This window comes from Mangifera indica, chromosome 17, assembly GCF_011075055.1.
Source record: "Mangifera indica cultivar Alphonso chromosome 17, CATAS_Mindica_2.1, whole genome shotgun sequence".
Taxonomy (NCBI): Eukaryota; Viridiplantae; Streptophyta; class Magnoliopsida; order Sapindales; family Anacardiaceae; genus Mangifera; species Mangifera indica.
Genome location: NC_058153.1, coordinates 997,746 through 1,277,145, shown reverse-complemented (window position 1 = coordinate 1,277,145; position 279,400 = coordinate 997,746). Strand labels below are relative to the sequence as shown.

General features: G+C 34.1%; 33 protein-coding genes, 2 long non-coding RNA genes, 2 other non-coding genes and 8 pseudogenes across 62 annotated transcripts in view; 24 read left to right on the top strand and 21 right to left on the bottom strand.

Moving 5' to 3' along the window:
• Positions 1-10,017: 10,017 nt before the first annotated feature.
• LOC123200644 lies at positions 10,018-10,986 on the bottom strand. The gene is made up of 3 exons (XR_006498648.1): positions 10,431-10,986; positions 10,294-10,340; positions 10,018-10,208 (listed from the first exon to the last, which is right to left on the bottom strand). It is a non-coding gene; the product is annotated as an uncharacterized LOC123200644 (long non-coding RNA).
• A 5,124-nt stretch (positions 10,987-16,110) lies between these two features.
• On the bottom strand, positions 16,111-18,062 carry LOC123200643 (annotated as a pseudogene).
• Positions 18,063-24,666: 6,604 nt separating this feature from the next.
• On the bottom strand, positions 24,667-26,028 carry LOC123200360. The gene is made up of 3 exons (XR_006498531.1): positions 25,307-26,028; positions 25,022-25,068; positions 24,667-24,923 (listed from the first exon to the last, which is right to left on the bottom strand). It is a non-coding gene; the product is annotated as an uncharacterized LOC123200360 (long non-coding RNA).
• Positions 26,029-31,734: 5,706 nt separating this feature from the next.
• Positions 31,735-37,950, bottom strand: LOC123200943 (pleiotropic drug resistance protein 1-like). 5 transcript variants are annotated; one of them, XM_044616343.1, is made up of 23 exons: positions 37,628-37,950; positions 37,419-37,539; positions 37,245-37,333; positions 37,079-37,163; positions 36,837-36,996; positions 36,673-36,749; positions 36,537-36,590; positions 36,351-36,441; positions 35,965-36,266; positions 35,583-35,864; positions 35,180-35,496; positions 34,942-35,102; positions 34,748-34,851; positions 34,509-34,665; positions 34,321-34,432; positions 34,080-34,239; positions 33,663-33,995; positions 33,276-33,566; positions 32,972-33,189; positions 32,664-32,891; positions 32,396-32,567; positions 32,071-32,325; positions 31,735-31,992 (listed from the first exon to the last, which is right to left on the bottom strand). In XM_044616343.1, exons 1-23 carry the CDS (start codon positions 37,948-37,950, stop codon positions 31,735-31,737), a joined length of 4,350 nt encoding a protein of 1,449 aa, XP_044472278.1. The 5 variants fall into 5 exon arrangements, with proteins under 5 accessions (XP_044472278.1, XP_044472281.1, XP_044472282.1 ...); XM_044616346.1 differs by having other exon boundaries at positions 34,080-34,227; XM_044616347.1 differs by having other exon boundaries at positions 34,080-34,158.
• Positions 37,951-46,133: 8,183 nt separating this feature from the next.
• Positions 46,134-48,337, bottom strand: LOC123201064 (protein ECERIFERUM 26). Its single transcript, XM_044616517.1, has 2 exons — positions 47,889-48,337; positions 46,134-47,056 (listed from the first exon to the last, which is right to left on the bottom strand). The coding sequence occupies exons 1-2, from the start codon at positions 48,306-48,308 to the stop codon at positions 46,148-46,150; spliced, it is 1,329 nt and encodes a 442-aa protein (XP_044472452.1). The 5' UTR covers positions 48,309-48,337; the 3' UTR covers positions 46,134-46,147.
• Positions 48,338-52,569: 4,232 nt separating this feature from the next.
• On the bottom strand, positions 52,570-57,116 carry LOC123200849 (annotated as a pseudogene).
• An 8,203-nt stretch (positions 57,117-65,319) lies between these two features.
• On the top strand, positions 65,320-67,636 carry LOC123201011 (probable indole-3-pyruvate monooxygenase YUCCA4). The gene is made up of 4 exons (XM_044616455.1): positions 65,320-66,319; positions 66,417-66,665; positions 66,769-66,891; positions 67,250-67,636. The coding sequence occupies exons 1-4, from the start codon at positions 65,684-65,686 to the stop codon at positions 67,466-67,468; spliced, it is 1,227 nt and encodes a 408-aa protein (XP_044472390.1). The 5' UTR covers positions 65,320-65,683; the 3' UTR covers positions 67,469-67,636.
• A 7,758-nt stretch (positions 67,637-75,394) lies between these two features.
• On the top strand, positions 75,395-84,792 carry LOC123200772 (transcriptional corepressor LEUNIG-like). Of its 2 annotated transcripts, none has more exons than XM_044616144.1 (18): positions 75,395-75,877; positions 76,382-76,479; positions 76,629-76,738; positions 78,647-79,021; positions 79,115-79,203; positions 79,513-79,591; positions 79,678-79,753; positions 79,975-80,024; positions 80,182-80,496; positions 80,579-80,767; positions 81,333-81,578; positions 81,689-81,806; positions 82,415-82,524; positions 82,810-82,959; positions 83,324-83,479; positions 83,589-83,705; positions 83,959-84,165; positions 84,339-84,792. In XM_044616144.1, the coding sequence occupies exons 1-18, from the start codon at positions 75,846-75,848 to the stop codon at positions 84,480-84,482; spliced, it is 2,661 nt and encodes an 886-aa protein (XP_044472079.1). In that variant the 5' UTR covers positions 75,395-75,845; the 3' UTR covers positions 84,483-84,792. The 2 variants fall into 2 exon arrangements, with proteins under 2 accessions (XP_044472079.1, XP_044472078.1); XM_044616143.1 differs by having other exon boundaries at positions 81,662-81,806.
• A 6,715-nt stretch (positions 84,793-91,507) lies between these two features.
• Positions 91,508-93,623, bottom strand: LOC123201097 (gibberellin 3-beta-dioxygenase 1-like). The gene is made up of 2 exons (XM_044616553.1): positions 92,860-93,623; positions 91,508-92,209 (listed from the first exon to the last, which is right to left on the bottom strand). The coding sequence occupies exons 1-2, from the start codon at positions 93,342-93,344 to the stop codon at positions 91,660-91,662; spliced, it is 1,035 nt and encodes a 344-aa protein (XP_044472488.1). The 5' UTR covers positions 93,345-93,623; the 3' UTR covers positions 91,508-91,659.
• A 5,197-nt stretch (positions 93,624-98,820) lies between these two features.
• Positions 98,821-104,129, bottom strand: LOC123200970 (protein TIFY 8-like). 3 transcript variants are annotated; one of them, XM_044616396.1, is made up of 7 exons: positions 104,004-104,129; positions 103,457-103,775; positions 102,564-102,724; positions 102,012-102,466; positions 101,828-101,915; positions 99,180-99,408; positions 98,821-99,077 (listed from the first exon to the last, which is right to left on the bottom strand). In XM_044616396.1, exons 2-7 carry the CDS (start codon positions 103,698-103,700, stop codon positions 99,016-99,018), a joined length of 1,239 nt encoding a protein of 412 aa, XP_044472331.1. In that variant the 5' UTR covers positions 103,701-103,775; positions 104,004-104,129; the 3' UTR covers positions 98,821-99,015. The 3 variants fall into 3 exon arrangements, with proteins under 3 accessions (XP_044472331.1, XP_044472332.1, XP_044472334.1); XM_044616397.1 differs by lacking the exon at positions 104,004-104,129 and having other exon boundaries at positions 99,204-99,408; positions 103,457-103,984; XM_044616399.1 differs by lacking the exon at positions 104,004-104,129 and having other exon boundaries at positions 99,231-99,408; positions 103,457-103,983.
• A 3,840-nt stretch (positions 104,130-107,969) lies between these two features.
• LOC123200044 lies at positions 107,970-111,224 on the bottom strand (annotated as a pseudogene).
• Positions 111,225-117,586: 6,362 nt separating this feature from the next.
• Positions 117,587-123,381, top strand: LOC123200157 (cyclin-A2-1-like). 4 transcript variants are annotated; one of them, XM_044615301.1, is made up of 13 exons: positions 117,616-117,722; positions 118,147-118,239; positions 119,080-119,443; positions 119,577-119,850; positions 120,219-120,349; positions 120,782-120,874; positions 121,149-121,282; positions 121,475-121,550; positions 122,226-122,302; positions 122,394-122,427; positions 122,511-122,660; positions 122,748-122,882; positions 122,993-123,381. In XM_044615301.1, the coding sequence occupies exons 3-13, from the start codon at positions 119,141-119,143 to the stop codon at positions 123,050-123,052; spliced, it is 1,467 nt and encodes a 488-aa protein (XP_044471236.1). In that variant the 5' UTR covers positions 117,616-117,722; positions 118,147-118,239; positions 119,080-119,140; the 3' UTR covers positions 123,053-123,381. The 4 variants fall into 4 exon arrangements, with proteins under 4 accessions (XP_044471237.1, XP_044471238.1, XP_044471235.1 ...); XM_044615302.1 differs by lacking the exon at positions 118,147-118,239 and having other exon boundaries at positions 117,587-117,722; positions 119,088-119,443; XM_044615303.1 differs by lacking the exon at positions 118,147-118,239 and having other exon boundaries at positions 117,598-117,722; positions 120,824-120,874.
• Positions 123,382-125,246: 1,865 nt separating this feature from the next.
• On the top strand, positions 125,247-129,423 carry LOC123200796 (serine/threonine protein phosphatase 2A 57 kDa regulatory subunit B' kappa isoform-like). Its single transcript, XM_044616178.1, has 2 exons — positions 125,247-127,103; positions 128,701-129,423. The coding sequence occupies exons 1-2, from the start codon at positions 125,907-125,909 to the stop codon at positions 129,055-129,057; spliced, it is 1,554 nt and encodes a 517-aa protein (XP_044472113.1). The 5' UTR covers positions 125,247-125,906; the 3' UTR covers positions 129,058-129,423.
• Positions 129,424-131,903: 2,480 nt separating this feature from the next.
• LOC123200755 (E3 ubiquitin-protein ligase At1g63170-like) lies at positions 131,904-136,085 on the top strand. 2 transcript variants are annotated; one of them, XM_044616123.1, is made up of 5 exons: positions 131,904-132,205; positions 132,987-133,814; positions 134,413-134,538; positions 134,644-134,935; positions 135,372-136,085. In XM_044616123.1, exons 2-5 carry the CDS (start codon positions 133,165-133,167, stop codon positions 135,636-135,638), a joined length of 1,335 nt encoding a protein of 444 aa, XP_044472058.1. In that variant the 5' UTR covers positions 131,904-132,205; positions 132,987-133,164; the 3' UTR covers positions 135,639-136,085. The 2 variants fall into 2 exon arrangements, with proteins under 2 accessions (XP_044472058.1, XP_044472059.1); XM_044616124.1 differs by having other exon boundaries at positions 131,939-132,085.
• Positions 136,086-137,244: 1,159 nt separating this feature from the next.
• On the top strand, positions 137,245-143,045 carry LOC123200089. Of its 2 annotated transcripts, none has more exons than XM_044615199.1 (5): positions 137,245-137,404; positions 137,711-139,946; positions 140,826-140,946; positions 141,507-141,566; positions 141,986-143,045. In XM_044615199.1, the coding sequence occupies exons 2-5, from the start codon at positions 137,746-137,748 to the stop codon at positions 142,940-142,942; spliced, it is 3,339 nt and encodes a 1,112-aa protein (XP_044471134.1). In that variant the 5' UTR covers positions 137,245-137,404; positions 137,711-137,745; the 3' UTR covers positions 142,943-143,045. The 2 variants fall into 2 exon arrangements, with proteins under 2 accessions (XP_044471134.1, XP_044471133.1); XM_044615198.1 differs by having other exon boundaries at positions 137,267-137,427.
• A 561-nt stretch (positions 143,046-143,606) lies between these two features.
• On the bottom strand, positions 143,607-146,043 carry LOC123200090 (dnaJ homolog subfamily B member 1-like). The gene is made up of 3 exons (XM_044615200.1): positions 145,544-146,043; positions 144,609-145,015; positions 143,607-144,359 (listed from the first exon to the last, which is right to left on the bottom strand). The coding sequence occupies exons 1-3, from the start codon at positions 145,706-145,708 to the stop codon at positions 143,921-143,923; spliced, it is 1,011 nt and encodes a 336-aa protein (XP_044471135.1). The 5' UTR covers positions 145,709-146,043; the 3' UTR covers positions 143,607-143,920.
• A 1,355-nt stretch (positions 146,044-147,398) lies between these two features.
• On the bottom strand, positions 147,399-149,636 carry LOC123201168 (polyadenylate-binding protein-interacting protein 6-like). Of its 2 annotated transcripts, none has more exons than XM_044616637.1 (3): positions 149,500-149,636; positions 148,419-148,846; positions 147,399-147,854 (listed from the first exon to the last, which is right to left on the bottom strand). In XM_044616637.1, exons 2-3 carry the CDS (start codon positions 148,839-148,841, stop codon positions 147,687-147,689), a joined length of 591 nt encoding a protein of 196 aa, XP_044472572.1. In that variant the 5' UTR covers positions 148,842-148,846; positions 149,500-149,636; the 3' UTR covers positions 147,399-147,686. The 2 variants fall into 2 exon arrangements, with proteins under 2 accessions (XP_044472572.1, XP_044472573.1); XM_044616638.1 differs by having other exon boundaries at positions 148,419-148,843; positions 149,500-149,569.
• A 651-nt stretch (positions 149,637-150,287) lies between these two features.
• On the top strand, positions 150,288-153,665 carry LOC123200131 (psbP domain-containing protein 5, chloroplastic). The gene is made up of 11 exons (XM_044615267.1): positions 150,288-150,424; positions 150,505-150,671; positions 150,949-151,057; positions 151,619-151,668; positions 151,821-151,888; positions 151,977-152,075; positions 152,367-152,426; positions 152,530-152,589; positions 152,673-152,727; positions 153,035-153,084; positions 153,454-153,665. The coding sequence occupies exons 1-11, from the start codon at positions 150,327-150,329 to the stop codon at positions 153,550-153,552; spliced, it is 915 nt and encodes a 304-aa protein (XP_044471202.1). The 5' UTR covers positions 150,288-150,326; the 3' UTR covers positions 153,553-153,665.
• A 1,442-nt stretch (positions 153,666-155,107) lies between these two features.
• On the bottom strand, positions 155,108-157,401 carry LOC123199884 (annotated as a pseudogene).
• A 1,114-nt stretch (positions 157,402-158,515) lies between these two features.
• LOC123200132 (syntaxin-32-like) lies at positions 158,516-163,055 on the bottom strand. 2 transcript variants are annotated; one of them, XM_044615269.1, is made up of 6 exons: positions 162,802-163,055; positions 162,287-162,702; positions 161,404-161,651; positions 161,110-161,282; positions 160,077-160,283; positions 158,516-158,931 (listed from the first exon to the last, which is right to left on the bottom strand). In XM_044615269.1, exons 2-6 carry the CDS (start codon positions 162,522-162,524, stop codon positions 158,772-158,774), a joined length of 1,026 nt encoding a protein of 341 aa, XP_044471204.1. In that variant the 5' UTR covers positions 162,525-162,702; positions 162,802-163,055; the 3' UTR covers positions 158,516-158,771. The 2 variants fall into 2 exon arrangements, with proteins under 2 accessions (XP_044471204.1, XP_044471203.1); XM_044615268.1 differs by having other exon boundaries at positions 162,287-162,565; positions 162,802-163,054.
• Positions 163,056-165,457: 2,402 nt separating this feature from the next.
• On the top strand, positions 165,458-173,188 carry LOC123200336. The gene is made up of 5 exons (XM_044615488.1): positions 165,458-165,688; positions 165,848-168,637; positions 169,244-170,830; positions 171,683-171,938; positions 172,041-173,188. Exons 2-5 carry the CDS (start codon positions 165,920-165,922, stop codon positions 172,631-172,633), a joined length of 5,154 nt encoding a protein of 1,717 aa, XP_044471423.1. The 5' UTR covers positions 165,458-165,688; positions 165,848-165,919; the 3' UTR covers positions 172,634-173,188.
• Positions 173,189-174,205: 1,017 nt separating this feature from the next.
• LOC123199922 (probable E3 ubiquitin-protein ligase RZFP34) lies at positions 174,206-179,592 on the top strand. 3 transcript variants are annotated; one of them, XM_044614967.1, is made up of 12 exons: positions 174,206-174,429; positions 177,064-177,306; positions 177,391-177,478; positions 177,649-177,708; positions 177,848-177,880; positions 178,089-178,166; positions 178,316-178,359; positions 178,467-178,507; positions 178,617-178,699; positions 178,815-178,906; positions 179,007-179,118; positions 179,209-179,592. In XM_044614967.1, exons 2-12 carry the CDS (start codon positions 177,119-177,121, stop codon positions 179,317-179,319), a joined length of 930 nt encoding a protein of 309 aa, XP_044470902.1. In that variant the 5' UTR covers positions 174,206-174,429; positions 177,064-177,118; the 3' UTR covers positions 179,320-179,592. The 3 variants fall into 3 exon arrangements, with proteins under 3 accessions (XP_044470902.1, XP_044470901.1, XP_044470903.1); XM_044614968.1 differs by having other exon boundaries at positions 174,207-174,429; positions 177,158-177,306; XM_044614966.1 differs by having other exon boundaries at positions 174,206-177,306.
• Positions 179,593-181,113: 1,521 nt separating this feature from the next.
• LOC123199925 (DDT domain-containing protein DDR4-like) lies at positions 181,114-184,467 on the top strand. 3 transcript variants are annotated; one of them, XM_044614970.1, is made up of 9 exons: positions 181,114-181,392; positions 181,595-181,694; positions 182,037-182,123; positions 182,214-182,251; positions 182,876-183,034; positions 183,104-183,196; positions 183,331-183,458; positions 183,926-183,968; positions 184,285-184,467. In XM_044614970.1, exons 2-9 carry the CDS (start codon positions 181,638-181,640, stop codon positions 184,418-184,420), a joined length of 741 nt encoding a protein of 246 aa, XP_044470905.1. In that variant the 5' UTR covers positions 181,114-181,392; positions 181,595-181,637; the 3' UTR covers positions 184,421-184,467. The 3 variants fall into 3 exon arrangements, 2 of the variants coding, with proteins under 2 accessions (XP_044470905.1, XP_044470906.1); XM_044614971.1 differs by lacking the exon at positions 181,595-181,694; XR_006498466.1 differs by lacking the exons at positions 181,114-181,392; positions 181,595-181,694; positions 183,331-183,458; positions 183,926-183,968; positions 184,285-184,467 and adding exons at positions 182,350-182,431; positions 182,692-182,797 and having other exon boundaries at positions 181,701-182,123; positions 182,876-183,196.
• Positions 184,468-185,390: 923 nt separating this feature from the next.
• Positions 185,391-185,474, top strand: TRNAL-CAA. The gene has a single exon. It is a non-coding gene; the product is annotated as a tRNA-Leu (tRNA).
• A 54-nt stretch (positions 185,475-185,528) lies between these two features.
• LOC123199924 lies at positions 185,529-187,511 on the top strand. Its single transcript, XM_044614969.1, has 2 exons — positions 185,529-185,833; positions 186,605-187,511. Exons 1-2 carry the CDS (start codon positions 185,653-185,655, stop codon positions 187,279-187,281), a joined length of 858 nt encoding a protein of 285 aa, XP_044470904.1. The 5' UTR covers positions 185,529-185,652; the 3' UTR covers positions 187,282-187,511.
• Positions 187,512-189,034: 1,523 nt separating this feature from the next.
• On the bottom strand, positions 189,035-192,830 carry LOC123200072 (protein ALTERED PHOSPHATE STARVATION RESPONSE 1-like). Of its 2 annotated transcripts, XM_044615176.1 has the most exons (5): positions 192,046-192,829; positions 191,647-191,853; positions 190,941-191,116; positions 190,453-190,676; positions 189,035-190,045 (listed from the first exon to the last, which is right to left on the bottom strand). In XM_044615176.1, exons 1-5 carry the CDS (start codon positions 192,659-192,661, stop codon positions 189,241-189,243), a joined length of 2,028 nt encoding a protein of 675 aa, XP_044471111.1. In that variant the 5' UTR covers positions 192,662-192,829; the 3' UTR covers positions 189,035-189,240. The 2 variants fall into 2 exon arrangements, with proteins under 2 accessions (XP_044471111.1, XP_044471110.1); XM_044615175.1 differs by having other exon boundaries at positions 191,647-192,830.
• Positions 192,831-194,656: 1,826 nt separating this feature from the next.
• On the top strand, positions 194,657-194,729 carry TRNAF-GAA. Its single transcript has one exon. It is a non-coding gene; the product is annotated as a tRNA-Phe (tRNA).
• Positions 194,730-199,443: 4,714 nt separating this feature from the next.
• LOC123201069 (indole-3-pyruvate monooxygenase YUCCA6-like) lies at positions 199,444-201,826 on the bottom strand. Its single transcript, XM_044616520.1, is given in 6 exon segments — positions 199,444-199,842; positions 199,924-200,046; positions 200,150-200,398; positions 200,917-201,332; positions 201,335-201,557; positions 201,560-201,826. Coding segments are annotated over 6 exon segments (1,281 nt in total). The 5' UTR covers positions 201,605-201,826; the 3' UTR covers positions 199,444-199,617.
• A 2,246-nt stretch (positions 201,827-204,072) lies between these two features.
• On the top strand, positions 204,073-205,915 carry LOC123200144 (60S ribosomal protein L37). The gene is made up of 4 exons (XM_044615284.1): positions 204,073-204,194; positions 204,272-204,407; positions 205,461-205,562; positions 205,654-205,915. Exons 1-4 carry the CDS (start codon positions 204,192-204,194, stop codon positions 205,698-205,700), a joined length of 288 nt encoding a protein of 95 aa, XP_044471219.1. The 5' UTR covers positions 204,073-204,191; the 3' UTR covers positions 205,701-205,915.
• Positions 205,916-207,020: 1,105 nt separating this feature from the next.
• On the top strand, positions 207,021-208,944 carry LOC123200628 (pentatricopeptide repeat-containing protein At2g30780-like). Its single transcript, XM_044615917.1, has 2 exons — positions 207,021-207,366; positions 207,608-208,944. Exons 1-2 carry the CDS (start codon positions 207,109-207,111, stop codon positions 208,601-208,603), a joined length of 1,254 nt encoding a protein of 417 aa, XP_044471852.1. The 5' UTR covers positions 207,021-207,108; the 3' UTR covers positions 208,604-208,944.
• Positions 208,596-210,976, top strand: LOC123200626 (annotated as a pseudogene).
• A 222-nt stretch (positions 210,977-211,198) lies between these two features.
• On the bottom strand, positions 211,199-213,385 carry LOC123200629 (rhomboid-like protein 11, chloroplastic). Its single transcript, XM_044615918.1, has 7 exons — positions 213,103-213,385; positions 212,867-212,991; positions 212,373-212,458; positions 212,233-212,273; positions 211,963-212,129; positions 211,817-211,879; positions 211,199-211,556 (listed from the first exon to the last, which is right to left on the bottom strand). Exons 1-7 carry the CDS (start codon positions 213,353-213,355, stop codon positions 211,359-211,361), a joined length of 933 nt encoding a protein of 310 aa, XP_044471853.1. The 5' UTR covers positions 213,356-213,385; the 3' UTR covers positions 211,199-211,358.
• A 3,705-nt stretch (positions 213,386-217,090) lies between these two features.
• Positions 217,091-221,666, top strand: LOC123200627 (sulfite exporter TauE/SafE family protein 3-like). Its single transcript, XM_044615916.1, has 12 exons — positions 217,091-217,837; positions 218,070-218,229; positions 219,037-219,237; positions 219,319-219,383; positions 219,761-219,788; positions 219,896-219,978; positions 220,049-220,135; positions 220,230-220,280; positions 220,382-220,603; positions 220,992-221,085; positions 221,196-221,336; positions 221,438-221,666. Exons 1-12 carry the CDS (start codon positions 217,622-217,624, stop codon positions 221,521-221,523), a joined length of 1,434 nt encoding a protein of 477 aa, XP_044471851.1. The 5' UTR covers positions 217,091-217,621; the 3' UTR covers positions 221,524-221,666.
• Positions 221,667-224,086: 2,420 nt separating this feature from the next.
• LOC123200625 (coiled-coil domain-containing protein 25-like) lies at positions 224,087-226,813 on the top strand. Its single transcript, XM_044615915.1, has 6 exons — positions 224,087-224,377; positions 224,461-224,588; positions 225,173-225,276; positions 225,412-225,499; positions 225,609-225,670; positions 226,325-226,813. Exons 1-6 carry the CDS (start codon positions 224,265-224,267, stop codon positions 226,475-226,477), a joined length of 648 nt encoding a protein of 215 aa, XP_044471850.1. The 5' UTR covers positions 224,087-224,264; the 3' UTR covers positions 226,478-226,813.
• A 1,439-nt stretch (positions 226,814-228,252) lies between these two features.
• On the top strand, positions 228,253-231,944 carry LOC123200624 (la protein 1-like). Its single transcript, XM_044615914.1, has 10 exons — positions 228,253-228,411; positions 228,507-228,585; positions 228,738-228,887; positions 229,323-229,465; positions 229,704-229,852; positions 230,277-230,378; positions 230,480-230,786; positions 231,139-231,286; positions 231,437-231,521; positions 231,675-231,944. Exons 1-10 carry the CDS (start codon positions 228,367-228,369, stop codon positions 231,772-231,774), a joined length of 1,308 nt encoding a protein of 435 aa, XP_044471849.1. The 5' UTR covers positions 228,253-228,366; the 3' UTR covers positions 231,775-231,944.
• Positions 231,945-233,166: 1,222 nt separating this feature from the next.
• On the top strand, positions 233,167-240,141 carry LOC123200623 (transcription factor MYB3R-1-like). The gene is made up of 12 exons (XM_044615912.1): positions 233,167-233,503; positions 234,454-234,664; positions 235,123-235,177; positions 235,594-235,651; positions 235,896-235,990; positions 236,120-236,223; positions 236,318-236,446; positions 236,656-238,450; positions 238,714-239,036; positions 239,168-239,300; positions 239,379-239,612; positions 239,775-240,141. Exons 2-12 carry the CDS (start codon positions 234,588-234,590, stop codon positions 239,898-239,900), a joined length of 3,129 nt encoding a protein of 1,042 aa, XP_044471847.1. The 5' UTR covers positions 233,167-233,503; positions 234,454-234,587; the 3' UTR covers positions 239,901-240,141.
• Positions 240,142-242,313: 2,172 nt separating this feature from the next.
• On the bottom strand, positions 242,314-246,465 carry LOC123200567 (eukaryotic translation initiation factor 3 subunit L-like). Its single transcript, XM_044615797.1, has 8 exons — positions 245,941-246,465; positions 245,698-245,856; positions 245,212-245,543; positions 244,424-244,763; positions 243,250-243,398; positions 243,070-243,163; positions 242,618-242,689; positions 242,314-242,530 (listed from the first exon to the last, which is right to left on the bottom strand). The coding sequence occupies exons 1-8, from the start codon at positions 246,322-246,324 to the stop codon at positions 242,486-242,488; spliced, it is 1,575 nt and encodes a 524-aa protein (XP_044471732.1). The 5' UTR covers positions 246,325-246,465; the 3' UTR covers positions 242,314-242,485.
• Positions 246,466-246,722: 257 nt separating this feature from the next.
• On the bottom strand, positions 246,723-249,942 carry LOC123200568 (annotated as a pseudogene).
• Positions 249,943-250,736: 794 nt separating this feature from the next.
• On the top strand, positions 250,737-257,069 carry LOC123200711 (TOM1-like protein 9). The gene is given in 11 exon segments (XM_044616050.1): positions 250,737-251,104; positions 251,716-251,794; positions 252,610-252,708; positions 252,806-252,919; positions 253,278-253,438; positions 253,866-253,947; positions 254,208-254,293; positions 254,466-254,657; positions 255,223-255,695; positions 255,698-255,784; positions 256,171-257,069. Coding segments are annotated over 11 exon segments (2,088 nt in total). The 5' UTR covers positions 250,737-251,003; the 3' UTR covers positions 256,785-257,069.
• Positions 257,070-257,631: 562 nt separating this feature from the next.
• Positions 257,632-259,961, bottom strand: LOC123200620 (protein NONRESPONDING TO OXYLIPINS 2, mitochondrial-like). The gene is made up of 3 exons (XM_044615903.1): positions 259,707-259,961; positions 259,466-259,584; positions 257,632-257,952 (listed from the first exon to the last, which is right to left on the bottom strand). The coding sequence occupies exons 1-3, from the start codon at positions 259,865-259,867 to the stop codon at positions 257,933-257,935; spliced, it is 300 nt and encodes a 99-aa protein (XP_044471838.1). The 5' UTR covers positions 259,868-259,961; the 3' UTR covers positions 257,632-257,932.
• Positions 259,962-260,116: 155 nt separating this feature from the next.
• On the top strand, positions 260,117-263,884 carry LOC123200619 (protein PEROXIN-4). 4 transcript variants are annotated; one of them, XM_044615902.1, is made up of 7 exons: positions 260,117-260,261; positions 260,698-260,765; positions 261,182-261,301; positions 261,376-261,504; positions 261,818-261,947; positions 262,304-262,429; positions 263,622-263,884. In XM_044615902.1, exons 2-6 carry the CDS (start codon positions 260,760-260,762, stop codon positions 262,390-262,392), a joined length of 474 nt encoding a protein of 157 aa, XP_044471837.1. In that variant the 5' UTR covers positions 260,117-260,261; positions 260,698-260,759; the 3' UTR covers positions 262,393-262,429; positions 263,622-263,884. The 4 variants fall into 4 exon arrangements, with proteins under 4 accessions (XP_044471837.1, XP_044471834.1, XP_044471836.1 ...); XM_044615899.1 differs by lacking the exon at positions 263,622-263,884 and having other exon boundaries at positions 260,118-260,261; positions 262,304-262,616; XM_044615901.1 differs by lacking the exon at positions 263,622-263,884 and having other exon boundaries at positions 260,256-260,395; positions 262,304-262,616.
• LOC123200848 lies at positions 263,462-269,958 on the bottom strand (annotated as a pseudogene).
• A 998-nt stretch (positions 269,959-270,956) lies between these two features.
• LOC123201132 (transcription factor bHLH113-like) lies at positions 270,957-272,353 on the bottom strand. The gene is made up of 4 exons (XM_044616593.1): positions 271,905-272,353; positions 271,710-271,823; positions 271,561-271,626; positions 270,957-271,467 (listed from the first exon to the last, which is right to left on the bottom strand). Exons 1-4 carry the CDS (start codon positions 272,244-272,246, stop codon positions 271,204-271,206), a joined length of 786 nt encoding a protein of 261 aa, XP_044472528.1. The 5' UTR covers positions 272,247-272,353; the 3' UTR covers positions 270,957-271,203.
• Positions 272,354-272,676: 323 nt separating this feature from the next.
• On the top strand, positions 272,677-274,375 carry LOC123200847 (annotated as a pseudogene).
• A 3,861-nt stretch (positions 274,376-278,236) lies between these two features.
• Positions 278,237-279,400, top strand: part of LOC123199992 (protein EMBRYONIC FLOWER 1-like) — a 6,650-nt gene continuing 5,486 nt past the window's right edge. The window contains exons 1-2 of one of the 4 annotated variants that reach the window (XM_044615059.1): positions 278,237-278,505; positions 278,756-278,858. The gene's annotated coding sequence lies outside the window, so the exon portion shown is untranslated. The remainder of the gene's footprint in view (positions 278,506-278,755; positions 278,859-279,400) is intronic. The other 3 variants (XM_044615057.1, XM_044615058.1, XM_044615061.1) reach the window with 3 other exon arrangements.

Genomic DNA, 279,400 nt, shown 5'->3' with positions numbered 1-279,400 from the left:
CGAATTGAAACATGAACTATTTTGTAATTCAATTCTGGTCAAATACAATCAAGTCATTTTGATTAAATGGTCTAATCAAAATTTCAGTTCTGTGCGAGAACCTAAAAAAAAATTAGTCTAATTGTATATTTTTTATACATTAAATTTAAATCTATGTATAATTTGTAATTCAATCACTTCAAAGCATGTATTGAAAACTTGAAATACTATTATACATTAATTATATAATATAATTATTACAACACAACACAAATCAAAATAAAAATCAAAACCAATTACATTAAACAAAACACATTAATAGATAAAATAAAACACAAATTAATCACTATTTTACATGTCATTAAATAAAACACAAATCAAAAACTATCCCACAATTAATCAATGGATCCTGAAAGCATGAGTGCTACATAAACAAATATTCAACATTCAAGAAACCAAAATTTGAATTTTTTTAGGGTTTAAAAAAAATACCTGATGAGATTTTTGGACTGACACGTGGACCCTTAATTGCCGCACCGATCAAACTACTACCAGTTATATAGATCCCCCTAGAGAATATTCACAGACAAAGAAATTAAACTATGCAACATATAAATTGAGTGGGCAGGATGAAAGAGAGAAACAAGAAGGTACCAGGCGGCGCCAAGAAAGGAGACGCCGATGGAGATGGCGATTCCAATGGCGGAGAAGGTGTAAGGTGATATCTTGACGAGCGCGCTCGACCATGAGCTCGCATATCCCCCCATACCGGAGCCTGACATTTTTATTTTACTTTTTTATTCCGCGATGAATCAAATCTGATAATATGATGTGAGCGATGGAGAGAGAGCGGAGCCTGATTTTTGGTGGTTTCTATTATTAGAACATTGCTTAGACTGGTTGGTAGTTCCTTTCAATAAAGTTTTAGTTACTCTATTAGTTAAAGAGTATATTGGAATATCACATATAATGTTTATCAGTTTTACTAGTGACATTTATTTAGGAAGTAGTTGCTTATAATAAGGGGTGTTGTTAAATTTCTGCTCTATATAAGGGTTTTCTGCATCCATGTAAAATCATCAGAAATAATACAACTTGTTCAGTTTTTTTTATCATTGTCTGTAAGTTTGTCTTCACTTTACTTACATGGTATCAGAGCTGGGTTGCTAAAGAGAAAGGAGACAATAATTGTTTGTTAGGTGTTCTTATGGTGCAAAACTGTAGTTTCACAATGTCAACATCTAGTGCAATTGTTCCTAAAGTTCTTACAGAAAAGAACTATGCTAACTGGAAAGTGTGGATGAAGAGCTATTTGAGAGGACAAGGGTTATGGGACATTGTTGATGGATCTGAAGCTATGCCTACAGGAAATCAGGCAGGATTGAATGCATGGAAAAAGAACAACGACAAGGCGTTGCATGCAATTCAAATATCTTGTGGGTCTGACATGCTCTCCTACGTGAGAGAGCTAAAGTCTGCGAAAGAAGCCTGAGACAGTCTGGCCATTGTACAAGAGCAAGCAAACGGAGCTAGAAAGGCGTTCTTGGAGGCTGAATTGCGAGCCTGCAAACAAGGCAATGATTCTATTGCTGTATTTTCTCGCAAGGTTAAAGATCTGTGTGATTAGTTAGAGGGAATAGGTATTAAGATGGAAAATGACACTCGAGTTGCCATCATATTAGAAAACTTAAGAACTGAATTTGATGCAATAAGAGTGTTAGTTCAGAAAGAGAAACCATCAATGAATGAGGCAATTAGTCTTTTCCTACAAGAAGAAGCGTTACTTGAAAGACGCAAGTTGGAGAGCAAAACCGCAAGTTATGAAACTTCTAATGAAGCTTTATTTACCAATGCTAGTGGAAGATTTCGAGGAAAAAGATTTGTTCAAAAATCAACTAGGCTGCAGCAGAATAGTCAATAATTTCAAACAAAGTCTAGTGATGAGTCATCACCAACCAATAATGATCAAGGAAATTTAAGCTCAAGAATGTGTCAATCTCGATCGTCAAGCAACTGTTCAAGAAACTTCAACTGCTACAATTACGGCAACAAAGGTCACTTTGCAAGGGACTGTTGGTATAAGGAAGGGAACTATAGTGCAATAGAGAATAATGCAGATCAAGTAACAAAGAACTCTGATGACAACAAGAATGAAAAAGCTTTATGTGTTATAGAAAAATTAGATCTTTCAAAAGATCAATGGTACATTGATTCAGCATGCTGAAATCACATGACTCCAAGGGTTGATCTCTTTGTTACCAAAGAACCATGGACAAATACTCTTGGAGTCATAATAGGTGACAACACAACTCTTGTAATCGAAGCACGAGGCCATGTTGAACTGCCAAAGCCAAATGGAGATATGAGAAGGTTATTTAATGTCTTTCATGTTCCTAAACTCTGCAAGAATCTCATGTCAGTAGGGCAACTTATAGACCAAGGCTATAATGTACATTTCAGTAGCACAAGGTGTGAAATTTTAGAACAAGAAACTGGTAATTTGGTAGCTCGAAGAAAAAAGGTGGGAAGATTTTTTGCTCTAACAATGGAAGAGTCATCCATATCAAAGAAGAATTTTGCTCTTACTCATCTTTGGCATAAGAGGTTGGGACATTGCAATCTTCAACATGTCATCGATATGTCAAAGAAGCAGTCAATTACTGGAATTCCCTTAATTCAACACTGCAAGAAATACACTTGTGAAGCATGTGCATTCGCCAAGGCAGCAAGGTAGCCCTTTCCTGTCTCTAAGGTTTCAGCACACTATCCTCTTCAAGTTATCCACAGTGATGTCTAGGGACCAAGCCCAGTTGAGTCACATAGTCGAAAGAAGTACTTTGTTTCATTCATTGATGAATATTCACGTTATACATGGCTATACTTTCTTTATCATAAATCCGAGGTATTCGAACATTTCAAAAATTTTAAGGTTCTTGTTGAGAATCAACTTAATAGGAAGATAAAACACCTTCGAACAGATAATGGTGGAGAATTTGTATTGCATGAGTTCTGTGATTTTCTCAAAGAGCATGGCATAAAGAGACAACTAACATGTGTTAGAACTCCTCAGCAAAATGGCATAACTGAAAGGAAAAATCGTCATATAGTTGAATCTGCTAGAGCAATGTTTAATGAAAAACAATTATCAAAGATATATTGGGCTGAAGCTATGAATATTGTAGTGTATTTGATCAATCGAATGTCGCTACGAGTTGAAATGAAAGTTCCTTATCAGTTTCTATTTCAAAGGACACCAGACCTCACACATCTACGTATATTTGGTTGTATTTTTTATGTGAAAAACACTGATGAAGGAAGAGACAAACTTGACAAGAAAGCAGTAAAATGTGTTTTTGTTGGCTACTCATTGGAAAGAAAAACATATTGATGCTTTGATCCCATCAATAAACATATATACGAAAGTAGGGATGTCAAGTTTGATAAGGAGTCATAATGGTACCAGCTATCTCAAGAAAATCAAGGAGTTGTATTGTCTTTCATACTGCATCATAAGGAAGAAGAATCTGAAATAGACTCACAAAATCCTGCAGTTGATTCAAACCAACAAAATTCTCCACAAAATCCCAGCTTTTCCACTCCAATCAATGACTCTACTGAAGTACGTCACTACCCAACATGTGAAAGATATCCTTCAAAAAGGTTGGCTGATTATTATGTCACAAACCTTCACTATATGTATATGATGCAAGTAATAAACTCATAGGAGCCGAAAAGTTATGCAAAGGCATCAACCGATCCAAGATGGCAACATGCTATGGAAGAAGAAATGAAAGCATTAACTAAAAATGTTACGTGGGATCTTGTTCCATTGCCTGAGGGAAAAAAAACTATCAGTTGCAAATGGATTTACAAGATTAAACACAAATCCAATGGCGAAATTGAGCACTATAAAGCTCGGTTGGTGGCAAGAGGATTATCTCAAACCTATGGTGATGACTATGATGAGACATTTAGCCATATGGCTAAGATCACAAGCATTCGAGTTATCATATCAATTGCAGCTACAAAAGGATGGAAATTGTATCAAATGGATGTAAAAAAATGCATTATTGAATGGTGAAATTGACAAAGAATTTTATATGGACCAAGTGGAAGGATTTGAGGACCAGGAAAAACCAGATTATGTTTGCAAACTAAAAAAGGCGTTGTACGGGCTTAAACAAGCTCCGAGAGCTTGGTTCGCAAAGGTTAAAGAATTTTTCTATTCTCACAGGTTTATTGCTTCACATGTTGATCCTTGTCTGTTTATAAGAAATTGTCTACAGTCATTAACAATATGCCTAATATATGTTAATGACCTTATTATTTTGGGGAGTAATTATGAAAATGTTAGAAGGGTAAAGAATGATCTATTTCAACGGTTCAAAATGAAAGACTTGGGAGAACTTCAATTCTTTATTGGAATTGAAGTGGTATGAGATGATACTGGCATTTTGATCATGTAGAAGAAATTTGCACTGGATCTACTAATGAAGTTTGAAATGTTGGACTCCAATCCAATATCAACACCACTAGAAATTAATCACAAGCTGTCAAAGGATGAAGGTGCACTCATAGATGAACTGCATGTTTATCAAGAGATTGTTGGTAGTCTCATCTATCTAACAGAGGAGTCATGAGTCAATTCATGCACAGTCTAAGGAAAACACATATGGAGGCTGTTAATTGTATCTTAAGATATGTAAAGGCAACAATCAACGAGGGAGTTTTCTATAAATGCGGAGTTCCCATCAAACTTTTAGGTTATTATGATGCAGATTACGTCGAAGATCTGTCCACATGCCGCTCAACTTCAGGTTTCTATTTCAACTTAGGTACAGGGGTTGTATCTTGGGCAAGTAAGAAACAACCTACAATAGCGTTATTTTCCACCGAAACCGAATATAAAGCTACAATGCTAGTTGCTTGTGATAGTGTGTAGTTGACTCAACTACTTAAAGATATTGGTGAAAAGGTTGACTACTGTGTTCAAATCAAGAGTGACAATATCAGCTCCATAATGTTGGTAGCCAATCTAACATTCCATGCTCATACAAAGCATATAGAGGTTCAATATCATTCCATATAGGAAAAAGTCCTTAACAAAGACATAGAGATAGTTTATGTACCAACAGATGATGAAATTGTTGATATCTTCAATAAATCATTAAGTGTGGAGAAACTTATCAAGTTCAAAGCTAGGTTAGGAATGAAGGATGTTGGCACCAACTAAGCAATGAAGGGGGATGTTATTAAAACATTGCTTAGACTGGTTGGTAGTTCCGTTCAATAAGGTTTTAGTTACTCTATTAGTTGAAGAGTATATTGGAAGATCACATTTAATGTTTATCAGTTTTACTAGTGGCATTTATTTAGGAAGTAGTTGTTTAAAATAAGGGGTGTTGTTAAATTTCTGCTCTATATATGGTTTTCTGCATCCATGTAAAATCATCAGAAATAATATAACTTGTTCAGTTTTTTTTTATCATTGTCTGCAAGTTTGTCTTCACTTCACTTACTCTAAAAGGTGAGATACAACCAGAACGTTGTCGAATCGCCTATAATAGTTTTTGTTCTGTTATATTTTGGTTTTTTGTTTTACAATGATAGTCACAAATATAAGAGTATATTTCATTTTCCCACCTAAGGGTTGGATTGAAAACATTTCTCACATCCATAACACTTTCATATAGAATCATTCAGATCAACTGGTTCACCAATGACTTATACACCTTTAAAATTTTAAAATTTCACATCCATAACACTTTCATATAAAATCTATACAAACTGTATAGATTGTATACGGAATTTTGGGGTTTGGTTGGTGAGAAAAATGTTTAAAATAGTAATTACATCTTCATATGACGTACCTAAAGGCCTCTGAATTTTACCCCAAACCTTATCATATGATGGGTCATAAATGAACGGTCAATAATCCATCTTCATTACTGTCATCGATGAATCGCACGAAGTCATTGACCTCGCGTACCTTGCCATCACCAACTCCATCCACAAATACCACTACTGCCTTATGAGTGACGTGTCTCAATCATAGGCTTCATTTGTCCCATTTAATTATCCCAAATTTAATCTCTTTTCCCCAATAAACTTGGCAATAGCTGATGTTAAGATCTGCTTCAACTTCAACAACTGGAGTTTGAACATAGTTGGATCATGGATGTGTCTGGAATTAAAAAAATGAGGTCCAAAAAGAATTAAAAAATATAAGATCGTAAAAGTAATTTTTTTGCATTAAAAAACAGTATCATCACACATTCAAATATAATTTTACCACATTCAAACAAAATCCACACAATACTGGATATTCACCACTTATTTCAGTGACACACACACACACACACAACGGTCGACAAAACAGAGGAACTGGGCTGCAGGAGGTCCACGGGAGGCAGACAAGAGCGATAAGGCCAGATCTGCACAAGACCCAAAAAAAAAACAAAATCACAAATTAAGCCATATGGGCGAAATCGCTTATCCAACAAAATTTAGAAGCCCATATATATACACTCACACCCCACTTCCACTTATGCAAGGATCTCTGAACCCTCTCCTGCAAAGCACCTACACCCCCTGATACGACGGATACTTATTTCAGAAAATGATAAACGAAAAAGAAGAAAGTGAGGAACTATTTATATAAATTGGGTGCAGAAACCAAACCATTTTGGGACGCCCCGGATGACCAATCCTCCAGCTTCATTTCTGCCACAAACGACTCTCGAGAAGTTAATGACTTGGCGTGGAACCAATCCCACGCCGGTGCCAACACCATCGACAAATATCATTATCACCTCGTGCCTTTCAGGGTTGGTGTCGTTGTAACGTAACTCTGAGTGTGATATATTGACTCTCACACCCGCTCTGATCGTAACGGTCCTACGAAAGTGGTCTGGTCGGGCAGGGGGTCGAAAGAACCGCAGTTGAATCTCCGCACCAGTGTTGTTTTCAAAAGTTGTAAGGCTGGCACCCATGGGTATGGGTTTGTTATTACACTGGCCTTGAACATGGGTGGGTATATATAGACTTCTCAGACCGCAGAACTACGGAAGAAAAACGATGACAAATATAACGGACAAGGGTAGTGGTGTCTTTTTCGTTTCAGTTGCATGTGTTGTTAGTTAGCTCCATCAGAATTGCGGCAAAGGGAGATGATGAAAGCCTGAACAAGACAAATCTGGAAAACCTAGAATATCCCTTACATTTTCTAAAGGACTCAGCTATCTACGTTGATGGAGTTAGCTAATCCGAGGGTAACTCAGACAATTCCAGAGTATGAATGGCCTTCAAACCAAATAACTATAAGACATGCATAAAATTTATTATAATTTTAAGTGTAAGGTACAAGAGTTGATATTATATTAAAAATATGAACTTTTAGTTAGAAATTTATACGTATTTAAATCTTCTAATTTTCATAATTTACTTTTAAGGTGTAATGCTTTTAATACTTATATTAATACAGTTGGTAACACTGCTATTTCCTATACTCATGTCAGAATTTGAGATGAGCTTGCATAAGATTATGCAGGTGAGAAAAACCCATAGAATAATTTACTTCCATCAATGAATTATGATATTTTTTTTAAAAAACAAATTTCTAAGTCTTTAGAGAACTGTTTAGTTTGAAAGGGAAGTTTGTATTCAATTAAACGCGCCGAAAATCCAGTGATTTTAGTGCTGGCCCAGAGATTTGTCATTCTATCTATCGCTTGCGTTGCATTCCATCAATAATTTTCTGCCACGTCTTGATAGGATTTTATCTAATTTTTTTTTTTTTTGGGTTCAATCACGTTTACTTTGATCATTGTCGTATAGTGGATAACGTTATATCGTTGCTGACGCACAGAAAATCCATTTGGATGGTACTTGTGCTCTTCTGCCTTATTGTCTCTCCACACTTGGTCTATTCTTATAGGGTATTGTCATACCATCAACCGACTCGGGAAGCAAACACGGAAGAAGCTATAGGCAATGTAAGAATACTGACCAACGACTTTGCATGCTGGGCCAGAGAAATTGACTTCACAGACCATGTTCCATCCATGGCTTATGTTCTAATCCATCAATAATTTTCTACCACATGGCGATACGATTGTGTCTGATCTTCCACATAACAGAATAAAAAATTTAATAATATTACGTGTATATAATTTTTACATGTTTATAATTTTTATATATAAATAATTAAATAAAATACAATAAATTAAAAAAAAGTAATTGTAATATTAGAAACTATTAGAGTTATAAATATAATTTAATATAAAGGAAATATATAAAATTTTAAAAAATAATATTTATACTCTTATAATAATGTTCACAATTTAATCCCATAAGAATGTTATTATAAAATTTTAAATCTCAAAAATAAAATGATAGTTAATTACACACTTATTATAATATTTAAACAAAATTATATAAATACCATTTGATTGTTAAAATTAATAACTAAATTTCATAGATACGTTAAAAAAATGATTTTTTTTTCAAACTTAAAAAATAGAAAATTATTGTTTTGTCCAACCTTGAGTCTAGTCATGGGGCTGCTCTTTATGAAACTCTGTTAAAGTGACAAGCAAGGTTTTAAGAATCGAACTGAAACATGCACTATTTTATAATTTAATTCTGGTTAGGTCATTTTGATTAGATGATCTAATCAAAATTTCAGTTCTATGCGAGAACCTAAAAAAAATTAGTCTAATTATGTATTTTTTTATACATTAAATTTAAATCTATATATAATTTTCAATTCAAACCCTTCAAAGCATGTATTGAAAACTTGAAATACTGTTATAAATTAATTATATAATATAATTATTACAACACAACGCAAATCAAAATAAAAATCAAAACCAATTACATGTCATTAAATACCAATTTAATAATATATGCATTCTACAAAACTTAATACCAACCCACCAACATAACAACATAGAAAAAATTAAATTGGGGTATTCACATTTAATGGAATATTATATAATAAATTAAAAATACAAGTTATACAGGGAATGGAATGAGCGCATTCAAATATATCATTCAAACGTCCACTCGCCGAATTTGAGGAAGAAAGTTAATGGCTGAAACAACCGAACCTAATCACAGGTTTCATTAGTCAATGGATTTCATTTAATTATTAACTAATAGACCTATATTTAATCTCTTCCATTGAAAAAATGGGCAAAGAGCTGATGTTCATACATTTGTAACAATTCTATTCTACCATTAATAACTATCATAATGACAACGAAATTTGAAAACTTATCATAAACTACAGAAGAAAGGAAAAAAGTGAATATTAAAATAAAATGGCTCCTTTCCTTCCAAACAATTTTGGGTGAAAGATAATGAATCAACTACAAGGCACGGCGCTTGCCAGAAATTAGATCAACTTTCTCAGTCTTAGTAATCAGTTTTTCCTCCGATCACATGATATATTATGGGAGCACTAGTTCGTTACTCACAAATAGTTTTTATTGCGGCTTTATTTCTTTTTCTGGGTAAATTATTGCGGCTTTATTTCTATTCGTTTTGGCTGTTTTTGGAAAGCAGTGACAGAACGTTGACTCAACACATGACATCACAAGTGTCCGTCTGTGTGGGAAAAGGGAATCCAAACACAATAAAAGAAAACAATTTCCAAAACATGACGGCAGCCAGTAGAAAGATCACACCTAGATTTAATCTCTTCCATTGATAAAATGGGCAAAGAGCTGATGTTCATACATTTGTAACAATTCTATTGTACCATTAACAACTACTATAATGACAACGGAATTTGAAAAATTATCATAAATTACAGAAGAAAGGAAAAAAGTGAATAGTAAAATAAAGGAAAAAAGTTTTATTGCGGCTTTATTTCTTTTTCTGGGTAAATTATTGCGGCTTTATTTCTATTCTTTTTGGCTGTTTTTGGAAAGCAGAGACAGGACGTTGACTCAGCGAATCACATCACAAGTGTCTGTCTGTGTGGGAAAAGGGAATCCAAAAACAATAAAAGAAAACATTTTCCAAAACTTGACGGCAGCCAGTAGAAAGATCATCGTATATTGCAATGTAACTTTACCAAATTCAAGCAAAATCCATACATGAGTGGATAAACCACTTATTTTAGCGATACAGATAGAACTGACAAGACAAATACAGTCGATAAAACACAGCAACTGGTGGTGCAGGAGGCCTACGAGTAGCAGACTAGAGCGCCAATATCAGATCTGCACAAAACAAAAACTAATCAGAAATCACTTAACAAACAAAATTTAAAAGCCCATATGTATGTATGTATGTATGTATGTATACCTTATGCAAGGTCCTCTAAACCCCCTCCTGCAAAGCATCCGCACCCCCTGATACGACGGAGACTAATATCAAAAAATGATAAACGAGAAAGAAGAAAGTAAGGAATTATTTTAATAAATTGGGTGCAGAAACAAAACCCTTTTGGGACTCCCCGGATGACCAATCCTCCAGCTTCATTAATGCCACAAACGACTCTCGAGAAGTTAATGACTTGGCGTGGAACCAATCCGACGCCGGTGGCAACGCCATCGACAAATATTATTATGACCTCGTGCCTTTCTGGGTTTGTGTCGTTGTGACGCAACTCTGAGTGTGAGATATTCGCTCTCCCACCCGCTCTGATTGTAATGGTCCTACGAAAGTGATCTGGTCGCGCCGGGGGTCGAAAGAACCGCAGTTGAAGCTCAGCACCGGTGTTGTTTTCAAAAGTAGTAAGGCTCGCACCCATGGTTTATGATCGATCACACATAATAATAATGGGCCTTGAACATGGGTTATATATATGCTTGTCAACTGAGCATTCATTAACCCTCTGATTCGCAAAATTACAGAAGAAGAATGACGACAAATAGAAAGGACAAGGGTAGTGGTATATTTTCTTTTTCGGTTGCGTAGGTTGCCGGTTAGCTCCGTCAGATTTGGAGGGAAGGAAACAAGCATATCTGGAAAACCTAGAAATATCCTTAATGGACTCAGCTTCCTCCCTTGATGGGGTTATTTAATCCAAGGGTAACTGAGACAATTACGATATATGAAGGAAATTCCAAAATTTCGGCTGGAAGATTCCTGGGAGGTGCCCAAGCTTCAAATAATGGAAAGAAAAAGGGTGACCAACTTGTGGCTGGTCTTTTAGCAACGTAAGAGGTGGATATATAATAATTTTTTCTAAAATTAAATCTACTGTAGAAGGGTAGGCTTGTAGATAAGATGAGACTAACTCTTAACTCACAAGTTTATATCTGACACTAGCAAGGCAGCAAATCACATTGCACGCTTAATAATTTAACTATCCTAAACCCGTACGCCGCCCATCTTCAATTCTCTACCATCACCTTCCTGCTGCAAATGGCCACCTTCCATCCAATAAAAAACAAAATTAAAAAAAATAAATATAAAGGGAACCATCTGCAGTAGAAAAGATGATTGATATATGTGAAGATGGTGAGTTGCTGGCCAAAAACAGCATCAATTCATTTCCTTAATGTGCTCTTCTTCTTCCAAATTTATAACACAGTTCAAACTCCTAGTTTCAAGAACTAGCCGTTGGAGACATGTTTTTGAATTCCAACACGTGGGTCCCCTGTTACATTTGGACTTGGGATAAGACAAGTTGATAGTGGTGCCGTGGCTACGTAGTCGGCATTCAATTATTATAGCAAATTTCTGGGTCATTGTTAGAGGAGTGTTTGGTTGGGGTTGAGGTTGAAAGACGATAGCATTAAATTCTATAAATCTAGCTAATCATGCTAAAATCATTTACGTTATATCATTGCTGACGCACAGAAAATCCAGTGGATGGTAATTGTGTTCTGCTCCTATTGTCTCTCCACACTTGGTCTATTCGTATAGGGTATTGTCATGCCATCAACCGACTCGGGAAGCAAACATGGAAGAAGCTATAAGCAATGTAAGAATACTGACCAATGACTTTACATGCTGGGCCAGCGAAATTGACTTCACAGATTATGTCCCATCCATGGCTTATGTTCTATTCCATCGATAATTTTCTACCACATGGCGATACGATTGTGTCTGATCTCCCACATAATGGAATAAAAAATTTAATAATATTAATTTTTACATATAAATTTATAAATATATAAATATGTTATTATGTAATTAAATATTATTTTATTAATAATATAAAATCTTTCAATCGTATTAAAACATATTTATCACATTCTTACTTGCATACACTTACCAAACCCAAAACTAACATACTTGGAAGTATATTGGTGGTTTTGAGTAATTGGTATTGTATTATATGCCAAGATAATATTATTAATTCATTCATTATATTGAATATAAATTGTCAATGAATAAATAAATATAAATATTCACACAATGATTAATAAATAAAGGAAAAAATAAAGGGAGAAGAAATTGAAGAAAAGTTAAGGAATGTTATTGTCATGAACATGGAGAGTGAGTGGTCACGGGATTCTCTTGACTCATTCATCATCATCATCTCCAATTCATCCACACCAATTCATTTGGTTTGCCTTGCCTCTCTTCTAAGCCCCCACACCAAATCTTTTTTAACCAATTGCTTTTCTATAGCAAGGGTTAGATTCGAATCAATAAGTCAACTTGATTCAGTTCACTATTTAGTTTCATTCGAACTAAATTCAATTTAAAGTTATTTTAGTAACTATGCTTGAGTTCGGCTTGAATCTCCCTTTGACAACATGTTCATCCCATTGGTGACATTTTTCATGTAATACCTCTAAGTAAATTTCATATCGACAAAATACAAGATTAGTCGTATTATAACTTTTTCTCCAGTATCGTTATTCTTTATTTCTTGTTCAATCTTGACATCTTTATTGGGTGATTGTTATAAAGGTTTTGTAGCATGATGACCGATTATCTCGGAACTCTTTTTTTTTTTTTTTTGTTTATAAACAACAAGGGATATTCTCCAAACTTGAAATTACTTAGCCACTAATCATTGCTTGTTGATTGTTGGTACTTAGTCACTAACCTTTATCTATTGTATCTAGTTTTGTTTAAACAGCTCATTTTCAATCCCTCGATTGAATGTTGACTATAAATACAAATACATGTGGATAATTTCAAAATCTCTTCATTTTTTTGGCACTTAAATATTGCATCATCATTCTGGGGTCTTTGATTTGTCAAATAAAATATGGTTTCACTGTTCAATATCTACAAAGGATTTTTTCAAGATGGACAGTCTCATGGCTTTAGCTATGCAAGCAAAAACTTTTATTTCAAAAAGTTGGAAGAAAATTAGTGTAATCTAACCATTTATTCAGTCTCCAATCTCAATGCTGGTTTTCTTCGGTTATCAGTTAATAGTTCTAACAAGTTATAAAATTATGCATACAACTGAATTGTATAAACTTATTTATATAAATTGATGTGTCAATTTGTGATTGAATAATGTAAGTATTTACTTTTTTTTTTCATTTTAAAATAATCTAATTAAATACTATTATTTTAGTTTATATTTATACAATTTATTTGTACATATGATATTATTCTCCGATAAGTTTTTTGGAGCAATGCTAGACTAAGTAGTCTTCCCTTTCACTCTTTATCGTGAGGTAATGGGCCATATGGAAATGCAAGGACTAGGTTTATTGGGCTCTCAATGGGCCTACCGTGGGCTCTGCTATCTACTTACACTAAGCCTATGGCGGAAAGCCTTAAGCATGACTGATTCCCGCTGCAGACGCACGGGAATCATCTCATAGCCCTCTTTCCCTCCAGAAAATTGGGGAAATAGAATCACGAAACTGCCTAAGTTTTAAATGAAATCAGGCAACTGATATTATTATTTCCCCTAAATATACAAGGGAGTTTTTTTCTGGTAACCATAAACAAATATTGATGGCCTCTTCAATCTCTAAAACATAAAACACTTAAACAAAATTCATCAGTTCCTAGCAGTAATGTCTTCCGAAGTCACTTAAATTTGCAAACGAACAGTGGTAAGCACAAAAGCCTGTGCAGCTTGGAAAATACTGCCATTTCTCTGTTCTTGATCGCCTCATGGAGAAGAACCAGTTAAGGATAGTTTACTATTACCGTTCTAAGGCTGCCCGCAAAGCTGGCGAGTTAACGAAGAAGCTCAGAGAGTCCATGGCTGAAGTGCTTACGTGTTTTCCTGTTGTCACTGGACGCTTGCAGAAGAACCCTGAAGGGCAATGCATGATCAAGTGCAATGACGCTGGAGTTCGGACGGTGGAGGCTAGAGCTAGAGGAAGCGTGGATGATTGGCTAAGAAATGTGAATAGAGAGAAGCATAAGCTTGTTCATCGGGAGGACATGCATCATAAGCCTTTCTTTTGGTCGACTTTTTATGTTCAGGTAATCCTATGTTTTTCATTCATTTGATAAATATTTTAATAAATTTCGTTATTTTTTTATAAAATTATTTTAAAAAAAAAAACCCTCAAACTAAAAATATTTTACTCTTCAAATTTTATTAAGTAATTTTATATCCTAATTTATATTAATTTAATTAAAAATAATAAAAAATTATTAATATAAATATAGAAAAATGAGTCAATAATGTATAATCACATGTTTTGGGGTATATTATAATTTTTGAAAATATTGTAAGTTTTAATGAAATATCTCTTTCAATAGATTTAAAATTGATAATTACATTCTAAAATATATAATAAATAAGTGATGCAAATGTTTTATTACAAACTATTGAAATTATATTATATTTTCAATACATATGAGATAAATATGATAATTTTTTAAATAAGATAGAAAAAATATACATTTACTCTTTGTAAATTTTTAAAAGATAATATTTACACCTATAATTTACTTTTATTATAATATTTAAAAATGATATAAATATTTTTAATTGTTAAAACTTAAAATTAACAGCCGACTTTGATAAATAAATAAAATATTAACATTTTCAAACTTTACCTAGAATTTTATTTATATTTATAAATGTAAATAAAATTATGTTTATCTTGTATCATCATGTGATTAGTCTAATATCTAAACATTATAAAGAGTCGAGTTAGTCCTCTCTAAAAGGACACAATCTACAAAAACTTACGATGTCTGATGGGAGCTTTAGGTTTCAGCCCACGAGTTGTCCATAGGAAAAATAATCTCATGTTATATGCCAACATGATTTGCAAGACCCTTCTTTTGATATACTTTAACATAAATTTTAAATATACGATGATATATCATTTATATACTTAATTAAGTATTAAAAATTAATATGTATAACATTATTTTTTATAAATGGATGCAAAACTACACATTTTACCCTTATAATAACTATTTTACCCTTATTGATATAAGTTATAAACAAATATATAAATATTTTCAATTAAGATTATTAGCCACTCAAACCCACCACACGTACCAACACCTAAACAACCATTAACTTTCCATCATTTGTTATCTGCACATAATCATCTCTTTGTCATTAAAGTGAGATCGAGAGGAGAAAAAAGTTGAAAGATATATGGTAATCTTTCATTTTTTTTGTAACAGATGATTACTTGAACTAAACAAACCTTAAATTTATAAGGTAAAGGAGGAGAATGCAAGTAATATAGGTGCACTGAGAACTAGAAATAAAAATATATGATGTTCTTGGTAATATTGGAAGAGAATTTATTTGCACATGCACTTGACTGACTTTTTTTTTTTTTTTCTACAGAACCAAGCAGCAGACACTGGCAAGGGATTAGTTACTTTAATTTAAGGGATGCACATTGGGCTGACATCATAGACTTTCATTTAATGCATTACCACCCAATAAACTCTTTCTCGTTTATTCAGTATGTGTCTTTATTAGTTCACCAACTGTTTCTTTAATCTATGAAAATATTTAATATAAACAATTCTTTTATGAGCAATATTCACTGGGGAAAGTTTCAATTCATCCCAGGCGACAATGAGAGAGCTATCATGTGCAAAAGCAAATAAGTTACACAGGTTGGAAGTTTATGGTACCAGAGAAATCTGGGGCACCTCAAAATCTCCGTCAATTGGCTCAGTACATAGTTCAGTCTTTGAGTATTGAAATTCTTATTTGTAAACCTAATATTCATATAACCCAAACAGAGAAAGAAAGAACAAGCATTTCCACAAGGGTTTTTATATTCCTACTGTGGCGGCCACAAAGCAAAAACATATAATAGTTTTTTTTCAGTACACAAAATGGAGTGCACTCTCATATAGCTCAATTGTCACAAATCACAATACAATCAAAACAAGAAATTACACTTATTTTGAAGGCCATGTTGCTTGAGTTGACATAATTATTCCCACAATTACTCCAAACAACCCAAGGGCACTGCCAAAGATCTCAATCACAAGAATCTTCACAAAAAGTGAGGAGTTTTGGGCATCTGACAATGCACAGCTGCTTCCAATTATTCCTACACACAACCTGTTGGCAAAATAATAATCATCATCGCTCTTATGCATAAAAAAACAGAAAGAAAAATTACTAGGATAACTTCACTGAAAGATGCGAGACAAGAGATGAAGAGAACAAACCCACAAACAAATTTAGCACAGCCAACAATGATTCCAGATGCAAAGATGGCATATCCAGCTCTAAGTGACTCAGGTGCATATATTGCTCAAGCTGGGACACTCTCTAACTTTGTTTGTAAAATAATTGCAACAATAACACCATATATAGCAACAGCTTCACAAAAAATTACGCTGAAAAACTCAAGAAACAAAACCAAATCAGTACTCAGCACATCACAGGGTTATAGCTTACATGTATAATCAGCAAGCACAAGAGAAGACTAGAGAAGGTTGAACTGAATTGCAAGATCCTGCTACTGTGCCTCAGAGAAACTTCACCTAAAAAACAATTACAGATACTTTGCAGTCACATTGCATAGATAAAGAGGATGCCAAAAAAAAAAGGAACTTCGAAACAGACAGATTTCCTGAAAACTCAACATTTTGGGCAGGCTGCAGGAATAAACTAATTTAGACAATTCTTGGTAAACTCATACCCAGTTATACACAGATTTAGTTCTCATTAAATATTGTCAACAGAACAACATTTATTTAACATACTAATTAAGGAAGTTCAATGACAATAACACAATTTGCTATGGTCTAAATTAAAAGGAATGACAAGTATTTATTTCTTTCATGAGTACCCAACCAAATTCCTTCATTCATTAAAGTGACTGACAAGTATTATAAATTGTTCTGCAACATGAAACTTATTTTTTCACAAATGAAGCAGCAGCTACCAATCCCCCACATACCAACTTCACAATTTAAACTACGCACAGGATAACAACTTCAATTCAAACCCAATTTCCCTAAAAACTTTACTTCAGCAACCAATCAAACCAGAGGCAAAAAAAAGGATCCAACTAATATGCAAAATATAGACTTCATTAATCACACCAAACACTGATTCGTTTATCATAATGAAAACCAAGAAATTGACTGCAATTACACATGATCGCATTCAGAAACAATATCAAGTTCTGTAGTAAATAAAAAAATATCCCACAATTAATCAATGTATCCTAAAAGCATGAGTGCTACATAAACAAATATTCAACATTCAAGAAACCAAAATTTGAATTTTTTTAGGGTTCAAAAAAATACCTGATGAGATTTTTGGAGGTGATACGTGGAGCCTTAATTGCCGCACCGATCAAACTACTACCAGTTATATAGATCCCCCTAGAGAATATTTACAAACAAAGAAATTATATTGTCCATCCCTATAATTGATTAGGCTGGATGAAAGAGAGAAATAAGAAGGTACCAGGCGGCGCCGAGAACGGAGACGCCGATGGAGATGGCGATTCCGATGGCGGAGAAGGTGTACGGTGATACCTGACGAGCGCGCTCGACATGAGCTAGCATAGCCCCCCATACCGGAGCCTGACATTTTTATTTTACATTTTTATTCCGCGATGAATCAGATCTGATAACATGATGTGAGCGATGGAGAGAGAGGGGAGCCTGTTTTGGTGGTTTCTGAAAGGTGAGATACAACCAGAACGCTGTCGTATCGCGTATAATAGTTTTTGTTCTGTTTTATTTCATTTTCCCACCAAAGGGTTGGAGTGAAAACATTTCTCACATCCATAACACTTTCAAATAAAATCATTCAGATCAACTGGTTCACCAATGACTTACACACTTTTAAAATTTCATTAGAATTAGATTGATAATTTCATCATCTAGTCTAATGCGATGATCCAATTCTAATTTTAAAACCATAATTCACTGATGTCTAAACATGTTCAAGAATTAGGCTTGATTTTTTTCTTTTAAAATGTACAATTTTTAAGAATATGATCTACAATTTTACACATTATACTAAACCTACAAACTGTATAGATTGTATACAGAAATTTGGGGTTTGGTTGGTGAAAAATTTTTTAAAAATGATAAGTACATCTTCATATGACGTACCTAAAGGCCTCTGAATTTTACCCCAAACCTTATCATATGATGGGTCATAAATGAACGGTCAATAATCCATCTTCATTACTGTCGAAGTCATTGACCTCGCGTACCTTGCCACCACCAACTCCATCCACAAATATCATTACTGCCTTTTATTAATTATTAACCCAATCATAGGCTTCATTTGTCCCATTTAATTATTAATTTAATTAACCCAAATTTAATCTCTTTTCCCCAATAAACTTGGCAATAGCTGATGTTAAGATCTTCTTCGACTTCAACAACTTTTTTAATGATGTCGGAGTTTGAACATAGTTGGATTATGGATGTGTCTGGAATTAAAAAAATGAGGTCCAAAAAGAATTAAAAAATATAAGATCGTAAAAGTACTTTTTTTTGCATTAAAAAACAGTATCATCACACATTCAAATATAATTTTACCACATTCAAACAAAATCCACACAATACTGGATATTCACCACTTATTTTAGCAACAAAGACAACTGACAAAAGAAATACAGTCTGCAAAAACAGGAACTGGGGTGCGGGAGGTCTACGAGAAAGATCATCATACATTCTAATCTAATTTTACCATATTCAAACGAAAACCACACAATGCTGGATATTCACCACTTATTTCAGTGACACAAACACAACTGACAAGACAAATACCGCCGACAAAACAGAGGAACCGGGCTGCAGGACGTCCACGAGAGGCAGACAAGAGCGATAAGGCCAGATCTGCACAAGACCAAAAAAAAAAAAAAAATCACAAATTAAGCCATATGGGCGAATTCGCTTATCCAACAAAATTTAAAAGCCCATATATATACACTCACACCCCACTTATGCAAGGTCCTCTGAACCCTCTCCTGCAAAGCACCTACACCCCCTGATACGACGGAGACTTATTTCAGAAAATGATAAACGAAAAAGAAGAAAGTGAGGAACTATTTATATAAATTGGGTGCAGAAACCAAACCATTTTGGGACGCCCTGGATGACCAATCCTCCAGCTTCATTTCTGCCACAAACGACTCTCGAGAAGTTAATGACTTGTCGTGGAACCAATCCCACGCCGGTGCCAACACCATCGACAAATATCATTATCACCTCGTGCCTTTCCGGGTTGGTGTCGTTGTAACGTAACTCTGAGTGTGATATATTGACTCTCACACCCGCTCTGATCGTAACGGTCCTACGAAAGTGGTCTGGTCGGGCCGGGGGTCGAAAGAACCGCAGTTGAATCTCCGCACCAGTGTTGTTTTCAAAAGTTGTAAGGCTGGCACCCATGGGTATGGTTTTGTTACTACACAGGCCTTGAACATGGGTGGGTATATATAGACTTCTCAAACCGCAGAACTACCGAAGAAAAGCGATGACAAATAGAACAGACAAGGGTAGCAGTTTCATTTCGATTGCGTGTGTTGCCGTTAGGTCCATCGGATTTGCGGCAAAGGGAGATCAAAACCCGAACAAAACAAATCTGGAAGACTAGAACACCCCTTACATTTTCTAATGGACTCAGCTATCTACGTTGATGGAGTTAGCTAATCCAAGGGTAACTCAGACAATTCAATAGCATGAATGCTGTTCCAAAGTCGCGTTCTGAAGGTTCCTCGGAGTTTCCTAAATGGATAGGGTAGACAGCCCAACTTTTCAGGCTTTATAAATTAATGCGGGGCTTTATAAATTAATGCGGGGCTTTTTAACAACGTGGCGGTGGAAATAATTTGACCAAGACTATATGGTCAGAAAATTAGTGTAAGAAGGAGTGCAACATGCCGTTTATTTGTACAGTGATACAAAACAAATGTAAGGCCGATTTTGTTAAGTCTAGAGAACAAAATTAACATCATAGACCCAAATAACTCTAAGACATGCATAAAATTTATTGTAATTTTAAATATAAGGTACAAGAGTTAATATTATATTAAAAAATATGAGTTTTTAGTTATAAATTTATTCGTACTTAAATCCTCTAATTTTCATAATTTATTTTTAAGATGTAATTTTTTTAATACTTATATTAAGACAGGTGGTAACACTGATATTTCCTATACTCATATCAGAATTTCCTATACTCATATTAAGACAGGTCGTTGGAGAACTGTTTAGTGGCTGCTTGAGCTTGAAAGAGAAGATTGTATTAAATTAAACGCACCGAAAATCCAGTGATTTTAGTGCTGGCCCAGAGATTTGTCGCTTACGTTGCATTCCATCAATAAATTTCTGCCACGTCTTGATAGGATTGTATCTAATTAATTTTTTAATTTAAATTTAGATTTAAAATATAATTAATAAAATTGTAAAGTCATTCTTACACTGGCCCGATGATACTCTGGAGTATTCACATTGCAATAGGTCAGCTGGCTGAGAACCAATTATTCTTACAATATTTTTAAGTTTTCAATAACACAATTGGACATGACATAAACTCCTAAATATTGACTCAGACTATGTTTTTTTTTTTCAATCACATTCACTTTGAACGTCTCAAATAGTTACAATAAGTGTTTTTTCAATCTTTTCATACTCTGTTTTTTCTCTCTCTTTATATACAAATTTTTTTGGATGAAAAATACTTCCTTTGAATTTCTCGTTTCAATCCCCCAGTTGATTTCTTCCTTTCTCTTTTTTTTGGATCTTTGGTTGAGTGTTAACTATAAGTAGGGTTGAATTTGAGCTGAATTGAGCTCATGAAAATCAAATTTAAACTCGATTTGAATTCAATTAAACGATGTTGTTTTAAAACATATTGACCAAAACGACATCGTTTTATATCAAAATTTTTAATTAAAAAATTTTGTGAATAGCTCAAGCTTGATCGAGCTCGTATAGGACTGACTCATTCAAATCAAACTCAAATAGGTTTGATTCAAATTCAATCCTAACTATAAGTATTGTTAATCCGCGGTTGAGTGTTGACTATGAATACAAATACAAGTGGAAAATATCTAAATCTTTTCATTTTTTTGGCACTTAAATGGTATAATCATTATGATATTTCTGGGTCTTTTATTTGTCAAATGAAGTAAGCTTTCATGTTCGATATACTTAGAATTTAGATGCAAAGGATTTTTCAAGATGGACATTTTCATGGCCTAAGCCATGCAAGCAAAATCTTTGCTTCAAAAAGTTGGAAGAAAATAAGTGTAATGTAACTATTTATTCACTCTCAAATCTCAATACTGGTTTTCTTGGGTCATCATTTAATAGTTTCTATCAGAAATAAAATTAAATTTATTTGTATAAATTGATATGTTAGTTTATGATTGGGTAATATAATTATTTATTTTTTTATTTTAAAATCATCTAATTAGATACTACCAATTTAATTTATATAAATAAATTTATACAATTTATTTGTATATTTAGTATTACTCTCTAACAAATTTTTGAAACAATGCTAGTCGAAGACGGCTGGAGAGGTTAGAGAGAAAGACTGGAGGAAAGATAAGAGAGAAAGGGAGGATGGCCGACAAACGAGGAAGGAAAAATCGGTGTCGTAGGAAGAGGAACAAACCCTATGAGGGTTTTGTCACTTTTCAAACTTTGGGTTGAAGGTAAAATGTAAGTTTTTAAATATAAGAAATAAAATTATGATGAAATTTTAATTTTTTTATTAAATGATGAATTTATTCTTAAGGTTAATTAAAATTTTTAATAAAAAATTAATTATAAATAAATATTTAAATTTTTAAAAATTAATAGGTGAGAGTTTAGGTTTGAGTGTACCTTGTGTCTTGTGTGGGAACAAGTTTTTTGGCCTTATAGCAAATTTCGGCGTCATTGTTAGAGGAGTGTTTGGTTGGGGCGTTGAGGTTGAAAGAAGATAGCGTTAAATTCTATAAGTCTAACTAATCGTGCTAAAATCATTGACGTTACATCATTGCTGACGCACAGAAATCCATTGGATGGTAATTGTGCTCTTCTGCTCCTATTGTCTCTCCACACTTGGTCTATTCTTATACGGTATAATCATGCCATCAAACGACTTGGGAAGCAAACATGGAAGATGCTATAAGCCAGAGAAATTGACTTCACAGATCGTGTTCCATCCGTGATTTATGTTCTATTCCATCGATAATTTTCTATTACGTGGCGATATGATTGTGTCTGATCGCCCAGGTAACGAATAAAAAATTCAATAATATTATATACATATAATTTTTACATATAGATTTATAAATATATAAATATTTTATTTTATTTTTAATTTAAAATCATTCTATCATATTATAATATATTTATATGTGTATATATTTATATATCAAAAATATCATTACATAATATTATTTTAAAAGATTAGTCGTATTATAAATTTTCCTTCAATATCGTTATTCTTTATGTCTAATTAGGGTTGAATTCGAGCTAAGTCAAGCTTGGTTTGTAGCCAATTATAGCTCGATTCGGTTCATATATGAGCGGCTCGAATTCGGTTCAAGCTCAACTAAAGTAGGCTCGTTTCGGGCTTGAGTTCGGCTCGATTCGGTTCATTTTTCGTTATCAAAATGATATCGTTTTTAATATATATTGGTCAAAACGAAGTCATTTTATATAAAAATTTAAAAAAAAAAATTATCGAGCTAGCTCGAGCTTGAGCTTGAGCTTGAGCTGGCTCGGTTCGAGTCCAGCCTTATGCCTAATCACATCTTCATTTGTCATGTTATTGATTTTACATCTTTTATATGTTTATTATTATTCTTATTGTTATTTTATATCAAATGCGATTGTTCTCCAAAGGTTTTCATTGTTTTGGGTAAGGTTAGATTCGAGTCGAGCCGAGTTCGATTTACAGCCAGCTCAAGCTCGGCTCGGTTCATATATAAACGACTCGAGTTCAGCTAAGGCCGGCTCGTTTTGGGCTCGAGTTTGATTCGGTTCGATTCGGATCATTTTTCGTTATCAAAACTACATCGTTTTTAATATATATTGCTCAAAACGATATCGTTTTGTATAAAAAAATTTTAAAAAAAAATCTATCGAGACAACTCAAGCTCAACCAAGCCAACTCATTTCGAAATCGATCGAGCTGAGCTCGAGCTGACTCAGCTCGAGTCTAGCCCTAGTTTTGGGAAAAGAAGAAGTTGTTATTGGGAAGAAAAAAAAAGTAGAAGATTCAATCAGTTCAGAGTATCAAAATCAAATATTATCTTTTTCCTTGTTCACTAAATTAATTTCAAAAATAAAAGGTTTAAATATAATTGGAATAATTTAATTATTAAAAACTAATATTGACAGATAACTTGTGGATTCACTGATACCCACATGATTAGGTATGAATTTTAAAAATAATGACTTATATAAGTCAACTCATTTGTTTATTAGGTCTAGACATGATCGTTATCATCTTATGATATTATACTATATTATGTAAATATTGTATTATAAATTATTGAGATCATATTATATTTTCAATATGTATGAGATAAATATGATAGAAAAAATATACATTTACTCTTTGTAAATTTTTAAAAGATAATATTTACGCCTATGATTCACTTTTATTATAATATTTAAAAATGATATAACTACCTTTAATTGTTAAAACTTAAAATTAACAGTTGACTTTGATAAATAAATAAAAAATTAACATTTTCAGACTTTACATAGAAATCTATTTATATTTATAAATGTAAATAAAATTATGTGTATCTTGTATTATAATGTTATTAGTCTAGTATTTAAACATTATAAAGAGTCGAGTTGGTCCTCTCTAAAAAGACACTACCTACAAAAACTTATGATGTGTGATGGAAGCTTTAGGTTTCAGCCCACGAGTTGTCTATAAGAAAAATAATCTCAAGTTATATGCCAACATGATTTGCAAGACCTTTTATTTGATATGCTTTGACATAATCTTAAATATGTGATGAAATATCATTTATATACTTAATTAAGTATTAAAAATTAACATGTATAACATTATTATTTATCAATGGGTGCAAAACTACACATTTTGGGATGCCCGAATGGCCAATTCTCCATTGCGAAGTTAATGACTTCACGTGGAACTATTACCTTACCAACACCAACTCTTATTGACAAGCATCATTATCACCTTTTAGAACAAGTAGTGTCTTAATCATAGGTTTTCGTTAGTTAATAGATTTTCATTTAATTATTAATTTAATTTACCTAAATTTAATCTCTTCAGACATCACCCAATAGCTGTTGTACCATTAATTTAATTAAGATCCTCTTCAACTTTAATAACTTCTACAAATGATATTGGAATTTGAAGATTATTAGATTATGAATGAGACCTTTGTGGGTGTTTTTGGCAGGAAGAGGCAGAATGTTGACTCACCACATGACAAGTCTCTGTCTTTATGGGCAAAAGGAACCCAAAAAACCAGACAGCGGACCAGCCGCTTATTTCAGCTACACAGACTCAACTAAGAAGAAAAACACAGCGACAAAACACAAGAACTGGCGATGCAGTGCAGGAAGTCTACGAGTAGCAGACGAGAGTGCCAAGGCCAGATCTGCACAAGACAAAAGAACAATCACAAATCACTTAATAGATCTATACGTATATACACATATATGTATATATATAACTGACATACACATTTATACGCACCTTATGCTAGCTCCTCTAAACCACCGCCTGCAAAGCATCCACACCCCCTGGTACGACGGCGGCATCAGAAAATGATTAACGATAACGAAGAAAGTGAGGAATTATTTTTATAAATTGGGTCCAGAAACCACAAGACAAAGAAAGAATCACAAATCGCTTAACAGATCTACACATACACACACACATATATCCACACCCCCTGGTACGACGGCAGCGTCAGAAAATGATTAACCGAAATAAAGAAAGTGAGGAATTATTTTCATAAATTGGGTGCAGAAACCAAACCATTTTGGGACTCCCCGAATGGCCAATCTTCCAGCTTCATTTATGCCACAAATGACTCTCGACAAGTTCAAGACTTGACGTGGAACCAATCCGACGCCGGTGCCAACTCCATCGACAAATATCATTATCACCTCGTGCCTTTCTGGGTCAGTGTCGTTGTAACGTAAATCTGAGTGTGGTACATTTGCTCTCCCACCCGCTCTGATTGTAATGGTCCTACGAAAGTGGTCTGGTCGCGCCGGGGGTCTAAAGAACCTCAGTTGAAGCTCAGCAGCGGTGTGGTTTTCAAAAGTAGTAAGGGCGGCACCCATGGTTTCTTATCACACAACATAATTTTACCTTGAGCATGGGTTATATAGAAGACTTGATTCCCATAATTAGAGAAGAACAATGACGACAGATAGAAAAGGACCCGAACCAAAGTTTTCTGGAAAAAGCGTTGGTGGCCGTTGGTGGTCCTTTGGAGTCGGCTTACCCACTTGAGTCAGTGACCTCGTTTTAAATTAGCACGCAACGTTGGATAGTACTTTTTTTTTTTTTAATTTTTCAATTAAAAGTGACCGTTGATTAAGTCCCAAATTAAGAAGGGGAGCGTGCAGATAAGAAGATATGGGGATGGCAATGGGAGGGGCGGGGATATCAATCTCCATCCCCGCCCTTTCCCCGTTACGGGGATAAAAAATAATCCCCATCCCTGTCCCGTTCCCGCGGAGAAAAATCTCCTCCCCATCCCACCCTGTCTCCCGCAGAAAAAAATCGGAAAAAATCTCTTTTTCATTCCCGTAAATATAAATTTTAATTCTTTTATGTATTTCAATAAATAAAATAAATCATATTCTAACAATATGCAATAATCAATCTCTTCATTAGTAGCTCTTCATGTATGTGATTTAGGATAATTTTATAATAACATTAAATTTAACACTTTTCATTCACTTCAATTGATTTTATCAAGTTTATAATTATTTTTTTTTTAAAAAAACTTAATGGATTGACTAACTAAGTTTTGAAGTTGAAATAGAATTAATTTGGTGCATTTACATTTTATGATAATGAGATTCTGAAGTTTTTTTAATATATTAGATTAATAGTTCAGAAATTAGTAAAAACTGATAATTGATAATTCAAAAATTAGTAAAATTAAAGTTATAGTTTGAATAAATCATAATGTAAAAATTTCTAGAACTTAATAGTTTAGAAATTATTATATTAATATATTAGATTTAGGGGATGGGGCGGGGAGGGGATGGGACAGGGTGGGGCGGGGAGGGGATGGGACAGGGTGGGGCGGGGAGGAGAGGGGAGGGGAGGGGCGGGGAGAGGTGGGGCAGGGACATATGTATCCTCATCTCCGACCCGTCCCCAATTACGAGGATTTTTTTCATCCCCATCCCCGCCCATTTCTCCGTTTTTATCGGGGAATCCCCTCCCCGTTAGAGTCGGGGAGGGTTGAGACCCCTAAAGTCGGGTCCAAATTGCCATCTCTAAGAAGATACTAATACTTATTTTATATCCATCCCTACCAAGGCAAGCAGCCATAACAAGGCAAGGCAGCAAATCACATTCCATGCTTAATAATTTAATTATCCTAATTAGCTCCCTCTAGCTTGATAAATATTTTATCATTAAGGTCGCAATATGTGTCATTACCAAGACAGTGTGATTTCCAGAAGGAATGCAACTAGCAGTTTATTTGTACCAGGATCCAAAACAAATGTGAGGCCAAGTCTAGAGAACAAAATTAACAGAAGGAATGCTATTTGAGTAGGGCATTTATACAGGTCAGATGATCATGACTAAGATTTCCAGAAGGAATGCTATTTGAGTAGGGCATTTATACATATATGAGATGATCATGACTAAGATTTCCAGAAGGAATGCTACCTGCAGTTTATTTGCATAGAATCTGAGATGATCATTACTAAGATTATACATGTAAAAGAAAGCAATAGAACCGGAAATTACTGCTCAAAACGATCCAACCTTTAAGAGAAAGCAATATAACCCAAATGCCTTCCATCTTCGATTCTCTACCATCACCTTCCGGCTGCAAATGCCGACTTTGCATCTGCCTAAAAACCGCATCAACTTAGATTATTTCCAGTTCTCTGTTTCTCTCCATCACTTGTGTTTCCTTACATTCGAATCCGGTGTGGCTTTTGGTGCTCTCATTCCTTTAATCTGCTCTTCTTCTAATTTTGTAACAGAGTCCCAACGGCTAGTTTGAACTCATGTTTTGAATTCCAGACACGTGACCCCCCATGTTGCTTTTGGATTTGGACTTCAGTGTGAAGCACGTGCCCTCGGTCGGCTGTCAGTAGTTTACAGCCATCAAAGTTTACCATAATATTGAGCCATTCAAACTAAAGGTAACGGCAGCAACCGGCTACTGGCCACGCCAGTCTCTTTTTCTGCGCTTTTCCCTCTTTTGATATAAAACCCTCCCAATTAAAAAACATATTTCATTTCAAGCTTTCAATTTTTATGTCTTTAAACATTCTCCAACCTATCAATCTCAAATTTTCTCAATCAATTTTTTATTTTATCACACAACTTAATTTCCATTTTATTTTACAATTTATCAATTTTTTTTTTCATTCAATAAAAAATTATAAATAAATTCTAAATTCACATGAGTTCAATTTATTTGAATGCTTTAAATATGATAGAATTTAATATATTATCGATGATAAATCTCAAGCATAGACACATGGAAATATGGCACCGCTGGCTGGAAAACAAGGAAAACAAAAAATTGACAATACGAGAACACTTCAATAAAATCGAATAAACCATCAAAGGTAAATTAATTTGAAAGACAATGGGCAAACATAATATTCTTATTTAACATACAAATGCTAGTTTTGAAAACATCAGTCATCTTGTTCGTTATATTTTTTAATATTGTAAATAAATATCACATCACTTGAGAGGGCAACAACAAATTATTTTCACCATATCGCAATTAGTCAAAGGTGAATCCATTGTAGGTAATCCAAGCAATTTGAACATTGGAGAAATAATGAATTTCACATACAATCAACAAAACATGCAATTATACACTCATGTATGTTATTGCTTTTAATCAACTTTTTATATTTATTAAAGATGAAATTTTAAAATGAATGATACAAAATAACGTTCAATTAGCATTAAAAAGATTCCTAGGTCTACATTTAGGTTCGACATTCTTATAAATTATGAAGTGATAAAATTAAAAATTATGGCAAAACTATGTGATTTTAATAGTGTTATTTTTATTACTTCTTATTTATAAACTACTTGCAATCAAGATATAAAATACCTTTATTCAACTACCTATTATATTAATTTTAATTGATCGTTGTGTAAAAAAATTATTGTATTTAGGACACTAGAATATCTTCATTCTGGTGTTATAATTTATCACACATTAGTAAATATTCTTAATGATTATAAAATTAATAACTTTATTTTTACAATTACGTTTGAAAATGCCAAAAATAATGAGAGTAATTGAGTTAATAATTAATCATTTAAGTTTACTATTTGATAAAAAAATTATTTTATATTAGATGTGTCTGTTATATTATGAATTTTAGAACATAAGATAGCTTGAGTTTAGCAAAAGAACATATAAGACCAGTTAGATATGCCATCGCTTACAATTCCTCATCTCCATCACTGTAACATGCCCCTCCAAAAATATTATCCTTCAGAAAAAAATGTCACTTACTTATTTTATTTGAACATGCAATCACTTAAATAATTCCATTCATTCAACATACAAAATTTACAAAAATATCATTCTTAATAAAAATTGTAGAAACGAATAACGGATGTCATAATTAAATGAAAACCATCATCCACAAAAGAAAGATAGTATGCAAGTTATACCTCAATATAATATCCAAAACATAAATTGGAATATAAATACATAAATGATAAAAATACACTTATGTGCACACCGCGACTATTACGATTACCTATACTTATAAAATATAGAAAATAGAGAAGCGAGTGAAAAGTCATTTAGTAGTCGAAGACTCTACTAATTTTTATATAATCTCCAAACTATTCTTGGCTTGACCTTCTATAACTCAATCATTCAAAATCTATCTTTAAACTCTCATTGTGATAACATGTCTTACTACAAATATATGGAAACTTAGGAATTTCCAAGCTCTATAACATATCTCTTGAGACTATCTGAGTCTTGCTCGATACTAAAGAATCAAACTGAATCCCAATTGATGTGGCCACCTCATCTTTTGGTTTTTGTTTTGTTTTGCGTTATTGATTTATTTAACCACAAATATTTATATCACTTGAATGCACAATTATAAAAAAAACTTTAAAATATAAAATTTTCCAAAACGTATACAATTTATGTAGAGACAGTGAAACGATCATCGTATTCAAAGAATTCTAATTTTAGTTATAACTTATAATCATTCTAAGCAAGGATGGATTGTTTCGTTGCTCATTCAATGTTCTATCAAAAACTTTGGAATTTGTGTCATGACTATTCATAGTATAACAAGACCATTCTATTATAGCTTAATTCAACAATGTTAGACCCCTGAATGTTTTGATTATATCAAAATTAAGTTTAAAGTTATTAATTTATATTTATTGAGCTAATTAAGTCTATGACATAAAATTCTTATAATCGAAAAATGTGCGAAATATATGTTTTTCAACTTTTTAGAAATTGGACGTTCGTCCCCTATAGGACGCCCATTCCTTTGCTAGTCACATGTCTATCTTTACAAGTCTGAAACTCTTGAAAATTTTTGTCAAATAAGTAGGGATGCCCATCCCCAAAATAAGGACGCCCATTTTCAGATCAGGGACACCTCTTCCCATGATGGGGATGTCTATTCCCATACCTAGGATGTCCATTCCTTGGGCAGTTCTCTGTTAGTCCCTTCCTGTCTGAAGCTTTTGGAAGTGAATTATGAAGGTGCAAAAAAGGACACCTGTCCTGAAAAAAGGGACGCTCATCCCTAAAATGGCGTATTTTAAAAATTCAACCATTGGACGACTATTTCAAAGCCACCAAAATTAGAATGTATGAAAGGACGCCAGTCCCGCTGTCTTTTCAAAGCTAAAACATTATTTTTTAAGCTTAACGGATACATTATCCCAACCAATGGTTATTTGAGCTATTCCAACCATTCAAGACTATAAATTGAAGACTCTTTGATAAGGAATATGTAAGAGATCACACAAGTAAAATTCTATACTCATTTCTTCTCTAATTTCTCTTACAAGCTTGTAACTCAAATTTTTAAGAGAAATATTTGTACTCATTTTTCTTATATCAGCCTTGTAGAGACATTTACAAATAATATTTTTTATATTCAAATACTTGAATGAAATTTCGCATAACTCTTGTAGTAGGCAAAATCTCAGATAACTATTGAGTTGGACGTTATCTCGAATCAACTAGTGAACATAAATGAAATCTCAAAGAACTGTTGTAAAGAGAGGATTTTTCACTAGTGAAACTTCAAGTGGTTTGTTTGAAGGAGTGGATGTAAGAGACATGAAAGAGAAAGCTCCGAACCACTATAAATTTTGAGCATTTTCTTTTCCTACTCTATATACTTTATGTTTTATATTTGTATTGTGTTTGTGATAAATTGCTAAGTAAAGTTTATGCTTCTATATGTGTTGTATGCTTTGACAGATTATTGAATATAGTTTATACTTAATTGTTTGGATATTTTATTGAATTTATTTGTTTGGTTGTAATTGTCTATAAATTTGTTTAATGAATTTTTATTTGGATAAAAGTTTTAGATAATCCTATTCATCCCCCTAACATTATTGGTAATTTGGGGTTTTTCAAACAATGTTGTGATTTGCAAAAACACTTGTTACTGTATCAAGATAGTGAAAAGTTGCCCAAAAGTAGTGGTAGACTCAAGCGGCGTCAATACACAGCTGCCCCTTTAGATTTAAACAATTCATAGTTTAATATACATTTTGTATGAAAATCGAGTGGTTTAATATATCAAAACTATCAAACTACCCCCAAAATTTTTATGAACTTTTATTAGATATCATTATGTCTTAGTTGACCCTTTATATTTTTACTATTATTCAATTTCAACTCCCTTATATCATATCTTTGGATCTGCCGCCTCCCACGGGAACCTGCCTTCTGTTCTACAAGGTGATGGCAGCAGAATTCTTTGGTAAATTAATGTTTTGTAGTTTTTCATTTCTACCATGCAAATTGAAACCTCAACTGCCATATATTATAAGAAGTTAGGTTCATCATCACAAATTGAACAGAAAATGAAGAAAAAATATATAAATTCACTTGTTTGGATTTTGTATTATGTTTGAAGTTGAAAAGGGTCCTCATCAAGCTTGATCATAAGGAGGTGAAACTTACAAATTTTTTAACCAATTGTATTGGGAAATATATCATATTCTCATCTTTTCTGGAAGTTAAATGTCTTAATGGCAAAGGCAAAACAGAATCCAAAAAACACAGTAATTCCAGCCAATATGATTCCAACTATACCCACAAAGTCAGAGTCATAGCCAAAGTAATGGCTCACAAAATCCTTCACCTTCTCACCAGATTCTAATGTCTCTTCTATATCTCCAAATTGTGTAACTACCAGGCCATACAAGGTGTAACTCACTGGACATATCCAATAATACCATCTCCACCACAGTGGCATCCTCTGTCACATTGCAAGTTGTGTACTTTTTAGTTCTCTTGTAAATTCAATGAAAAAAGAAGAAACATTTGGGTAACTTACCGGTCGAGGAATGATGAACCCTGAAAAGAGGTTCCACATTATATAGAAGAAGGAAGATACTATGGCGGCGATGTTGTGATTAGGAGTAACAGCGACTGCCATCATTCCGTAGAATGTGAAGTATAAAAGTGTCAAGTACATGATGATGAGATACCAGAAGAACTTGCTCACTGTCCAGTCGAATCCTATTGTAGCGTATACTATAACACCGTATATAATTGTCTGTACTAAAATGTGTGGAAGCTCTATTGCAACCTGCAACACAACGACAGTCAGTGAGAGTTCTGCAATGGTTGAATTTGACAGACCAACAAAGATGATGTACCTGGCCAAATGCATATGGTAAAGTTGAATACATTCCAGCTGCTCTTTCTCTGTAAAACACTGTTCTTTCAATAGCCACAACTGGCTGCACTGATGTTGCATTTTGCGCACCAATGAATAGCACAGCAGCATACATGGAGCCCATTGCATTAAAAAGATCTTGTTGCCTTTTTCTACAATAACATGACATTTTACCAGAGTTAGCGGCTGGGTGAAGAAATGATTTTTCTTTCTTGGAAATGTGTCGTTTGCATTGCATTTCACCATACCTTTCGGAGCCAATATCCCAGAAAATTGTCCCAAACATCAAAGCTATAAAAGTTGTGAAGAAAAGTCTAACAGCAGTGTATGGTGGGTTTCTCCAGTATGACATATGCTGTTTCCACAAGCAAGCTTTGCATTGTGTGAAGAAAGATTGTGAATATTTGGTCCCAAAGTAAAGATCTTTTGAACCTGGTGGAGGGGTGCTTAATTCTTTGATCAAATTCTTGTTTCTCCTGCATTAAACATTGACCAAATGTTGTATGAATCTATACTGTGCAAAATCATTGAGCATCATTTGATGTTTATATTCTACCTGTATAACTCTGAGTTTTTGTATATGTCAGTGAAGTTGATTCCTAGGCCTGCTTCTTGTGCTGTTGTTGTAACCTCCAACATCCAGGTTGCAGGATTATGACCATCTCTAATCTTTGGCACTCCTTCAATTCCCTCAAAGTACTTGATCAACTGGGAAGAATGGCGGCCTAATGGACCGACATATATCTCTTCGCCTCCCCGTTTCAATAGAAGTAGCTGCAATGCAATACGTAAGTTATTTTTCTGAACATTGGTAAACAAATAGATTGTAAAGTCATGAAGATTGAAGAATATCATTTTACCTCATCAAAAGCGTCAAATATATCGATACTAGGCTGGTGAATGGTGCAAACCACTGTCCGACCGGTGTCCACCGTGTTCCTCACTGTTCTCATTACTATTGCAGCTGCCCGAGCATCAAGGCCAGAAGTTGGCTCATCCATGAATATAATTGATGGGTTAGCAACAAGTTCTACTGCGATGGTCAGCCTTTTTCTCTGCTCAGTTGAGAGCCCATTCACGCCAGGCAATCCAACAAGGGCTTCCCTTATTGGGTTCAGCTCCACAAGCTCCATCACTTCCTTAATAAACATCTACAAATTATCATTTCAAAGTCCAGTCAACAACTAATATTCTTAAAGAGAAAAGAGAAGAGAAGAAAATTAACGAATATGAAACAATAACAATACCTTTCTGGTATCAGAATTGACCTCAATAGGCAACCGAAGCCAAGCAGAATAGAGCAAGGACTCATAGACGGTAACATGAGGAGAATGAATATCAGTTTGCTCGCAATATCCTGAAATGCGAGCGAATGTTTCTTGCTTTTTCAGGTACCCAGATATTGTGATTGTACCAGAGATATATCCACCTGTTTTTCTTCCAGACAAAACATCCATTAGAGTGGTCTTTCCAGCCCCACTTACTCCCATGAGAGCGGTGAGCACACCTGGCCTAAAAGCACCACTCAAACCCTTCAAAAGTTCTAGTCTATCCGCAGCAATACCTTGAGCTTTCATTTCCTGTAGACAAGCAATTCAAAGATCTTATTATGACTGAAATCAATAGATGGACACCTTCCTTTCAAGTTGAGCACTTGACTGTACCTGTGGCATGTCTACTGCATATCTGATTTCATCGAAGGTAATAGAATGAGGTTCAAAAGGAAGAATCATTCCCCGCCTTCTGTGCTGCTCTGGTCCGGAGAAGCTTTCTATCCTTGCAGAAAGAGTCCTGGACGATATACTTCTTCGGCTTTCATTTCCTCTTTCTGCATAATTACCATGAGAATTAATGTGACAACTTTGACAAATACCACAAAGTTGATTAATCTTTCATCCAAATGACTTACTAGAAGATAACTTTCCCCTGTGTGTTAGCTCCATTAGCTCCCCTCCTTTGCTACCACATTTCTCATCAAAGGCCTCTTGGGTTAGAATTGCCTGAGGCTTTCCCAAGGCTGCAACAAATTACTCAATAAGTTACAAGAATTTTAACCCCCTACTTTCCGAAACTCATAAGAATAGAGTACTTACGATCAAGATACTTTAAAGCCATTGTAAAAAGAAAATTGAATAGAAATACATATCCAATCAAAGCTCCTACTCCAATCCAATACCAATATGCTTCTGGAAAGAGCCCACGACTCTTCATGACCTGAACTCCTAATGATTCTTTAGAATTAGGAGGTATCTACAACAGAAGATTATTTAAAGAATTAGCTCAAATTCTAAAACTTCTAAACTATAGTTTAAAATAAGAAATCTTTACTTACATGACTCCAACTATTCCCCAGAAATTCATTCACAGCCATAGCATTCTGCCCATACATCATTGGCGAGAACCAATAACCCCACAGCCACCAACTCTTTACATCAACTGATGCAATTTAACAAAGATTTCACTGTCAGAGTTCTATTCAAATCTCCTTGGAGAAAAAGAAAACCTTGAAATGTATTACTGATTCACCTCGTGATAAGACAAATCCACCCAGCACCAAGACTGACAGTAAAGCAAATGAACCAAACGTGTTTGCAACAATTATATTCCGTCCGATGGCTCCGATACATCGAAATAGTCCAGACGCCATCTGGTTTACACATAGGAGTATCAAGTACTGTCTGAAAAACCTGCAATTCAAAATTTTCTCCATGAATACCCAAAAAACGAGACTCGAATTTTGAGCTGGTGTTTTCTTTTTATTCACCTTTTAATATTTGGATCATAGCCTATAACATAGTAAGTTGTGAAAACCCAAACACCAACTTCAACGAAAGTGATTGGGATCTTAAGGACCCATGTAGGCAATGAGTAAGCCCATGAAGGGTAAAAAAGAAGGTCCCTTTGCTTGTAGAATACAGGAAGTTTCATTATAGTCATGGCGAGCTCTGAGAATCCGTTGAACATAATCATAACCAATGCGAAGAACAGGGTTCCCAGATAAATTCCACCATCTGCCACTGTTTCCCGGTGCATCTCAGTCCGTAGAAATAGTGTCATTGTCACTACTGCAGCCAAAATAAGCTGAAAATGGAGAAGTAGAAGTAAAATAGTGTTGCTTTGTTCAGGATTAAGACCAAAAGTAAAATGTTTGAATCAATGCTACTCACCTGAAACATTTTGAAAATGTAGACAAATGAGTTTCTCTTCATGAGTAAATATTCTCTTGAGATACAAGCTTTCAGTAGTTCTTTCTTGCTGCAGCCATATTTCTCCTTTGTTAAAGCAGCTGGGTGACTTTTGGACTTGTCAAATGGAGTAGCAAGTTCATCACCCAGTTTTCGACCAATATGAAATGATTGAAAAGCTTCAGCAAATTCCTGAGAGGCAACAAAGCTATAAGGCTCATCTTTGTTTGCCCAGTACTGCTCTTGATCTTTCCTTGAAGTCACCTAATGATGAAACACACAAACACATACATAACAACATAAATTAAAGATTCAGAAAGTATATGTTCAGAAGCAAAAGTTTTGATAGAATTTTTAGGCTTACTTCTTGTAAGAAATCAGCAACTCCTTTCCTCTCAGGACACTTGAAGCCCATGTATTCAAAGAATTCTAACACATTTTCGCGGGGACCTTGATACACAATATGGCCATCAGAGAGAAGAACTATGTCGTCAAATAATTCATATGTTTCTGGTGCTGGTTGGAGAAGAGAAATAACAGCAGTTCCATTAAATATATGAATGGACTGTCTAAGTGAGTTTACAATTTGGAATGTAGTTGAACTGTCCAACCCAGTTGATATTTCATCCATGAAAAGTGCTCTTGCTGGTCCAACTAGCATTTCCCCTATACCATATTGTACAAATATACAAATTAAGCAAAAAGAAAATCCAAGCTAGTTTGAATTACTGTGAATTTTTCATGTTTCACCTGTAGTGACTCGCTTCTTTTGTCCACCAGAGATGCCTCGAATCATTTCATCTCCCACCATGGTGTCAGCACATACTTCAAGACCCAAAATCTGAAAAATTGTTAAAACAAACAAATGCAAATATCATATATCCAATTGTCTCTGTAATTGTTTCTTAAATTTTCACTTGGATTATAAATTGAGACCTTAAGAACATAGTCTGTAACTACATTTGTCTCCTGCCCTTCCAGTGATGCTGCCTGCAAAATAAATTAATCATTAACAAAAATGAAAACAAAATACAACATGCTTTAGTAGTCATTTTTCTAAAGATTATCTTGCCTTCATGTAAAGATCAATATCAGGATCTGGTTTGATATTTGCAGCCTTTTCTCTTCTTGATAGTTCTGCCAACGTCTCTGCAAATCAACGGAATTTGAAAATTCAACGGTCAACTAGCTAGGACCGAGGAAAAAGACATACAAGTTAAAATTCAGTTTACTGACCATAACGGGGACCGACCCCTTGACATCTTGCTGAGAAAGCCAATGTTTCTCTTACTGTCATTTCTCCAATATGCAAATCATATTGACTTATGTAAGCTGATGTCCTCTGTGGTACAAACTCTTCCATCCCATGTCCATTATATGTAACTCTCCCCGAAAACTGAATTTTTAGAAGTGCCCATCTTAGAATTTTAAGTTAAAAAATCAGAAGAAACATACAAAGAACTGTGTAGTTTCCTTACTTTCAAGTCTTTTCCAAGTTTTCCTGCCAAAGTCAATAGTAATGTGGTCTTTCCTGAACTTGGAGGGCCTAGAAGCAATGTCATTCTGAAAAAGTTAAATCAATTAAGTTACAATGAAATCCTTTTGAAATCTGTTGATATTCTTAGATGATTAATGTCTTTTCACCTTCGAGGTTTGATGATTCCACTAACATCATGAAGAATTGGTAATGACTTTTTTCTACTTGGAAGAATGTGAAGATAATTCAAGAACCCCTGTAGATATAAAACATAAAGCAAATCTCCTGTTTAAACAAGAAAAAACAGAAAGATGACTGCAAGATCCTTGAATATGAGTTACCTCCAAGGTATTAACAATGGAGTTGAAGATTGTAGGCAAAGCTCTGCTTCCAATATAAGCTTCTGCTTCGACATTTATATGCTCAAACCGGACTTCAATTGTAGGAATATCAAGCCCAACTCTGGGTTTTTGAAAAACAAGAGAACATCATTCATTCCAAACAAATGTGAGAAGAAGATAAATTTATTCTATGGATTGATGAAATTTACCTATCAATGCGTTCCTTGAGCTTCAACAAGAACTTTTCATTATCTTCTTCAGCAATTTTGACAAGCCTCTCAATCAGATTCCGCCTCTCAATCAATCCAAGACTTTTGATATCAATCTCTCTTGCCTGGCCTTCAGCTTCAGTGAGTATGCCTCTCTGTATACGTAAATACGTTGGAAGTTTTTCAATAGCTGCCCATTTCAAAGCTTCTTCATCATCTTCTCCTTGGGAAGACTTTGTAAAGGCTTCCATGGTACTGTTCCTCCATATGTGAGGACTGCCTAAACGTCCACTGTTGGCTCTAAAAGATCCACCATTCTCCATTTCCCCGTCTCCAGGCAATGCCGATTCACAAGCTATAACATATATATGATTCTGCAGAACCAGCTTAGTTTCTGATATTCATGAAATGTCTCTCTTTCTCTTGGATGGACAGAGAGATACAACAATGTCTGTGTAGCAAGTCCAAAAACTTACCTTATGGTGCCTTTCTTTTCCTTTTGTAATAATAAATACCCCAAAACCGATATGAAACATTTAAGGATGTTTCAGAAATATAAAAAAATTTAAAACATATGTTTTTTAATAAATTAAAAATTGATTTTATATATCACTTATCTTTATAATTTTGAATCGTAACTTTAATATTCATCTTCTCTTTTTTTTGTTTAAACTATCGGAAAATATTAAAAGTATTAAATACATACTTTATTATTACTAAAAAGTTGGTATATTTTCTTTTAAATACAAGTTATTTTATTTCTTTATGAATTTCTTTATTTAGAAAAAAATAATATGATTTTTTATATTTATACGTTTTGCTGTGTTTTTTCATTTATGGTTTTCAAAAAATATTTTTTAATGTTTTTGTTTCTGTTTTTTCAAGTTATCCGTATTTTCATTTTCATGCTATATTAACGTCTGTATCTTTTTCTGTTCCTTCGGCAGGGAAAAGATGATGCTCTTCCAACTCTCTGAAACTTAAGCGAGTAAATCTTCCACCTAACTTTCTATCACCGATTAGATAATAATATTTGCAATGCCATTAATTCTGAACTGTACAAGATCCTCTTTGAAAGTGCAAGCAACGAGCTGCCGACTCAAATAGTTTATAATACGCTATCCATGAATAAACAATAGGAAAGATTCTGTAGAGACAGAAATGAAGGAAAAGAAAATACGATTCACTTAGCCAAATAATCCCGAGAAGTCTGCCATTGTTAACTGCTTACAGTCTTGCATATTTTATTTATTTAATTCTTCCATAATACCTAATATGCTCCAGGCATGTGCGTGCATGCATGCTCATGCTGCCATCCATTTTATGTATTTCTATAAATCAACTCAGATTTTAATCATCATAGCATCATTACCTTATAAGAGACTTGCACAGGGAACTGTAACTAGACAAAGTCCTTCCAAAACAAGACGAAGAAGAAGAAGTTGTTGTGAAAAAATAAATATAATTTATCAAAACTTGTGTTTCCATTGTCGTACTGGGGACCTTGATTAATCTTTTTTGTTGTTGAGATGTCATGCCACTGCAAAGAGTGACATGAACCCAGAAAGGCAGAAATAAAGAACACATTTATCAAATTTTACGAGACAAATTTAGCCTCAAACTCAACTTTTGCATCCATTAATTGATGACACAGTGAATCCTGACTGAGATTTTGCCTCTAAACATAATTCATTAATAATGCATGTATCCCATGTGGGTTTTCCACCTAACATTAAATAGTTGCAGTTTTATTTTTTAAATAAGTTCTTGATCAAATAAAACAATATTATCATGAAATTATATATTATTTTATTTTTAATTTAAAATTATTCAATCACGTAACAATATATCATTTGAATATTTCAAAGTTAAACGTATTTTTAATTGTTATATCTTTGAAACCCCAACCTGATTGATCATAATTTGCAGTACAGATGAAAATGTTTCTGATTTAAAATGGGATCATAATATGATGTCCCATGTGTAAGAAATCCCCATAGTCCCGGAGAAGATCTGTTGCTCCGATCAACAGTCAAAATTTTTATAAATCTATTATTTTATTGTTTTATTTTCATTCATTTGATTATTATTATTATCTGTTGCTGAACATGCATCTAAGTGGTTGCGTGAGGCCAAATAAGCCTGTCTCCACGATGTGATTCACCTCATTTTATGCTAACAATGTCCATTGATAACACAAGTAAATATAGATCGAATCGAATCGAGTTTGAATATATATTATTTGAGTTTAGTTTAAATAAAAATGATTTAGTTTGAGTTTGTATAACCAAAATTAATTTGGTTTAAACAATGTCCATTGATAACACAAGTAAATATAGTTAAAATCAAATCAAATTTGGTTTTTAAAAAAGTTTAATTTTATTTAATTCAAATCTGGTTTGGGTTCATAATTCGAATCTTATAAATTAGATTTATGGTATGAGTTTACAATTCATTAACAAAATAATATCGTTTTACCAATAATGAGCAAAATGATATTATTTTGACAATTATTTCATATAATCAATTTGAATCAAGTTATGAGTTAAGTTCAAACAATTCCTTGATTCGTAAGTTGGATTGAACCAAACTTCTCTTAACTTGAGTTTGATTTAATTTAAAAAATTAATTGATCATCCTGACTCTAACTCGATTTGAATTCAAGTTGGGTCAAACTAGGTTAAGCTAACTTTCAAAACTAAGCCAACTCAGTTCAAGTTCATCCCTAAATTAATGACCTAAACATTAGAAGTGTATTTTATCTGAACTGATCTGTGATCAACCCAAACTCAAATCACATTCAAGTTGTTGTATAGGATCATTAGTGTCACCAACAATGTCCCCCAACGAGTTGAATAATATCATCAAATAAATGATTAAATAAGTTAATTTCGAATCAAATTATCAAATTAAAACTTTAATTTAAAATTTATTCCATCAAACTGAGCTATGGATTTGATCCATATCCGGTCAAGTCCTATCCACCACTAAGTGAACATCTCCTTCTGCACAAACTTTATATTTTCAAAATTCATGTACTTTGAGGTGTTATTCTTCAAATGTATTATTTTATTTTAATAAATAAATGAAAACAATAAAATTAATAATGATGAACGAAGTTCGAAACCTTTTATTTATTTATTTATTTGTTTATTTATATATTTTTGTAATGTTTGTGGCTGACTATCATTATATAAATATATAAATTTGAATTTCTAGAATCGAAGTTATTTGTAGATGTCAATGAGGATAAAGACGAAATGGACAGACGTGCGTAATTAATGTTATCTAAATTCCAAATGTTCTTGATGGAATCTTGTGATGAAAACATGGTTGTCCCATTGTTACATATCACATCAATTAACCACTTTCAAATTCTAAGTTCTAAGTTATGTATTTGTATCTAATGCTGATTAGAGATAGGAAGAAAAAATTGATTAAATATTTTATAAATTTTTAAATTATTAAGGTGTGTTTGGATTATAAAATCAAAAAACATATTTTTTTTTAAATACCTAGATTGATTAGATGAATAAACTTTAAAACATAATAATCGAACCTATAACTATTATATTAAATAAGTTAAAATTCAATAAATATAATAAAAATTCGTATCCGAATGATTTTATTGAAAGTTTTTAAAAATAGGGAAATTTTAAAAAATGGCCAAAATGCCCTCCCATTAAGCAAAAATACCAAAATCACTATTTTCAAGCCAAAATGCCCAAAATCACTGTTCCAAAAAAAAAAAATGCCTATGACTTTTTTTAATACCAAAACTACCCTTCCCCTCATATTTATATAACTCTCCCACTTACTATGGGGTTTTAATGTAATTTTAGATAAATATGAGGGGTTTTTGGATATTTTACATTATAAAGGCATTTTGATATTTATTTATTTATTTCAAACTTTTTCTAAAATGTCAAAATTACCCTTCCCTTCATTTATATAACTCCCCTCACTCATTATGGGGGTTCAAATAATTTTAGATAAATATGAGGGGTTTTTAGATATTTTACATTGTAAAGGCATTTTCATTTTTCAACTTTTAGATTTCGAATTTCACCGTTTTATGATATATCGACTCGTATTTTTCAGATTTCTGAAGGATTTTCCGTTTGTTGCCATTCTAGGGTTTTTCAACTTTTACAATTCGAATTTCAGTTCCGTTTTTTCGGATTTTATCGTTTTACGAGATATCGACTCGTATTTTTTAGATTTCAGAAAGATTTTCCGTTTGTTGCCATTCTAGGGTTTTTCAACTTTTAGAATTCGAATTTTAGTTCAGTTTTTTCGAATTTCACTGTTTGACGAGATATCGACTCGTATTTTTCAGATTTTCGAAGGATTTTCCGTTTGTTGCCATTCTAGGGTTTTTCAACTTTTAGAATTTGAATTTCAGTTCCGTTTTTTCGGATTTCACTGTTTTACGAGATATCGACTCATATTTTTCAGATTTCTGAAGAATTTTTCGATTATTTTCATTCTAGGGTTTTTCAACTTTTAGAATTCGAATTTCAGTTAAGTTTTTTCGAATTTTACCGTTTAACGAGATATCGACTCGTATTTTTCAGATTTCTGAAGGATTTTCCGTTTGTTGCCATTCTAGGGTTTTTCAACTTTTTGAATTTGAATTTCAGTTCCGTTTTTTTGGATTTTACCGTTTTACGAGATATCGACTCGTATTTTTCATATTTCTGAAGAATTTTTCGATTGTTTCCATTCTAGGGTTTTTCAACTTTTAGAATTCGAATTTCAGTTTCGTTTTTTCAAATTTCACCGTTTTTTCAAATTTCACCGTTTGACGAGATATCGACTCGTATTTTTCAGATTTCCGAAAGATTTTTTGTTTGTTGCCATTATAGGGTTTTTCAACTTTTACAATTCGAATTTTAGTTCCGTTTTTTCGGATTTTATCGTTTTACGAGATATCGACTCGTATTTTTCAGATTTCCGAAGGATTTTCTGTTTGTTGCCATTCTAGGGTTTTTCAACTTTTAGAATTTGAATTTTAGTTTTGTTTTTTTAGATTTCACCGTTTTACCAGATATCGACTCGTATTTTTCAAATTTCTGAAGAATTTTTTGATTGTTTCCATTCTAGGGTTTTTCAACTTTTAGAATTTGAATTTCAGTTCCGTTTTTTCGAATTTCACCATTTTACGATATATCGACTCGTATTTTTCAGATTTCTGAAGAATTTTTCGATTGTTGCCATTCTAGGGTTTTTCAACTTTTACAATTGGAATTTCAATTTCATTTTTTCGAATTTCATCGTTTTACGAGATATGGACTTGAATTTTCCAGATTTTCGAAGGATTGTTGGATTTGGTATAAGGTTGTTGAATTTGGTGGATTCATGGGTATTTTGGACTTTGGTGACATGTCTTGCACGTGTAGAAAGTTTCAGTTTTCACGTATTTCGTGCAAGCATGTCATTGTTTCAAGTGTAATTGTATTGTCATTTGATGTAATAAATTTAGTGTTTCGTATGAGTTATTTCAGTATTACTTTATTTTCTCTAATTGTTTCAAGTGTGTAAATGTTTGAGTAATCATACGTTTTTATTGTTTTTTCATGATAAGATTATTTAAAAAATAAAATCAAATACGATACACATCCATATATAACCACAAATAAAGTATATCATACACATATGCACATACAATAAATATATACATCTAAACATAGGAATAACGATAAATATACATCCATGAGCTAATCGATACAGTGAAAATACAACTGCGCCGCTAATCGTCGACGCATAGAGGTAGACGACTCTCGGGGAAAAACGTAGCTCTGTGACAACGCCAAACACTCAAAAAATCGTAACATAAACACGCCACAGTCACCGGAGCCCAATCCCTGCTGAGGGACATTCAACGCTCGATGCAAAGTGAAGGGATCACGTCATGGAGTCCTCCCAGAAGATACCCGAAATATGTCCTCTCAAATAGTCGTAGACATGCGTAAAAACAAATATGTAAACAAATGTATACGTGGAAAAAACATAAAAAGATGAAAAATATCAAATAATCAAAAAGGAAATGAAAAACTTTAAAAAACAAGATTTAACTGCCTGATAATATCCTAAAATGGTGAAATTCAAAAAAACAGAATTGAAATTCGAATTCTAAAAGTTGAAAAACCCTAGAATGACAATAAGCAAAAAATCCTTCGACAATCTGAAAAATACGAGTTGATATATCGTAAAACGGTTAAATTCGAAAAAATGAAACTGAAATTTGAATTGTAAAAGTTGAAAAACCCTAGAATGGCAACAATCGAAAAATCCTTCAGAAATCTGCAAATACGAGTCGATATCTCGTAAAACGGTGAAATCCGAAAAAACGAAACTGAAATTCGAATTCTAAAAGTTGAAATACGTTAGAATAGCAACAATCGAAAAATCTTTCAGAAATCTGAAAAATACGAGTCGATATCTCGTAAAACGGTGAAATTCGAAAAAACGGAACTGAAATTCGAATTCTAAAAGTTGAAAAACCCTAGAATAGAAACAATCAAAAAATTCTTCAGAAATCTGAAAATACGAGTCGATATCTCGTAAAACGGTAAAATCTGAAAAAACGGAACTGAAATTCGAATTCTAAAAGTTGAAATACGTTAGAATAGCAACAATCAAAAAATCTTTCAGAAATCTGAAAAATACGAGTCGATATCTCGTAAAACGGTGAAATTCAAAAAAACGGAATTGAAATTCGAATTCTAAAAGTTGAAAAACCATATAACAGAAAAAACGGATATAAAATTTGAAAACTACCCTATCAGAAACCCTAGATAAGAAAATTCTCAATTTAACCCCTCATGAAAATTCCTATTCCAAAAAGGTCCACTGTTATATGAAAAATCTCAGAAAAACCCCTCTGTTCTAAGGAATCTCCCTGGTTTCCCAATATTTTAAAAAAGCTAAGTTACACCCCCAAAATTTGCTTAGAACTTGAGCGAACGCACTTGACGTGGGAAACACTGTTCCCACGTCGGACTGCCGATCACTTCGGCAGCCATTTTCGGCCAAAATTTGGTTGTTTCGGCCTCCGATTTCTACATAAATCAAATCTACACGTTGTATAACATCAAACCCCTCAATCAATTCAACCGAAACAACCAAAAATCATAACATTTTAAGCATTGTTCACATCGAAACCCTAAAATTTCAAATCGCAAATTCTCAATCAAATCTCAATAATATGAGCAATAACTTGATTCAAACAAGATTACGGGAGATATACTAATCTTATTTGCCATTTCCGGTTGCCGGAAACCAAGAAAATCGTCGGAATCTGGTCGAACATGGGATGAACGTGGTGACGTGAGTTTTGGCTGCGTTTAACGTGAGAAATAAGAAAATATTGGCTGTGTTTATATACAGGGGCTGTTTCGTAATTTCGCCAAACTCACGTTTATATGACCAATTTCAAAAAAACCCGACGTGGGCTAAGGACTTTCCCACGACACCCCAATACTTTAAAAAAGCTAATTTACCCCCCCTAAAATCTGTTGAACGTGGGATGAAGTGCTTGACGTGGGAAACACTGTTCCCACGTCGGACCGCCGATCACTTTGGCAGCCATTTTCGGCCAAAATTTTGTTGTTTCGGCCTCCGATTTTTGCATAAATCAAATCTACACGTTGTATAACATAAAACCCCTCAATCAATTCAACCAAAACAACCAAAAATCATAACATTTAAAGCATTGTTCAATTCGAAACCCTAAAATTTCAAATCTCAATAATATGAGCAATAACTTGATTCAAACAATATTACGGGAGATATACTAATTTTATTTGCCATTTACGGTTGCCGGAAACCAAGAAAATCGGTGGAACTCCGGATGAACGTGGGAGAGTTGGAAATTTTGAATTTTCTTTGAATTTAAACAGTAACATTAACGTGGGAAGGAACGAAATTTGCTGAGTTTATATATGGGGGCAATTTCGTTATTTCACAAAACCTGGGCATTTTTGCTTAAACCTAAATATTTTGGACAATTTCGCTTAGACCCCCTTAATTTTGACTAATTTTTAAAATTTCCCTTAAAAATATAACATATTGTTTGACTTTTTGTTTAAAGATAGTCTTGGCCCTAAAAACCAAAATGGACGAAGTTGATGCGACTTAAGAAGAATAATCATGTACTAATGGAGATAGCCTGACATAATCTGATCATGCTTTAAGGTAGAGTTCAAATAATTGGGTTTAATTTGGAAAGTGGCGCCCATTGGTATGCAAATTTTAATGGTATAGTTTGGATATAAATAGTAAAATAGGTAGCAAGTTGCTCTCAAGATTTGCCTAGTTTATATATACAGTTCCAAAATCAAGTTCATGCGATAGGTAAAGTTCGATGCAAAATGAACTAATTTAGGCTCAAAAAGTAGCTTAGTTTAAATTTAGTTAGCCCGAATTCAACTTGAGTTAAGTATAAGTTAAAAATGTTTCAATTTTTATGATTGAAGTATCTGTGAAATTATTTTCTTTCTTATATCAAGTATATTTTTAAGCTCCCATTAATATAGTCGGAGAGAAGCTTAGGATAACATCATCTTCACAGAGTCTAACGGCTTCATCTTCTGTGAGAGTCGCCATAATCATCCTGCTCAATGGACCTTCACTTGTTGACGATGGAAGCACCAAAATCTGTCCTTCTCCCAGCGCCGGTTCCACATAACAAGAAATCCGACTCGGTGTAAGCCCCTCTTCAAACGCCGCCGAACATGAATCCAAGCCCTCTAAGTTAGCACAAATCAGCTCACAGCCGTTCATCAACGGAGGTGATATTCGGCTATCATTTTGCCCCAGCCACTCTATCAGATCCATGATTCCTTCATTGTCCATCTTCCTCACCACTTCTCCTATAGCCTCAGCGGCTCCTGATAGTTTATTTTCATCAAATGAATCTGCTTGAACCTTATTGTAAACCAAGCAGTTTCCAAAGAACCCTTTATCTAACCCTAATTCTTTTCGCATATCTAAGCATATTGACATGTTTACGAGCCCCTCCGTGGTTCCTTTCACCCTGCTTACACAAACCCAGAAGAGGCCCGCCAGTGCAGCGAAGGGTGATGGGTCTGCTGCACCAGGGGGCCGAGCCATGGCTATGCAAGCTCTGACCATGGGGTCTGTAAATGATAGAGTAACAGTTACATGCTTTGTAGTGGTGAATGGAATCGATCTTTCGATTGAGGATTTGTAGTGGTTGATTAAGGCGGTGTGGTGCTTATGGTTGGGGTTCATGTTGCCGATTCTTCGCGGTGGAAGTGGGTGGACATACGGCGGAGTGAGCATAATTTGAGCCGAGGTTATGTCGGCCCAGGCCTTGATGAACATGGTGGCACAAATGGGATCTGCCAGGAGGTGAAAGCAGCTCAAGCCAATCGCTAGGCCGCCTTCCTCAAATTCAGTAATCTGTGTGGTGAATACATTAATATTTAAAAGAGTGAATTAAACTCCCACCCAAGGTTTAGTCATAAAACTTTTTCCGCCCCTAATTGGTATAAATACCACTTTTTATCCAAAATTAAATTCTAGTTATAATATTAAAAAGTAAAATTATTATTTTATTAATCAAAATTATTATAAAACCTTAAATTAAAAATTATATTTTAAATATTTAAATTATATAAAAAGTCTTTAATTTTTTTCACTTTCATCCTTTTTTCTTGTCTTTTTATAGGGATATCTTTATCGTATAAATGTATATTAGCAATAAAATATAAATTTTGAAAATATTTTTTAGAAAATTTTTGGGATCTATTGAAAATTCAAAGAAGTCTGGGGTATTTTTAATTTTTTTTAAATATTAGTCTACACCTAATTGTTTCAAAAATGATAATACACTCCCAAAAAATTGAGTAAAATGCATTAAACCATGGGTGTAAATGTTATCTAATAACTATTGAAGTTATACATAAATTCAAAGCAATGAAGGTGTGAAAAGATTAAAGAGATTACCTTGTAAGTTTTTTAATTTTTTTAAAAATTATATTGTAATGTTTAAAACAATTGAATATGATATAAATATATTTTTTAATTTTTTTAAATTAATAGATAAAATTATTATTTTATTTTTAGGTGTTTGATTTTTTTAAACAAAATTTGATTTTAGGTGAGAAGTTTATTTATGCCAACAAGGGGTGTGAAAGTGGTTTTAGGTCAAACCTTGGGTGGAAAAAATGGTTATTACACTATGAAAACTCAATTCCCACTTCAAATCAATGAAAATTTGATATATGATAACCTGAACATAAAAAGTCGACCAGAAGTAGGGTTTATGATGCATGTCCTCCCAATAAACAAGCTTACGTTCCTTCTCTCTATTCACATTTCTCAGCCAATCATCCACGCTTCCTCTAGCTCTAGCCTCCACCATCCGAACTCCGGCGTCATTACACTTGATCATCCATTGCCCTTCAGAGTTCTTCTGTAAGCGTCCAGTGACAACAGGAAAACACGTAAGCACTTCAGCCATGGACTCTCTTAGCTTCTTCGTTAACTCTCCAGCTTTGCGGGCGCCCTTAGAACTGTAATAGTAAACGATCCTTAAGTGGTTCTTCTCCATGAGACGATCAAGAACCGAGAAGTGGTAGAATTTTCCAGGCTGCACAGGCTTTGTGCTTGCCACTGTTCGTTTGCAAATGTAAGTGACTTCAGAAGACATTATTGCTAGGAAGTAGGAACTGATGAATTTTGTTTAATTTTTTTGCGTTTTAAAAGATTGAAAAGACCATTAATATTTGTTCATGGTTACCAGAAAAAACAACCCTTGTATATTTAGGGGAAATGACACTATCGTGATCCCTATATCAGTTGCCTTATTTCATATAAAACTCAGGCAGTTTCGTGATTCTATTTCCCCAATTTTTGGGGGAGAGAGGGGCTACGGGATGATGCTTCTGCTACGAGATTCAGTCATGCTCAAGGCTTTGCGCCATAAGCTAACTGTCAAGCAGATAGCAAAGCCCATGGTAGGCCACCTAATGTCCAATAAACTTTGTCCTTGCATCTTCTTGTGGCCCATTAACTCATAATAAAGAGCTGAAGGAAGACTGCTAACTCGTGGGAGAGTAATATTATATTTACAAACCAAGATAATAAAGAGTCTCTTGACCTATTTAAAAGTGAATGTTATATAATTTAGAATATCAGATAATGATCATGATCATGTCTCTCTTAGATCATGCATGTCTTCCCCCACACTGAAGCATGACCTTTTCTCTTGAATGATACTTCATACTTACAAGAATTACAATCCTATCTATTATAATTTAAATTAAAAAGTAATTTTTTATTCCGTTTTTAAGCCATGGATGGAATACAATCTGTGAAATCAATTTCTCTGGGCCAGCATGTAAAGTCATTGATCATTGTTCTTATACCGCAAATAGCTTCGGCCAACTGTTGCTTCCTAAGTTTGTTGAAGGCATAATAGTACCCTACAAGAATAGACCAGGTGTGGAGAGGCAATAGGGGCTGAAGAACAGAGTAACCATCCAATAGATTTTCTGTGCGTCAGCAATCACATAACGTATATGATGAGCTGATGATGATTACCGAGATTTGTAGAATTTAGTACTATCTTCTTTCAACCTCAACCGCCAACCAAACACTTTCCCAAGAATGACTCAGAAATTTGCCCTAATAAAATATCATAATCATTCATTGATGGCTGTAAATTGAGTGCCGACTGCGGAGCCAGGGCACCACTATCGTTTTGTCTTATCCCATGTCCAACTGGAACATGGACCCACGGCTAGCTCTGTTATAAATATAGAAGAAGACCACATAAGGAAATGAATTGATGAACTCTGTCTTAGTAATTATCTTTTCTGCTGCAGATGGCTCCCTTTATCTTTTATTTTTATATTTAATTTTTCGTTAAATGGAAGGGTGGCATTTGCAGCAGGAAGGTGATGGTAGAGAATTTGAAGATGGAAGGTAAATTTGGACTGTCTTGGGCAATTTATAGTTCTATTGCTTTCTCTCACATAGTTGGCATCACATACAAATAAACTGCAGGCTGCAGGGCCTTCTGAAACTAATTTTCTGATCATAAAGTGTTGGTAATGACACATAACTAATTATTAAGCATGTAATATGATTTTGCTGCCTTGCTGGTGATTAGGGGTGGATTCGAGTTGAGCTCGAGCTCACTTCAGCTCGAGCTCGGCTCGGTTCATATATGGGTAGCTCGAGTTCGAGTTCGAGTTCGGCTAAGGTCGGTTCGTTTCGGACTCGAATTCAGTTTGGTTAAACTCATTTTTTATTATCAAAACGATATCGTTTTTAATATATATTGATCAAAATGACATCGTTTTGTATCAAAAATTTTAATTAGAAAATTTGACGAGTAGTTCGAGTTCGAACTCGATTAAGCCAGACTCGTTTCTGGCTCGACCGAGCCGAGCTCGAGTTGGCTGTGCTCGAGTCCAGCCCTACTAGTGATAGATATGAGTTAAGAGTTGGTCTCTTATCTCCAAGCTGCCCTTCTTTCAACTTTAGTCATCTCTACCCTTTTTCTTTCCATTATTTTAAGCTTGGGCAACTCCGAGGAACCTTCCAGCCGAAATTTTGGAACTCTATTCATATATTGTAATTGTCTCAGTTACCCTCGGATTAAATAACTCCTTCAAGGGAGGTAGCTGAGTCCATTAGGGATATTTCTAGGTTTTCCAGATATGTTTGGTTCGGGTTTCTTTCTCCCATTTCTCCAAATCTTATTGAGATAATCGGCAACCTACGCAACCTAAAAAGGAAAAGATGCTACCACCTTTGTCGTTTCTATTTGTCGGCTATCTTAGTCTGTAGTTTGGTTAATGCAGGCCAAGTTGACAAGTCTATATATCCCCGCAATTGTGATGTGCTGAGATACAATCAGACACATAATCTAAATGTTCATTTAGTTACTTCACATGGGGTTCACGTTGTAAAATTCAATCATTGCAGAACTCTCACTGACCGTCATTGCATTGCAGGTTGTGATAGAGCTTCCACACATTTTAGTACAGAGAATCATATACGGCGTTATAGTTTATGCTACAATAGGATTCGACTGGACAGTAAACAAGTTCTTCTGGTATCTCATCATCATGTACGTGACACTTGGCAGTGGTTGTTACTCCTAATCACAACATCGCCGCCATAGTATCTTCTATCTTCTACATAATGTGGAACCTCTTTTCAGGATTCATTGTCCCTCGACCAGTAAGTTACCCAAATGTTTCTTCTTTTTTCAGTGATTTTACAAGAGAACTAAAAAGTACTCTACTTGCAATGTGACAGAGGATGCCGATGTGGTGGTGATGGTACTACTGGATATGTCACCTTGTATGGCCTGGTAGTTACACAGTTTGGAGATACAGAAGAGACATTAGATTCTGGTGAGAAGGTGAAGGATTTTGTGAGCCATTGTGGGTATAGTTGGAATTATATTGGCCGGAATTACAGTGTTTTTTGGATTCTGTTTTGCCTTTGCCATTAAGGCATTTAACTTCCAGAAAAGATGAGGACATTTTATATTATCCCAATACAATTGGTTAAAAAATTGATAATTTTCACCTCCTTATGATCAAGATTGATGAGGGCCCTTTTCAGTTTCAAAACAAACTACAAAATCCAAACGAGTAAATATTTTTTCTTTTTTTTTTTAAATTTTTTTCTTCATTTTCTTTTCAATTTGTGTGATAGAAATGAAAAACCACAAAAAATAAAATTACCAAAGAATTCTACTGTCATCACCTTGTAGAACAGGAAGCAGGTTCTTTTGGTAGCTCTTTACCATCCTGACACAAGAACGGTCATGGTGCAAATTCCAAAAACTTTGACAGAGCGTTGAACTACCAAAGGAACAAGTTTGCCCTTGCTTGGAATAGCTACAATTGAAGCTAGAATCGGCGTTTCTTCGATGGAATTACAGTCTCATCGTACCTGTAGAATTTCAAACATGTTGGAAAACTTTACAATTTTTGAGTTTTTGTTTTAATTGATTCTTTTCATTTATTTTTCGAAAGTAAGGTTTTATGAAGTATTTAAAGGTTATTTAGCGCTAAAAACATTAGACTATTGATTATAATTGATTGAGTGAATTAGTAAATAAATGTAAAGATTGCTTTTTTCTTATCCAGTATCCGAATCTTGATATGATTCACTAATGAATTATCGTATCACTTGTTTTTTGTTTTACTGTTCAGTAATCTTTTAATTGTTTCGGTCTATCTCCTTGAATATTACTCTTCTAGCCCAAGAAGTTTCAAGCCTCCATTCATATTTTTATTGCATGAGCTGAGAAAAAGATGAAACACAAAAAAGTACGCAATGGGTTTCAACTGAAACTGAAGCAAAAACCATCCCAAGTGAGGCCCTGGTGATTAAAAACAGTTAAAAGATGACATTCTTGTTGCTTCAAGATAACCTGAAAATCATCTTAATACAGGGGTGCTTTTTACTGCAAATGATGAATAATTGGCCTGCAGTGCAGTGCATAAGCATAACCCTTCATCAGGAAACCAATAATCACATTAGTTCAAGAGTTTGGTGACTCAACATAACAGTGAAAGCCCATTTAAATGGGATGGATCCAATCTGAGCTTTTTCAATTCAAATAACCTATTCTTAAGTTGAAATTTGAACTCAATAATTCAACTAAATATCAACTCGTTTACGTAGCATCTAATGATGTCGACTTCACCAACAACCTTTTAGTGATATCACACTAACTCAAACCAACTTCAAACTTGGTTTGATTTGGCTTATGTCGGGCCCTTGCCTAACCTCAGCCAAAGAACTCACATATAGCGCCAATTCTTTTCAAGGTTGAGGCCAGAGTTTTAAATTGAAAGCATCAGACACACACAGCAGTAAATAATTGCACCTACAGAAAGGCCGTAAAGGGGATGAATTACATTCCCACAAGAACAATCACATATTATGAGATCAATTTGCCGCTGCATATGTTACAGTTGAAATTCAAATCCCTCTAAAACTACAACTAAATTAGAAGGGAAAAAGACAATAAGTATCAGTCACCATATCGATTTCCTAAGCTGTCCAAGAAGCTCTGCAACTCCCTCAAACCCTCAGCAGAAAAGCTCCTTTGCACTCGTGAGCATGGAACAAACAAATTTGGGGGAGGCTGGGATTGGAACCAAACCACAACTACAGCTGTCTCCACTCTTTCTCTTCAAAGCCTCATCAACAAGATCCTTGCTACAAATGACTGCATCATTATGCTCCTAAAGCCTCCGCCGAGCAAAATCCACAGCATTTTGGCTCCAAAACACATCCCATATCCCATCGCATGCTATGATGAAGAATTCGTCCTCCTCCGTCAGTTTCGTAGTCATACACTCAGGCTGTGCAGTCAGCGGTCCACCGTCTGCACTTTTCATTCCTTCCATTTTCCAGTATCCTAAAGCACGAGCCACATTGAGTTGCCCATTGGGATAACCATCATAGATCTCATAGACATACCCGCCGGATGCCTCAATTCGCATTTTCTCTCTGAAACAGACTGGTTTGTGATCTCTCGACATTTCAATTGCCTTACTGCGGCGACATAATACTGCTCGACAATCTGCAGCATTTGCCACCAACAATGACCTGCAACCATCAAAATGAAGAAGAATAAATAGATTGAGGTTTATCAATAAAATTTCGTATTCACTGACCAGTGAAAGAGATTAAACCCAAAAGAACAAAGCAAGGCCGACAAACAGAAAAATCAACATTATTAGAAAAAACAGTGTTCTCATATTGACCTCATTGAAAATTTTCTTTTTTATCTATATTGACCCAAGATGTTCTATCACAGAGCCGCTCTGGCTGGAGCAACTTTTGACCATAGTTTCAAAATCTTGCTCCACCTTATTCCACTGAAAATTACAGTTTTACATGGCTCTATATTACAACTAGAGGCTCATACACATGAATCAGAAATGGATAGTCCTCACCTGCTAAAACTATAGTAACATTCTTAATAAGCATATACACAAAATTAACAATTTAAAACAGACAAAATTTCCATGCACATCAAGTATCCAGCACTATAGTAACATTCTTAATAAGGCTTCCAGCACTTAGCTAAAGTGCAGATAACAGTAACACTAAATGTGAGAAGAGTACTGATTGCTAAAGTCTATTCAAGCAGGCCCAAACAAGAAAAATTCAGAAAAAATCCAAAGACAATTTCATCTCGAGAGTCTTCATCTTGGATGAAGGCAATTTCATTTTCATCTGAAACAAAGACAATCTGACGAAGGCAATTTTGTCTTCATTAGAGGAGATGGGCTTCACCAGTGGTTGAGAAGTGATCGACAGAGATAGTTAAAGCCAAAAGAGAGAGCCAACGTCACATGCCATCTCCGATGACGATTTGCAAACCTTAGGGGAAAAATTTTGATTTTTCAAACTTCAAGTGAGGGAGCATTGTGAGATTTTCAAGCTGATGGAGGGTAAATGTAATAAAACTTTATTTTTTGTTAAATAATAATTTTACCTTTAACCTTAACTAAGATTTTTAATAGATAAACGAGACTTTTATATTTTCAAACTTCACGGATGTGACTTTAAGAACGCACTTAAACTTAGGTGGGAAATAGTCCTTTGGCCTTTAGAAGAAGAAACACAATAAGGAAATGATTTTATGCAGTTTTTAGCCAGCGCCTCACCATCTTCACATATATCAATCATCTTCTCTGCCGCAATTGACTCCCTTTATCTTTTATTTCTATATTTGGTGTTTTGATTGGATGGAAGGGGGCCATTTGCAGCAGGAAGGTGATGCTAGAGAATTGAAGATGGAAGGCGTCCGGCTCAGAAAGTTGGTCTGTCTTTCACAGTATCTAGTTTCTATTCACATGTATAATCTTATTCATGAATGTCTCAGATTCTATGGCCTACAGTTATTTGAGTCTATGTTGTTAATTTTGTTCTATAGACTTAACGTATATAATTGGCCTCACATACAAATAAACTGCAGGTTGCATGGCCTTCTGAAACTAATTTTCTCATCATAATGTCTTGGTAATGACACTTAACTAATCTCTTCTTATCAGTTATCAGTTAATAGTTAGTCTCTTCTTATCTACAAGCTGCCCTTCTTTTAATTTGTGAGTTGATCAGCCATCATTTTTAATTAAAAAAAAGTATTATCTACCGCTTACGGTGCTAAAAAAAACCAGATCACTGACTCAAGTACGTCAGCTCCCCATTTTCTTTCCATCATTTTAAGTTTGGGCAACTCCCAGGAATCTTGCAGCCGAAACCCAGCAAGACCAACACATTACTCCCTTCATATATTGCAATTGTCTCAGTTACCCTCGGATTAAATAACTCCATCGAGGGAGGTAGCTGAGCCATTACAAAATGTAAGGGGTATTTCAAGGTTTTCCATAAATGTTTGGTTCGGGTTTCCCCCTTCTATCCAAATCTGATGGAGATAACTGGCAACCTACGCAACCGAAAAACAAAAGATACTACTACCGTTGTCTTTTCTATTTGTCGTCATTCTTCTTCTCTAGTTCGGCGAATCAGCAGTGAATGCATGCCAAGTTGACAAGTCTATATATAACCCGTGTTCAAGGCCTCATATCATTATGTGAGGTAACAAACCCATGGGTGCGAGCGAGCCTTACTACTTTTGAAAACAACACCGGTGCTGAACTTCAACTGAGGTTCTTTAGACCCCCGGCGCGACCAGATCACTTTCGTAGGACCATTACAATCAAAGCAAATGCGAGAGCGAATATATCAGACTCAGAATTACGTTACAACTACACAGACCCAGAAAAGCACGAGGTGGTAATGATATTTGTCGATGGAGTTAGCGCTGGCGTGGGATTGGTTCCACGCCAAATCATTAACTTCACGAGAGTCATCTGTGGCATAAATGAAGCTGGAAGATTGGTCATTCGGGGTGTCCCAAAATGGTTTGGTTTCTGCACCCAATTTATAAAAATAATTCCTCAATTTCGTCCTTTTCGTTAATGATTTTCTGATGTCTCCGTCGTATCAGGGAGTGTGGATGCTTTTGCAGGAGGGGGTTTAGAGGACCTCGCATGATGGTACATTTATATATGGGCTTTTCAAATTTTGTTTGTTATGCGAATTTGCTTTAATTTGTGATATTTATTTTAAAGAGAAAATCTTATTCCTTTTACTCTTTTGCAGCTCTAGCCTGGCGATCCATCAAACTCATAAGCTATTTGTCTTGTCAGTCGTGTCAGTATCACTTAAATAAGTGGTTTATCTAATGTGTGGTATATTGTTTGTTCAAATTTGGTAATTTAGATTGGAATGTACGATGACTTTCTATTGGTTGCTGTCAAGTTTTGGGCTCCATTTAGTCATTTTTATTTCCAGTTTCAATGATATATTTTTTACTTGTGGTTGGTATATAGGATTTTTTTCTGATCTTTTTGGATTTATTTATACCCACTTACGTATTTCTTTTTTCTGATCCAGATTCAATGTGTATACATCTTATGCATTTCTTTGCCAAAAAAATTATGTATACTTATTTTAGGCAACTAAATGTGTATATATCTTATGTATGTTATTATATGATTGAGTGATTTTAACTTAAAAATATAATAATATTTAATCATGTGATGACATATTTAAGTATGTACCCAAAATAAATACTCATAGTATTACTCTTTTTTAACCCATGGTAAGTTCAAAAGTTTATAATAAAATCATTTAAAACATCTTGATCAATTATAAATGTTTAGAACAATATTATATATACAGTGTTAAAAACGAAATTTGACTAATAAAATATGAGCTTTTATATATAAGGGAACATGCATTAAAGTTTCTTTGACAACATATTAAAATTCACAGATATTTATTATTTGTAATTTTGCATAGCCAAAGATTTCAAACGAGCGGATAGGACATTATACATATGACTTAGAACGAACCACTGCGGCGGCGGTGGTGGCACAGCAACTACTCATTTATAAATCAAGACCTGGAGTACAGTCATTTCGTTTATGTATGTATATGCTTAGGTTGACTTGCCAACACTGGCTCCTTCTTGCCTTATTTGTCTGTCTTTCTCTTGCGAGACAGACAAATAATTACGAAACTAGAACTGGAGAAATGGACTATCAAATTCTTGAAACTTATATATAAATATAGAGAGAGAAGGTGCTTATGAAGGTCGGGCCAGCGACGATAGGAATCAACAAGGAAAGGAAAAATGGAATCTACCGTTTATTGGGGAAAAGGTTAGACGAGTGAGAAATGGAAAAGAAAATGATAGCTTGGAAGAAACAATAAGAGATCACCAAATTAATTTATTGCCCTTGTTTCGAGAAATTCTTACTCTCCTCTCTGGTTTTTCATTGATGGAATTCAATTCGTTGTAGCTGTTACTGAGTTCATCTAGCTTTGATTTTCCCTCTTCCATCACACCCTCCTCCGAATTCCCACTAACTCGGATTAAAGTAAACGAATCAGAAGCCATGGAGTAGCACAGTTTTTACAGCTAACCTCTGACAGGCTGACCCTTGAAGTAGCCAAATCAAGGTCAACATACATAGCTCAATCTTGGGCCCTTTTGTGAGGAACAATCCTGGAAACTCTTTCCAAGTCTATTCGAATTATAGAGCTTAAATTATTCAATGACAATTATGAACTAGTGAAGCTCTCGTGAAATTACAGAGCGTGGAAATTTTCTATGTGATGCCATTCATCACAGATGCTTGGATATTACTTACTGATTTTGGTTATTTTATTTTCTAATACCATGTTTTCACGTTATAAACTCATCAGTAAACCATTCAATCAACAAAATAATATATGACTATCGCAAAAAGAAAACATTGTTGGTGCAATTTTTCCAAGCAAATTAACCCATGAATTCTACAAGTCTATTGATAAATTGACAGAAGAATCAGACCTGCTAGTGTGTTAATCTTCCACACAGCCACTGCACATGCTAAGCTCCATGCCATGATGCCCCTAAATCAAATTCACCAAAATTCCAAATCAATTATCTTAACTAGGTGGATGGAGCCATGTCCTTGTAAAATGAATGGTGCAATATTTTTAACTTATAACTGTAGATATACATTCAAACAAATAGGGACCAAACAGTTTCAGTTATTCTGAATGAAATGAGCTCAGTCATAGATGGGAATTAGATAGGCCTGGTATGTGTAGGACTGAGGTCCAAATAAGAAAATTGGGCTTTAGCTCACACTAACACCTTTATTGAGACCAGGGTTTGGATCAAACAAATTGATCTAAACATTTAAGTTTGAATTAGTTTAAATCAAATTCAAAACTACATTATTTTAAAATTGAGTTAATGCAAAACTAGATCTTGTTTTAACTCAATCTGAATGAATCCTCCATGCCTCAGATTAAGTTTTGATTGTTTGATTGAGGTCTTAAACGAACGAGTGCTACGTCCAAAGTTGCACAGAGAATTGATGTAGAAGCAAGTTGTTCACTCCTTTATTCCTTTTGAAACTTTAGTCACTAGCCTGAGTATAAAAATGTACGTAAAGACAAGTTTGAGTTAGTGGAAGAGTGCCAGAGCAAAATACAAGTAGTAGGAAAATGAATCTGTACCTCAGTGTCTGAAAGATTTCAGCAAGCAGCAAGAACAAGAAGATGGTGCTCCCACTTACACACACATATCTATAATTCATGCAAAATTATGTATACATACTTTTTATACATAATTTATGTGTATAAATGATGTATCATTATATAAATAGATAATTTTAAATAAAATAAAATCGTATCCAATTATATGATGACACATTATACGTATATTTAAATTATATATAAAAAATATATACACATAACATTATTCCATATGATATTTACTTGGTTTAAATTTTTTTTTAAATGGAATATTGCATATAAGACAGAGAGGATCTCATTAAATTAGCAAATTATTATAACTTTTAATACAAGAGCACTACGATCTATACAAAAAATTCAAAGTTTCCACACAAAGAAACACTCAAAATACAAGAAGATCTCTGCTAAAAACTCCCTAAAGATCGAATAAATTAAAGAGATTTCTTAAACTCAACAAACTCTGAACAGGGAGAAAAGTGATAAACAGTCGGCGGAGTTATTTCGCATTCAATCGATTTAACAACCTTAGGTTTTCATACACACAGTTAATAAATTATCATAACCTGAAAAGACTCATATGCTCTAATTGGAAATGACTCATAAGCCACAATTCTATCCTCCAATTAAAAACCTAAGAGACACAAATCCTATACTGGGAAAGTTTCATGTAGTGCTTGACTTTGAAGTGTTTTCCTCGATGATGAAGGTGTTCAATAAAAGAAACTGGAAGTCGTGTTTAAATGATTGCCAGAAGAAGGCAATCGATGACGAAGATGAACTGATTCAAAGAGCTGTACACAATAGGGACATAATTATATTCAACCCATAAATATAAACATATCCCACTTCAAAGCACAGGACCAGCAACATTGCTCTACCAAAAGCCTAAAAATCAGTGATCAATATTTCATTACGAAGGATATTCTTCCATTGCCAACCTGACACTCACTCAGTTTTCACTGTTTCAGTATATGCTTTGAATCAGACGGTAGGCCCTCTAACTTCAACCATCGCATACGCTAATCACGCGACCATCATTGCATCAATGAAACTTTGAAAAAGGGATCCTTTCCTTCTTTCTTCTTCCCGTTCATCCCTGCATTGAATGGTATATATTTCGAGAATAGTGTATGCAGAAACATTATCAGATGATCTTATCGCCATTAAAATGAAAAACCCAGTTTCACCTTCCCAAGAAGAAGTGATTTGCAGCGATCAGATGCCTTCAAGGTCAAAATTCTTTTGATGTCATCACATTGGAGAACTCAGCTTTGGATCCCAGCCGTCGTAATTCGTGTAAATGCTTCTTTTTAGGTCATTCAACGCTCCTGGTTTAAGAAATCTGCGAGCTTTCTGCATCAAATCTTGCCCCAACTGGGGAAGCTAAACAAAGTGGCTTACTGACACGTGTCCATGATATGATCTGAAGATACCACCACCATCAAATCAAAGTTCATTAATCCTTATAAAGGTCACTTCTGGTGGTTTTGGTCATTTCGGAAGTCACAATGGCCTACGTGGGCATTACATATTAAGATTCTATTGGAGGAAATCAGCTCCACGTGACTGGCAGAACGATGACTGACTGACGGTGGGCTTAAGTCACGTGACGTCAGCCTATTCCGTCAGGGTCCGGACGGTCCATGATGCAAACTTCACAGTGCCTACATAAGTCCGTACCTTCCTTTGCCATTCCTTTCTTCAGAAAACCGTCATGATTCATATAATAACTGAGATTCGCAAATTTTTCAAATTTTGATAATTATTTTTATATTTATGTTAACAATATTTTCAATCATGGTAAATTAAAACCAAATCAATTTTTGGATAATTTTATTGATTTTAAACCAAACTAAATATATATAACATCATGATCGAATTTTCAATTATTCGACTTTAAACTCATCATTTGTAACTCATTTTGACTCTCAATCCTCCTCTTGCACATCCCATTTAACTTCGATCTCAAGATCTCCTTCCGTCAAACCCTCACAACTAATTGCTACAGTGTCAGAGACCTATCCCCCGCCTAGTCTTCCATTTACTTCTTCGCACCCCTTGACTCCACATACTTTGCATATGGGCAAAACCCAGCTCCCCAAAGTTGAAGAATTGACCCACAACAAAGTCTAACTCAAGAATCTTTGTCTTTAAACTTTGTTCCAAAAAATTCTCAGAGTTAATGTTCCAATAAAGACAAGCAGTTATCCAAATTCAAATTTTGATTTTGCAATATTTATTATTTCAAATCTAAATTGGTTCTTAGGATATCGAATTTATTCGATATCTATTGAATTTGAATTTTATTTAATTTTAAAAATACCTAACCTTGACAAAGAATATGATTTGTCCTGTTTACCCTATTTAAAATCCTAAAATTAATTTTTTTCATAAATTTAAATTTATAATAATGTCATTCTAGTGAAGTTTGACGTGTCAATTATGGGCTCAGATGGGCACGGGCCCTCATGGTATATCTTTTCTCTGTTGGGTCTCAAACATCTGACGAGGCATATCGGTACTTAGATTTTAAATTCTAAAACACAGGCATGCGAGATTGCCCCATGCACAGAGCCAGGGCCCACTTACTGCATTAATGATTCTGCACTTGAAATTTCGACATTGTTGACATCATTATGTGTACGGTCATTAATCTTAAATATTTAATTAAATATTTAAATAATATATAATCTTATAATTAATTATTAACTATTTTTATAAAAAATCATTTAATTATATTATAATAAATAATTTAACTATCCAAACTTAAATATATATAATTTATTATTACATCTATTACATTTGAAGGATGTGTTTATTTTTATTTATAGTACAAACACATATGTAATGAGTTGAAATATATAATTATGTACATAAAATTCTACATATTATAAAACACAAAAAATTGATTCATTGAATATTTTTTAATAAATGATATTATAATTATTTAATTTATATCATTTTTCTTTTTTATGACTAAAAAATATATTTTTAACATAATTTTTCTCGTTCAACAGATTGACCCATAAAGTTATACATAACATTTAGAGCATGTGGTTTCTCGCCCATGTCTCATTGGATGTTTGTTGCATGTACACCAATGCGCATGTAATAATAATAGATCATATTTATTGATATATAATTTATCATGATTTCTGTCAGTAAATCTTTGTCGGCAAACCCCGTTATAATTTGTTTTAAGATTGTTCCTAATAACTTTAATAGTTGTATAACTATCCTAATCAATTTCAATTAATTTTTTTATTGAAACGTGACATTAGTTTAGCATAAGTTTACATAACTTTATAAAATTTTAGTCGGGAAAGATTGGAATAATGATAATATTAATATATAATAGCCCAAAAGACTTGTTCCCATCTAAGATATTGTGAAATCTCAAAGTGATCCCTTTCAACTTTAAAAAACATAAATACCCACTTATAAATAAAATTTTATTAAAAAACTCAATTAAAATTAAAAACAAAATCATTTTTTTAATAATATTATTTAAAAACTATATAATTAATTCTATTTCTCATCTAGGTTTTAAAAACTAATATTTCACCCCTAAAACCCTCTATGACCATCATATCCATCTTCGACGATTGTTAAATCTACCCTAAACCTTTGTCATCAAAGTCTTCTCATTATCTAACCATTGAAAGTTGAATTTTTAGATGATTTTTGTTTGGCAACAATGTCCAAATGAATCATTTGGACATTGTTCAGATGATTCTAAAATCGTTTAGATTTTCAGACGATTTTTTTTTTATTTTTGAGTGATACGGCTTAAGGACAGATGGTCAAACTTTTCTCTATGAATTAGGATTGAAAGCGTTATCACCGACAGTCAAAGATGATGTTTAAAGTTAAGAGGAAAAAAACACTAAATTTTTGGGAGAGAAAAAATATTGTTTTTCAAAATTTGAAAACTTTAAGTAATAATAAAATTGTTAGTTTTTAATATTTTGGGGAAGAAATATCATATATTTTATATATTTTAATTTTTTTATTAAATAACACTTTTACCCTTAACTTTATCTAAGTTTTTCAATGTAACTCACTTACCAACCATCGGGAGAACATCATCACACCCATGCATTTCTAAAAAGAAAATTATAGTTGTGGAAAATTATGAAAAAGTACATTTGCTTTTGATTAAAATATATATTGCATCAACATTAATCAACATGGTGACATCTTTTCCTATTAATTTTGAAGATTCGATCAATCGATGCTTGAACAATAATCTTATCATACTTAATCTATATTATAATATTAAGTTATAAAGTAGCTAGAGTGGTGGCAAATGGAATAATGGTTAGTAAATATTTAATATATAAATAATATAATTAAAGTATAAATATATTCAAAGAGGACTTATCAAAGATAGCTAAAGTGACAAAATATGAGATTTTATATATAAAAACATATAGGTTCAAGTCTTCTATAATGACATATCAAAATTAAACTGTTGAGTAATAAATTAATGAAACAAATTTAGAACAAATTAAAGTTAAAAGTCGAGACTTCTGTAACACACAACTTTCTTAGAACAGATTCATCTCATCCACTCAGAGCTCAAAATTTTCCTGTGTAAGCTACTTTATCATTATTAACCTCTTTTTATATATATTACTCCAATGGGAGATAGGACATTAAATTTTCCTATTATTATTATTATGTTTTTTATTAGATAAATCAAGTTTTACAAACGTGACAGAAGTTTGAACTCAGACCTTTATTTTAAAAGTTTTTTCACATTTTAAATCATTAATATTTTTTCTTAATAGAATTCCTTCAATTTTTCCTAACAACTATATAGCTACTGCATGCCCACATAACATTAGCAACTAATTGAATTGCCTATATCCAAAAGTTGGATTAAAATTTTAACCTTAATTCTTCTTGTTGAGTGGTGAAGCCATTCTTCCACATTCGCCAACCAATCCTGAGTTAGGGTTTAGCCTCTTTTCTCTTCTCTTCTCTCCATTTTAGATCTTCAAACAAGCATTTTACTCTATCTTGATTGACAAAGAAAATGGGTGGAAGAATTTGGATATATTTATAGAATCTGGAAGAGAAGAAAGAAGGCAAGTGGGTATCTAAAACATAATCTTGATTGACGTTGTTAAGATCTCTGTATCTACTTTGACTCCAAGTCGCTCTACGTTATCGTTTTCATTAGCTTCTGGGACACCTACATACATCCATCCATCTAACAGCTTTTCTATATATTATATTTCATATAAAAGAGATAAATTAAAGCTTCATTGTGATTGCCATGTCGTCATCTGCATTTGCATTTGCACCTGCGCAGCCTGCCAACCTCTAAATAATTTATTAAGTTGGAAAGTTCAAAGAGCTAGTTGTGGTGTTCATTCTTTCTTCCTGGATAACTTAATTTAAGACTAGTGCCTTCTCCTGCCAATTTTTTCTCTAGTGTTTGGGTATATATTATATACATAAACGATGATGAATCACTATCAGAAGAGATTTCAAATCATATATTTTAAGTCTTGAAAAAAAATAATTAAATCAAAGTGATGATGCCATTTGAAAGCTATCTCGTAAAAAGCCATAAGATAACGCCCATACATGTACCCACCTTCATCCTCCTTCTAGCTACCTTCTTTCCGATACATTATTTTCTTTCTTTTTGGTATCTAATGATAAGGAAAATAAAATTTTAAGAAGACATTTAAATATTTGTATAATCAATGCTACATTAAAGAGAACACTCACATAAATTGGAAGAATTCATTTTGTTATTCAATAAAACTAATTGCATTTAAAATGAGTATCAAATTTATTATCAATGATGTTGTCTTACAATAATTATAATTAGTAACTTACAATACACTATATGTATCCTATGATATGATACAATACAAGTAAAAAATAATACATATTTTAAAGTATATCGAATTAATATGATACGATAGATGCATTGAATAATACAATATCTATCATATAATAAAACAAATAGTATTGATAGGGTTAATTACTTTTTTTAAAGACATTGATGGAGTATGGGTGTATAAGAAAATTTTTAAATTTTCAATAGTTTTTTTTGGTAATTTTAAAATAATAACGTAATAATTAGATTATTTTGTTGTCTTAATAATATTTAATTATTTTATTTTAAAATTTTATATATTACAATACGAAAAATTAAAATTTTGATATACGATATGATATATAATTGACTACCATGTTAGAAAAAGGAAAACAATTGAAAACTCCAAATCAAAAAATTTGGAAAGACTAGTTGGTATTTACGTTACAACTGAATATGTTCATATTATTTATACCTGTATCATGCGATTGTATAAATTTGTAATACGGGTATCATAGCTAATTTAATAATTAAGGATGGATCTGAGTGAAGATAAATCCTAACAAGAAGTTAGATAGATCTTAACTCATTTGAATCATTGGAGAAGAAAAATAATTAGTTATAAAATTAGTTTCATTGCCCAACACAAAGAGTAAATCCAAGTAAAATCGAACATCAATTTGAACTCGAATAATTTGAATCGAATCCACCATTTTAACCGGATCATTAATATTTAATCAAAGAGACAACAACAATTTTTCACCCAAAGCTTGTGACATTTTTCCATCCATAAAATTTGAGAAAACAATTTCTCACCCAAGTTTGATAACATTTCTCACCCACACAGTTTTAGACCCTTTTATTATTAATTAAAACTAAAAAATCATAGTGCTGCTCTCTTAATCAAACTGGTAGGGACTGTATAATTTTAGTTTAAACAATAAAACAAATCTTAAAAAAGAAAAAAATCTTCTGGCAAATTTAGTATTATAATTAATATTATGATAAATAAATAAATAAATAAACTTACGCATAATAAATAAGAACTCAGCCGAACGGGACGGTACAAGTTTCAAACCCATAAGCAGTTACGCTCAAAGAAAATTCTACCGATCCGAGGCTAAGAATTTAAACGGGTCTGCTTCCTTTCATGCAACATTTCTCTTCTTCACCTTTATGTGACATTGCAAGAAGTAAAAGGTCACATAAATGTATTTATAGACACCCAAAACTCTGCAACAGAGAAAGAAAGAAGACCTAACAATAACCATAACCATAAGGTAACCAAATCCTTTTTCCTTAACCTTCACGCTTCCGTTTAAGCTTCTCTTCTTCACCTTCTATGCATTGAAATTTCCATATTCGTATAACACTTCTGCTTCTGGTTTTGCCTCTGCCTCTGCCTTTGCCTTTGCTCTGAAACTTGATTTCGCTTTCCCATTGACTATCCTTCTTCACTTATTATAGAGTGTTTCTTTTCTTCTCTTCTCCAAAACAACACAGGGATTAAGGAGAAACTTAGCTTCTTTCTTTTATCTTTTTTCATTGCTTTTGACTTTCTTTGATCACCCTTTTCTGGCGTTCTTGGGATTTTATACATGGGGTCTTGTAAAGATCAAGAAGATAAACTAACAAAGCGTGTGTTTTTTCATGGGCCTATTATAGTAGGCGCAGGGCCTTCTGGTTTAGCAGTTTCTGCTTGCCTTTCTCAACAAGGTGTACCTTCTTTGATTCTTGAGAAAAGTGACTGTATAGCGTCTTTATGGCAATACAAAACCTATGATCGTCTTAAACTCCATCTTCCTAAAAACTTCTGTGAGCTTCCATTTCTTGGTTTTCCTGAACACTTCCCCAAATATCCAACAAAACACCAGTTCATTGCTTACATTGAGTCTTATGCTGCACATTTCTCAATCCAACCCCGATTCAAGCAAGCTGTGCAGCACGCTGTTTTTGACCATTCGGCTCGTTTTTGGAGGGTGCAGACTCAGGATTTTGAGTACATTTCTAAATGGCTTATTGTTGCCACTGGTGAAAATGCTGAGCCTGTGATACCTGAAATTGCTGGGATTGACAAGTTTAATGGCCCTGTTGTTCACACCAGTGAGTATAAGTCTGGCTCTGAGTTTAGAAACCAGAGGGTTTTGGTTGTTGGCTGTGGTAATTCTGGCATGGAAGTCAGTTTAGACCTTTGTAGATACAATGCAATCCCTCATATGGTTGTTCGAAACACTGTAAGTTTCACTTCTTCAGTACTTTCTTTATTCCTTATATCCATAACTTGACATTTTGAATTAAATTGATGAATTTTTGCATATTTCTGTGTTTCAGGTTCATGTTTTGCCCAGAGAAATGTTTGGTTTTTCAACATTTGGAATAGCCATGGCACTGCTTAAGTGGTTTCCTTTAAGGCTAGTAGACAAGATACTTCTACTGATTGCAAACTTCACCTTGGGCAACACAGATCAATTGGGTCTCCGGCGTCCCAAAACAGGTCCAATTGAACTAAAAAACATCACCGGAAAGACGCCGGTGCTGGATGTAGGAGCACTCTCCCAGATAAAATCTGGTAAAATCAAGGTAACCAATCAAGTAACCAAAAACAAACCCTTATAGTGAAAAGCTTGTAACTTTCTGCAAAAAATTTGCTTCAGTATTTAGCTGAATATTGATAGTGTTCCAGGTGATGGAAGGTGTGAAGGAGATAACAAAAAATGTAGCCAGATTCACGGATGGACAAGAAAAGGAGATTGATTCTGTGATTTTAGCAACTGGGTACAGAAGCAATGTGCCTTCCTGGCTCAAGGTAAACATGAGTGGTTACATTTTTTCAGTTTTAGTTTTATCTTATTGTGAATCACCCATCACTTTCTGCCTTGGACACTTACCCAGATAGCCAGAAACCTACAAATCCCTTCTTTTCTCCATGCAAAAAAGAATAAAATCAGTTTGGGTCTGTTTGGGCTATTCTGCTTTTCTCTGTATGCCTCCTCTTTATGTAGCTTTCATCCGATATTGTCTTTCCTGATGACCCATTTTGCTTGAGCAAGCCTACAAACTCGCTATTTTGAACTTTTTCTAGAGATAACTCATCAAAATGGAATCTAGGAATGAAGAATTTTTTATACTTTTTCTCTGTTTTGATTATGAATGTGCAAATGCAGGGAAATGACTTCTTCACCAAGGATGGGATGCCAAAAACACCATTTCCAAATGGATGGAAGGGAGATAATGGGTTATATACAGTGGGGTTTACAAGAAGAGGGCTGCTAGGAACAACTTATGATGCTGGTAAAATTGCTCAGGACATTGCAGAGCAATGGAGGCCAATCACAATCAAGGACTGTAAAAGTACCCATGTTATTCTACTTGGAAAATCATAGAAAGAAACCAAATTTAAAGATTAAGAAAGAAAGATAGAAAATTTGGGATATTTTCTAGGGTGTTTTCTTAGATTGGGTAATCATTTGTCATCAAGTTCTGACTGACTTTTGTTTTGCCTTCTTCACTTTGGTTCTTGTATATGCACCAATTTTGCCAGGGGTTTCACGTCATCTATTGTCATCATGTATGCATCTTCAATCTTAGGTTTGTGTAAATTAATTTCATAATGTAATGTAATTTATTCTCAAATCTTCCTATTTGACATCTCCGTTTGTTGCTTAAAATTTATATAATCACATCATGATATATGTTATTAAGATTAATAAACATAAATATAGTCATTTCATTCATAATATCAACGTATAATTTGTTAAAATGCTATTAAAATTAAGAGTTAAAGGTATGCATAATTCAATTTAAATTGTGTTGTTTCAATTTAGTTCGGTTTTGTTTGATTTGAAATTTTTAAATCGTTTTTTTAGTTTGATTTAAAAAATCTCTCAAATCGTATCAAATCAAATTATACATACCTCTATTAAGGGAAACTAAAATACTCGATTAAGCCATGCTTTCTAAATTCAAAATTCTTTAGATTTGTTTAATTGGTCTTTTTCTCTTAAAAAACCCATTTTCAATAATAATTTTTAATGAATAAAATTAGTGGTAGATTAGAGATAAAACTTATAAGGTTGAATATTAAATAAAAATAAAATATAGAAAAATTAATATGAAATAATGTAATTTAAAAAAATGGGTTAGTGGACCTCTCTTGATAACATTTTCAATTTTATATAGGTTTTGAAAAGGATCAAAATAATATAATAGATTATTAGATTCTATCAAATGTTTAATAAAATCTTAATCCCGTATATCATCAATGAGATTATATTATTTATAAAATGTATTGAATAATCCAAAATTTCTAAGAGATCTTAAAAAAAAAATTCTAATTGATCACATGAAACACATTATATTCAATAATTCTATTAAATTTTAATTTACCTAATTTTATAAAAATAATATTTTAGTTCGGTTGGAGGGACTTAAATCCCCTTAATCTTAAATTTGAAAATTTTCTCTTTTTATCCCTCAAATTATATTGTGGCCAAATATAACAAATATTAGAGTACCGATAAAATTTACTTATACCACCTAATTGCTCATGAGGACAAGTCAAAAATAAAAATACATATATCTTCATCTAGCTCTCATCTTTATCTTCGTGAACTTTATTTTTATCAAAGAATCCTTTTTTGGTTAAAACAAAATTGTGTTCTCTAATGGGGTTGAATGTTGACAGCTTTCATCAAAGCACCATCAATGAAGGTCTTAAAACGAGATTTCAACAGAGGTCAACGTGTTACATATTTTCAACAGAATTAACCATTCCCCACTCATGCCAGTCTATCCATTTCAACCCTGTTCTTCTTCTTACCCTAAAATTAAATGTATAAATAACCCAGTTTGTCTTCCAAAACATGCTATAAACGAACAATTACATCATAACCCAGGTCAATGGAGGTGATGATGATGATCCATGATTTTTTCTTCAAAGTCAGTTTTTGCATGATGAAGCTTTGATAAATGATAGCAGAAATATTTAAAGTTGCAGACAGTGGTGGTGGTGTTTGCGTAAGCTCCTCCATGAATATTCTTATTGTTCAAATTCAAACACTGTGCTATGGAAGTTACACGACACAGAGCTGTCTGGTCTTGTCTTTTGCCAAAATGGAAACTAGTAAATCCTTATGCTTAAGTTTTAGTAAGCTTTTCAAGAACCCGCTTTTAGTATTTTACTATTTACCCTTTACTCTGTTTCATCTCCCCACCCAGTTTTCGTCACTAGAAAACTACTACTCACTTGCTTCATACGTCATACTTGAACCAGTCCTCATTTCTGTACCATTGAATTTGGCTGGTTGCTCCATTAATCTACCTTTCTTATCGATACTTTAAGACTTCAGAATGCTGACAAAATGCGAATAAATTGAATTTTTAGTATATTAAATTATCTGAATGATATATAAATTTATATATATCTTAGACATTAACATATAACTAAAATAAATATATTTAAAATATATGCTAACCTAGAAAATCATATATTTGAAATATATTTTAATATTTTTTCAAATTCAAGCAAGTAAATAATTTGAGTAATTAAGTTTGTTAGTATGATATCTCATCAATGGAAGATATAAATGTGAGTTGAAAAGGGCCATTGACAAGATATCGATGTGAGCGTATTAAATTGATGAATTCATTTTTTCATAAAGATAACAGTATGAGTATACTGGACTAATAAATTTATTTTTGCACGTAGGTGAAAGTATGAGTAAGCCAAATTGGTGAAGTCATCATTCCACATAAGTGATAGTGTGAATATACCGAATCGATACACTCATATTATCACCTATGTAGAAAGATGAGTGTATCGATTCGGTATATTATTAGTTTGATACACTCATCTTTCTACATAGGTGATAATATGAGTGTATCAAACTAATAAACTTATACTTCCACATAAATAACAATATGAGTGTACCGAAAAGAGTTATCAGTTGAAATACTTGTCTTTGATACTATAATAAAATATAAATAAGTTAAATTTTTTATATATAAAATTGTACAAATAATACACAAATTTATATATACTATAAATGTTATAAAAAATAAATTAATATAATTAATATGTAATAATATATAATAAAAAAAGTATGTATAAAATACATGTTAATCTATAAAATTATATATTTAAAATATATTCAACACTGAAAAAAATTATATATTTAAAATATATTCTTAAATATTATACCTCCAGTAGTGAATCTGTAACGTGAATCGCCGATGGATGAATCAGTGAAGTTTGTTTTGTTTTCATCGACATGAAATGGTACAAAGGCTCAATAAAAATCTAGCGTGCGTGGTGTCTCTTTCTTTCTTTCTTTTTTGCTGATAATTGAGACAATGATGGGGCTCTGAGCCTCCATTGTACGTAGCTTTCAGAAGAATTGACAGCACCGCGTCTCTGACTCACCCTCCAACCTCTCACTGCCATTGATGATGCAAGCAAGCAAGCGCCTAAAGCCTCACTTTCTCTCTCTCTCTGTGCCGCCATATGACAATACGCAAAGGGCAAGAGCAAGAGACGATAAAACCAAAGAGAGAGTTAAATTTGGCTCTTCTTAATTTCTCCTTTCATTCAATTCGAAAATCTCCTTCACACGCTTCCAGGCACGCGGAAAAGCTCTGCTGATTACTTACGTCACCGATGACCGTCTTCCTCCTCTTCCCCTACTGACACAAACAGAAGCAGATTGAATTGTTTATCATCAAACTCTCTCCATTTCACTCTTCACTCTTCTCTCTTCTCATCTTCCATCTTCCGCAACCCACCACCTCCTCATCCCCACGCTTCCAAGCCCACCATCACTTCACATTATCAACCTTTCATTTCCTCACATGAGTCCTCCGAATTTTTAGGGTTTGGCCTTTCCATGGTGGGGCGTGCCATGCACGAAGGAGAAATAGGTAGTAGAGATAAAAGATGAATTCAGAGTTCGATGCAGTGATCAGAGACTGATGGCTGTATATGCATGCCATTCCCCCATGCAAAAAATATATAAATCACTTCATATTTATTAGATAATAATACTGTTTGATATTGCCGACGACAAATTCAGATTTGTTAAACTTCTCCGGGTTTGCGTTGATTTTAGATCAAACTGATGAGACGATGACAATAATATTTATAGACAATAATATTTATATACAATAACTCTCGATGAGTTGTGTGAGTGCTAACAGCGGAAATTCAATGCAAAAATGGGTATGGGTGCAAATTTTCTCTTCTAATATTTCAAGATTGGATTTTTATATAGCTAGTGTGATCCTTGTGAGTTCAAACATTTTATTTGAGATTTAACTTAATATAATTAATTCAATTCAAAAAAATTTAATTTAAATGAGATTTCTCATTATCCAAAAAATATATATGCTCAAAAAAAAAAAAAAAAAGGTCCACGAAGAATTCTTTGGGGCCACCTGATCTCAGTGGCCGGTTGCTTTTACAGCAGCTTCATTTTCATGGGGAGAGAGACCTTTCATTGCCCACAGTTCTTGACTCTTCTCCATTGTCTTCTATCTTCCCTTCCTCTCTTTGTTTATATATATTAATAATCTGCTCAAACTATGCGTATAATATTGTGTATGGGCCACAAGTACGGACTCTGAGCTTGGCTTCATGCGTAAGTTTGAAATTTTTGGCTTGCATATGTCATTGTAATTGTTGAGCTTTTCCATTTTGTGGCTGGCTGACTTGGGAATTACATATGAGAAGATAAGGACCTTACAATGAGCAATTTGTTTCTGTAGACAAAATGTTTTGCCATTGTATTAGGATTTGTGTAAGGTGAATTCAATCTGAATAAAATTGAGTGTGTGGTTTGCTCAAGTTTGGATCAAAGCCATAACAAACAGTTTGAGTTAGTACACAAAGCCAATAGAGGGCCACGAGTGAGGTGAACAATATTTTAGAGTTTCACTTATTTTATATAAATAATTCGGTTTTAAAAAGATAATCAAATTTAAATTAAATTTTTTCATTAAAAGAAAAACCGATAAACAAGTCAATTTTAAGTTGTGTTACAGAGTTAGAGTTCTAACTTGAAATCAATTGGTTTGAACCAAGCAATGGGTTCAGTTCGGATATTCTCTATCCTAAGATTTGGGTAAATTTAGTGAGAATATGTTTTTTACAGCCTGGTAGGGATATTTAGAATTTGGGTTTCACTGTCTAGCCCATAAAGTTAAAACAAATTGTCTGAAAATAGATGGGTCCAATTGTTTCTGACCCAATCCAATAATAACTGATGCTCCTGTGGTCTGGTGCCTGCCAATCCATGAGAAGACGCGGCTCCAAAAGAAGGTAGGGGTAAAATTGTCCAGTTTGTCTTGTTTCGTTTTCCTTAAATAAAGCTGGAAAGTTTTTTTTTCGGTGGGTAATAAACCTGGAAAGTTACAATTAACCATTGGTCCAAGCTTAGGACCTTCAGTGCAAGAGAATGAATAGGTCTCTCGAATTGACAACCCAACACATCTGTCTTTATCTTAGTCAAAAGACATATCTGCCACTAATAAACTAGACAATTCCTAAAACAGAGTTCCCTAGCCTGGTGGTCACATTAAGATTTTATTATTACAGGGGGGTTCCGTTAGCCCTCCTCAAATTAGGAAGGGCAGTTTACCTACCCTCAAAATAGGGCTCTCATGAATCGAATACAAAGATGTTCATTATTCCCACTTGTAGATAATAGGGATTTTCTATAATCTCCATAATGAAATTGGGTTGTTCCTCCCCCCTACATTGTCAAACGCGGATTAAACCAAATTTAAACTTAAATTAAATAATAATAAAATTATGTGTATTTACTTTGAGTACATAAATATGTACACATTTATATATATCATCATGTGATTAAATAATTTTGAATTAAGAATAAAACAATAATCAATCATATGATGACGCATATGAGTGTATATATATTTATGTACCTAAAATAGGTACACATAATATTACTCATTAAATAAACCAAATTTAAACTCAATAATTAAATTTATTTTTTAAAAAATAAGACATATTTAAGTCCATTCAGATATTTAAATTTAAATCAAATTCAAAATTAATATTTTTTTAAAGTGAAATTTAACACTTTTAACTTGTTACTCTCAAACTAATTTTCTTGTTTTGAAGAGTACTTCAACTTAAGTCTACTATGAAACTCAGTATTAGCCCTTCACCTAAGATAAAATAATGAAGGGCATGTAAGTAATTTGAAAGAAAATTTGAATATTTTATTTATAAAATTAAATTATCGATATTAATATTTTTTTTTTAGGAAATTAATTAAAATAAGCAAAATTTTAAGCGTTTATACGTTTTTAGGCCACCTTAAAAAAGTTTTACCAAAATAAGCAAACTGTATTTTTTTTAACCTTTTTACCCTTATGTTGAAAAACCAAGTAAAAATATTTTTTCTGAGAATTTGCGTCGGTTTATGGTGGTTACGATGATGGCTAGGGATTTTACACTGAAACCCTAAATATGTCGAATTATGTATATGGATGTTTTTGAATGTTTCGAACGCTTAAAATGATGTAGTTTCAATGTTAATGGATGTCTAGAAGTGTAGCCGTTGAGAGACAAAAGCGCGCAAATTTACAGTGTCACGCAAGCTGCGTAAATTTACAGTGCTGCGCAAACATTGTTTACACCGCGCAAACCTGTTCACATCGCGTAAACACTGTGTACATCGCGCAAAAGTAGATATCATAGTCTGTGAACAGTATTTTTGCGCAGTTTGCGTGACACCGTTCACTTTTTACGCGACACTGTTTATTTTTTGCGCTTTTGTCTCTCAACGGTTACATTTCTACGTATCCATTAACATCGAAACTACATCATTTTAAGCGTTCGAAACATTCAAAAACATCCATATACATTCGACATATTTAGGGTTTCACTGTAAAATCCGTATCTACCATCGTAACCACCATAAACCGATGCACATTTTCAGAAAAAATATTTTTATTTGGTTTTTCAATATAAGGGTAAAAAGGGTAAAAAAAACTACGATTTGCTTATTTTAGTAAAACTTTTCTAGGGTGGCCTAAAAACGTATAAACGCTTAAAATTTTACTTATTTTAATTAATTATCTTTTTTTTTATTAGCCCTTCACCGAACCTGGTTTATAGAAGTAACTAAAGAGCAAAAATAATATTGTGAATACCTATTGATTAAGGGGTAGAATATAGAATATTTGAGAATACATATAAGTTTGTTTCCTCAAGGAAAGAAAAACTTGAAAAGGAAAGTTGATTCAGACGAAACGGTTTCACTTAAGGAAAAATTATTTGAAAAAAATACAGTTAATAATTAATGTAGACTACCCACCGATATTGCCGGATCACCTTACACGTCGAGATGATAATTTTATTTCAATTTTAAGGATTTTGAACCTTTTTAACTCTAATAATAGGTATAAAAAAAATTTTATAATTAGGGACGGAAGAAAGATAAGGATATATGCCCTTTTTTCTCTGTTCTTTGTTTTTATTTTTTTATATTAATATATTTATTTAAAATAGTAATATATTTTTATAATTTTAGATTATTTATATTTTTTAAATTTATTTAGATTTTTATTATATATATTAAAGTAATTTGTATATTTATGAACCAAAAAAATAGGTATACATAGTTTTATTATTTTCCTAATAAATAAGGAAAAGAGATTTTTTCCAGTGGAGATAAGGGGGGATAGAGGAGAGATTTTTTTTCAACGGGAGAAAATAGAAAATCATTTTTATCCCCGTAATGGAGACAAAGATTAATATCTCCTACGAAAACAGGGATGAAAATTGAGATTATTTTTCTATTGTTATCCCTAATCTAAGTAATTAACTTTGTTGTTGGTCTTGGGTTAAGTTAATTTCGAGTTAAAATTTTAATAAAATTATTTATTTTATCGATAATATTATTAATTTTATTATTATTAATAATTTTTATTTATAATTTATTTTATTAATAATTTTTTGATAAAATATTTAATTAATTTAAACAAATTTAAATTAATTATTATAAAATTAAATCAAATTCGAAGCAATCTTATTTAAACACTATTAAGTGCGAAAGAAAGCCAACCCTACCAACCCGTTTCCAAATGCGGTCACTGTAACCGGTTGGTAGGCTATGCACGATCATAAATTAAAAACAAGGAAGTAAAAATTAAATTATTATAAAATAAAAGCCCTCAGTAGGAAAATACAGAAAACTAGAAATCCTGAATTTATAAAGACAATAAAAATTGGCGGTTCAGCTGAAAAATAAAGTTGCCCTTAAGTGACGGCCTTAAGACAGAAAATTAGACAAATTGAAGGGCCTTTTCGGTAAATTAAAAGCTGAAAAGCATGATGATATATCTGCAACAGCAACTGAATCCGGCAATCCATCAAAGCAGATCTACAGTAAAATAAAAATAAAAGTGAATTAAAAAGCTCTCAAACAAAGAAACATTTTTCTGATTTCTCTATTTATTGCAGTTATTAATGATATATATTTCATTTTTTGTTTTGTTGAATTTAATTTGCTAAAATTAGAGAGCTCTGTTTCTTGTATTCCTTCACATAGATTCTTCTCTCTCTAACGCCACTGCTTTTCTTTGTGCTTCTCTTTGCTGCTATCAAGATAAAGTAGCTTTGTTTTCTTTTTCTTTTTTGGCCTTTTCTGCTTTGTAATTTAGAGGCCGCACAAAGTTAGTATCTTAGAATCTAACATTACTGTTTTGACTGTTTTTGTTAAGTGTGGTTGATTCAGTATGTCTCAAACCAACTGGGAAGCTGATAAAATGTGAGTATTTTTTTCTATTTTGTTATTCATTTCTCATTCTTCCATCTGGGTTTCGGTATTCGGGTTCTGGGTTTGTGAGTTTTTTCTTCTCTTTATCATTTTTGGATTCAAGTTCTGTTCTTTTGGAGCTTTTTCATGACATGTTCTTGCACCTTAATTTAGGGTTCACGGTTTCTTTCATTCTTTTTGGGGCTTCAATCAGGCGATATTTACTTGCCATGCTTCTGGTTTCTTTTTCCTTTCTTTTTTTGAAGCATTATGGGGTTCTAAAGATTTATTGTGAGAATATATCTAGCTCAAAATACCTTATAATTTTTTCATTTGTTTTGATTTAAAAAAAAAAAAAAACTGTTGTATCAAAATATTGTTCTTTTAAAAGTAAATTATATTTTTTTATATTTTGTTTTCTTTCGATGTGATATATTTATTTAAAATCTCTTCTAATGTAATAATTCGTTCACTTCTTGAGTAATGCAATATGTCGGTTGTATTTTGAAACAACAGGTTAGATGTGTATATCCATGATTATTTAGTGAAGAGGGATTTGAAGGCTTCTGCCCAGGCTTTTCAAGCTGAAGGGAAAGTGTCGTCTGATCCTGTTGGTAAGTTTAGCACAAATGCTAGGGAACATGAAAGCCTTTTCTTGGTTCCAGTGACTCCTTCCCTCCTATTTTCCCTTCATTATTTATATAATTATTTTTTGTAATTTTATTGATATCTTCATTTGTTTTTCATGTGCATGGATTTTCAGCGATTGATGCTCCTGGTGGTTTTCTCTTTGAATGGTGGTCTGTTTTCTGGGATATATTTATTGCTAGGACTAATGAGAAACATTCAGAGGTTGCTGCCTCTTATATCGAGGTTTGTTCCATCTAACTGGTTTATTTTGGAATTCTTTCGCCTTTCCAGTTTTCCTTGATCATCTTCTTAACTTCGTATGATTTCTATAGTGGGCTAAACTCCTTACCAACTCTGTAGTTTTGTGGCCATTGTCAATCAGCATTGTTGCACTCTAGTTCTAGCTGTTGCTTCAATTTCTATGTGTATCGGGTATAAATCTAATTTGTTCAATGCTATTTACTGTTCATGACATAATTTTAAGAGGCCCAATGACTATTTCCCACCTAAGGCTTCATAGAAACTCAACTTTCTACCCGTTAACTATCGAAAATCTAAATACGCACCCATCTGTTAAGTTTTATTGTTACTATCAGGGTAAAATTATCATTTATTAATATATTTAAAAAAGACTAAAAATTTATCATATTTCTCTTCTCTCAGTTTAAAAACTAACAAATTTTCCCTTATGAAAAATCAACATTTCTCCTTAGGGATATTTTAGCCACCATTGTCGGAGATGATGGTGGTATTCTCCCTCCCTCTTAGCTTCTTTCTCAGTTGCGCTTAATTTTCGATCGACACCGACCTACGAAGATGAATTGTTCATCTCTAAATAAAGATGCAATTTGTCTTCATCAAAGATGAAGATGAATCGCGTGTTCATCTCAGATGAACGATTCGTCTTTGTCGGTCGGTGACAGTCGAATAGGACTAAGAGAGAAGCTGAGAGGGAGGGAGAATGCCCTCGTAGCCGTTGTTTCCAGCCGCCAGCAGCATGCTGGAAAAATCCTAGGGTGGGAAATATAAGTTTTGCAAATTTTGGGTGGGAGAATGTTAGTTTTTAAATCTGCGGGTGGAAATGTAGTAAATTTTTAATTTTTTCTGTTAAATGACAATAACAGTGAAATTTATTAAATGAACGGGCATTTGGATTTTCGATAGTTAGCGGGTGAGAGGCTGGGGTTGCACCAAACCTTGGGTAGGAAATAGTCATTTGACCATTTTAAAATTAGTAATCTGGTCCAGGGTATTGAAGGATTTCCTTTAAAAAATTTGTGATTTTGTAGTGTTTAAAGTTTTTATATTTTCTTTTTAACTATTGTCAAGTCCAGCATTACTATAGTGATGTTGAAAGTGTCAGATAAATTCTCATCAAGCAGAGAAAAAGGTCTGGTTTGGTTCTTCCCTACACTTGTTTGATAAATTGTCTTTAATCCCAGGGAATTAATGCGTGAATTGGATGTGTGTCTGCATGCATGTCTTGCATAGTCCTGGACTAGAATATTAACAATTCATGAGGGGCTATTAATAATCTGTGAAGCCTTAATTAAACACTTCTAATCATATATGGTTTTGCTTTTTTACTGCTTCATTTATGGCCTTTTGTTAGGATTCCTCACTTTTCCTTGATTTTATGACTTTTTCTTTCCCGGGATCACAGATGAGTAGATGATGAAATAGCAGTTGAAAGAGTTGTTATCATCTGACCTCCTCTGCCTTTTAACCTTTTACTCATACAAATCCTTTGAGTAGGTTGCCTCTAGAAATGTTTGAGGAACCTTGATGAGTCACTTCATAAATGTATTTTTTTCTTGATATGAATAATGTAGCTCCTGTTGTGGGGGTTTAGGAGCCTTAAGCTTTGTATTGAAGGCCATGTGCTCTTTGTCTGCCATGTTGTATCATACTTCTTATGGATGGCCACTGCTAGGAGGTTAATATTGCCCATGTTAGGGCTTCTTTTCATCATGGAAAGTCGGTTTGTTCATTTGTGGGGCTGTCTGAATGGTATACGAGCCCCTTTGACCTTGAAATATTTTGGAGGCTAACCTTTGGGTGCTATTTCTAAGAAGGTTTTTTTGTTGAATTTTTTTTGTATAAAAATTTTTTAAGGATCTCTTTGGAAGCTTATGGAACATTGAATTGCAGACACAATTGATTAAGGCACGAGAGCAGCAGCAACCACCACCCCAACAACCACAGCAACAACAGCAACAGCAACAACAACAATTGCAGATGCAACAGCTTCTATTGCAGAGACATGCACAGCAGCAGCAACAGCAACAGCAACAACAGCAGCAGCAGCAACAGCAACAGCAGCTGCCTCAGCAACCCCAGCCGCAACAGCAGCCACAGCGAAGGGATGGACCCCATCTCCTAAATGGTGCTACTAATGGGCTTGTAGGAAATGACCCTCTAATGCGACAGAACCCTGGAACAGCAAATGCATTGGCTACAAAGATGTATGAGGAAAGATTAAAACTGCCACTGCATAGCAGTTCTTTGGATGACGCAGCTATGAAGGTGGTGCACTGTTATCAATTTTTATGTTTCCTTTTATGCATTTTGTGCCTTTTTATTTCACACAGTGGTTGATCTTTGGGAAATCTTTTACAGCAAAGATTTGGTGAGAATATGGGCCAGCTTCTAGATCCAAATCATGCTTCTATATTGAAGTCAGCAGCTGCTACCGGCCAGCCTTCAGGGTGTGTCTCTATTAAAATTTACTTCTTATGAATCTCATACTTGAAGAGTTTCTAGTTACAAAGAATTGAATTTTCTGTACATAGGACTTGAAATCAGAGGATAGATGTAGGAAGTAGAGAAATTATGATTCAATGATGTCATCCCAAATTTGTTTTTGATGGTCAAAGGCTGTAAATCAAAGTTGGAAATGCATTCATCCCTTTGATTTCCAAATGAACTGCTTATCTGTTGAGGGATTCAGTGTAGCGTTTGATCATATAATCTGTGGCTGTCATTAAACTCATAGAGAATATACTGTTTGATTTCAGGCAAGTTTTCCATGGTACAGCAGGCAGTATGTCTCCACAAGTTCAAGCACGGAATCAACAACTGCCAGGGTCCACACCAGTAAGTTATTTACATATGAATAATCCTATTTTTTTTTTTTTTTTATAATTTTTGTATTCTCTTTTCTGAATTATATCTGAATTTAGGACATAAAGAGTGAGATTAATCCAGTATTGAATCCTAGAGCAGCAGGTCCAGAAGGATCATTAATAGGCATTCCTGGTATGCTTTGCTTCAGGCCTTTCTCTATATAAGATGTTCGAGATAACTTTCATCAGTCCTTCGGAATATCATTATCATATTTTTAGTACAGTTTGACTTCTCATCATGATTGTTCTTTTATTGCATGTCTTGCATTATTGCAGGATTTTGGGTGTTAATTAATTTTGTTTTTATGGTAAATGTAATTTCATGGCTAACATGAAACTTTATATTTGTTTCAGGATCAAATCAAGGTGGTAACAATTTAACTTTAAAGGGATGGCCGCTCACGGTAAGATTTCTATGATGGAGCATATTTTTATCTTCATAAGAAACTCAAATACTTTTCTTTCTTGGTCTAAAGTATTTTCTGCTTTTAATTACTCAGTGGTAAATTGTAGTTTTTCATTTTTCATTGTCAGTTTTTTACATTTTACCTCCTTTGTTAGGGTCTGGAACAACTACGATCATCTGGGCTTCTTCAGCAGCAAAAACCCTTTATACAGTCTCCTCAGCCTTTTCATCAACTTCAGATGTTGACACCACAACACCAGCAACAACTTATGCTTGTGCAACAAAATCTGACTTCGCCATCTGCTAGTGATGAAAGTAGAAGACTTAGAATGATTTTGAACAATCGGAATATGGGCCTTGGAAAGGAGGGTCTTTCAAATTCTGTTGGTGATGTGGTACCAAATGTTGGATCACCTTTACAAACTGGTGGCCCTCTACTGCCTCGAGGAGATACTGATATGCTAATGAAGGTGTTAATCTTGCAGCATTATGCTTCCCCATATACCCTTTTGTCCCTTCAAATTTACTGAAATGGGTTTTGTTTACATGTAGTTAAAAATGGCTCAGTTACAGCAGCAGCAGCAACAACAACAGCAACAGAACAGTAATCCACAGCAGCCACTAACAAATCAGCAATCACAGAGTTCTAATCACAATCTTCATCAACAAGATAAAATGGGGACCACTGGCAGTGGGACCGTTGATGGTAGCATTTCAAACTCCTATCGAGGAAATGATCAGGTCTGTCATTTCTTATAGCTCTTTCCAACCATTATTAAATTGTGTTCAGAATTAGTACAGAATTTTCTTCATTTAGGCAGCTCAGTTTTACCAATTTATTAAAACTATTCATCTTTTTATCTTAGAATGCCCTTGAGAATTGTCAAATTATGCTGTTTCTTTGATTTCTTAAAGTTCAGTGCTTTTGAGTATTGGTAAACATATGCAACTTGATGCACTATTTTTATTTCTCTGTACCCAATACTAGGCCTCCCTCTAATTTCCTGCCTATATTGATCTCAAATTCTATTATCCCCATTCCTCAAGATTACAAGTAGCTTGGGAAACTTTTTTTGTGAACTCGAAAGCTAATAATTACCTATGTCAGATAATAAATTCTGTTTAAACTACCAAATAATCAAAAAAGATATTAAGTAATGATGGATTATTTCGGCTCCATGTTCAAAAAAATGGGTCAGTTAGTTATTCTGCAGAAACTCAGAGGGGGTAAGTGATTTGAGTATTGCTGAGCCTTTTAAGAACTTTGGTCAGGTTTCTAACATGGCTTCTCTTAATGCATTTTAAGGTTCCAAAAAACCAGACTGGAAGAAAGAGAAAACAGCCGGGTTCATCTTCAGGTGCAGCCAATAGCTCTGGGACTGCTAATACAGCGGGACCCTCCCCAAGTTCAGCTCCTTCAACACCATCAACCCACACCCCTGGAGATGTGATTTCAATGCCTGCTTTGCCACATAATGGTGGTTCTTCCAAGCCTTTGATGATGTTTGGCACTGATTGTGTTGGTACACTTATGTCACCATCAAACCAATTGGTGAGTGCACCTCATATCTTGTTGTAGAGGTTTAAGGTCTTCACATTCCTTGCATAATTCTCATTGGCATTCCATTTTGGCAGTGGGATGATAAAGATCTTGAATTGCAGGCTGATATTGACCGTTTTGTGGAGGATGGTTCCCTTGATGGTAATGTTGAGTCTTTTTTATCCCATGATGATACAGACCCCAGAGATCCTGGTGGCCGTGCTATGGATGTCAGCCAAGGTGTGTGAATGCAAACCTTTTACACTGGATATAGTTTGTGAGGAATCTTCCAGAAGCTTGTCATCTCCAGTTTTATTGTTTGCTTTTTCTTGGGTTCTTGTAGCATGGAGTTATTCAATATATCTCAGCTGTTAAGATCTGTGGTTATTCTAATTTTCATGGCTTGCTCACAATTTTTTGTGAATTTCTATTATAATGGTTATTTTCTTTTTCTTGCATTTACGTTTCTCATGGCTGGCTATCTTTTGTACTCTAGGTAGATACCTCCCTAGTGATCTTTTTCCTCACTGGCTTTTATTGTTTCACATACTCTTTGGTTGAGGCTGTCAATTTAGGGTTGCTTCTTATGTATAATAAATTTGTGTTCTCCTGAAATAATTACTTGCTAATTTTTTAATAAATGTTTTGTTTATTATTTATAATATATGAAAACAGTCATTGATATTGTAATCCTTTGTCTGCTGATAATGTGTGTAAACATCATGTAGGACTCTCTAAGAATCATAATGCTAGTGAAAAATAATTAATATTGCAAATTTCTGTCATGTTTGGTTTATTTTTCTCTTATGATTCACACTAAGCATGCAGCTTATGCATTTTGGCATCAGGGTTCTCATTTAAAGAAGTAACTTCTGTTAGAGCTAGCACTAGCAAAGTTGTCTGTTGTCACTTTTCTTCAGATGGCAAGCTGCTTGCAACTGGTGGCCATGACAAGAAGGTCAGTTTGGAAAGTATGGTGTTATTTCCTCTACTAAGTTTAAAAAAATAGGGTGAATCCATGTCTAATATGAGCAATAAATGTTGCTGGGAGAATCAATGCTTCTAAATATCAAATAATTAACTTATTACCTACCTAATTGATATTCAAAATGTTCGGCTGATGTGCCTAACAAAGAAAGAATGTGGCTTAGATCACTTGATAAATTTAACCCTCTCCAAAGGATATCAAAAGGTAGGAAGGAAACGAACAGGATGCTGATATGTTTCAATACTGGTTTTGCAGGCTGTGTTGTGGTACACTGATACTTTAAAGTCGAAAACAAATCTTGAAGAGCATTCTTCTTTGATTACCGATGTTCGTTTCAGTCCCAGCATGCCACGTCTTGCAACATCTTCATTTGATAAAACTGTTAGGGTTTGGGATGCTGACAATGTTAGTGAACTAATTAAATTGTCTTTACTTGTCATTTTTTCAATTATAGGTTTGTATTTATGTTATGAATTTTCATTTCATTATATATAATGTTTTGAAAAGATGTATCTGCACTAAATTTGGTTATGATGTTAGAAGCGATGGAGTTTATTGTTATAAATATGAATGTAAGAGGCTTGTCTTTGTTGATGTTAACTTTTGCTATGTTCTTCCGGAGTTGGAATAATTATATTTTCTGGCATATCAAAAGTTGATGCATATGTAGTTAAATGTTGCATTTTGTCTTCTCATTTTGGTTTTCAAATTTGTAAGTGTTGCATACTCATTAATTATTTTGTGCCTTTGTTTATGATGTTTTCTGCAGCCTGGATTTTCACTTCGTACTTTTGTGGGGCATTCTGCTTCGGTTATGTCACTAGACTTCCACCCCAATAAAGAGGATCTCATCTGCTCTTGTGATGGGGATGGTGAAATACGGTACTGGAGTATTAACAATGGTAGCTGTGCAAGAGTTTTTAAGGTAGAATCTTGTTGCCTATTGGTTGATGATTACAATGAAATATGTTTGATATGGATGATATTCATTTGGTTCTTTGTCTGTTCAATATTAATACTTTCACATGATTTAGGGTGGTACGGCTCAGATGAGATTTCAACCCCATCTTGGAAGATATCTTGCTGCAGCTGCAGAGAATGTTGTATCTATCCTGGATGTGGAAACACAAGTTTGTCGGCTTTCATTACAGGTCAGTTGAAATTAATGCTGCATTAGAAATGTATTAAACCTGATTTAGTCCTGGATAGACAAACCATTCTCACACCAAAAATTTGGGCACTAGCTCATGTATCAACAACCGATATGGAAAGAAAATCTTGTAAATTTAGAAAACCAAAAAAAGTGGTCTCCAGATTGTAACTTCTAGTTGTGAATGAAGAGAAAAAATGTATGTGCAAATGTGATATAGAAGGGAGTGTGGCTGATGCGGATTGTAAATATAGGGACATACAAAACCAATCCATTCTGTATGCTGGGATCCTTCTGGTGAGTTTCTAGCATCTGTCAGTGAGGACTCTGTTAGAGTCTGGACATTCGGGTCAGGAAGTGATGGAGAATGTGTTCATGAATTGAGCTGCAATGGCAACAAATTCCACTCCTGCGTCTTCCATCCTTCCTATCCTTCGCTGCTGGTGATTGGCTGTTACCAGGTAACTTTTAATAGTTCAGCTGGGTTTTGTGTTTCTAGACTGCTCTTGAAATTAGCAAAACAAATCTATATGATTGCCAAATAGTAGTGCATGGATGGACAATCAATATTTGATGATCATAATTGATGGTTCAACATCTTTCTTTCACATTCTACTGTGTGCTTCTGTTGCAGTCTTTGGAACTTTGGAACATGAGTGAGAACAAGACTATGACACTCCCAGCTCATGAAGGACTGATTGCCGCCTTGGCTGTATCAACTGCAACAGGATTAGTAGCATCGGCTAGTCACGACAAGTTTGTCAAGTTGTGGAAGTGATGTGATCCAAGTAACCTCTCTTGTTATACTAGTAAACTTTTTAATCAGTGTCAATCAAAATGTTTGTAGTTGTGCTTGATTTAGTTGACTGATCCCATTTTGTGTTCTCTACCCACGGCCCCTTGTAACCCTAGGCACTAACCTCAGTCTGTTGTATTGCTGTTATTTTACTCTGGAGAAAAGATGTGGACTCCCTGCTTGTAATGTTTTGTACTCCTAAGGAATTACATGTTCCTTTGGGCTGTCAATTCGGTTGCTTGGAGATATATTCAACCAATAAAACTATGAGCATTTATTTTTTAGTATTTAATTGAAAACTAAATTATGTATTATTATATGATTAAATGATTTTAAATTAAGGATAAAATAATATTTAATCATATGATGAAATATTATTTTGATACATAATTTGATATTTAAAATTGGGTGTATATCGCATTAGCATTGCTCGTATTCAACCCATCTTTGAATGGTATTTTAGAGGCTCGGAGCAAGTTTGGTATTGGCTTTTTAATCAGTCAGGATTCAGCTTAAGTGAGCTAGAATTGGTGGTTCTGTATAAATTACTTCTGTGCTCCAGATGCTTGAATTATTTTCTGTGCTCAAGATGCTCCATTTATCAAGGTACAGCTGACAACAAATTTTGGTTGATACAATTAAAGCCATGCTCTGAATGCTTAAATCCGAACCCCACTGTTTTCATGAGCCAAGATGTGAATATTTAGAGATGATGAAGCATATAAATAACATTGTTGTTGCCCTGCACAATTGTTTCCCGGAAAAGCAAACCATCCTTTTTTCTCTTAATGATGAAGCGTATAAATAACAATGTTGCCGAGATTGAGCTCTTCTCCCGTATCTTCAACCAGTCCCCGATCTGCTCCGATCTTGCTGTTTTGTCTTGCATAGAAAGTCGTCTGAACTATCATGTCTTAAATACTTTTAATCCACAACAAATCAACTTTTAAATCAATGGAACTTGGAGACCATCTTGAAGCTTCATGATGGAAATCAAGATGGTAATCATGAGGATGACAAGGCAGCTCCAATAATCTTTTGTGCATCAAGAGTGGACTAATAACAAGGGTCAAAGCTAAGAGCATAAAAGAAGTGTTGATTGGGCTAATTAAGGATACTTGGGCAAGTGTCATGTGCAACATGATTTAGACAGTTTGGAGGAATCACAAAGCCTTAAAAACATTATTCAAATTCAAGAAAATCAAGATTGAGAACAATTACGCCAAAGTACAAAGGGGATGTGCAATTTGGGTTTAATTTGCTATGGGTAATGCGATTGAAGGCAACACTTATTATCTTCATATAAGGCTACGTTTTGGGCCTTAAATATTAGTTTTATTTATTTTAGTTTACATTTATTTTGAGCTAAAATCTTATTTTAATTTACTTTTGTTGTTTGATTTTAAAATTTTGTTATGATTAGTTTAGTTTAAGATAATTTTTCCTATATAAGAGTTGTGTAACTCTAAACTGCATGACCATTTTTTATTATTGAATGAAAAAAAGAAATTTTCTTTGTTTTAATAACATTGCAATCTTATCGAGCTAACGTTTGTGGTAATCAAACTTGACTTATTTCCTACTTTCTCAACTTATTTTTTGGAGTGACTTTTTATACATTTAGTTTATGATCATCCATAATCATTGGGTTAAAGTTTTCTTAATAAACATATTTTAATTTTTCTGGAATTGTGATTCTAAATACTTACTGTAAGTGTCTTCTTGATATATGGGTTCTTATCACTTCATAAACTGAAAACCTTAACATTGAAACTGAGGTTAAACGTTTGCGATATAGAATTAACAAGGAGGATGCCAATGATAGGGTTAAGAAACTGAGAACAGTTATAGAGTCATAGAAGGTTCCTTCTGCTCTAATGTGTTTGTTATTCTTCTAGCATTAAATTTTTTTTCCTTTTTATAATGAGTTTGGAGGATTTTTGTTCAGGTTCTGGAGAAATAATTGATCATTTTGGGTTTTTCATTGTAGGTATCAACGCAGGTTTTCGAAAATTAAAGAGTTAAGATTGAAGGAAACTTCTTTGTTGAACTCTTATGAGTTCACAGGCCAAATTAGTAAGTTTTCATCTAAACTGTAGATTTGGTTCTGTATTATTGTGGTTGAAACTTCATATCATTATTATACAGAAGTCTTCTGTGAGATTAGCAGCCCCACTTCAATTCACTTAACCTAGAGTGTGTGTGAGACTGCATAGGAAAATATAAATCTTGTATAGGAGATATAGTGATGACTCTAATACCAAATGATATTAATCTCAAAAGAACTACACCTCAAAAGTTAATTGTTGAGATTATTAGAGAGTCTAAAACTATATAAACCTCACATTAGAAGTCTATATTTTTCAATATAGGATCCAAGTCTCATACCTTGTACTTGAAATCCTAACAAATTCCAACTTAGTAATGTTATATATATAACTGGGGTGTTTTTATGATGCTGATCAATGCAAAATTTCTGATACTCTCTAGTCATTTACTGCTGCTTTATGATTTTCAGGAGTGTTGGAAAAAAAAAAAAATAGAGACTTCAAACTCAAAGCTCTGTTCAGAAACTCCACAGTCTCATGTGAAGGTGAGATGTTTGAGCATCAATCTTGCAATCAGTTGTTGGTAGCAAGTCTGTTAAATCACAAAGATTGGTTGGCATTAAAAGTTGATGCCAAGAATGAAAAACAATCTTGTCTTAAGCTATAATTTTGAAATCTTTCCCTGTCTAGCTGATTGTACCTTTGTCTTCATTTGTTTAAAAAAATTGTCATGTGATTACTACATACTGAAAGATAAAGCAAATCTTGATTTGGTCATATAGCCTGTCTTCCACAATGTACTGTCTTATTCCCTGGAGGATCTCTTGTCAGGTCTGTGGAAACAGCTGATCTTCAACTTAAGATCAAGTGATCTGCACAAATATTTCAAGATCTCAAAGCAAAAGTCATTGAATTTGTTTGGATATAAGTAAACGACATATTCTCGACACCCTTTTGTGACAGAGTAAATGCAGACACTGGTATGTTTACATTTTCGGAGCCTCACATATATGCATTGAACATGAAAAGTATGCAGCTTGTCCAGGTACATCATTTTAATGGCCACTGAACCGTGTAAAAAGACTTCGAGGGATCAAAAACAGTGACAGGTGAGCAAACTTTGGCTTAAGTTTCACTTGAAACAGCTTTTCTTGGAAAGAAACGTGGGAGCACTAGAGAAATCACTTTAGATCGAAATAATCTGCACATCAATTGCCATCATATGAACCTTATCTTATGGAATGGAAGTGGAAGAAGGGTGGTCCAATCCGAAGGAAAATGCTCTAAAAGTACATGTCCAAAAGCTGGTTCCCTTTCGGCACAAACTCTTTTTCCCAGGTTAAAAAAAGTTAAATTGAGATGTTGATATGTATACAAGCCAAACCGAGCCTAAACATAGATTGGTTTGAATTCAGTTCAAATATATAATGGAATAGTTTGAATTTAACTCAATTTAGTTAAGTTGAGACTTAAGGAAGTTCAAACTTGACACCAAGTGAAAGTTTAAAGCTTAAAGTTCAGCTTATACCCATGGCTCATTTAGTGATGGTCTGAACGACATCATTTTAAGTGTTAAACAATGTCATTTTTATCTATTATTGAAATGATGTTGCTTTGATTATGATTAAAACTACATGATTTTGCCCCTCGTTAAGCTTTATTCAAATTGAGTAATAATCAAGTTCTAATTGAGTCGAGTCAAACAATTGACTCATGGGCTGAATCGAACCAAATTTTCCCAGTTTATGTTTGGCTTGATTTCTGAACAAGCCAGGAATCTTGGCTCGCATTTGACATTAGTTTGAGTTGAAGTGAAAGTTTGAAGCTTGAAGCGTAATTCATATTTATAATTCATTATAATAATAGTTAGAACAATATCATTTTAAGTGTCAAAATGATGTTGTTTTCCTTATTTTTGAAATAATGTCATTTTGATAATGATTAAAATGGTGTGGTTTTGCCAATCGTTCTTGACTCAATTTGAGCTACGATCAAGCTCAAGTCAAGCCAAGCCAAACAATTGGTTTGCGAGTCGGACTTTCCCCGTTTAAGTTCAACTTGGTTTCAAGACAAGCGAAGAATCTTGGCTTGCACTCAATGTCCATTCGGCCGTCCAACCCCAGTTGAAACTCATATGCTTCAATTTTCCTTGCCATTATTATAAGGAAACTGAAAACAATAAAACTATGTATATATATTTTAAATATATAAATAAGTATATAATTTATATATATTATCATATGATTTAATAATTTTAAATTAAAAATAAAATAATATCTAATTATATAATAATGACCAAACGACTATTTTCCACCCAAGGTATGCTGTAATGACAAGTTTCCACCCTTTAACTATGGAAACACCAAATACCCACCCATGACCAGTTAAAAATAATGGTGGTAAGGGTAAAATCATTATTTTCTCTATAATATTAAAAAATAAACTAAAATATAATCTATTTTTACCCCCCTAAACTTTGAAAACTAAAATTTTCCCCTAGCGTATATTTTAAAAAATGACAGTTTCACCCTAGGGTTTGGTTTTGAAATCTTCAGCGACATCTCTGGCTCCATTGCCAATGACCTCTTCCTCCCGAGACATCCTCTCTTTCCGGCGATCTCTTTCCTCCCATTTGGAGGGTTGATCGACGTAAGAGATGTCTTGGGAGACGAAGAACTTCGTCGGGGAAGATGAAGAACTTCGTCGGGGAAGACGAAGTCGTCGTCTTTGTCTAGGAATACGATCGTCTTCCCAGAAGAAGACCTATGAGAAGACGACCATCTTCCCAGACGAAGACGACAGCTTCGTCTTCGTCTAGGAAGACGAAGAACTTCGTCTTCGTCTAGGAAGACGAAGAACTTCGTCTTCCCCAACGAAGTTTTTCGTCTCCCAAGGTGTCTTCGACACCGATCGACCCTCTAAATGGGAGGAAAGAGATCGTCGGAAGGAGAGAATACTTTGGAAGGGAAAGGTCATCGGTAATGGAGCCGGAGAGGTTGTCGGAGATTTCAAAACCAAACCCTAGGGTGAAACTACTATTTTTTAAAATTTAGGCTGAAGGAAAATTTTAGTTTTTAAAGTTTAGGGGGGTAAAAAGAGATAAAATTTTCAGGTGTTAGGGTTCTGTTAAATTTAACCGGTCATGGGTAGATATTTTATATTTTCATAGTTAAAAGATAAAAACTTGTTATTACAACATACCTTGAATGAAAAATAGTCATTTGACCTATAATAATATATATAAATAATATAGTTAAAATTAATAAATATAGAATTAAACAATAGAGAAATAATGATGGGTTTCTTATCCTGGCACGTTTAGATATGGACAAACCCTGAATTTTCAAGATTCCTCAGTACTTTCTCCGGTTCAAGAAAATTTTGCAACTAGAGTACTTTAAACATGTTTGAACTGTGTTTGGCTTCTCCTGCGTAGTTGAGCACAGTGCCTATCAATATCACGACCTCGAATAAAAAAATCCTTCCAAATTATTTTCTTTTGTCCGTTTTCTAATTACTCACTGCAAAAGTGGCTCTATCTTTTTCATCCAATTGAGAATTCAAGAAGATATTATTTTTATTGTAAAGTTGATGATTAGATCGAGCAAAACTGGAAAAAGAAATATCATGCTTCGATGCCGATTCAAGATGAAAAAGTTTTCAAGTGTAACTTTTAATAAAACAAAGCAATTTGGGATTATAAATTTTTCAAATAATTAAGGCTAAACGACCTATTTTTTTATAATTAAGTATTTTATTCGTATCAAATGAACAAGTAAATATAAAATATAGTAATAAGATTCATAACTATTATCTTAAATAAATTAAAGTTTCACAAACATAACAAAAATTTGAATCCAAATTTTTTTCTTAAAATTTTTAATATTTTATTTAAGGTTTGACGAAACAACAAGTTTCTATTTTTCAAGTTTGAATTATCATATATCATTCGTTTAAATTTTGTTACATGAAATAGTTAAAAGGTTATTTTATATAAAGTTTTATATTTTCTCTTTTCCTCCCTATTCTTTCTTTTTTTTTTTTCCCACTCTTCTTTGTCTCTTCTCATTATCGCTCTTTCTTATCATTGTTTGACTTTTCTCAATTAGGTTTTAATAAGTTTCTTAAAAATTAGATTGGTTTGATCCATTAGATGTCTCTTGCCATCGTTAGTGATAACATTTTGTATCAATTTTTTTACAATTGAAAAGTCGATAAAAATTATCATCGCAAGTAATTATGCATGTTTCATTCTTTTCACAATGATTGTGTATCTTTCATCATGGTTGACAACAACTTTGTCTTACCATAAATGATTTGATTGCTTCCTTGTTGGCGATTGAAAATTTTAAGGTTTTGGAATATAATTGATTAATTTTAAAATTTGTTAGGGTTTTGATAATTTTCCTAAGTCTAAGTAATAAATTTGTATTAGTAAAAATATTTTAGTAATTTAACATTTATATTAAGCGTGAATACAGTTTTATAAAATTAGTGAAGAGGAAAAACAATCATTTTTAGAAAAACCAAACATAAATCTCTAAGGAGAGTGGATAATAGGTGGGAATTTAGACTTTTAAAACTTATAGGATGCACAAATCATTTCATCAAACCTTGGGTGGAAAATAAACATTTAGTTAATAATGAATTAGTTACATTCAAGACAAAACCAAAACTATTTAGAAGAAGACTAATATATATTATATAAAGAGAGAGAATACGTGCAATGGTAGACTTCTCCGAAAAAGCTTATATTTTGAACATCGTGGTGACTTCAAGACTTTCTTACGACGCTTGTCTGTTTCTACAAGTGATTCACTTTCAATATCTAATAATTTAACTCAATTTGCATCTATGACACTATTCATTAACCTAAAGAAATTCACCTAATCTATATAATTTTGAATATTTATTTAAGTTTTTAAATATATTATATGTTAAATAATTTTGAATCGATTGTTCAGAGAAATTTAAGAAAATCCCATTTCCGCCTAATTGAAAAAGAAAAACTACTTCAACAAAGGACTATTGAGTACTTCTAACCAATTAGGCTACAAATTGGCATGACCCAGATTCAGAAAATTACAAGACCTTGATTTTATATATATATATTAAAGTTTGATAAGAGAAAGTGCTTTGTCGAGATGCTTTGCCTTTATGCTTATAAATTCTTTCTTGGTCACAGGCCGATATCTCGGAGCTTGGCCTGATGCAGTCACAGGCACAAGTTCAAACTCCATCGGAGGGCAATAGAAGTAAGCCATCGACAATCTTTGCCGCTTCTGGTTCACCAAGACACGGTGAAGAACGTTGGGAAATCGAGCATTTGACAGAATGTGGAGTAGGTCACCGACGTTGACTACAAGGGCATTGGAAATAGGAAGCACCGACACCCAGCCGACGCCTTCTTTGAAAATCTGAAGCCCACTGATGCTGCTTTGGCGAAGAATTGTTAACAGGGATGTGTCTGTGTGTGGAGCCAGACCCAAAGCTCGATTCGGGTCGGGGCAGGACGGGTAGGAGTTGAGCTGTAAAGCATTCGTTGAATTTGAAGCAACCCATGTTGAAGATTTTTCAGAGATTTCCAGGGACTTGAAGATCAACTTCGTTAATCTTTCTGCTAGAATCCTCATTTCCTTCTGGTAGTTCTCTATGACATCACTGTAAAAATAGGTAAAGAATATAAAATCACCAATCAGTTGTCTTTTAAACTATAAAGATGCTCAGCATCTCTCCTGAGCATTGTACTGTGATACCATTTCTAATATTCCTGATCCGATAAACTGACTTACTATCAACTAATTCACTCGGGATAGACAATTTATCATTTTGATTTTAGCCTTTGATACCTAAACATATTTTGACATTTTAAAAATTAACAAGTTATTTAACTAACTATATCTTAATATCTCAAATAATCTAAGATATTAATATCTCTGTTATGTTTTGCTGATATAACATTTATCTATAGGTGTCACAATAATTAACCTTTTGGTTTTATGTGCATATATTATAAAGCTTCATGTTAATTAATTAGCTGTAAGGTATTGTCTTTATTCAGCTTTTCAACAGATCAGTTTTTAATATTGAACTCTAGTTTCAGGTTGCTACCAGAAATTAACATATTTAATTGAAGGATTCCCCTGAAAATACCATCTACAATATTTGAATCAGTCTTGAAGACTTAAAATGCGTGAGCTGCCATAGAAGTTCGATTCTTCGTAAGCTTCAAAAGCTTAATATATATATTTTTTCGTTTACTCAAAATAATTTGAAGCGTGAATAAATCTCATCAACGTGCATGGACTTACCAAAACTGTGCATCATCATGAGGCCAAAGCTGTTTAGCATGTTCAAATGGTGAGCCAATGACAGTGAACCCTTCATGCCACATATACTTAGAGAAAAAAGGAGTAATCCGGGCGATGCCATAGCCAGTGGCTCCTCCAGGAGCACGTAGGGCCTTCAGCTTTTGTGTGGTTGGGAGAGAAAAGAGGCGCCGGGTCTCAGATTCGGCGTCGTTTAGAAGATTCAAAGGAATGCCGTGGTTAACCACCTGAAACGCACCCCATGTCTCGCATGCATCGCCTATAAGCTGCTTTGCCTGGGGATCATTTAGGTCAATAAGAGGGAGAGAATTTGTGGGTTGCTGTTGATCACAATCATGGGATGAGAAATCGTCGGATTTAGGCCAAATATGAGACTCAGGCACAACCCTGGCGGAGTTGAAGTCCAGAGGGATGATGTGGTGGAGATGAAGAGGGAAGTCTCTGAAAGCTTCGGAGAGAGTACTCATTAGGGTTTTTGTGATGATGATGAAGAAGAGAAGCAGTTGCAATTGTATGTTAAGTGATACACACACACACACATATATATATATATATAAAATATAAAGAAATGGAATTAGGTTAAGATGATACAGTTGGGAGAGGATGGCTGTTGAGCTTATTTGGTGTCTGTTTGTGGATTTGGAAGGATGCGAAGATGGGGAAGAATGAGATAAAAGAGAAAACAAATTTAACAGAAAGTTGATAGCATCTCAAACAGTCTCTAGGTACACTGATAAGGCGGACTAGCTAATTTGCATTGTGGATTTTGTACACTATTGGGACTTGTTTTATTCACATCAAGGAAAATATATTTTAAAATAAAATATATCAAGGAGCCTGTTATGATTGGAATCAAGCTGACATGGTTCGAGGACTTTATTGTTAGTTTGGCGTGAACATTTTGGGTTTAAATTTTATATCGTGGAGATCCACGAGTTTTTGACTCACCAAACTTATATTAACATATTAAAATAATATTATTTTGATTTCTTTTAATTTGGTTATAATACTAAATTAAATTTATTTTAGTATTTAAATTGAATTTAAACTTAAATTCTTTTAATTGTATCAAATTTTAATTAATTTAAAAAAAATTTATCTATATTAAATTTAAACTCGAGATTAACTATTTTAAATTAGGTTAAATTAAAATTAATTTAAATCATATATACCATCAAAGGCCGTGTTGACATATCCGTTTGAGTAGGTTTGGAATAAATTCTCCACAAGTTTTCTATTAACCAGAAGTCGACAAATTAAAGAATTGAAACCTAGAAAAAGAAAGAGAGAAAGAGAAAGATTTCTTTCAAACGCAATATGTGATTCTTGCCGCTCATCATTACCATTTTATTTTATGCACACACAAGTTAGATATATTTTATATATATATTATATAAAGCCGGGCCATTCCCACCGGTCTCCACTTTTCAGCATTGTGATTTTCTTCTATAAACAAAGATTAAAAATCTAAGATTTCTGTCCCTATCTTTTTTACATTATATATACAATTTCATTTCACCCCATTTCTTTCTTGGATGATGATCTTGGCATGCAAAACCCTAAACCCATATGTGATTTCTTTCTTTCTTTCCTTTAAGTTTCATCCGTATATATGAACCATGCACCTGCAGTTGGTGTTTGTGTTGAATTGGATTATTTTATATATGAATCCATGAAAACTCTTTTTCATCTGCAGACAAATAGCAAACAGGGGTTCCAGCAAATGGCTTGAATATTGAAACATGGAGAGTTGGTGTAAGTCATCGGTGGGAATGGCGCCTGAGCGAGACTTGGCTTTTATATATTCGACCTTGAATTTCCCACTTACTAGAATCCAAAAAAAATTACCTAATTTTAAGACAAAATACTGAATTATGTATCTGACCAGAGAGGCCTTGTGGAGAAGATGGTCAGAATGTCAAACATTTCATGAGGACAAGCTAAGGTCAAGTAAGTCATGATGATTGTAGGAAAAAAAATCTGTAAAAATTCAACTTGTTCATTCTAACTGCTCAAATACTTTTCAAAACTTCCCTTTTTTCAGTCTAACAGGGACTTTTGGAATATGTTGTTGCAGTGGTGGAAACTTATAAACAAGATGAAGAAATTTTAATCACCCATAATCATGAAATTCAAGTTTGCATGATCCATGAGTTCATAATAGTCCACTTGGTAGAATAAAGTTAAGAAATGATGAATGCCGACAACCGTCCATGTGAGTTTAGGATTAGATTTGAGTTAAATTAAATCATTTTAGTCTTGGCTTCGTGTTAGACTTGAACGTGCAAAACCCCAACTCAAATTCGAGGTAAGCTAGCTTAAATTCGACAATTAAATTATTAGAAAGTCTTTGACAAATTCATTTTTTTTTTGGTTTTTTTTTCATCTAATTAGTGACGGACCTAAAGATATAATATAGAAGAGTCATACTTAATAAAAATAAAGATATAAAAAATCAATTAAAAAATAACAAAATTTAAAAAAGATCAGATAAATTTTAAGAATTATTTTGATATTTTTAATATTTAAACTAATTATTTTTAAAATCTAAAAAGATATTAAAATACTCAACTTTTGTATTCAAACTTAAAGGCGGTCAAATGACCCTCTTTAACCTTTTTTAAATCTATTATTATATTTAATCTTCTTTTTTTTTATAATTATTTTTTTCTTCTAACACTTTTCAAAAAATTTTCAATAACTATGTATCTTAAGTTTGAACAAAAACTAAACTTATAGAATTTAAATTAAACTTAATGTTAACCGTAGCTAGAATCCATCCCACCTGAGCTGAAGTTTAGAATATATTATACAATATATGAGTCAAGAAACCATATGTAAGGCGTGATGCTAATTTCAGTGAAAAGTATAACATATATATATAATAAGAGCTCTCACTGCTTTTGTCACCACAAATGACAAAGATAGTGTTGCAGACCAAAAAGACGAAGCAAAAGTTACCAATCAGAGCAATTTGTCCTATTCTACGATTTGTCAATCAATCAATCGATCAATCAATCAAATCCAAATTCAACAAGCCACCATCTTGTTCTATTAAAATACGCAGCTGTTCACTCAGCCCAACAGGCTTCAAATGGGGGCCTAAAAAAGATGCCCAATGTCTCTGTTGATTTGGACTGCCCACATAATGGGATTACAACATGTGTAGTTTCATTATGTATAAAAAATTTCCTAATATAAGTAAAAAGAGAAAAAGGAAAACAAATCAAAACCCACTTAAGAATAAAGGGATTTTCCTTATGCATTGATGTTATGTGTTATTGTTATTTTCTACTTGTGTTGGGTGTTTTGCCAGTGTGGTGAAACTTTTGAATGAGACTTTTTTATATGAAAAGGCTTCATCTGGAAGCCTTAGCAAATAAATGAGTGGCGAGTAAAGAGTGATAAAAGAGAAAGAGATTTTAAATGATAGAAAGAAAAAGATAGTATTTTAGGGTTTAGCCTATAAGAGAGAAGTTGGCAGAGAGGTGGGGAAAAGTGGATGAAGCTATTTTGTTGTCTTCTTCTATACACTTTTACATCCCTTTTTGTGTGTGTTCATTTCCCTTGTGTCTCTTATTTACAACATCTATGGTGGTTGTAGATTGAACCAATAGGGAGTCTTTTAGTTACTTCCTCTTCGTAGGTTTTCGACTAAAAGTAAGAATAGTTTTTGAGCAAGGATATCAAACAAGAGATAGATTAATTGTGAGAGGAAAAGCTAAAATTTCATTCCTTGTCTTCACATTGTATTATTTTTTTTTTATCTTGTTGGTGATTTTATTGTGGGGTTTTCTATAGAAAAACTTTGGTTTAAAATTATTTTGATATAGTGAAAGATTCTCCTATGAATTTTTCATCTTTTTACATTGATGAGATTTTTTTTTTTCACATAAATTGGGTGTTTGTTCTTAATTATGCTTTAATTTCTATTATTTTGTGGTATCGCTTAATTAATTTAAAAATCTCGTCGAAAAATCTAGAAAGGTGTTTTTCCACTACAAACTGGTATCAAAATACTATTTAAAATTCATTACCTTGTGGGTTGAATAAAGAAGCTAATACAAACAAACTGATAAATCTGAATGGTTCAAATTATCATATATGAAAAGGGAATATGAAATATCTACTTTATCTAAAAAATTATTATTTGTCAGTATTTGTTGCTAAGAAATTAAATAAGAAAACTAATGTGGAATAAACTTTGTTTCATAGATGATAATATTTTGAACCATGTGAGTGGAAATACTGATGTTGTGGAACAAACTAAATGAGCTTAATGCTAGGAAATTGAAGAAAAATAAGTTGTTTTTATCAAGAAAATGATGGCATTGAGGCATCAAGATGGAGTCGTCATAATAGATCATTTAAATATATTCCAAAATATTATCAGTCAGTTAGTTGGAATAGAAATCACGTTTGATAATGAGGTACAAAAATTGTAACTATTTGATATATTATAAAACTTATGGAAGGTCTTTCAAACCTCCTAATCTAACTCAACTCTAAATAGAAAGATCATGATGGATCTATTTAAGGATAGTATTTTAAATGAAGAGGTGTGAAGAAAGTCACAAAGATATTGTTCACATTTGGAAGCACTTGCAACACACAAGCAAAGAAGTAGCAAAACTAGAAATTCTCAAAATTTAGAAAAGACTGATAAGTTCAAGGGCCTTTCTATGTTTAGAAAATGACTAAATTGCTATCATTATGGCAAGGTACTTCTACAGAAATTGTTGGAAGTTGAAAAAGGAAAAGACTAGGAGAAAAAAGCAAGCAAAGAAAAGAAAGAAAGAAAGAAAGGTGAAAGTGAGGTGAATCTTACCATATGATTCTGATGTTTTGTACCATATGACTTCTCATCGTGTGTATTTCTTATCATCCATTGGTGGTGACTATGGTCATGTTTGGATGGAAAACGATGCATTTGTAAAAGCATTTTGTATGAGTTAGGTATTTTTCCGGACCACTGTTAATTGTGTGGTATGGTCTCAGTCATTGAGTCCTAATTCAATAATGCTCCATGTCTATCTTGTTCTAATGAAGTCCGCAGGTGTTCACCCAGCCCAATAAACTTCAAATGGGGGCCTAAAAAGATGCTCAAGGTCTCTGTTGACTTGGACAGCCCACATAATGGAATTATAACATGATGCATAAAAAATTCCTAAAATGAGGGGAAAAGAAAAATAAATCAGAACCCACTTGGCAATCTAATTTCTTGGCATTGTTTCTGCCTCCTCTTGTTCGTAGTTACAGTGGATGGCTCCTGCCAAGAAAGTTTAATGAAAAAAAATCTACTTTGAAGGACAAGGCCGCGCAGCTTCGAACACTGTGATGTCGTGGCTTGCATGGGGTCCTTTGGTATGTATGGAGAGGTGGTGACGTGACCACAGAATAAAACTGAGGTTCATCAAGTAATCCATATCAATTCATCAAAGATTCAGTGTAATAAAACTATATCCACCTAATTTTGAGTACTCAATTGAACATTCAAATGATACGAAACTAAATATCTAATTAGATACTCAAATAATGTGTATCATGTAATCAGATAATTTTAAATTAAAAATAAAATAACATTCTATCACATGAGACACACATAGCATTGCTCATATTCAGTATATGAATCCAGCACCAGGAAATCAAAGGGCTCTTCATGTCTCAGGCTTGATTCTTCTAATGAGTTCAAGCTTGGGCTGAGAATTTTTCAGCTCGATGAACTCCAGTTAAACTTTAATGTTATCAATTTGAGTTCAAACCAAACATTATTCAGTTTGGCTCAATTCCATTACACCCCTAATCTGGATCATCTAAGCCAATCTAGTGTGTCGTTTTAGACGTGTTAAACCTCACAGTGTTCCTGGGAAAATAAGGCATCATCCATGCTTATCACCAGTAAGGAAATTCAATGATAAAAAAGCCATATGAAGAGCTTGAACATATTTGAATCTGATGGTGAATTGATGATAGCAGCTTAGTTGGGTCTATAAACAAGATGGAATAGACCTCTCCCTTCTCTTTACCCAAAAAAAAAAAGCACTAAAACAGCTAAAAATTTGAAGCATTAACCACAATACATCTGCTAGTTCCAATCTCTTTTAACAATACACTTCCTTCCGTTCTCTTCAACATCAATTATTTATCTCTTTTTTCTTCACTACTGGGCTCTGCTGCTGGAACTGGATTTCTGGTAAAATCTGCATTCACGGATCAACAACCATAACTACTTATGAATTATATGAAAATAATCAAAGTGTACACACGACATTAAAAAATAAAAAAAAAGGATAAAGGATCACCAGTGGGTGTTGAAATTCGATCACCAGAGCCACTTCCATGACTAATGTTACCTGTGACAGGTAACCTCCCACGAAGTTCCTGTGGTAATGCCATGTTACCTGCCACGCGTGCTTCAGGATCTCCACTGGGGAAGAAATTTTCACTGACAGGCCTCACAGTAGATTTTGGCAAGTAGGTTGTTGACCATGATCCTCCATTTGATCCAGCTAAGGCCATTATAACATCTGCCTGAAAGTAATCAGGCAGCAACCAGGCAGTCATCGCTTGCAACATACATAATAATTTCATTGTCAAATAGCAAGAATATATTAAGAAAACAAAAGTGTGTCAGAATATGAGAGGAAAGAAATCCTTCTCATAGATATGTTCCTGGCTATCTTGGCTAGCTTTAGTTAGGTAAGTGTTTGACAGTCTGACTCAGAAGTCAGCAAACTATGTAATGAAACAAACATCCCACAGTAGTAAAAATAAAAATAAAAATAAACAATTCCTGTCTGAGATGACCATCAAAAAGCCCGTCAAATGCCAAAAAATGATGGTTTTATGTTGCCTCAGAAACCTCAGTTTTGTTCTTGGATTGTACAAAGAATCTTGTGTACCATGCTTACAAGAAATAGTACACCAAAGTGTGGCACTATAGAACACAACTAAATATTCAAAAGGGAGGAAATTAAGAGACTAGACGACCAATGCTTAGCACCTCAAGCAATACTCCCTTTCAACTTGAGTACACACCATGAAAAATGGTAAACCTCTCCTACCAAAGGTGAAGAAAGACTCCCTCATCTCAGAATCTAAGTCAGCAAATGTAGGATGGTAGAAGCCAAATTGTGGACATTTCTTTTTAAAAGGGAAAGATGAAACAGACACGAAAAGTACTTTCCTTCACAAATAATGTACTCAGAAGAACTTGTATATAGCTACACAAAATCAACTCCCAGCAATAGTAGGAGAAAATTTTATGCATAACCACTCACATTGTACTTGCATGCCAACAGTAAAGTCATAAAAGTTGGTTGGTGATGCACATTGCACAATATCATAAGAATTCTTTTGCTCCAAAGTATCATGCAAAATGATCAGTTAACACATCTGACTTTAATCATAAGATAATACAAACAGAATAGTATGAACACATCTACATATAGCATGAAAATAAGGGCATGAAATGTTGCAAGGGACATTGTTCGAACTGCAATTGTAACCTTTTATTCAATGACCTACATTGTGAGGAAAACTACTGTAAGCTCAATCTACTGATTGGGAAACCAACCACTCCTTGATTTGATCAGTATCCACTAATCAGACAAGAACCAATTTTATTTTTATTTGAATTTTGAAAGCTCTTCAGTGGAATGTAAGCAACGTCAGTCCATGAAGCCTTAAGAAGCCTAGTAGTGGTACCTTATGGATAGCTGCAAGGGATCCATTAAATTACCTCATGGATAGACACAAGGGAATAGCCTAGTTACATAGAACTCTTGCAAAGTTCTATGGATTAAGTCTCCCTGCACAACTAGAAGGGGGATCAATTTAATTTGTGTTTTGTGTAAGGGAGGCAGGCTGCATGGTTCAGAAATAATATTATAACTTGAGGATGTAAAGAAACATCTAAATTTCCCATCAAGTAGAACAACACTGTTTCCATTATCAAGAGAACTAGACAGTAATAATCAGCAGAAGATAAGGAAACGAAAAGTTTCTAAAACATGTCATCACAACAGCATAACGTAGGGTCATCTCAAGGCAGTAATATGACTATATGGAATCTCACATCCGTCAGACTAAGTAGAAGTTACTAAGTTTTAGAAGGAAAAACCCTATGGCTCAAATAGCCAGACATTTACCAATGGCTTCTAATTAATAACTAAGCCTTAGAACACATAAGCAACAACTTAACTAAGGAGGATGGGATTGAGAAACCTGCAACTGACCTAAGAAGTGTGAGTTGACTTAAATGCATAGCCTGCCACAATAAGCTTATCATGGTACCAAGTGTTCAGGTTTAAAAACCTTACAATTTAATAGAACTACAAGAAAATCAAAACCAAAAAACAGCTACTACAAAAAAGAATAGAAAATGACACTTCAGTGATAAAATCAACATAGCAAAACAAAAGATTTCGCTAGAGGACTACTTCACGACATAACTTCTTTTAATAGCAAAATGCATGAAATTCTAAGTTGCTCGTGATTCATTATTTAACCACAAAACAATAGAATTAAACCTTTGTACTTACTAAACAGGCTTCAAAAGTGGGCAAGCATTGTCCGGTGCCACTTAATGGTGCAGCACAGGCTTCAGAGAAATAATTAAGAGTACATGTAGAAATAATCTCATAGCCAAATCATGGTTTTCTAAACAATTTGGAGCAAACATGTTTGTAGCACATTGTTTGTGCAATTCCACTTCTTTTTTTTTTTATAAGAAACTTAAAAATTTGCAAATAAATACAATCATAAAAAATTGCAACAAGTCAGACAAGCTTATATTAATTATATAACTTTCTAGAAATTAATTTCTCATGTGAACTAATATAAGTCTTTGTTAAGTAAGAACCAGAAGTTCCTCAACATAAAAGCGGACAGAAATCATTAATATTGAACAGAAATGTCAACAGTATTTGCAAACAACAGGAAAACAAACCTTATTTGGATGGACATCATCAAAAACATGAGCTTGACCTCCATAGAAAATAGTCATCTGCTGGCTAGCAGACGCTAATCCCTGTTGACTGTAAAACATTCACAATGTTCAGCATCAAGTACTGATTTCAAACAAAACAGTAGAAAACAACATAGAAAGAAATATGCCGAAACATGATATTCACCTTGGGGAAGTCGAAAATTCTGGCTCTGAAATAAGTGTCCCAGACTTTGGCCTGGTTCCACTTTGTGGAAGTGCAGATGAGTTCTTCTCAGATATACCACCAGTTGCATTGACAGAACTCAAAATTTCAGGGCCTTTAATCCCAGTTCTAGATCCTTCATCTGCAGCTGATTGAGATATAATTGAAGGACCAGCATTCACATCTTTGAACCTGTTTGGAGCTACTTGATGGATAAAAGGCACCCACTGACCCCCACGGGGATGATACTGTACACCAGGGCCAGCATTCATGGGAATAGTTCGCTCCCATCTAGAAACATTAGGATCCATTCTACTGCTAGCTGAAGGCTGTAATATAAGAGCTGCTGAAGTTGGCCTCAATTGCTGCATACCACAAAGGAACTCATCGTCACTGGACCTTCTTGGGCGTTCTCCCCCTGCCCCATTCCTGAGTAGCTGAACACAAAAAACCATTATTAGTGAAAAATAATAACTATTGCCAACAATGTAGCATAAGAATGAAAGAAGAACATTATAAAATGCCAACACATACCTTCATCAAATGCAATCCCTCAGGGTATTCATGACCTGTGAAGCCAGATTCTGAGTTACTTCGCTTACTTCCCACTAATCTGTTGCTTATCTCAGGTCCAGACATGTCACTCCTTGTACCATAAAATGGAACCCCCTCAAGATGATTTCCAGCCTGTCTTTCTAATAAATTGATGAAGGAATCAAACTTAGATTTTCATATCTAGCCCAAAAAACAAGAAAATATAATCGCTTCAATAGCATACTTCTATGTGAACAATGCAATTAGAAGAGGAAAACTTCAACGTCGGTACTGTCTACTTCGAGAGCAAGCTGGCTTAACCCCAGTAGAAGGAATAAGAACATGAACAAAATTAAACAAAGATTACATCTCGAGGAGCTATCTAGGAATGACGTAAATACTTTCAACTACTTTTGAATTTTCCAAGAAGTAATAATAGTAGCAAACGAAAACACGAAATACACTGTAAAGCAACATTGTTTAGAGAGAAACAAGAGACAAAAAATTTGCAAACTCCTAGAGAAAACGGCCAAAGAAAATAAGAGAAAAAGTTTCAGTCCCTAAAGAGCGAAAGCTCTTCATTAAAAAATTCGTCATGCCACTTAAAGATGAAACTTTAATGGAAACTTTTAACGAAACCAAATAAAAATACAAGACCGATTAAAACCTAACAACCCCTTCACTGACCTCATCAAAACTAATCCATAATAAACACAATAAACAGATTATTAAATCTTAAATAAAAATCAAAGCTACCCAATACATCACAAACAGAAACAGTGAACTCGAGATCAAAAGACATAAATAAAAAAAAGACTTCAATAAAGAGAAAAAAAATATATGCAGGCACAAACATGCATAGAGAGAGAAAGTAAAAAAAAAAAGGGACTGACCAGAGGCGAGATCAGAGGAAGAAGTGACGGGCCCACGGGGACCAGCAACAACACCAGAAGAAGCGCCAAGGGAAACAGAGGGGGAAGCTGAGGGCTCTGAAACGGCGGGTTTCGGAGGTAAAACGACAGTGGAAGAATCGGTAGGCTTCATGCCCAGAAAATCATATAACATTGGCTTCACTTGGTCAGTAGTGGCATTGATACTGTTTGTTTTAGTTTGTTGCGCCATTATCAGCAACGCCATTTCTTCAACATCATCATCATCACCACAACCACTCTCACTTCATGCAGTTTCATAGCTTATACCCTTCCTCCCCTTCTTCCCAAAACAAACAAAACAAGTAACAAATAACAGCCACCAGAGAGAATAAACGAAAGAAAAGAGAGCACGATTTTTGATAAAGAGAGAATCAATCAAAACTATTCAAGGTGAGAGAAAGGGGAGACTGGAGAGCATTAAAAAGCAAAAGGCTCTTTCTTTCTCAGTCTCAATTAAATTGGCTATTTTAAATTAATTAATTAATAAAAAATATATTATTATCTTTACTCTTTCTGTGACTGTGTCTGTGTGGGTGCTGTGTTGTCTTTTGTTCTTGAGTATGCAGGGGCCGAAGTGTTTTGTGTTTTTGTTTTCTTCTTACAGGGAGAGAAGACACAAAGACACAAAGTGAAATTAATACACGAGGTGTAATTAATTAATAATAATAAAATCATGAAAAAAAATCTGGTAATAATGGGTTTTTAGTAAAGCCACTTTCCATCTAAATTTTAATACAACAATAAATATATATTTATAAATCTTTAATAACTTAAAATCCTAAATTATTTTCTATCATATGTTATTAATAATATTAAAAATATATATTATTTTATTTTATTTTTAATCCTAAATTATAAAAACTTACATTTCACCTTCAATCTCAACTTTGAAAAATAACTTTTTTTTTCTAAATCGTTAGAGTTTATTACAAAATCTGATGACAACAACGATGATCATTACCTTCTTCACCTTTAGCCTGGCAGACGAGGGAGATGGTCGACAACTTTGACAAAAACGAAAACTTCGTCTCTATCAACAACGAAGGGATAGAGACTAATCTATCTCATCTCTTCATTGATGGAGACACAAGAGGACGAATCCCCATCGTCTTTTGTCTCTATTGATAAAGTCATTTCCATCTCTTCTTGGAGGAAAAAAGAGATAGATTCGTCTTCATCGATATTATCGACCGTCTCTCTCCTTTATAGAGCTAAAGGTGGAGACAACGACAACCGATGTTTTGTAGAAAATTTGGGAGGAAAGGGAGAATTTACTTTTCAAAGTTGGGGTGAACTGTAAGTTTTTTAAATCCAAAGAAAAAAAGTTATAATTATATATTTTTTATATTATTAATAAAATAACAATTTTATTATTAATTCTTATAAAAAATTTTAATATTAATTGATTCTTAGGTAAAATTTTAAATTTTTTAAATCTGTAGATATGGCTTTGTTATTGCACTAAAACTTTGAGAGTGAATAAATCTTGGCCTTTTAATGATGGTGAAGGAGTGACTGAGAATTGATTCTAAATTAAAGTACGTTTCACCCACTACCAGTTAAGTAGCACCACCATGGCAATGTGCCCATCTACCACTTCGTGTAAACCACCTTGTTAATTTTCTTACCTATTTGCCCTTCTTGTTAGTCTTTAATTGCTTTTAGTATTTTTTACTTTCATTTTTTTTCAGGTTCACATTTGGGTTAAACCTAAATCGAGTTTCCCAATCTCAAAAGTTAATTTTATTTGGTTTAGTTTAATATAAATTTATTTAATTTAAATTTAAATTAAGAAAATTGATTTATGATTTGATTTAAATTATATCAAATAATTATAAAAATGATATTATTTTATTTATTATTTAATAAAACAATATTATTTTGTCAATAAGTCTCAAATTAAAACTATAAATTTAAGTAATGAATTCGAGTCAAACTGAATTAAACTATTTTTATTCAAATCGAATTCAAACTATCCTTAATTTTGACTCATTAAACTTGAATCGAATTATTTTTCATTTGAGTTAAACATGGGCAAGGGGATGATCAAGCATAGTTCGATTCATATCTATCCTTACTCATTTTGCTTGTCGAACTACAAGAATTTAAATTTAAGTATTTTAATTCTATTTTATATCTCTCTATCACCATTATAGTAATTTGACTTTATAATTAGAGCGAATCACAAATTACCACCCAAAGTTTGGCCAAAAATCTGCTTAATGACATAAATCTCACACATCCACCCTAAAAAATGGGTTTTAAAACATTTCAAAAATTGTAATTACTATATTACCCTCACATTAAATCCCCATCTTTCTGTCCCCTTTTTTTTCATCTTCTCCTTTCTTCACCTATTTTTTTCATTTTACCTTTTATCAACTATTCCCTAAGATGACTCATAGCTCAACTCTTACTCAAAATCTAAAACCATTCCATCCAATCCCACACCTACCTCAAAACGAATAATCTTGCAAATCGACCACACCCCCACACAACCATCCCAACATGTCCTTTATATTAGCCAATTAGCAACAATGACAAACTCTTAAACAAAAAATCTAAGAAAATATCACCCCCAATTGTCAGATATAAATATGCTTTAGAGAAAACATTTGAATTGTAATTGATCAAATCATAACTTAATTGATATGTCAAATCATCATGATGGACTAGATTGTTACTTTAATGATAACAACTTGATAGAACAAATAAGAGATGTTTTCATATGACTATTCATTATTAGTTGCTCATAACTATTTTGATTAAAAGAATAGGTATGCTTTAAAAGTCTTAACATGTCGATGACAATTTTGATTAAAGATAAGTAGCGGTCAATGCGCAAGGCCATTCTCCCTTTGAAGCCAATCAATGAGTCCATGGGTCAATGCTTGCTCTTACAATCTACCTAAAAAGAAAAAAAAGACAATCAATTTCTCATTAATTGTAGGATTTTAATTTGTTTTTTCGACTAGTTTTTTGAATGAAATTACTAATTTTTTTTATATGTCAGTTTGATTCATTTAGTTTCTTTGACTTTTGTTCCTTGATTTTAAACAAAAAGGTTATTATATTTTGTGGGTTGTTGAATTGTTACTTATTTTCTTCAAACAAATGTCGTTTGATGGAGTTGAAATATTAACCAAGATGAAAATGAAGGTAATAACAGTGAACATGACAAAGAAGAACATAATTTATTTTAAATTTTTAATTGTGAAATTATTATCTTATCCTTTATAATGATAGTTATTCTTAAATATATTTTAATTTTGAGTTGGAAAATGTGATTTATGACATAAGGGGTGACTAAATATAATTTCCTTCTTCTAACTAATATTTAGATTTTTTTTTTAAATGGATCAATTTACCTTTGTAATAATAATATAATTGAAGGGTAATTTTGTCAATTTAGAAAAAAATAAAATTACTTTCCCTTTCAATCCCTTACATAATCATATGTGGGTGTCCACAGGATCACAATGACATGATATTGGATGAATCATTTCATCAGCTACTAACTAAACAACCACTACCATGATATTATGATGAGATAATGCTCTCTCATTCTGCTTTCCATTTATTTACCAGATCTCTCACTTCCTCCACTACAACATATTTAAATCACTAATCATCAATTATATCCATACAAATCTTAATTAATTATATCACTTAACTCCTAATCTGGTTTAGCGTCTGTTGTTATTATATGCAGGAACTGCTGGACACTGCACAACCAGAAGCCCTTTCTATATATATATTCATAAAGATTAATGTTATGTGTACACACTTTAAAATACACAATTGAGCACACAAACAATGTGTCATAATGTGAATGAATATTATTTTATCTTTAATTCAAAATTATCAAAACATAGGATGATAGATTATCAGTGTACCTAATTGTATACTCAAAATTATGTACACATAATTTTATTGATTCATAAAAGGAGTATAAGAATACAGGTTCAGTTAGCTTGACTTGTATAATCCAAATCACCACACAACCAGGTTCTACAAAGACTACTTTGTTTAATCATATGACAATGATAATATTGAAAAACTCAAGTCTCAATGATCTCATTACTGCGAGATAAGCTATTGTTGAGAATTTTATTCGGATGAGGGCAATGAGTGAGGCAAAATACAGAAATCAGAAAGACCCCACCAATACTATGCGGTCACATCTTGAATAAAAGGCATAGATTACATCATGGGTGATGGGTTGGTGTTTCTTACACCCTTCAAATATTCCTCATGTGGACCATATATTCTGTCAAGTCTTGAAATCTCTAATATTGTATAAACTGGATCTAATTCCTTGCCAATGGGGGTCAGATGCTCCTAATTTAATGAGGGTTTTTATTAGGAATATGCATAGCTGCTGATAGAATGAATACTCAACTTCATTGATGAATATCAGCATTGATTAAGTCAGTATCTTTTAAAAATGGGAGTAAAAGACATAATCTAAGAGTGGTATAAACAAAATGCATTTTGTATTGCAGATATAGATGCATGTTCAGGTCACATGTCTTCCACATTTTTCAGACTTCCATATGTAATTGACTAGGCATCTTCTAGCATAAAATTATACATTGTTATGTCAATTATTATACTCTTAAAAAAAAGGACACGCCTGAACTACCAGTGATGTGTGCTGTCTGGGAGTAGCAAAGAGAGTGAACGTGGTCCAGACAGAGCTGATGAAGCAAAATAATCAGTTTTCAAAACCAGAGCATACGATTCACAAAGAATATTTCCAGATAATGAGACAAATGCCCTCTGCTATGTTTGGCACAAAGATGAGCAAATTGAAGCATTGACTTTAAATTAGTTACCTCAAAATTGGAAGACAACAGAACATCCAACAAGCAAACAGAGATTATTACTCAACTTTTCCCGGTGGAATTTCTTTCCTCACACATCCCAACTGCAAGAAAAACAAGCAGCAATGCTGTAAAGAATAAGAATATTTCCAACAGGCATAAGGAGAAAAAATCAACTGAATTTTGATAATTCATGTTTGAGAACACATATAATAGCTAACCCAATCAGCTGACAAAGGGCTCCAAAGATTTCTTAACAGAATATTTTGCCTGCCTATCAATATTATGGAGGAGATAACTGATCATGTGTAGCAACTTCTTTTGCTTTTGCCTTTTTAATTATATAAGGGTACTTAAAGCAATTAATTTGAATGCCGTCCCACAGAAACAATATGCAGATATGAATAAGAAAAATAAATAATCAAAAAATAATAATAATAATAGAACAATTTAAGGTTGGTAAGTTACCTGTGTAGACACGTATTGTAGCTACTACAAGCAATTAATCACAAATGTTGATCAAGAGCAACCAATTACATTTTCTACCGTTTCCAAAGCCAGAATTCTACAAAATCTTTACAGGTATTCAGATAGCAAGGAAATAGTGGTACAGATGGCTGTTTCAACAAACTCCCCAGCCCATTTTCTACCAATTCCAAAGCCAAAATCCTATGAAATCTTTACAGGTATTCAGAGAGCAAGGAAATAGTGGTACAGGTTGCTGTTTCAACAAACTCTCCAATCCCACTTCAGATCCTCAAAATCCACAACTCAGCTTCAAATAAATTTTCATTCAGTACCGTGCAGATGGTTCTTCAAACCTTTTCCATATTGCATACCAGAACCTGGTTTATGACTGCCAATGCTCTTGTATTTGGACATTTTTCCTTAATCAATAAGTTCCATTGAATTGCTGACCTCGATTAATAGGAAATCATGTAATGTTTAAACAACACCAACTCACAATCTTGAAAACCCCACAGCAGATTTCTAAAAAATTTCCAAACTGAGAGCAAGAATCATCTAACTCAAATTCACTTGAATATATTTTCACTATTACTAGTTTCATGTCAGCTTAGCTCTTTTCTTCATATCATCTATCAATCGGTTTGCACTTGATACAGCAGTCTCAAGTGAACTTCTATGCTTAACAATTTCTCTTGGGTCTCTACAAGTCTTTAGTATATCAGACATGGCTTTGGCTCTCTGGATTTTAGATGTTCTTCTCGCAAGGGAAGCATTTCTATCTTCACTGAATGTATTTGGCAGATCAGTTGAATAAGGGAAAGAGGACATCAAAATGCATAGCTTCTGTGAAATATCAGACATTCCTCTTTTTCAAACTTATCATTCATTCTCTGGAAAGTAAGGTACTGAGGAATAGTACCCCGGTGTATCATATCTTCAAACTCAGCAAAAGCCTCTTCAAATTTGTACATTTTGAGAAGCAAATGAATTAACATAGTGCTAGTAGCCAAGTCCGCATCACATCCTCTAGCTTTCATTCCTTGTTAATCCGAACAGCCAAATCCAATCTCTCCTCCTCACATGACATCTTAAATAGAAGATGCTATGTAAGCTGGTCTGGATGTACCCAGAAGAAATCAATTTGGCATAAAGGTTCATTGCCTCTTCAATTTTCCTGAATTTTGAGTAGTACTTCAAAATAATTATAGGTTGTAGGACTGGGAAAAAAGCCCCTCCTATTTATCATCTTAAGGATCTTACTAGCCCCTACAAGATCACCTGCCTTGCAATAACCTTTCACCAAAGAATTGTAAGTGGATATAGTGGGGCGTTGTTCACAAATTAAAAACCATTCATCATCTCTTACGCCTCATCAAATCTGCGTGCTTCAGTTAAACAATCAATAATTGGATTATATACTACTGGATTGGGCTCAATTCCCTGGATCCTCATTTCTTTAACCAACTCAATTGCCCTCTCAACAGGACGCATCTGACAATATCCCTCAACGAGAGTAACATATGTTACAACACCTGGTTTCACATTCTCCTGTTTCATTCCCAACCAAAGCCTCTCAACATGCTTCAGCTTTCTTGATCGAAACCATCCATTTACTAATACATTATAAACCCAAATTGATGGAACCCAACCTGTGTCCAGTTTCTTATTCCAAAATACATACTCTGAAGCTACCCTAACCTGCCTTTCTTTACAAAGGAAATCCAATATAATTTCAAACAAACTCTTCCTCGAATCTCAATTATTAATTAGGTCTAAATTAGTAGCAAATTCAAACGTCCGAATTGCAGCTCGGGGCATACCTGCCCTAGCGTACCACCTGATAAGAATTGCAAAAGTTTCTTCACAAACAAACTCAGAGCCGTCATTCTCACCAATCTAATCAAGCACCATACACCAGGAAGAATCAAACTCTCTCGCTTTAGAAAGAACGTTGATCATAGAATGAAACAGCGTCGCAGAGCATTTAAACCAAGGTTTGGTCTCGGCCCAGAGAAACAAAGTATGAAACAACTTAGGAAAGGAGTCGAAATGTTCAAAGACAGCTTGTACCAGGCCCTAATCCGGTTCGACGCCATTCCGGTTTAATTCGGACCGGAGGAAACGTTAAGGTTTCTCAGGGAATTGGAAATGATAGAGAAATTAGTTTGTGAGAAATTTTGGGCAGGCATGAGTTCTGGTTGGGCGGACGGACGGAGAGAGTTGCCGGCGTTTTCACGGTGGTGGAAGTGGAGGACTCATGACGACTGCGTTTACCGTAATGGATTTCCATATCTGACAAGAGAAGGACTCGCGAAACGGTAAGTACAGACTCTACAGGGCGAGGAGACTGTGGTTGCGGCATTTCGTTGTACGGAAATAAATCGTTACAAATTTTCTATTTTATAACGTTGTCAAGTGTGAATTACCATTTTACACTTACCAATACCTTAAGAATATGGCTGGACGTATTGAATAAAATATTATGGTCATTATAAGATTTTAAAAATTATTTTAATAATATAATTTTTAAAATTTATATTATTTTATTTAATTTATTATTAATAATAATTTTATATTAATCAATGATAATATAAAAGATAATATAGATGATAATCTAATTATCATATTTATTTTAAGTATTAAAAGATTATTAAAGTAATTTTAATTTTATTATAATTATATTATTATTTATTAATTTTTAAAAAAAAATAATTTTATTTTTAATAATATATAAAAAATATTTAAAAATAATTATATCTAAGAACATTTAAGTAAAATAATTTGTTAGTATTTTTTTATTTTTTAATTAAACACAATAATTATTTATATTTATCTATTTTTATCAAATTTTATTAAACATAGTAATCATTTATACCTCATAATCTATCTTCAAAATAATCTTTTTATTTTAGTAATAAAATATTATTTAAACTAAACGTCCTTTAAAAGAAATCATAACGGAATTTTGAATGGCTTCCCTTCTCAATCTCAACTTCACTGCCATATCGGTAAATCAACAGCCACCGGAATCGTACTTGAGAGGCAAGACTATGGCAACGTTAAGGACGAAAGGGAGAGCCAATTCTGTGTCATGTGCCGTGAACTCACCGGAATCTTCTCTGATCTCACCAGAAAAACCTGAAATCGAGCTTGAATTCATTGGTGTATGTGTACTTAATCATGAATATTAATTCAAATTCGTTACCAACTTTGTCAAATTATAGCTGCAGGCAATGTGAATTCAAAACTGTTGAGAAAACGTCGAAGTTAGTACTTTGTAGAAGGTAAAAAAGTCTTGATGGCATGATTGGTGCAGGCAATGTGAATTGCATTTGTGTTGTTATATGCAAGAGTATCCTGGTCTCATATGATGAAATTCTGTAAAACGAATTTAATTTTAAAAATTTGGGTTGTAGATAGCCATGGTTCTAATCTATAGAACCCTGAATCTTGGAGACTTGCTTGTCAAACCATTGCGGGAAATAAAGAAAAGTCTAGCAAGGTAAAAAATTATCGCTTTACCACGGCCTAATGGTCTCATTTTATAGTATTTTCTTGAAACATACAACGAAGTGACATACTACTTCACTAGATCAACTATCAGTCCCATCCCAATAGAATTTGTAGGGTTGCATTCAAGCATTGTCAAACCCAAGTTTGAATCAGTGTAATTTAGTTTAGTTAGAAAAAATTTAATCTATGGTTGAACTTGATAGGCTCTTTTTAAGTAACTTCAAATTTAGTTTGACAACTTGAGTTTGCTTTAATAGTATTATAATTGGGTTAATTAATTCAAATCAATTTTTTTTAAGCTTACGAGTTTGACGAGTTAAATACCACTAAAACTCGAACTCAAACAAGAGTTTAAGTTTGACAATATAAAACTTTTAAACTCGAGCTTGAACTCGTCTAAACCAAACTTATTTTAAACTCATTTGAATTGAGTTGATAAATAAATGCGAACTAATTTAATTCATATCTAATCCTAATTGGCCTAAGTGAATGTGAGAGTTCTTGTGCCCAACCATTTCCTCCCTAAATAAGCAAAAGGCCAAAAGACTTATTCCCACCTAAGGTATAGTGAAAACCAAACTCATGCCCTTCAACTTTTAAAAACAAATATTCACCTATCATCTAATTTATATTAGAACTAAGGATAAAATTATCATTTTATTATAAATATTAAAAAAATTACATTTTTATCACATTCCACCCCTTAGGTTTTGAAAATTGATATTTCACTTCAGTGTCAACTTTTTCAATTTTGAAAAGTAACATTCCTCCACCCCCCTTCCCGCCACCCACAAATCTCTAAATTTCGTTCTTCTTCTCTAATGACAATCCAACTATGACGATTCATCTCTAGCAACCATTTAACTATGACAGTTCATCCCCTGCAATCGTCTTTTCGTCTCTGTCGATGAACAGAAGATTACTGAAAATGAGTCATTGTAATTGGATGGTCGTTATAGCAAGATTGTCGTTGAAGAGAAAGAACGTAACTTAAAGATTTAGGATAGGGAAATGTCAATTTTCAAAATTGAAAAAGTTGAGGCTAGGGTAAAATATTAATTTTAAAAACTTGAAGAGAAAAATAAGATAAAATTATATATTTTTTAATATTTTTAATAAAATAATAATTTTACTCTTGATCCTAACAAAAATTATAACAAAAACTAGGTAATGGGTAAGTGTGGGTTTTTAAAAATTGACGCGCCTCTTTCGGCCTAAACAAAAAAAATGTGATCTTGCAGCAGTGGCTTGCTATGAACCAAAGAAGCAATTCATTTCATCTCTTAACTATGGGCCAAATTTCAGCCTAGAAACCCAATATTGATTCAATTATTTGCATCAAATTCTAGATTTGTCATTTTTGGATCAGTGCTAGAGCTTTCGTCTTAAAAGTTTATATGGGCCGCCTCCTTTTCTGACGGCCTCTGTCTGTGATTAAGCAGAGCAATAGATACTCCACGCATGAATGGTGTCCACAGGTATGCAATTTTGATCTAGTTGGACAAGAATTTCTAGTACTTGAACAATAAAAAACTTTGAAGTAGATCCGTATGTTAATTTGTCAAGATTAAAAAATTTCAAAACTCTAGCTACTTTACATGAGGAATCTGACACAATAAAGTTGAGTAGTTGTAAAGAAATTGCTAGTGGACCCGAAATTAAACACTGCCACCGGGGACAGTTTTAATTTGAATGAAGATTTTAAGTTGAAACTTTATTCAATAGGTTGGTTCGAAATTGATTCATTTATTTATTTAATAATATTATTTATTTTATCTTTAATATTATTCATCTCTTTTATAATATTATTTATACTATTAATAATTTTTTGATAATATTATATATTTAATTAAATAAATTTTAATTTGAACTAATCATACTTGAAAACGATCATCAATTTAACTCAAATGTACCCCTAATCAAGGGAATACATGCTAGATGTTTTAGCTTATTTGTGAGACACCAAGCCAAGAGATGCCAAGAGGCATACTTTGGCACTCGTAAAAACCCAGCAATTACATGCTCTCATCTCAATCCTCAACCGCTAATTTAAACTTAAAAAAACTTTCTTTGTTTTTTAGTGCAATGAGCGGGTTCATTACTTGGGCTTGCTTTCTAAATTATTGGTACTTTCTTTTGGAATCCAGATTTGGAGTTACAGAATATGTGGCCAAAAATAATTGTTTTGAATCACCAAAATGGAAATTTTGGATTCAAAACAGGTTCACCATTGTGGGGTAGGGAAGGAGTCACTGTTTAATAGCGACCGGGCTTTCCCAATTTTCTAACGTGACAGGGATAGCGCATGGTGTAAAAGGAAATTATGAATATTTAAATAATATATTCTTATATAATTAGATATTAATTTATATTTAGAACACATGATGAGTTTATTATCAAGAGGGATCATGGGATGAGATGGGATAATTTTTTTTTTATAATAAAAATTTTATTTAAATCAGATTACCTTTGAGACAAAATTGATTATATTATATAGATCAAATTCTGAGTTTATTAACTGATTTTATAATTATTGAATCAAATAAATTAAAAATTTTATCTTAATATATTACTAAGAGAATTTGAACATAACCATTTTAGTCTTTTACTTTAAAAATCTACTTTTTATCATCCAAGTCACCCCTAGGGCAGCGTTTTCTACTCGAGTGAGAGATACTAGTTGCACTTTGATGCTTCCAAACCTTAGGGATTGGTTTGTTGTGTGGAAGATCCGGTACTATTTTATGAAAATAATTTACTACATTCTAAAAAAATGTTCAGTGAGCAAGGGTTCAATAGTTGTCAAAGTTCTGGGGAACAGAGTTCTTGCCCACTCCATGCTTTACGGCCAAGGCTTTCACCCAAACAAACCCAATTTAATATTATTTATTCGTTATGGTCATTCTTTATTCTCAAATCTCAATCTCCAATTGTTTATATATCTCATTTCAGTTTTGACTGTTGGAGACCGAGCTGACGTATTTTAATTCGGCAAACAAAGAAATAAAAAAAGTCATTTTTTATTCTGACACCTTCGTTTTGTTTGAATTTAGAAGCTGGTATCTCTTTTAACTTCTAATTTTTCATCTTTCAGCTACGGTTAAGTTTGAATTCTAGGCTTATGATCCAGTCACCCCACCCATGTGAATACGCTCCTGTTTGGAGTTAGGTCGGCCATTCCTCCTCCGTATTATCACGTTGTTGACAGGCTGATAAGATTACTTTTTGGAGGATTCTCAGTGGCTTTATTTGAATCTCCGAAAAGAAAATGAAAGGTACAAGAACCCCACATGCCCCAAAAAATTTGAAGAAGCCAAAGGTTTGCAGGAGAGGGGTGGATATCAACGTATCATAGTCTGAATACTCTCTTAATTTCAAGTTCGATTTGAATTTATTTAGTCAATATAAAGAATAATTTGAATTTGATTTAAATTCATAATTCAAATCTGTTGTTTGAGTTTGTAACTCATTGATAAAATTGACATCATTTTATTAATATATAATGAACAAAACAATGTCATTTTATAAATTCAAACCACAAATTTGAGTTATGAACTTGAATTATGAATTTAAACAGAACTCGAATCACGAATCTAAATTACAGATTTAAACTATGAATTCAAATTGAAAATCTCATAATATGAGTTTAGTTTAGTTTTAAAAACAAGTCAACTCTTTCAACTCAAACCTAATTTAAATTTAAATCAAACTAATTCGATTTGAATATAACTTCAGAAGGAGGAGGAGTTGATATTTGTATTTTCTGTTGGCTTCCAACTCTGAAAATAATTTCTTCAAGGAGCGGGTGTTGGTGTTACGTAGCTGTAGAAGCAAAGTAGCTGAAGAGGAAATGAATTGATGGGGGCCAGGCCAAAGAGGTTAATCCTTTGTCTTCCTTCTTTGTTCTGCCATAATTTCTATTGTGAAATATATGCGGAAGATGCAGATAAGGCAGGGAGCCCAAACTGGGACCATGGCATTTTCAAATACCAAAAGTTTCTTTCTTCCTTTCTTTGTTTTAGTGCATTCCCTCTTTTTGTGTATTTTTGTCAAATTCCTAATCCATTCTTTCACAATCAATTAACCTTTATGCTTCCCAATTAATTGATGGTCATTGGTGGCACTTGCTCCATCTCTACCTTTTCCCCAACGATGTTACCCCACCCCACTTTCCCTCACACAATCCCGCCTTTCACAAGTGAGGACCCCATTCCAACTCTACTGCATACCCAACCTCACCTTTCTTTTTATATGTAATTCCACCCTATCACAGCCCCATTTTACCCCTATCTTATCCTTACATCTTCATTTTTGTTAACTGTGACTTAGGCATCACTGCCCAAGTCACCATATGACAAATTTTGGATTGAGCTCTAAGGATTTGACGTTAGTATAAGACAAATGTCTAATGTAAAAAGAGTGATGATTGTGATTGTTATTATAATCAACATGTGAAGATATGATAAAAGTGAAAATAATGAATCGAAGTTAGCAAAAATAATAAAGGTCGACAATTTAAATATAATTGACGGTGATAGATTCATAATCAAAAACAATATTTTTTATTTTTTCTTGTGAGATAAAAAAATAAATCTCTTCAAAAAATCTGTGTAGTTTGAACTGATCATTTTATTCAAAATTTAATATAAAAACCTCTAACCCAATCTCCAAATTAAAAAAAAAATTAAATAAATCATTCGATATTAGGTTTTGGATTTAGAAGAATGAGTATCATTATACATGAAGTTTCACCGTTCCTGTGCAGTGTTGAAGATTGCCATGCACCACAAGCTTATTTAGGGCAATACTATGGAGCAAGAGTGCACTAGACAAATTTGGAAGTTACAAAAAGGAGAATAAGAATTTATGAACAGAGAGTAAGAAAAAAATAGATAATGAGAGGGATAATATAGTAATTATATAATAGATAAAATAGTTAAATATAATATAATAATTTTACTTGTTAGAGGTTATAACAATTTTATTTTATTAACGGAATTAGATTTTGGACGGAACAAATGTAATTACATAGCCGAGGGTGCAAATGGATAGAGCTCGAACCTTGTGGGTGGAATTGGGCATCGTTCCAATAAAATTCAACCGAACTAGACTTTATCACACGGTAATTAATGGCAAAAAGAAAATAAATACCCCGCATTGTCTTCAATAAGCAACGTGGCAATATCATGAAACATGAGATTGGAAGCAGCAAAAAGTGGGAGTGGAAATAACAATAATTTTGTAAGTTTAAACTGTACTCCGTCCCGCTCACGCTCCCCCCCTCTCTCTGTATTACAACCTATAAAGCACACCACCTCACTCACCTCCCACTCTCTCAGAGCCACTCTCTTTACTCTTTTCAAAATACAAAATAAATCGCTCTCTTCTTCTCTAGAGTTCTCGGAGCTCCGATTAACTCGGTAAGCTCATTTTCTCTTGAAAATGTCCTTATGTTTGAAACTTGGCCGTGTTTGTTTTGTGTTGTGGATAATTTCCGAGTCACAGATTCTGTTGGAGCAATGATACCGTTTTTTGAGTTTCAGCTCGTAGATCTGTGACGGCGAATGTGTTTCTAGGCATTTCGTCTGTTTTGCTCTGTTTGGCCTTGTTTTATTTTTTTTCCTTTTTTGCTTTCAAATTTTGTGTGTTTGTTTCTGTTTTTTTGACACATTTTGTGTTGGTTAATCTAGGCTGCTGACTGCTGCAGATGGTTTTTGTTTACTTTCTTTTGTTTTAATTTTCATCTCGTGAATGCTTTGGTTCTCGTTTGATTTTTTATTTATTGAAGAATTGGAGGCTAAAGGTTGATCAGATTTTCAAGAGGTTAGGGTTTGGTTGTTTTAGGTGGATGAGCCAAACAGCGAAATGTCTGTTTGGTTTCTGATGAAATTTGAAGAAGATGCCTCAGCCTAAGTCATAAACCAGGCGTGGTTCGAGGTATTAAGCTGCATCTTTGTTAATCAAATTACAATTTTAGGTCTAGTGGCCGAGTGAAAAATAATTGAGTTATACTATTATTTTTATCTCTGTTTTATTTTGGCAAGTGTCTGTTAATAATTTAGTCAGAATTTATAAGTTAAAACGAGGATAAAAAAAAGAAAAAGAGAGGAAATCAATAAAATGACATATTAAATTTGAAGGGTTAGTTTTTCCATGGTCAAATAACTTATAAAATTTTATTTTGACCGTATCGAAATTTTCTAGGGATAGTATCACGATGGAGTGGTGGCGTACGGTCTCTGACCTGGCATAAATTTTCGACAAGAACATAGAAAGGATCATCATTTTTATTTCATAAGAAAAAAAGAAAAGTAAAGAAAATACAAATATTTAAATTCTTTTTGTGTTCGATGTGTTGTGAAATTTGAATGAATCCAGTAACATAATTTCAGAAAAATAGATGAGCTACATTTTTTTTTTCTGTGTAGAGTACCTTGACTAGACCAAACTTTTGTATAGATGATGAACTGAACAAGTGTTTTTGTCATGTTTGCATTAGTTGGTACCTGAATTTGGATTATAAATATCTGAATACCAACCAGTATCACATTGTATTTTATTCCTTTGCATTTTTCAATTGGGTTTTATGTGTTCTCTTTGATCAATTATCTATAAGAATGAGAATAGTAGAAAGGTTGCCACATTATATAAATAATACACGGAGGTTTATTTTGCTTGAATACGTCAAGAGTTGATGAAATTTCGAGTTACTTATTGCTTTGTTTTGGCTATTTTCGAGCTTCTTGTTCCTCGTATCTGACATTGAATTGGCAATAGAAGTGCAGGTCCAATGAGCATCCCTTTATATTAGAGTTATTCCATTACTCTTCTACAGGGCATGCAAAATATGAATAAAGAAAATGCAACTGCTGCCAAAGTTGAAGAGCCTACTTCAAGAATCACAAGAGCACGAGCTAAAGCCTTGGGGATCTCAGGAGGGGTATTGCCCTCTGCAAAACCTACCTTTAAACTAGAGGAGCAGCGTGCTCATAAAGTGAATTCCAAAAGAGCAGCCGGCGAGAACAAAGCTTCTATGACTGCTACCTCTGGCCTGCATCATAAAAGAAGGGCAGTGCTTAAAGATGTAACTAACATCAGTGAAAATGCAAACATCAACTGCAACAATTTTGCTAAAGTTCAGGTGAGAATATCAATTTTAATTTTGTGATGAATCCGCAAAATTTCAAATTATGACAATTTTATAATAACATTTGTCTGGGAAGCTTAATATGAACTTTGTGTTGGTTGATATTTCTTGTTGACATTCTATCAAGGTGACTGCCTGTGGTCCTCCAAAGAAGATGGCAAAGGTGGCTGCAGATGTCTCTGTAGAAACTCTACCTGCTGAAGATGATGTGAAGTCAAAGTTAGCTGAAGAGTTATCCAAAATAAGGATGGTGGAACCACAAGAAATCAGCCTGCCAGTTACACTGAAAGAAAGAGAGCCAGTCAAACTGAGCATTTGTCACAACACTGATGATTGTGGCGAAGCAGATATGATTCTTTCAGAAGATGCTTCTAAGAAACCTACAAGGCCTCTAAACACAGGTTTATATTTCATTTTTAGTTTCCCCAGAACCATTTACAGATATATGAGCTATCTGCAGTGTAAAGCGACACAGTGATACACCAGCACCATGCTAAAGGAAATTGCCAGTGTCTATTTCGGAAGGGTTATGCATTAGATGTATAATGAAAATTATGCAATGTTTCAATTTATTTTATTGTCTCATCAACTGGACTTTTTCAACTTCATGGAGCCATATTTGTTATATTTGATCCTGTGCCCAATTATTGAAAGTAAGAGAATCTGATGAATCTGTACAAAAGAAAATCTCATGTTGGCTATAGGGTCATAATATTATGCTTTTAATTTTATGTTACGAAGGTGACATTGTCTTCATTTGATTATGCAGAAGAAAACAAGTTGTGCCAGGATCTGCAATCAGATGATCCATGCATTATTAATATTGATGCAAACTTGAAGGATCCTCGAGTATGCAGCTTGTATGCTCCTGATATATACAACAGAATACATGTCAAAGAGGTTTGTATCACTATTGTTACTTTAAGTTCTTGTTATGGAACTCTTTTATTCTATGAAAGCCATTACCATTCTTCATGCCTAGCTGCGGAGTGCACCAGATTCACAATTTCAACATTGTTATTGTTTCTAAGTTCTTTATTGCTGATATTATTTTCTCATCTCTGAAAGCATATTGGTCCTGACTACACTATGGAAGTAATTATATTTATTGTCCAATCTTTGAAAATCTGATGTCCACTTGCAAGTGAATCTTGTTTAACAGTGGGAAAAAAAAAATGCAGGAGTTTCTTATATTTTTTACTTTCAAACAAATTTGGTTGTACATCAATCTTTTCCTTGATAGCGTGCTTGGGAAAGGAGAAAAAGTTAGCTTAGCAATTTTCCATATATCAACACATCTGATGCTGATTTTTTGAAACCTTCCTTCCTCAGCTTGACCAAAGACCTAAAACTACTTACATGGAAAATTTGCAGCAAGATATCACTCCAAACATGCGGGGAATTCTGATTGATTGGCTTGTGGAGGTTAGTGGAGCCAAATGTTACTGTGTGAATATATCCTCTCTTGAGTACAAACATGATATAGTGTTCTTTCAAGTTATATTGAAAAGCTGATCTTCCTTCCTAGAAAATGGCAATATGAAATAGTTCAGTGTTTTCTTCTTTGTCTAAATTCATTGTGTTTCTAGAAAATGACATACAATCTGTTAGTCTATCATAACATTCCAATTTTTTTTGGTTTCTTAATGATCAAAGATTTTATGCATATGTTATTCATGGGTTTTGTTTCACCTCTTAGGTTTCTGAAGAATATAAATTGGTTCCAGACACACTATACCTCACAGTGGATCTAATTGATCGGTTTCTCTCCCAAAATTATATACAGAAACAAAAACTACAGCTTCTTGGTGTCACTTGCATGCTAATTGCCTCGTAAGTTCCATGTTTTGTTGTGCTTTTAGTATCTACAAGTCTACAATTTTTTACATTCATATTTACCAGTCAAAAGTTTCTTGAGTTGTTCATGTTAAATTTTTAAATTTTTGTCAAATCATTTTGAAGTTTGAAAGAATTAGTGCAAGTAACCAGATGCTACTTTGTGTTTCTGTTCCTTATGGCTTAAAGAAAGTACGAAGAGATCTGTGCACCACGAGTGGAAGAATTTTGCTTCATCACAGATAATACTTACACAAAAAGAGAGGTATGCTTTTACTTTACAACTTAAAGACACATAGCAGACATACAATATGCTGAATCAGTATCTTTTATCTTTGCACACAATCGTGACCCTTCTGGGGTTACTAGAAAACAAGAATTGTACTAAAAACTAATAGAAGATACAAAAAAATGGATACGCTAACGACAAAGATAAAGTGTAAGCCTTGTGTATAGACCTGAAAGAGGTCATATGAATATCAAGTTCGATCAAATTGTTAACAATGCAGAAGTAAAGTTGAACGCAACTTTTAGTTACTTTCGAGTTCACAAAAGTTATGTTATACTTCCTACTCTTAAACAGTGTTACAGCGCTTTAATGTTTTTGTTGCACTCTCAACTCTTGATTTATGCTTTTAGGTTAATTGGTTAACATAATATCAGAGCTAAAATTCCAAATTTGAATCCTTCACATGTTACTTGTCTGCATTTGTTGGTCTGTTACCGCCTTGTTTTGTGTGTATAGGATAGGTGTAGTAACTTAAACTTTTCAATAATATTTCATATACAAATAATAGGGTGTTAGCAAATACAAATAAATTTGATGTGTCATCACATGTAAGTTTGTTTATACTTGTTAGTATTTACTGTATATACATGTAGTATTACTCTAAATTTTTATACGAATGTCGAAAAATTTCTGATTGAAGTCATGGGGCAGGTGTTGGAGATGGAGAGCCGAGTTTTGAATTTCTTGCACTTTCAATTATCAGTCCCCACCACAAAAACATTTCTCAGGTAATGTGTTTCCCCGTCTCCGACCTTCGCTCTGCCTCACTCAACATCCTATAATGGAGCCAGTCATATTTCTAACTTTTTTATTTTTCAGGAGATACATTCAGGCAGCACAGGCTTCTTATAAGGTATTTTGGAAGGAATTCAGGGTCCCTGATTTAAACTCCTTGAAATTACAGTTTAGTATAACAATTTACATTTCGATATGCAGGTTTCCTGTCTGGAACTTGAATTCTTGGCAAATTATCTAGCAGAGTTGACTCTTGTTGAATATGACTTCCTAAAGTTTCTTCCTTCCCTCGTCGCTGCATCTGCAGTTTTCCTTGCCAGATGGACCCTCAATCAATCAGAGCACCCATGGGTCAGCAGTTGTTCCGTTTCTTTATTTCAGTTGGATCCTTTCTTATTCACTCCTATCGAATAAGATCACCCTTCCATGTCCTTGCAGAATCCAACCCTGGAGCACTATACTCGTTATAAGGCATCAGAATTGAAATGTACAGTTCTAGCATTAGAAGATCTGCAGATGAACACTAATGGTTGCTCGCTCAACGCGATACGCGAAAAGTACAGACAGCAAAAGGTAACTTTTATTTTCACAGAAAACAAGCTCAAGCTAAAACTTACAATGCATTTTCGACACTTCCAATATATATGCACTTTGTTCTTATAAAGTCGCCATTGTCATCACAGTTCAAGAAAGTGGCAACTTTGAGCCCAACAGAGCGAGTCGAATCACTCTTCCGAAGATGAAATAAAGGTGATTATTATTATTCATTAAGTAGACATATAATTGGGTGTTGGAGGGTGATCTGATCCTGATAATTTAAAACTATGGCCTGTGTTTATGGTTGTTGTAGCATCTTATCTTGTTCTTCTGGTGCTTCCAGATCGAAATTGTAACATTTAATTGGTAGAGTGTGACACATTTAGAATAATTTTTCATAGGTAAGTCTTAAAGTAACCCCTCTCAGTTACAACTGTACTAGGCCTTCGCAAGAGTACTTGGACTTGAAAGTACTTCTGTATCTAAACCTTGATGATTCTCACAAGAAGAAAATAAATATTGTTTTCTTTCTTTATTAACTGTGCAATGCTTTTGGCTCCATTTACGTTTCATAATGTAGAGGTTAATTAGATACAAAATTTGTTTTAGATCAAGTAAAATCGCTTGTTAGATGTAAATTCAACCCCATTATAAATAAAGCCTTATATTAGAAGGGGATTTTTTTATAGTAATATTATATGTATTAGTTTTAAAATATATAATATGTCATCATATGATTTGATGTTATTTTATTTTTAATTTAAAATTATTTAATTATATGATAATATATTATTCTATATATTAAAAATGTACATAAATAACTTTGTTATATTTTCAAAACTTATCCTAATCAAATTTACTATTTTATTTTTGCCAAAGGACTTATTTTCACTCAAATTTTGATGCATTCTCAAAGTTATGTTTGCAAGGTTTGAAAACTTAAAGTTTATCTATAAACTAACTACTATTAAATTTTATGTTAGAATTAAAGTTAAAATTATTACTTTATTAATAATATTAAAAAATATATAATTTTTTATCCCCTTTCAAAATTCACTATAAACTTTGGTGATGACAACGGTGGTTGTCATTGTCTCCATGTTTAACCTACGGAGGAGGGAAATAGTTGATAATGTCAATGGAGAGTAATCTCTCTTTTCTCTTAAGGAAGAGATAAATTCATCAACGAAGATTCTTCCTCTTTTGTCTTCATCAACAAAGAGACGGAGATGACAAAGACAAATCGTTTCTGTATCTTCCTTGACAGAGAGACAAGACAGATTCGTCTTTGTCAACCTTGTTTGTCGTCTCTCTTCTTTGCCACACTAAAGGTGGATATGGTGGTGGCCACTGTTGCCATCACCAGATTTTGCAACAAACCTTAGGGATTTTAGAGTGGAAAAATTATTTTTCAAAGTTAGGTTAGGGATGAAATGTGAGTTTTCAAAATTCAAAATGAAAAATCAAATAAAATTATATATATTTTAATATTATTTGTAAAATGACAATTTTACCTTTAATCCTAATTAAAAATTTTAATTGCAATTAATTTATGGGTGAGATTTTGAGTTTTTCAAACATTATAAGTGTGTATTTGTCTTTACATTTCAAAACATTTAACTTCAATCATCACTCATAGTTAGTGCTAAACCTAAATCGAGTTTGCTCGAGTTTAAAAATCGGTTTGACTTGATTTAATTCAATTTAAATTTGAACCTAGTTTAATTTAAGAGGTTTAACTCATTGAAATTGAATTGAATTTAAGTTAAAGATAGTTCAATTCGATTTGGCTTGAGAGCTAGATAGATAACTTGATTTAGTTTAAACTTGACTTATGACTCAATTTGAATTATATTAAATAATTTTTAAACGATATTATTTTATCAATAAATTATTAATTTAAACTATATATTCGAAAAATATATTTAAACTATAAATTTAAGTTAAACTTAAATTAAATTCGAATTAAATTATTTTTATTTGAATTATTTTTAATATTGATTCAACAAATTTATATCAAATTATTTTTCATTCAACTTAAAAATCAATCAAATAGATATTTTATTTCAGTTTGCTTCGTATCTATCTACAATCAAAACCACCTTCAACTGCTTAAATTTGGTGTAGCTTGGATAGTTGCACCTGACCCATGATTATTAAATTTGTGTAGATTGAATGGTTGAACTTGACCATGATTATTTATTATCAGATCGAGCGAACCGGATTGATAATGGACTCGAGCCAGCAGGCTCAATCCGCCAAAGTCTAAAACAGCTCGAACAAATATCCGTAATAATGATTCATCGCTCTAAAGGTTCTGATCACACGTGTCACCATGTTACCACCGTACACCGCGAAAAAAAAAACCACCAAACTATTTCGAAAACTAGAAGCAAACTTTGTTTGGATCCATTAAAGTAAAGCCTGCATTTTCCCGAGAAAATGCAATAATTTTCTCATCCGCCTAGAAAAAAAAAAAAATCCAATAAAACACATCTTACTTTATAATTTTTCTTCGGGTTGGTTGTGTTGTGTGCCTTGATGGAGATCAAATTTTTCTAACAACCTTGAAACTCCCCCTTTCTTAGATCTCTGTCTTAACAACTCTCACCTTCTCTCTCTCGCTTAAAGTTCTCTTTGTTGTAGATCTTTCACTGTACAGATTCCTCTTATACTTTCTAATCGCCATCTCAAATATGCTCTATCTATCTATCTATTTCATAAGATTTAGATTTCTGAAATGATGAAAGTTTGATTGTGCATGCATTCATAATCAAATTGAGAAAAAAAAAATTGTTAACTTTTGTTGAGATCTGATTTTTCATCAATGTTCATCATTTCACCTCTGTTCTTTATCTTTTTCAATAATATTTCTTTGTAATTATATTTATCTGCGCTTTATTTTTTTCCCAGATCCATGGCTTTAATTTAGGGTTTCATCTCAGCCTTGTAATTTTTTTTTTTTAATTTAACTTATCAGTCTTCATGCCTTCTTCAAATTAAGCCTTTGTCTCTACTCAGGTTGGTGGCTTTGTATAATATATTTATTATATTATCACAATGCTGAAGCAATTTTTCAGTAAGCTTCCGAAAAAAACATTGAAACCGGACTCGCCTGAGTTGAATCGTTCAAACTCGGGTTCCTTTTCTACCAACAACAGTAACACAACAGCAACAACGGGAACAACCGCTGGTTCTGGGACACACAAAACTAACGGCGGAGATAAATCTTCAAGTGGGCGATCGAATAGTGTGAAGCGGACGTCCTCAGCAGTGTTTCCCGCCAGCGTGGTGGCTGGAATCGAGCCGTTGATTCCATTCAAAGATGTGCCCAATGCAGAGAAGATGAATTTGTTTGTGAGTAAAGTGAGCCTTTGTTGTGTCACGTTTGATTTCACTGACCCAACTAAGAATTGTGTGGAAAAAGATGTTAAAAAGCGGACTTTGATTGAGCTTTTAGACTTCGTAGCATCTGGGTCTATGAGATTTAGCGAGCCTGCTATCTTGGCAATGTGTAGAATGTGTGCTGTTAATTTGTTTAGAGTTTTCCCGCCTAATTATAGGTCAAGTTCTCATCAAGGTGGTGGTGAAAATGATGATGATGAACCTATGTTTGATCCTGCGTGGCCACATTTACAAATTGTGTATGAATTGTTGCTTAAGTTCATTACATCTTCATGTCTTGATACTAGAATTGTGAAAAGATATGTAAACCACTCGTTCATTTTGAGACTGCTTGACTTATTTGATTCAGATGACCCAAGAGAAAGGGATTGCTTAAAGACTATTTTGCATAGGGTTTATGGGAAGTTTATGGTTCACAGGCCATTTATCCGAAAGTCTATAAGTAATATCTTTTATCGGTTTGTTTTTGAGACTGAAAAGCATAATGGGATTGCGGAGTTGCTGGAGATTTCTGGGAGTGTAATTACTGGGTTCACATTGCCTTTGAAAGAGGAGCATAAGATTTTCTTGAGGAGGGTTTTGATTCCTCTGCATAAGCCCAAGTCTCTGGGGTCATACTTCCAACAGCTATCTTACTGTATTATGCAGTTTATAGAAAAGGAGCCAAAGTTGGCAAGTGTTGTGATAAATGGGTTATTAAAATACTGGCCAATAACTAACAGCCAGAAGGAGGTGATGTTCCTTGTTGAGTTAGAAGAGATCTTGGAAGCAATTAACATGGTGGAATTTCAAAAAGTCATGGTTCCATTGTTCTGGCGGATTGGGTGCTGCATTAACAGTTTTCACTTCCAGGTATTTTTTTTGCCCTGAGTTTTAAATGATTTCTTAGATCTTTATGCTTTGTATTATTATCCAGTTGGGCACCTTGCATTTCTTTATAATAGTTAAGATCTTTATTTCCTTTGCATTGGGCAATTTAAGCTTGCCCACTAGATCGTAATTCGCTTTTTTCAATTTTCAATATTGCTGCTATATGTTGTTTAAAAGGGAAATTTTCTTGTATAAGAACAGAAAAGTGCATAGACTGTTTTTATTTGTGGCAAATATTTCTCGTTTTTGACATTTCTTATTTTACATTAAATTAATTGTAGCTGTTGCCTGGTTAATGTTTTTTTGTTTTTCTGCTGGTTTTCTGCTTCTTCTCTTCACCTGGTGCAGCACCCTATCATTGCCATTATAATAGGGTTGGAAATGGATCTTAATATCTGGACAATTGTTGGGGTGATGTGTGGATTTTTTTATTGGCTCATTAGGGACATGCAGTTTTCATTTTTGACATTAGTTATAAATTTCTGCGATGTTATTTCCTGTAGTTCTGGGAACACTCATTTTGGGACAGAGAAAAAACAATAAATTATCGTTTATGACTTGAGTAAAGTAAACTTCGTCAAGTTCACTATTGTGGTATGATGTAGAGGTTTTGTGTTGTAGGAGGGGTAGTGGAGAAACTTGTGGGCTAGGCTTAATTTCTGAAAGAATGTTTTTCTGCCTCAGGAGTTGGCTCTTTCGAGCAACCAATCAATCTGTTTATTGCTTCTATATTAGTCAACTCCTGCTAAAAGTGGATTGTTTGGTCTTTTGAGGAATGTTATTCATCTTATTGGACTCTGGGAGCCTGCAGTTTTGGTTGGTGAATGATCTTTTAAAGAGATCACCAGTTAACGAGGCTTGTAGCTACATTGTTCTTTAACTTGGCTGGTTTTAGCAACAGTTTGGTTCATTGTTCATTTGTTAGTAAGGATACCGTAGACATTTGGTTGACTCCTGAATGGGTTGAGAATAATTTTGTAGCTGTTGTTTCTTGTGTGTAGTTTTCTTTTACTAAGTACTTTTGCCTATTCTCTACTGGTGGGTAAAGTGTCCTCAAATTGCAGTCACAAGCTTCATGTTTATATATGCACTGTTCCTATTTATTAATGCACAATTTCGATGGCTGCTCTATTTGTTGGAGAATCTTTATTCATCATCATTCTTGACTTATCTTTTTCTTATTTTAGGTCCTCTGGTGTTGGCTCACTCCATTATTGGAGGCTGTTTCCTGTCTGTTGTTTTAAAAAGCCTGAAAGAATGTTTAGTTGATAGAGGCAGTGTATCTCTGAGATATCTTGAATAGATCTGTTTATTGAATTTTTTTCTTACATGACTGCTCTTCCTTTATATTTATTGTAGTAGCTGCTGCCAAGCTTCTTTCTTTGCATGTCAGACTTTATTTGCTGGTTTTCATTTGGTCTTTTAAGCTTTTCTTTTTTTTGGGAAAATGCTTTCTTCTCTGCCGGTTTTTTATTTTTTTTTATGTATTGTTTATATTAGAATTCTTTTTTGTAGTGATGTTGCTTTTTGTTGAAAAAGAAGCTCCAAGATCTGTTCTCTCTAACATCATTATCTTCAGGTGGCTGAAAGGGCCCTTTTCTTGTGGAACAACGATCAAATCGTCAACTTGATAGTACATAACCGGCAGGTGGTTTTGCCAATCTTATTTCCGGCTCTAGAGAAAAATGCCCAAAGCCATTGGAACCCAGCAGTGTTGAACCTCACTCTGAGTGTAAGAAATATGTTCTCAGAGATGGATGATGCACTGTACATGTCTTGCCACACACACTTTAGGGAAGAAGAAGCTAGGCTAATCTTTGCAGCCGACAAACGGAAGGAAGCATGGGAACGACTGGAAAGAGCTGCCAGTCGCCACCCTATAGCTGGAAATACAGCTGTTCTGGTAACACCTTTAGCAACCTCAATTGCCTGTTAACCTCCTTAGAAGTTTTTATTCCGAAATTTTTTGCCTTGTCTATATCATTTTGGGTGTGGAAACCAGCCGGAAAAGAAATGTAGGGAGATGGCTGCAGTTTGGGGGGTTAGGATTTAGTTGCTGTAACTTGTTTATTAATCATGTATTTGCGTGTTCAGCTAATGTACGGGAATTGGGATGTTTATTGTTATCTTCCTCGGAAAATTTTATGGGAAGGCGCCATGCCATGTAGTGGATTATTTGCAATTCTTATGTTTGGAAGTTGCTACAGCGGCCAGTGCAGTGCAAGACATAAACTCAAAGAGCGCTATTATGTGTATTTAGTTTTGAGTATTTAATTAAGTATATAGATAATATGTTATCATATGATTAAGTGTTATTTTATTTTTAATTCAAAATCATACAGTCATATAATAACATATCACATATCATGTAGGTACTCGATTGGTATTCAAAATTGGATAGAATAGTTTTACTATACAATAAAATTATGTGTATCTATTTTGGATATATATTTGTATATGTTATCGTATAATTAGTATTTTTAATTAAAGATAAATTAATATCTAATCATGTAATGACAGATATAAGTGTATGTATAATTATATACTAAAAGTGGGTATATATAGAATTATTCAAATTAAAAAAATTTATTTATACATATAGTTTTATTTATTCAAGATCGCCTTAGACAACCTATTTGCATATGTTAGTAAAAGAATATATGTACATGCAGTAAGAGAATATTTATATATGTATACTATTTGAATGTGTATTCTACCTTATAATATACAACCAATGTTATATGTTTAAATATTTTTTTGTGGATTTATTCATATGAGATAATATGTGGTTAAATGATTTTAAAATAAGAAAAAAAATAATCATATCATCTAGGGTTGGATTGAGTCAATTTGAGTTCAAATATGAATTAATTTAAATTGATTCTAATTTATATTGATCAGTTCAAACATAAACTCGTTCAAGTTAAAGTTACTCAGAAATACAATTGATTGGTTGTTAGTGGTATGAATAAAATTATCAGTAACATAAATGATATCATGATATAATATATTGTATAACCGATGAAATAAACTGTATCACTAAAGAGAGGTTCGAATTAAATTTGAGCTGAATTTGTCAAATTAAAACTCCAATTTGAATTTCACAATGAAAATGAACTAGGGTTTTAATTCGAATTGGATTTAAAAATATTTGAATTTGACTTATTTGAAAGAAATTAAACTTATATTTGAGCTTAAATCAAACTTTAGATTCAGTTCAATATTAAAACTATAAGTTTTAATATTTATTAGTTAAAATGATGTTGTATTTATTAATTTTTATTGAATTTTTTAAATTTGTGAGTTTGATTAATCAAACATCCCTAAATTCTTAGAGTCAAACTCAAGCTCATTTGAGTGAAACTTATTTCGGATTTATTTAAATCAAGTTAATTTGAATAAACTTGTTCAAATCCAATCTTGAATGAGTTGTATCACTGAAGTGAGATTTGAATAAAACTTGGGATGAATATAGTGATTAAAGCTCCCATTCGAATTTGACCTTGGAATTGGCCAGGTTCAGATTTAAGGCTGTCACGTATGGTGCATTGTTATGTATTATAGTGGCGTGGCAAACAACCAAGCGGCTGTCACCGGAGAAAATGGTACCTGACAAGTGAGGCAAACTTTGAAATTTCAGTCAACAAACATATAAATCTTATTTTATTAATTGTTTACTTGAATCGGGCAAACCTAAGTAAGATATCTACTTAACCTTTTCCCACTTTAATATAATCATATATGGATATTGTCCCAAACCCCCCTAAGGTTTAATCAATCACCTAGTCCTATAATTATTGCAAGTGTGTTAATGTTAATATCCGTTAGTATATATAGTATTATTTATTCGAAGTCAAGAATATATAGAGAGAGGAGAGTATTGTGCATAGAACCAGACTCAAACAAAGTTGGTTTGGTCTCAAAAGCCGACTAAACTTTGTTTGAATTCATTTAGGATAAACTTAAGAAAAGTTAACTTGTTTATGAAATCGAATCGAATTCAAGCTAACAAAAGTTCATCTCAGTTTGACTTGCAAATTGGGCAATGACTTTATTCAATTTGTGTTTCACAATTCAATTTAAGTCATGTTAAGAAACTATCAAAATAATATTGTTTTATCTATTATTTAGTAAAATAATATTGTTTTTCAATGAGTTATAAAGTTGAGTCATAAATCTAAATTATGAATTTGAATTATAAACTTAAACCGAAGTTTAAACTTTAAATTAAAAAACTGAACCAAACTTGAGTCGTCTCCATTTTCGTTAAAACCAAACTCAATTAAACAATAGTTTTTAAGTGATTCGGTTTGATTTTATAGTTTGAACAAATTTATATATACCCCTATGTTATCGCCTCGAACAAAGAACTTTTATTATATTTGAAGGGTAAAATTGGAAATCTAGATTATCATGTGTGGTTAACCTGACAATTTTTATCCTTCAAGACATTTTTTTCATCACCACTGCACCATTGTTACCCTTGTATTTGCTTAAAGTTTACGACTTTATTTGATTAATGCGTAAAAATAAGCTGTGATAGAGACATTTAACAATTGATTACCGACAAACTAGTGGATTTATATTATAAAATATACAAGGGGCTAGTAGAAATACGAGGGGGTTATTGAATAGTTCCCTAAAATCAGGATCCACATAGAATTTTCAAAACCCAGAGGATTTTGTGGTATTTTTGCAAGGATAAGCCGATAAGGCCATCTAAAAATCAGAGATCGTAGCAAAAATGAAAATGGAAATTAAAATTAAAATTAAAATTTTTTTTATGAAAATTAAAATTAAAAAAAAAAGATATATTTGTATTTCATCTGGAGCAGTAGCTGAGAATGTGTAAAAATTGTACAAAGCATATTCTCAGACCACGCGGCCAAGGAAGCGGAGGTCGAATGCTGACTCTTTATCTCCTTCCTCAGCAGAAAGCGACAATATAAAAGTTTATTATCACAGTAAGTTCCAAAATTCCCCTTGTCCAACGGCACCGTTTTGTATTTTGAACCTCCTCTGATTCTTCGCTCAACAACTCACTCCATTAACCTTTCTCTCGTCACTGCCCTGCCCTCTGAATTGTGAGCGTCGCAGCCTCTCTCTTTGTGTATATGAATTGGCTTTTTATTGCTTTGAATATGATCTGGGTTCTGTTCTTTTTTTGGTCAACGTTAGGGTTTCTTGGAGTCTTGAATGATTGAAGAACTTAATTTTATAATCGGTTTGTTGATCGAGTGTTGTTATGCTGTTAATTACAACTTAGATTTGTGTTTGTTTGAGAATTGATCGATTTGTTATCGTTTCTTTTTGTTGGATTAATGGTTTAATTTCTTTTGTAGTTTTGTTTACTGAATTGAAGGAATACGCTAATGCTAGACTGAATTTTATGATACTGTTACTGTCAGTTTTCTTAGGCATCTGGGTTTGAAAATTAGTTTGTGAGTTCTTATTGTAACTTTTGGTTTATGATAACTGATAAGGGTTGGCAAAGAAATTAGTGTGTGACTGCGCTTTAGTTCTTTTCTTTCTTTTTTTTCCTTTTTCTAAAGTCTTCAATTGTTCAGTTTTCTATGAAGGAGAGCACTGTGCAGTTTTAAGTTGAACTCTCTGTTGTTGAAGTTTCTCTCTGAGCCTATGAATTCTGGTATTCACGGCATGGGATTTTTCTTAGAAAGTACAGAGTTTCAATTTGCATTAATTTATCTTAAAATCAAACTGATAGTAGGTTGTGTAACTTGAGTAAATTCAGGTCTGATACTTTTGGTTTATTTTAATCTCTATCTTTCAGCAGTTAATATATGTCCTTGTTTAGAATGGGATAAAGAATTTTATTCTGATGTGATGTGTTTTATTGTTCAACAGTGTATGGATCGTTAAATCATCAGCGACTTGCACCAGTAATTTACATTCACTTCTGCAGATTGACGAATCAGTAGAAGTGACACTTGTTTTCAAACAATTGAGAAGTTAGGGAAACGTTGGTTATACTTGGTCTGTGATTCTATGCTTTCATTATTTCCAACTGTGTTGGTGGACTTAGATGGATGTTCCTTCATTGGAACTAAATACTGAAAGTCAAACCGATACTTTCCCATTATTAATGGAGCGGCCAGATACTGTTAGCAGTAGCGATCATGTTATTGATATGCCAATTGCTGATGCATCACCTACAATTTCATCTCATGATAGAACTTCTAATCACTTGGATTCTTTGCAGCGAGAAGACAGATCTTCTGCTAGTGTTAGAACTCCTATTTCTCAACCGGCAACTTCGAATGGATCAAACAACAGAAACTTCTCATTTGTGAGGAGAGGGGATGCCCGTCGTCGCAGGAGTCCACTAAATTCCGGTTTATGGATTTCTGTCGAACTAGTTCTTACTGTGAGTCAAATTATTGCATCTGTTGTTGTCTTGTCTGTGTCTAGAGATGAGCATCCACGTGCACCTTTGATTCAATGGATTGTGGGTTATGCCTCTGGATGTGTTGCCACCCTCCCCCTTCTATATTGGCGTTATCGTCAAAGTAATCATGTTTCTGATCCAGACTCAGTGCAATCTCGTAATGGTTCAGCTCGTGTTAATGTTCCTGGTGGACCCTTGGCTATGGTTTCTAGAAATTCAGAAGGGGAAGATCAACGGGCTGCTGTTACATCACATAGAGGTGGAGAAAATACATTACTTAGTGCGAGGTAATCTTAGAGTACTGAGTACTTTTCCTTGATGAGAGACTTTATCTGCTTTTGGCTCTTTCCAGTTATATTTCTGCACCAAACAACTTAATTTTTTAATAAGGTTGATATCCTACTTAAAGACCTGAAGCTCCTCATGGTTTATAGTAGAGATCTTAATTTCATTGTTGTATTGTTCCATGTTTGTCTTATTTTTCTACATATATAAATTATAGTGCAGTAACACTAATAGGCATATCTCTGGCCCTCTAATTCATTTCCCTTTTAGTTGGCTTGATCAAATTATGTTGGTCCACTGTTTGCAGTTGGTCTATCCTGGGATAATTGGATAGAAATCCTTTATTAAGATGTTTAATAGATTCCCATAAGATCAAGATGTTGGCTCCTGTTACTAGGAGAATTTTTTGTAGTCTAATAGTAATTAGCCTTTGTTAAGTGTCAACTAACTTAAAGAGTTTTTTTCTTTCATGAGTTCCACTGCCAATGATTTAATGGTATATTCTAAATTCTGCTTCTTATGCCCTGCTTGACTAACAATTATTGTTCCCGTGAAGGTTGAATATTTCATTTTTAATAAATTTGTTCATTTCTTCCATAGATTCAAGGTACTAGTGGAGTACTTCAAAATGGCTTTGGATTGTTTTTTTGCTGTTTGGTTTGTGGTTGGCAATGTTTGGATATTTGGGGGGCATTCATCCGCCACAGATGCTCCAAACTTGTACAGGTAGTTTCACTTTGGCATTTATAATGTCGTCTACTCATTTCTTTCTTTCATTAAAATGCAAGCTGAATTGATTTTTTTATTTTCATTTTTATCATTTGCTTGCAGGTTATGTATAGTGTTCCTTATTTTTAGCTGTATTGGATACGCCATGCCGTTTATTCTTTGTGCTACAATTTGCTGTTGCTTGCCTTGTATAATTTCTGTCCTTGGGTTAAGAGAGGATCTGTCACAGACCAGAGGGGCTACAGCAGAATCAATAGATGCTTTACCTACATACAAGTTTAAGTTGAAGAAAACTAGAAGTGGTAATGATAGAGACAACAGCTCAGGTTCTGGTGAGGGTGGCATTGTGGCTGCAGGTACAGAAAAGGAGCGTGCTATTTCTGGTGAAGATGCGGTAATAATTTCCTGATTTAATTCATTAGTTCAAATTCTTGCCTGTCTTTACATTTTTTTTATTAATAATTAGTTAAAGTGATCATATGCTTCCAAATTATTCATGATGACAAAAAGGGTGATGTTATATTTACAATCTCATTGTACAAATTATTGTGTAACTTGCATGCTTGTCACATCATATAACTTGTCCAAATTTGAAATTTAAGTCATCTAGTCATATTATCACACATCGATTTATATTAGTTAATTTGTACAAATAGTTTTATACGTTATCATTCATGCTATAAAGATTGTAAGGACTACCATGTCAGCTTTATCTGTGAGTCTTTTCAATAAAAACCTTTGTAGTTGGTACTTTTTGTTGTTTATATTGTCAAGGAACCACTTTGTCCTTATCGATATTAACATGATGCTAATTATGTAACTGTTTACAGGTTTGTTGCATTTGTTTGGCAAAATATGCAAACAATGATGAGTTAAGAGAGTTGCCATGTTCTCACTTTTTCCACAAGGAGTGTGTGGATAAGTGGCTGAAGATTAATGCTTCATGTCCTCTTTGCAAGAGCGATGTTGGTGAAACAGTTCTGGGTTCAATCGCGGGCACAAGCGCTAGTATCTTGGGAACGCTCTCAGGAAGTAATGACAGCCAGCGAAGGGGTGACAGGAGAGCGGGCAATGGCTCGATAACAACTGTGTTGTAACGTAGTAACGTATTTTGCCATACTTCGTGTATATGTATGAAATGCCCACTTAAAAGCCTGACTTAAGATCTCTTCGAGTATGGTCAGATGATTGTCCAAGCTCATTCGATTCAGTTTTCTTGAATCAAGATTTATCTTGGGAGAAGCATAGAAATTGCCTTGGATACTGGCATATACCCAGATTGTGTTCACTGCATTAGCAGCATCATTTGTCTGTGTGAAGATCTTGTTTGCTGCTGCACTTTGAATGAGTATCTATCTACCTGCATAAAGAAATAGGAAGAACTATAAGATGTTATAGAATTGCTGCTTCATGGAGTCTAAACTTGCTTGTTAGGATGTGCTGTTCTTTAAAGATTTTTAAAAGCGTTTTCCTGTGTTTGGGATTAATATAACGAACAGAAAAATAAGTAATTCTCAATTGAAACCTTCTCTCAGTTGCAACAATTCTTGTTAGTCTTTGCCTGCGGGAGTTTACAGTGGAAGCTGAAGATCTGGAGTTTTGTCTGTTTGGTGTTCATGTAATCTTTTATAAAAAATAATTGAAAAATTATTACAAAAATTGATTGCTTATTATTACATTTAGTAAATTTAGTATGTATCTTAATATTTATTTTGCCAATAAAACTATGTGTATCTATTTTTGGTACACAATTTGTATACACAGATGAGGTATTATCATGTAATTAGATGTTTATTTATCATATGATGATACATATTTTAAAATCATCTAATTATATGATGATATATCATTGTGTATATAAATTATTTACCAAAAATAGATACATATAACATTGTTCTTATTTTGCATATGTTTGATTAAATGTTTTACCTAGAATGGATCTCGCAGGCCGTCCCATTTTTTAGCAGGTTAGGTTGTGTCATGGACCCTCTGATCCCTTGGACATGTAATATCGCCCAACCTAATGTGATTGATGCAATCATATAACCCTAATTTTAGGTGTAGTTTGGTTTTAGATATTTAAAGATTATTTTGATAATTTATTTTTTATTATTTATATTATTTGTTGACACGTGATAGATACTATATATGATAATTTGATTACCACATTCACTTTAAGTATTAAAAGATTACTAAGGTAATATGAATTTTATTATAATTTATTTATTTTTTGATATAAAAATAAATTTATTTTTAATTAATATAACAAATAATATAAAAATATTTAAAAATAATTATATTAAAAAATATTTAAGTAAAATAATTTATTAATATTTATTTATTACTTTAATCAAACACAATAATTACTTATATTTATAAAATTTTATCAAATATAATAATAATTTATATTCAATAATCTCTAAAATAATTTATCTTTAAAATAATTTTTTTATTTTAATAATAAAATATTATTCAAATCAAACATCGGTTAGAATTATTTTTTTTCAACCCTTGAAAAATCGGCTATGTTTTAATAACCCTTATAATTTATTCCTTATATAATTCCCAAAAACATAGAAGAACGTCGTATACATCCAACGGTATAAGATCGAGGTGAATAAAACTACAGCGTTTTATCTTGGGCCTGGCCCATAATTCACCTGACAGCTATCCAGGTGTTAACTGAACTTGTTTCTAGAGAAACCTCTTCCAGCTTAACACGGACAGATGGTTGTGATTATCACTTAGATCAGATAAAAGATAATTAGGGTTTACAAACGACAGCCAAACATAACTTACTATCATTTTTTAGCCGTCTCTCTCTCTGTTCGGCTTGGTTCCTTTTCGGCGAATATCGTATCAGGTAGACGCCTTCACTTTGCAACGGTGCGTTTGGAATTGATTGTTTACAGTTTTCATTTATTGATCTTTCTTCACTAGGATTGTCACATGCGAATCGTTGCAATTCGATTTCTCTTGTTACGTTTTATGATTGTAGTAATTATTTCTGCTTATAGTTTTTCTTTCACACGTGTCAATTAAATGAATCTTGAATTGGAATTCATGTTTATGTGTTTGTGTTTTCGTCGTTTCTGGGTTGTACTGTGGGTGAATACTATATGAGATATGCTAAGTTCAGCTTTTGTTTGTGTTTATGCTTGCCTTGCAGTTTCGTTGGCATGTGCTCTCTGTTGATGGTGCGGCATGTCTAACGATCTAGCATCACAATCACTGTCTATGTCAAGCAACCAAATGGGTCAGATGGAACCCATTTCAATCAAATTTGACCCATCCATACAGACTGGATTAATGGGATCAGGTACCTGTGGTTCGCTACAGCAAGTGTCAGTAACAAATGCGCAAGCTGCACCACTGGGATCAGGTTACAGTGTTTCTGCATCACAACAAATGGCAGTTTCAAATATGCAAATGGGGATGTTGCTGCCCGTGTCGAACAATCATGGGTCTGAGATATTGCCAATGTCAAACCAACTTACCTTTAAAATGGAACCCCATTCATATAGTCTGGTGCAGCAGCAGTTTGTTCTACCAAACAAGCAAATGGGTGGGCTTGGAACAATGTCAAATAATATAGCTTCACAGCAGCTGTCATCATTGAACAAGCGAAAAGCACCTGTTGAGCCAGTGGCCAACAATTCTGTTCTACAGAAGTCATTGACGTCTAATAAGCGGGTGGCACAACCAGAACATAGGCCATGGTTACAGCTAACATCTGGATCTGATAGAAGAGTTCTACAGCAGATGCAATTCATTGCTAACTCTCCAGGATCACAGAATTCACCAGCTCTAAACAAGAAAGTAGTACCAAAGGAATCCACTGCTAGTAAACCTGGGCCACGAAAGCAATCGATCCCGAAAAGTCTAAATACACCTTTGCAACCATCGCCAAAGGTGAGTACTGAGTCATATGAATCTGTGAGGTCAAAGATGAGGGAATCATTAGCGTCTGCACTGGCTTTGGTTTCTCCGCAGCAAGATAAATCATTTAAGGAGGAAAAGAATGGTCAGAATGAAGCTGAAAATATCCTGAGAAAGACAGAAGAGAACTCTCAAACAGCTGGATCTGCATCCTCTGCTTCAGATGCTGTGGAGCCTGTATCTGAAGAGCAAAAGGAAACATTACCTTCTCAAGAAGATTCCTCTGCTCCTATGTGCCTTGATAACCAAAATGCATCTCAGGGGTATTTTGCTAATGAGAACATCATTAATGGTTTGCAGATGTCAAAATCCAAGGGGCAGGAATTTCAATTTGCTAGTTTTTTGCCTGACGAGGATGTTTCATTTAGTGACAACTTTTTTGCCAGAGATGAACTTTTGCAGGGAAATGGGCTCTCTTGGATTTTTGAGCCAATACAGGTTGAAGTAAAGGAGATTCAATCTGCGGTGAAGGAAGTAGGCGGAGATAGAGATGGGGCAGAGCAGCAGTCTGATCTATCTCCCCAAATTTTGGCTTCTAAAATTGAAGCCGAACTTTTTAAACTATTTGGAGGCGTGAATAAGAAGTATAAAGAGAAGGGCAGATCACTTTTATTCAATATAAAGGACCCTAGTAATCCTGATCTGAGGGAAAGAGTTATGTCTGGAGAGATTTCCCCAGAACGCTTATGTGGTATGTCACCGGAGGAACTTGCCTCAAAAGAGCTTTCACAGTGGCGGATGGCAAAAGCAGAAGAGTTGGCTCAAATGGTTGTTTTGCCTGATGAAGTTGATACTCGGCGGTTGGTGAAGAAAACGCATAAGGGTGAGTTCCAAGTCGAAGTTGAACAAGTTGATGCTGGTTCTGCAGATGTATCTGTTGGGGTGAGCTCACTTGCTCAAGTTTTGTCAAAAGCCAACAAGAAAGAAGTTTCTTTTCCTTCTAAAGCTGTTGGAAAGAAGGACAAGTCAGATGCTGCAGCAGCTGACAAAAAGAGTAATCTTGAAGACTGGAAAGGTCCATGGTCCATTGCTAGTCCATCAAATGAGGGGACTGATTTGATGGAAGGGCTTATGGTGGATAATGAACTGAAGGATGCAAAATTTCTTCCACCAGTTGTCTCTCTTGATGAATTTATGGAATCACTTAACAAGGAACCACCATTTGAAAATTTACCTGTGGATGCTGAGAAATCAACAGCAACTTTGGACGGGGATGACTCAAAAGTTGATTCTGAATCAAAGTCTCCTGTTCAAACGCCAGCTGATCCTGTTGATAGCACACCGGCTAAACCTGATAATGTTGATTTAAAAAGTACAGATTCAAAGGCTGATGCAAAGCCTGGTGACAACATTGTAAAATCAGAAACTACGCCTTCTATTTTTGTACCCAAGGGTGAGCTTGTTTGGGATGGCTTACTTCAGCTGAATATCTCAGCAATGGCCTCGGTCATAGGCATCTATAAAAGGTGTGTGCACTTGAGCTTTCATTGTTTTAAAAAATTTTTGTTATATAGATTGTCTAATGTTTATTAATTCTGTTGTGAATTATGTAATGTGTCTACGAAGGTATCGCATATACATATGCACAAACAATGAATGTACAGTGAGGATAGAAATCAAATTTCTACAAAAGATGTTAGAATTCAAATGTAGGATATAATATGATGATATTAATTTGGTATTTTAATATTCCAAGTGTGAAGTGTCATTTCATTTCAGATATGGCAATTATTTGTTGCTTCTTATTCATTTCTATTTGATGAGACTTATTTTTGCTTTTGGCAGTTTCTGTTTATCTGTAATGTATGGCCTTTGTTTGTACTATTACCTGCTTGTCTCAAAATTCAAATAATGTTATTGAGTGCGAAAGGAGCTTGTTTACCATATCTTGGGCATGGTTAAAACTTGAAGTTGTACTTGAACAAATTATCTGGTGACATAACGGTTTTTTGAATGTTAAATGTTCTTGTGCCATTTTCCCTTCTTTGTCTTGCAATAGGTTGAATGAGCTGGGTAGTTATTAGAATTCCCCTTGGAAATGAATGAAAGTGTAATCTTTGCAACATTGGGTGAAAAAGATTAATTGCAGCTTAATGGAGATGGGGGGATGACAAGGTTTTACCCTAGAGGCAATTGCACTCTAGAGACTTGTCTCTGCTCAAGTGGGCTGATGTGATGTGATATGATACATAATTTAGAGAGAAGTTTCCTCCGTTCATATTAATTTTAGATGATTAGGGTCTAAATGGGAAGCCTGCACTTGAAATTTTAAATTTGAAGTTCTATGTAAATAATCATATCTTATATCTTTTGCCATTGTCTCTGATCTGTGTCTATTGTTTCAGTGGTGAAAAAACTTCTGGGAAGGAGTGGGCCAACTTCCTTGAGATCAAGGGGAGAGTTAGACTTGAAGCATTTGAGAAGTTCCTCCAACAGCTTCCAATGTCCCGGAGTCGGGCTGTAATGGTATCTGGAGTTTACTTGCCCTGTATTAAATATGTGACCCCTTCGTTTCCACAGCTTCACAAACCAACTCAAAATGTGCTTAACAAAAGCCAAAACATTATATGCCAGTTTTTATTCTGCCATCTTATTCTTTTTGCTCTTCTGGCAAGTTGGGTCCATTTGACTTACATACTTATTGGGTACTTTAAATTTTGGGGAGAAAAAAAATTAATTACAAAAATGAAAAATGAGCAGCCTGGCAAAGATTTCTACAATTTAGACTTAATAAATTGCTGGGAATGAGACACTGCTCAACATTCAGTATTTCCAAAATACTAAATTACCAATTGCATCAGCAGATGTACATTTCAGACTTAACATTAATAAAAGACACCGAAACATAACTGGACAATCAAGATGAGTGCCCGAAAGATGAATTTACGGTTAAAAAGAAACATTTGAATTCTGCCCTCATGAGGCACATTAGCACACAAGCAAAGCTCTTAAAAAAGACAAAGCATATTTTTTCATAGAGAAATCTGTTAATCTTTATTGCTGATGCATATTTTTATTGTTTGCAGATCCTTCACTTCGTTGGGAAGGAAGCTTCCCCGAAAACCGAACATGCAAGTCTATCTGAGGTAAACAAGAAGCTCTTTCTGGCCTCTGCTTTTCTCTGTTTGTCATTGTGTTGTGTTGCATAATTGTAAGTGTTGACCATGGTAATTGAATTGTGGATTATATAGTGTATCAAAAACTTAATTTTTTATATCATGTATTATATTATATCGTTGGATATATTTTTTAAAAGATAAAAATATTTTAATTATTACATCATAATCTTAGAAAATTTTATTTACACCCCTTGAAAATTTAACATTCGTTAGATACATTGTTCCCACATCATCATCTTTATAAAAAAATGTATCGATTTATATTGGTAATATGTATTATATTGTATTAATTTAATATACTTTAAGATATGTACATTTTTCACATATATTGTATTGAGTTGTGTATTACAGGTTATAATAACGGTGGTGTTTATGCTCTTGTGCAGGTGGCTGATTCGTATGTATTGGATGGGAGAGTGGGCTTTGCTGAGCCAGCCCCTGGAACTGAGCTTTATCTCTGTCCACCGGACATTAAGACACGCGAAATGCTGAGCAGAGTCCTCCCTGACGACCAACTTGAGACGATTAGTGTTATTGATAATGGGCTAATTGGTGTTGTTGTATGGAGAAAAGCACCATTAACGTCGACAATATCACCCAACTCAGCTTCTTCGCACCATAAGCACACCTCTAAGAAATACTATACTTCTTCTAGGAGACACCAAGATAAGAATACTAACATGAATGTTAATTTCACACCAAAATCTTCTTCCATTTCCCTGAGCAGAGCAACCTCTGTCTATGCCAGATCATCTAACAACGACGATGATGATGATGATGTTGATGTCCCTCCTGGTTTTGGCCCTCCGGCCAGCCGGGATGACGATGACCTTCCTGAGTTTAATTTTTCTGGTGGTTCTACACCAAACCCCCTTCGGGGTGTAGTAGGAATGACACATTTTCACCCACATTCTCAGACCCCATCTCGTCCTGTAGATCAGATGAGGGAGCTTATACACAAATATGGACAGCCCCAGGGTTCTCCCTCTTTAGAGAAAAGAGGTGTTGGGGTTGGAATTCCGGCATGGAATAACAATGATGACGATGATGACATTCCAGAGTGGCAGCCACAGGCTCCACAAAACCAGCCTTCTCAATACCCAGTACAAGTCTATCAATTGCATTCTCATCAACAATTTCGCCAACCAAATGTTCCCGAAATGAATGTAATGCAGCCTCAACAAAATGCATCTCATTTATGGGCACATGGTGGCCACTACATGGCTCCGCCACCAGTGGCCCAGGCCCCTGTTTGTCAGCCCAGTGGAGGAGCGCAACTTTACGGCGTGGGGCAGCCAGAGGTGTCCTGGCGGCAAGATGCTGCCAAGAGCAGGGGCTTTTGAATAATTATTCCTGTAAATTTTGTTCAACTTTTGTAGCCGCTTGTCGTGGAAATGTATTCTTTTTAGTTTTTATAGCAAAACTTAAAACTATTTTCTTTGATCAGTGACACATGCAAGATAAAGCAAGTCAAGAACGCAAAGCAGTAGCCAAAACTTGAAACATGACCTTTTTCTCAAGGGTCGGGTGCCTTTCTAGTTTCACTCGGAAGTAAATTCTGATGCAACAATGGCTGCCAAATGCCTTTCTTTTTAACTTATAACTATTAAATTTTCTGTTATTCTAGCTAATTTGAATTTGGGGTGGATTTAAGTCGAAATGATTTGACTCAAACGGACTGAACTTAAGTTGGATTTTAACTCAGTTTGAGTTTGGTTTGTCATTTTAGTGAGTCTTTTTCTGGCTGATGAAATTGTTCATGCAACCTGCAACACTGTTCATACTGGTGGCAGTCGTCTAATGATATTGTATATCTGTTTGAACGAGTTTGAACTAAGCATTATCAATTTGAATTTAGTTCAAACCAGTTTTGGATTCAGATTGAATCGACCCATAATTTCATTATGTTACAACTGAGAGAATACTTAACATGATTATCTGGAATTCTTAATATTAGAAGAGAATGATTCACAATACAGGTTGGATCCAGTTAACGAAAACAAAAGATTGACCAATAAGATACAGAAAAATACATTGATAAATTAAGTATAAAAAAATACAAGATATTCCTCATACTCCACCTTCTCAACCCAATCAACCCACTGAAGAAACACAAGAAAAAGAATCAATTACATTGAACAACCAGTAACAACAAAAAAAGTCAGAAGAGTTACAGAGAGAACTGCTAGATTTATCAATATCCAAATGCTTCTCCCCTTTGTTACACACCAGAGTCTGTCAGAAGAGTGGTTTTCATCTTTTGTTTTGGGTGGCTTGATTCAAGCTAATGGCTAATATGTATAGAAAAATCTCTTGAATCATCAACCCCCCAAGGTGCGCTTGAGTCCTGCTCGTTGCTCCTGTGTTAATCTTGTTGGGAACTTCACGTCGAATATGATTCTTAGATCACCCCTATTGCCTTGATCCTTTGCTATCGGCATTCCCTCCTTGGGGACAACCAGCTCATAACCAGGGCTTATTATATCGGTTACATCAATTGAGAGATTACGCCCATCAAGTGTGGTGAGACTCACTGAGGTACCCCCAAGTGCTTCAGCTAGTGTCACCTTTTGATTCACAATGAGGTCGTTGCTGTCTCTTCTGTACAAATTGTGGGGCTTCTCATCAATCACAAACACAAGGTCTGCCGGGAGCTGACCTGGCTGCTCATTTCCTTTATCTGGAAATGTAATTTTTGTTCCCTTCTTCCATCCAGGCTTCACATCAATGGTTACTATCTCAGATTCTTGCGTTTGATGTCTGCAAAATTATGAATTTAAAGATAAATGGAGAGATGATTTTCCTGTTTTCATCCAAAAATAAAAATTCCATGGAAATGATGTACAACCAGACATTGAATGGACAATTCTGTTACTAAACAATTTGGGAAACTTTCTAGTTTTGCATCTATCTGGGAGTAAATATTGTTTTTATAGGAGAATTTTTATGAAACTTAAAAGCTAATTCCAACAATAGAAGAAGAACAATCACTGAGCTCAATAAACATACCCATTGGCATCAACTACTGTTCTGGAGATCTTCATTTTCCTTGTTGATCCGGAGTATAGCTCCTCAAGAGTGCAGGGTAGTTTGCTTTCCACTGGTGGTGGTTTCCTTGGTGCAGTCCCCTCATTATAAGAACGAAAAATATTTTCATTTCCAAAACCTCCAAACACGCCTCCTCCATCAGAGTGGAACCTTGTGGACCTCCCACCTCCTGCTGCCCCAAATTCGAAAGGACTACTGCCAAAAAATTCTGCAAAGATGTCTTCTGCATTCCTAGGATTGAACCCTTTAGAGCCACTGCCACTACCATTACCAAAGGGGAATCCACCATTGCCAGATGGTGGCACATTTTTCAACCCTTCTTCGCCATACTGATCATAAGTCACTCTCTTTTGAGGGTCACTTAAGACCTGAATTCAGAGAAACATCCCAACACATCATCAAATTTGATCAAGCCCATTAATGCCTCACTTAAGTTGTTTCAGAGACAATTTCCATTATAACCACAGACATTATGATTTGAAGAATACAGTGAGTAATGCTGCATACACACCCATCGGATACAACCATCTACCAAGTATTATTTCAAGAAAAAATAAAACAAATATGTTTGTTAAATTTTCATCAATTTAGACAATTCTGCATTCATTTCCCAGCTCTCTTCTTCAAGAATAGCCCCTTACATTTCAACAACTCATTTGGCCATCATTTGTTATTATTTTGCTTCTGGATTACTATTACAACAAATGTTAACAAAAATAATAAAAAATTAAAAAGAAATATAGCCACAAAAAATTATCCCTTTCATATATTTTTTTCCTTTTGGTTCTGTTAGAAAAGCAAGACGATACAACACTAAACAATATGAAAGCGCAGCAAAATTCTAACAAATATAAAGAGAAAAATAAGGATATATACTGAGAAAACAAAAGGCTTGCCTCATAGGCCTCAGAGATCTGCTTAAATTTGGCTTCGGCTTCTTTCTTGTTGTCGCGGTTCTTGTCAGGATGCCATTTCATTGCCAATTTCCTGTATGCTTTCTTGAGATCGTCGTCTGTTGCATTCTTATTCACCTTCAATATGTTATAATAATCCATTCCCATGATCTTCTCAATAATATAAAATTATTATATCTGTACAAATGATCAGAATTCAAGCATCCCAAAAACACCCAGAATCCCAGATCACCAAACAATAAGGCCCTCCCTTTCAATCACCAAATTACGAAAACAAGATCTCTTGACAAGACTAAAGTTGAAAAAACAAGCTGACAATAATGACTTTCTGGTTGATATATGTTTTGTTTTGACTGATCTCAGGATTGGTTTCAAATAAAAAGGAGAACGAATCTGTCAATGAATCTACGGTTGTCTGATGAAGAAAAAATGTCTCTCTCTTTGGTGTCTGTCTGGTCTTAAATTATCAAAATAAAATCATTTTCACTTTTGGTTGTTTGTTTTTAGCTTTTTCCATGTATGGCCTAACATCATCTCCACTGGGATTGCCACATCACCAGCTGCTGTAATTAATTTAAAACTATGGATAATTAATTAAATTAATAGATATAGAAGTCACAAGGGCACACTTGAAAAATGAGATTTGACAAATTTAGCCCAATATATAAAGGATGTTTAACCACAGACGATCTCATTCAGAATTCGCCTATTGACAAAAACTTCACCTAGCCCACAAGCTGTGATCATTTTCTCAACATTTTGATATTATGGGTATCAATTTCTTATTATAGGATATGAAATAGATAAAAAATTATATGTATTATAAAATTTATCATAATTAATATAATATAATATAATATCATATCGTATAATACGGTATATATTATCAATATAGATTGATATACTTTTAAAAAAAAATTTATAATATAGTATAGATATATGTGAAAAATTTTAAATTTTTAAAAGTATTTGTGATATTTTTTAAAATGATGATATGTTAATTATATTTTTTATTATTTATTAATATTTTATTCTTTCATTTTTTTAAATTTGTATTATACAATATGATACAATATGTAAAATTAAATTTTTGATATATAATTTGACACACGATTCAACTATAATGCTTTGTATAAATGAGAGTAACCCATAAAAGATGGCTTTGCATAAAGTTAGGAATGAAAATACTGTATAGGTATTTTTGGGTTTTGTTTGTTATACCCCTCTAATTTATAAAATTGTGGTTAAATTTGTATAGACCTACTTTAAATTATTTATTTATTAATTATTTTGATTGAATAAAAAGAGTTACTTATTATATTCAAATGTAGAAAATTTTCTCTGAAATTATAAGCCTTTTAATCTAGTTTATTTTTGTTTTTTTTTCCTATGAACCCTCAAATTTATAACCCCCATAGAAGATGTGAGCTGAGCTCTTCTGTAATTGCCTCACTTTATATTTGACCATATCACATTATAACACTGGTAATTGCCTCCACATTTCCTATTTTAAATTGTCAACACAAGTTAAATCTACTTGGAAAAAGAATGGTTGTATTTGTGTTTCTGAAGGGGGGAAAAATTATAGAGCTTGAAACATCAATTTTACTGTTTGTTCTTGCAGAATATATATATGATAAATACAAAAAAAATCTCATGGATTTTTTAACAATTAAAAGAAAATTCATGAATGAATATGCAAAAAATTACACCATTGCTTACTACAGCACCTTACAAGCAAGCTCTTTCACCAATCACATAACCAAACTTTTAGACTGTAAACAAATCTACATACATACATCTACATGATCTCCACGACGCAACGTACCAAAGCAAATCAAAACCAACAATCAGAGATCAATTAGAATGATGAGAACTGCAATCTGGCATTGTAATTGCATAAGGGGCTTTTGACCCATAAAACAAAAATATTAAACCTAGAAAGGAAGAGAAGCTTAAGGCACAATCACCTAGTTCTATACAACCATAACCAAACATATGTATGATGCCACTAACCTCCAAAGAATATTTCCCTACTTACATCTTATCCACAATCTGTAAATGGTTTTTTTTTTTTTTTTAAAAAGAACCGAACGGAAACACATTGAACTTATCTCTCAGAAAATCATTCAGGAGGAATGGCTGGGCCAGAGGAACCAGATGACGAGGAACTAGCTTCACCTACTACATTCTTTAGTTTCAAAGATGCAGACTCAGATGAAGCCCTATATTCTGGAACATCACCTATGTCCAAAGAGTCAGGTAAATTTTCGGAAGATTCAACAGCATCGAACTGCAGGAAAAAATAATGCACCCTTACAGTAACTGAGAAGCAAGGAGTCACAATTAAACTAATTTCACAAGAGAAAAAAAAATGAATACAAGGATTTGATGCAGTATCTGTAATATACTTGTCCCACGGCCTTTGAAATGAATCTTACGAAACTTGCCATGGAGCAGGGGCATTTTTTATTTCGCTAAACCAGTGAAGCAGATTGAATAACATAATGATCCCCCTATCACCAGGCAAAAGCATATCACTTTATTTATTGCCATCCACACAATCATTATCATTCCAAACTACTACATGCAACCGCTCATTTTTCCAACAAAATTATCAACTATAATATCACAGGAGAAATATAAATACAGCATGAAAACAGGGTGAGGTGCTATCAAACACCATTTGCCAAAAATAGCTTCTAACAATGTTTCAGAAAAGCAGGGTACAAATATGGGATCAAGCAAGCCTTAAAATGAGTCTGCCATAGACAACATCTGATTGCCATGTCAAATACCAACAGAATTTCAGAAGATTATTCAACAACTTCAAAAATCAAAAGGTTTAAAAGTTCACCTCAAGTTGGTTCAGCATGTCAATGGTGGCTTCCAAGTCACACTTGTTCGCCATATAGACATCAGCCAGGGACTGATCAGATAAACCAGGAAATGTCATCTGCAGATATGCCATCTCCATGTCGTTTTCCTCATCCATCATCTGTTTACTTGAAGATGAACCATAAGAATCATGAATAGGGTGGTACTTCACGCTAGACTGTTCAGGAATGGGACCTTTTTCGTCACCAGGTGCAACAGAAGCCAGAGAAACCTTGCTCTGATGCTGGTTCTGTGTTTCATGTATAGGATTTGTATACCAGGCAGTCTCATTGCCAGTCTTAGAATCATTAATGGTACACTCAGTTCTATCGTATGCCTCTCTTTTACAAAGTGGCACATATGCTTCTGCATATGGATTTAAAGATGAAACTCCTGGCTTCATGACTTCTATTAACCCAAAAAAAAAAAAGCTAGTGTTCATTAAAAAGGAAAAAATAATGGCGAAAAGATTCACATTAATCAAGCACTTAATATCCATCTAAATAGCTATTTACACAATCATATTACTTATGGTTAGTGTTCCCGTGTATAAATGGATAGTCTAAATTCTCCTAGTAATCAAATAGAATATGTGATTAAGAAAAGAAAGAAAAGCAAAACATCTGAAATTAATTACAATCCATTAAAAGAATATGTCAACTCAAAAATGTGCATGGAGCACACTGATTCAAATTCATTTTCTCAATCGTACATTTCTATTATAACCTAACAACAAGAAGATCGGGTGATTTTTTTTCCCTAATTCTTCTTTGTCCATTATTGTAGCGTATCAGCTTTCTTATTCTCATTTTACGTTAAAGCGATTAATTCAGCAGCGTAACACAAATCAACTCGGAAAAAAGAGAAACTTATCGAATCAAAAGACAATAATCGGCAAAAAGACAACTAATTCAGCTTCTCATTCAATTAAAATTATAAATTGCGTTGATCGAATCAGTAAAAGAACAAGAAATCGTTCAAAATTACCGATCCTAAACAAGAATCGGTCGCCATTTTAAATTATAAACGAATACGTGAGGAGAGAAGTAAAAACAATTTACCAGAATTTTCCAATATTAGGAGCAAAGATGACCCAAGAGATCTGCAAAAATGAGGAAATAAAAGAAAGCTTTGGAGTAACTGAAGCGAAGACGTTTACTTGATTAACGTGCCGTTTTGAATCTGTTTGGAAACACAGTTTACTAATGTTACACTCGTCATAGGATTGTCCCGAGCTCGCTTAAAATTTTAAACCTCCCCGTCTGTTGTTTTTTGCCTACGTGGCGTTCCACGGAGATGGAACGTCTAGTTTAACGAATTTTCTTACCTCAATATTATAATCAAAATAACCACATTTACTTTTCGCCCCTTAACCATAGTTCTCAAAATAGACTAAAATATCCTTTTCCTTTACATAATATTAATCACTCTGGGAATTAAAAGGATATCTTCGGAGAAATATGTAAAAATTTGGTTCAATATAATAAAATAATATCTTGCTCCAAAGTGGGGTCACTCAAACAATAAAAAGATTATGAGTTTGAGTATATATCAAAATTAAAAATTTAATTTATTTAATTATAAAATCGATTATTTTTTAAAATTTTATGTGTTTTGTGTGATGGGTTTAATTTAAAAAAGATATTTTATCTCAAATAAGAATACGTAATTATAGCACATAATTCTATCAATAAATTTAAGAGGTTAAAAAGTAAATATCTTAAAAAAAGGTCCAATTTTTTCTAAAGATGAGAAATCACTCACAATGACAAAGGGTATTTTAGTACAATCGGGTAAAATTTTGGTTAAACGTACATAACTTAAAAAAATTGTCCCAAATTGTCTTCTCAAAGAAACCGGCTAAAAGAACTAAACACTGAATTAGAAAATGCAGGGCAGAATCCTAGTGGATGAGGCTGCTAGTAGTATAGCAAGAATGGTCCTTCTCTCTCCCCTTCTTCCCCTCCCAAGCCTCCATTTCTTAAGGTGCTGCTCTGTCTCTCTATCTCTCTCTTTCTCTGTTCTTTTTTATATTCATATAAGCTCGTTTGGTGTTTGCCCAACAGAAACGAAGCGAGAACTTTGCAAAGCCAACGGATTTGCAGGTTACAAGAGAAGTTGATTGTGTGCTCTTCACCATCTACGAAACCCATTTCCAAAAATGGGATTTGGAGAAGGGATTTACTTCTATTTGGTCTCTCTTCATCAGTATCTTTGGTCTTCCCATCTTCAGGTAACAAGCTTAGTAGTTTATCCTCGTTTGTTTGTTTTGTGTGTGTCTGTGTGTTACTTGTAGTCTTTTTAGTTAAGATTCCCTGTGAATTTTCACTTCAGCTGGACTTTATGAGTATTTTTTTTTTAATACAAATTGCTGATAAGAGAACAGAATGGCTATTAGAATTTTTTCAGATAATTTGTATTTACATTTTCTTCAAGTCAGGCACCTGTTATTAGTTTTTACAATCTTTACTGCATTTTATCGTCCAAATGTTATCATATGCCTCTTGCAGGATCGCTGGCGGAGGAGGATCTGAAAATGGCTTCAATGACTGATGATATAAATGCTTATTCTTATTTGTATCCGGTGGAATGGCCGTCTAAGAAATTCCTTTTCAAATGGTAAGTTTTTCACGATGGATATTCGGTATAGATTATTTCATTTTCTTCATATGTACATTCTGACCATTGGTTTCAGGATAGCCAAAGTTTTTACTCAGTTTGGATGACTGTAATGTTGGATCGGTGGCTCATTGGGCTATGTCTGAAGTCTCTAAGATACAATTTCACTGAAAAATTCTCTAAAAATTCAAGATTTTAGTTTCTGTTATAAATGAGCGGCGAACGAGTCAGTTAAATTATCAAGGGATAGTCATCATCACTCAGTAAATATTGAAAACTATTTTACTCTCTGCACATGGCCATATGTTGCTTTACACAATTTTTCTTTCCAAGATGGTATGTTCTTGTACAGTTTAGACTGAGCAGAGTCTATATTCGGTGGATCCAACTACGGTTTCTCTTAGAAGGAAAAATCTTTACTTTCTTTCTCTTTCAATGGCATATATTAATACTATTAAAATTCTGCTGCTAAATTGAGGAAGGGGTTAACACTGTTTCTGCAATATTATTATTTAGGAGCAAACTAATTGTCTCCTTTATTGGTTTTGCAATTTTTTGAAGGGTGGAATCCAGAAAGCCAGAACGTTATTCATCTGCTGCTCCACTATCTCGTAAGCTCAAATATACTATCTGTAATTGATATTATGATAAAACCACCATCAGCATGCTTACTTTATAGAGACCTCCTCCTTTCCATGTTGTAGGCAAGACATTTTCATAGAAATTATATGAGTAACTATACATTGTTTTGGTTGTGATGTAGCTGATGCTCGCCTGCGCATAGTCTCTGAGCGTGTTGACATCATCGATAACCTTATCATTTCTGTTTCGGTAACTTTCGACACAGCTGGATATTTGGTAATGCAATCCCATTTTAGCATCTCTTCAAGTTTTATGAATTTAATGTCTTTTGTTTCAGATAGGTCCTCCAAATCTTCAGATCTTAAAATCAAAGGAAAAAAGTTCATGGAAGGCAAAAGATGTTGTTGATTCCGTTTTGGCTGATAAGTCTGCATTGGTAATTGTGAATGTTCCAATTCTGGTATTTTCTCCCAGTTTTATAATGTAAAACTGCAATTTAACAATGATCTCCACCTACTAATCAAAGTTAAAGCTGATGTATAGACTACTACAACTTTGTACTAAAGTTTTCTGACCATACTAAATCGGCCAATCAAATGCACCATGTATGTATGGGCATGCTTGAAAGGTTAAAAAGTACATAGAGAGGTTTTTTGTGTTCAGTTTTCTCCAAAATGTTTCATCCTGAAGCAGTGCTGTACTAACATGCTACAACATCCTTCTGTAGCGAGTTACCTCAAGTCAACGCATGGAGGAGAGCTCAGTTCTTGATGCACATGATGAGGAAGTATGCGTATACAATCGCTACATATGCATAGAATCACATCTGTGTTTGTTTGTGTCTTTCTTTTTGTGCATGTGGTAATTGTGTCTAATCTCATTCTTTTCAGATTGATGGTGACTCATACTGGTACTATGAATATCTTGTTCGAAAATCACCTAGCAATCTTGTAAGTGTATTCTTATCCAGTAGCAAGTTATGGCGGAAATGTGTATACTGTTTCTGGTTGTTGATCTCTTGAATGCAATGCAGGCTCAGGAAGCAAATCTTTATCGACATTATGTTGCTTCAACTGCTGAACGGGATGGTATGACCAACAAATTTTCAGTTCTGCTATTCTTTGCCTTCCATTCATGTTTCTGTTGGCAAATTTCATTCAGGCCTTTTGAACTTTAAACATCTTGAGATAAATATATCAGGAGCTTGTTAGATACAGTAGAAAATTAGCATTTGACTCGTGTTGAGATTCCCAGCTCATCAGTCAATAATATTTTAACTTGGTGCATGATTTCATACATTCTTGAGATGTATTCAGCATGGTTTTTTTTTTTTGTGAATCTGCATCTTTAGCACTTTGGTACTTTTCATTTAACACTGCGAAAATTTAATTTCAGGTTATCTTTATTCTATAAATGCTTCAACTCTCAGCAAGCAATGGGACAAGGTCTTTCTCTTTCTTTCTTTCTGTTCATTAATCAATGATTGCATAACTTTTCAAGTTCTAGACTCACCTTCTTCATCAATCAAACTAACTGGAAATATGATGAATCCGTAATGCACATAACAATTGGTCTAGACTCCTTAACTTGTATATGCAGGGGCATGCCAGAGTATTCTCAGCATTGTTGTATATATGACTATTGCATTTCACTGTCAACTACAAAAAATGGATGCTTACCAGACAAATTGACTGTAGCATAAAAAATTAGGCCACTGCTTGCAAAAGTCTTAGAGTAAATAATCTTATTCTTCATTTAATTTTCGAAGGATTCAATTTAAGTTGTGCCTAACTAAAAATCATTATGTTATGCAGATGGGGCCTTTTTTGGAAAGAACTGTAGCCTCTTTTCGCCTTCTACCTCCAACTGGTAACTATGTTCCTCCATACAAGGACCCATGGAGATTTTGGTGACAAAATTCTTTTTTTTTTCTCTTTTTCTATTTACTTCCTCTCTTCCTTTTTCCCCCAAATAACAATAGTGTATTAATAATCTTTAAGTTAAAATTTAGTTGATTATTGCATCATTTTTTTCGCTGTCTAGTCCTACAACCTTTCAAATCTTCTCTGACAAAGTTCTACTGTATTCGTTTGTTGATGAGCTTCTCTTACAAATGAATACATTTTAATAGTTTGCTCACCTAATGTATCTTCTATAAATGTAAATCCGGTTATAAAATATCCCAAGAAACAAGATAAATACAAGGGATAGGGGTGGATTCAATTCGAGATGTTCAAACCTAGATTGTTGTTGGCTTGAACAAGCCAAACTTGAGTTGAAACAATTTTAGCTCTTCGAACTAGACTTGTGATCAATGCTGACACTAGAGCTTGTCACACTGTCAATTTTGTTTCTTCTTCTTTGATGATTCTTCTTCTCCTTCTCCCTCTTTAGTGTTATTGTTTATCAATTCAAAGTGGTTTCGGACTTAAATCAAGCTTTCCCTTGTTTGGGTTCAGCTCTATTTGAATGGTCCCTTAATAGGGGACAATAAAATACCATGAACCATCAAATTAGATGTGGACCAGAATGTATAACCTTTTTCTTTGCTCAGAAATATATGAGCTTATTCACATTTCAACTTCTTAAATTTGTAAAATGAAGAAATCTCGACTGATGTAAACGTCTATATGTTAAAATCACATTAATTATATGAAAATTATTCATCCTGTTATCCACCACATTAATTATATGAAAATTACTCCGTTACAGTGAAACTGATAGATAAAAAGAGTCATTAGGATACATAATAAGAATCTTAACCTTGTATGTATATATTATTGGTCATCAATCACAATAGACACCATCAATCTATAATGTCATTTATAAAATTTTAGAATTCCTACTAGGAGTGTAACTGAACCGAGTTGAGTAACACTTGACTCAAGCACAGTTTGTTAGAATAAAGGTAGAGCTAGAGCTTGAGTAGGACCAAGTAGCTCCATTTCGGTTCAAGAAATTATTTTCAAAAGCCCTTAAATTTTAAACATGTTTAAATTTTATAATTTATATATTTATCAATTAACCTATATTCAAAGTCGAGAATCGAAATTCCATAGGTGTAAATACAATTTTTAAGGGTTTATTGATATTTTATTAGAGTAAAACCACGAGCTTTGAGCTCATTGAACCTACTAACAGCAAGCTAACTCGAGCATCTTGGTTTACACCCCTAAATTTCCAACCCATTTGACAGATTTTATTTCATCTTCCTTGTCCAAACTAAAATTAAGATCCCAGTATAGTATGAATAACATTGCACTTAATAAAAACATACCTAGCTAACATATTTATTTATTTGTAATTGAAAATTGTCTGGTAGAGATCTCTGTATCAAGCACATAATACTAGTTACATATTTCTCACTACTCAAGGCAAAGTTCAACACAACATTTGCTACATCCAACTAAGTTTAACCTCACAGACCAATTTTTACTCACCCCTTGAACTAAAAAGCAAAAACGTAAATTCCAGACAAAAATGGAAATTGCAAATTTCTCATTCGACCATCTCTTCACGAGAACTGATCAGTAAGTTATAAGGACCGTGAAAAAGTACTTCAATACAGTTATAAACAACTACTATCGAGGTAAGAATCTAGAATGAACAAAACTGCCAAAAAACGACTGAGTCCTGTGAACAACAGAACAATTAAGACCCAAAATGCCAAAAATGAACTTCTCTAGTCCATGGGCAATACTACTAATGTCAACTTCTATGAAACCAGTAACAGACCACCCGATTTGATTTCACCTCGTCATATATATGAACAACAAGAATAACATGTTCATATACCCTGTGAAATAAAATGAAGTTTTTACCTCAATGGCTGTTGATTATAGTGGTTCTTCTCTTTCTTCTTTGCTGCAGCAAGTCTTGCACTCCTTGCAGCAGCTTCTTGAGCAGCAGCTTTTGCCGCAGCATCCATCTCTTTACTAGATTTCTTCTTTTTTGAAGATGCAATCTTCTTTAAACGCTCTTTCACATCAACAGTAGATGCATCCTCCTTTACCTGTTCTGCTTGAGCAGCTTTATTTGGTCCATTAGCAACAACTGAGTTATTAGACTCACTCTCCTTCAAAGATTTATCCTTCTTTTTCTTCTTCTTAGCACTTTTAGATTCTCCAGGAACATTTTCCTTCTTTTCACCTTCTTTGTTGGGTTCCCCATCTTTCTTGCCTTGTGCAACCTCTGCAAGTTTAAGAAACTTTTACATTTTTTCCTTCTTATAAAGAAAAGAACAGCAGGAGCAAAGTTTTATAACCATCCTAGGAAAATATTGTAATCAGACAATGAAGATAAGTTTTCTTATCTGCCATAAGTGGGCAGAATTAATTGAAAAATTACAGAAATCGAAAATTATTATTGAACTTAAGTGGTAATGATTACCCACGTGATTCAACTTGGCCATTGCCATCTTTTGGGGCAACTCCAAAATCAGCAAGAAGAGCGTCAAGCTCAGCAAGTTCCTTCTTCTTCCTCTCCTTTTTTGAAAGTTGCTTCTCTGTCTCCTTATTAAATGTACAGAATCTTCAGAAGTTGTCTTCACCACTGATTCATGATGTACTGGAACCTCAGGTTCGTGGTCATGCTCTTCCTCAAAATCATCATCACCTTCCTCTAGAATATCTTCCTCACTCTCACTATCCTGAAACCCCAGATAGTCAATTTTCCAGTGACTGAGGGTACTCATGTGTCAAAAAGCATCAATAAACAATTTCTTAAGCAATTAGAACTGTTGTAGCATGCTATCACATTAAAATCTTTCAAACACTTAGCAAAAGCACAAAATTCACACGCACGGATGTGCTTAAGTTTAAAATTTGCTAAAAAATCTGACACTACTAATTCAGAAAATCTGATACCAAAAGTTCCACAATAATCAAGATTATAAATAAAAACCTATAAATACGATCTATAACAAAGACGGTTTTCTTTTCAAAATTGTACAAAGAAGTAAAAATGAAACCGTATATCACCTCAACATTGGTAGGCTTCCCGTGATCCTGTGGCACCTTTGACGATCCCCAGACCGACTGGGGTGGCGCCGTGGTGGCGTAATAATCGTCGTCATCATCAACATCGGCCCACGATTTGACTTTCAACGGGGTTGGTGCCCAAAACACCGGAGGCTCCACAGGCCCTTTGTTCTGCTGTTGCAGTGACTTGGAAGACCCACTGCCGCTGCTTTTGGATGACCCGGGCTCTTTATCAGACTTCTTTTTCTTCCGCAGACTCTCCAACGCCGCGAACACGTTGTTGTTATTGATGACCAACGATCCATCGTCCCTCCTGATACCGCCACCCACCATTTTTCCCTTTTCCGGTATAAATTTGAATTATATTAGATCAGCAAAAGTGGGTAAAACTGTAAACAGATTGAAGCCCCGTTTTAGGTGGCAAAAGTTAAATTGTTTGAATCAGGAGGGTTAAATAATAATTTATCCAAAATTTTGAAATCGTGGTCTGTACAGATAAAGATGAAAACTCAAAACAACAGAGCAACGAGATTCAAATTAAAGCTCTTGTTGATAGAGAACAGTTGGGGATTCTGACGACTCGGAATGGAAATGGTGAGGTAATTCTATAGAGATGAAAATTTAATGAGACAAAATGTAAGGGTTTGGATGAATTGAAATGGAAATCAGAGGAGAAGAGGTCGGTGTCGTGAAGAAGGTAGGGCTTGCTGTGAATATACGAAGAAGAAAGATGGATATTTTGGAGTTTGTCTTTTAGTAAAATGTTTGTAATGGATAATATTCTCTAATACGTTTCCAATTATACTACGTTATATTAGTGAAATACCATAAAATATTATTATAAAATATATTAAATTAATATAATATAATAAATATATTTTATAATTTAATATATATTTTACAATAATTATTTATTATAAAATATGTATTATAAAATATAATATAAAATAAGTGTATATAATATATTTTTTAAATTAAAGGATATTTATGAAATTTTTTTAAATACTAATGTCTCGTTTAAAAAATATTTATTAATTTATTTTTAAAATATATTATCATACGATATTTGATATATAATACAAAAATTAAGTTTTTAATACATGATAAGATATACAATTTATTTATCATAATTGGTATTACAATAAAGTGTTTATATTTTTCACTTAAAAGAATCATTAAAACTATACAGACTCATTTAAAGTAGGTACATATTTGATATATATCATTATATAATTTAGTGATTTTAAATAAATAATAAATTAATATCTAATCATATAATAATACACATAATATATATCTATTTATATATTTAAAGTGAATAAGGCTATTATTACTATAAAAAAATAAGATTGTTGATTTCCATAAATAATCAAATACATAGACAATACTTAAAAATTAAATTGTTAGGAATTTCTTACTAGGTATTTTAGTTGGAGATGGGTCTCTAAATAAAATTATGTTTATTTACAGTAAGTATTAATTCTAGTAAAACAAAAAAAAAATCAAAATTAAAAAATAAACAAATATATCACATTTTCATCCATGTGAACCATGCTAAGGGTGCATTCGAATTGAGCCACTTACAAGCTACCTATGATTCCACTCGTATTAAATCAAACTTAGCTTGATTATTGTCAAACTAAACTTGTGCTCACTGTTGCCTAGTTTGATGAACTCATGAATTCATGAGTTAATTCTAGTATAATATTGATAAACTTTCAAAAGATTAAATTTTTATTTTGTCCTTGATTATAAAAGATTTAAGGTGTTTGACTGCAATATTTTGAACTAAACTTAAATTTGCCATTCCCACCTCAAACTTGAACCTGTAACTTTTGGAACTCGTTGAACTCAACTTTTACATAAATACAATTGAATCGATCTACTGCTAAGAAAATGGAAAAAATTTAGGGATCTCGCTGTTGTCAATACATTACTATGTACACTTACAATTGTCAATACATTACCATGTACACTTACAATTGTCAATACATTACCATGTACACTTACAATTGATAGTACATACACATTACACAGCCAATGACTAGTACATGTACCACAGGAAAAAAGTAACAAATTATACTTAGCAATGGCTCATCCCAGGGAAAAAGGGCACAAAATTTTTCCTCTCACTTCTTGTTTCTTCACATTGACTATGCCACAAAGAAGAGGAAAATCATTAAGAAAAAAATCAATAAAAAGAATATCTTGATCATCAGCCATCTATTAGATGATATACTGTTGAGGTACTTGAGCAAAGCCCCCTGTGCTCCCTCCACATTTGCCAAGGTGTCATCCATGTTCTCATCGATCCTGCAACGAAAATTCCCATCAGTTCACAAAAAAAACATTTATCACAATTTTGACTGTGAAGGCATAAACATGCCGTTGTCACACATTCGGCTGTAGTTCTCTTTAAAGATTGCAAAACTATATGCAACATCTTCAAATTTTACTAAAATATGACGGTACCATTGCTGCATAGGTTGCTTGGGATCATAGGTGCAGCTTTTAACACAATGGTGTCACAAAATGAAGGTATAACCTTAAATAAATCTTCAGTACCTACTAGGCAAGTATTGTCTAATGCAAAACTTTGAATCCTCTCATAGAGAATTATCAACAAACTAAAAAAAAAAGGGATTGCATAACTTTCCAATTTAGGCAGCAACTACGCACAAAATCATTGAAAAATTGAACCAATAGACCAATTTTTCTTAAAAAAAATGCCGCAAATCATAAATATTTATTTTCTACGATTGGTTTTATCATCACTTCTACATAATTATATTTTTCTGCAAAGATCTACTAAGCTTTTCTAATGTTGTTAAGCTACTTGATCAAACTTTGTTGTAGGTAAGAAATTGTTAGGATCTCAAGTGAAAGATATGAGCCTTGAATCTTACATTAGAAAATATGGACAACTAGTGTGAAGGGTTTATATGGCTTTGGGTTTTCCCATCTTAATAGCTAGTTTTTAAGGTGCGGTTCTCCTAAAGTTTGTATAATTTGGTATCAGAGTCATCACCACGTCTCTCAGCTATACGACATTACAGTATTCGCCCGAGGCTAGCAGAGAGCTAGCGTACAGCTAACCCCGACACCCAAGTGCAAGATATGAGACTTAAATCCCACATTGAAAAATATGAATAACTAGTGTGAGGTTTATATGAGCTTGGACTTTCCCATCTCAATAACCACCTTTTAAAGTGTGGTTCTCCTAAAGTTCGTACCAGAAAATTAGCTTTGGATTTATTTTGTTAGAGGTTGTATATACACAGAACAATTTCAAAACCAATTTAATTGAATACCAATAATCAAATAAATGCTGCATGTCATGACTATAATTTAATCAAGTTTTTCGGAACTATATATATTTCGCACATAAAATGCCAGAATATAAAGCTAGGTCTATGCAAAGAACAACTAAAAAAATTAACTAGAATTACAAATAAAACCTTATAGCAATCTCTCCTTGTTGAGAGACCAGGGTCGCCAGTTGGTTGAAGATGTTGCCCAGTTCATGGATGGTTGATTCTACATTCTGAAGAGCTTCAGCTCTACTTTGCATGTAACTGTCTTGCAAAGGAACCAGCTGCTGTTGCTGTTGTTGATTGTGCTGTTGTTGCTGCAACAACAGTTGTCTCTCCCCACCCATCTGCTTCCTGTAAAATTAAAATTCAGGAATGAGGTTAGTGGTTGGCCAAACAAAATTGAATCTTTTTCTCCTTTTTTTCCTAGTAATAGGTTCCAAAATGGCATTTATTGGAATGGAATACAAGAAATTAGTTCCGAAATGAATTAGTTAAATGAACTAGTTAATGGTTCTGAATACAAATTCAAATTCAAGTACCTAGTTCTTTTTTTATTGGGGAAAGCCCTGGGAATCTCAGAACATGGAGTGTGAATCAAAAAGTGATGACCAACAAGGCTGAGTAAAGTGTAGAAAAGATTCATGATTATAGAAAATTCAAACAGCAAGATTGAAAGTAGTTAGTTCTGACAAAATGTAACCATCGTAAGACAACCCAAGGAGAAAGGAATCAAGGGAATGCTCATTGGCTGTATGAAGAATGTAAATAAATCCTACAGTTCACCATAATGTACAAGGAAATGAAATATTCTGTCCTTCCTGAAAAAGAATGTTTCAGTGATGGAAAAGTGCAGGTTGTGACCATATCCTAGTGGATTTCAGAATAACAATTTGATAACCATTCTATAGAAATACAATGGTTATATCCACTTCTCTAGAAATAAACCATTATTCGTGGTTACATCTAGTTCCAAGTAGATGAAGAACATTTAAAAATTAATTGCAAGGAAATTTTGTAGCAATCATGGTTATTACAATGTGATAGATCATATTCGTCCAATAATAGAATAGAGTATCCAAAGACTTCTAAAAGCAGACTCATGTTCCTTCAATAAGATGTGAAAAACTTAAATCAGTTTGCCTGCCACAAAATGTGAGACAACCAAACAAGCTATTACCTGGGAAACAACGAAGAAGAAGTCAGTGAACCATCAGCCCATGGAGGAGGAGAATTCAAAGAACTAGCAGCTGACCTGGCAGCCAGTGGCTGCTGCCGAACAAAAGGATTTGCATTATCCTTAGAAGCAGAAGATGAAAACAATTGTCTTCTGTTCTCATGAACCTTCAAATTCTATACAAAGCCAATATGATACTATTAGTCTTTGGAATATTAAATTAACATTTAAAGATCTATTAAGCAATTGTTAAGCAAGAGATTGAGAACAACATGATGAGCTACATTCACCCATTACCGCTGTTCGCATTGTAAGAACTTCTTTGAACTCTTTAGTGGTACTCATCAAGCGATTCTTCAGGTCATCGACAACAGTAGTTGAATGACTAGTGGTGTCACTGGAAATACCACCCTCATTTCTAGAGTTGCAACAAAGTTGAAGATCTACTACTGCAGAGTTCAGTGCAGTAATATCCTGCTTGATAACAGCTGTCAGCTCCTGGATTTCCACTGTGGGGTCATAAAAAACCGAAGTCCTCTTTGCCACTGCAAATCAACAAAAGCTTCCAATTGCTTGGGTTGACATTGATAGATCAGAACATGCACAAAGATTTGGCATCAACACTACCAAAGTAGCAATTACACACATCTGAATTCCAATAAGTGTGCGATAGCAAACACGTAATATAGTAATATAGCCTAAGCAGCCAAGCACAGCTCACCAGGCAATGTCAATATCATGAACTATGATGTTTCTAACACATATCACATAAACCTCTTTTTTGCTACTCTAACATAGAAACCAGTATAATACAAATTGAAACCACCATTGTCAGCCTTTAAAAATTAAGGTGTGGATCATAATACACATAATTGACTTCATATTATAGACTGTGGATGTGCTTCCAACAGACACAATAAGAGAAGTCAAGTCAGGTGAAGTCGCCATGTATATTCACACAGATATGATCAGCAAAAATAGAAGCAACTCCATCCGAGTATCAGTTTATCAACTAACTATTGATATGTTGAATTTGCTGACTACAAAAAATTGAGGTTGAATGCTCTAAAGCATCGTTTTCGTTACATTATTTAAACTTTTGTCCATATATGTATGTGGACAATCAAGTTGAGCACAATAAACCAAACTCATATAACAATTAGTGTAACCTATTACTTACATTTTGCTAGCTTGGAAAGCTTTTGCGAAGTCTGGTGTATCCCAAAGCCTATCTTAGAAGCCTTCTTGTTGAACTCAGACTGAAGTGCCGCAGAGGAACGCTGTTCACCCGTTTTCGAACTACCGCTCGTACCATTTGGCCCGGATCCAGATGAAACTGACTTCTTTAGCCTCTCTGCTACACTCTGAAACTCCAGAGTCCTATCCCGGAACGACGTTTGTCCTACCTTCACCGGCATTTCTTACACTCAAACCTCTAAAGTTGTAGTGCTTTCAATTACTGACGAAATATTACAAATGGCATCATAAATCAGAATTATAAAATTTTATTATCCAGCATAAGAAACTAATTCGCTTCCTTAACACGGTAAATTTATCATTTCCTTCTCTTTTCACGTCGAAGTCTCCGTTTGGTTGCTAAGAAAGTGCAAAAGATGATAAACAAAATATGACTTCAAATCTTATAGCAAATGAATTGCAAAAACAAAATCAGAACTCAACGATAAAAAAATTCACCTCAAAATGGTGATCGATTGAACGAAGACACGAGATCTGAAACCGCAGAGCAAGGTAATAGAACTGTTGTTACAAACAATACAGTTGAAACCTGGATCTGGATTCAGTCGTCCAGATTGCCTTTGATATTGTTACGATTAAAATGTGATTTCAGGATAACGCAGAGATCCTTTCGAGGAATGTTTAGTTACTTACCAGTTAAGATTTGAAGGAAACAAATATATATATTGTAAGAGGGAACAAAAGAGTGAAGCAGTTTTTAAAAAAAAAAAACACCGGCGACCTGAAACGTTGAGAGCCGGTTGGCAGGTTACCGTCGTGATTGGCAAAAAATATTGAGCAAATTCCATTGTCCACCCAAAGTTTAGCCTAAAGACTTTTCTACCCCTTATGACATAAATAACACATATATCCAAAATCAAACAGAAAATAATTCTAAAAAAATGTTAGGATTTGAAATTGCCCTACTATTTATAATTATTTAACATTTCAAAATTATCATGTTACTCCAAAAGAACAGAAGTTTTAAAAAATCAATTACATACCAAATTTACATTAAAATATTCTTCTTTTTTTTATAACCTAACTAACAATCTCATTTTTGACGATTTATCTCTAATATTAATTTAACCTTCATAAATATTTTTTGTGCCGATATATTTATCTCTAGCTTATTTCTCCCATGATATCATCGTTTCCACTTTATTTCACATTGACAAAATTCAATAGACTATTTTACCCATCGATCTCCTTCTTTCTAGCTCTCCCTAATACCAATTACAATTTGCAACTATCAACAACTTATTTTACTAATATCAAACTTTCCCACTACTTGTGGCATCAACTTCTCTACCAATGATTGAGATATGACGATAAATAGTGACTAAAGTTTTTAGATATAAATGTAAGTTTTTAAACCTTTCAAAAGACAAAATTATAATATTTAAGATATCAAATATTTTTGCTGATTTAAAATTTGATTAATTTTTTATTTTTCAAATTTTATATTAAGGTTTAATTTGTACTTATATATATAAATAAAATCATATTTTTAGTAATATTGTTAAATATATTATGTACGAGAAAACATAAACACTTGTATATTATCCAAAAACTAATTGGAAGGATTATGGATTGTGTGTATAAAAACCGTTAAAATTTTAAAAATTATTTAAATATGGTTAAAATGACTTCAACAATCACAATAACTTCAATGTCAATGCCTTTTACACAATGTTATTTATGATCTTACTTATATGATCATCATCATGTTATATTAACATGTCATACTAAATCTTTCTAATTTACAAAAATACCATTGTCATATTATTACTTTATGAAAACACTTAGACAATAAGGGGCCATTTGGTTTCAGTTTTTTAAGATTACCTTGATAATCTATCTTTTATTTCCTTGTTTGATTTATCATTAATAAAATATTACAGTAATCTTTTATTACCAATGCTGACGTGGTAAGTAATATAGGTGATAATCTGATTACCACATTTATCTTAGGTATTTAAAGATTACCAAAGTAATCTTGATTTTATTATAATTATATTATTATTTATTAATATTTTGAGACAAAAATAAATTTATTTTTAATTAATATGATAAATAATATAAAAAATATTTAAAAATAATTATATTTAAAGACATTTAAGTAAAATAATTTACTAGTAATCTTTTATTACATTTAACCAAACACAATAATTATTTATATTTATTAAATTTTATTAAATATAATAATAATTTATACCCAATAATCTATTTTCAAGTTAATTTTTTTATTTTGATAATAAAATATTAACTAAACTAAATACCTCTAACGAAAATATATTTACGTACATTTACACTAACATCCAATGGGAACAATATTTATTAAAAAAAATTACCACTTGCAAATCATGTAAGAACATTAGGTGGATGGTGCGTGGCTGGCCTCGAAATTTCCTTAAATGTGGAACGGCAAACTTTGCATGACAATAATGGTGGAAACCTTTGTACAAATGGAAAAATATAGCGAGTTCGTTATCGTCCACGTGGAGCCATGCATTTGGGCGTTCAAAATCAATTTCTGAATTGCACGGTATTGGTATCAACTCTTTTTTTAAACCCCCTGTTTCGACCACGTCACCAAAATACGGTTACAACCTATCTCCAGACACACCTGCCTTTATTTACAAACATCTTCACTGGCGCTCTCAAGCTTATGTCACTGGCATTTTCTGTAATTTCAGTCCACGTTGCATCTCATTAAAGCGCGTTTATTCACTAAAACCACTCTTGCAATTCGCTTTGTGATTTCTTAATGAGACCTGGTATCCCAAAAACGTTATGGGTATTTCCGTCATTTAACATAAAAAGGGAGTCAATTTAGTAATACAAAAATTAACAGTTAAACCGCATATCTTCCAGATCAAGTTTAACTTTCAGCCTTCCACGTGTCAATAAAATACATCGGAGCCGTTCATATATCCCACACTTGCTCCTAAAATTTTGATCTACATTTATGAGGCTTACGTCTTTATATTGTCTATGTAAAATCTCAACCGCAACTTCCATATCGAAGGGTGAATATGATGCCACGTAGATTAATCTAAACGATGCACATATTTTCTTTCTTTTTGCGAATTGATTACTTTTTTATTTTTTGGTTATTTTCGATCTAAACCCTTACTATCGTGAAGCGAAAAGAAACCCTAGCTCTCTTCCGTCTCTCCGGAATTTTTAATTTTCAAAATTAGCGGCAAATTTATTTCGGAAATCGATAAATCTGTTAGGGTTTCAATTTGAAACCATCAGATTCGTACCCTAATATATGTTTCGTGGCAGTGATCTCCATTGTTGGTTTGAGAAATCTTCGCTTCGTGATATATTGATTCAGGTACGCTTATAATTTTCTTCTGTGATAGTTAATTAGTTCAGTTTTTCTTGTGAAATGTTTCTAGTAAACGAGTATTAGGGTTCGATTGTTCAGTTAGTCATGTTTTAGCATTTTTAGAAATATTTAGTGGTAAATTTTGGTTTGGTTTGGTTGTTACAGATCTGAAAAATGTATAATGGAATATGAAGACCGGAGGTTTTTTGTTTTGGTTTTTAGATTGACAAATTGTTCATGGAAAATAGAATAGGAAAATCCAATGGAGCGGAAATTCCTAGGAAATCAAGATCATTGGATATTAAGAGCCTGTATAAATCAGGAATCCCAATGGAGTCTCAGAATAAGGAGTTGAAGAGAAAAAATAGTTCAGAGGATTCAGACGCGGAAAAGAGCAACAAGAGGAAAAAGATTGGCAAAACTGTGTCCATCAGTAGCTTAAAAAATGTTGATGATTACAAAAACAGTTTAGATGGCTTGTCTAATGGTGTTCTGAGTTCTGGTTCACTTGATTCAAAGGATTCAAAGTTGGGGTTGAGTCATAAAAATCATAATAGCAGTGGGTTTAATGGCATTTCCTTGAGTTTAGATGATAGTGGTTTTCAAATCCCGAAGCGTAAACGTGGTTTTGTTGGGCGAAGAAAGGTTGAAGTTAGTCAAGTGTTGAAGCTACAAGGACAGTCTTGTTGTAAAGTGAGTGATGATGCGGTGGCTAAGGCAACAGGTGGTGATTCAGCTGCCAGGATTGAGTCTCAGAAGGAATTTGCTATTCAGGCTGAGTCTCCAACAGATTTGGGTATTGGGGCTGAGTCTTTACATGATTCTGGTATGTGTCTAGTGCAATCAAAGGTTAAACGCAAAAAGATTTCCGATAATGTAAAGGAAAAGAGGAACAGTGGGTTGAATGCAGCTAGGCTTTCGAAGGAGGGTGTTGGGCGTGCCAATAATTCAGTGTTAAGCAATGGTGAGTCTTCCTTGAAGAAGGTAAACAGAAAAAGTGAGTCAAATTTAAATCAAAATTTTAAGGAGGGTGATTGTGCTAGTCATTCAGTTCTGAACAATGGTGACTCTTTCAAGAACTCAAATAAGATTAGCAATTCAGATTTGACTCAGTGTTTGAAGGAGGTTGATGGGTGCACCAGTCAGCCAGTTGTTAATAACAGTGTCTCTTTGAAAAAGTCAAGGAAGAATCTTGGCAAGAGAAATGATCCCACCCGAGATAGAAGAAGTATTGCAAAAGAAGAAGCAGAGCCTTTAACTGATGCATCTGTCAAGGTATGTGGTGATGTACTGGATGATGAAGAGAATCTTGAGGAAAATGCAGCTATGATGCTATCATCACGATTCAATCCTAGTTGTACTGGTTTTCCTTCAAATGGAAAATCCATTCCTTCCACAAATGGCCTTTCTTTTTTGTCATCCTCTGAACAAGACTTTGCTAGTCATGAATCTGCATCATTTGATGCTGCTGGTAGAGCATTACGACCAAGGACACGGTACAAAGAGAGGGGGCACTCAAGGAAAAGGCGACATTATTATGAAATTTTCTCCGAAGATTTGGATGCATATTGGGTATTGAATCAGAGAATCAAAGTTTTTTGGCCTTTGGACCAGTGTTGGTATTATGGCCTGGTCAATGACTATGACAAAGAAAGCAAGCTACATCATGTGAAATATGATGATCGGGATGAGGAATGGATTAATCTGGGAAATGAGAGATTTAAACTTCTGCTGCTTCCTAGCGAAGTTCCAGGTAAGGATGCACGTAGAAGATCCAGGATAACAGAGAAGAGTTTAGAAGGGAGAAAAGGAAGCTTGAAGCCTAGCAAAGAGAAGGAGAAGAGAAATATGACTGAGAAGGATAGTAACTGCATGGGTAACTACATGGACACAGAGCCCATCATCTCATGGTTGGCTCGATCTACTAATCGGTTCAAATCTTCTCCTTTACACGCTATAAAGAAACAGAAAAGACGTGATCCATCCCCGAATTTTGAGCCATCATTTTTATCTCACGAAATTATGAAGCCTGATGTTTCTTTAGAAAGTGCTTCTTTGAGAGATAAGAATAAAAAATTTGCCAGTACATCTAAATTGCTAGACTGTTTTTTTGGTGCTAGAAAAGATGAGGAGTCTTCCTCAGGTAGACCCACATTCTCCAAATATAGCAAACTTCCCATTGTTTATTACAGAAGGCGGTTTCGCAAGACAGGTAGCTTGTCATGTTCAACATCTTCAGGCAATCATGTTTCTAGTTGCAGACGTTCATCTGTTACTTTGCCTGCCCCTTCCATTGATGGGTTAGAGGATTTGGAAGAGCATTATATTTGTATGAAAATGTTGGATGCAAATGGAGCATTTCGATTCACTGGTAACACAGAGCTGTTAAATTTAACCATACCACCCACAGAATCAGGTCAAGTGAGATTTGAGATATGCTTCCCAGTTCTTTCACTCCTGAAATACACATTCGGAGCAGATAATTTTTGGCTGTTCCATGCTGTTATTTTGTTTCACTATGGGACACTGATGAAAATGTGGCCAAGTGTTAATCTGGAGATGCTTTTTGTTGATAATATAGTTGGACGGAGGTTTTTCCTGTTTGAAGGTTGCTTGAAGCAGGCTGTAGCCTTTGTGTTTCTTGTCCTGAGAGTATTCCATCAACCTAATGAGCTGGGGAACTATGCTGACCTTCAGTTACCAGTAACTTCAATCAGATTCAAGTTTACTTGCATTCAAGATCTTAGAAAGCAGTTTGTGTTTGCTTTCTACAATTTCGCCAACGTGAAGAATTCGTTGTGGGTGTATCTGGATGCTAAGCTGAAAAGACATTGTCAGCTTACTAGGCAATTATCTCTATCTGAATGCACTTATGATAATATTAAGGTGCTTGAAAATGGAAGTAAATTGTTATCCATGAATTCTTCTTCTGGCAGGGACAGTTCCTTAACCAAGGTATTCCATTTCTGTTTGTGTGTACATTTCTTATGAGGGTTGTTGGTACTATTTAGCCTTTGTTATTTATTTATTTTTTTTTTGGATAATATAACATCTTTTTTGCTTCATTGATTCTTCAAGATTTTGTTTGGTTGGAGCTTTGTGGTTTTTATTGTTAGGTTCCTCATACTTGGTATTTATTTATTTTTTCGTCATACTTTCATATTTTAGTGGTTTGAATAGCTACTTGGAGGCAGTCTCTTGCTTTTGAGTAGTTAGGTATTGTAGGGTTGATAATTTCTTTGAAGTCTTCTTTTTTCTGGTATAATTAGGCACTCTGGCATAGTTTTCATTGATTTTACTGTCAGTGTTAACTTGTGTGAGATTTTTAAAATTAACTAGGGTTTGTACGAGCTTTTCTATTAATTAGGGGTTGCAGAGGATGTCTAGGCAGAATATCTCCAGGGATCCACTTGCATAAAAGTGAGCCAGTCCTCTTTTCGAGGCAGCAATCAAAGAAAATTTCCTCCAATTGCTCTTTCATTTGCTGCTGCACCTTCTTTCTTTCTTATCTTGCATCATAAGCTGCTTATGGAAGATAGAACTGATCGTATCAGCTTTCAGGGCCATGATGCGGTGGAGCACCCTAAACATGCTGCTACTTTGATGATGAATGACTGTTCTAGTTCCAAGAACTGCTTGGACAAACATCTGGAAACTACTCAGGAACATGATGTATCAGAAAATACTCTTGAAAATAATATGAAAGGCACCTCAAGGAATGCTGTTTCTGATGGGTACTTGTCTGTTGTTAGACCTGAGTTACCGGTGGTCGGTCTTTCTGTCTGTGCTGATGTACGTTGGGTAAGCTCACTGCAAAAATATGGAAATGGTGATTTGAATGGTGCTGGAACCTCTGCCAGTTTCTGGGTTCCTGAAGAAACTGGCAGTAAGGCAATTGACCAGTTGCAGAAATGGCAACGCCACAATTCAAAGTTAGAGCATGTTTCTTTGGCAGGACCTTCAGTTGACGGTGATAAGACAGATGCTGGGTCTCTTTCCCGTTTGAATGGTATTAGGGTTGAAATTCCCATGTTCAACCAATTTGAAAGGCACATTGATAGGGAATTCCTTGGCGCTCAACGTTCCACTGATTTAAGTTGGAACATGAATGGTGGCATCATTCCGAGCCCAAACCCTACTGCCCCTAGAAGTACATGGAATCGAAATAGAAGTAGTTCATCTTTTGCATACCTCAATCAAGGATGGTCAGATGGGAAGGATGATATTGCCCACAATAATTTTGGTAACGGACCTAGGAAACCACGTACTCAGTTCTCATACTCCTTGCCATTCGGAGGGTTTGATTATGGTTCAAAGAATAGAGTCCATCACCAGAAAGGGCTTCCTCACACAAGAATTAGGAGGGCAAATGAAAAGAGATTGTCAGATGCTACTAGGGATTCCCAAAAAAACTTGGAGCTATGTTGTGATGCGAATTTGTTAATTACACATGGTGACAAAGGTTGGAGAGAATATGGAGCACAAATTGCACTAGAGCTTTTTGGTCACAATGAATGGAAGTTAGCAGTAAAGCTTTCAGGAATGACAAGGTATTCGTACAAGGCTCATCAGTTCCTGCAGCCTGGTTCAACAAATCGTTTTACTCATGCCATGATGTGGAAAGGGGGAAAGGATTGGACATTGGAATTTCCTGATAGGAGTCAGTGGTTTCTTTTTAAGGAGATGCATGAAGAGTGCTACAATCGTAATATCCGTGCTGCTTCAGTTAAAAATATTCCAATTCCCGGGGTTCGCTTGATAGAGGATTGTGATGACAACGGAACTGAAGTAGCATTTGTTCGCGGTTGTAAGTTCTTTCGGCAGGTTGAAACAGATGTTGAGATGGCTTTGGATCCATCACGTATCTTATATGACATGGACAGTGATGATGAGCGGTGGATCATGAAAATTCGCAATTCTTCTGAATCTGACATCAGTGGCTTGTTGGAAATTTCCGACGAGCTGTTTGAGAAAACAATGGACAGGTTTGAGAAGGCTGCTTATTCTCAACAGCAGGATCAGTTCACACTGGATGAAATAGCAGAACTTATGGCTGGAGTTGGTTCCATGGAAGCTATTAAAATCATCTATGAGCATTGGAGGCAGAAGAGACAGAAGAAGGGAATACCTTTAATTAGACATCTCCAGGTACCTTGGAAATTAATTTGACTCTTATCTGTCATGACTTAATTGCTTTCATTACATGTTTGTTACCATTATACAATACAGGTATTGACTACTTGTTGTTTCCTTGTTTCATTCGAAACAATCTTAATTTCAATTACTTAAAATCTTATTATGTCTTTCTCATTGAGAAGTTATTTTGACATTAAAGAACCTCCCTTCCCAAAATCAAAGAACAGTAAATGAATTGGTTAAAGCGGAGAACCATGAAAACTCAGACGAGGAGAAAATTTGAGCTTGTAAGAAAAGGCAAATTAGATGCTGGACTCAATCATGTTCCTGTATCTTTAACAAAACATGAAGAAAAGGCAAATTAAACATTTTTGGAGGTTTTAGTTTGTACCAAGAGATTTAAAGCAAGTTGTAAATACTCATTGCACTGAAAAATAGAAAGTGGAAGAACAATGTCCATGGTTATTAGTTTGAGGCAGAGCTGTAGTTTTGTTCTTTTTATATTATATATATTTTTTTAAATCGTTACTTTTTATGTATAAGACTTGAGTAAATTGAACTCGAAAGGAGAGATCCACTTACTAGTCTAGACAGAGATGCAGGAATCAAATTATAGGCCATTAGAAAAACAAAAATAGGAATAGGCGGGAGATATAGCTTTGATGGGGATTGACTTTCTCTGTTTCACTTGCTGTTAATTGGTGCTGAATCTTTATTCATTTATGTTGTTGATATTTATTATTTTTTGATTAAATATGCAGTTTCATTGAACTCTGTTTATCATTATTGCTTTCTGTGCTTACATGTGTTGGTTGTGTATATATATTGATGATGTTTAATACAATGAACTTGGGTGTGGTTCAGCCTACATCATGGGAAAGATATCAACAGCAAATGAAAGAGTGGGAGGCAGCTGTGTCTAAATCTAACAACATCATCCCCAATGGATGTCAGGGGAAGGCTGCTCCCCTGGAGAAGCCACTCATGTTTGCTTTCTGTTTGAAACCACGGGGATTAGAAGTGCCCAACAAAGGTTCAAAACACCGGTCCCAGAGGAAAATCTCAGTTTCTGGCCAAAGCAATGTAGCCATGGGAGATTATGATGGATTTCATAATTTTGGTAACTTTTTTTTCACCATTTCAAATATTTACCAACTTAATAACTTTTGGTTTCATTAGTGTCGTCAGCCTTTTGTTAATCTGATTTTATTTGCTGCACCAGGAAGGAGATTAAATGGGTTTGCTTTTGGGGATGAAAAGGTTGTATATACAGGACTCAACTATGAGTCTTTAGATGATTCTCCATTTGCTCAGACATCACCAAGGGTATTCTCTCCGAGAGTATTTTCACCACATGATGTGGGCAGCATCAGTTTTCTCTCCACAGGCAGTGATGGGTTTGATAGACATCAATGCCAAAAACTTAGGAGGAGGAAGTCAAAGAAATTTGGGGCATTTGAATTCCTGTATGACCCACAGATGGTGGCTCAATATAACCAACGGTTTATGGGCAAGAGAAATGGGGTCCATAGGTGGAATATGGGCTATTCTGACTTGCCAAGCCAGCGACATTTACAACCAGATTCGACTCAGAGGCATTGGCCAGGACAATTGGATGGTTCTGATCTTGATGAGTTCAGGCTGCGTGATGCATCTGGTGCAGCCTGGCATGCACGTAATATGGCTAAACTGAAGAGAGAAAGAGCTCAGAGATTGCTTTATAGAGCTGATTTAGCAATTAGCAAGGCTGTGAATGCCCTCATGATTGCTGAAGCGATTAAAGCTTCTTTTGACGATGGAAATAGTGGTGGGTAGAATGACCAAATGAGATAAGATTTTGAGAGAAGAATACTCGCCTGCCCCCTTCAACTTGCAGTTCTGCTGCCTAAGAATCTTATATAGTAGGCATTTTTTTTTGCTGGGATGGATCTGGTTTTTCCTTTGTCACTGGCAGGAGGGTTTGCGAGGAGAAGAAATTTTGGCTTGCTGCCAAATATCGTGGCAGCTCTAATGTGCAGTCTCATGATTTTCTGCCCACCAGTTGTTTTTTTAAAGCTGCAGGTTTACTCAGTTCACTGCAACTGTTATCTATATCCTACAGGTGAGGGGTGAGGAATTTTGGCTGCCAGTCTTTGTATAGATTTTATTTTTTCCCTTTCTTTTTGTTGTTCCTTTGCCCCCTTAACCTCGATGTTGGAAGTCACCGTTGGTCCAAATAATACAACACCCTTATCATATCAACTTACAAGTTCCTATCTGATTGACTGCTGGAGCTTTTATCAGATATGTATCAACCAGATTACATATCTGAAACAGAGCAGAGATAATGCTGTAAGTAATTTCTTATAAATTTTCATATAGATTCGTTTAGTGGCTTGGTTTCTTTGCCTCGCTTTTTTCCCCCTTCAGATTCCAGTAAATATTTGGCTATCGTAGACGTAGGCAATAGAGAACTGTGAAATGCAATCATTGGCTTGTACCTTCTTGATCTCATTTGTCTCACTAGAAACTATTGTTTGCCGCTAAAAGCCCACCAAGACGCGGCAGATGATCCCGGGCCTTGTCATACCATAGGCCAGTACGAAGAATTTTGTGGCATGGTACAGTTTGTGGGCACATTGACTTCGTCGAATTTGGACTGGTATGGCCTGAATTTTAGTTTTAACCAGATAATTGACCTATGGATAAATGTATAAAGGTGTTGACAGGTTTTAGCTTTTCAGTTTGGTTACCTATTTCTCAGCTTGGAGCGTGTCAAAAGCACACTCTGTTATTATAATTAAATTAATCCCAAGTCTAACCCATTTAACTTTTCCTAATGGGACTCATTGTAGGCCTAAACTTTGCTTTGCACGAAACTCAGTCAAATCATTAAATATTGTCCTTTACTCACAGCAATCATGATTCACGTTTTAATTAACACGATAAGAATTTTATTTTCTTTGATACGTCAACGTTTTTACATCTTACGTGGTACGTGATTATTAGACAGATTTTATTTATAACAATGGATAAGCTTCGACTATAAATTGATTTTTTAGTAGCACAAATTCTACTGCAGCACCGACCGTTTGAATTTATATAAGAGGATAAGGTTAAGACTGTTTACTCTACTAACAATCTTTTAATAACATTATATTTAAATTTAAACAGGCTCGAACTTTAATTGAATTTAATGGATTGATGCAAGCTTGAACAAGCTCTAATCTCGGTAGCTCCATCAAATCCTCAATTTTTTTATGAGCTGGTCCCGCCGACATTACATCCAAACCCTTTCCATCAAAATCTGCAAAGATATTTTCAAACCGTGGAGGGTATATTAGTAATTCCACGGTATATCCTGTCAAAATACAATCAAAATCAGTTGTCTTGTGTGCCACCCCTTTCGCTTTCGTGTCGAATGGCAGATTTCGAAGCCTCTGGAATCAGAAACCGGACCGGAGTCTTCACCACCTATATATAGCTCCAATTCACACTCTCTCATTCAGCAATTATAGTCACAATCTTTTATTTGAGTTTCTGAGATTTGGATTGGAGCTCCGGAGACCAGTCGGATCTTACCATTAATTTCTCGAAGTTTTGATCGGCAATCTTCTGAATTCTGATTGAAAGTTCGTCATTCAAGAGAATTTCATATAATTTTAGTTTGTTTCTATTTTCTCTTATTTGTTTCTATATAAATTGTTGATTATTTTAGGTAAAGTGCCACAAAAAGATGCAGGTTTGGCTTTGTTTTTTATAAGTTAATTGTCTTAGATTAAGAGCTAAGCTCTGTTTTGTTTGGTTACCTAGAAAATATACTGAAGGGAGGAGAGTGATTCGAGGGCGTACATTTTCTTTTGTAGTTTATAAAGAGTACGAAACTGAACATATTCTAAATTTTTGTTCGTTTTCTCGGGACTATGATTAAGAACAAGTACGGTTTAAGTATTTTTTTTTTTCTTTTTTCCTTCTCTTGGTGGTCAAACAGATGTTTAGACGTATAGTTTTTATTAGGAGTAATATATGAGACACGTCATGTTAAAAACTAGGCTTGTGTCATTTATCATGCGGTTAATGTGGATGCGAACATGTTCTTGAATTTCTGTGATTTTTTAAGAAAAAGGACGTCTGATTATCTCGAATTTGATTGTTGTTTTTATTCTGTACTTGGATTATATATTTTTGTTGCTTCTAATTGGAAAATTTGATTGTCTCGTGGTACTGTTCTTTGTTGTTGTTGTTGTCGTCTTAATATCATGTTTGCATTTCTGGTATAATATTGATTTTTTTTTTCGTTTGATACCTTTTCTGGTGTATCGCTTGGTAGTAGTTTGTTGCTTTGCTTTGATATCAGTTGGCCTTGTGGCACCTTATTTCGCTTAAAATATTATATAGTTTGTGATGGCTGTCATGATGTTAGTGGTTATGGCCAATCATGTATATAATGATTGGATATCAGATGCTTTCCTGTTGTGTCTGTATTGTTTTCTTAGGGTGGTTATGAGGTTCATTGCTCATTAATTCTTGGTAATCTTGATGTTGATGCCAAGTGCCAGTATCATTGACATTGTCTAGATTGCAAATTTTCATAAAATTACTTGGAAATGGAAAAATTATATAATTTGCTAGTTTGATTATCTAAATTAGGTGCATTAGTTGTGCTAGTCATAAATTAATAAAACCAGTATCAAAATCAAGATCCATTGGAAAATCAGATGAGTAGGAAGGAAATCTAACTTTCTAACTATTTAGATTCTAGCCTATTAGCAGCCACTGTGATGGTTATCTAGTTGTTCTGGCTGTGAGAGCACTGTTATTTATGGCAAAATTGCGTCAGTAGAACCTTATATCCACGTTGAGAGGTCCAGAATCATTATGGTCGGCTGGTAGTTTATTGCTAGTGACCATGTGGCCTGACCATTCTCTTGATCCAAATTTTGCCTTTATTTCCCATGAGTGATGGTCGATTTTGAGATGTTGAGCTGTGCATCTTCCCATAGAGCAAGCTACTACCCTGGGAGGAGTATTTAGAAAGGGACATGTTTTCCTTTGGGAATGCAACTTCACAGGATAAGCAGTTTGAATTGATGCATACTAAAACTTGAGGTGGTTTTGTTGTGGTAATACCATTTCGGGATTTAGATTTAGGTTTTTATTTGTATGATGACTTATTAGTTGCAAGTGTTCAGGATTGTCCAGGTTTATGGGTGAGACTAAAAACGATTAAGTACTTACTATGGGGTAGATTCTGTAGGTTTTTTTCTGTGCAAGTCCTCATGTCTGTTTCTTATAGTTCTGAACAACAGTGTGCGGTGTTTGTACCAGGCCTGGAAACCAATTAATTGATTTGTTGCTCCTAGGTTGTGGTTTTGCATCAAGCCACCCAATAATTTTCGTCCTATTATGCTGTATTGAGAGTGAACTGGGGGATGAGTGTATTTGTTCTACTAGAGTTCCGTGTTCTGTCTAGAATATTCCATCCATATTAAACTTGGTTGTCTTCATAGCCTGTTATTGACTAATTACATGCGTCAGTAGACAGAATAGTGTTGCTCCACTAGTTGGTTTGCATCTTCTCCAATCAGGGGAAAATTGTCCTTTGCCCATTCATGTAGATATGAAGGTGTAATTCTAATGTTGGTTGAAATCCTACTATCACTATATGGAGAGAACTGGCTAGGATAACATGTTACTGAAGAGACGCATCTGAAGTTGTGAAGATTTTAATGATTTATGCTTTGGGTAAGTTCAGTCTCAAAGGAGATTTGGTGCAGAGTTTAAAGTGGAGGTAGGCCTGTCTTGATGGAGAATGAAGACAACAAAATTTCTGCAATCTCACTACTCTTTCCCCTCTATTTATATGCATTTTAGACCACATTTGATTGTGTGATCGATTGCTTTTACCATAGGTTGTGACGTCTAGTGGTCATTTCCAGTATATTTCATTTGGTTCTGGGACCTCAAGGAATCAGGTGATCATGCAAATAGTATTGCTCTCTCACAGCTGGAGCTTCCAGAGTTTCTCTCAGCTGCTCTGTAGTTTATGTTTGGGAGTTAATAGATCTGCTTGTTTTGATGAATCCTTCTCTTGGAGTAGTGCTGATTGGAGCTGTTCAACCTTGGGTGTTGTAGCTGCTGATTTCCATTGGACTGCAGCAGTGTAGAAGAAAGCAACAATGTCATGGAGTGTTTGCCTGTCTTGTTCAGGCCACTAGATTTGTTTTAAGTAATAGAATATTTTCTAAATGTATCCATATATGCAGGTGCCCTAGGCTTTTTGCCAACTTCAGCTATCTGATCTCTGCATAGTACTTTGCAATGGTGGAAGTAACAGCCTATTATTCTGACTATCAACAGTTTGAGCCAAGGAACATATCTTGGAAATTGGAGGAAACTGAGGCACTGATCTCAGACTCTCAGCTGGAAAATGGGGAGTGCAGTTTTGGAGTAGTATCACCAGATATGAATATGACTGAATTACTACAGAGGGGGAAGATGGATTATGGGTATTGCTCTTCTTTCTTCATAGCTATTTTATTTAAAGTTCTTCTCATGTCTTGTTCCAGTCTAACTTAAATTTCTTTTTGCAGATGCCAACACTATAGAAGACGGTGCCGCATTAGAGCTCCTTGTTGCAATGAAATCTTTGATTGTCGTCATTGTCATAATGATGCTATGGTGAGTTTTTTGTTTTCCTCGGGATTTATTTCAAAATCTCAGCTAACTGTATAAATTTGTTGGTTAAACAGAACAGTAATGGTTATCTTCTTCATTCTAGTAACATGCTAAATTAGTGATAAGCTAATTGTTTTGTTCATTGTTATTGATTGTTATTTGTTGATTTGCAGAACAATATTAATGTTGATCAGAAGCTTAGACATGATATCCCACGCCATCAAGTCAAACAGGTTGATACATTTACTTGCTCATTCCTTTGTTTTATTCAACCACTTCTCCTTCCCTCTTTTCCATTGATTTTTTTCGTAATTATAGTATCCACTGTTACTGACTGAATTACCCATTCTGTCTCTCTTGTTTTTTTACCAGGTGATATGCTCTCTTTGTGGGACTGAACAAGAAGTGAGTTTTATTTTTTATTCATTGTGTTGGTTTGAGTGTTCTATGACATTTTTTTTTTTTTTTTTACAAACTTGTCAATTTCATGGTTTTATGGAAATGGCCTGCTAGGGATCTACGTTTACATAAATATATTATTTGCTTTGTTGCATCTTGATGCTGAGTGGTTGGGGTTAGTGTGTTGACTTATTTCCTTTGTTGCCATTACCAGGTTCAACAAGTCTGTGTTAATTGTGGCGTATGCATGGGAGAATATTTTTGCAAGATTTGCAAGCTGTTTGATGATGATGTGAGTGGTTTAATACTTTCTCCTAATTGATCAAAAACCCTCCAAGAATACAAATGACTAATTCTTTTAACCTTGGCATGAATGTTGGTTACCTGACGTCTTTGCTATTTGAGGGTGACCTAATTATCTTGCTTTTTCCTTTGCTGCAGACATCCAAGAAACAGTATCACTGTGATGGGTGTGGCATTTGCAGGTATGTTCATTTTCTTCAAGGCATACTGAATCATTTCTCTCTCTATATTAGATTAGTGTATGTTCATTTAACCCAAATGTCTGATGTGTTGTTTTGTTTGGTTCCAGAATTGGTGGATGTGAGAATTTCTTCCATTGCTACAAGTGTGGTAAGCTATACTTATGTTCTAATAGTTTTTCAGATTGGGTGTGTATTAGTGTTTATATTGTGACTAACGTTTACATGTTTGGCTTGCCATCTTATTATTCTCCATAAAGGTTGCTGCTACTCAATCCTTTTGAAGAACAGCCACCCATGTGTTGAAGGTGCAATGCATCGTGACTGCCCTGTTTGCTGTGAGGTAAAACATGGTCACTTAATGAATTTTTTCCTTCTAGATGAGGGGGAAGAATTTTTTTTACCGGTTCTTTTTTCGGACGTTTACTGGGAAGTATGATGTAAATTCTTGTCTGCAGTACTTATTTGACTCAAGGAAAGATGTAACCGTCATGCCATGTGGGCACACGATTCACAGAAACTGCTTGAAGGAGATGAGAGAACATTTTCAGTAAGTGTTCTTGCTTCCCTCTATTTCTTCTATTTTTTCAGCTGATATAATGCTTCTGGTAATGTCATTAGTTTTACTGAGGTGTAAATCATGGTGACAGGTATGCTTGCCCTCTCTGTTCTAAGTCAGTCTGTGATATGTCCAAGGTCTGGGAGAAATATGACGTGGAGATTGCAGCTACACCAATGCCAGAACCATACCTAAACAAAATGGTCTCTCTCTCTCTCTCTCTCTCTAACAAGTATGCATATGCTTATTAATTCATCTCCGCTAAAGATATTGATGGGGATCACTGTTAACAGGTTTGGATTCTTTGCAACGATTGCGGTAAGACCTCAAATGTACATTTCCATGTGGTGGCTCAGAAGTGTCCAAATTGCAAGTCCTATAACACTCGCGTAACAAGGGGTTGAGGAAGCGTGCGCAAGTTGCAAAATGGCTATATAACTGTGACAGTTCTGTGCTCGTGGGCTATGGATTGACATACCTCGCAGCAACTGAGACACGACCATGGTGGCTTGAAGTGGGTGATTGACGTGCTATCATGGGGACTCACCTTGTGTTGTTCGAGTATTTTTTTTTCTTTTTCTCCTTGTCAGCTTCTTTGTGTTATGCTTCATTTAGGCAGAATGGTGTACATGGTTTCTTTTATTAATTACGTAGTCGTACTTGGCATTGTTTGTTAATATTTATTTTAGGATCAGATAAATCTGTGGATGATGGAAGACGCACTACGGATGCGCGTCAATGCCAGCAAACACCTTGATCAGCAAGATTATAAGCCGAACCCATGAGCAACATATCAAAATTTGGAGCTCCGTCGTTGAAAGGGAAATTAACCACTGTTACCCGCAATATTTTAATCAAATTATCATATTACTTAAGTAGTAATTTATATATCATTTATTAAGTGATAAGCCAAATAAAATCAAAGATTATTTTGAATCAAATATCCTCTAGGATTATAAAATTTGTCTCATCTATAGGTTCTTAAATTCGAGTCATATGAACCTTATAAGCCAATGCTTAACTTTAATTATGGGCTAAATAGTTAAATTTTAAAGTTATACAATTCAATTATAATTAATTTAATCAAAGTCGAGTCAATAAATTTTATCTACAACTCTTCCATACGAGCTTCATATGATTATCACTTCTTTATCAAAATGAAAGGAGGGTAAAATAGATATTTCAAGTTAATAACCACCCATGCAAAGATCAGTAACCACACGTGTCATTGTATGGTTAAAATTTAGAAAAAGAATGATTCTGATGGCCTAAATAGGCATATGTGAGTGAAACGGTAAGTTTAGTCAGGGGACACCTGATTCACCTGAACCGGACTCAAAAGGAGACGACGAGGCGAAATAAGATTCTAAAAGGCGGTTTCTGATTTTAATTAGGCCAAAGACTATTTCCCACCAAGGTATATTGCCATGTCCAGTGTCCATTTTTATCTATGATAACACCAAATGCTCACCCATCAGTAATTAAAATTAACAGTAATAAAGGTAAAATCGTCATTTTCTCTATAATTTTAAAAATAAACTAAAATATACTCTTTTTTTACCCCCTAAACTTAAAAAACTAAAATTTCCCCCAGCCTAAGTTTAAAAAATGACAGTTTCACTATAGGGTTTCGTTTTGAAATCTCCGGTGGCCTCTCTCTCCCAAAACATCATCTCCCTTCGATGGTCTCTTTCCTCTCATTTGGAAGCCTGATCGACGTCGAACATCCGATCTTCGTCTTCCCAGATGAAGATGAAGTTGTTGTCTTCGTCTGGGAAGATGGTTGTCTCCACAGAGGTCTTCTTCTGGGAAGACAATCGTCTTCCCAGATGAAGAACTTCGTCTTCCCTGACGAAGTTCTTTGTCTTCCATCGTTTTTTTGACACCGATCGGACGTCCAATGGGAGGAAAGCGACTGTCGGAGGGAGAGAATGCTTTGGGAGGGAGAGACCGCTGACAATAGAGCCAGAGATTTCAAAACGAAACCTTAGGGTGAAACTGCCATTTTTTAAAACTTAGGCTGAGAGAAATTTTTAGTTTTTTAAGTTTAGGGGGGCAAAATGAGATAAAACTTTGAGGGGTTAGGATTCCGTTAAATTTAACTGCTGATGGGTGGGTATTTGATATTATCATAGATAAAGGGGGACACTTGACAGTACAACATACCTTGGGTGAGAAACAGTCGTTTGGCCTTTTAATTATTAACCGCAGCTAGTTACCAAACTTTGACCATGATTTGAGGTAAATACTATTTGGGCGGGAAAATCTTAAAATTTATCTTCCATCCACTTCCACACCCTCGAAATGGCCCGTGGCCCCCGTAAACTGAAGCCGTCTCCTAGAAAGACAGGTGGAGAAGAAATGACAGAGGTGAAGGAAGAAGAAGAAGTTGTTTTCCTGGACGAATCGTCTTCTGAATCTGAGGTTAAAAAGCTACGTGAACGATGGGAACTTGCTTGTGTTCTCAATTTTTGAACGTACGATCATCTCCTTTTATTTTAGAAAGCAAATTGCAATGCAATGCCGGCTTTGTTTTGTATCTGCGTTGTTATTGGTTGTAAAAGCATGGAAATTATTCGCTGTTGTGGATTGAGACGCCGGAAAACTTTTTTTTTTTTTTTGCTTTGTTTTTTTGGAGAATAAAACGCAAAATGAATTGATGCTGACAAGCTTTTGCAGGTGTTTGAGCCAGTTATTGGAAGTGACACCTGAAGAGATTGAGATGGGACTTCTTGAGTCTAATAGTTCTAATGCTCAGCTTCACATTGCTCTGTTAAAGGTTCTTTTATTGTCATTCATTCATCTATAATTGCTTGTCTCTGTTCGAACTAGATGAAACTTTTGGTGGTAGAAGTTGAATATAGTTATTCATATTAAATTTTCATTCACAATTTCTTGAGCATCCAGAAAGATCTTATCTGATATTGGCTTTAGAAACATATACTTAAAACATCAGAGTCTAGCATATTATAGTAATTGCATTGAAAAAAGGGCAAAAAAACAACGGCTTCTATGTGGTTCTCAATTGTTTAGTGATAATGAACTTGCCTATTTGTTCCTTTTGTAAGTTTTATACATCTCATCACTTTACATTTTCTTGTCTGACTTGAATGTTTAACAGGGGATACCACCTGTGAGTAAACTATTAAATGATTCTGATGCATGGGTTTCTGTACTTCGTAAGAAACTTGCTCTGTGGTGGCCATGGGTAAGGCATTTTAGAGTGTGTTACTCCTGATTTTACTCCTATGCCTATCATTTCAATCATTTGCATCTTTTGCTCAATATTGTATTGTAGGTTGCTGAAGGGGAGACTCCATTAACTGCAGTTAAGGGGTATTAATGGCTTGTTTCTCTCTCTTTCTATCCAACCATCATGATTGTTGATATCAATTTATGACAGTAGCGGTTTTTTGCTGCTCTTTCTTTGGCAGAGAGGAAATATCCAGATTCAAAGAATTAGCACCAACTTGTCGGCTACTAATTCTCAAAGCACTTTGTGAAATCTGAGCTGATGTAATATATTCTGCCTCCTTGCAGGGCATAATTAGTTTTAATAGAGTTGGTAATTTTGAGTGCTTCAATCCCTGGATTCTTCTCTATCGTTTATTTTTTTCATCTTTTTTATGTGAGATACAAATAAAGAAACACATATAGTTGTGTTGCCCATTTTATTGTTCACTGCCAACATATATAAAGGTGTACGAAAGCTGCAGTTAGTTGTTGCCCTTTTTTGAACTTTGATATGGTGATGTCTATCGGTTTACTGTTTACAGCAGGATGATGCTGTGTCTTACATTAATGATGCCCTAAAACAAGGAACTCAAGTTTCTAGTTCCGCAAAAATAAAATTGGAAAAGATGCAAATGGAAGTTCATACTGGTAATTGTCCAACACAATGTGGTTTTTATATAATTTATTGCTTCATTAGTATTGACAATATGTATGCTGTTTATGCAGGTATGATGGAAATACATCTATTGGTTATAGATTGTACAAGGAAGTAAACAAAACTGGGTTAAAAACCAAATGTAAAGGAAAAGCATTTTTAACTCTACCAGCTACCTGTGCACAATGGAAAACACTTGCTACCTTCTCGAGGAATTTTGCAAAGTTGTGGTAAGGTAACAACTATTTGTTTCAGGATTAAATGCCTTGATTCACTTTTTGCATGCTTGGTAATGGCAGGATGAACTGTCATCTAGCAAAGTTGTGGCAAAAGTTGCTGTTGGCAAGACAATTGCCAATGATGGTATTCCTGTTGCTGAAGAGTTTCATAAGGCAAGCTTACATACAACATTTTGTGGTTGTATATTAATAATCTTGAGGAGGCATCATAATTTTATGCCATTTCTAATTCATTAATTCTTCACATTGGTAACTATTATTAATATTCTCTCTCCTCCATTTAATAGAAGAAAGAAAGGTCATGTAAACGGAAAAAAAAGACAAGAGATGCTCCTGCTGAATGGCTTTAGAAATTCTTTTGCTGTTGGGATAACTCGTTCTTATAGGAGTCGTAGGTCTATCAGCTATACATTTGGTAAGATTTAACTTTTTTCTTTGGTTTTTCTATGTTGTTACTAGAAGGTTAGATTTATATTAATGGAAGTTCACAACCTCACATGCAAATATGTAACCAGACCAGATTAATATGGTTCACAACATTGAATGAGAAGCTTGTTTACAACTCTTTGAGGTGTAAATATTCTGTCTGAACACAACTTAAGCTTGCTTAAAATTACTTTCATCAATTATGGCTGAATTAATTGACACAATACTACACATACTTTTGAATAATTAAAAAAAAAAAAATAAAGCAGAAAGAAACAGAAGAAGTTGCTGAATTTGAGTTTGAAGTTCTACAGTGATGTTATCCATTTTCCTCACATGCTTTGCAATGACACATTTTTCAACATGTATTTTTTTACTGTTTCTTATTTCAAACTTTTGTTTTATACATTGTGCAATCTCGGTAACCGATTTCTCTTTTTTTGGGACAATGTACAGATGATTATGATCAGGCCATTGATGAGGCTATAGAGCTATTAAAGTAAGATTTATTCAATTTGATTGCCTTTGCTGTTCAAATTAAATTTTAGTTACGGCCATCACAGTTCTTTAAACTACAATTTGTGCGACATGGTAGTCTTTTGGATGTGCATGAATTTCCTTTACTGATTTTACTATTACTTATCTTTGGTATGCTGTGTAAAAGATTCAGGAATTCTACACTACACACAAGCATTTAGATTTGTGGTCTACTTTAATTTCGAAGAAGATAAAGACATGTTTTAATTGGAGAACCTTTTTTATGTCTGGAAGAATATGCAGCCTTTAGCTGGTTGTCATTTTAATTTGTGATTCAGGAAATGTGCAACTAGTAAAGAGCAAAGGCATGGAAAGAGTGCATTGAATGAAGGCTCAGTGATGGAGACAAAGATGGAAAAGAGTTATGATAAAGAAGGTGACTCCACCGGTAGCGATACTGAAAGTGATACTTAAAGAAGCTGTCAATGGAAATGGTGATGATGAAAATGAAAATGATGATGTTTATGATAATAAAAAGGACAATGATGCAGCATCCTTGGTCCAGAAGCCTGCAGGATCACGCTGGGGTGAGAGATTAGCTCGAGGTTCTAACCATCCTGCCATGGAAACCAGAAACTTGAGTACAAAAAATAGATTGAGGCAAAAACCAACGCGGAACTCTGCCCGACTCTATTGCGTTAGATTCTGATGATGATAAGTCATCAGAACAAATAGACAGTAAGCTTTCAGAACATGAAAACTTGTCCACGGTTGCTGATTCTGAAGAGGTCAGTGATATCTAAAAGGTTCATATGAAAGTTCTTATAAAATTGTCAATAGTTGATGATTCAAGACTGTGCAAACGATCTAAAGAAGATAATCATTTAGATCGTTTGCACCGATTTCAATCAGCAAATGATGTGTTTGACCGTTTATGTTGAATTGGTTTCGATCAACAGCAAATGATGAGGTTTTGAGAAGATCGCTACCGGGTAATAATAATGAATGGACTTGAAATATTTTTGAAGGGTGAAGTTGAAATCGTTCGGGTTTTGGCATTTTTTAAAAGAATTTTACAAGAATCATATTTCTAAAACAATTGAGACTATTAACTTACAATTTTATTGCATCAGTAGAGTGGTATCAGGGGTGAGGAGGTACCATTAATGAACAAAAAAGATTTTCTGCTTAATCGAGTTAAAAGATTTTCAATATTCTTTAATATGTTTTTTTTAATATATAAATATTTAATTTAAATTATTTAATTATATAATGGCATTATCCTATTCTCTTACTTGAAATTCTTATTGCCCCAATTATTTTGATATGTCGTGGTGTATTTGCTAATAATTCAATATTTCCGACGGTGGGAAATCGAAATACGTTTTCGTGTCATAAGGAAATATATAAGGTGTAAAACTTTGGCACCCACACGAACACAGAAGTCAGGATGGCCGAGTGGTCTAAGGCGCCAGACTCAAGTTCTGGTCTTCGAAAGGGGGCGTGGGTTCAAATCCCACTTCTGACAAATTCATTTTGTCATCATTCATTTTTGGATTTTAATGGGCCTAGAATGTTGTATAGGCCCAATCTAACAATGTTTAGTACCGAAAGATTGGCTCAAGTCTGCGCTTTTGACGAATTTTTGTTGTCAGAAAACCAGTGGAGATGGAGAAGAGGAAAGAGCCAACCTCCATTGACTTGAAATGGCAGCCAACAGCAGAGAAAGTAGAAGAAGAAAAATCTTGGAAAGAGGATCCGAGCGCTTAGCTTTCATCAAGGGTCGCCTCCCTTCTCCTTCTCAACCTCAATTCCACGACGACTCCAAAACAGAATCTCCTCAGCCGTTAATTTCCCGCGAACCCCATCTCTCAGATCAAACCACTGGTACCCTTCTCTACCTCTCGCTTGTTAGTTACAGTTTTGATTATAAAAATGTTATGTCAATTTCTGAGATTAGGCCATATGTTGTTTCGTTATAAAGCCTATCTTGTTCTTGTATGTGGATGGTGGATGTTTAAACTCATTGAAGCTGGCTTAGGTAGGAATTGCAGCTTCAAAATTGTGAACATTGTAAATTCTGAACATTACTGCCTACAGTTTACTATGTATTTTAAAGTTTAGGGTGATTTTACTTTGTTACCTTTTTGGGACAGTAATGCTAAAAGTTAAAACCATTGAATAAGAATTAGGGAGATCGAGTCCTAAACTGTTCATCCTCATCTAAGGGTCTGTCCAAATTTTGAAATACTGGATTTGGCTCAGTGTTAAGCACAGTACCATTGTCTATTCAAAGCATCTGTTGTAAGTAGGGTTAGATTCGATTCAAAGCTGGCTTGGTGTTCTGTCCTAAGCGTTCAAGTCATTGAATCCAGCGAGTAGCTAGAAAGTCATTGGCAGATTCATTTTCTCCTGTGATTTTTCATTTTTGTTGGCGATTCCTCTTTCTCTTTGGCTATTTTTCTTTTTCTTCGTCTCTATCGACCCTTCTTTTTGTTCAGCACTTTCCGGTATAACCTTATCAACATCACCAGCTTAGGCTCGACTTTTGGGTTCGATCCAAGCTTGAGCTAGTCTTTATTTGGACTCAAATCACCGTTGGCTGTTAGAACTTGAGAACTTGTTCGTATTTGACTTATGGATGTTGTTATTATGCAGATTTTCCTGATGGTGAAGATAAGGGTAAGAGTGCTCTCTCTGGTTCTACGGTGCTAAAAGAGGATCCTGTTTTTGATGCTGACAATATTACTAGTGCTCAGTACAATGGAAGCAGGGAAGTATCACCCTTGCCTTATCAGGGAACAAGCATTGAAAACTTACGAGCTGCTACTTCGGAAGTTAATGTTGTAGTACAATCTTCTATCTCCTCATCATCTGAGGGAACTGCATCTGTTTCTACATCAAAACAGGAGCAGCAATTGGAACCACAGAGATGCCAATCTAGATTATTTACACCAAGTCAAATAAGTTCGGCCATATCTGCAACAGAACATACCCGCCTTCTTTGTTCTGTGGCAGTGGCCCTTTTAGTTGTTTTGTCATATGTTGGATTTCCTCTGCTAGGAAGCAACATTATAAGGTTTAGTCCTCTCTATCTAGTTTTGCTGACTAATCTAACAATTGTGCTTTCGCAACTTCTATATGATAATCAGGGTGGATTTCAGAGGCCTGTCGGAGGAGAAAATAATATTCCTTCAACTGATGGATATGTTTTGGCCCAGCAAGCAAGCAAGGTTTTGGAGGTAGGCTTGTTGCTGCAGAAGGTAATTGACACAATATTCATGAATTGCAGTGTCTACTCTATAATTGTCATATGTGGACTCTGCTTTGTTTAGGATTTTGCTGAGCAGATATCCTTTTCATTCATTTTAGAGTAGCCTGATATATTTTTTGTATGATCTAGCCCTAGTTGCTAAATGATGTTTGTATAACTGGATTGGTTTTTCTTCATACCGTCAAAGTCATTTGAAATTTCCATATACAAAAGAACATATGTGTAGTCTTGGAATAGATGCCTTATTGAACTAAATGGTACTGTGGCCTCATGCTTGATAGCAGAGGATTATGTTTTGCTGTGTTGATCTCGTTGTTCATTCTGGTAGACTGAGTAGTGGCAGAATGAACGACAATTTTTTATCAAGAAAGACTGTCACGTCATCTTGGTAATATTATTTTTATATTATTTGTCACATTACTTTGATATTAGAAGGTTGTTGAAATATTTTATTATCAACAAAGATTATCAAAGTAATCAAAGATTGCCTATGATTATAGATATCCAAATCATTATTATTAAATACGAGCAGAATCTCAAACTCATCTAAGTAAAACCATGCTTATGAAGAACAAGCTTGACCATGTCAATTCCACAAAAAATGAAATTAAAAAGTGTCAACTGCCTACATCAGTATTTATGGTTGTTACAGCAAGAATTCCAAATTATGTGATTCTAGCTATCTTTAATATGATGAAATGTAAAGTGGGTTGGAATCTATGCCAGCCAAGTTCAAATAAGACTCAATTTGATATGGGTTTGAAACTAAACGAATCAGTTTATGATCGATAAATCGATATTTTAATTGAGTTTGAACATAATATAACTTTTGATTTGATCTGATGTTTATATTTGAATATTCAAAACGGTTTTTTTATGAAAATAAATACAATTCTTAGATTCGAATTTATATCATTTTATCCAAACTTTAATGAAGTTTGAAAAGCTTGGATTGAATTCATGTTTATGTAAATTTAATGATGCTAATTTGTAAGCGGCATATGGGTTTGGGTTTTCCCGGCTCCATCTTTTGAGATGACTCCATTTAAGTCTCATCAAATTCTGTTGAAGAAAAGTGAAGCAATTCAAATATGTGGAGACATGGAAGCATAGCATAGCATGCCTTAAACAAATTAAATATACGTTGCATAAAGATACAAAAGATTAATATTATTACTGCTGCAAGATTCTCTCTGCTTTTCATCATGGTGTCTTCCATTTGTGAATACAAAGAGGCTTTTGAGTTTGAGGCCGCTTAGACTTAGATCATGAATGATCAAAGTAAGAAGGAAGAAAAACGTTGAGAACATTCAAGGCTTTCCTTTTTGTACTCGTGCTTTTACTTTGTATTGAGATCATAAACAAAGTTGAAGTTTGAAGGGCATACAGCTTACCGATGGCTTAATCTGCTTGCATATATATGTGGCCTGGCAGGAGAAGATAATTCAAACTTTATCGTACAGAACAAATCTGAGATCAAGAGAACTATTTTGTATAAACAGTTGAGTTGAAATGGGCTCTTCAAGATGAAACCGAACAAATAAAATACAAACAATGCTCAATTTTTTTACATCATTTTATCCATGGTTATGACTCCAGGATGGCTACAAAATTGAACTTTGGCTTGGCTTAAAAAGTAGGGCTGAGCAAAGTAACTGGGAAGAACTGGAACTGCAGGTACCCGACATCCCATTTTGGTTCCTCTTGGAACGGAACTGACATAGCTCAGTCAACTTCATTTAGTGAAGACCTCAAAAAATCTTGATGCTAATTCAGCACCCATAACAAGGTGAATTATATAAAACAAGAGAGAATGGAACAGTATAGTGTTGCTGCACTTTTCATTTTAATCATCAGAAAATCCAACTAGCATAGAGCCAAAATTAATACAAGAACAAAACTTCTCCACTCTAGAACAAGGATTGATATGCATTCTCAAGAAAATAAAAAACATTCCTTACTAAAACTACAGATGAACAAGGTCTAACTTTATCAGAATTACTTGAATAACTGGGCTGAGTTAGTGTGCAGAACCACCATTGGTATTCTGTGATTGGATGAGGGTTCTCAGTCTTTCATAAGCATCGGAACAGGTATGAGTATAGTCTGACATGGCACGGAACAGCTCAGGCAAGCGGATCTTAAGACTCCCTAGAGACTTTTCTCTGACTTGAAGACAATGTCTGTTGTGATCTTCAACTTCCTCATCCAACCTCTTCTTCAAGCTCTCAACCACAAATTGCCTCTCCATAACAGCATCCTTCACATTTGCATCTTCACTCTTCCCTGCTTCTGATTCACTGGATGCATTTCTCTTTTGGTACTTGTGGCACCATTCACCAAATGCTTGGCTCTTTCGAATATATTCTTTCCTGGTTTCATCACACTTTTCCTTCAGCTTCATCTCTTCCTCCTGAAGAAGAATTATGGTGTTTATCACAGCAGCAAAGGAGGAAATTGCAGATTTGGCTAGCTCATCCGGAAGCTTTTCAAGATTATCGTTCCATGAATGAAGGAGGGCTAGGATTGGGGGATTTGGGGGCCTTGATGGGGATGAGACTCTCTCTTTTAAGCTGCTTTCAATGGGGATGAGATTTGACTTTAACCAGCTGTTCAGAAATTGGATAAACTGTTTTTTATGGTTCACAAGCTTTTCAAACTGTGAGTGCCATAGATTAACACTACTACAGAGTTGTCTAGTGCGATCATAATGCTGCTTGGTTGTTTCCCTGGGAGCATTTGTAACTTCAAGGGACTTGAGGTCTGTAACAATCTCCAGCTGGCTGTCATGATGTTCACTCATAGTTTTCCACATTTTAGACATCCTGCAGACAAGATTTTAAACATTTATGGTTCCCATTCTGATAAGTGCAAAGGTAGGGCAACAATACATAAAAGAACTGAGGAAATGAGAATGCATTCACCAATAACACTGAAAGAAACAGATAAGATTACTGATCAATCACTGGAAAAAAAAAAAAAAGATTGAAATGATAAAGGTAATGAATGAGATGCTAGAAAAGTACTGCTCAGGCAACTATTTAGTATATACTAAATCATGATCAAAATGCGATGCAAAGCAAGGAACCAATCTGTATTTGGACCACATAAAAGCATCAGAATGTGAAATCTTAATACAAGCCATCTATGGTAAACAAAATTTAAGAGGAAACCATACTGGAGCAAGCCAGCATTGGGAATGCCCAATAAGTTTTAAAAAATGTAAACTTACCCATCAACAAGAGCAACAAGTTTTGGGTACAACTCCTCATCACGTAAACAATTTACTTCTGTAACTGTGGAATCCATACACTGCATGTCAACTATGAATCTTGTGTGCAAATAAGCCACAGCTGCTTTCGTTTTTTCCAATGATTCTGCAGTAGCTCCACGTTTCTTGTGCTTATTTAGCACTTTAATCTTCCTCTGATACTCCCTCTTCGTCAGCTCACCTTGCTATCAACATGAACAAAACTTCACTAAACACAGGAGCACAAAATTCAATCCACAGAAGAAGAAAAGAATTAATTCTTGGGAAATACCATTTGTAGCAATATTACAATTAACCTAACATGGGACTGAAATTTCCGTTTCTAGATATTTATAGCATACAATCAATACAAAAGTGCTAATGGGTATTCATAGATAACATTGAAAAATCAAAACTTAAAGACATCTACCAGAATATGAAAAGAAAAAAAAAGGATTGATGCAATGTACCTTAACCTCTTCATAAAGTTTCTTCTCCCATGCTAACATCTTATCCAAAACATTAGCAAGAGTTTCCGATTCTTCTAGATTCACCTCATCCTTCCCACCTTCACCATTGGAGATACCTCTAAAGGACTTATTCCAAGTAATAACCCGCATGACCCTTGCAGAATGATCAACAAATGCTGTAATCAATCAAGTACAAAAGTTAAGTAACCACAGAATAAACAGTCTGTTTAACAAAATAATAAAATTCTCTCCATGAAAGAATTAGCAGTCATCAATAAAAGTATCATAGATATTATTATTGAACAAGAATTCATCAGATTCCTTGTACAAGGTTGTTCCTTTATAATCTTCATAAAGGAAACTGTAAAAAATTTATCTAAAGTTCACTTGGACAACAGTTGAAAAAGCATAATCTTGGCTTTTAGAAAACAAAAAGGCACAAGAATAAATCCAATCCAAGATTGAAGTCAGAACCTAAGGAGTATAATTTAAAAAAAAGTGATGTAAAAGACAAAAATGCAAACGCAAAGCCCCAATTCATTCCCATTTGAAAAAAAGAAAAAAAAAAAAAAAAACACCCCACTTCACACCATATAATGTCAGTATATCTATAACAACTTTTTAATAGCAAATTTCACTTGAACATGAATCTAAAAAGAAAATGGAGGAAAAGTAGAATATTCAATAACAAAGATGAAAATCTTACATCGATTGTCAGCAAAATTAGAGTGGTAATGAACCTTGGTGGTCTCAAGCATGTTGGAAATCTCGTAACTAGACTGTGAAGCCTTCAAGAAATGGTCATCAATCTGGCTCAACATATGCATCAAATTCACACCAGCTTTCCTACTACTGAACTCTGGAGGAGCCGTTTTGGCATGCTCGATGACTTTTTCTTCAGCCTTTTCAAGCTCTTTGCCATTAACACGAACACTAACATTCATATTATCATTACTAATATTATTATTAATATTACTAATATTATAATTATCTTCATTGCCAGCACCAATATTCTTATTATTATGAATAATATTATTACGGTTCTTTTCCTCCATTGTTACTGAAATATTATTTATATGATGAAGCTCCTCAGTATCCAACGTACTTGTTCCAGCCAAGTGCTCGTCCACCATAAAGAAATAATCCCACGCGGCCTTCGGTACGGACGTCATCACCGGAGTTCTCGGCAGTGTCGTAGCTGACGACATCATTTCTCCGTGGGACCTACCTACACCCTTGTTTAGTTGTTTTTTGTTCTTAAGTTTGTCGCCGTTGTTCCCACGCGCTTCCACTTCGTCTTCTTCTTCGTCGTCGTTGTCCACGCCATCGTCCTCTTCGATAATGGCACCGTGATCGATTTCGTGCGTGTGCTTTCTAGGGATCGAGGGCAAGCTAAAGGCGCGCTTGATGGGACTGGGGGAGAAGTTGGGGGGCGGTGGAGGGGGAGGCGGGAGGCGCTCGATGGAGGACGGTGGCGGCGGTGGAGGAGGAGGAGCAGGTGTAGCGTCCACCGGCTGAAGTGACTCTTCTTGGTTGTACTCAGCTTCGCCTTGGGCGTACTCACTCAACGCGGCGCCAACATTTTTGAGAGAAACAGCGTAGCCAGAGTGACCAGCGGCGAAAGCATTGCGAGCTACAACGGCTTCTTTCATTAAGTTCCTGCGGTCTTTACAAAGCGAGACAGACTCTGCATTGTCTATATTTGACTGCGTGCAACCCATTGTGCCCTTGTACTTCAACAGATTGCTGTTTCGAAAGAAGAAGCTTATGGTTTCCACATTCAGAGAGTCTAAAGGTAAGAAGAAGACGAGCAGAATGGGTTTTGGATCGAGAGTAGAGAAGAGAGTGTTGCCAAGTTAGTACAGACTACAGAACGGTGCCCACTCAGTGTGTTTGTTTACTCGTACTCGTTGAGTCTAGGAAATGACTCTACTCGCCGCAGTTCATCACGAGGTGTCCTTATCAAATATTTTCACATTAACGGTCACATTACTCGTGGTTAAACGGCGTCGTCTGATGGCATTGCATTCTGTGACGTAAATTGGACGGTTCAGATTTGAAACTCCATAGTGAAGATAAAAAGAGAACCCCGTCACTAACGGTATTTCTTGAATAAGAAAGGGACTGATCGAGCATCAACAAATGAGTTTATCTAGGAGAAAATATAAATTTAAATCTTTATTATTATTAATATGATAATTATAAGTTTAGTTGACTTAATATATATATTTAAGATTTGATTTATTTAATATAATTAATTTAATTTTTAAAAAATAATTAAACTTAAATAAAAAATTTTAATTAAAATAACAATAAATAAAAAGAGTAATACTACGTGTACCCACTTTAGGTACATAAATGTATACACATTCATATGTGTCATCATATGATTGGTTATTGTTTTATTCTTAATTCAAAATCATTCAATCACATGATGATACATATAAACGTGTATATATTTATATATCTAAAATGGATACACATAGTTTTATTGAAATAAAAAGAGAACCCAAAGGGTAAATTTGTACAAAATAGGATAACCTAATTTGTATAGAGTTTGAAGTGGGTTGGATATGATACAATATAAAAGGAATTATATATTACATGTAGATGGTAAGTAGTTGTTATGTGGGTCTTGTCTTCTAAATTAAATCCATTAAAACCAATTTAATAATTAGTTGAACCTAAGAGGATTCATAGTCACTTTCGTCGAACTAAATTTAGTTTGGTCTCGATCAATTTTTGCTAAGCTAAAGTTGGAGATAAGTTTGATTAAATTGAGCTCAATTCAAATCATTTTAATATATTCAAATATTATGATATCATATAATTAAATGTTACTTTATTTTCAATTTATAATTGAAAATAATCCAACCAACATACTCACTCACCTTCGCAACGAGCGAGTTTAACTTTCTTTCCCTTGTAGTGTTTTAGGGTTACTAGATTTAAATTGAATTGGATTTAAGATTTTAAATGTCAAAAATGATAAAATAATGACCAAATGACTTATGCCCACCCAAAATATAATAAAATCTCAAACTCATATATGTCAGCTTTAAAAAATCTAAATACCTTTTCATTTTTGTATCGGTTGATAAAGAGACATCTGTTAAAGATAAAAGATAGTTTTTTGTCTCATCTTTAAATGGTTGTTGTTGTTAGATGGTTGTTAGAGAGGGAAGAAAGAAAACTAGGGATTTGGGGGGGGGGGGGGGGGGGGGGGGGGGGGAATTGAAAAAATTGAAACTAAGATAAAATTGTCAATTTTTAAAATCTAAAAAGAAAAATGAGATAAAATTATAATAAAAATTAAATAATAAATATTTATTTAAAATTTTAAAAATTAACAAATATGAACTCGAGATTTCACTATCCTTTACATGGAAATAAGGCTTTTGGCCTAAAATAACACACTGATCTGTGGCGTAGACCGTTATCTTGCATTAGATTGTCCTTTCAAGTAAATGGATTTCAGTTTATTCCAGTTTTCAAGCCCGACCCAAAGAAAATGGATAGGATTTCTGTTAAGTCTGGTTCAAGCCCGAGATTTGATCACTATTTTTCGAACTAGACATGCAGCCTTCGGCCCGCTTATTGAAGGGTGTTGTATACTTTTAAAAATCACGGGTGACATTAATATTTTACCATCAGACGCAGTATACATATTTAAATATTATATTGAATTAAAAGTTAAAGGAGAGAGATCGCAGTTGGCGGGGATAGCTCAGTTGGGAGAGCGTCAGACTGAAGATCTGAAGGTCGCGTGTTCGATCCACGCTCACCGCAAACGTTTGATCTTTTGCTTACAATTTCATTTTTTCCAACCCCTTTTATCCTCTTTAATTAGACTGACAATTTCGGTGATTTTTCCCTTACACGAAGAAGGAAAACCATAACAGCTTTCAAATAGGGTGGATTTGATCCAACTTTGCCTAGCTCAAATTCGAATCAAAACCATAATATCCAATTTAAATTTAAATTTATTTAAGTTAGTATATAGTATTATCAAGGGCTATCAATAGACTAAATGGTATCATCGATTGGATAAAAAAATCACTAAATAGATAAATAAATTGATTTTAAGTTTAACTATCGAATTATAGCTCTAATTCGAGTTCAATTTAATCTGAATTGAATTAGTTTAGATAGAATCTAACCTAGGTTCAAATGTAAAGGAAATAGATGCATATATACATTTAAGTGCAATATAGAGGTGATCTTACTAAGTTTCTTTAATTAAAAGTTATATTTTCAATTTAATCGAAGTTGAACCAACCTCACAAAAAAAGAAAAAACCCGAAGTTCACCTCAAAATAAATGTATCAATTGGTAAGTTAAATAGTTTGATTTTAATATATCTCTAACTAATTTTCGAGTGATTCACTCTTTGTTGTTTAGGTGTCTTTACCTTTGTCATTATATAGAGAAAGATTTGTGAAAGATGAAGTAAGACATAAGGAGATAGGGAGAATGCGCCAAATACGATGAATTTGCAGACTTGATCTTAAAAAGGTGAAGAATATGACAATAAAGGAATTTTCCCTTGTTTTCACCAAAAAAGAAAGTATATTTTGACTTAAAAAGTTAGTAAAACTGTTGAAATATTAAAATTGTAAGAAAAAAATTTAGGTTTGAATCTCTGTCGTATCGTTAAACTTTGACTTATTTAATATAGTAGTTATAAGTTTGATCATTATGTCTTAGATTTATCTATTCAACTAATTAAGATAGAGTCCCCAATTATCAAAAAAGAAAAAAGTGTATCTTCCACGGCCAAAAGCCAGAAACCATAGATGTTCATTTTAGAATCTTGAGAGAGCATGCATGTGTGGAAAATATGCCTCTGGTCGCAGCATGATATTTTGCATGCATATATGGAGTCTCAATCAGTTCTAATGATGTTAAAGAACAACATACGTATTGATCTTTATCATGGTCTTCTTCTTCATTTCAAGATTCTTTTAGGTCGTTCTCCTGTATATAATTTCACGCTTGCATGTCTTGCCCTTTCCATACACGTAATAAAGCTCCATATCTCCCATGAAGTCAGGAGCCTGTGGGCGTTTTGCTCTTTCACTCACCACATTCCTCCATTAATTTCCCTAATCTTGATTAAAATTATATCATTAATGGGATAGATAGTCAAAGGCAAGCATGTTTTGTAATGGTAGACTGATAGACTCCCCACCATTTTCTGATCTGATGTTGATTTTTAGCAGTCAATTTAGACAGGCGGAAGGATGGAAATGGTCCATTGTATTTATATATATGGATTCAGAACCATTGGGATTATCGATATTTTAGACCACAAATAATGGTAAGTACCTTTTAGCCCAATGAAATTGGATGGTCCTGATTTCTTACCCATGTGCCTCTAATCTTTATGTGGATTATAATAATAACAATAAAACCATCCATATATGTTTTTGATATGCAGTTTAAATCACAGATAATATATCATCAAATAGAAGTTAGAATGAATTATAAAAACCAAAAGAAAAAAAAAAAATTGATGGAGGTAATAAAGAGGAAAATAATTGGCAAAGTCAATCTAGTCCAAGATTGGATAGTCAATGAACAAAGCTTTTTCAAGTTCTCCATTCGGATTCCTTTTCCCTTTTTCTTTCTATGATTGCGGAAAAACGACTTTGGATTGAAAACACTCAATCAACATCACATATGTGTGCTTCTGTTAGGAATAAAACATTTGTCCTCAATCCACCGGTCACTCTTTATTATAAATATATGTTTTGAGTTTCAAAAGAGGAGAAAAAAAAATATATTAGGGTTTTATTTAAGGGCAGCCATCTTTGGTTGATTTAGGGAGGTCTCCGGTGCCTAGAACGACTGGAAAATGGGAGGCTCTGAACTCTTGAAAATATTCGGTTTATCTTTGAAATATTTTGATTAATGAAATAGTTTTAGTTTATTATATTTTTGTGTTTTAATTTTATGTTTGAGTATAATAAGAGCTAGATTCCTAACAAATGGTATCAGAGTATTCGATCCAGCAGAGAAGATAGATGATGGTCGAAAAAGTTAAAAGTCGTCGAAAAATGTTCATGGAGGAGGTTGACTTGAAGAAGAATCATCACACGAAAAAATGAGTCGATGGCTACATGCTAAAAAAGTGCCAAAAAAAAAGAGAAGAAGAAGAAAACGAAAACAGAGGAAGAAGGAGGATGAAAACAAAATGTCGGCAAGAGTCTTAAAGAAAAAAAAAATTACATTGGCAGAAAAGAGAAAGCAAAAGGAAGAAGAAAGAAGGATGAAGGAGAATAAAGAAGAATGAAGGATGAAGGAGAGAGAAAAAATATTAAAGAAGTAAAAAAAAAGAAAAAAAAAGACGGCATGCATAGAAAACAGAAGGAAGAAGAAAGAAGGATGAAGGAGAGAGAAAAAATATTAAAGAAGTAAAAAAAAGAACAACCGTAAATAATGAAAAATTAAAAAAGTAAAAGTAGTGAGCGGGAAATAGTTTTGGACAAACAGATTGTAAAACAAGAGACAACTGGCAAAAAAAAAAAGAGAGAAAAGGTAGGAGAATGAAATGGGACACAACTGATGAAAAAAAAAAAATTCATTTTAAGGAGAAGATGATTTTGAAGGGAAGAAAAATGTTAGGATTTAGATACTTGTCCTCAATCAAACGATCACTCTTTATTATAAATATATGTTTTGAGTTTCAAAAGAGGAAAAAAAAAATATATTAAGGTTTTGTTTGAGGGCAACCATCTTTGGCTGATTTAGGAAGGTCTCTGACGCTTTGAACGGTCGAAAAATGGGAGACCCCGAACTCCTCGAAATGTTTGGTTTATCTTTGTAATATTTTGATTAATGAAATAGTTTTAGTTTATTATATTTTTATGCTTTAATTTTGTGTTTGAGTAGAATAAGAGCTAGATTCCTAAGAGCCTATTTCAAGTCAACATTACCCTTAACAAAGTCAAGTGATTTTGATCCATTTGGTTCATTTCAATAGCTTACCGATAAGCATTTTTCCCATATGCATCCCACCTCCCTTTATTGACCAAACCAACACTCATTCACTATCCTTCCTTCTGCGAATGTTATACGGTGATTCAAAACCTACAGAAGTTCTACTCGAAGCTCATCTTTAAAGAAGTCTAAGTTATATCGGCGAGTTAAACTATTCCTACCCAATACTTTACAAGAACAAGAAAAGTCTCTTCAACTATGCACTCCCACCTGCAGGAGAAAAAAGAAAAGTCCAAATCAGTCCAAGTATACACTCCTTTTAAGTATGCTGAATACTCTTTCCTTTGAGACTAATGTACAATAATTTGTAACCTGCCGGAGTTTTATTCAAGGCTTATCTCTAAAAGGTCTAGATTGTTATAATGAACAACTAATTGATTAGACTATTCTTACCTAATACTTTTTGAGAAAACAGAAAACCACCTCAAGTAAAGATAACAATTGTTGTATTGTCAAAAGAAGAATTTATCCATAATTTTTTACAAATATTCTCATATCTCACCAATAAAGAGTATACATTTTTATCTTTTTAATTGCGATGTTTCTGGGATATGCAATATTCCTTTTCTTCAAATTAAAAATAGGAATATATCTATTGTAATCTCACTAGCATTCAAAATTCTAATCTTAGTAGTTTGAATGTAATTTTTCCTCCAGAGTTTCTATAAATGCAAAGAACAAAAGCATGGGGTCGAGGGAAGGACAAAACCACTATAAGAGAGTTCATACAAGCAACAAAATTATCCTAACAATTCTATTGTAATACATAATTATCTATAATTAAACTGCAAAAGTATTCTGATCATCAAGTCAAACTATGTTAAAAATCTTCTGCCCTATTTCCTTATCTATACATTGCATCAACAGAGACTAATTTCTCAGTATGAAGCTTCAGTTTTACAATTTTTACACTCCCAAATTGAACCATAAATTGATCTTGGGTTGTTGAACGGAGGCAGCTTCAAGTGGAACCATGATTCAAGTATATACAAACATATTTAGGGTAATACTGATATGCTGCTAGCTTCTGAAAAATTGGTAAGATTCTGTATAATATTTTAATGCCCGAATCTTAATCTATGATGAAAAGTGTAGTGGTCCAAGTTTCTAGTTGGAAATGAAATCATTTCGACTGTGAAATTGCATAAATATTCACTAAATTAAGAGCAAGATCTAGTAGCAATCTACAGAGAAAAAAGTTAGATGTGAAATAGAAAATCACTAACCCAAGTGGGAAATTAAAAACAATTCAGCAATCAGGAAGGATTTCATTACTATGTGTTAATACTCTCTTCTTCATCTCCCAAATCTCATATTAGTCCATAAAAACAACATGTTTCCCATTTTGAATACTCAATTGAATATTTGATAATATGTTATCGTGTGATTAGATAATTTTGAATTAAGAATAAAGTAAAACTTAATTACATGAAAATGCTTTATTTAAATACCAATTGAATAATCAAAACTAAATTTAGATAAAAATTGTGATTTACAAGATGTGCATATGCTCATCAGGTCCCTCACTTTCATTCTCAAACTTCTGTTCCTTCCCCAAACTCTTTAATCTTGATGGTGTGATTGATCTTGAAAAATAAGGGCATTTTTCTTTCTCTTTCCCTTATCCTCCAAACTTAATGAAAAAGACTTTTTCTATACTAGCAAATATACTCGGTCATGGTGATGATTTTGACAAAAGTGAGCTAGAAAAGGGCATACAATGTTTAGCTTCAGCTTTCCAGCAGCGTTCAATGTCAGCGGCAAGTCTCTTGGCGTCCATTGAAGCACCTAGTAATCCACGTTTAGTGAACCCCACGGCATACAGGCCACATTCACCCTTCCACCCATTTGGAAATGGCCTTCGAGGCAACCCATCTTCCACTGAAAACATGTTTCTTTCCTGACAATTTCAACCCATAACACTTCTGAAATTTTTGCACTATATACTCTTCCGAATAAAAGAATAAAGATAAAGTTATACCGTTAGCCAAGAAGGTACGTTGCTTTTGTAACCAGTTGCAAATATGATGGCATCAAAGCTCTCACTTCTGCCATTTACAAACTCCACTGCATTGATTTTCAAGCGCTTGATTCCTGGAAAAACCTACACCATTAACAGCAGTAAGATTCATGACTTAGGTAAAGAAGAAGATGATCTAAATGGGAAAAACAAAAACTGAAACAAAATAATAGTGAATGGCAAGTACCTTAATGTCTCCACTTTTGATCTTGGCTAGTGTCCCAATATCCAATACAGGCGTTTTTCCTGACAAATTCTTGAATTCAAGGGGGCCCAACCGCGGCCGGTCCAACCCTAATCGAGCTGTGTCGCCAAGCATCAACCATGATAAGATGAGCAGGAGCTGGTCGACCAGGCGCATGGGCAGCCACTTGAGCAACCACATGGACAACCCGAAAGTTGATTTTCCCAGCATCTCTCTTGGTAGAACATGCACCTTACAGTTTTACCATAGAAATTTTATAACTAAAGTCACATCATGCACCCAAAAATATTTAGTTGATATACTTAATGGGAAACGGGCAAATTGTTTTCACTTTCCAATCATGCCTCGGAATCGCAAGAAAGTGAAAGATCAAGAGTTTTCAATCCTTTCTCTCAAACTTTAGCCTTAATTTTGCTCTTTAGAAGCCCTTTTCGTTGGTGCTTGAAGCCTCAAATGCAATAGTTTTTATAATATCTTTGTTTTTGCTGATCATATTAGCTCTTCACTCGTTTTCACTCCAAGATAACAATTTCATACTAAAATGCAAAGAAACAGTAGCTCTTTTTTATTTGTAATTTTTAAGTATAATACATTGATTTGAATGATAAGATACATTCCTATATGGGTTTGCTTTTAGAATAACCTAAAAATCAAGAAAAAAGAAGAGCTTAGTGTCATATCGTTCATCCAAACTTAACTTTAAAGGAAAGAAAGAAAGAGAGGGTTTAAAAAAAAAATGGAATTCTTACTGTATCTCTAACAACAAGCGAAGGCCGGGCATTATGATTGCAAAGATCCAAACAAACCTCCATTCCTGAATTTCCACACCCAACCACCAAAACCCTCTTCCCTTTAAACTCTTCTCCACTTATATAAAAACTTGTATGCTTTAAAACTCCTCCAAATTCTTCACTTCCTTCAATCTCCGGCACCACCGCCTCCGCATTCTCTCCTGTCGCCACCACCAGCCACCGACACATGTATTCTTTCTCCTCCCCTTTTCCCCCTACTGTCTTCACCCGCCAAAACCCAAGGGTTGCATCATACTCAGCTTGTGCTACGGCCTCGCTGAACCTTGGGCTAATATCAAATCTTTTGGCGTATGATTCTAGATAGTCAATGAATTGTTGCTTAGTAGGGTAGGTGGGTGAATCGGGAGGAAACCCATGAGAGGAAGCTCGCAAAATTGCTTTGGTAAGTGAAGAGTAAGACGATCATAGGTTTTGAGCCGCCATAAAGATGCTATGCAGTTAGATCTCTCTAAGATTATACTTGGAACTCCTCTTTCTTTGAGACATGCCGCTGCTGCTAGACCTGAAGGCCCGGCTCCTACGATCACTGGCCCTGGAACCCATACACAACGTGAAGATTCATTCATATTTCCATGAATATAGGATCATGAATCTGTTTGCCATCTATTTCTCTCAGAAAATCCATGAATCTATACTGATTAAAGGAAACACACCACAACTGTATGTAGCTTGAGTTGAAAAGAAGAAGTTGCTTGAATTCAAATTCAAGAGAAAGAACCAAGCTGAAGAGAGCCCATTAAGCTGAAAAAAATCAGTTTGGTGTAGGAAAAACTAGTGATTAGGTTTATGATCAGGGGATTACTTAAATATTAGGGTTGAGTTTTTGTTTGAATCAGTGTGTAGTTCAATGGAGGATGATTAAAAAACCAGGTGACTTAATCAGCATTCAACAGAAAGAGAGCGACCGAGAGATGGTGATATGTCTATATATTCCAGTTGTTCATGGAAGAATTTATTTGAAGGTTGGCTCAGAACAGAAGAGCAGTAGGGACACTCACAATACATATACAGACACATGTACAAATATAAAATTTTATTTGGATTTTGCTTAACAGTAGATTGGACTGGACCTGCCTGAGCTCAAGTTGAACTGTAAAACCAAAATCTGCTATCCACATCTATAAAATCCTCCTAAAGTTGGATTTTTTTTCCTTTTGAGATGTAATCAAGAGAAAGTAGGGCAGCTTCTTAATTAATTAAGAATTACAAGAAAAGGGTTTTACCATAATGCTAATTTTACAGCTTCTAAGTGCAAACTGCTGAGTCTTTGCTGATTGTCTGCTTTAGAGACAAAGCGGAAATGCTATGGTAAGAAGCTTAACTAGGCTTTTTTTTGTTTCGTTTTTGACTGCTGGGATGATGCAAACTGTTATTCAAGAGAAAAATATGAACCAAGTAAAATTGTTGAACTCAAACTTTAAAAGAAAATTATACCTGAAAATTTCATAGCAGTTGCTGAATTTTTCAGTTGAAAATTAAATATATTCTGATAATGAAATTAAAGTAAATTTCATTTGGGACAAATCTGTAGAAATTAATGCAGTTTTGATAAAAACTTGTAAACGTCAATCTCCCACATGTACATTCATTCATAAAAAATGACGATAAATAGTAGTAATGGCACGCAACAAATAAAGAAGACCAGTTGAGAATATATAGGGTATCTAATCATTAAAGAAAATATCTACAATAGCTAAAACTTTGGGTGGCATACTTGGACAAAAGAGAGCCGTATCCTGCAGGGTTGTTCAGCTTGATTCAAATCGAATTCAAATTGAAGCATCAATTTCATAACTCAACTTGAGTTAGACTAAAATCTCTCTCAATGATATTATTTGTCAAGATACAATTAATTTCGTTGATGTTAGTATTCATTTTATCACTAACTTTCGATAATATTCTGACTAATTAGAATGAGTTTAAACTGAGTATTTAAGATTTGAACTAAACTCGACTAGAATGCAACCATATCTTCCAACCTCAGGTTATAATTTCCTTACTCATTGCTTACATTACTCGAAAACTTTGCTGTTTTTTTTTCTTCGGTAAAGACAAATTTTTGGTATCTAGAGATTTAAACATGGCAGTGATCCCTCGATATCACAGGCGAAATAAATGTATAACAGAATTGCCTGTGCAGAAATTAATTGAAAGTTTCTGAGTAGGTGAGGGAGAAAGAGAAAATGGTTTATGATGTAAAACATATATTTAGAACCAATCACACATAATTAGACAAACTTCAACTCTAATGACCGACTTAACAATTATTGAATCAGATAAATAAAGAGTTTAATCTTGATATGTTATCAAAAAAAATTAAATTTATACTCTTTTATACATAAAATCTCTTCTTTTATCACTTAAGTTAACCTTAAGAGTGCGTGATACTTGAAACCATTTATTGAGTAAATGAACACTACAACGTGTCAATAAAATGTCAATAAAATGTCATTTTTCTTATTACAAGTAATAATTTTCTTGCTTTTTTTTTTATTCATTTATAATGCACTAGTTGTTTCGTTTCCTAAAGCTTGTTTGGCTTAATAATTATGCCATGTTTTGGCGATTGATTTGGACCCTTTTAAACATTTTTATGCCGAATTTGATTGTTGCTTCAAAATTCTTCTGAGCCACTTGATTTCCAAGGGACACTTGCATGGGGAAGTCTTGGAACTTTGACATATATTGCACCCATATATTTCAATTTAAATCAACTCTTGAATTAATGCTTCTTCCATGTGATTTTGTGAGGGAGAAGAAGAATGATTGGTTCAAATTTAGAATAATCAATTTGAATTCAAATTTGAGTCATTCAAACTAGTTAATCAGTGATATTAGAGAAGAATAAAAATCGTTAAAAAAAAAATCGATAACAAGATAAAATATGGTGGAATGACCACGATGAGGTGTTGATCTTAAGCCTAACTCAATGAGCTAAAACTCCTATTAGAGTTCGGCTCGTTTAAGTTAAACAGCAATCCGAGCTCTTGCGGGCTGGGATGAAGTCAACCCTTACTCCTGACTTGAGCACTTAATGAAATTGGGCTCTTGGTAAAAGCTATAAGGCCTGACCCAAACCACAACAAGCCCAATTCAACTGATCCAAAATAAAACCCTAATTCAAGTCCTCACAATAAGAACTCCTTAGCCAATTTCCACTAAAATAATAATCCCGATCTGCTCCAGGTCTAGGGTTTTCTGCAACCGAAGAAATGGTACACTTTATTGCTCCGTCTGTATGTTACAAAATGTATGTCTATAGAGAGTTGGTTGATTGTCTTTGTTTGATCAGGGAAAAGGTACAGGAAGCTTTGGGAAGAGAAAGAACAAGACGCACACGCTGTGCGTTAGATGTGGACGCAGGAGCTTCCACATCCAGAAGAGCCGATGCGGTGCTTGTGCTTATCCCGCCAGCCGTCTTCGCAAATGTATGTTATTTTGTCGTTTTATTACTTTTCAATGCGTTTTCAATATATGCTAGTAGTTTGTTTCAGTACTTAGCTTTATGTGATCTATGTCAATAATTGTTTTGGTGATGATATTTCTGGGTTCCTGTGGAAGAAACTCGTAGTTGCTGGTTACATGTGCTGTGGCTGCAAATATTAGTTTATGTGTAAAGTTTTCATTTTACTGGTTGTGTATGAAGAAGCTGTATTTTGTGCTTTACTTTTTAAGGGTTTAAGGTACTAAGAATTGTTTGTCGTTGCAAATTACCTGATCATCATTATATTTTAGTTTTATGACTTACTTGACCCTTCATTTAGTCTCCATTAGTCTTTAATTCCTACTTAATTAATTGTTGAGCTATCATCCAGTGTAGAAGCAATGCATTTTTGAATGATTATGATACAAAAACTTGGAATAACCATGTGCCAAAAGCTATAGATTGTGATTAGAATGCCCAAAGTCATACAAAATCTATACTAAAAGCCCATACTTATCATTGTGAGATTCATGTCCTATATCTTGTATTCGGGATACCACCATGATTCACAGCCTCAACATCCATGTGGACTTGTTGTGTGGTAGCTCTTTGTTAGTCCCAAGCGAACATAACAATCTTGGAGTCACCGCTTCCTTCGCATGATTATAATTGAGAGACATGATAATGACTCTTATACTAAATGATATTTTTAGCACCGCGCTTTGCAATGCTAGCTCAAGGTGAACATTGCAATGTTGACATCGTTGTAACTAGTAGACATGATGGTGGCAAACTTTAGGAGAAGTACGCCTTAAAAGTTAATTGTTAAGATTGAAAAGTCCAAATCTATGTAAACCTCTCTTTTTGATGTCGAATCCAAGTTTTATACCTTGTGTTTAGGATCGGAACAGACTTCTCTAATTTCTTGTCGAATGTTTACACTTACCTAAAACAATGCTTTGCACCTAGATAGCTGAGATCTAAAATATGCTCTTCAATGTCTCAGCCTAATTTCTCCATCTGAACTAATGTGATTTGCTAATGTGTGGTGTTTCAGATAACTGGAGTGTGAAGGCAATTCGCAGAAAGACTACTGGAACTGGTAGAATGAGGTACCTCCGACATGTTCCACGCAGGTTCAAGAGCAACTTCAGAGAAGGTAATTTAGTTTGTAATTGGAATTATGATTAATAATTATATGCTGCATTTTGTTTAGATTGTTGATATCTGTTATAATTTTCTGATGTTAGGTACTGAAGCTGCTCCAAGGAAGGAGAGTGTGGCTGCAGCATCTTAAGTTTAGAAGAGCTATGCTAGTCTGTTTTGTTATGTTGTTTCTGAATTTGCAAACAAGAAATTTTGGATCATCGTCTAATGGGCGTTCCTCTGTATCAGTCACAATTTGTTTTAAAAGTTGGAAAAATTGTTATATTTTAACTACAATACCATGATTATGAGTGGTTATATTATTGTTGTATGTGGAACTAACATTAAAGATCTTCATTCGTGATACGGATTTGATCCCAAACAATTTTTTAGGTTACATTTTAATGCCTTTATTTTTGTTTGGGATTGCTGAACAACTTGCTTTCTTTTCTTGTGTCAGGAGCCTAGTGTTTTGATGTAGCTGAACAACTTGTGCGACAGCTTGATATTAATGTAGAACGGGTTGGTCTACTCATAACACCATTTCATTATGTTGAGGGTAACTAGTTTTGTCCTATAGAAGTGACTCTAATTTTTAATTAATTTGTATAGAGATGGCCTAATTCTTTATTCATTGTCAACTATGAAAAACTCCTATTAGTTTGGTCTTACACTCCTTTTTTCTAGAGCATCTCATTTCTAGCATTGTCAATGTATTGGAAGAAAACACATCTCATGTCTCAATTGTCATACCCCATTTGAATGTTTCACAAAATCACCCAATTAAACAGTTGCAGCTGTTATCATGGCATTCTTCCATACCTATTTATGTGCACACCCTCATGCACATCATCCTTGCGAATATACGTCAAACAATCATCCAAGTATTTGGCTTGTTAGATGCCTTAATGGTTTTAAAAGACATGGTGGAGACCAATGGCTTCAAATCGTGAAAGAACAACTAGAGTAAAACATGAAAGGAAAAGATACAAAGTGTTCAAAAATCCAACTAAGAAGACGAGAATGGTAGGGTTCCAACCCATGAGGAGCATGATGATGTGATATGATGGCAAGACAACCTTGGATGACATGATAAGTGATGTGACAAAAATGGGGAATAGGCATGTTGAATAAAAGAAGATTATTCATCTCATCATCAATACTATTTATCTCTACTGTATATCATAAATCTTAGATCATATATTCCATCAAATCGGGCAAATTTAAACTTAAATTCTAATTGATTATTTTTTTTAATAATTAAAGATTTTACTTTTATTTATTGAATAAATAAATTCGAGATACAGCAATAAGATTTATAATCATGACATTAAATAAATTAAAGGTTTACAAGTGTAATAGTAAAATCTTGACTTAATATAGTGGTTATTATTCTAGATTTATCCGTTCCAGTTATTAAAAAAAAATATATTTCGACAGTTTCATCTCTAATTTCAACAGTTTTCGGGTAAGTTTTTTTCCCGTGGTTCGCATCATAAAGCGGCGAAAATCTTTCAACATCGTAACGTTATTTCGGCATCCATTAGACAAGAAAAGAGATGGCATTTGTTCGCAGGGTTTTCTCAGCAGTAAGCGCTTGCGGGTTTTTATCTCCTCGTGAAAAATTTCATTTGCGTTTCTTCTGTAACAAAGTTGCGGTTTCCAATCCTCTTTTCTCCAAATTGCTTCAAATACCCATCTCTCAAATCAAAACTACGCTTGATTCAGAGGACCCTCTTCTCCTCAATAATTCCTCCTTCCCCTGGGATGCCCTCCTTACATCTCTCCAATCTTCCTCGCCTCTTAAAGCTCAATCGGTATTTTTTACTTTCCCTTCTCTCGCTTTTTGGGTTTGCTCTGTTCATTGCTAAGGAACTCGAATTGAAAATGAAGTGGATTAGAAATATTAATATTTAAAATCTGCTTTCTTCGGTCTCATTTGATGATTTTCTTTTTCGGCTTTAATTTGAGTGCTTTTTTTTTTTTTTAATACTTGCTGGAGTAAGTGATTTTTCAGAAGTGCCATGTTTACTGATATTTGTCCAATGTAACTTTCAGGTCTTGGAATGGAGATTAGATAAAATGCTGAAGGGGAATGAGTCATGCCATGATTACTCTGGTTTAATATCTCTTTGTGGAAAGATTCGAAATATACCACTGGCAATGCATGTGTTTACTTCGATGGAGCGTCGTGGAATTAAGCCCAATTCTTCTATTTTCAATTCCCTTATTTATGCTTGCTTGTGCTCCGGTGAGGTTGTGACATCCCTTAGCTTGTTTGAGACAATGGTGAGGTCTGAGGACTATAAAGCCAATTCTGAAACTTATGATATTTTCATAGCGGGCTTTTCCAGCTTGGGAAATGTTGATGCAATGCACGCATGGTACTCTGCCAAAAAGACTGCTGGGTTTTCGGCTAATGTTCAAACCTATGAATCTCTCATTTCTGGTTGTGTTAAATCAAAGAATTTCGATGGTGCTGATAGATATTATGAGGAAATGATGTTAGTTGGAATTATGCCTAGCATGACCATATTGGAGTCTGTTCTTGAAGGATTTTGCAAGCGTAGAAGTTCAGGTAAAGTAAAAGAGTTTGTAGAGTTTCTGTTGGATGCAGGTTGGAAAATTAATGAGAATATGTGTGAAGTGCTTGTGAAATTTTATTGTGAACATGGGAAAGTGAATGAAATGGAGGAGCTACTTGTAACTTTGGTTAAGTACAATCAAGATCCTCAAGTTTTGTTGTTGGTGCATTGTGGGATTATAAGGATTTATGCCTTGTCAGACAGACTGGATGATGTAGAATACTCTGTGGGGAGAATGGGAAAACAAGGGTTATCATTTAAACGTGCAGAAGATGTTGAAAAGGTGATTTGTTCATACTTCAGGCGTGAAGAATACGAAAGGCTAGAGCTATTTTTGGACCATATCAAGAGTTCTTATAAGCTCACAAGATCAAATTACGATTTTCTGATTGCTGGATATCGGAGAGCTGGCTTATCTGAGAAAGTGGATTTGGTGATAAAGGATATGAAATTTGCTGGAATTTTTTAGTACCTTGAATGGAGTATAACCAAGTTCGCTCGAATCTCAGTTGTCCTGGTTATCTTAGCATCACAGCATTGGCCAAATGTATAACAAAGCTTCTATTGGACTGAAACTATGAAAGAGATTGAGATTGTTTTGTGGTAAGTGGAGTAATATTAAAGTGATCACAAGGTCATGCAACTATATTTGATTATACTTTTTTTATTTTTAATTTAATCTGTTTTTTATGTTATAGGGAAAATGAGAAATTATGTAATTATTGCATCCCAAATATTGTAAAGGAATGCACTTATCGCCAGACTATAAATCTGTTGTCGAATTGTGTGCTCAGGGACAACATTAATGAACATTCTAATAGAAAGAGGAAAACCTCGGGAAGCTGAGTCTATTTTTGACAGTTTGATTGAAGGTGGACATAAACCATCTCTAATAACTTTCACAACCCTCTTGGCTGCCTTGACCATGCAGAAGCGTTTCAAGTCCATTCATTCGATTATCTCACAGGTGGAAGAGAATCGAATGAATCCCAATTTCATATTTTTCAATGCTGTGATAAACGCCTTCTCGGAGTCTGGGAACATAGAGAAAGCCATGATAACATTGTGGAAGATGAAGGAGAGTGGGCAGAAACCTACTACTAGCACTTATAACACATTAATCAAAGGGTATGGAATTGCTAGTAAACCTGAAGAATCCCTGAAAGTGCTGGACCTAATGTCCTGGCAGGAAAATGTGAAACCCAATCTCAGGAACTTATAATGTTCTTGTTAGAGCGTGGTGTAAAAAGAACAACATTATGGAGGCATGGAATGTGACGCATAAGATGGTAGCTTCTAGGATGCAACCCAATGCTGTTACTTGTAACATGATAGCAACAGCTTATGCTCAGAATGGTGAAACAAGTCAAGCTGATGAAATGATTGAAGAAATGCAGATCAATGGTGTACAGCCCAATGATTGGACTTGTGGCATCATTGTTTATGGATATTGTAAAGAAGGTAGACTAAAAGCAGCAGTACAGTTCTTGTATAGGATGAAGCAACGCAGGGTGCATACTAATCTAGTTGTTTTAAACTCACTAATCAAAGCATTTGTAGATATTGTGGATCGAGATGGGGTTGACGAGGTGAGTTTTGGCATGTCAGTGTAGTTTATATCTGTGGGAAATTTGCATTCTATTTTGATGCTCGTCCGCTTGTGTTGGATTTTTGTGTTTTTGTTCATCCAAAACATGATGTGCAGGTTCTGGCACTGATGGAAGAATTCGAGGTAAAACCAGATGTCATGACATTTAGCACCATCATAAATGCATGGAGCACTGCCGGGTTCATGGAAAAGTGCCGGGAAATCTTTGATGACATGGTAAAGGCTGGTATGGAACCTTGATGTTCATGCATATAGCATTCTTGCTAAAGGTTATGTGTGTGCACAAGAACCAGAGAAAGCTGAACAGCTTCTGACAACAATGATTGAATCGGGATTGCACCCAAATGTTGTAATTTTCACAACCGTGATCAGTGGATGGTGTAGCTTGGGCAGAATGGATTGTGCCATCAGGGTCTTTGACCAAATGTGTGAGCATGGGGTTTCTCCAAATTTGAAGACATTTGAGACCCTGATGTGGGGATACAGTGAAGCCAAGCAACCATGGAAAGCTGAAGAAATCCTCCAAATCATGAAAGCATTTGAGGTCCAGCCTGAGACATCCACCATCTTGCTTCTCGCAGAAGCTTGGCGTTCCACCGGTTTGACAAAAGAGGCTAACAGAGTACTGAGCACAATAAAAAATAAGGAAAGGGTCCGTCCAATGTATGAGGAAGAAATACCAGTTGAAAGCTTAGAGAAATTGTATCACAAACAAGCGGCAAATACCCCCTTTCCTAATCTCTTGCAAATGCCCAATTTGGCAGTCTCTGATAAAAAGGATCAACTTTGCCTCTACGAGAAGGTTGGATGTTTAAAGACTCTGATCTTTCGTCCGAGTGCTCGTTGTGGCTTGCTACAACATCCATGTACCTTTCTCATACATGCAAATCCATGGGAAGGTTGACAATTATTTGCCAAAGACAGTGCCACGGGCAATTAGGCATGTGTGGTCAGCTTGCACATTCATGTACAGCATTCTTGAATTGATGGGAAGACATTTTTTGGCACCACATCCATATTGCTCTCCCAAAGAAAAGAACCAGCCAAAAAAATAAAAGGAAAAAAACAGAAATCGCAATGCAATGCTGTAGGCAGCAGGAGACTTCCTCATTCCATTAACTTTTACATTCTTTTTTTGAGAAAATATGGTTCTCATGGGTTTTTTTTTTTTTTCGGTAAGTTGGTTCTCATGTATTTGCTTATGATCAGTAATACATTTCATAATTTTTGAGACAGAGAAAAGCCAACTTTTCCTCTGGAAAGTGTGGTTGCAAAAAGAGTAATTTTATCAGTACATTTAAGTATTGTTGTCACAGGAATCTGCATGGCAAACATAATGATCCCAGTTTTCTTAATAAAGTAATTCAAATATATGACAATAATTACCTAGTAGCAAGAATTCCCAGCAATCTCAGCTATTTTAATAACAAAAGAAGCAATCCTGAGATAACACTCTCATGTTTAACGTTTAGCTATATATTTTTATCATAAATAACTTGTAACTATGAGTACATTTTGCTTTGAGATGACTAACGAATAATCCATGCCAGGAAAATCTGCAACTCAATACCCCTGTATAAAAACATTGTGTGTATATATATAAGGCTTATATTAATTATTGAAGTTTGTCCCTTTTTCCATGTGACTTCAATGCCTTTTGATCTCGAGGCTCAGAGGGAACTCTGCTGAGAAGCCATATAAGAAACACACCAATAAGAGCACCAGAGAGATGTGCAATATGATTAATACTCTGCAATGTATAGCCACCGTAACCACCCGACAATCCAGCTGAAGCTTGGGCTGCCTGCATTACCTATGGTTTACCAAGGCAATTATATAGGAGTATCAAAAGCTTTGAGCAACTACAATACTAAAATCTAACTTCAAGCAAATCTTAAGAAAATTACTGACAGACATATCAGTAGCATATTTAAAGCAAAAGCCATATAATGATGCATTTTTTAATGAGGATAAAGTCTCATGCTTCAAACTAGCCCAATATAGTTCACATGGAATCTTATTTGCTTCAAAACTCGTTTGGTGTTTTTTTTTCAAACTTTGGAAAGTGCTCACCTTCTCTATAACAAATTGGCCCAATATTAGCACTTCAAGAATCTTCCTCCAGTCCCAAGACATCTGCAATAAGAAAAAGGGAAGTGAAAACTTCATGAGAGTTGACTTGTTCTGGAATATGCAGATAGTCCTGGAGTTTCATTTACCTTTACAAGGACGCTTATTGCAAATAATCCAAAAACAGCACCAGAGGCTCCAACAGAAACTGCATTTCTTGGTAAAACTAGCCATGAAACAAGATTTGCTCCAGCACCCGTAAAAATGTAAGAAAGCCACAATGCAAAGTTCCCTTCCTCCTCTTCAACAAGCTTCCCTATTTATCAAGGGACAATAAACTTCTCTTATCACTTAAAGATGGCATCCAAGCCGTTAAACAATAAAAAATTCTCCTACTAAAGAGCATATCAAACACTTACCAAAGATGTACAAGAAAAAAAGGTTGCTGGAAAGATGGTTCCTGAAAAAGGCAGCACGAGGCTATACTAAGACGATCATATAACAAATGAGTGCAATGTCTAAGGATCAAAATTCACATTATAGACATCTAAATTCTCACCAGTTAGCATGACAAAAGGTTGAAGTCACAAATTGGTACCATGTGGGCCTATTGTGGTAGAAGTACAGAGATTGTATACCGCGGATCTAATTAAAATAAAACTCAAGGGTTAGCATGATATAACTTGCAATTAAAATCAGATGAGTAATGACAGATATACTTGCCCTATCGTCAACATAGTTCTCACATAAAAATTCCTTAAACATTCAAGTTCTATTGATTTTCTTAAAAAATAATTATCATAATTTGTTCAAGTTATGCATACAAATTACAGTCCCAAAGAAATTGTATACCGTCAACAAAAACTATTCAATTTCTTCAATTAATGTTTCTTTCCTAAAACTGTCATGTCAATTTAGCCAACCACCCTAAATTATACAATTTTCAGTTAATCTATCTTTGTGACAATCTTTCATTTTTTGTTTTTTGTAATAGAAGGCTGCCCAAACCAAAACTTATACTTACAGATGTATAAGTTAAATATTCAGGTTTACCTGAAATACATGATCAGCCACATATAGTCCAAGATTAATAAGTATTATCCAAAATATTCCATTGACGCGCTTATCCTGTTTCCTTCTTCCATCCGGGTTCTGAATTCCCAGCTGCGATAGCATATCTAATACAATAATTAATACAAATGTTGTTTAAAAAATATATATCCATAATGCAGAGTCATAATTGAAGGAAGCCTGCAACCCAACTTTTTTACATAGTAAGTATAAATTACCTGAGCCGTTACTCTTGCATATTAAGAGTGAGCCGACAGTACGGGGAGAGTGAAGAAGTGAAAGATGCTGAAAGGGCAATTTGGGTCTAGAGGGAGCAGATAAAGAAGAAACTGATGGAGATTTTCGAAGGCAAGAAGAAGTATACGGGTTAATTTGAGAAGAAGAAAAAGAAGCCAAAGGCATGGAACTGCAAGGGTAGCAAGATTTCAGCAGGGGTGATGACTGTAGAAATATCAACTGAAACTGCCCCATGGTGTTGTGGCTGTGAAGGTGCAGAAGAGCCAGAGCAAAATGCATCCTAGCTCTTCAGAGTCTCTGTGGGCCGAGTATTTTGACGGGCTCAGGCAAAGCTCTGAGTAACCCATAATGATTAAGGATATCAAAATTTTTGAGCCCATTACAATTTATAGCTATTTATCAAAATGAAATTATAGATGGTTTGTTTTTTTTTTTTTTGAATAAAGAGTCTCATTCAGACCACATCGTTATTTCAAGATTAAACCAATTACATTAAATAAATAAATTTTTAAGTATAAAAACTAGTCTTATAACCAGTCTTTTTAGTGTGAAACTCTTCATTATCATTCGAAAAACTCAGATAAATATCAAGCTAAATCACTGTATATTAAAAATATATGTCAAATTTATACATGTAACCGAAGTTAAATTCAAATTAAGTTAATTTAGATTTTACTCAAATAAATTAAATTCAAATTTAATAATTCCAACGTGTTGAGTTTAAGATATATATTGACATCTAAACTTGTTTTAGGAATGATTCGTATTTTTCTTTTTAAATAATTCTTTGTTTTATATTGTTAGTATAAATAGAATAATTGCGTGTTTTGTTAACATTATAGTGCTTGATGGGATATGAAAATAAACATTAGTGGAATACCCTTCTTATCTTGTGTTATATATTTTTATTTAATCCTTATTACGTAAAAAGTTTTTTTATTTAAAAAATTTTGACCATTTATTTTGGCCAAAGGATTATTTCCCACCCAAACTATGTTGAATTCTCAAAATTTCCTCTATTAATTATGAAAATACTGTTTACCCATCCATGAATAGTTAAAATTAACGGTAGTAAGGGTAAAATTATTATTTTATATTTAATATTAAAAATAAACTTACATATGATTTCATTTCCCTCCCTAAATTTAAAAAAATAACTTTTCTCCTCTAAGCGAAGTTTGAAAAGATCACATTTTCTCCCTAGGGTTTATTTCCAAACCTCTTCACTTTCTCCGGTGCCATCATCGACCGTCTCTCCCTCCCAACTGTTTTACTTCCACTGACGGCTCGCCTCAACTCCACCCCAACCCATCTGGTGTCAAGCGAGGTCGTCTGAGAAGAGAAATCATCTTCCCAGACGAAGGCAAGATGACTCGTCATCCTCTGGGAAGATGAGTCGTCTTCATTTGGGAAAATGATTGTCTTTTCAAACGATGAAAAGAGATCAATCGATCTCATCTTTGTCATCTGGGAAGACGATTTCTCTTCCCAAACGACATCTCTCTATGCCGGATAGGTTATGGTGGAGTTGAGGAAGGTCATCGATGGAAGAGAAACCATCGGGAGTAGTCCTGGCCACAGGTCGGTTTGGCCCGTGAATAGGACCGAAACCAACCCTTTCAAAACCGAAATCGGAATCGGTATGAACCAGAATCAAAATTGAATTTTGACAGTTCGGTTCCAGTTTTAATATTTTTGAACCGTAGAACCGACGGTTCAAAAAATTCATAAACCGGTCTTTTTAATTTTTAAATTTAAAAAAATGTAGATAATCGGCAAGATTTGCTTTAAAACATTTGGTCCCCTGCAAATGTTTAAAACATGGCGACTGTTTGGCTGTTTTTTTTTTAATTCTTCGATATAAAATTTTACTTATAAATATTATTCATTCTTTCAACTCTCTCATTTCTCACTCCCTTCATTCTTAATACTCTCTAATTTAATTCAATTATTTTAAATTTAATTAAATTATCTCTTTATTTTTATCAATTGTAATTTTAATTTCTATAATTTAATTATTATTATTTTTCTATTATACAATTTCATAATTAATTATTCCTCTTGAGATTTGAAAGAATTAAAGTTTACGTAGTTCTATTTATTATTTTTTGATAATGAATAAAATAAATTATATAATTAATTATGAAAGATAGTGAAAAAAAAAAAAGATGATAAATAAAATTAATTATAAAAAATAGTAAATAGAACTATATAAACTTTGATTCTTCCAAATCTTAAGAAGATACGTAAAAAACTTAATTAAAAAATTAAGTCTAAGTTTTTTTTAAAATTTTTTTATTCTTAATTATTATAATTATTAATTAAAAAAATAAATCGGGGTCATAAATCAGGACCGATAGTTTAATGTCGGTTCCAAACTTATTACGAACCGTCCTGTAACGATTCTGGTTCAGGGTTCTTATTTTTTTGAATCGTGAACCGACGATTCTGAATTGAAACCGTCGGTTCATGAACCGTGGCCAAGTCTAGTCGGGAGAGAGAGACAGTCGGCGATGACGCTGGAAAAAGTGAACCGATTTTGAAACTAAACCCTAGAGGGGAAATGCAATCTTTTCAAACTTACTTAGGGAAAAAATGTTAGTTTTTAAATTTTTAAGGGGGAAAATAAAATAAAATTTTCAGGGGTTAGGATTTCGTTAAATTTAACCGGTCATTGGTGGATAAATGGTATTTTTATAGTTAATGAGAAAAACTTTGAGAGTTCAACATAGTTTGGGCGGAAAATAGTCTTTTGGCCATTTATTTTTACATACCAAAATCACATGGTGTGTCATCACCATCACTCATCCTACATAACCACCGACATAATCATCATCATCATCTCCGTCATAATCATGGCCTCTCACCCACCGAACTCGTTCTTTTTATATTCTGCGCCCTAAATGAGGTGCCATTCGATTCAGATTCAGTCAAAGAAACACAGAAGAGACGCAGCGTCCGCATTTCCCACTGCGCCCGTCTTACTTCTTTAAGTTAATTTTGTCACGTGATATAAAAAATGCCTAATATCTGATATGGCCGACTAATGATGTATCAATAAAACTAAACCTCATCATTTGATTATATAAATATTTAATTATATATTATTATATATATTATTATTTTATAATATATAATATATATTTTATTATATAATATAAATAAAAAATAATATATATTATGAGATATATCAAATTAATATAATATAATATAAATATATTATATGATATAATATATATTATTGATGTAAATTAATATATGTTTTAAATAAAATAAAAATATATATGAAAAATCTTGCATTTTTAAGGATTTTTATAATTTTTTTAAATAATAATATATTAATTAGATTATTTTATTATTTTTTAAATTATATTATAGGATACAATAAAATATTCAATACATGATATAAAAAATTAAAATTTTAATATATTATTGGATTACTATAATAATAATAAGTATTCATATATTTAAAATAATTATAAATAATATTCTCATATATATATATATATATATATATATATATAACTATAACCCCCTTTGAATATAAAGTGATATGTAAATAAATTATGAGTTTGAACTTCACATACCATATTTAAATCCATATTATTTTGTTTGAATATATCGTATCAACAGAGTTCAAAATCTCCCCAGTTTTTCAAATAATTAATAATAATTAAATTACTTAATTTAGTTGTAAAGTCAAAAGTTACGTGGGGGAAAAATCAATAATTTGGTTGTTAAAATAGTTTTGAATAAAAAAAAAAGGGAAAAAACATGAATGTAATGATTACGAATGTATTTGAAATAACTTGATTGAAGTTCGAATTTACGTAGGATTTGAAAGAATTGATTTAAACTTAGATTCTAATTTACTAAGGGCAATAATAGTGACAAATTATTCCTGAATTAACCTCATAAAAACTTCCAAATTATCAAGCCAACCACTTGCCATTGAAGCACATCATATCCAAAAACACACTTATAAATTTCAGAACAAAATGGAAACTTGACTCACTCAGAATCAAAATCAATCTCTCATGCACAGACCTCCCACAACTGTCACTCTTCTTCGTCTTTCTATATAGATTCATTATTATCATCAAAGAAAAAAGGAAAAAAGAGCGAAACTTTCTTGTTTGATTCATTGCATTTTACATCCCTCATCAACTTTTTTCCCGTCTCCATCTCTTTTATCAAAGCACGTCATTGCCCACACTGTTGATTCACATTATCTTTCACTCAAATTGTTCCACTTGGGTTTGCAAATCTAGCAGGAATCAACCCCACATTCAAGGATTCAAAATTTATTCTTGTTTTTGTTCTTTTGCAGTTGTTTTCGTTGAAGCAATACAACCACGTTGCCTGTGTGTTAGGTGTCAGTGGAAAAGTTTTTAAGAGTTTTTGAAAGTTTCGTAGAATTTTAGAGCTGGGTTTTTTTGTATGCACTTTGTCGACAGAAAGTGAGAGATTGTTGAGAATTGGCTGATAATTTTCGATCTAATGGCGGAATTTGGAGCAAAATGGCGGGTTTTGAGACCGATATTAATGATTTTCTTCAACTTTCTGTTAGCTTTTGTGTTTGCTAAAGCCGAAAGAGGCTTAACACTTGAAGCTTCAGGATTTAATGGAGGAGAAAAACGTGAATCAGATTTTCTTCTCAAAGCCGTAAATTTCTTATGGCAATCTGATCAATCTGGTTATCAACATGTTTGGCCTGTGAGTTGAATATTCTCCCTCCCAACCTTTTATTTTTTGTAATTAGATTCTTCAATCTATCTGTATTTGTTTTTTCATTAATAATGATAAACTGACAGTCTTTGTTGTCCCTTTTTTGGTGTCTCTTTATGTGCATTAACTTTTGGATTATTTATAATCTCTCTGCCTGAATGTAAGGTAAAAAAATTTCCAACTCCATAATTGAAATGAAGTTGAAATATGTTGTTTTCAGGAAATGAAATTTGGATGGCAAATTGTTCTGGGGAGTATTATTGGATTCTTTGGAGCTGCTTTTGGAAGTGTAGGTGGGGTCGGTGGTGGCGGAATTTTTGTTCCTATGCTTACCCTGATTATTGGGTTTGATGCAAAATCAGCTACGGCTATTTCAAAATGTAAGAGGCTCATGAAGCTTTGTTGTTGATATTAAATTTAGAGAAAAGGTTAATTTGTTCCCATGCTTAGCCTGGTTGTCGGATGCTTGTTAATTTGTTTCTAAAATGGGAAAAGGTAGAAACAAAGAATAAAAAATTTATAAGTGAAAGATTAGATTAGTATTATTATATAATATGTCCCGATTTGGAAAGTTCGGATTTGAATGGAGTTAAAGACTATTTTTTAGAGCTCAAGACATTTTGGCTCAAAGGATAATGTGATCCATGCAATTGACTATTTTGTCTTGACATGACACCCACTTCTTCTTTTTTTAAATCCTGCTTGATTCCAGTCTTTGTAACTTTCAATCTTAAACATGTTTAACTTTAAAAACTTTAATCACTGAGATGAAACAACTAGATTTCTCTTTTACAATGATAACCACATTTCTTTTTTAAATCCTTCTTGATTCCACTCTTTGTAACTTTGACATGTTTAACTTTGAAAACTTTGATAACTGAGATGACACACCTAGATTTCTCTTTTACAATTGTTTCATGAATGTTGATTGTAAATATACTTTTTTTATTGTGTTTTTGTGAAATCTATTTGTTATTTTCCACCTGCTGATCTCAATAGTGCTATAGTTCTCAATGTGACATATTAAAATGTAATGCATACCTAATTGGTTAATGATGGCATCTACTTTTGCTTGTTTACAGAAATTCTGGGTTCACCATTTGGTGGAATCATTGACAGTAGTTACAAAGTAAGATTAGAACTAAGCTGAGTTTCTTTGTAATTTAAAAACTGTCTCTTTTTGTTAGGCATGATTATGGGTGCGGCAGCTTCAACTGTTTACTATAACCTTAAGTTAAGGCATCCTACACTTGATATGCCCATCATTGACTATGATCTGGCTCTGTTAATTCAACCAATGCTGATGCTGGGAATAAGTATAGGCGTTGCATTTAATGTTGTATTTGCTGACTGGATGGTCACAGTTCTACTCATTGTTCTCTTTTTAGGTAATGGTTACTTTAGCTACAGTTCCTCATGTTGGGCTGTTTGCTTTAACAACAACTTATGTTGATTATGATGGTTTATAGGTACATCAACCAAGGCATTTTTCAAGGGTGTTGAGACATGGAAAAGAGAAACCATTATGAAAAAGGTAATTTAATCTACTTATACAGATATTTTGCTTTGAATGCCAGGCTATGTGCACTCCTTTTTTATAAACGGAAGAACGTTCCACTAAAACATAATATGTAGTCTCTCTTGTCACATTTATAAAGGAGCCCTTGCTATTGCATGCCACATAAAATTCCATAATTTGAAGAACTCATTTGAGCTCAAAATATTGGAAGGGATGATAACTTTAAAACTTTTAAGTCCATTGTCAGGGATGGTTTTCTGCCTTCCTGATCTTCTTATTCACAGAAAATCAAGTAGGAACATGATAACATCCGTGGTCATAGTTTGATCTTAATGTGTATGTTAATGCTACAAGAGTTGATATTAACCATTTGAACTTGGTTTCAATTTTAGGAGACTGCAAAGCATTTGGAATCCAATGGTACATATACTTGCTGTTATTTTAATTATATCGAGAGACTATTGAATAATACTTGCTCATACATCATCCATCTTAATTCAGCTCACCTATCTTTCCTGTTCTGGCAGGTGCTGCCACCACTGAGGTGGTGTATAAAGCCCTTCCTAGTGGCCCAAGCAGTGACGCTCAAAAGGAAAGCATGGACCGAGAAGTGAGTATACTTTGGTCTGCTGTAGTGAGTATTAAAGAATTCATGAAGCTAATATATCAAGTAATCACAGGTGACTGTTTTGGAGAATGTTTATTGGAAAGAACTTGGACTTCTTGTATTTGTTTGGGTAGCATTCCTTGGAATACAGATTACTAAGGTCTTGTTTCTTCTGCCATCTCTTATAGTATAAATTTCAATTTTCTAGTTTTGCAGTATTCAGGGCTAACTGAAAATTGTGACTTTGGCTACAGAATTATACATCTACATGCTCCGTAGCATATTGGGTATTGAACCTTATGCAGGTACATTCCATTGCTTTGTTGGACTCCTTACCTTTTATCTCTATGTTTCTGTCTGTTTTTGGCTGAGTACTGCCAAACTTGACAATGAGCATATTATGCAGATCCCACTTTCTCTCGGCGTATCTCTGCATGAGGCTGTTAGTTTGTACAAGGGGGATAGAGTAATAGCATCGAAGGGAGAGGATGGAAAAAGTTTAAAGGTGCACCAGCTTGCCACCTATTGTGCCTTTGGAGTATTGGCTGGAGTTGTCGGTGGGCTGCTTGGATTAGGCGGAGGATTTATCATGGGTCCACTGTTTTTGGAGCTCGGAGTTCCTCCTCAGGTGAGATATCTTTTCCCTTTAGATGTGCATGGAATAACGATCTAAACTGATAAGTTTATCTATTGATAATACTAGATAAAAGTACGTATTAACAAAATCTGTTGATATTGATGATCATAATTGTTTTACTCCTTGAACTATAACTCATTACCTTTGTGTTGGAGGCAAAAAATATATTCATTAATAGTAGTTTCTGTAAGGAAGTTGTTTCCTACTAGACAGAAATATCAGGTTAAGAATGGAGCATTAGTTTGGTAATATATAAATTTACTGAATAGTGTGGGTATGCATATTTGGTTTCTTACATTGCAACCTCAAAAGTTATGTTCATTGACGTGAAGCGTTGCTAAAATTGTTAGTTTTAATCTTCTTGACGACTTTTATTCAGGTCTCAAGTGCCACTGCTACCTTTGCTATGACCTTCTCCTCATCTATGTCAGTTGTAGAGTATTATCTTCTGAAACGTTTCCCCATCCCCTACGGTAAGCAACCCGCTGGTACTCCCGTAATTATTGAACATCAGAAAAACACCTTTAGTAGGAACATGTATAGTTTCTCTAAATTCAACGGATTTTTTTTATCTGTTTTTCAGCTCTCTACTTCGTCGCTGTAGCTACCGTTGCTGCTTTTGTTGGGCAGCATATTGTTAGAAAACTGATTATTTTACTGGGAAGGGCGTCACTTATCATTTTCATTTTAGCTTTTACAATATTTGTTAGTGCAATATCTTTGGGTAAGTGTATTCTCCCCGTTTCTCTGTTTGACGATACGCTTTTCATTCAGATATCGTTTTACTTGACAAATTCTGAAACTGATGTCTTCTTCTCTTGGTAGGTGGGCTTGGCATTTCAAACATGATCAAGAAGATCGAGGCACATGACTACATGGGATTTGAGAACCTCTGCAATTATGATGCATAGTTTGTAGTTTGTTTGTGTTTCTTTTTTGGATTAATTCATGTAACTGAAATTCTTTAGGTGCTGTAATCTTTTTCCTGAGGCTGAATGTTTATCTTCTGTTGGTGTGATGAAAAGGATGATTACTAGTTCTAAAATTTTTGTTATTGATACACTCACAATATCCCTCCTCATCACATAATGCTTGTAATTAGTGTTGAACTTGAGCTGAATTGAGTATTGTTGGACTCGAGCTCATCTCGATTAAGTTTATATGCAAGTTTAAGTTCAAGATTGAGATAGGAGCTGTTAACTCAAACTCGACTCAATTGAGTTTATACACAAGTTTGAGCTTGAGTTTGAGATAGGAGTTGTTGGCTCAAGTTCAATTAGAAATATAATAGTTAAACCTCGTAATTTATAAAGCTCGATATTATGGTGTATATGAAAATATAAAAGCTAAGGGAGTCAAAAAAATTTGTCATAATTAGATATTAAAGTATATGGGGGATAATATATACTTTTAGAAATTTATTGATACTATACTTAAACCAAGGCACAGGCTCATCGAACTGAGAAACAGTGAACTCAAACTCGGCTTTGGTTTACTATTTTAGTTGAAGTTTCATTTTTTTGCTCAAAGATATCCTTATCTATGGCTGTAGATTGTCATCACTGTCTTCCCAGCAAGCTTCAAAATAACAATAGTTGCCATTGTTTTTAATACAAAAGGGCTCTTATGATTGTTTTTTCCATAACGATGAAATTTTAGTTGAGTCTGATTGGCTCATCTAGACTAAACCGATCACACTCTCTAGTAACCGGTTCCATAATCCTGGTTAAGTCAAGAGAAGGGGCTTTTAGTTTCTGAACCTTGAAGTCAGAAAAGATAGAATTAAATAGCTGTGAGCAAACAATTGATGGAAGCTTTTGAAATTGCATAGTCCTGAGCAGCATTGGGACACGGGATTCCAACTTTGTTTTTATCACTTTTGCAATGGGAATAGAATAAAGTTGGATGCCTGCCTGCTTTCAATTCTAAGTCCCAACAACATCATGAAGATAAAATAGAAAGTAACCTTCAGAAGGTTTTACACAATTTGATCCATTGCAGACAGGACAAGTGGGGACTGGGGAAGGCAAGAATAGGTAAAACTGCACGTCAGTATTGCTTTACTTCTGCCTTTTTATCAAATCAGTTCTCAGACTATTGCTTTAATTTTTAGGTTTCAGGCCTGGGTTCTGCTACTGGATGTGATCGCTGGTCACATAGTTTCATTCAGTGTATTTCGGTGTGGATTATGCCTATAGCTAACAATTTTCAATACAATTTATTAACCTTATATGTTATGGTATGATTTTCAAAGATACTTAAAATGATAATAAAAATAGATTCTAATTTTCAAACATGAGACCATCGGTTCAAATCCTATTTGCGATATCTAAAAATTAGATTTTCGATTTACTTGGTAAAGTAATTACAGATTAAATATTAGATCCGAAGTTTCTCTTGTTTAGGTTTAAAAAGTTAATTTGATTCAAATAAAATTTTCTTATTAAAAAAACCAATCTAATATGAAAAAAACTAAGTTTCGGTTAATTTTTTTAGACAAAATTTAGTTTTAATCAATTTGACATAACTCAAAATTAAATTAAATTATATTTGGGTTAGCACAAAACCAATCTGAAACTAACACGAATTTATCTAAATGTTTAAAGAAATGTTGCTGTTATAAAATTTGTAATAAATGGATTGAAAAATGTTAAAATCCGCGTAAGTTGAAATCCTTATAAATTGCATACAATTATATATTTATGTAGTTATATTTACTCTAATTATTTTTTTATATTATTATATCTGATAAAATTTGATCAAAATTAGTAGATATAAATAATTATTATATTTAGTTGAAGATAATAAAAAATACTAATATATTATTTTACTTAAGTATTTTTAGATATAAAATATTCTTTATATTATTTTTTATATTGATTGAAAATAAAATTATTTTTATCCTAAACAAATTAGTAAGTAATGATATTAATATAACAAAATCAAGATTATTACTTATATTATTTTTCATATTATTATTGATAATAAAATATTATCTAAATATTTTGTTATCTAATAAATCAAATAAAATAATATAAATAAAAATATATTATTAAAATAACCTTAGTCAAATCCTGTTTAAAAAAAAAAAAACTAACGCTAGAAAGGTATGAATATCATTTATTTTTTCTTAAAAATTTAAAAGAAAAGTGCCAAAACAAATGGTTAGATTTCATGGAATTATGTGTGATTGGACAGATCATACCGGAGAAATACAATCCAGTAAAATCACATCTTCTTAGTGTAAATTTGATGCTGGATCCTATTAGATCACTGATGACCATCATCAAAAGAAATATGATAATTTAATAATATTTAAATATTTAAAAATAATGTAATTATTTATTTATCTATTTTTAAATTAAAAATAAAATAAACAATCTTACCACGTAATAATATGTCAGAGTTGGACCATGTCTTTTGTCACTTGCTTTGGCCCATGTCAACGAAAGAACAAAACAAACTGCGTAAGGAATAAGCTAACTGCATTCTGGGGAAGGAAGGTTCGCATGTCCAAACATGAAGACCTTAAAATAGAACTTATTAATGTCCATCGATCGGCGATCCGAGGAAGAAAAAGTTTTAAGAAGGGAAAATTTTATCAAAGCGCCTCTGGTCTCGTATCGAAAGGGGCAAACAAGGGACGAACAAGATGGTGTTTTACTTCAAAGCCCGACCAGAGGCAGGTGATTACACCATCTTCATGGGTCTCGACAAGTTCGAGAACGAGGAACTCATCAAATACGGCTTCGTTGAAGACATTTGGTACTTTTTAAAACCCTAATTTTGCATTCAAATTGTTCTAATTGATCAATTAATTGTTAATTTTATATATATATTTTTTGCAGGTTTCATGTGGATAAAATGTCTTCTGCTCATGTTTATTTAAGATTGCACAAAGGCCAGACTATTGATGATATAAGTGCAGGTGTTTTGGAAGATTGTGCTCAGCTTGTCAAAGCGAATTCCATTCAAGGTATAATGTGCCTTTTTAGTATAGCTTATATAATCCAGATTATTGGATTATGACTTGTTTAAGATGGCTTATGTGAATGATTATAATATATATATTTTTAGATTATTTCAGCCATAATCCCATAGTTACTAGGATTAACTTTTTTGAATTATTGGATTATTGGGTTTAATGGATTTTTTACATTTTAACACAAATAATTAGCATTTTAGATTATTTGTCAAACAATCACAAGTGAATTATGATTATTGAATTGATTATTATATAATTAATTATTCCTATAATCATAATCCCTAGTCACCCGATAATCATAAGTTGTGCCTAGTGAGCATTAATATTTCTAGCTGATTTTCATCATATAATACAATCAATCATGATTGTGTTTTATGTGATTTCTTTTTTCATATTATGATTCATGATGATTTTTGGGGGCTGGGATGAATTGATAAAATATTATTGATTTCTGTCTGATGTGGGTGAATATGTGTTGATAGTTTTTGAGATGAAGTCTGTGCTTGAAAAAAAAAAAAATGAAATGCAATTGTGAGCATTCTGGCATTATAGTAATCTGTTTGATTATATGGCAGGCAACAAGGTGAATAATATTGATGTTGTCTACAGTTCATGGTCCAATTTGAAGAAAACTGCTTCCATGGATGTGGGTCAAGTTGGTTTCCACAATTCAAAAATGGTAACATTCTTTGTTTTTTCTTGTGTGTGTGCTTGTATTTTCTATAATTTTTGAGCTTTGAGACTTGCTTGTGCTTGTTGGGTGGAACTTGATAGTGACAGAGGGATTTATACATGGTTTTGATGCTCAATTTAGGTTCGCACTGTGAGGGTGGAAAAGCGGATAAATGAGATAGTTAATAGATTGAATAAAACAAAAGTGGAAAGGAAACCTGATTTAAAAGGTAAATTCTATTTTTTCCCTGTTTATCTAATGGTTTCTTAAATAGTAACATTCTTCTGTGTCTTTTTTCTTTTTTCTCATTGTCATATTCTTTTGTTACATTGCTGCAGCTGAGCGAGAAGCAGTAAATGCTGCTGAAAGAGCTGAGAGGAAACTTCAACTGAGAAATAAAGTGAGTTTTATATCTTGCGCTCTCCTGATTGTTTAGTGATAAATATTGATGTTGTGAAGATTCCAAGTTCTAATATGAATACCATGGATGTCTTCTTCCATCTCTTGTATGCGTTCCTTTTCTTTGCTTGGTACTAACGATAGCTAGGATGACTTTGGGGGAAGATGGGTAGGGTGAGTTTGGGGGTTGGGGTGGGTGTCAAATTACTCAGTTTGCATTAGGCAGAATGAAATGATACATTGGGAGTGATTTAAGGAAAAAAGAAGTCTAGGTAAGAATATAATTGAATTTTCTGTGGTGTCATGGTTTATGTTATGTAAATAGCAAGTCTTCACTCTTTAATTTACTTGAAATCCTATTCTTAAGTTTTTGAATTATGTATCTATCTGCTTATGTTCTGGGAAGTAGTTAAAGAATTTATGCTGCTAATCTTTTCCTGTATTCTTAGCTCCTATATTTATGTTTGAAATATGTAAGCTGCATTACCAAGTACTTTTATATTGATACATCTGGTTTAGTAATATAGACAGTTCTTGTGTTATGATATCTGTAGTTCTTGATATTGAGTTAGACCTTATGTCATATTGAATCTTGCCTCAGTATATTATCTATCCATATATAATCATTTAAAAAAATCTCTTTATGTATCTGCAGAAACGGCGGGAGGAGATGGAAAGGCTAGAAAAGGAGAGACAGGCAGAGATCAGGAGCTACAAGGGATTGATGGTCTCTGAAAAGATGACATCTAACAAACAGATTGCTGCAGAAAACAAGTCCTTGCAAGAACTTGAAGAGGACTTTATGTAAGCACTCAATTATCCAACTGCTCCGAAAGAGCAACAAAACTTACTGTCATAGAAAATGGATTTTCCCATTCAGAATTTGATGCTAGGCCTTAAGTTATCTCCCTTTGTGAAGAAATCACCTAGGCCATAAATGTATACCTCAGAGGGTGCTAGTAACAACCTGAAGAAATGGGTCATTGAGGGGAGATGAACTATACTTCAAAAAAAAAAAAGACCATTTGTTGTACTTGGATGATATGATGAAACATGATTTGCATCTTTTATTCATGGTTAATGATTGACAGCATGTGTGTCTGTAAACTGATCCTGCAGTAAAATAGTTTTTACTTGATTACTAGTTGGTATGCATGGTTGTATGACAATTTTTAAGCATTTTGTTTATTGGAAACCATTTGAGAACAAATAATAAGCATTATGGGAATTATGTTTTCTGATTTCAGCTAGATCATCTGAAGAAATATTATGGGAATTATGTCAGTGTCTGATATTGAAGATTGCCATTCTCGCAATCATCTTTAATGAGTACTCATTTTAGAATATGAGTGTTATTTTAATTTTAATTTAAAAATATTTAATTATATGGAAACACAATAATATGATTTTTTTTTAATCTCCTTTGTCATCGGCCCGACGGACTAATTGATCTGCCAACCTTTCCAAGTTTTGTTGGTATATTGATATGAATTCTGAGTAAACAAAGCTCTCCTATCAATCAATTTGCCCATGAGAAGGCCTGAAGTTGCAGCAAGCAAGAGAAAGCTTGGACAAAGCTTTGATGCTTTTATGAAATAATGATTTTTCACTTTTTTTTTTTTTTTAAATTTGAAAATTCTATTCGGCTGTGCATTATCTACTTCTGTTACTGAAAATTGTTATAGACAAGACAATCATTTTGTATGGCCTAAAATAACGGCTTCCAAACATTCTTCCTCCTCTGAGTCGTCACCTAGACCGAAACAGCCTTCCTTCCACCATCTCCCTGTTTTATTTCGCCACTAACACCTCTCCTTGCAAATGCCTTCACTCATCACACCTGGTTTTGGTTCCGATTTCAACTTTAATCTCCCTTCTTTGCCACCCAAAACTCTATATAACACAACCCATCTCTGAACGGTGATCTTGTGGCATGATCGAAAGTCAACAAAGCCACCAGGAAAGGAATCTCCATAGGAACTCAATTTTTTTTAATTCGGTTCAACTAGTGTTAAGGTTCAGATTGAAGTGTCGGAGTTTGTATTGGTAGTTGTCTTCCTAGAACATAGTTTGACTATGGGAGGAGAGTTTCCAAGTCACTTTTTGTTTTCACTAGTTTGATTATGGTTATAAAAGAGGAAAAAATGAGTTTAATTGCGGTTTGTGATAAAGACGAGATTTATAGGGCAGGATGATAAAGATCAAACATCTCGTTTTTATGTGATTAGAAATATGTAACAAATTTTTAGTTAATTCATTGTTACATAGTAAGAAGTTAACATTTTAAACAAAAATGATAAAAGAAAGATAATTTAATTCAACATAAACAAATACAGATTAGTGGACAATATTACATTTGTAATCTTCTTGTCATTGGAAAACTCATGACACTATATCTAAAGGAAAAAAATTTAAATAGATAAAAAAATAAAGGTAAAAATTAAAAAATAATATAATTAAAATTAAAAATAAAAAATAATTTATGATATTTTTATAATATCTATAAAAAAAAAAAATTAATAATGGACGACAACAAGTTCCGCCAGTCTAACGTAGTTGACTTCAAACACTGAAAAGGAGGACAATATATACATATAATATTAGTTTTAACGCCAAAACGAAATATCCCCAAAACCCTAAACACTCTCTGTCTAGCGCTCTTCGCCTCTCCTGCTCTTTTTACTTGCAACAAAAACAATGGCTTCCTTGGATGAACAAGCAGCTAAAGCAGTGCTTAGACAGGTCTTTCTTTTTATCTTTCGCCTTGAGATATGATCTTTTTAATTTGATTACTTTAGTTATTTGTTTATTTTTTTTCTTATATTTGTATTTTGCAGGTTGAGTTTTACTTCAGCGATAGCAATATTCCTACGGATGAGTTTCTGCGTAAAAAGATTAGTGAAAGCCAGGATGCCAGTATCCTTACTCTGTTATTTACTTATATTGATTTTTTATGGGAAAAAAGGTTAATATTTGAAACCAATAGTGGGAGGGCAACCCAGAGTTTTGATGTTCTGAGTATTTGAATATTGCGCAAGTGTTTTTGTTGATCTTGACTGAGACTGTAGTGGTTAGTTTGGCCCTGATTTGTTCGTTCAAGAAGATGAAAGATCATTTGAAATTGGGAAATGTGAAGGCAGAAGAAATACCTGAAGACACATTGAAGGCCGTGGCAGAAACTCTTAGAAAGTCTACTTCTCTTAAACTTTCTGAAGATGGTGAGTTTTCTAAACTTCGGAAGGCTGATGCTCTGTTTGTCTTCGAGGAAATACTTTATGGCATTTATAATTGAAAATTTCGTTATGAAATTTGGGACGACTTAGGTAGAAATTGATAGTAAAAAATATAGTGGAGCTTAATTCAGATATTAGACTTGATTTAATTGCTGCATCGGATGGTCTATTTAGTATTTTGGAGGTATTATGGCTTTTGAGGTGATTTTTTGTTTTTAATTTAAAACGCTAAAATTTTGTAACTTATCTCTGGAACTTATTTTTCCTGAGAACCCGGTTGATAGTTAATTTCTATATAGTGTTAAATTTGAGGAAAAAACTTAAGACTATTATTGGTAATAGTAATTATCAACCTCTATTAATTAGCATCGTTTAATATATATTTCACACGTTTGTTTACTTTCTTTTTGGGTCCTTCAGGGAAGAAAGTTGGTCGAGTTGCTGAATTACCAAAGGCGGAGGATATGAAAGAGCAGTTAGATGGAAGAACAATTGCTGCATCACCTCTAGAATATGATGTGAATCGGGATGATATATCATCCTTTTTCTCTCAATATGCTAAGGTATTAGCTACTCCAATTGTTTGATGTAGAATGGCTTCGGCTATTAATGGTGTAAGTGCTTTAAGTTAAATGTTAAAATCCATCATTAGCAGCCTCTAAAGAGATGTGGATTCTTACTTTAGATTTGGTGCAATATCTATATTAAATAATACCAATTCTATCATTGTGGACTCTATATGTAGAGTAATTATATAAGTAAAGTTATCTTCATCTGATTATGTTTTTTTTATTATTTAAGGTTAATAGTGTGAGGTTGCCTCGGCATGTAGCTGATAAAAGGTTGTTTTGTGGCACTGCTTTGATTGAATTTTCAACAGAGGAAGATGCTCAAAATGTTTTGAAGCAAAGCTTGGTTTATGCAGGTGTTGATCTAGAATTGAAGTCAAAGTAAGTTGTTGGGATTTAGGTTTTTCTTGTATTCATTTTAATGAGGCTTTTTGGAAATATAGAACACATGATTAAATATTGTATTTAGATTATGTTAGATTGTTTCTCTTTCACGTACATTCTATGTAGTTGTTGATAATATGCGTATGATGCTTTATATAATTCTTTTGTCTGGTTAACAATGCTGTATGGTTTTTGGTATTTGAGTATATATATTGGCAATATGCAGAAGCAGACAGATATATGGACATATGAAGTTTCTTCTATGAATCTTACTTATGATCTCCTAGATATTTTAGATTTATTAGTTTAGATTTGGGTGTGTACCGATATGACTTGATGGTTTACTTTTTTGTTCATGTCTGCACAAAAAAACTATTATTTTTACATTGTATGTTCTAATAATTTTTTCTTGAAAAATCAGGAAGGACTTTGATGAAGAACAGGCCAAAGAATTTGAAGCTTTTGAGAAACTTCGTCCACACATGGGTTCAAGTCGCAAAAACAACTCAAATGCTGAAGCAAAGTAATTAACAACACTCTATGTTATGTGGTCTATTGGTCCTACCCCCTGCTTCAAAGAAAAAAAAAATGTAACCTAATTGTCTGCACTCATGATGATGACAGTTATCCAAAAGGCTTGATTGTTGCATTCACATTGAAGAATACGGTAGCTGGGGAAAAAAATGGTACTCATGAGCCTGCCAATGATAGTTCTAGTAAAGTAAATGGAGAACAAGATTCCTCAGAAAGTGCTGCCAGAGAAAGTGAGCAGAAGGTGGATAATGAAAGTGGAGAGAAGACGTCTGAAGGTTCCATGGAAAAGGGAGATGAAAAGGAAGAAAAATCTGCTGTTGCTACCTATAAGGATAATATGAATGTTGTTATGCGTGAGGATTTGAAGGGTGTTTTCAAAAAATTTGGCACTGTTAAGGTACCATGATGGTTCCCCATAATCTGGTTTAGACTTTAGATTATATGCGTTTGATGCCTCTTGAGAAGTGTTGATTTTTATTGAAGTTAATATTTTAGGAGTTTCCTCATGGTGTCCCTGAATTTTCTTCTTCATTAAATTTTGTATCTTTTTTTCATATTTTTCGACTTGGATGATTTCAATTCTGTTTACCTTTGTTTATTGTGTGTTTCATTCCTTTCGTCATTACTCCTCTATATTATTAGTTATTTTGAAAAGTAAGGATGGAACCAAGTAGCGTTCCTAAATTGTTGGTCTAGGCTTTGTTGGCTTTGGACAATTGTCTTTACATTTTGTTTCTTTGTCTGTGAAGTTCATTGATTTCAAAATTGGAGCTGAATCTGGATACATTAGATTTGAAGAACCTGAAGGAGCTCAAAAAGCTCGGGCAGCTGCAGTCCTAGCTAAAGAAGGTGGTCTGATTGTGAAGAATTTTATTGCCACTCTAGAGCCTGTTTCTGGTATGCAACTACTTAAAAATTTCCTTCTAATACGACCATGTGATGAAATCTCATTTGTTTACTCTTAGATGAGCTTATAATGACTTTCATAAATTGGATATTACTAGTCGTGGCATTGAGGATCGTGGTATTCTATCTTTGTGTTCTCAGGTGAGGCTGAAAAGGAATACTGGAGCCTACTCCGAGTTAATCAAGAACGACACCGTGAAAATAAGGGTGGGAACCAACGAGGAAGGTCAGTTATTGCATAATATTTTTAGCTTTTGTCTAGAATATGAAATGTATAGGGGATTGCCTTTTGATGTTTTTTATCTCCCTCTTAATGGGCATTATCTTGGGATACTCTGACCCTTTTTGCATTTTTTGAAATTTTGATTTTCCTATGCAGGGGAGGAAAATACAATAGAGGTGGGAAGCACCCTCGCTTTAGAGAAAATGATTCTGCAACCGGTCGCCCAAATAAAGCTCAGAAAGTGGAAGCAGCATGAGAATAATCTATGAAACCCCAGAATCAGTTCTGGGATTAGTTTTGAATTGTATGACACCATCAGAGCCTGTTCTCGCTTCTTTCGTTTTTTTGTCTTCTGGCAATTCATTACCTATACATATAATTTATGTTTGAGGACGTTTAATATTAAGTTTTTGTTTCTAGTTCAAATATTTTACTTTGTTCTTTATGCCCTGTATTTTGAAGCTGCAACAGGTGAAGTAATTAAGTAAATTTAGAAGTTGGTCTCCCCTTGGTCATTCTTATGATTCCCTGCTAGAGTTTAGTTTACTCTACCTCTCCAAAATCTCTGTTCTAAAGACTGGTAATTTGTCCAAACATTGAATTGATAGTTTTATGAATTTTTCTTTAATGATTGATTTAGCACACACTTGAACTTGGGCGCCCTTATAATGGTTTTCCTTAGTTAGAAGTAGATTCGAATTGAGCCGATGTAGACTCGGTTAATTGTTATCTCAATGAAGCCGTCTCTTTTGTCGTCTTAAATTTTTGTTTTCTTCCGTTTTTCAATCTTTGCTCACTAGAGATTGTCAAAATTTAAATACCCTGTGGTCATTCTGATTCACTCTCATTTGGATTGTGAGCCACAGTCATTGGCTCGCAAATGGCTTATAATAAATGTCTATTTATTATGTTGTTTGATGCTTTAAATTTTGGTTTCCTGCTTTACCTAACTTTGATCTCTTTTTATTAGAAATATCAATATATTATATTATCAAACTATATATATATATATATATATATATATATATATATATATATATATATATATATATATATATATATTTTTTTTTGGATTTTTGTTTTTTTGTATTGAAGTTAAAAAACTTGTGTCACACAAAAATAGATTTAACCCCTAACATTGTTAAATATAAATAACATAAAATTTTTTGTTTTAATCCATAGTTCTTGTTTGACGGTGATAATCCTTTATGTTTGGAATTTTTCAATTTAAAAAAAAAGTTTATTAAAATTTAACCTTGCTTCGTTTTTTCATTTTGTTAGTGTTTAAATTCTTTTATTAATCATAGTAATGTTTTATTAAAATAAAAAAAAATTATTTTTTACCATTATTGATGATTTCCTTGCTATGTGAGTCTAAAATGAAAAAAATAAAATTATCAATTTAAAAATTTACGTTAATTTTATATAGTTCGGTTGGTATATTTAATAAAAAATTATGAAAATTTGATTATTTTAATGAAATAATTAAAAATTTTAATCTCTTAAATGAAAAAAAAAACATACTTCAATGGCTCCAAATATTGATTTCTCTTTTCATTATATTTTCTCCATAATGATTATTTATTTTTAAAATATGAATATGGCCGTTGGAGAATTTGACAAAAAGCTCAGAAACCTCACGTTAAAATGGATGGCCACGATTTCAACGTGTTTAAATCATCACCGTTGACGGAACCAAACATGCTCGAAGTTTAACCATAGGGTTTGAAAGGCCAATCATTGTCCGCCTCTTTGTGTTTGAATAGCTCTCTTTTTAGACCGTTTCATTCTTACTCCATCTAAAAAAAAAAAAAATAAACACTCTCTCCCAATTTGTTTTATTTTTATTTCAAAATTTTCAAATTTTCAAGCGTACTTGCAGATCAATCTTCTCTAGCTTCGTTTTGGATCTGCAAATGCGCACCGTTTTGTTCTCTGCTCCACAACCGACTTCTTCTAAATCTCGAATCTCGAAGCTAAGTAAGGTGAGTGCTTTAGGGTTTCATTTCACTAATTTGAATTTTCTTCATTGATCTTGATATTTCTTCGCTTTTTCGAACTTTTTGATTAATAATCGTTTCTCTCTGATCCTCTTCCTGTGTTTTGAAGCTCTGTGAAATTTGAATTTTTTTAAATTCAATTCCACGCCCTTGTATATAGTTGAATATTAATAATCTGTCAATCTAAGCTTAGATATGGTTTTTTTGACAAAGTATGGCAGTCTAGTACTTAGAATATTTTTTAATTGTTTTGTAAATGGTGGATTTTGTGTTGGTTCACTTTTCTTGATTTGTGTTTCTGTGCTTAGTCTCTTTTTTCTTCATTCTTTTAAACATAATGATGGTTAAGTAACTTCTAATGTAAAGGAACTAGGAAACAGGTTCTGTTTGTTATAATTTGAATCTTTTGCAAAATTAACTGAAATGATTCTGTGTAAAGGATCTGCCTTAGTCCTTATGTGGAGTCAGTGATTCAATTTACTGATAATTTGATTGGCAGTTTCTACCAAGGAGTTCTCTGGTTTGAAATTTGTTGACTGATTGAGTAAATTACTAGGGCTTAAGGTAGTAACATGTTAGTGTTCGCATTTCAAAATGATTAGAAGGTTTCAAATGCAATTATTTGTAGTATGAATCCTGTTACTGGTTAATTTACACCCAAGGCTTAGAGAAAGCCTTAGGTATGGAGTATGCCATTTTTGAATTTATTTGTTATGGTAGGGTTTTCATTTTGATGATGATTTTTGTTACTGATTGCTATCTTTCTATGTTGATTTAAAAATTAATGGCAATTTATGTTAAGCTTTTTAGATTATGTTCTCAGAGAAGTACCATTCTGTCCTATAACCTTAGAGTTCTAATATTCAACTTGGCTTGTCTACGTAAGGCAATTATCATTTGCTTATTCTGATTACACCTTTTCTTATTCACGTCAGCCTGCAGATTTGTGCGGAAGGGAGTTTTTGCTATTTTTTAGGTAGATTTATAATGATTAGGAGTGCACATTTTGGGGGAAATTGTCTTAAAGTAGGAATTGGGGTATGCAGCATTATTTTCTTGTTGAGCAACTATGGAAAGTAACAAGATAATATCTACTCCTTCAGACGGGCTTAGTGATGGTGGTCAAAGAATGCGATCTCTACATGGGTAATTTCTTAGAAAGAATCAAGCATTAGTATATTACTTTTAGTTTCATGCACTATTACATTGTATACTTGTTTCTTTTTACCTCTTACAGCATTCTTAAATTCATGTTTAAGTTTTACTCTGTTTTAGGTTGGTTTAGGGCTTGTTTTACTCCTTTAGCTAAAAGACATAGTCTCTTCCATTTATTTCATTCCTATGGATGGATGTGCAGTTGACAGGTTTCATCTTATAAATGAAATGCTTTTAAAGAGTTGTAAATAGTTTTTGTCTAGTAGATTTCTCTGTGATTTCAAAATTGGAATCTTATTTTATAAAATTATTAGTTCCTTTGTAGACTCTGACCTTGGAGATGTTAAATGAGATCTAAACTATTATTTCATGTTATCTCTTTCTTGCCCTCTTCTAATGGGTAAGGTTCTTGTAATATTAATCCTGACATTAAATTAATATTTTTACAGGAGGACTAGTGGCCCTACAAGGCGTTCCACGAAAGGGCATTGGACTCCTGAAGAGGTGAATATGCACTTTCTATATCCATAATTATTTATCTTTCTTTAGACTTTCAATGTCCTTCCATCTTCATTGAGATTTAAAAATGTTAATTTATTTGACCTTATGATGATATTAAATATCAGCTTATATTTGAAGATGTTTAAATTAATCTCAAAGTCTTTGCATCTGATTTTTGTTATGTTGCCTTTTTCAACACATAATGACTATTCAGTATGATACCATCAGAGAGAGATCATGAAACTATACTGGCATTATGCATAAGAATTTTCTAACATTCAGATTAGTTTTATTTTTGAGATGTTTCATCTTGCAACTGCTAATAGAAAATTAACTTCAAGGGCTATTATATTTACCTATGCACAAGGCTATTGAGGATTTTTTTTTGGGTTAACAAGATAGTTTTCACATATGTTCAGGATGAGATATTGCGGAAGGCTGTTCAACGATTCAAGGGAAAGAATTGGAAGAAAATTGGTATGAATATGGAAGTAATAAGTTTATATATGTCATTATCTCTGCCATTGGTAGACCTTTAGATTATTTCTTAATTGACCTCCTATCTTTACTTTTATTCAACTTTGACCACCCTAAGTTTTATTTCTGTGTCCACTATTGATCTTAGCCAAGTTACTCTCATTTCCTTGTATTGCTATCTCTTGATTCTTCAAATGCTAGTATATTATACACATTGTCTAATTGTAGTTTGTGTGTTTTTCAGCCGAATGTTTCAAGGACCGGACAGATGTACAGTGCTTACATAGGTGGCAGAAAGTTTTGAATCCAGAACTTGTTAAAGGTCCATGGTCTAAAGAGGTAATTTATTCTAGTTGTTTGTTATTTATGCATTAATTTCTTCCTTGTGCTATGCCAACTTATGAATTTGCTTCTGCTACAAAGGTGCACATTTGGACTTTGCCAACTAATTGTTTAAATTGTAAACAGGAGGATGAAATAATAATAGAATTGGTGAACAAGTTTGGGCCAAAAAAGTGGTCCACGATTGCTCAGCATTTACCAGGGCGAATTGGGAAGCAATGCAGGGAAAGGTACGAAATAAATCTGCTTCTGGTTGATTGTATACTTTTCATGTTTTCACTCTGATTTGATCAATTTCCTAATCCTCAATTAATTCTATTTTAGGTGGCATAATCATCTTAACCCCTCCATAAACAAAGAGGCATGGACTCAAGAAGAGGAGCTGGCTTTGATTCGTGCGCATCAGATTTATGGGAACAGATGGGCAGAGCTAACAAAGTTCTTGCCAGGAAGGTAAATTTATTTCTTCTTTGAAGGAGAAGATGCAACTTATGATTTTGGCTCAGATTTGTATTGTTTCTCTTCCCTTCCTCCCCTTGGCCACACAATTGGCGTGGTTTTCTTTTTATGGTTCTTTTATTTAGAAGTTTAAACTGTTTCTTTTGTGACACTTGCTATAACTGACATGATATGTGATAGATCTATACTTGTGTGGTCTACAGGACAGACAATTCCATAAAAAATCACTGGAACAGCTCTGTGAAAAAGAAATTGGATTCTTACTTGGCATCAGGACTACTAGAGCAGTTTCAAGGCCTCCCTCTTGCTGGGCATCCTAATCAACCCATGCCCTCATCGTCTTCCAGGATGCAGAGTAGTGGAGATGACAGTTGTCCGAAAGGTGGAGTTGAAGCTGAGGAAATATCAGAATGCAGTCAAGATTCGAATGTTCTTGGTCCCTCTCATTCAACAGGTAATGCAGTTCTGCATACAAGAGAACAGGTCCTTATACCTGAAGAGTGCAATCCAGCTAAGGATCAGAACTCCAGCCCAGCATCTTGTTCAGAACAATATTACACATCTCTGGAAGATGTCACATTTTCCATCCCAGAAATACCTTGTGAAGTGGGTGGCTCTTCTAAGTTCCCTGAGCAAAATTTTGTGCATGATGCTGGGACTTTTGCGAAGAGTTACCAGTTCAATTTACAGGATTTACCTAATTTATCTTCACTGGACTTGGCGCATCAATCATCAGGGTTGTCAGCTAATTGCATGGATTCTCATGAAAGTAATGAAATGGTCAATGTTTCATATCAAAATTCCATGGAATTGAGTGTTCCTAGCTCTATAGGTAATCTGGTTGCAGGTTCTGATAAACCAGAGAACATCTTGATAACAGATGATGAATGCTGCAGGGTCTTGTTTGCAGAGGCAATGAAAGACGGATGTTTTTCCTTGGAAAATTTTGGTCAAGAGTTGAATATGGTTGAATCATCACATTGTCACCCCTTGGACATTCAGATTTCTGAAGGTGGCAGAACCTCACTTTCCCAAGCTTATTGTCCTTCAAAGCCTGAAGTATTAGAAACTTCATGTAGTCAGTCTTCCCTCTTTTCTCCAATGATACTTTCAAATGACAATGGAGCATTTGCGTGTGTTGATGAATCCAATCAGTTGAATTGTCACTCTTATGGAACTCGAGATCAAGAATATAATACGAGCAGGCATGATGCCTTTATCTATACCAATGAATCTGCCAATTCCCCTTGTGATGATGGTGCAGATAATTCAGGCCTGCAAGGGCCATCATATCTTTCAAAGGATTCTTTCAAACTAGTTCCTGTAAATAGTTTCAGTTCAAAATCAGATGCCATGATAGCTTGTCCTTCAGAGGATGCCAAGCCCAACATGCAAACAGAACATCAGGATGCAGGATCCCTATGTTATGAACCTCCTCGTTTTCCAAGTTGGGATATTCCTTTTTTTAGTTGTGATCTTATACAGTCTGGTAGTGATATGCAGCAAGAATACAGTCCACTTGGCATACGTCAACTAATGATGTCATCAACAAACTGCATTACTCCATTTAGGTTATGGGATTCTCCCTCTCGTGATGATAGTCCTGAAGCTGTGCTGAAAAGTGCTGCCAAAACTTTTACAGGAACACCATCTATATTGAAGAAGCGACACCGTGACTTGTTGTCACCTTTGTCAGATAGAAGAAATGACAAGAAACTTGAAATTGACATGACTTCCAGTTTGGCCCAGGATTTTTCTCGTCTGCTGTCTCCATTGTCAAACCAAAAGAGGAAATCTGGAGCCTTCGTTGAAGATAAAGAAAATTTGGGTCATGCTTTTGATGGTGGACAAGAAAAGGATAAAGATCAGTCTGCTGTCTTGCATGAAAGAACTTCTGAGGAAGATTCTCATTGCAGTAATTCTAATGCCAACTTAAAGAAAGATAATGTTGATGCTGATACTAAGACCAATGCAAATGCTGGTTCCACTACCAAAACTGTGAGTCATTTTTTTGTTGTCTTTTGAGTTTCGGTTTTGTGCAAGTTCATAACAAGGCTTTCCTTAGAGTGAGATCTTTCCTTCTTTTAATTGTTCCGAATATTTAGGGAAAAGGGAGCAGTCATTGGTCTACTCTCTCTATAGCGTGTTTTTTGTTTTCACTATATCTGGCCATTGGTTTTCTTTTGTATTAAATGTGCTGAATTTTCAGTATACGTGCTATGTATTTGTACACATGTTGATTTAGTTTGTTATTTTGACAGGAGAAACAGACTGCAGGAGTCCTTGTTGAACATAATGTGAATGATCTGCTATTCTCTCCTGATCAAGCTGGTCTAAAAGATGAAACAGCACTGGCCACTACTTCTCCAACACCAAGAAATCAGCATTTTAAAAGCTTTGGAGCTAATCAAGGTGTTGCACCCGAGCATTCACCTGCAAGTGCATGCTCTCCAGCAATTTCCAAAAAGAACAATGGAAGTAATTCTAGTGCAATTAAGACAGTAAAACCTATTCCTTCATTGACACCGCCAGGAAATACGCTTCTTAATGTTGGGAGTGATGTTGGCTTCGAAAACTATAACCTGTGAGATTTAGTTGCTTTTTTATTTGATATTTATCACTATTAATGATAAATGTTTTACACCAGTCAAGACATTCTTGCTTTTAGCCCATGATTGTTTACCCTACTGCTTGGCTGATGGTTCAATTTTCCAGATTTGGTGAAACTCCATTCAAAAGAAGTATAGAATCTCCTTCAGCGTGGAAGTCCCCTTCGGCTTGGAAGTCTCCTTGGTTTATGAACTCTTTCGTACCTGGTCCAAGGATTGACACTGAAATAACAATTGAGGTATTACAGTGTTGTTACACTGGTTCTCTTTATTAATTTACGAGATATGTTTTATAATTTTTGAATTTTTCTTGTCAGGATATGGGTTATTTTATGAGCCCAGGAGACAGAAGCTATGATGCCATTGGACTGATGAAACAGTTAAGCGAGCACACTGCTGCTGCATATGCTGATGCCATGGAGGTTTTGGGAAATGACACTTCTGGAAAATCAGTGAACGAAGGAAACACTAAAACTTTAAGTTCAGACGAAGAAAGCAATAATGTCACCCATCATGAGCCAGAGAGCGACCATTTGGCTTCAAATATTTTGGTATGACAATTTATTTTATCTGTTACGATTCTTTCAAAGGTTCTGGCCATCATATTGGTCGCTTACTATGCAAGGGTGAAATGGTGAAAAAAAATTGTTTAAACTTTTTTATCCTTGTTTATCGTATCATTTTCTAACAAATCAAATGTTTACACTACATAGATTGAGCGGCGCACACTTGACTTTAGCGAATGTGGAACACCTGGGAAAGGAATAGACAAGGGGAAATCCTCAACTGCCATAGACTTCTCAAGCCCCTCCTCATATCTATTGAAAGGATGCAGGTAGTCATTTTTAAGGGCAAAAGCCTTCTCTACATTGTAGTTTACAAATATAATGTATCTCTCTCTCTATATATATATATGTGAGTTTTTGTTTCTCTCTCTTTTTTTTATTTTTTTGAATTTCCTTTTTGGTTCTTATTCCATTTGCTGTTGTAGCAGCTGAATTATGTAATATAATTAATTGATAAAAAAAATTGCTATCCGATTATGTGGAATTACAAAAGGAAAGTCTTTATATTTTCTCAGCGTTACCTAGTTTGTGAAGAGGTTCTTGAATATGTTAACCTTGGAACTGGTTTGAAAGGAATTTTGAGTCTTAGGGTATTTGAGGTATGAAGGTAATGGATATGCTATTGATTCTTGCTCAAGGTGAATTTTAGGGTTTAACCTAGGGTTGCAAACGAGCTAAGCTATTGATGAGCTGCTCATAGCCCGAATTTGGTTCCCATAACAAGGTCAAACTTCTTGTTTGTTTTGATGAGCTTGTGAGTTTATGATTTAACTTGAGTATAATATCAATAAACCTTTAAAATTTAGAATATCGTATTTACAACTTTAAAATTTTATTTTCTGATTTGAATATAAGTTAACTAATAAATATATAATTTAGAGAGTTTTAATTTATCGAGTTCAGTTTAAGCAAATTGTTCTTATATCTCAAGTTGTTAGATCATAAGGTTTGAGCATGAGTTAGAAAATCAAGTAAAGTGATGATTGTTCATGTTTGAGGCTTGCATGGGTGGCGGTAGGGTGCACCTCCAACAATAGGGGCAACAAATGTGTGGCCATTGTGTAGCCAAGGCTTTCGATAACTTTTTCTCCTCCTATGAGGCATTTGGTTAAAGAGTTTTAAAAATTATTTTGGTAATCTATTTTTTATTATTTTGTTTGATTTATAAATAATAATAATTTTTTATTACTAATGGTAATGTGATAAATAATATAAGATATAATTTGATTATCACTTTTATCTTAAGTATTAAAAAATTATCAAAATAATCTTAATTTTATTATAATTATATTTTTATTTATTAATTTTTAAAATAAAAATACTCTTATTTTTAATAAATGTAACTAATTTAAAAAATATTTTAAAATAATTATATTTAAAAATATTTAAGTAAAATAATATATTAATTTTTTTAATTAAATATAATAATTATTTATACTTAATAATTTTAAATAATTTATAACTAAAATAATATTTTAATTTTAATAATAAAATATTACCAAACCAAGCCAACCCTTCATCTCTTGCGGCAGCTGGACCAAGTTTATCGGTTTGAGGAAATTAGGGCGATCCACGTAGGATTACGAAGTCTTCAATTAAATGTGGAAGGCTAACCGTCTAATCATTTTGAATCGACAGGGGAAACACATTTTGGGAGGGAGGTAAGCAACAGTGTGTAATTTTAATTAAATTTAAAAGAGAATTACACAAAGGTAAACAACTGCCCATGAAAGCCCCAAAGCATACGAAAGAAAGGATAGCAAGTAATGGATACAAAATCTATAATATTATGTGTATATATTTTTAAGTATATAATTTAAATATATAAATAATATATTATTATATAATTAAATATTTTTAATTTTTAATTTAAAATTATTAAATTATATAATAATATATCTTTTATATATTTAAGTTATGTAACAAAAATATACATCCATAATTTTATTAAACCTATAAACCAAAAAGTAATGGAGCCTTACATTATGAGCCACACAAACGGCTCCTAGCCTTGACGAATTAATGAAAATTGATTCAAAGACACATTAGTACCCACGTCATTATATAAAACCATTACTTTAAAAAAAAAAAAAAACTTTTAACAAGTATGTGGAAAATACTCACCTTTGTTGATAAATTGAATCATTGGTTGAAAAATCAGTGAAGTTGATAGGAACAACGTTATGCTTTTGAACTTACCAAGTCCTTATCGTGAAGTCTAAAATTTGGTTGCGGATGCTCTTGGCTCTCAAATGGAACTCCGCGAAGAAATAAATGCTCATTGCTTTCTTGCTGCTGAGAGGGATTAGACCGAGACGATAAACTATAAACTCATTTTGTGAATGAAAGAGTCGCCATTGATTTTGATTTTGATGAGGTCAATAAGCATGGTTGGAACCTCCACTATCATCGCACGCAAAAGAGCATTGGCCATTGGCATCAGTATGACAAAACTTAAACTGAGTAATGTTATATATATACACAAAATATGTCATTATGTAATTAAATATTACTTTATTTTTAATTCAAATTCATTTATATACTTAATGACACATCATTTATATATCTAAATTATATACAAAAAAATGAATATATATAGTTTTGTTGTTGCGGTTTATAGATTTCACAATTTTATTTGCTCCTTGATGTTGAGGAACTACAGATCTACTCATTCTTACGTGCGAGATTTGAAAGCACATGGCCTAATAAGAACTCAAAAATGCAGCGACCAAAATTACATGGCAAAGCTGAAGAAATCTCGCTAGCTTAAAAGGCAGGAAAATGAAAAAGTAATACAAAATCTCTAACAAGCATCAAATGAATAAAACAACTGGAAGAGGAAACAGGTGATGATTGGCTCAGTCCAGATTCACCCTGTCTATGTCATTTATTACTCCTTCAAGCTGCATAACAAAATTTGTAAAATGAGACAAAGATGATATATCAGCATATCTGCAAAATGCATAACTGGCCAAAAGATATGGGCATACCTTGACAATCTGCCGCAGGAAGTAATCACTGTATCGCTTCACTAGTTTGGATTCAACGACATGAATCATATCCTACAATATATTAGAGGATAAGTGCAGTCCCGGAAAATAAATGCTCCTACAAAGAATCTATAATGTGCACTTTCATAATATCCTACACACAGCATTATGTGTATTTTAAACTGTTATATCGGATAATTACACAGTTTTTATTTTTATCTGCACTGGTTCAAAATTGGGAACTTCTGAAACTTGTTTCTCTAAGTGTGTGTCTTCATACGTGTGGTAATTGACGAGCCGAAAGAACACATGGTTAAAAATGTATACTTGCCACTTCAGGTTAAAAAAAAAAAAAGCATCCAATTGACATGATCTCTGATAATATGAAAAAGGACCTAATACAGGTAGACAAAAAGAAACTGGAAAATGGAGAATACTGCGAATGAACTTACATCATCGATGTAGAAATCCACATCTGCATTCGAGATAATCTTTCCATCATAATCAACAGCATGAGTCTTGTGCTTGTAAGTCATCAAGATTGTCCTACAAAATATCATGGAAAGAAGCTCAGTACATTACTTTTGATAAGATTACCATGAAAAGAAGAAGAAACAGAAAACAAAATCTACCTCAGAGTAGGCTCATCCACTTCCATGTAATTCGCAAGCTTCCCAAGAGAAATTGTTGAGTAAACTTTCAAGAATGTCCGGACACCTGATAATAATTGTTGCTGCTTTACTTCATAAAGGAACAGCTTCAACTGGAGTCTATACGCATCCTGCAAAAAAAAAAAAAAAAAACAAATTGTCATTTGGTAAGTGAGACATATATCAAATTAAAGTACCTAACAGTTGGATTAACCTCACATTACAGAATGGAAAGATGAGAAACAAGAGATAGGAAATGCAATTTCTGAGTAAACAAAAGTGTACATTTCTCAGAGTTCACCATTACCTTGTGGAAATTTTCAGTGGTCAGTACTCAGTAACTCATTTCAAAATGGCTTAAATGATCATGTTTCAAAGTTCATGCATCAATAAATTCAGCAGAACATAGAACTAGGGCTGGATTCGAACTGAGCCAGCTCGAGCTCGGCTCAGTCGAGCCCGAAATGAGCTGGCCTTAGCCGAGCTCGAGCTCGAGCTGCTCGTCAGATTTTCTAATTAAAATTTTTAATACAAAACGACGTCGTTTTGACCAATATGTATTAAAACGACGTCGTTTTGATAAAAAACGAGCCGAATTCGAGCTCGGCTTTCACGAGCTCAAGCTCGAACTCGAGCCAAGTATATGTGAACCGAGCCGAGCTGTTCGAGCCAAGTATATGTGAACCGAGCCGAGCTCGAGCTCAGCTCGGCTCGGCTCGGCTCGGCTCGAATCCAGCCCTACATAGAACAATCAAATGCAAAACCTCTAGATAACACTCATTTTGTAATGTTTTCATTGGAATGCCCCTCTTATGGAAAATACCTTGATCTTCTTCTAGCAATTGAATTCCATATAATTATATGTTTTTCAAACTTCCCCATTACCTTAATTATAGATCTCCACAACTTGTCTATATTAATGTGTCAGTATTTGGAATATCCAAAATCTATCATCAACCAGTTTAAGCTCAGTCAATGCTAGCTAAGATCAAAATCTAGCGAAATAAAAATTGGAGTTTCTCTTCCCTTGAGGGTTCCCATAATTAAAATCAATGGGCTGTTGACAACCACAAGAAGAACATAAGGACAAAGAAGTCTATGAAAGTGAGAATATCAGACACGTACAGAAGGCCCAGATAACATTAAGACCACACACCTGATTGTAATTTACAAGAGGCTCCTCGAAACTGGGTGCTGAGGGGGTAATGAACTTAGGACATGCATATGAAAAGAGCTCATCATAGATAGAAAATGCCTCATCATCATATCTTTGCATTCTCATCATCTTCTCCCCATATTTCTCTCTTAGTTGTGCGTTCACAGTCTCCTCTACAAGCTTCACTTGGGGGCAAAGTGAAAGACAAATTGCCAACAGAGCATACATCTGCTCATTCTTCTTTAGAATCTGCTCATACTGTGGAGATTTCTGATGATATTGCTTAGTCTTGTAAATGTACAAGAGAATTTTATTGAATTCACGAATGGCATCCACATACCTACAGAAAAACTAACAATCATCATTGAATTTCCAATAACAAGGGGAAACCCAAAATGAAGATCAAAAGCTATAGCAATCTCCATCAAGACAGAAGAAAAAGAAGATCAATATTTTCAAAGACTTGATTGTGTGTGTGTGCATGCTTACCTTGGAGGAGGTTTGGATGTGACCTAGAAAGCATATACCTGGAACACTTTTTTATTATCTATTCACCCTCATCCTCTGCGCATGGATTCTAGCCATATCATGTGGTTTACTCACCTATAAGCTAGTAAGATTTTCTTTTTTCTTTTTAAACAACTTAATTGAAAAAATAGAATTATTAAAAAAAAATTACTGGCTATCACACCTGAATTAAGGAGCAAAAACAGAAACATAGGTATTAATCCACATGAACATATAAAGCTTGCAAAATATGATGGCGTCAAAGAAGGGGACTAACATACCTGCGCAACATAAGATTGGCAAACCCATAATGATATATGGTGGTAATATGACTTCCTATAACACTAGTGTAAACACCTTGTTGTGTAATGTCAATTGGCTGTAAGCACTTTAGACCAGTATGATAATCGCCAAGAAGACAATGAACTCGCAGCAAACCCACCATGCTGAAATATCCCAACACCTTCAACACATTACTCCCTCCAGTGTAATCGTAACCATCAGTAGCAGTAAATTGCTCGAGACCTTCCTTCTCCTGCTCCAAAATCTGAATGATCATCGACTTTTCCACAAGTGCTTGCAAGAAATTCAGCACCCCATAAACATTCCAAGCCTGAATAATAAATTAAACATTAAAAAAATCATGTGGCGCACAATAATATGGTGAGTTTCTATAAGCAGAGTAAAGAATAAAATCTTTAAATTGTTAAATTTCCATACTCATATAAACAAAACAGAAGGATGTTAAAACCAAAATTAACAGGAACCTGATCATACTGCCTCAAAAGCGCAATCTCCTGTTCTGTTTTGTTCTTCATCTTGGCCCTATACTGACAGAAACTCTGAAACTGATAAACAAACTCGTCCACCATGTCCCACAGCCACTGGTTTGGCAGCTGCATATTCACCACTCCATGCAACGCCACCTGAAGCCAAACACATAGATAATCCAAAATTAAACGATCTTGCTCAATCAGCTATTCAAATCATTTTGGAAAATATAAAAGCACCTGAAACAGGCTACAATAGTTGTCCCAAGAGTCAATCCTCTGTTTGAGAGTAGGTGATAATCTGGCGTACAGGTGGCGGAACCACATCTCTCGATAAAGAAGGCAGAAAACGTGATCGTTGTCAACATAATTGGCAACGGCGTCCACGGAGGGCCATGGTATATCCTTGAAAAGACGATCGGAAAGGCTCTGGAAGGAAGTCTCGTACATCTGGTGAATCTCGTAAACATTCTTCTCCCGAATGTGGCGGTACAGGTGAACCACGAACGACTTAACAGAGTCAGGAACGAAGTTTGGGTCGTAACCTGGGTCTTGGGGACCACGAGCATCAGCTATTCCTTCGTAATCGCCCGGGGAGTCGTCGTAGTCGTAGCCAGTAGCCATCGTTAGTTAGATAGTGAGTGCTGCCCGTAAGCAGATTATGTGAAACGATGATGGCGGGTTGAATTCGAGTGGAAACTGAAGAGCGAGAGAGGCACTAGGGTTTACCGACAGATCGGAATTGGATTGATGGATTCAATGGGCTTTAGATTCTTTTGTGTGGCAACTGGGCTTTGGACTTATTTGCCACTTAAATAGATTTTTAGCTCACTTTTGCCAGCAATAGAACCGGATTCGAGACAAGCTTAATCAAAGCCTATCTCAATATTAATTAAAATGATATGTGTGAGATTGATGAGTTAAAATTTAAATTTGATTAGAATAAAATCTACCTTTTGATATGAGTAATAATTATATTTCTATAAACTCCCTAATTTGTTATTTTTTTAACTAATATTCCATATTTTTAATCCGTCTCTGTAAATTTTAATAATTGAGTACAACTATGCCAACAGAAAAAGTACGGCACTAAAATGCCCGCTTCACAATGAACTACATCTTTAGTATGAATAAGAGACACTATAGTAAACTATTCACAAACTATGAGGATAACTAAAGATGTGAAGATAACTAAAGACGAGACGATCGACCAACAGTTTTGCAACTTTAGCATTAGCACTGGTTAGTATATCAGTACCAGTCAAACCATGAGTAAGCTCGTGCTTATATGATCCAAAATTGCACTCCGTCCGCATGGAGAAGTCTTCTTCTAAGGCTGAAATCGTGACAAATTTGCCAAGGATTCGTCATCTGAAATGCTTGGCTCAATTGTAGAGTCTTTAGCCTGTTAGATATGGTCCGACTGAATGAGGTGGCCTAGTGCTAACTGTCGGGTTCATCTTCTTCATCAGAGGATAAGAGAGAAGATCCCATCCATGCTTTAAAACCTTCATTAACACGATGTTGAACCTCTGGTGTGACTTCCAAGGGATTTGCTTCCAACATTTCCAAACCAAGGTTCTGACCACCAAAGCCACCTTCATCAAGAACTGCAGCTGCTTTTCTTCTTAGAAAGAAGGCAGTTCCTGCATATAAAATGACCAGGCCCCAAGATGCAATCTCATAGCACCAAAACAGAGGTACAGAGCAGCTGCTCCCTAGTGTCAAGAGGCTTGAACCAAGAAACAGTGCAAGAAGACCAAAGATGATGGCAAAGACAGCATTCAGAATGGATAGACAACGAACACCACCTGAATGATGATAAGAAAGTTAAGATATGATGCACATGGAGAGGCAGTAATGAAAATCACTGAAATGGAAAATCTAACAATAACATACATATCATAGCAAAGAGCATTGCAGAAATTGTATGTTATGAACAAGAAACGGCAACAAGCTTGTGCTTTTTTTCCTCAATGAGGTATGAGAATCACTAGAAACATCTGGAAAAGGCATATAGCCTAGTAAATGAACTGCGCACAACTGCGCTAGTTGTTGAGCTCATATTCCACATTTAAAACAATTCTAGTAGTCTAAATGTTTAAAGGAGTAATGAGAGAGAATAGGGATAAAAGATGGCACATCAATCCACATGACACAACCACCAATTAACTACCTCCAACTGAACTCCAGTGAAGCTTCTTCAAGAGGATGCAATTTATTCATTGCACAAGGGACATGTAAAGAAAAATGATCATAGTAAATGCAAATGGTTCCTGTATTTTGGAGAATAAAAACTATATACAACCTTCCTAAAATTCTTCCAATCAATTTCTTGTTCACCTTTATCTAACTGTGAGGTCAGTTTTCATTAAGTTGACGGACATTATGCAAAAGCAGCCAACCATAACAGAGGTCTTCCCTTAATTTATTACAAAATAACTGAGTAACACTACATTGTGCAGTATGCAGGAATTCATTATAATTTGGAAAGCCATAATTTTAGTGAGTGCCTGATTAATACTTGGCTTCTAACACCAACATGTTAGCGAATTCAGTTGCAGGATATACCTCTTTTTGAAGCGCAATAATTGTTTTCAACCACCATTAAGCATCCATGTCTTTTTGGAGCAGTGTAAGCAACAATAATTCCTGCATCATGGCTAAAACCATGAGAATAGGGAAGCCAAAAGCACATTCAGGAAAAAATCAAACTCAAAGGCTACACCTAAGATAACTACATGCTCATGAAAACTTGTGCCCAACAGCTTAGGTATCGCACACTATCTAAAGGAAACGGTTAAAAGACAAGCATATCACATATTATTAAGCTTTACAAGCAAAAATTTTTGAATAAACTGATTACACGTATCTACAGTTCTGCCAAGCAATGTATCACAAACTTTGAATCTACATACAGAGGATTGTCTTCAGGAAGCAAAACCCGAAATTTTCTAGCCCACATAATAGCTCAAGTATACATCTAGATCATAACTAAAAAATACACATTGCTAGCTATAAGAGCTTTACATTACCCCAACAAACTGCCTGCAAAACTGACATTCATTTTCCCTCAAAACAAAAATAAAGGGAGCCCCACTCTCACTAATCAACATCATTCACAAGCACAATCTACCTTATCCAAGCATCTTCCTATACATGTATCAGTTAAATATTTCAGCATATCTATTGCTCCAACATTCCAAGCTCCACAGCATCTGGTTCGCCCATGTTAAAACTTTCCAGTCTATTCACTGACCCATAATCATGGTAGTTTCAGTTTATGAACTAAAAATTTGAAAACTCTACTACCATATATATTTAAAACGGGACATCTTCAAACAAAAATCTCTACATGAATTTCATTTTATCAAAATAATTTTTTATTTTCTGTCTCCCACCTACGACATACAAAAGGGAAATACATATCTAAATCATCTTCTAAAAATTCATACATTTCAACGATCGTAACTCAACAAGAAGAAATAACTTCTTTTTTCGTTTTAATTCGTTACCTGACACGAGATATGCAACAGAAGCCAAGAAGATAATGAATGAAGGAACAAAGACAACCATCCAGTAATAATCAACAGTCTCTTGATCCGTCAGATAAAAAGCTCTCGGAAACAGATCCGAATCCCCTCCGCCTTGGCGTTAACTGGCAATGGCTGTAGCCTTAAGTCCCCACAAAATGGCCTCTTTCCATAATCGCTAGGAAACACAATTTTCAAGCTTACAACCGTACACACAAAAATTACAACGCAAATCAACGTAACAAATGAAATCAATAACAGTTTTTGAAGTTTAACCCGCGCTCGGTCCTCCTCTCGCAGGCTCTCATACTCGTACTTTGGCATGAAGGCTTGCCGCAGCGCGTCGCCAATTATCGCCATTTAACATCAATAATTAGGTCGAAACTGAATTTCTGGCTGGTTCAACAACCACTAAACGAGTTAGCTTTGGAAACCCTAATTGCAGCAAGCTGAATCAAGAACTGCACATGATCTTAAAACCATTAAATTGGACCAGTGACATGCAATTCCGAAAATTGTCACCTAACTTTTGAAAGCTTGTAATCCAGGGTTTTAAGATTGGAAATTTTGGGAGGCTTTAATTTTTTAAGAAAGATAAAGGCGGTTTGCGGTTATTTACAAGCATTTTCTGGGATTTGGGTTGGCTGGACGGGCCGAGATTTCGTGTGCAGAAGTTCTAGGTGTCGTGCCATTTAAGCAGTAATTTAAATTTAAATTGCTCAAAAGCCTAAACAATAGTCCCACCAAACCTTTAATAAAACTTCGAAGTCAACCTTTAAAGTTTAAAAACTCTATTTTCACACCTATTTGAGCCAACTTTTTTTTCTTTTAAATAGAGGATTAGGTGGACTGGTAAACTCCGAATTTATAACCCGTAATTATTAAATTATTAAATTGAGTAAATTAAAATTTTATAAATATGAAAAAATTTTAAATTTAATTTTTTTAACTCAAATACTCTATTTTTTTTTTATATTTGGAATCTTAATCGAGTCTATATTATTTAAGCCTAAGTTCGTAAAAAAATTTAGATCCAAATTTTAGTCTTAAATTTTCCGTTCAGATTCATTAAATTTTTTGAATTTGGATATTTTTTATAATTTGAAAATATGTAAAAGCATTTTGGCAATTCTTTAAAGTTTAAAGACGGAAAAAACCACCTCTATACTTCATAGTTTTAATCGTCCATTATTAGTCTGTCTGCAGTCTCGAGGAAACGAGTTCCTATTTTGGTGGTGGGTGAGATGCCAGCTAGGTCGGTGGGCAAATTATTTCTCTTAAAATTTGTGAAAACGATACCGTTCTCTTTGTACTTGTATGGTCTTTTGTCTCAAAATCGACCCACCCACACAGAACACCGAGCTTAAATAAACGACAAAAAAACAGAAACCGACTGATGGAAAAGGTCAGCTCAGCAGGGTACCTTTTTACACGTGGCAAATCCTCGTTGGTCTTCTTTTAAATCCCACCTCCCCAACTATGTACCCTAAAAAAAAAATAATCAAAATCATTTATCAACGAAAAAAATAAAAAAATTCGGGAGAGAAGAGAGAGAGTGAGGGTTAGAGAGAGAAAGTTAAGAGGAAAAGAGAGCGTACGTCTCTATCAAGGACTGTTTGATTTGTTTGATCGGAGAGCAGAGAGTCGGTGGCCTGAGTATTCGGCGGGGTAGCTGTATTTTGCTGCGATCTCGGTGCCGGAATAGGTCTGATCTCTGAGAGGCTGATTTAATTGTTTGTGTTTTTTTAATTTGGAAGAGCAGCAGAGAAGATGGTGAATACTTTGGTGGAGAGAGCAACGAGCGACATGTTGATCGGGCCTGATTGGGCCATGAACATCGAGATCTGTGACATGCTTAATAACGACCCTGGGTAAGCACTTGTGGCACTGGATTCTAATCTCCTCTCTCGTATTTTTTCTTGCTACTTGTTCTTTGTTATGGAATTGGTTAATTAGGGTGAACAACTTTTATCTTCTTCAGCCAACGAATTCGAATTACTGCTCTTGCTATTCTCGGACTATTAGTTGTTTGTACCGTCTTGCTTTGGTTTTTGATGAATGGAAAGCTTGCCTTGATTTATTTGCTTAAAATTTATATACGTTGCGATTTTTTTTTTTTTGGATAAACAACAAAGCTGTGTATAATGAAGTTGAAATATTTCTATGCGATAATAACCTTTGATGATTGAAATTAGCTTATGTTTAGTCTTTAAAATTCTTGTATACGTGCTTGGATTATCAGTGCCTTTTTATATAACTTACTGTGCAGTAAAATTTTTTATATTGTCATTATTATCGGAAACAGAGTATGGTTACTTAATTTTTGTGGTCCAAAAGCTGTTGCTTGTTCTTCACTGCGAATTCTTGCACTAACACTAATTTGTAAACAAAGTTGCTGATAGATGGCTTTGTAGTCGAAAGAACATATTTTCCTCTTCTCCTTTAGTCTCTTAAAATTTGGTGTTTCACAATGTTTTATCAGACAAGCAAGGGATATTGTTAAAGGCATAAAGAAACGCATTGGAAGTAAGAATCCAAAAGTTCAACTTCTTGCTTTAACTGTAAGCTCTCTGAGAACTTAATTTCACTTAGTTATGGTATCTCATTAAATTATATAAGCTTTTTTGTGATCTCTGTATGGTTAACACTTATGCTTTCAGCTTAAAATTTACCATATTCCTTTGTCCCCTCTTGCACTAGTTGCCCTCTGTAAAGTTTGCTACCTAAATATAAATGTGCATGTTTATAGTAAATTATCTATTTCTATTTACAAGGCCTTATTTTGCATTGCAATCCATTCTTTTAATTTTTTTTAAATTATTGTGAAAGTTGACTTGCAGTGGTATAGCAACTGTTTGACAATAGTTACATATATGGACTCTGAGGTCATTTATCTTGTTTTACCTCAATCTTGACTCATCGTCAGCATTATGGACTTTTAAATTTGGGTTGGTTTAATGGGGTAGAAATATTTCATATTACCACTTAGAAGATAATTAGACATCAACAGTTCAGAGTATGACACCTTTAATCTTTTAAAGAAAGGGACAAATTTGCCAAAATAGTTGATGCATTAGTTATTAAAAGACAACAGTGATTGAATTTGATGCTAAAGGCTGGTGCCTGCTCAGTCTCCAAATTTTGATGAAACTGTTATACTTCTTTGTGCTATTTCAAAGAGAAAATGAAGAGGAAACTTTGTTTAGGCTTAAGAGTTTTTTCTTCTTTCTTTAATCCTTGAATATCTTGTCTGATTCAGATATAGAGTATAAATGAGTCATTATGTCTGATGGAAAGTTATTGTCTCCCTTCTCGTGTCTTTTCTTTTTTAACAAGGTAAACTTATTTAAGTTTCATTCTTATGGCTACATTGTAGTTGTTGGAAACAATCGTAAAGAATTGTGGGGACATTGTCCATATGCATGTAGCAGAGAGAGATGTTCTTCATGAGATGGTTAAAATAGTCAAGAAAAAGGTAAGAATGTTTCTTGAGTTGTTTTTACTGTCTTTCTGTGGTTCTACTTATTTCCTTTTGCTGAAGCTTGTTCATTGTTCTTACAATTCTATTGTAGCCTGACTTTCATGTCAAGGAGAAGATACTGATTCTAATAGATACTTGGCAAGAAGCTTTTGGAGGACCGAGGGCAAGATATCCACAATATTTTGCAGCATACCAGGAGTTGTTGGTACGTTGCTTGTGGATGGTTCCTTGAGTGATTAATACATGAAGAAAAAACCTATGTAATGAGACATGACACTGCCATTTGATTCATCTTTTCATGCATTATCTACATAGATTGATACAATGTACATTTGTCTACTACTTTTCTATAAGCAGTGCTAATTGCTGTTTTAGGCTTTGCTAATTTCCATTTATTTCTCCCATAGAGTGGAGAGGAAGGTCATGTCACTGGTTCATTTCCGATTGTGCATGCAAGTTTATTTTCCCAATCTCTGTAGAGAGTATGAGAGGGGGAGAGAGAGACTACATGTGACCTTTTTCTTTTATTCTAGCATTTTCTGAAAAAAGATTTTGTGTATCAGCGTGCTGGGGCAGTATTTCCTCAGAGATCTGAGAGGGCTGCACCTGTCTTCACTCCACCTCAAACTCAACCTCTATCTTCTTATCCTCCAAATATTCGAAATGGTGGTAATCACCAAGAGGCAGCTGATTCTTCTGCAGATTCTGAGTTCCCAACTTTGAGGTACTTCTCTTAGCTGGTTTTTAAGTGGAAGCTAATTTAGTGATAAATAATACCATGAACATAGCCATTTATTTGATACTTGTGGTGTTTTTTTAAAGCTTCCTGTGAGAATATGATGTTAAAATTTGTTATGCACACAACCACAAACACTTAATTGGTGTAGTGCTTCATTTTATCGTGATTTCATTTCAGTGGTCCATCCCTCTGTTATGGCTTTATTTTTTTTTTTTAATTTTTTGTCATTTCTTTCTTCTGTGTACTGGAGCACTAACTTTACTTGATGATTTGAGTTCTGCAAAAATAAGAATGAGTGTTGGCTATTTGCTCAATTTAATGTTAATGTTTTCGTTACATTTACTACTTCCTCGACTATCTTCTGCGGTACAATTAGTAATCATGTTTCATAATTTGGCGGGAATTTGACTAGCTTGACAGAAATTCAGAATGCGCGTGGCATTATGGACGTCCTTTCAGAAATGCTAAATGCATTGGATCCAAGCAACAAAGAGGTACCATACAAACACTAATTGAATTGACGCTTCGCTACTTGATCTTGGTGTGAGTTACGTAATTAATTGATATGTAATGCTCACACATATGATATTTAGATAAGTTATAAAATCTGTACATGCAAGTTTTTAAATGTTTATGATAAAAATTATAAACCTCTAAAACTTTTATATCCATCCAGTTTATTTCTCTCTCTTACTGTAAATTACAATTTGATGTTCATCTTCTAGTTGTATTTTGTGTTATCTTCAACTTTCAGGGGCTTAGGCAGGAGGTGATTGTTGACTTGGTAGAACAGTGCCGAACATACAAGCAAAGAGTGGTACATCTTGTTAATTCAACCGCGTAAGTCATAGTTTTTCACCCACTTGTTTGTGTTTCTTATATTGTAATGACTCAATTTTTACTGTTGACCTGTTTCAATATCATGGTGTTATATTGCTATGTCTGTGTCAAGGTTCAGCACTGCTATGTCAGTATATATACTCTGTGGTCAATTTTTATCTTTTTCTTTCAGAGATGAGTCACTGCTATGTCAAGGCTTAGCACTGAATGATGACTTGCAGCGTGTGCTAGCCAAGCACGAATCAATTGCTGCAGGAAAATCTGCTGTAACAGAGAAGCCCAAGCCTGAATCTAGTGGAGCACTAGTAGATGTAGATGATCCTCTAGCGAACACCAAAGATGCTACTAAAAAGCCTGATGGGAGGTACTTTATTCAAACTGTTTATACTGTGACCAAATCTGTTGGCATCAGTTGGAACTTATTTATAATTAATGAATTTATTTATGTTCACTGCCTAAGTTTTACTACTGTAGATTATGTTATTAAAGTTTTGAAGTTCTATCAGTCTGGGGCTTATGTTTTAACTGGGTACCTCTGACTTAAAACTAGTTATTGGCTTTATTTGGCTGTAGACTTGCTTGGGATTATGAATTTGATTGTTGTATTAGTTATTTCAAGTTGTCTTTGTGTTTTTGGATTGTTTGGCTGAATTATTAATTAAGACTATTTTGACTACGTTATAAGTTTTAAAGTGGTTTGAGACCTTAGGAATGGCCGCTTTCATAATGTAAATGAGGTTTTGAAATTCAGCTTTGGCTTATATTTAGTATATTACTAGGGTTTGAAATATAATTTGCATGGTAAATGAAATCATTTGCATTTGTTGAATTTCTCTATGGTTCAAGATTGAAGATAATTGCAAAATAGTTAGAATCATGATCAGATTGCTTTTTGTCATTTCACCATAAATACCCGAATGTTTTTGCAGGTCAACAACAAGTAGTGGTGCTGGGGGTCAACCACTTAATCAGTTATTGCTTCCTGCCCCTCCTACTAATGGTCCAACAACTTCAACGCTAGTCAATCCCAAAATGGACCTTCTGAGTGGTGATGACTATAGCTCTCCAAAGACAGACAATTCATTGGCTCTGGTTCCTGTGGATCAACCACAATCAAACAGTCCTCTATCTTCTCAGCAAAATGCTCTTGTTCTCTTTGATTTGTTTTCAGATAGCACCAACACTCCAAATTCTGTCAATACTCAGTTTTCAAATATGGCTGGACAACCAAATCCTTTGGCTGGACAATCTAATCCATTGGGCCAACAAGCAAATCATTTGGCTCCACAAGTAAATTCTTTGGCCCCACAACATAATCATTCAGCCCCACAATTCCAGCAGCAGAACTTTCACACTCCAGAAGCTGGGTCTCACCAAAATGGAAGTGTATCAACCATAGGGTCACTTATGAGCAATCACTTTATACACAAGGTTCTGGTCCTGCCTGGAATGGTCAGCTTCCCCAACACCAACCACAGTCACCATCATATGGTACACCTCTATTTTATGATAGACTTTTTATCCATAAAATTTGCAACTGGCACAGGGCCTTGATTTGCATTCTTATATACTGTCATAGCAGGCAACATTGCTTCTTTTTAGATGTGATTGCCTGCCTTTGTGCTTTTACCAGAATGGGCTTGGCTGTAAATTTTATCTATCTTTTTTCCCCAATACAACTTTCTATTCATCCATGAGAATAGTAAACAAATTATTTCTGTGCATTTCATTCTTATTTTTTCTTCTTTCTGTAACTGAACTGAAGCAATGTGCTGGGCTTTTGACTGAATGGGTTCTGGAGACCTAATTCTATAGAATTTTTGCTCTTTAACTGCTTAACTAAATTTTGAAAGCTGATATTGTGAAATGTTGAAAAGGAATGCAAAGCAGTGGATCACTGCCACTACCTCCCTGGGAAGCTCCAGCGGTAAGTGGTAGCCCGAGAGCTGGTTCTCAATACCCTCAGCAAATGCAAGTTTCTCAGGTGGCTGTTACACAGTTTCAGCCTGTGCAGAGTAGCGAATATCAAGGATTTCTCCCTACAGGTAATGAGCAGGTAGTCGGCATGTATATTCGGCCTATCACAGGTGGTCATTTGTCAGCAATCAATAATCAGGCCATTCAAAGCAACCAGTTCCTGGGGCTAAACCCCCAATTTGCCCATGGAGGGCAATATATGGGCATGCTTCCACAGCAAATGCAAGCCAACCAAATGGCTTCTATGTATCCGCAACAAATGTACGGCAACCAAATGGCAGGATATGGCTATGGTCAGCAGCTAGGGCCACAGTATCTTCAGCAGCAAATGTATGGGCTATCGGTTAGAGATGACAGTGCATTGAGACAGTCTTCCTATGCGGTTTCCGCTTCCTCATACGTTCCACCCCTGAAGAAGACCTCGAAACCAGAGGATAAGCTATTTGGAGACCTTGTTGACATGGCTAAATTAAAACCAACAAAGCCCACTTCTGGAAGAGCTGGTAGCATGTGAAATCTTAACTGGTTTAGCGTTTTATTTTCTAATTTTACTTTGTTTGCTAATTTGCTTCCTTCGATTATTTCCTTTTTTAAATTTTCAATATATATAGTCTTCTATCTTGATCATTTTGATGCAATATTTGTGTTGCCCGTTTGGCATTGGAATCATGTACATTGCTTGTAGAGAATTGATTAAAAAAAAAAGAGTTGACACCATAGTTGGAGGCTGAGTTTCGCGTGATTTTCTGGATATATTACTTCCATTAATAATATCAGATGACTGCCGTTTATTTCAAAATTTTATGAGGCTGTGGGAATTGTCCGCAGTTATTTAGTACCGCCGTTGTTCATATTTGTTGAGAATTCTATTTATGCTGTTTAGTTGAGTTGTGAGTGACATTAGCTTAGAAAGAAAAATGTTTGTTCTTCAGCAAGATATATGAGTTGCGATGTCTTCTATAACCGCAACATCAGACTCTGTATTTGTTACAATTGGCTTCTTGCAGGCTTTGATGATTTTCAACCCACAAATGGAATAGAAAAAATAGCATTCAATCACTTGGCGGTGCAGTTTGAATTGTTTGAATTTAAATTCAAATAGAATATTCTAAATTCAAGCATAAAGATTAGGTTTATTTTCACAAATAAACTAAGTTTAAATTAATTTAAATATGTGAATTTAAACTAATTTAGATTGAATTAAGTCGATCTAAATTTGAGCTTCAGCTTGTACATTTGAATTTATCTTGAGTTAATTTTTTTGAATTTAAATCAATCTCAAATTGAATTTAGCTTGGATTGAATCTAGTCTTAAAAGACATTTTCAGTCGTGCTACATTAAAAAAAGATACAAATTCGAGTAATAGCGAATTGCATGGTTTGGACTACACAAAGAAACCAATAAAATTATTGAGATGTATTATATCAAGTCAATTGATTCAGCTCAATCCAAAGAGATATCCAGGTATTCAACGTTTTTTTTAACCTCAGATTTTTCCTTGAGCAAATATTTCTTACAAAATACATCTCTCCAACTCTGGATAAGAGGCAATGAAAAACCAACATATAAAACCCCTTACCTTTATGAAATTCGAGAAGAAAGTGCACTATCAGATTAACATGAAATCTGCTCGATGAAAAACACCCAGAAAAAAACTTGTGTCATAAAGGCATAGAGATACCTGCCACACAAACAAAGATATATATGAGAAGGCAGTTATAGAGATATTTCTTCATTGCCTAGAACTTCTATTACTTCTACCATGCATATTCTTCAGTACACTGAGCTGGTTTGAGCTCGATTGCCAATTTGGCTCCATTGAGCTTGAAACAAGCTTGTTATAGGCAAGCTCGAACTCAAATTTAAGTCTAAAGGATTTTGTATGGTTGAGCTAGAGTTTAAGAGGTGTTCAGCTTACCAAACTCATAAGCTTGGAAGAGCTCGATTTAAATCAGTCAAAACCTCTACTAATATGCATCAAAATGATCTTTTTGGCCAATTTTGGCTCGGTTACAGTATGGACTTGATAAGCTATCCATCCACCATGGAATATGTAATTCTTTCACTGGACTTCTTGAGAGGTCTAAACTTTACAATCATTCATGCTCTATCATCATTAGGTAATATAGCAACTACCAGACGTCTGTTTCTTTAGAAGATTTATCAAGGTCTTATCCTTCATCTAGGAAAAATGGTTTCTTTAAAACTAATTTGTGTGTAGAACAAGAGAAACTTCAAGCCTTGTCTGACTACTCGAATTCACTCAACTCTCTTCGTTGATTAGGGACATGAAATGAAAACATCCAACTATTATAATCCCAAATTGTTTAACTCTCTTCCAAAATTACTACTTTGTAGTTATCCAAATAATAATATACTTGAAATTGTCTAGCTCGTCCAAAAGCAGTAGAGAAATCAGCAGTGAAGTGAAATGCAATTAGATTATAAGAAAACTAAGGTATTTTAGTTCAATGAATATTCGAGCTACAATTACAAAAGCAAAATGTATTTGTAGCTGCTTAACACTGCTTGTGCTGCAAAAAGTAATCATCCTAACAACCAAAAGAAAAAAAATAAACCAAACAGTGATCCATAGTTAATATGTCAAGCACTAAACAATTTAACTAAAAGCCGTTTGAATATTCACTAGTATTAGATAAAATTTAAGTATGTCCAACATCTCCGAGTTCATTATAAGATTCAGCACTTGTATATGGAGATTAACAATGGCCCAAACTCATCATTTTTTGAGGTATGCCTGTAGATATTTATATCAACATAAAATTTAGTTGGTGGAAAGATCTTCATAAATGCACCGAATCCTTTCAACAATATCTAACACTTAAATTTTCAAAGAGTGTTTAACAATTCCAAGGCAATAATCAGTAAGTTTAAAAATTTTACGCCTATAAATATTCAATAAAACGATATGCAATTATAATGACTATCAATTAAGAATAAAATTCAATCATATGGTAAGACATACTCAAATTGGTATTAATTATAATTGCAAATAGCATCATAAATATTTATACACCTCTATAAGGAAGAAAGTGCTATAAGTTTTTCTCACATCTGAAGATGGGCATTAGGAAGTCCTCCTTTAGGAAATAAATAAGACTTGACGATCCTACTAATCAATATTAACTCAAGCTAAATGACTGTATGAGTGAAAGAAAGAGATTAAGAAAGACCTTGAGGCACCAAACCCCAGCTCTGAGAATCGATGGAAAGAAATGATCTCAAGCGAGCGGAAGCTACTGCACTATGCAATGGCATCATCGACATCAAACAGCTCAACTCCACTGGTAATCTACACCCAACAAAAAAAAAATCAAAATATTAATTTTTTTTTAGTTGCATTTTTTCCAGAAACCAGCATTGATTATTGGTAAACAAAATAGAGCATACTGATTAGTTTGAGAAAGATCTCACCTTGAAATGCGCTTCACTGAAGAGGAGACCAGAGGCTGAGAGCTTGATTTCAATGGAGAAATTGTGGGCATAACCGAATTTTTGGTTCTCGGTTTGACAGAGAAAGAGGGTGACCGAGTAGATGATAATCGAGAGAGAATCCTTGATCCATTTCCAGCCATTATCTCAATGCTCTTACCAGGGTTTAAGCTATTACTAGGGTTTATACAAAAGGCATAATAAATAAGTTGCGCCTGGTGTGTAATGCGCCTCTAATGTCGTGTTTGGTTACGGTTTTAAGATTATCCGAAGTGTATGATTGTTTGTAAGTAAAATTATAGACATTATTTGTGCACGTTCTTTTTAAAATCATTAATACAGCCAAAAAACAGGTGTCTTGAATACAAGCCTTTGCTTCCAACAAAAGTCATCGAGGAGTTTTGAGCCGTTGATCTTGCAGAAGAAGGTAACGATATTGTAGATCCGGAGACACCCAATAAAAATTTCCTCATCAAACCGTTTTCTTTCCCGTTCTCAAATCGAAGGCCATCGCGACCTCTCAGATAACTTCAACTGGTGAGATTCCAACCTTTTCTCTTCTGCTTATTATTATTATCATCATTATTGTTTGATTATTTCTCTTCGTCTCTCGATCTGGCCCTACCGATCTTTATAGCTTGTTTCTTTGCCAAGAAAATTTCTGAAAAAACGTAAGAAATTTTTTTCCTGCTTTATCGGATTCTGGCTATCAATTTGTAGTTTTTTTTTTTTTCTAGTGAAGAGGAGCCAGCGTAAGATCTATCATACTGCTAGATGTTATGAATTAGAATCCGAGTCTATTAAAATCTTAGGGATTAGAATTTGATCGATGGGAATACTTGTTTGGCCCTAGGTCTGTTATAATTTGTGTGGAAATGAAGCACTTCTTGTCACAATTAGCGTGCAGTGTATTATTATTTACCTGGAATTGATTTATTGTTATTGATGATGTTTGCTTCTCTGATTCTTGCAGTTATTTGGTAAAAGTTGAATTTTTATACTTTGAAATCTTTCAAGTACATAATCAGCAACTAAATGCAGGTTAGCTACTACTGATATGATTACTCTTGGTATAATTATAAATTATGTTTGTGTGATTATAATCAGCAACAATGAGTATTAATTTGGGTATTAACAATTATATGTCACCATGTGATTGTATATTACTTTATTTCTAATACAGAATCACCCAGTCACATAATGACGGCAAATTAGTTGTCATTAATAGTACATACAGTTTTATTGTAAAAAATAATCATTTTGTATGGTTTGCTCTATTATGCTCACTTGTTCTTTGACATGATATGTCAAATTTTGTTGCATATTTTATACTCATGGATCTGTATGAGTTCTGATTATGGTTGTGTGTGGATAGGCAGGAACAGAGGATTTACGTGGCTAGAGAAAATTAGTTTGGAGTTTAGAAAACTTTCACTTCAGTTGTGTTCCATATGCAGGCATCAAGGGCTAGGTTATTCAAGGAGTACAAAGAAGTGCAGCGAGAGAAATCAGCTGACCCTGATATTCAATTAATTTGCGATGATTCGAACATATTTAAATGGACTGCTCTTATCAAGGTAGGTGATTTTATGATGAGAAAAGAGATCTACTTTGTTTTTGCTTGACTTTCATTGTCTAATTTCATATACAGGGACCCTCAGAGACTCCTTTTGAGGGTGGAGTCTTCCAGCTTGCCTTTGCTGTTCCAGAGCAATATCCTTTGCAACCTCCGCAAGTACGGTTTTTAACAAAAATATTCCATCCAAATGTGCATTTTAAGGTATGAGTCCCAATGCGATTCCTTAACTCATTGTTTGGTTCTTTTGACAAAATGGAGATGAACATTGTTTAAATCTTAGGAGGGATTCCACTAATATCATAAGCAACATTGATGTTTCTTTGTTTTCTTTTTGAATCATATGGGTGATTTGAAAATTGGCTTAACAATTTTGTTGAAAGATAATTATTTAACTCTTTGTTTTGCTTCAACCTTATCAAACATTAAAGAGCTTGTTGGTTGTTAAATTGAATTACACTTACTTTTGATGCAAAAGGTTTTAATTGAGTTTGGTATTGTTAATTTTTCTTTACAGACAGGAGAGATATGCCTTGATATCTTAAAAAATGCATGGAGCCCAGCCTGGACACTTCAGTCTGTTTGTAGGGCTATTATCGCTTTGATGGCACACCCAGAACCTGATAGTCCACTAAACTGTGATTCAGGTATGTCAATGCTTATTCTCACATCAAATTCATTTCAGATGAAAGCCAAAATTGTCTTAAATCCAAAGAATAGGAATGCAACATCCAGTTTATTCTTAAGATATTGTTTGCTTTATATGCATAGTCCATTACAAGTTTGTTTTTAGACTTCGCAACCCAAATGTGTTTGAACAACCTGAGCTTACAAACAATTTAATAACCCTTTTTTTTTAATCATTCACAAGTACAACATCTCTCATGCGTTTTGTTAACGTGAGATTTACTTAAAATTTTTTAAAAAAATTAATATAAATTAGTATCGAGTTGCTTTCATATTAATGGAGTTTTTCATTTTCTGGCCTTCTTCTCGTGGACAGGCAACCTGCTACGCTCGGGGGATACCAGAGGATACCAGTCAATGGCAAGGATGTATACTAGACTTGCAGCAATGCCCAAGAAAGGCTGAATTTAGTGCTGTTTAATGTTATGAATCATGAAAGGATGATTTTGTTATTTTGCGCCAAACTACATTAGACTACTGTAATTTCAAATTTATATTCATTCTGTATTCATACTACCACGAAAAAAAGTATAAAAGTTGTTGTGATGCAGCATTGAAACTGACATGTCATATGTGACACACTAGGCTTGCCAAGGATGAATGTGAAAGTTTTCTAGTTTTGTCGACTATCTATTGGTCTGTATTTAATTATTGCCACCGGCGAATTCATAAAGGGGGTGTTTGATTGGAGTTTTATAAAAATTACGTTAATAATTTATTTTTTATTATTTATGTTATTTTTTTAATTTATTAATAATATATTATAGGAACTTTTTATTATCAATATTAATACGATAAGTAATATAGATGATAATTTAATTATTATATATATCTGATTTTATTATAATTATATCAATATTTATTAATTTTTGAATAAAAATAATTTTATTTTTAATTAATATAATAAATAATATAAATAATATTTTAAAATAATTATACTTAAACGTATTTAAAGAAAATAATATATTTATTATTTTTTTATTATCTTTAAATAAATATAATAATTATTTATTTATTTTATCAAATATAATAATAATTTATATTTAATAATTTTAAAGTTACTTATGAAATTTATTAATTTTGATAATAATATCTAAACCTAACGCTCCCTAAATAGGTAATTACGAAGTGTCAACTATAAAGCCGACCTTTTCACAAAGTGTGCTTTCATCACATAGATTTTAGTCCTGGAAGGTTAATAACTTGCACTTATATAATTCGTATAACAAATGTGAAATAAATTATAAATTAAATTTCACTGAAACAGAAATATGCTTATGCCACTACTACAAAAACAAAATATCAGCCACCAGTGAACTACATAATGCCCGAAAAAATGCCATTGCAGAGGCACCTCAATTTCTACAATCAGACATATACTCTTCCAATAACCCAATTTTCCAAAGAACGGAAAACAAAATTGAAGCATTCATGAGCACTCTTGATTAGATTTGGGTCAGTTATCTTCACCTATTCATGATTTTACCACCACTGGCCTTGATATTGGCCTTCTGTTAGTGACACTTTTATTCTTGTTCATCTTTTGTTTCTGTCCATGAGGCTTGTGCTTATCTGTTTTTTCATGAGGATTAACTTCCTCGAACTTGATTGGTTTTATAATGACACCAGATTTCTTCTTCACCTGCAAGATTGTATCCGAGGAGAGATGAGGAATGTTCATATGAGGAAACACAAGCAGATGATGGGTTAAAAAATTATGTCTCCTTCACAAGGTGGGGTTGCCAAGGAAATGCACTCGTAAGATCAAAGTAGAAATGATATAAGAGGAAAAATCAGCTAGAGGATACAATCGACTTTCATTGCTATGATATTGGTTGTACTATACACACTGTTTATTTAAATAAAAAAAAGATAATATGTTATCGATTGCAATGCACTCACTTCTGGCTGACTGAGAGCTCCAATGGCAGTTGCTGGATTGAACTCAGGTCCAACAGGAACGCGAATGCTTTGCTCAAAAACTTCCCTTGAAGTGAAAGGATAAGGCAATGTCGTTGTGTGTAATTTCTCAGCCTGCAAATCCAAGAACAAAAGTTCTGTTATACAAGCATATCAAGGCATAATAAAGCAGGACATGATTAGATTTTCATATATAGAAAATGAACATGTGGATACTGACAGAATATGTTCAATATCTATATAACCAATTTCAGTTTGGATCTAAATTGATGATTCAGCAACATTTCAATTTAATTTTGGAAGTTTCTTTTAAGTTGTCCAGTTGAAACCAATTGTCAACCAAGCTTCCCCAAAACTGAGTTTCTACTCTATAATTGCAACAGCAAATCTAAAACCAATAATAAGGATATACCTCCTTATTAGGTAGCATAACAAAAAATACAATAAAGGTGACCAACCTTTTTATCCAACTTCTCAGAGAGAATCACATGTTTGAGGCGTGCATCCTTCCTCCTTTTCAGTGCGTCTTCCCTCTTCTTCTTAACATTTTCATGCTCTTTCACCATCCAAGAAGGTAAGCCTTTCTTTTGCTGCAAAGTTGTCCATTGCCCCCAACCTGGAAGTAGGTGAGGCTTTTCAGATACAGGATTCTCTTCGTTCAGGATCTTTTCTTTATCCTTCTGAAAATCTTCCTCCACATCATCACCCGCAAAAGCAAGACAAATAAGTTCTTCTTGAGAAGGAAGTTTGTATTAGGTTTAGAAGAGATAATTCCATCCACCGTCTCTCCTTCGCCATCATCACTATCACTATTACCTTCCTCATTTGTCTCCTTCACAGTTCCAAGACCCCAACACAGCAAAGAAGTGAGAGGTTATTAATCAAATAAACATTAGAGCAAAAGCCGCAAAACAGACAATTGGAAGGGATAAATACCTCCAAACGTTGATTATCTAATACACTTTCGACAACCTTTGTAGGCTTCTTGGCATCAGTGTCCATCTTATTTCCACTTTTCATCTGCACATGAACAGTTACCAGTATGAGAATGCCTGATTCTCCAATAAGCAAGAAACTAAAGAAACATTATGGAGACAAACAAGACCTTTTTCCATGTGCCTGACGCAAAAATAGAAACATCATATGATGTCTTTCGACCAGGGTCTCTAACAACTTCATCAAAGCTCTGTAAATCACATGTATATTATTGCCATGCTAATAAGAAACAGGGAGACAGAAAAGTAGAAGCAAATAAGAAATCCCATTACCTTAAACACAGAATCCTGATGACTCTCAGGACCTTCATTAAGTAAGGCAGAATCAATGTCAACATCCTTCTGCAAATCATTGTTTTTCCTATTACCAGCTTCTAAATTTTCTTCAAACTCCAGGTCATCTTCACCATCACAATTACAATAATAGTTATCTGTTTTGATCTCATTATTAGGTTCTGAAACCTCCTTTTGAACAGCACCAAGGACCCTTCTACCACTTGTAACACCAGCTTTTGAATTTTCTTCCTCACCTGTACCCTCCAACTCCTTCAATGATGATTCATATTCTTGAACAGCAAGCTTGGCTTCATCAATAGCTTCTTCCTTCCTTTTTTTCATCCACGCACCTATAACAAATAAAATTACTCAAAAAATAAGTAAATCAAAAGTTACTACGATAATAGGTGAATGAGTTTCCAGACAAAAAAAATGGAGGGCAGATTACCATGAAAGGTAATGAAAGCACTCCCGAATTAGGAATTTCATCTTCTTCTTCTAATACTTTGAGTGTCTTCTCTTTTGCTTTTGCAAACAATTTGGATGCCCCATCCTCTTCTGAATGAGCCGAGTTTCTATCTATATCTTCCCCATCACTACTATCATCACTGCCACTGCTACTGCTACTATGCTTCATAGAGTTCATTTTCCTAGTCAAAATGGCATGTTGGTTGAGCTGTTCAGCTATTGCAGCTCGAGTGCCTTCATCTTGAGCATTCGGGCCACATTTTAAAATGCGCTTAGCCCACTTTGAACTGTTTTTGTGCTTTAAAGTCATACGCTCCTGCATTACATAACATACACAAAGAATTAAAACTGAATACAGCTTTTATCATCCACAAGAAAATACTATTCAATAGACAGAACACATATAAAATTCATTAAAGATTATCAATCACCTCAGCTCGTTTAAATTCTTGCTTCCTTGCCTCTTCTTTTGCTGCTTCTGGATCCATAAGAGATTCAGCAGATGCTCCTTTTAATCTATCTTTCTTCAATTAACGATGATATGTTTTTGACTTAATCTTCTTGATATGTTTTCTCTTCATCTCATGACAAAAAAGAAGGCTTCACATTTTAGCTATATGATTCCCGTCCTCTAAATAATCTTCAACAGAAATCTGCCAGCATCATTAAGAACTGCGCTACTCAAAGTTTAGTAAAATTAACAAAACTAAGCTTTCAAAATAGATATGGCCAGAGACCTTTTCTCTGAATTACATGCAATACAAACCTAGGAATTTATTCAATATAACAGGAAAAACAAGAAACCCACTAAGCTGTGAAATGAAGCTGTTATCAATCAGAAAAATAGTGGGTTTACAGCATCAAGAAACTCACACTCTAGAAAGCACATATGCAAAAAACCATAAAAGCAAATACATATACACAAAGCTGCTGACATTAAGGTTTATCTGGGATATGACTATTATCCCTATATAATATCATAAATACTGATTTTCAGTCTTATAATATTAATTATTTTTTAAATTGCTTACTTGTAGGGATCAATTTATTCAATGACACAGAAACTTGGCAACATCACAATGGCAATCCCAAGATTTGTTAGAGCTACTTGGCAACTCAATAATTTTTCATCAAGTTGTAATAAATAGTTATGTAAATGACCAATGCATATGACAAACATACCTTGTTCATTTCAAGAAGCCCAGCACCATCTTCTTTATGAGCTTCCGCAACCTTTTCATCGTTGACTAATGTTGCCATTTTCTTCTCAAACTCAGTTCTAGGTTCAAATCCAGACACTATTGCTTCCACAGTTGAAAACCCTATGTTTGTATCTTCATCAAAAATAATAGTAGGTGCCTCCCTATTCATCTTGACTAAAGGCTCCCACTTGGTAATATCCTTCTTTGAATATTCATACACTGCCTTCCTCTCCAACTTGTCTTGGTCTACCTTTGGGAATGGTGCTTGAATGACCGCAGACTTTTTATCCATTTGATGCATTCTCTTTCTAAGTTTACTATATCCAGCTTTTCATTCAAGAGGTTCTAGAAGATCTTCAATGGTAATTTGACCATTGCCTTCTAAAACATCGCGACTTGGATTAAATTCAGATTCTGGATATGCTTCAGACATAACTATGTTTTTCTTCCTTTTCTTCTTGCCTAAAAAACACATATAGATAGAGGTCAGTCGTATGAGTCATATTGCTAAAAGGAGTGGATAAAATGTCTTCTAAACACCCCAACATTAATTCCCCACCCAACACATAGTTAGGGCACATTGCCTCTTGAATAAATGTTGACAAACTTTTCAGTTACTAATAACAGATGTCATCTTTGCAACAAAATGAACCAAGTTAAAATGTAGTATTCTGATATAACTTCTTCATAATAACTAAAAGTAAATCTAGGAGATGGACTTATATAAAATATCTACATTTTACCTGTATTAAGTTTTTTAAGATGTTTATCATGACTACTCACACATTACAGGTGCTAAAATCCTTTTTCCACATATCATTAGCAATAATTTAAAGGCAAAATTCATACCGTCTGAACTTGACTAACGGAGATATTTTCATTGCAGTGTTACCTTCAAAAACCTGGCTTGGCATTCCAGTTATCCCTTGCAACATCCTCATGTGCCTTTCATCATCGTCATCTTCAACCTCATTGCCAAGTTGCTTTGAGCTTTCTGCTCTATCACTGCCATCATAATCATTCTCATCGTCATCATCTGACAGCACATTCTCATCCTACACAAAGAAGAGAGACAACACACATAAGGAACACGAACTAAAGAAACCTTAACCAACAAATACTATCCTTGCTTAGACAAAAGAACATATCATTACTTCCTTAGGAGGTATGAATGAGAAAGTGCAAAGAATGAATAGGTGGAATCACCACCATAATTACTTCATTAAAAATTAACTCAATACATAACAGAAGCTCGTGCCAACAGATTCCCTCCATACATATATAGATATTTAAACAATTTCTACACCATCTCAAATATTCTTCACAATATTTAGCTTCATACCAAGCAAATCTATTTTGAACTTCAATTCATTACCAGTCTTCAGAAGTTTTCATTGATTACACATTACACCTTATTGAATGCAGATTTGCCCATCTCATAATCTGAAGATAGTGAATATTTAAATGTCCAGTTTATGCAAACAAAACCATAGTTGTAACGTTACAGCAATTTGACATAGCAAACTCTAAACAATTTCCTTATAAAAACCAACTAAAATCTGAATTCAGCCAGTTACTAAACAACTTTAAAACTTGAATGCTAGCAAACATCAATTAGAATAATGATATTTTACTAAAAAAATGTATAAATGAAACCTCAAAGTTGTCAGGCAGCTGGTATTCATAATTATCGACGGGGATCATAACGGCGGTTCTTCCTAGACTCTTACTGAGGAAAAGGCTCTTCGTACTCGTAAAAATCATTGCCTTCATCAGAACCTATGTCTTTGTCATCGCTATTGTGCAAGGAACTTCTTTTATTTAGGCAGTCCGGTTCTTTTCGCATCGAATTAGGCAACCATGGACCACTTCTTTTCCTTTTCATGTCACTGCTGCCACCCTTCTTGGAGCTTTTCTTCTGGTTCTTGTGAGATTTTGCCCTGGGATGTGTTGTCTCAGGGGTTTTTCTCTTCTTGTCAACCTTTGCTGTGTATGATGGCGGCTAAAGGGCTTTTCCTTCACAACCCTCAGCCTGATCATCAGAATCAGATCAAAATATATTTCATTTAACACAAACGACATAACTTACATCTTTGGGACTTAGTCCATCAAAATAAGATCTACTATAAAGCAAACTCACTTAATGTCTGAACGAAGAAGAAAACTGGTTTAAATATACAGTTCAATTGAACAGGATTATAATACTTGTCCATTTCATAACAGTACACTTGCAAAAGTAAAACGAAATCAGAATTGCTGTACAGAGAGAATAATATTATTAATAAATAAATAGTCGAAGAAAGCATTTAATTACATAATAATAATATGATCGATAAAGCCAATAAGAACATGCGTGGTGGTGGAGGGCACATGGTTTTAGTTTTCTTTGGACAGAAGATTAAACTGTGTTTCAAGAAATCTAAGTCTGACTGTTATGCTATTGTCACTTTGATTCATCATCCTTTTCTTAATCTCAATTAGCAAGTTAATTATCAACTTAATTAAGCTTCCTTGTTCAACTCTTCTGCTAATTCTCAACTTAATCAAATTGATTCTTCTTCAAGCTTTATAGTTCAATGTAGATGAAAGAACAAGAGGAAACAAGAAGAATAAATGCACTAACATATAGAAAGAATAGATATACAAGAGGAATATATTTTCATGGAATCTTTCACTGCAAATTAGTATTTTCTTCACACCATGAAATTTAATCTCTATACAAAGCAAAACTCTTGAGCAGCGTGGTAAGTGAAAAGCGTCCCACGGAAGACTCTTAATGCGGCAGTCGGCACTCGGCAGAACAAAACTCTTGAGCAGCGCGTACGGCGAACGCCGGATAAAGTTGAAGGCTTGGAGTTTCGCCAGAGAAAGTTAAAGGCTTGGAGTTAACGCCAGAGAAAGTTGAAGGCTTGGAGCAGCGCGGACAGCGAACGGCGTCAGTGGCGATTGACGAAGCTTGAACTCGAAGGCTTGGCGTCGCACGACGGTGACTTCAGTTTTAGGTTTTATTTTGGCCAAAAAACTTGTTCCCACCGAAGGGATAGCGAAACTCTAAATTTTACCCTTCCATTTTTTAAACCTTTTAACATTCACTTGTAAGTTAATTTTCGTTTAAAATCTTGCTAAAGTTTGAAAAATAATATAATTTATTAAAAAATAATTTTAAAAGTTAAAATTTTTTTTATATTTTTCTTCTGAATTTACATATTCATAATTTTCCTCTCTTTTGAAAAATGAATATTTTTTGCCTAAAGTTTTGAACCCTTTTCTCCAATGACTCATCCTTTCCAAGCATTGATCGATGTTTTCTTCTTCTTCTTCCTCTATCGGTTGTCTTTGGCCTTCCTCCCCTATCCTTCATCAATGATGGAGATTATTTTTTCTGGCTCAAATGAAAATAAAAAATTTTAATCTCAAACAAAAATATTTTATCTTGATTTAAGACAAAGAATCTTTATCTTCAACGAAGGATAAATAATGGTGGCAACCAATCGAGGAAAAAAAAGGAGATAACATCAAGGGATAGCCTAGAAGAAATCAATCCTTGAGATGATAGAAAACTCTAAAAAAAATTGTTACGTTTTAAATTTTATGTTAAAAAGAAATTATAAAATTTTCAAATTGAGGAAGAAAAATATAATAAAATTTTAGTTTTTTAAATTTTTATATATAACATTTTATTTCTAATTCTAATTAAAAATTTTTAATAAAAATTGACTCATAAATAAATATTTAACTTTTTATAAATTAAAAAATAAGGCTATGAAATTTCCCTATAGCTTGGATGATGACAAGTTTTTTGGCCTAATCATAATTATGCCATTACTTTTATCTAAACGTACATTGATGTTGGGCAAAACTACATCCTCCATACCAAAATAAATATTTTTTATATATAATACAATTTTTAAGAGAAAAATAATCATTTTCTAAATTTTATATACAAAAAATTATTAATTTTTAAATTTAAAAAAATATGATAAATTTATAATTTTTTAAATATTTTTATTAAATAATAATTTTATTTTTGATAATAAAATTTAATAGATAAATAAATATTTATTTTGTTAATAGATAACAAATATAAAGTTAAATTTGCTTCCAACCTTGGTGGAAAATAGTCATTAATTGAAGAACGACCCAAAACGACATCGCCTTTCACTCATCGTTAACATTATCACTGCCGTATCTGTCCCTTTTTAGCTCTAGAGCCAAGCGCGAACTCTCTTATCTTCCTTTTCTGTCATTTTGTCTTCAAACTAAATTTAACATGAGTTGTCAGGTCGTTCAAGGCAAGAATGCCAAGAAACAAAGACCATGTATAGTAGAAAGTTAAAACGTTTGAGTTGAATAATTCACTGCTGCTTCGTGAATGATGAAACATTGTTTCCCATCGCAGGTGACCAGAAATCTGCCCCGTCGGAGTACGACACGTGTACAATGCACGCCACTGGAACCAGACATAGCCCCCTGCTCTTCAGGTCCGTCCGTGTTTCTTCATCTCCTTCGTTTTCTCCACCACCCTGTGTGTGTACATATAATGTATTATTTACCTGAAGCTGATCGTGCGGGAATCGGATATAACCCATCGCTTCATGCAGAACCGACGCCGTATCTGTCTGCATAGTAACACGATTTCCCCATCCTCAGAATTTAAACACCGTTTGATTGATCATATCGAAAACATGCAATTGAATAGAAAGGAATTTCACCTTGCCAAAAGGAGAAACAAGCTGCTGCAATGCCGTGATTCGTCCTCCTAGCTTCTCTTTCCTCGCCTGTTATTTCAAAAGCAATCAAAAAAATGAGGATTATTTCCATAAACTCAACGCCTAGATTTTGTATTCATTTGAGTTAAGACCTTTGGGAGATTTTCTCCTTTCGTCTTTTTACTAGTTTTCTGAGTTGTCGCTGGCGTTGTGACTATGGTGCTTGAGCATTGAAATGATTCTTTGCCAGACCCACTACGTTTTTTCTATCAGAAAAAAAAAAATAATAATAAATTAACTATATAACAGCCAAAAATATTAACTTTATGAGATTACAAATTACATACACTTTCATTAGATTTGGAATATTGAGTAGAGCTGGCACTGCCGTTATTCCCAGAAGAAGCGGAAGAAGAATCACTGCAAGTAACACCAGATTTCGGAGGATTAGTTCTGGTAATAATACTCTTACCGCCATACACAAATATTTCACTATGATAATTTTCTCCATGGTTACCAAAACAAAGCATTTTGGGAGACTTTTCATGAGCAGAAGAAGGCAAAGAAGACGAATAGTTGGTTAAAGTGTGGTCTATATTAGGACTCAAAACGACATCATCAGAGAACAACAACTGAGAGAAACTGGTAGTGGTGCCTTGGTCCCAGTCAAATCCGCCATTACCGGCCATTGGAGAAAAAACCCAGATGGGAACAAGCTAAGCTGTCGAAGTTTGTTTGGCTTTAATTAAGAGACTGAGTGTGACAGCGAAGAAAAAGATTGAAGAGAGAAAGGGAGAAATGAGAGGCGCTGTGAAGAGAGCACATGCGTGTTGTTATAATATGAGTTAAGAACAGCAGCCGTTACAGTAGAGGAAGTACGGTTTTTTCAAGGTTTAGGCTTTGGTTTTCGGCTAATTCAGTCAAACCCACCCGGCCCGAGAAACCGTGGTTTCGCTCTCCAAAGCATTTTTGCTTCCTTATAACTGGTTTTTCCCCTGAGTTACCACCACCGATTCACTGAGTGCCACTGCTTACCCAGCTACCAAGACTTGTGTTGTGGCCATTTATGTTTTCTATATGAACTTAATATTAATGATTTTTAGGAAGATTTTAGGCAATATGACTATTCCCACCCAAGTAGAGATATTAGTAAGCCAGGTCGGATTGTGGTGGACCAAGACATGCCTTTTAGCGGGCCTTGTGGATAGTGCAGCTTGCCAGGATAGCAAGGTTTGACGCACAACCAATATATGAATTGTACCTCTATAGGCTTTTTACAAGTCAATACATGAATCCCACCGAGGATTTATGTAGCTAGGGGAAATTAGTTTGGAGTTTAGAAAACTTTGACTTCAGTTGTGTTCCATTTGCAGGCATCCAGGGCTGGGTTATACAAAGAAGTGCAGCGAGAGAAATAAGCTGACCCTGATATTCTCTTTTCTAGGTAGGTCATTTTATGATGAGAGAAAAGATCTACTTTGTTTTCGCTTGACTTTCACTGTCTAATTTCATATACAGGGACCCTCAAAGACTCCTTTTGAGGGTGGAGTCTTCCAGCTTGCTTTTGCTGCTCCAGAGCAATATCCTTTGCAACGTCCGCAAGTACGGTTGTTTACAAAAATATTCCATCCAAATGTGCATTTTAACGTATGAGTCCCAATGTGATTCCTGAACTCATTGTTTGGTTCTTCTGACAAAAATGGGGAGATGAACATTGCTTAAATCTTAGGAGGGATTCCACTAATATCACAAGCAGCATTGGCACATAAAATGTTAATGAGACGACGGAATCGTTCTCTAGTTCTAGGACTAGCATGATGTTTCTTTGTTTTCTTTTTGAATCATATGGCTGATTTGAAGATTGGCTTAACAGTTTTGTTGAAAGACAATAATTTAAAGAACTTGTTGGTTGTTAAATTGAATTATACTTTTGATGCAGAAGGTTTTAATTGAGTTTGGCATTGTTAATTTTTCTTTACAGACAGGAGAGATATGCCTTGATATCTTAAAAACATGCATGGAGCCCAGCCTGGTCACTTCAGTCTGTTTGCAGGACTATTATTGCTTTGAAGGCACACCCGGAACCTGACCTGATAGTCCACTGATCTGTGATTCATTTCAAGTGAAAGCAAATTGTCTTGAATCCAAAGGATAGGAATGCAACATCCAGTCTAACAATTTAGCTATTGGCTACAAAAAAATAATAAAATTAGAAGAATAAAATATTTATTAAAAAATAAATTTAAGAGATAAAATCTTTTAATTTTCAATTCATTGCGTAGAACCATCATAAAAAAAATTACACAAAAAACATTATTCAATCCTAACCATAAAATTTACATAAAAAGGGAGAAACCAACTACACTAAAAAAAAAAAAAAAACTAAAAATAATTTCTGTAATATAAAACTAACTTTTAATCCTGTGAAAACAGGTCTACAAAATCAATTAAATATATTAATAAAAATTAGTTTAATTCTCGCAATCGATAATATATTTTCCGGTTTAGATACATAATTCATCACAATTTTGTTGTTAAATTTTGTAATTTAAAACGTATCTTAATAACTTAAAAGGTTATATACTATTTAATCAATTTTCTCTTATCGTCCGTAAGTCCACTGTCACTAATGTGTTCTGCAAGGATTTGTTTAGGAATTTCAAAAGGAATTAATATGAAATTAGTGTTGAGTTGCTTTCATATTAATGAAGTTTTTCATTTTCTAGGCCTCGTGAACAGGCAACCTGCTACGCTCCGGGGATACCAGTCCATGGCAAGGATGCACACTAGACTTGCAGCATTGCCCAAGAAAGGCTGAATTTAGTGCTGTTTAATGTTATGAAGTTTGAGAGGATGATTTTGTTATTTTGCGCCAAACTACATTAGACGATTTAAAAGATTTGATCTTATAATTTCAAAATTATATTGTTTATGTATTTAATAAAATTATATACATAATTTTTGTGCATAAATAATAATATATCATAATATAATTAAATATTATTTTATTTTTAATTTTTAACTATTTAATCGTATTATAATATATAGTTGTTTTTGTATATAATATTATTTTTTTTTGTATTGAAAACTTTTAAGTATTATCTATTATTTATTGATTTGAACTTAAGTATTGTTATTAGAAAATTCTTCAAATATTATTTTTAATATAATTTTTTAATAAAATAATATTATATATTTTAAAAAAATATAAAAATAATATATTATTATATTATTAGATGTTATTTTATTTTTAATTTAAAATTATATATTATAATCGTGAGCCAGATTTGGGCTTGCGTTGGGTTTAAACAACGTCTTCTGGGATTCTTGTCCACTTGGCAATTTACTTTGCCACAGTTACCTGTACAGAAGGCATGTCGTCCAGTTTTTATTCGTTTGGACGACGTGTCGTTTCTTATATCCCGGATCTTCGCATCTCTTTCCGGTAAAATTACGTCTGACTGCCGTGATCAAGAATGATCAATAAATTATTTACATTAATTCGTAAAATATATGATGGAAGTTATGGTCATAAAGTGATGAACTTCCTGTTACGCCCTGTTGTCTGTAATTAATTGTTGAATTCGAAAGACAGAATGCTGCTTCCTGGATCTTTTGATACATTAAATGAAGAAAATGAAAATATGTGGATGGATGGCATCTGGGTCAATGAATATAATCTGATTTTAAAGGGAAAAAAAAATGGAAAGATGGACTAAGTAAGGGTGAATCATCTGAATTCTGAACTGAGAATCTTTTAATTAGTCTTTGTTGGATGTAGAATATTACTGAAGTCCGCCTACTTCACGCATATGTAATTATATAATATTACAGAGCTTTCTACATACAAAAATGAGAGGTTCGTCTGGATCTCAATCAAGATATTGCAGGCTCGAATGATAGGTTCATCAACTTTGATGAAACTATGCTTTCTTATGTATTCTTCAGTTTGAAAGGGTCATTTTCCTCTTTGTCGATCAAAATCCGACGTAAAGTTTAAGAGAAAGATTGCGTTGACCAAATGTAAAATAAAATTAAATTGAGGCCTTTCTTGTACTGTACACTACTCTGCTGGCTAGGCTAATTGTGTATAAGCAATGTATCAGTATATATTTGGGATATATAATATACATATATAAATGACTTATTATATAATTTATTGATTGAGTATTATTTTATTTTTAATTTAAAATTATTTAATCATGTAAAACCGTATTATTTTTATACTCAAATTATAGACACATACACAAGTATCTGAATTTTACTACTCATGCAGCTTTACTGGTTTTTTCTGTGCTTCCACTATAACTTCTATTCTTGGCATTTTGTTTACAGGCTATATGTATAAATAAACTAGCATTACCAGCTCTCTCTCATGGCTAAGCACCAGTATCTGCGAATCTTCTCTTCTCTTGCAAAAATCCCACCGAATCAACATGATTAAAAGAGCTAATTTATAAGATAGCTCAGCTATATGATCAGGTTATTTTCCACGACTTACTCCATGTTTACTGTCAGTCTGAATTCTGAAACTTGAAAAACACGTAGTAAACACTAAACATGCACTAAGCAATAACAATGAGGCATTTCGCATTCAGCAAGGTTTCGCAGAGATACAGAAAATTTTCCCTTTGGAGACTGCGGCCATATCGTTATAATATCAATGCATGGAATCAGGAAAATGATCCAACAATCAGGACTGCATGTCAGCAGCAGGAATTTGAGCAAAATAGAAACACTGTACTGCAGAAACTAAAGAAAAAGCGTATTGATTTGGAAGTAAAACACATAGAGATTCGATACATATGTATAAACAGTAAGTACAGTATCTTAATTCTCATTAAATGAGAAGATGAATTCAACTATTCAATTGGGCAAACCTAGAATTCATTTCTGGATTAGATTTATGAATGCAGAAATTTTGAGTTGATAAAGATCTGAAAAAAGTTTAAAGCTTTTGGAAATTGAAGCAGGAAAGTATGCAAACACAAAAAATAATCTCTTCATATAATTCTCCAAGATGGGACGTCGATCTGTCTGATTTACCATTAAAGCGCTAATGGGCAAGTTTGGGAATGGATAATTGACAAGCAAAAAGCTTGCTTTATATGTCAACCTAACGTCGACCTTGCTGAACTTTAATTTGGTGTCAGCAGACATGAACAATGGAGAAATTTAAGGAGCAGACAGGGACCTTAGGCCATGTAAAGCACTTGCATTTCTAAAGCATTATTCTATTGGATCTGTTGGAGATTTATGGCCATGATGCAACAAGACACAAAGTGAGTGGGGGCCCTATCCTTTAGAAGGTTGAAGACGAGGCATCCTTTTCAACCATTAGATTAATTACAGACCTTATAATTTTTTTTTTTAAAGATCAGGGTCATATTTCACCAAATTCAACACAGATCTCAATGGGTTCACTGACCTACCTCCCGTACATATAAAATAGCTGCAATATAATAAAATAAGGAAATACTTCTCTTTCTTTCTTTTCTGGTCTAAAGAATCGGTGGCTTATTTAGCCATTTCACTTTACTAACTCCTTCTCTTCTCTCTCCAAAAAAGCTTGCTGCTAGCTGCTGTAATGGTTGAATAATAATGAAGCTCTCATCACCCTTTGCACAGACAATTATATGAAAAGAAAAGAATCCCATCTTTCATTTAAAGAGAATTCAATGTTTCGCTTGGTAGAGTTGGAAGTGGTCCAGTGGAGATTGTAGGCATTTTGCAAGAAGAGGAAAGACAGAGAGCGACGTCTGGCTTATTAATTTCTGAGTTTTGCTTTGTGTATAGAAATGTTATTCTTTGTATTTGGATTCATACGACATTATTATAGGGATTTTACCCTTTTTTTTTATCAACTTAGGTAAGATAAAAGAATCAAGTTCGATTTAAAAGAAATCATATCTAGCCAGATCTTTGATTGGCACTGTTTATATTCTTATTATTCTTCTATAAAAGAGAATGGCCATTAATATATGAATAATATGTGTATAAATAATGTGTAATGATGTAATATTTATATTTAATTACATCAATATTTATATTCAATAACATAATAATACGGTATTGTTTAACTCTGTGTACATCGATGAAAGAGAAAACGAGAAGAGCAGATGAATTTTGGTTTTGATTGGTTGGAATATCAGGTTAAAACCAAAACTCTTATCACTTTGTGATCCAAGAGTCCAGATTACATTACTGTTTGACTAGGCCAGGGAGGAGGCTAGGGTTAGATATTTATTTAGGAAAAAATTAGTTTTAGGGTTCCATTCCCTTTCCTCTCCTTTCTTCATTACCTGCCAGAATTTTACTTAGGGTTTTATATTACTGAACTAACTACACTCTCTGACATGGCGCGTTAATGCACCGTCCAATGACAACCTCTTAATGTGCTAAGGCATATTAGATCCAGATGACATAAGGAGGACTATTAATTTATCCTTACCAGCAGAGCGTGCAAATGACGCGTGGTGAATAGTGCTTCCCAACTTTTTCTTTAGGGTTTCCTTCCGAAATGGAATTGTGATAGGAACCGCACCACTCTGCCGCGTGGGAGTATGTAATTGGTTCTTCATAGTTTCTCTCTCTAACTTTGTCACATGCATGTATGGTATCATGTCATGGCATGGCATGGATGTCACGGTGAATTGATGATTTTAATACAACAAAACCTTCTTTCAAGGGCAAAAGATAATAAATTTCTCTATTTCTTCGCTCTCTCTCTCTCTCTTAAGCATCGCAAGCCTCTCCTTCAAGGTCTAGGGTTTCTCCGAAATTCGCACTCTAATTCTACTCATCCAGCTTCGAATCTATTGTCACTTGTTATCTCTTTGTCTTCTCCGCCAAATGCTCTATCTGTTGATGCCATTTTTTCGAGTGGCCGTGGGGAATCGGCGCCCGGTCGATGTAAGATTGTTTTGACTCTTTGTTAACTGTGCTCAGGTAAGTATCTTACTTTAATTAATCATCTGTGTCTGGTTGAAATGTTTCTAATTGGTTTAGTGTCGGATTAGCGTCAGTTCTATCTTAGTTTGAGCTTGTTTGTTGGAGATATTTGCGTCTTTTCACTGTTTTTTGTACGTCAAGTTCAGCTATTTCTTTGCATTCTCTTTTCTGGGTTTTGTTTTGCTGATGAATCTATTCACTTTTGCTATATTTTATGTATTATATGGATTGTTTGGTCGTGTTACAGCTGTTGTTAGCTGGTCAGTGGGGTTGAATTCGAAACAAAACCTTAACTATTTCATTTCCGGATCGATGTGCGTGATTGTACCAAATTACTTGAAGTTTTTTGGGTAAGTCGAAGTGGGTTTGTGGTTTTTAGCATTTATATTGGGAGGATTAACACAAGTTATCTTATTGTAAAAAAAAAAAAATAGTCTTTCATTTTGTGTTACAAAACCCTAATTTGTACTTCATCTTGCTTTTGTTATTTTATGATTTACTTTGATCTTAAATGGGTGGGTTTAGTTATATGGTTTATAGCTATGTGATCAAAGCTTGAAAGCAATGACCGAAAACATCTTTTTGTTTAATTTTATGGAAAATTAGGGTTTTAGATTTTGTTCCCTCTGAAGACTATGTGCTTGTTTATGCTAGAGTTCGTTATTTTATGTGTCAAATCACTATTGATAGGTGTGATTCAGCTTCTATCTCTTTCTACCTCAATTTTGAGAATGAAGTTCTTGTTTCCACTTATGCTTACTAGGAATTTATATGTAAACACAGTTATTGTTGTTTGATACTTCCCTTACTTAGACCTTGTTATGTACTGCACAGGTTAGTTGTTTTCTTTTCAAGTACATATATGTATTCAATCTAACTGTATCTTATCTAG

What these genes read in the sequence shown, in the direction of transcription:
- LOC123200943 (XM_044616343.1), bottom strand. Translation starts at nt 37,950, where the DNA reads ATGGAGAATGGTGGATCTTTTAGAGCCAACAGTGGACGTTTAGGCAGT. An exon ending in TTGCTGATTTCTTACAAGAA is followed by an intron (nt 35,865 to 35,964) that starts GTAAGCCTAAAA and finishes TTTCATCATTAG; the next exon opens with GTGACTTCAAGGAAAGATCA. An exon ending in GGTTCATCATTCCTCGACCG is followed by an intron (nt 31,993 to 32,070) that starts GTAAGTTACCCA and finishes GCAATGTGACAG; the next exon opens with AGGATGCCACTGTGGTGGAG.
- LOC123201064 (XM_044616517.1), bottom strand. Translation starts at nt 48,308, where the DNA reads ATGTCTTCTGAAGTCACTTACATTTGCAAACGAACAGTGGCAAGCACA. An exon ending in GGTCGACTTTTTATGTTCAG is followed by an intron (nt 47,057 to 47,888) that starts GTTATCATATAT and finishes TTCACCACACAG; the next exon opens with ATTACTGAATTTGAGGAAGG.
- LOC123201011 (XM_044616455.1), top strand. Translation starts at nt 65,684, where the DNA reads ATGGGGTCTTGTAAAGATCAAGAAGATAAACTAACAAAGCGTGTGTTT. An exon ending in TAAAATCTGGTAAAATCAAG is followed by an intron (nt 66,666 to 66,768) that starts GTAACCAATCAA and finishes ATAGTGTTCCAG; the next exon opens with GTGATGGAAGGTGTGAAGGA. An exon ending in ATGTGCCTTCCTGGCTCAAG is followed by an intron (nt 66,892 to 67,249) that starts GTAAACATGAGT and finishes GTGCAAATGCAG; the next exon opens with GGAAATGACTTCTTCACCAA.
- LOC123200772 (XM_044616143.1), top strand. Translation starts at nt 75,846, where the DNA reads ATGTCTCAAACCAACTGGGAAGCTGATAAAAT. An exon ending in GCTACCGGCCAGCCTTCAGG is followed by an intron (nt 79,204 to 79,512) that starts GTGTGTCTCTAT and finishes GTTTGATTTCAG; the next exon opens with GCAAGTTTTCCATGGTACAG. An exon ending in TGTCACCATCAAACCAATTG is followed by an intron (nt 81,579 to 81,661) that starts GTGAGTGCACCT and finishes CCATTTTGGCAG; the next exon opens with TGGGATGATAAAGATCTTGA.
- LOC123201097 (XM_044616553.1), bottom strand. Translation starts at nt 93,344, where the DNA reads ATGAGTACTCTCTCCGAAGCTTTCAGAGACTTCCCTCTTCATCTCCAC. An exon ending in CATGATGATGCACAGTTTTG is followed by an intron (nt 92,210 to 92,859) that starts GTAAGTCCATGC and finishes CTATTTTTACAG; the next exon opens with TGATGTCATAGAGAACTACC.
- LOC123200970 (XM_044616396.1), bottom strand. Translation starts at nt 103,700, where the DNA reads ATGGCGTTGCTGATAATGGCGCAACAAACTAAAACAAACAGTATCAAT. An exon ending in TTCCTCTGATCTCGCCTCTG is followed by an intron (nt 102,725 to 103,456) that starts GTCAGTCCCTTT and finishes TCAATTTATTAG; the next exon opens with AAAGACAGGCTGGAAATCAT. An exon ending in ATGATGTCCATCCAAATAAG is followed by an intron (nt 99,409 to 101,827) that starts GTTTGTTTTCCT and finishes GATTACTTTCAG; the next exon opens with GCAGATGTTATAATGGCCTT.
- LOC123200157 (XM_044615302.1), top strand. Translation starts at nt 119,141, where the DNA reads ATGCAAAATATGAATAAAGAAAATGCAACTGCTGCCAAAGTTGAAGAG. An exon ending in ACAATTTTGCTAAAGTTCAG is followed by an intron (nt 119,444 to 119,576) that starts GTGAGAATATCA and finishes CATTCTATCAAG; the next exon opens with GTGACTGCCTGTGGTCCTCC. An exon ending in CAGCACAGGCTTCTTATAAG is followed by an intron (nt 122,428 to 122,510) that starts GTATTTTGGAAG and finishes TTCGATATGCAG; the next exon opens with GTTTCCTGTCTGGAACTTGA.
- LOC123200796 (XM_044616178.1), top strand. Translation starts at nt 125,907, where the DNA reads ATGCTGAAGCAATTTTTCAGTAAGCTTCCGAAAAAAACATTGAAACCG. An exon ending in TTAACAGTTTTCACTTCCAG is followed by an intron (nt 127,104 to 128,700) that starts GTATTTTTTTTG and finishes CATTATCTTCAG; the next exon opens with GTGGCTGAAAGGGCCCTTTT.
- LOC123200755 (XM_044616123.1), top strand. Translation starts at nt 133,165, where the DNA reads ATGGATGTTCCTTCATTGGAACTAAATACTGAAAGTCAAACCGATACT. An exon ending in AATACATTACTTAGTGCGAG is followed by an intron (nt 133,815 to 134,412) that starts GTAATCTTAGAG and finishes TTTCTTCCATAG; the next exon opens with ATTCAAGGTACTAGTGGAGT. An exon ending in GATGCTCCAAACTTGTACAG is followed by an intron (nt 134,539 to 134,643) that starts GTAGTTTCACTT and finishes ATTTGCTTGCAG; the next exon opens with GTTATGTATAGTGTTCCTTA.
- LOC123200089 (XM_044615199.1), top strand. Translation starts at nt 137,746, where the DNA reads ATGTCTAACGATCTAGCATCACAATCACTGTCTATGTCAAGCAACCAA. An exon ending in GTCATAGGCATCTATAAAAG is followed by an intron (nt 139,947 to 140,825) that starts GTGTGTGCACTT and finishes CTATTGTTTCAG; the next exon opens with TGGTGAAAAAACTTCTGGGA. An exon ending in AACATGCAAGTCTATCTGAG is followed by an intron (nt 141,567 to 141,985) that starts GTAAACAAGAAG and finishes GCTCTTGTGCAG; the next exon opens with GTGGCTGATTCGTATGTATT.
- LOC123200090 (XM_044615200.1), bottom strand. Translation starts at nt 145,708, where the DNA reads ATGGGAATGGATTATTATAACATATTGAAGGTGAATAAGAATGCAACA. An exon ending in AGATCTCTGAGGCCTATGAG is followed by an intron (nt 145,016 to 145,543) that starts GCAAGCCTTTTG and finishes CTCTGAATTCAG; the next exon opens with GTCTTAAGTGACCCTCAAAA. An exon ending in ACAGTAGTTGATGCCAATGG is followed by an intron (nt 144,360 to 144,608) that starts GTATGTTTATTG and finishes ATAATTTTGCAG; the next exon opens with ACATCAAACGCAAGAATCTG.
- LOC123201168 (XM_044616637.1), bottom strand. Translation starts at nt 148,841, where the DNA reads ATGAAGCCAGGAGTTTCATCTTTAAATCCATATGCAGAAGCATATGTG. An exon ending in ACATGCTGAACCAACTTGAG is followed by an intron (nt 147,855 to 148,418) that starts GTGAACTTTTAA and finishes TTTTTCCTGCAG; the next exon opens with TTCGATGCTGTTGAATCTTC.
- LOC123200131 (XM_044615267.1), top strand. Translation starts at nt 150,327, where the DNA reads ATGCAGGGCAGAATCCTAGTGGATGAGGCTGCTAGTAGTATAGCAAGA. An exon ending in ACCTTATCATTTCTGTTTCG is followed by an intron (nt 151,889 to 151,976) that starts GTAACTTTCGAC and finishes CTTTTGTTTCAG; the next exon opens with ATAGGTCCTCCAAATCTTCA. An exon ending in TCAGCAAGCAATGGGACAAG is followed by an intron (nt 153,085 to 153,453) that starts GTCTTTCTCTTT and finishes TATGTTATGCAG; the next exon opens with ATGGGGCCTTTTTTGGAAAG.
- LOC123200132 (XM_044615269.1), bottom strand. Translation starts at nt 162,524, where the DNA reads ATGCCGGTGAAGGTAGGACAAACGTCGTTCCGGGATAGGACTCTGGAG. An exon ending in TTCTTACAATGCGAACAGCG is followed by an intron (nt 161,283 to 161,403) that starts GTAATGGGTGAA and finishes GGCTTTGTATAG; the next exon opens with AATTTGAAGGTTCATGAGAA. An exon ending in CAAGGAGAGATTGCTATAAG is followed by an intron (nt 158,932 to 160,076) that starts GTTTTATTTGTA and finishes TTTTCGTTGCAG; the next exon opens with GATCGATGAGAACATGGATG.
- LOC123200336 (XM_044615488.1), top strand. Translation starts at nt 165,920, where the DNA reads ATGGAAAATAGAATAGGAAAATCCAATGGAGCGGAAATTCCTAGGAAA. An exon ending in GGGACAGTTCCTTAACCAAG is followed by an intron (nt 168,638 to 169,243) that starts GTATTCCATTTC and finishes ATCAGCTTTCAG; the next exon opens with GGCCATGATGCGGTGGAGCA. An exon ending in CTTTAATTAGACATCTCCAG is followed by an intron (nt 170,831 to 171,682) that starts GTACCTTGGAAA and finishes GGTGTGGTTCAG; the next exon opens with CCTACATCATGGGAAAGATA.
- LOC123199922 (XM_044614967.1), top strand. Translation starts at nt 177,119, where the DNA reads ATGGTGGAAGTAACAGCCTATTATTCTGACTATCAACAGTTTGAGCCA. An exon ending in AGGGGGAAGATGGATTATGG is followed by an intron (nt 177,307 to 177,390) that starts GTATTGCTCTTC and finishes TTCTTTTTGCAG; the next exon opens with ATGCCAACACTATAGAAGAC. An exon ending in ATTGTCATAATGATGCTATG is followed by an intron (nt 177,479 to 177,648) that starts GTGAGTTTTTTG and finishes GTTGATTTGCAG; the next exon opens with AACAATATTAATGTTGATCA.
- LOC123199925 (XM_044614970.1), top strand. Translation starts at nt 181,638, where the DNA reads ATGGGACTTCTTGAGTCTAATAGTTCTAATGCTCAGCTTCACATTGCT. An exon ending in TTGCTCTGTGGTGGCCATGG is followed by an intron (nt 182,124 to 182,213) that starts GTAAGGCATTTT and finishes ATTGTATTGTAG; the next exon opens with GTTGCTGAAGGGGAGACTCC. An exon ending in TTGCTGAAGAGTTTCATAAG is followed by an intron (nt 183,197 to 183,330) that starts GCAAGCTTACAT and finishes TCCATTTAATAG; the next exon opens with AAGAAAGAAAGGTCATGTAA.
- LOC123199924 (XM_044614969.1), top strand. Translation starts at nt 185,653, where the DNA reads ATGGCAGCCAACAGCAGAGAAAGTAGAAGAAGAAAAATCTTGGAAAGA. An exon ending in TCTCTCAGATCAAACCACTG is followed by an intron (nt 185,834 to 186,604) that starts GTACCCTTCTCT and finishes GTTATTATGCAG; the next exon opens with ATTTTCCTGATGGTGAAGAT.
- LOC123200072 (XM_044615175.1), bottom strand. Translation starts at nt 192,661, where the DNA reads ATGGGTTGCACGCAGTCAAATATAGACAATGCAGAGTCTGTCTCGCTT. An exon ending in AACTTTATGAAGAGGTTAAG is followed by an intron (nt 190,677 to 190,940) that starts GTACATTGCATC and finishes TCATGTTGATAG; the next exon opens with CAAGGTGAGCTGACGAAGAG. An exon ending in CTTGTTGCTCTTGTTGATGG is followed by an intron (nt 190,046 to 190,452) that starts GTAAGTTTACAT and finishes TCTTGTCTGCAG; the next exon opens with GATGTCTAAAATGTGGAAAA.
- LOC123200144 (XM_044615284.1), top strand. An exon ending in CGCCAGCCGTCTTCGCAAAT is followed by an intron (nt 204,408 to 205,460) that starts GTATGTTATTTT and finishes GTGGTGTTTCAG; the next exon opens with ATAACTGGAGTGTGAAGGCA. An exon ending in CAAGAGCAACTTCAGAGAAG is followed by an intron (nt 205,563 to 205,653) that starts GTAATTTAGTTT and finishes TTCTGATGTTAG; the next exon opens with GTACTGAAGCTGCTCCAAGG.
- LOC123200628 (XM_044615917.1), top strand. Translation starts at nt 207,109, where the DNA reads ATGGCATTTGTTCGCAGGGTTTTCTCAGCAGTAAGCGCTTGCGGGTTT. An exon ending in CGCCTCTTAAAGCTCAATCG is followed by an intron (nt 207,367 to 207,607) that starts GTATTTTTTACT and finishes TGTAACTTTCAG; the next exon opens with GTCTTGGAATGGAGATTAGA.
- LOC123200629 (XM_044615918.1), bottom strand. Translation starts at nt 213,355, where the DNA reads ATGGGGCAGTTTCAGTTGATATTTCTACAGTCATCACCCCTGCTGAAA. An exon ending in ATGCAAGAGTAACGGCTCAG is followed by an intron (nt 212,992 to 213,102) that starts GTAATTTATACT and finishes TTATTGTATTAG; the next exon opens with ATATGCTATCGCAGCTGGGA. An exon ending in CAATAAGCGTCCTTGTAAAG is followed by an intron (nt 211,880 to 211,962) that starts GTAAATGAAACT and finishes TTCTTATTGCAG; the next exon opens with ATGTCTTGGGACTGGAGGAA.
- LOC123200627 (XM_044615916.1), top strand. Translation starts at nt 217,622, where the DNA reads ATGGCGGAATTTGGAGCAAAATGGCGGGTTTTGAGACCGATATTAATG. An exon ending in GGGTATTGAACCTTATGCAG is followed by an intron (nt 220,281 to 220,381) that starts GTACATTCCATT and finishes CATATTATGCAG; the next exon opens with ATCCCACTTTCTCTCGGCGT. An exon ending in TGTTAGTGCAATATCTTTGG is followed by an intron (nt 221,337 to 221,437) that starts GTAAGTGTATTC and finishes TTCTCTTGGTAG; the next exon opens with GTGGGCTTGGCATTTCAAAC.
- LOC123200625 (XM_044615915.1), top strand. Translation starts at nt 224,265, where the DNA reads ATGGTGTTTTACTTCAAAGCCCGACCAGAGGCAGGTGATTACACCATC. An exon ending in GTTTCCACAATTCAAAAATG is followed by an intron (nt 225,277 to 225,411) that starts GTAACATTCTTT and finishes TGCTCAATTTAG; the next exon opens with GTTCGCACTGTGAGGGTGGA. An exon ending in AACTTCAACTGAGAAATAAA is followed by an intron (nt 225,671 to 226,324) that starts GTGAGTTTTATA and finishes ATGTATCTGCAG; the next exon opens with AAACGGCGGGAGGAGATGGA.
- LOC123200624 (XM_044615914.1), top strand. Translation starts at nt 228,367, where the DNA reads ATGGCTTCCTTGGATGAACAAGCAGCTAAAGCAGTGCTTAGACAG. An exon ending in GATCTAGAATTGAAGTCAAA is followed by an intron (nt 229,853 to 230,276) that starts GTAAGTTGTTGG and finishes TTGAAAAATCAG; the next exon opens with GAAGGACTTTGATGAAGAAC. An exon ending in CACTCTAGAGCCTGTTTCTG is followed by an intron (nt 231,287 to 231,436) that starts GTATGCAACTAC and finishes TTGTGTTCTCAG; the next exon opens with GTGAGGCTGAAAAGGAATAC.
- LOC123200623 (XM_044615912.1), top strand. Translation starts at nt 234,588, where the DNA reads ATGGAAAGTAACAAGATAATATCTACTCCTTCAGACGGGCTTAGTGAT. An exon ending in GGCTTCGAAAACTATAACCT is followed by an intron (nt 239,037 to 239,167) that starts GTGAGATTTAGT and finishes TCAATTTTCCAG; the next exon opens with ATTTGGTGAAACTCCATTCA. An exon ending in ACACTGAAATAACAATTGAG is followed by an intron (nt 239,301 to 239,378) that starts GTATTACAGTGT and finishes TTTTCTTGTCAG; the next exon opens with GATATGGGTTATTTTATGAG.
- LOC123200567 (XM_044615797.1), bottom strand. Translation starts at nt 246,324, where the DNA reads ATGGCTACTGGCTACGACTACGACGACTCCCCGGGCGATTACGAAGGA. An exon ending in TTTTGAGGCAGTATGATCAG is followed by an intron (nt 245,544 to 245,697) that starts GTTCCTGTTAAT and finishes TTTATTATTCAG; the next exon opens with GCTTGGAATGTTTATGGGGT. An exon ending in GCCAATCTTATGTTGCGCAG is followed by an intron (nt 244,764 to 245,211) that starts GTATGTTAGTCC and finishes GTTTTTCTGTAG; the next exon opens with GTATGTGGATGCCATTCGTG.
- LOC123200620 (XM_044615903.1), bottom strand. Translation starts at nt 259,867, where the DNA reads ATGGCTGGAAATGGATCAAGGATTCTCTCTCGATTATCATCTACTCGG. An exon ending in TCAGTGAAGCGCATTTCAAG is followed by an intron (nt 259,585 to 259,706) that starts GTGAGATCTTTC and finishes TGTTGGGTGTAG; the next exon opens with ATTACCAGTGGAGTTGAGCT. An exon ending in CTGGGGTTTGGTGCCTCAAG is followed by an intron (nt 257,953 to 259,465) that starts GTCTTTCTTAAT and finishes TTTGTGTGGCAG; the next exon opens with GTATCTCTATGCCTTTATGA.
- LOC123200619 (XM_044615902.1), top strand. An exon ending in AATGGACTGCTCTTATCAAG is followed by an intron (nt 261,302 to 261,375) that starts GTAGGTGATTTT and finishes TTTCATATACAG; the next exon opens with GGACCCTCAGAGACTCCTTT. An exon ending in ATCCAAATGTGCATTTTAAG is followed by an intron (nt 261,505 to 261,817) that starts GTATGAGTCCCA and finishes TTTTCTTTACAG; the next exon opens with ACAGGAGAGATATGCCTTGA.
- LOC123201132 (XM_044616593.1), bottom strand. Translation starts at nt 272,246, where the DNA reads ATGGCCGGTAATGGCGGATTTGACTGGGACCAAGGCACCACTACCAGT. An exon ending in ATTCCAAATCTAATGAAAGT is followed by an intron (nt 271,824 to 271,904) that starts GTATGTAATTTG and finishes TTTTTCTGATAG; the next exon opens with AAAAAACGTAGTGGGTCTGG. An exon ending in AAGGAGAAAATCTCCCAAAG is followed by an intron (nt 271,627 to 271,709) that starts GTCTTAACTCAA and finishes TTGAAATAACAG; the next exon opens with GCGAGGAAAGAGAAGCTAGG.